Here is a 224,899-nt window from a genome sequence, read left to right as displayed (position 1 = left end):
ACCTCCCGTTAGTGTATGCTGAGCAGAACTTTGACCCAGGGAGCCTGTTCTGGGCCTTCCACTGGATGGATTTGGACAATATTGTGTGATAAAGATTAATAACGTGAGATTTAAATCCGGGCATGCCGGGTACTTCAGCTAGTACTATCTATATTTCCCCCATCTTTTGCCCTGTTACCATCCCACTATTACCAATGGTACGCTTGACACTGTCAATATGAGATTACTGTACGGCAGCTCAGCCGGCTCTGTCCTCTTCTCTCTTTGGCTTTGGCTCTGTTTAAGGTGCCTATCCATTAGGCGACCTGAAAGTCTGAACGTCTAGCGTTCAGACCTTCAGGTCGCCAAGGTGCTGTGCCTGCACTGAACGGCGTTCACTGAACATATCCCTTAACATGTTGAACCTGACGAGCGTTGTCAGGTTGATGGGCATGTTCAGTAGACAGTCGGGGACGGCAAGGACCCAGCGTGCACGCGCATAGCTGGTCCTTGTCGACTATCCATTACCCAACTTTGTGAACAATGCGACCAAAACCTCCCTGGTTTTGGTTGGATTGTTCACAAAGTTGGGTAATATATAGGCCCTTTAGTGTAAATAACACGCAAACATTATTCTTGCAGTTCAAAGTGCCACTTTGAATTTTTATATTATGGCAACAGCAAAAGAAAAAGAGCCAACCTTTGTATTAATAAATATTAAATAGCTCTCACCTAAAAATTAGTAACCTATACACCCTCATTCACCAACATCATCCACATTACACATAGGGGCTTATTAAATAATATTTGCAGGATAACAGCAAATATTAACGATCTTGTAGATGTACTATGGAAGGCCATTTCCAACAGCAGAAGCAGCCTTGTGAAGCTATCGGATTTATCAAGCTCCAATAATGCAAAGCACTCTGTAGCTTGGCTCCAGCAGCTAACACCTTCTTTAGATGGCGTTAGCCCGTTGTAGCCTATGGGCAACATTCACAAAATTTATTGGGAAAGGGATTCGTAGCATTCCTCCGCACAAGCACATGCACCACCTACCATCGACGCATGGGCAATAACTTTATTTCTACTGATCACTGGGATGGGCAGAGCCAGCTCCAGGTGTACTGGGAAGCAATCGGGAAGCCGACTGCCTATATACCGGCAGCCGGCTTCCCGACTGTCTTATCCCGGCAAGGGTGAAATGCCGGGCGTCTAGATGTAGACGCCCGCATTTCCCCGACGCCGGGAGACGATCGTGATGCCGGGCGCCGCGAGCGGACAGCCCCGGGGGGGGAGGGTTAGGTTTAGGGCTCCCGGGGGGGACTTAGGGTTAGCCACCCCCCCGGGAGGGTTAGGGTTAGGCACCCCCGGGGGGGACTTAGGGTTAGGCACCCCCCCGGGGGACTTAGGTTTAGGTAGCGGGGAAGGGGGTGGTTAGGGTTAGGCACATAGAGGGGGGATTAGGGTTAGGCACTTGGGGGGTTAGGTTAGGTTAGTGGACACTTACCTATCCACGATCGGGATTTTCAGCGCTGTCGGGCTTCCGCTGCGTCGCACTCTGCTCCTGTCGGGCTGCGGCTGACTGGAATCGAACCGCAATACCCATTCCAATCCACTAGCAGGATCTCATGTCCACATGCACCTCTTGGTGCGACTGTCTCCAGAGTTGCGGATTTCCCTTCTTTGGTGGCTCCAGTCCAACCATCTCCTGGCAGGAAGGCGCTTCGGTCTGTCGGACTGGATTATTCTGACAATGAATGCCAGTCTCAGAGGCTGGGGAGCAGTGTTTCTAGATCATCATTACCAGGACTGTTGGGCGGGTCAGGAGGCCCTCCTTTCGATAACTGTTCTGTAACTTAGGACAGGTTACAACGCCCTTCAAGACTCTTTTCTTCTGCGAGTGCTGGCCATTCCAGTCCAGTCAGACAACACAACCGCGGTGCCTTGCATAAATTGACAGGGAGGAACTCGAAGCAGGGGAGCCATGAGGGTAGTATCCCACATTCTCCGTTGGGCAGAAAGGCATGCCGCGGCGCTGTCAGCCGTCTTCATTCCAGGTGTCGACAACTGGGAAGAGGATTACCAAAGACGCCAGGATCTTTATCCAGGGGAATGGGCTCTTCATCCCCAGGATTTCCAGGAACTGATTCAGCGATGGGGCAGGCCCCAGATCGATTTCATGGCGTCCAGATAAAAGCATCAGCTCCCTCATTATTGCTCCCACACCCGGGATACGGACGCATTGGCGGTGGATGCGCTGACAACTCTGTGGCCGTTCCAGTTTGTTTATATGTTGCCACCCTTTCCCCTTCTTCCTCGAGTGCTCAAACGCATAAAGCGGGAGAAGGTCAGGGTCGTTCTGATAGCTCTGAACTGGCCTCGCAGGGCCTGGTTCTCGGACCTAAAAATGCTTCTCGCAGCGGAGCCTTGGCCACTGCCTCTTCATCCGGACCCCCTTCAACAAGGTCTCTTTCTCTACCCCACATTACACAGACTGCGTTTGACTGCGTGGCTGTTGAAACCGCAATCTTGAAGCGGAAGGGTATTCCTACCATGATCCGGGCTAGGAAACCTGTGACTTTGGCCCATTATTACCAGATTTGGCAGGCCTATGTGGCATGCTGTGAAAGATGAGGGCTTCATACCTCATCTTTTTGTTTGGTACATCTTTTGGGTTTCCTTCAGTCAGGCCTGGGTGTGGGCCTTTGCTTGGAATCCTTGAAGGTTCTGGTTTCATCTCTCTCTATTTTCTTCTAATGAAAAATTGCCATTGTTTCCTGAGGTTCAGATTTCTTTACAGGGTGTCCTTCGCATTCAACCGCCCTTTGTTCCTCCAATGGCCCCTTGGGATCTTAACTTAGTTCTTTCTTTCCTTCAGTCTCCTGTATTTGAACCATTGGAGACTGTTGATTTGAAGTATCTTTCTTGAAAGATGGTTCTACTGCTGGCTTTGGCATCAGCTAGGAGAGTTTCGGAGCTTGGAGCTCTTTCATGCCGCCCTCCCTATCTGATTTTTCATGCGGATCAGGTAACATTGCATACTCGTCCTGCCTTTTTGCCTAAGGTGGTTTCCAGCAGTGGCTCCTGCCCTCTTACCTGAGGGGGGCTGCCGCTGCTGCTGGCCTGGGTCCCGGTGCCTGCTCAATGAATCTGGCAGGTGTTGGGACCTGCGCATGTGCATGAGCGGCTATGGCACCGCGCATGCACATGCCTAACACCAGCATCTCGGGGCTGCATTGTTTGCAGCCCCGAGAAATCCTGTAGGGCTACCCAAAAGGCAGAGCAGTGGTTTCCACAGATCACAGCCCGGACTGGCAGCCCCAGGGGGAGGAGACACCTTCCCCTGGCTGCCTGTCTTCAGCGTGACTGGCAGGCGGTGCTTCCAAAAGGAAGCCACCCCTAGTCACGGACTGCACTGGCTCACTGAACAGTGGACGATTTTACTGAGGGGGCTGCAGCTTCGCAGCCCCTAGGTAAGATCCGCCACTGGTGGTTTCTTCTTTTAATATTAACCAACCAATTGTGGTCCCGGTATTGGAGGAGGATCTTCCATCCTCCTGTTCCTTGGATGTGGTGCATGCCTTACGTATCTATGTGGACCAGACTGCTACCTTGCGCAAGTCCAATTCCTTATTTGTTCTGTATGAAGAGGCTAAATGAGGGTGGCCTTCTTCTAAACAGGTTCTGGCACATTGGATACACCTGACTATTCATCAGGCTTATTTAGCAGCATCTCTGTCCATTTCCATGTATTCTACGTGCTCCGTTGGGCCATCTTAGGCAGCTGCCCGAGGAGTTTCTGTTTCTTAGCTCTGCCAAGTGTTTGTTTCTACAGCTTCGACACTTTTGTGACCGCTGACGCTCAGCTTGGCCATTCAGTTTTGCAAGTGTTGCAGAGCTCTCCCTCCCGATTGGATGGCTTTGGGACGTCCCCACAGTCTTGACTCCAGTGTCCCCTGTGGATGAAGGAGAAAACAGGATTTTGGTACTCACCATTAAATCTGTTTTTCTGATTCCACAAGGGACACTGGAAGCCCTCCCTGTGCTGCTGTTCTGTTGTCTTTGTTGTGGTTTGACTGCTGTGTTCATGCAGATTGTTACTGTTCTTCTTGTTTTTCTGCTTGTTATAGTTTTTCCTCCTTCTCTAGAGGTTCTTCCTCTCCATCTCCTCTCGGCCTTCTTCTATAACTGAGGAGGTCAGGGGTATAGAGGGGGAGGAGTCAGTCACTCTTTTAAATTCTTAAAGTGCCTGCTCCACTCTGCACCCGTCTTTACCCCACAGTCTTGACTCCGGTGTCCCATGTGGAATCATAGAAACAGATTTAACGTTGAGTACCAAAATCCTGTTTTTATTTCCAGGTGCAGTCCACATTAATTAATAAATATGCCCCTAAGTTCCCGCACACACTTACTTCCATATGGACTAATGAGCTGTATGCTGTACAGTAAGAGAGAGACATACACTTCTGGCTGTTTCTATTGTTGCCTGTACATGTGAATGACATGCATGTAAGAAGAAGCATAGCCCCATGTTTGACTTGCTGAGACAGGAGTAAAGGCTGTGACACTTAGGGGAGGGATACAAAAGAGGAGGTTGTTGTTACAAGCATAGGGGAGGAAAATAGAAAGAGGCTAACGCACAAGGAGGTGAGAAAGTGGCGGAGGCTATAGATATAAAAATGCAGACAGGAGTGAAAGGGCCAGTGGGTGAGGCTTCTACAAAGAGAGAGGGTGAGTGGGGCAGACAGAGGAAGAGGCTGTAACTTGCTGAAGAGCGAGGGGAACACAGCTGTAGAGGCTGTCACATGTGAAGAAAAAGGAGGCTGGAGACAGGGATGCTGGGAGAAGAGAATGAGGCTGTCACACACACGAAAGAGGAAGGGAGGACAAAGAAAGAGGCTGCAACATGCTTGGGGAGAGAGGACAAAACAGAGGGAGAGACTGTCACATGTGAAGAGGAAGGAGGAGGAAGACAGAGGGAGAGATATGGGCAGGAGAGAGAGAGAGACCGTCACAGCTAAAGGGAGGAAGGGTTTGGGCAGAGGGGTAGGCTGTCATATGTCGAGTGCTGGGAGTCAGAATAAGGATGGCTATTGATGAGACATCCATCGATGGTTACCATCAGTGGTAAAAACAATCCTGAAGGAACCATCCTTTGTACTAAACTATGCAATGGCGTACCATTGATGGTTCCTACTTCCTATCAATGGCAGTTGTGAAGCTGGGGCTGCCGAAAACTAAAAGAGGGGAGCTACACCAACCACACCCCCAAATGCTGCCTGGCCGCCCCAACATCGCTGGTAGGGAGTCAGCGGGAAGCCAGCTGGGTGCAGCACACACAGGACAGCAGCTTGCTAACTATCTGCTTTCCCCCAAGTGACACAGACTCTGTGCTACTAGGGGGCAGGCAGATAATTAGCTAGCCAATGGAAGTCGGTTGGCACCGAAATCTGGGTGGCGGGTGATACATTGCTGCTGTCCTACTGTATGTGTGCTGCACCCAGCTGGTTCCTGGTGGCTTCCTGCTGACTCCTGACTGCTGATGCTGCCCGCTCCAACTTCAGCAGCATTTGGGGGTGCGGGTAATGTGGTTCCCCTCTTTTAGTTTTGGACTGCGTCGCAACCCCAGCTTTAGAGCCACCTGTGGTTCCTACCATTGAAGTTTCACGCATATGCAGAATAGACATAGCCCATGCTGACGTCAGGAACAACATAAGCAGGAAAAGTTTCCTCTGCGCATGTGTGGTGTTGTGGTTGTTGAGTCTGATGATCACTGCGGCAAAAGACTGGAGTGAGGACTCAGGAGGATCTGATTCGCTGGTTTCGCATGAGCAGTGTCTGGCACACAAGTATTCTATAGCGCTTTTCAGAGAATATTTGGCCATTCACTTCAGTGAGTTGGCTCCCAATTTAGATATATTAATGTATGTGCTATTATCAGTATGCAATTATATGACCCAAAGTGGATGCTATTATCATGTAGCATTAGGGACCACCAGGATGCAGCCAGGTGGCTTAAACATATCTTTGCAAATATATGTGAACTGAGGGCCTGATTTAGAGATGTATGCTAATGCAATCGCATCTACGATTTCGCATGGAATGAAGCTGCGAAAATATGTTAATGTTTCCAAAGCTTACATGAGCATAGGGACGCTCACTGCTGTAGTTTGCATATATGTCCAACAATGTGCAGCAGCATAAACATCTGGAACATCGAAGCACATTGGCCAATCACACAGCATGTAAGTAAGTCTGACCAGCCGCAAACACCGCAGCTCTTCTGACACATGCACGCCTACGAGACTGCGTTTAAGTGGTCAGACACACCTGCGTTTGCCTAACCACCTCCCGTTACCTCCCCCAAATGCTGGCTATCTGTCACTCACTTTGCAAATTAATGCTCTGTACAAGCACAAACCAATAGCTGCGGGTGCATTGCGTAAATCTCTGAATCAGGCCATGAGATACCTGTATTTCCATTATAATGTAGTATTCAAATCTCATTGATGGTCCTTGGCAGAGTGCTGTGAGAAAAAGTTTTCTTTTTCTTGTCCATTCACATCAGTCACTGCCCCAGTGGAGCTTACAATATATGGGGGTGATTCAAGGTCCGACACTATTGCTATCGCAGCTGCTACCATGGTAGCAGATGCGATAGCACTATTATGGTGATGCAGCAGGAAGCATCACGCCTATTGCTGTATTACTTATCCGTGCTGCATTGTCCAGCGCAGCATCGGATAATCTACGGAACATCGGCCGGCTAAGGTGACCCATGGGGTCAAGCAGCTGGCCGGCGCAGATGAGAGGACGAAGCCATGAAATCTCTGTCAGCCGGCGGAGATCCTGGCTTCTTCCCTCCCCCCAATCGGCGGCGACACACCTCCATTTCGGGAAACTGAGGCTATCGCCGCCCCCTCCCCACCCACAAGCGACAGCAGACTGTCAATCACTGCACATGCGCAGAGTGGGTCAGGCACCTGCACAGATTCCCAATCACTAGCGTGCACTGCTGAATCGGACCTAAGTGCCCGATTCAGAGAAGGACGGTAATGCAAAGGCAACCTCATACTCTCATGGATCGCAGTTGCTAAATATTTGAATACATTCCAAAGCATTACCCGAGCATAGGGCACCCACTGCTGCCTTCTCATATTCGTATGACAATGTGCAACAGCGTGAACATTGGTATCATAGTCGCACATCGGGCAGTCACGCAGCATGTAAGTCAAGTCTGACCAGCGGCAAACACTGCAGGTCTCCTGACACACAGAGAGGTTTCATGCTGCACAGCAGATTGCAATTACTAATTTATGCACGCCCATGAAACAGTCAGACACACATGAATTTTTCTAACACCCCCCCGGTACCACCCCCAAATGCTGACTACCTGTCACTCACTTTGTGAGTGGGTCCTCTGTGCGTGCGTGATTTCAATGCAATTGCTAAGCATGCACGGTGCGGTGTTCGCAAATGCGCGTTAGCAAACCATTGCTCAAGCTGTGTAAAAATCGCCATTGTGTCCATCTCTTAATCATGCCCTAAGAGCTGCCAGTGTGACAAAAACCAGGACTTAGTCACTCTTACCCTTTCCAGCGGTGCTTTACCAAGATGGACTAGTCTGTCCCAGTGCCCAGTCAATCCATTTCCCGAGGTTCATGGGAGCAGTCATGTTGTCTCTGATCAGATTTGCACCAGTATCCAGTCTCTAACTGTCTCCTGTGCTCACATGACCCCTTCAGCCTGTCTATGACAAGAGAGTCCTACACCTGCACCTGTCACAAGCACCATGTCAGAACAATGTGGTTCTTTAACTTCTAGTGATCTCACTCACTGTCAATCCACTGCCTGAACCTGTGCTGCTGGATTCCTGCAAGCTGCTGCCTCTGAGTATCCCTCCACTCTGCAGCCCTGCGCTGTATGCTGTTTCCAAACCTGCACCTACCAGCTTGTGGTCAAGCACCGGTTCCAGTCCAGCTCAACTACTGTTACTCTCTCCAGTCCCACTCCAGTTCAAGCCTGCAGTTCCACTCTGGCTGGCTGCTGCCCTCTCCGGTTCCACTCCAATTCAAGCCTATGGTTGCACCTTGGCTGGATGATGCTCTCTCTATCTAATCAGTAGTTACCTTCGGTCCCAGTCAAGTTGAGGCCTCCGGTTCTATTCCGGCTGCTTGTGCAGTTACCTACAGTCCCAGTTTGGTTCAAATCCCTTGTTTCACTCTGGTTACTCTGTAGTTGCCTCCGGTCCCAGTCCGATTCAAGCTTATGGTTCCACTCTGGCTGGCTGCTGCTCCCTCCGGTCCCAGTCCAGTTCCACATCTGCAACCTCCGGTTCTTATCTGGGTCATCTACAGTCCAAGTCTGCAAGTTTTTCTTCATTTCCAGTCTGCTTGTATTCTGAAGTCTCCTGGACATCTCAAGACTCACCTAGTGCTTCCAGTGCCAAGTCTTCTGCCACAGTAACCTCATCTACTAGCAAGTCCTTTGAGTATATCTCTCCTGCTCATTGTTGGTTTGAGTGGACTTTAAGCTCACAGTATTTCAGTTTAATCCAGACATGCATTATACTGCTTTTACTCAGCATTGCAGTTCCTGACCTACTCTGTGATGCACTACTCACCATACAATTGGTACCTCTATCATTGATGGTTGTCGCACTGTGGTACTCTCCTAGAGTGTTCAGGTTCGGGCTGAGTTTCTGCTACAATGTTCATTCCAGTTGTTGTTGAGGTGCTGGATCTACAGTAGGTTCTTCATTTTGGGTTTAGGATGCAGTGGCCTGGCTCTGTTAATCTGTATCCAGCATGTTAACAGATTCCAGACGGACTTCCGATTACCTTAATTACTTGCTGTGCTGTCCCCTGAGTTCTCAAACCGGTTCCAACCCATTATCCCTATGTTCAGGGTAGGGGGCTGAGTTCCACTCACTTGGTCTCAGGGGCAGACTGGGAGTCTTGCAGGTATCAATGACCTCTCTGAAGTCCCAGGCAATAACCACATCTGATTAATTGACCCATGTGATATGTCGAGAAACGCGTCAGCTGAATATGACTCATACCAGGAAGTGCTGGGACGCTGAAAAAACGGAGATGCACAAACACTGAGCAAGCTAACTGCAGCTTCAATACGCAGCATTGTGTTGCCGCTATCTGCTGGACCACACATTGCTGGGAGTTACAGGCAGCATGTGGAGGGTGAGAACATCACTCACCTCCACTTTATACCAGCAGCGCTTGATAGACCCGGACGCCGGGATTGTATCCCCATCTACCAACACTTTTCCATTATTGCGGCTGGCCACCACTGACTTGGGATGTGGGAACATGTATAAGGTAAATCTAGCGTGTTCTTAAAATTGCAGCATGAATAGGAATATATTTAAAAACTTGCTGCACTGACTTTTTACTACAATTACTGTGGCTCAATGTCTTATTTACTAACAGCTTCTTGAATAGAGACTGATTTAAGGACTATTTACTGCTGCTATTTATTAACCTTAAACCTGCTACTAAAGACTATTGCTTGCTGTTATCTATTTACCAAAGGTCTGCTAGTTGCTGCTACTAACACCCATTGATTGCATATAGGACGTCATTCAGAGTCGGTCGCAAGCGCCGATGCGCTCGCAACCGACTCGATGGTTAGTCCTGTGCATGTGCAGCGGCCGCACTGCGTGTGCGCAAGCTCCGGAGCGGCAGAGAAACTCTATCGCTCCGGAGCTCGCTACCAAAGGGGCGGCTGTCGATGTTGATCGACAGCTTGCCCCGTTTGGTAGGCGGGCCTGGTGGGGTGGTTTCCAAAATGGAGGCGTTCCTTAACGAACGCCTACCGTTTTGTGGGCGGCCGCACTGACATCATCAGTGATGTCAGTGAGGAGCTTCCTGCTCCATCAGAGCAGAAAGCTCCCTGGGGCTTACGAGTGCCCAGGCCCAACCTTAGGGTCTGGTCGTAAGCCCCGATGGTCGCGATGGTGTTCACCATCGCGACCATCAACCTGGTCGGTCGTTAAGCTGTGGGTGGTAACCCGCAGCTTAGCGATCGACAAGGAGGTGGTCGTTCAGGATGCAAGCGGCCGTCCTGATTCAGTGCGACCGCTTGCAACTAACGACCGCCTCTGAATGAGGTCCATAGTGTGGTTTCATATTGAATGCTTTACCTATTAACAGCTTCTTTAATAGAGATTAACCAAAGGACCTACTTACTGCAATTACTAACCAAAAGTCTGCTGATTACTACTACCAATCGGTTTGTTTGGATTGTTTTTATGTGACAGCTTGCTTTGAATGACTTTCTAAACAAAGTTTACAGTGACTGAATATTACAGCTACCTCCACAGCTCTCACACATCTGATTTATGCATAGATGCTAAATGCTATTTAATATTATATATTATCTATGTTATACTGTATACATTTTTTATTAGTCCGTTTTGAATAAATTTTATACACTTGAACCCAGCGCTCTCTTTTCTTTTGTATTGCAATTACCACATGGGTCTCATCCGTGAGTAGATCTCTGATCCTACCAGGGGTGTTTCTAGAGAGGAGGGTCCCCGTGTGCAGTCTCCGACACGGGCCCCCTCCTCTCCGCCTCGCAGCCGGCTGCGCACTGAGCGGTGCGCGGCCAGCGCTGGAGTTATAGACTCTGGGCACTAGAGTGTGCCCAGACTCTATAATATATGCACAGGTCACCGGGAAAATGGCCACTGCGGCCATTTTCCCTGTACTGCACATGCTCAAACGACAGGAAAGTGGCCGCTGCAGACATTTTTCAGTCGTTTTAAAGCGCCGGACCCCCGCGCCGATGTGGGACTCCGGAGAGGTAAGTAATATTATGGGTGCAGGGTGTGCGATGTGAGGCCCCCCTGGACCCAGGGGCCCGTGTTCCCCGCACACCCTGCACCCATTATAGATATGCCCCTGGATCCTACCACCACTATTCTGCTAAAGCCCGTCAGCCCAGTCCACAGGTCCTGACTCGGATCTAAAAACCCTAAATACCTCAACCCTCAATAGTTCCTATGTATAATCATGTAAATGTCCTGGTAGCTGAGCAATGGGGGAGGGAAGGCAGACCCAGGCCCTCCCAACAAGCCCAGTCCAAGGTAATTAGTAAACACTTCCCGTATCTTGGTGCCCCAGGTCATCGGATGCTGCTTCAGATGCCCATCCAATGGCTGTTTGAATCAAGCTGTGGAAAACCCGGACACAGTGTCCACAGCTCACCTTATGTGCGCATGCTCAAAGCTCCAGCTGCTTCTGTGCACAGTATAACCATCGATGGTTATACCATCGTATGGTTATGATGCCACAGCTAGGAGCCATTGCCAGCGCATCGCATGTTTTGATGTCGGAAGCCCGGCAACCATCCCTAGTTCTAAGATGCACTTCCTGAAAGGTAGCACACTGTAAAAATGTCATTGTAGTATCACAGTATAAGCAAATCATCTGATGTGGTAAAATTGTGATGTCATTATGCCAGCTGTTAAGATGATGGGACCAGAGGCTGCATGAAGTTGGAGGAACAAGGTCCAGACAGTTATATAAAGATGTATTTTTATAAATTACATCAGTGGGTCAGAACACTGTGGTCGGGTAAGTGTTGAGGGAAGTAGTTATAAATGTCATATAAATAGTTGTTTATGTTATAAGTCAAATTTCTCTCTAAAGGGCATATTTATTAAAGTTATTTTTGCTTAGATTATGCAGCTGTTTATTGGGGATATTGGAAAGAAGTGAGCGCGACAAATACCCTTGGATGAGTAATAATTTGAATATTTTTAATACCAATAAAAAAGCAATTGCAATGACACAAGTAAAATAGTAATCAATAAGTAAATATCAGGATAATGGATAGTGGTTATGTAGAAATCCACTTTGTGAGCTGCAGACATTTACTAGGTAGTTTGAGGCTGATTCACAGCACACTGTTATATCTGTTTGTACTTCAGTTTATTGGGGATGCCCGCGTAATCTAAGCATTCCTAGGGACTGCAGCAGTCAAATGTCTGCCGTGTTCCCTCTATTTCAAGATACAAAAGCAGCCTCCATTGGTTTCTATTGGGGCTGCTAAACTGTCGGATTTACCAAGCTTCGGAATGTATAGCAACAGGGCTGGATTAAGGCTTGTGGGAGCCCCAGGGCAATTTAGTTGTGGGGCTCCCTTCAAGCTCCCCCTCCCTAGCCACGCGGAGCTTACCACCCCTTCTTCCCCCAAGCCACACGGGGTCTACTGCTCCATCTCCGTCGCTGATAACTCACCTGAGTGACCTCATGGCAGAGCAGCTCTCGACTCCCCTCATCAGCGTCGTGGACGTGATGTGTCACATGATGCCAATGAGGGGATTCGGGAGCCGCTCTGCACTGTATGCAGAAAACACAGAGCCCCAATGCAGGAACAGGTGCGACTGGACAGCTGTTCTCGGCAGGGTCACACTGCCCCTGTATGGGGGCCCCTCCTTAATCTGGCCCTGTGTAGCACCCCTTAGCTTAGCTCCATTTGAAGATGGCGTTGTGAATTTTACCCAAGAGGGAACCTCTGGATCCTTCCCTTTTGTCACCCACTGATGCATGCGCAGGATAATGGCCGCGCATGCGCAGTAGGCACAGATGGTTAATATGGCTTTTTCAGAAGCTGTCCCCGCACTTCTAGAAACTGATTGGTTGCTATTTGGCATCTTCTCCACTTGTCCTCTTTAGAAGGCTTAATACAGCTCCCACTTAAGGTCTGAAAGGTGATATCTTCCCTCCTGAGTCGTACACATCCAGATTGATTGCCAGCCCCCTCTCTTGCCAGACAAGGTAATGATGGTTGTGTTTATGGGATTATGGGCTGTATTCAGAGGTGGCCGTACGGTCTACGACCGCACGGCCGCCTCGATGTTTGTCAAGTGCGCATGCGCACGAGGGAGCCGGCTCCTTCATGCGCATGCGTGAGACCCGCTACGACCGACAGCGCTGGTCCTAGCGGGTCTCTTTCCAAAGGGGACGAGCTGTCAATGTTGATTGACAGCTCGCCCCGTTTGGAAGGCGGGCCGGGGGGGTGGCAGCCCAAACTGAGGCGTTCCCATGGGAACGCCTGCCGTTTGGGGGAGGCCCCACTGACATCACTAGTGATGTCAGTGGAGAGCTTCCGGCTCTGACAGAGCCAGAAGCTCTCCGGGGCTTACGACAAGTGAGACACTACCCTCGGGTCTCGTCGTAAGCCCCGATGGTCGCGATGGTCAATGACCATCGCGACCATCACCCTAGCGGTCGTTAGAGCTGTGGGTGTTAAGGGATGTGCAGGCTCGTTTCTACTCGGTTCGTTCGTTTTTTTTACCGAATCTTATTGGGTATCAGCTGTCACGAGTTTTGGATAGCCAATAAGATTCGGTAAAAAAAAACGAACGGAACCGAGTAGAACCGAGCCTGCACACAGTGTCACAGCCTAACGACCGAAACAGAGGCGGCCGGTCAGGATGCAAGCGGCCGCCCAGTTTCTGAGCGACCGCTTGCATCCTCCGACCGCCTCTGAATGAGGCCCTATGTCCCTATTTATCATTGGCTTTGTGCCAAGAATAGTAGGTGTCCCAATATTGGACGCATGGGGCTGATTCTAAGTCGGACATGGCGGCAACTCTCTGCAAGTCTTTTGGCGGTCGGACATCTGTGTCTTTATGCTAATACCGCTACAAGCTCTTCCCTTGTGTACAGCCAGACTAGTGCAAGGAGTGAGACGCCCACTTTGAGCATCTTTAGACACAACATTCTTGCTTGGTGCATCTTTAGATGTTACCATCGGTCCCACCATCTAAACTTGCACCAGCCCTATGCCCTTTGCTAGATGCAGATTCTCCGTGTGTGTAAGCAAACACTTCAGCAACACTTCCATAACACACACCCATAAGTTGGACCATCTCCGTGCAAATGAGTAGCCACCTCGCAGTCATCACCCAGTAACGCCCAATACATTTTCAATACACTTCTCCGAGCATGTGTCTAAAATTGCAACTGCGACTCTGTAGGAAACAATCAGGAAGCATTTGCGTGTGACTTAGATTCATGTGCCGTTTAAAAAAAAAGTGCACAAATGTGTTCTACATTGAGATAGTGTGCAAGTCAGAATCAGGTCCATAATGTGCGGGGGAACAGCGCTTTAGGCATGTAAAATGGCATTATACAATTTATATGTGTCTGGGTAATTTGGACACTTAGAGGTCTAGTCATAAAATCCCTGTTTAACCGAAAACAGGGCCTTTTACTGCTTCGTTCTATTCAGGAAGGGGGTCACCGTTGAGAAGTTCATAACTTCTCCAGCAGCATTCCCGCTCCGTGGCTGGATCGCTTCCCCGTACAGTAGTATGGGGAGAGTGATTCATAGAGGAACGGAATGCTTCGCTTTTCGTTCCTCTGCTGCATACAGATTCGCCATCTCAGGATGGCGTAATCTATACTGCGAAACGAAAAGAGCAGGGAAATTGAATACTTCCCTGCTCTTTGCCCGTCACCCAGCCCTGGTTCCACCTCCTTTAGACCAGCGTCCTTTGCAGCAGGTCTGATGTAATCTGCTGGTCTCTGACATTGGCGCATGAGGAGTGGGAAGACTTTATCAGACTCCGAATATGTCTGTCTTCATGCTGCTTACCAGGATCGCAGAGGGGCTGTTTACCAGAGGACGTCGCTGGACAGGTAAGTTTACATGAATGGTGACAAAACATTACTATATATATATCGCATGGATGTGATGCAATATATATTGATATTTTTCTGTAGCCAGTTCATGTTTTACAATGAATAGAGCCCTTAAATATTTAAATTGAGAGCTGGTAAACTTAAAATGAGATAGCACTGAGGAGTCAAGGGAAACTGGAGTGCAGCATGTTAATGATTGTAACAATTTATGGAAAGTGTTGTTTTGTTGTCGATACAATCGTCAGTATACTGTAAGTATCTCCGGATTAAAGGTTTCCTTTTCTTGTATGTTTTAGAAATGTACTTTTATAATCAGGATTTCTAGTTTTTTACTGGTATGACCTGGTACAGACTACGGATGCCGCATAGCCTCAGTAATTTCCATCTTGATGGTGAGTTATGAATGTTATCTATACCTTAATACAGTTTTAACTGTAAATGTAACACTTGTCATTTAAGCCTGACAGCCCTTTGGCAAGTTTGATTCAAAGTCCCTAATATGTCATACATATTTCAGTTTTATGCTTACATAAATATACTAACATAATATAATATCTCCACCATCATGTTTTCTGCTTGTGGCAAATTCAGTAATGTAAAGCACACAGGAAACCCCCTCTAAGGCAGTATATAGTACAATGATTGTGCTATTGTTATATAATAATGAAAATAACCATACACTCAGGTAAGGCTACACTACACTGGACGTTTGATCATATGAGTGAAGATATTTTAATAAGAAACTCCCCATAAGGATAACAATATAAAATACCACTTAAGATGAACTGAATGAGATCATAAGCTATGACGACCGAATTTCGGAATCAGTCACAGTTTAGTGTATCATAGAACATAATTGTAATGTTTTCTTCGCCCATGTACACATGATGTTTAGAAACGTAGATATTATAAAGCAATCCATCCACACGATGATCCCCAGCTTCCCTGGTGATGTAGCGGATGCAGACACCATGCTGTAGCATCATCACAGCCCAGAGAGCAGGATGGACGATGCCATATACAGGGGGAATTTAAACTACAAATCCCAGCTGCCTGTGCGGTATGGGTGGGTGGAGTATGAAAGCATCCATTCCACAGCCTTCTTCCATAAGCTTCCCTTACAGCAGACAGAGAGACAGGACAAAAGGATCTCAGCTGGAAAAAATACAATTACATGCGATCCACAGCGCACCATTTAGCCTTAGGTAAGTGTTTTCATTGTACTGTATTCAGTATAGTAGCATCTAACCTTTTGATATTTTGGTACTATGCAATCAACCGTACTGAATCAATCACATTTGGTTTCATGTTTGTATGTATCAATTAAAATGATCAGACACATACTGTGTGTATAATTATATATATATATATATATATATATATATATATATATTGCATAGTGATACAGATTTTAATCAGATGGCTGCGTTTAGGCATCAGGAAATGTTCCACTGGGAGGACCTGCAATGCTGGGTTAGATTTATATAACAGGGAGGATATCCTTACAGGGGGAGAGGTAATAGATCTTTCCTGCTGCTTATCACAGTGACACAGTGGTGGAGATACATGGAGATGCTGTGTGTTTTTGTGTCGCTGTGGGTGTGCCTTATGTGGATGGTGCCACTTTAGGAGGTTGGAGCACATCAACTGAATGAAAAATACATATCGAGTCATACGTGTAGTCTTTTTTTGTAGCCAGGCTAGCCCATCAGTGAACAGGTTAAAGTGAACTCCTGAGGAAAATATATATTTTTTTATTGATATTACTTAGTTCACATTAAGCAGTTAGTTTTCGAAAGGATTGATGAATAATTAATTCAATCTTGCTTGGTTTAATTCACTTATTTATAGTCCCCTAGCATAATATTCATCCTCAGTCACTTTGATTGTATTGTTTGTACAATGCGTATAATGTAAGTGTGCCGTGGCTATTTTGTCTTTTGCCCCTTTTAATTAAGGGTTAAGAGGCTATAAATTGTGATATTTCCATTTATCATTAAAAAATATATAAAGTGACATCTGGTGACACTGATTTATATTTAGGAGGTTCCTTTAAACTTAACCATTTTAGAAAGAATGCTATAGGAAACTGAGTACATGGATGTTATTTACAAGATCACATAGGTCAAATCATTGAGCCCTGATGCTTATTCTCTAACATATACACACTTATAAATATGTGAGAATTCAAATGTAACCATAAAGACGGCTTACCAGTCACAAGAAATGTGGAGTGATTGTTCCGTTAATTCAATATACAATTACCATTACAGATACGGAATATTTGTTTTCTTACAGGAAGACAGAATTACAGGAATATTCCTGATATTTAAATGTTTCAGTGTAAATGGAAAAGTGATTATTTTGTTCATTTAAGCATAATGAAGTCAGGTAGTTAAAATGAAAAATGAATGGTAACACATGTTAGGAAGCTAGTATGATCATTTCTATCATTTTCACTTAGGAAACATTATTTAAAATGGTTTCACATAAGCAATTAAGAAATGAATTATCTCACACTATACAGAGTGAGAGAGGCATATACATTGAATATTGTCACACAAATACCCCAGCCCTCACACTTTGCATTAAAGCAGGGATGGGGAACCTCCTGCTCGGGGGCCGTATAAGGCCCGCTGAATCATTTGGTCTGGCCCTCTGAGTTTTTTTCTACTAGCCTCATCTGGCTAGCAAGGTACCTAGAATGACACCCTGCAGCCAGAATATATGCAGCAGTACCGCCTGTAGCTTCCTTAGGATGCTTCAGCCGGTCACACCGCTGCCCTTACAGCTCCGCAGAGCATCCTCAGGATGCTCCTGGCATTGCTGTGATCACCAGATATTGTGGCCCCGCCCCGTGTGACATCACACGGAGGGGCGTGGCCTGCATCGGGCCAGCAAATGATGTGGGCCAGCAAGTGATGTTCTATGTATCAAAATGGCCCTTGGCAGAAGAAAGGTCCCCACCCCTGCATTAAAGCAACATAAGGCATATGACACAGATAAAAATATAAAAAAAAAGTTGTGTGTTATAAATGACATTGTCTATTAGATAGATATGTCCTAAATGCTTAGTAAGAGTCAGTTTTGTTCCTTGTACTAGAAGACACCACAATGTCCGCCGCTCGGCTGATTTGTTATACATGTGGTGCAGGAACTACTCGTCTTGCAATTCCTAATGCGTGTGTGTTAGTGAACATTGTTCCTGCTTGTGTCTACATCTGTGTCTACAGTATGTGTCTGCACATTTCTCTATTGTATGTGCCCAAATATCTGTCACTATCGGTGGGCTATTATGTGTGTGTCTAATAACAGTTCTAAGGAGACTTGTAGGCCATCACATACTCTATTTCTAACTGGTTCAAGGCAAATTGCCCATCTTTGCCAAAGTTTGCTGCTTCTGTGTTTTTAGACTTTTTTGTCAGCTGTTACTATAGTATACTGAAGTAAAATTACAAGCATTTCATAAGTGTCAAAGGCTTTTATTGACAATTACATTAAGTTTATGCAAAGAGTCAGTATTTGCAGTGTTGCCCCTCCTTTTTCAAGACCAATTCACCCTGGCATGCTGTCAATCAACTTCTGGGCCACATACTGATTGATGGCCGCCCATTCTTGGCTAATCAATGCTTGGAATTTGTCAGAATTTGTGGGGTTTTTGTTTGTCCACCCGCCTCTGAGGATTGACCACAAGTTCTCAATGGGATTAAGGTCTGGGGAGTTTCCTGGCCATGGACCCAAAAGTTTGATGTTTTGTTCCCCGAGCCGGTTAGTTATCACTTTTGCCTTATGGCAAAGTGCTCCATCATGCTGGAAAAGGCATTGTTCATCACCAAACCCACATATTCTGACAAACTCCAAGAATGGGCACCCATCAGTCAGTATGTGACCCAGAATTTGATTGACAGTATGCCAGGGCGAATTGCAGAGGTCTTGAAAAAGAAGAGTCAACACTGCAAATATTGACTCTTTGCATAAACTTATTGTAATTTTCAATAAATAGTATACCATAGTAACATCTGACAAAAGGTCTAAAAACACTGAAGCAGCACACTGTGAAAACCAATACTTGTGTCATTCTCAAAACTTTTGGCCATGGCTGTAAATAGGTATGTACTAATTGGGCAATAGTGCTGGTTCCTGGCACTTGCTAATACGCTCTATACAGAATGAAATAGTGTACATGATACTTTATCATATGTTCTCAGTCTATGAACTATGATGGCTCAGTCACATGCGTGTTTCTTTTCTCCATTCATGCTCTATGTTTAATTGGAAAGCCAGGAGCTGGTGCACATGGTGTGTAACCTGGTGCTGAAAACCAAGATACTGTCTTTTCTTCCCTCTGATAAACATCCAGCAGACAGCCATGTTTGTGCCTGTGCATCTTCCCGCCACTTTTGTCAATAGTGCTGATATGTTTATGCACCTTTACATCACTTATATATGAACTGCTGCTGCTAAACTATATGTGTACCTGGGTCTTTAGTATGATTTGTATAATCATGGTCATCTTAGCTACATGGTGCTCTTAGAAGATTTAATTTCTGTAATCTTTATTTTAGGATGATATGATGACATATTAATCTAATAGCCAGTGTGACAGGTATAGTCAGCTGGGATGTTTAGGAGGGGAAGGGAAGATGGATATCTAGTGTTCGGACCTAGAGTAAGGGTAGTTTTGCGCGCGCCTGACAAGCGGGTGTAGCCAGTGAAAAGGGGGCGTATTTATGACTCGTCCCCTTTTCGTCACTCCTGGGGCGTGCCCGGCACTTATGGACATGCCGGGCAGCCCCCAAGCACCGCGGTCACTGTGAATGTCATTCACCAGCGGTGACCGCTGCTCTGCCGTTTTCCCCACCCGCGGGACACTGCGGCACGTGGGTGGAGGACAGAACCCGCAGGCTGTTTCAGCGGGGCGCCGTGCTGGACGGCAGGGTGCTTTCTGCCCTTCAGAAATAGGGCAGGGTGCGGCGCCCCGCTGAAACAGCCTAGCGGGAGCGCTACATGATATCTTTGAGCTGGATACACACTAAACGACATGTGTACCCAGCGATGCAACAGGCCTCCCCCCCCGCCTTTCCTCAGATGGGCGACATATCGGAAGGCCAACATGTAGCTCGCGAGCTACCGGTAGCCCGCAGTCCTAATTTTGATGGCTCACCTAACTGCAGTAAACTAGGAGGAAGTGCTCCCCTGTGGTGTTGTCAAATTATATTTATAAACTACAACAATATCACTATAATAAATGCATTGTTGTTTTCTATGAAACATTTTTTTTTTAATTTTCCTTAAATAACCTTGTTCAGTTATTAGCCAGATTTTTTCTACAATTTTAGTAGCTCTTCAGGAGGTTTCATTTTACTAAAGTAGCTCACACCTCAATTAAGGTTGGCGACCACTGCTCTAGACGTTCTGGTGCCCGGCTGCCCAATATGCCGGCCCAGTCCGCATCCTGCTGCATATAGGGCCGACCTGATGATGCGCCTGAAGACCCCACGGAAGAGCGCACCACCCGACATAGTGGGTACACACTTAATGATTTTAACGATTTGTCATTTCATTCCATCTAAATTGGGCAAATCGTTAATAAAAAAGCTAAGTGTGTTCCCGGCTTTAAAACTTTGCTTTCAGTTCCTCACAAAATCAGGCCCCAGCAATGTATCTATAAGCACCAAAGCTACCTGACTGATGATATGTGAAATACTGATCGTATGTGAGCTATCCACCTAGGCTAAGCTATATATTCTTTTTTTCTGATCCATTCTTATCACACATATTTATTTATAGCAAATCTACAGCAACCTCCCTTAGAAAAAATTGAAAGCACTGAGACTTGAGATCCATTTTTCCCATTTAACCAGAACCCGAAGAGCTTGGTCTTCAACATAGCTTTTTAGAAAAAACATAAATTATAATGGCTTTCTAAGAAACCGCACCTTGCATACTAGATGAGAGACAAGCAGTAGAACACAACACTAAATGCATACTGTCTCCTAATGTGCACAAATACTTGTCTCGGAATGTTCCACAAAGGCCCTCTGCCCAGCCACTCCCTAGTTTCATACAATTCTTACTTTATTTTTATTTCTTTATAATTTCCATGTAGTTCTATAGTAGATCTCATATCCCTTGTTATTGCTATATCTCTGTTTTTTTTAACATATATTTTAATTTAATTAGAGCTTTTAGAAGCTCAATATATTGTCAAGTTAAGGAACATGTGATTTACAAACATTAGGGGCGATTCAATTGTTTGTACCTCCCGTATCGCCCATATAAACTGCACAGTAGCTATTCAATTGTATGTACGACCAGCACCTTTCTTACACGAGAATGCACAGGATTAGCCGCGTTAAGCAGCTTCTCCCATGCTAAATGCCGTGTGCACTGCACTAACGAGGTGCCAGACAATCACGACCAGCCCCAATGCTTTACTTTACTTGGATTTCTGCATGCACCTTTAGGAGGGTATGAGTAGAAATCTGTGAGAAGTGCTTTAGAGCCGGTCGCTCAAAACAATTGAATAGCTCCTGTTCAGTTTAGACTGGAGCTATGGGAGGTACAAGCAGGAATATAGGAATCTTTTGCATAATCTATACATGCGTGCCTAGAATATACATGCATAAACCCATATATACATTTTTGTGATTCATTGTCTTGCATTTCCTTAAGGGCTTCTCTTTGCAATGTTCACTGAGAGGGATCAGAGTCAGAGTCCCCCACAGCGTGTGCATCACCAGTCGCATGCGTAGTAGGTTTCCCGAGGAACTTCTGGGTCACTAACCTGGAAGTAAAGGATGTCTCTTTTCGGAAGAGCTTTCCTTTGTGACTTTAATCTCAATTCTAAGTGCATATTGGTGTTATTAACGCTGCTATTATTATTATTATTATTATTATTACCAGTTATTTATATAGCGCACACATATTCCGCAGCGCTTTTACAGAGAATATTCGGCCATTCACATCAGTCCCTGCCCCAGTGGAGCTTACAATCTATATTCCCTACCACATGCACATACACACACTAGGGGTAATTTTGTTAGGAGCCAATTAACCTACCAGTATATTTTTGGAGTGTGGGAGGAAACCGGAGTACCCGGAGGAAACCCACGCACGCACAGGGAGAATATACAAACTCCACACAGTTAGGGCCGTAGTGGGTATCGAACCAACGACCTCAGTGCTGTGAGGCAGTAATGCTACCATTACACCGTCTGTGCTGCTATGCACCCAATAGGTGGTGGGATGTACCACCTCCAAAAATGCAATGCGTATTACATCCTCCCCAAAGCCTATTGAGGTGGATTGTGTACAGGAAAGGACTGATAAATATAGACCATGTATTGTAAGGTTGTTTTTATATAATCGTAGCGCAATTACATATAAAAGCATTCCATTTTAGGTGGCGCATCTATTATTGGTGCTTGAGGTCTGGTGCAACAATACGCAATTAAGGTGATTATTTATTATTTATTAACAGTTTCTTATATAGCGCAACATATTTTATTGCTCTTCACAATTGGAAACATTAATAGAACGAAACTGGGTAATAACAGACAGACATACAAGGGTATTCAATTAGGCTACGAGAGTCGAAATCGGCTATAATTTATCACCGATGACTTCATTTTCGCCTATGTCAATTATCCCCGTATTCAATATGAAAGACTTTTCACAGGTTCGAAAAGTCTTTGGAAAAGCACGGGGATAACTTTTCACGTTTTACATGGCGAAAAAAAGTGCAGAATTGGAGTTTAGGGGTACAGGCTTAAAAAAAAAATAGCCTGCACCCCTGGGAATAGCCCCTAAAAACGAACTGTGTCAAAAAAAAAATAAAAAAAAAATAGGGACACCCCAAAAAATTTACTTCAAATTTGGGGTAATAAAAAAATTATTGGGGAAGTGTTTTTTTTTTTTTTTTTTATTGAAACACCATGAAATCAATACATATATAATTTTCCCACACAAGCCTCCTTCTCTACTATTGTCTCAATCCAGTCCATGTTAAATACATGGAAGAGCTTTTCTTTAAAAAGATGCAGTGTAGGTGGAGAGGTTTCAGTCCATGTCTGGAGAATCGTCTTACGAGCCACCGCACTAACAATGAGCAGAAGTCTCTTACAACCCTTCGCCACTCGCTGACCTTCCGGAAGTATCCCAAACAGGGCCAACACATCGGTGAATGGCACATAATTCACCAGGTGCTCAAGGGCGCATTTCCTTACTTGAAGCCAAAAAGTTCTCAAAAGAGGACAAGACCAAAATGAATGATACAAGTTGGCTGTGGCGGACTGACAGTGAGGACAAGAAGCCGAAGAGGTCATACCCGCCAAATACTGTCTGTGTGGGGAGAAGTATGCCTTGTGAAAAATATTCAGGAACATTTCCTGATATTGAATAGCTGGGAGTAGATTACGTGATAAGAGAAGAGCTTTGTTGAGAATTTCGCATGATAATGAGGGAATCACCTGCACCCACCTACTCATCCTAGTAGACACCACCTCATGTTGTATGGGTTGTCTTAAGAAGGAATAGTGTATTGATAACGCCTTTTTTGTGGCCGGTTCCAAGTATAGCATAGTATTAAATGTGTTTTCCCTATCCGAATCCGAGAAACATTTAATGACTGAAGCCACATAGTGTTTAGCCTGCATAAAAGCAAGAAGATGGGAAACCTTTCTGACACCTCCTCATAATTAAGTGAGCGTTTTAATGGTATGTTAAGCAAAAAACCTATAGTTGTCAACCCTTCTTTATGAAGTTTAGTGAAAGGAAATGCTGCCCTACCCCCCTGGAATTCCGGATTCCCTATAAAAGGGCAAAAATATAGATTTGTAAGGATTTAACTAGCCAAGGTGACGAATGATGTGCCACACTTTTTGTGTGTACCATAAGAGAGGGTTCTCTCGTATATGAGTTGGAATCTCTGCATCATGCATATGCAGAAAGCTCACCAAATTACAGTCTTCTAAAAATTGACCCTCAATCGAGGAGTTTACATAAAGGTCTCGATCATGGATCCAATAACTGAGATATCTTAATAATGCGGCATGATTCTAATTTAGGACATGAGGAAACTTAATACCCCCGTTTGATTTTGTTTGCTGTAATTTAATCAGCCCAATTCTTGGGCGTTTACATTTCCAAATAAAATTTCTAAAAAGAGAATTCAATAAGCGTAAGTCATTTTGCGTTAGAAGAAGGGGAATCGCCTGAAACAAATATAACAGCTTCAGGAACGTTACCATCTTAATAAGATCGGCCCTACCTATGTAGGACAAACAAAGGTGTTTCCAACCCTCCAATTCTTTAGTAATTTGTATAATTGCTTTTGAGAATTTGAGTCTATACAGCTCAGCTGGGCATTTGGGTAGTTGAATTCCCAAGTAATCAATACTAGTTTTGGCCCAACGCAATGGTAATTGAGAACCTTAAAGAGGAACTTGTATGCTGGGATGGGGATAGAGGCCCACTGACTTGGATAAATTCACCACATATCCCGATATTTTTCCAAAGGCCGAGAGTTTAGATAATATTTTCCCCAGAGAGTAAACAGGATCATTTATGTAAAGTAATAGGTCGTCCGCAAAAGCAGACAGTATAATCTCTTTAATTCCTCGGAACTCCGGCCAACTTTGGAGGATTCGAAACAATGGGTCAATACATAAATTGAACAATAACGGGGAGAGGGGACATCCCTGACGTGTTCCTCTGTGCGTTATAATCCCCTCAAACCCCGTTAACTAGCAAGGTTGTAGTAGGATGAGAATAAAAGGTTCTTATTAATCCAATAAACAAAGAATCGAAGCCACTTCTTTCTAGTATTGCAAATAAACGTGGCCAATTTACCGAATCAAAGGCTTTGTGAGTGTCAAGACTAAGTAACATGCCCCCTGGCCTCTCCCGACCCTTATTTGCCAGAACCGCCGCCAATGCCATACGGATAGCCCTAACCGAATATCTGCCTTGGACGAATCCTGTTTGATGTGGGGTTAACAAGTCAGGCATTATAGTTTGTAGCCTATTGGCCATTATCTTGGCCAGCAGTTTAAAATCCGAATTTAAAAGCGAAATCGGGCGATATGATTCCGCTAGTAGTGGGTCTTTGCCAGGTTTTGGGACGAGTATCGTATAGGCCTCCGTAAATTAAGAAAAGGCCAGCTTGTCGCACAATATTTTATTAAATAATTCTACCAAAGTGGGTACTAAGCTGTCTTTTATGAGCTTATAATAAGAACCTGACAAACCATCCGGTCCAGGCGATTTATGTGGGAGTAAACCTGTTATAACACTGCCTAATTCTGCCTCCAAAATATCCTTTGATAACATATCCTGTTGGTCCTGAGTTAATACAGGTAATCGAGCTTCTGAAAGAAGTTGTTCCTGTAAATCTCCCTCCTCCCCGATTGGTTGATAAAGATTTGAGAAATATGAGTGGAAATGAGAATCTCTTTGGTGTTCAAATGTGTAGATAAAGGGTCTTTGATTGCTGTAATAAAAGATTTTTTTGTCTGTGATTTAGACATAAGTGCTAGTAGTTTGCCGGGTTTGTTACCCCATTTATAATACATTTGTTTAGAGTACTCTAAGTGGGTTCTAGCCTGAGCAGATAAAAAGACTCCAACAGTTTTTTATTTTTAAGATATTCTTCCAAATTATGGGCAGACTGATTGGTCTGATACTGTCCAAATGTTAACGCCACTGCAGCATCTAAATCCAAATATTGTTTTTTCGATTCTCTTCTAAGTTTAGATACATATTGTAGAACTTGACCTCGCATCACTGCTTTAGAAGCGCTCCAAAACAAGACAATATCCTGCCAATGATCTATATTATCATCTTGGTAGTTAGACCAAGAAGTAGTTACAAATTGTTTAAATTGTTCCGATTTAACTAAATATTCTTGAAAGCGCCATATGCGATCGGCAGGGGTCGATGAAACGTGCCATAAATCCAATGACTCTGGGGCATGGTCTGAAATTAAAATCTCATGAATCTCTTATGTACGTACCTGGGACATTTAGGAGTTTGAAATTAAGAAAAAATCAATCCTAGATAAAGATTGATGAGCCCGAGAAAGATGTGTGTACGTACGTTCAGAACCATGTATAAGTCTCCATGGATCAGACAGCTGGTACATTGTCTTGAGAGATTGAATATAGTACCATGAGGGTGTATTAGATCTATTTGCTAATGGAGACCTATCAATGTTAGCATCATCTACTGAATTATAATCACCCGCTAAAATCAATTCATATACTGTTCTGTGTATTAATATCTGAGAGATATTAGCCAAAAATTGATTTGGGGATATATTTGGAGCGTAGAGGTTAACTATAGTATAATGACGTCCTTCAATGGACAAATCTATAAACAAAAAGCACCCCTTGGGTCTATCATCTTATCCAAAACAGAATATTTTAAATTTCTATTAAATAGGATCGCCACCCCTCTGGACTTAGATCTATAAGACGCAGTGATGCATTCTCAAATCCATCTAGCTTTTAGTGTAACCTGCTCTCCCTGTGCCCAGTGCGTTTCTTGTAGTAGTATGATATCTGGGTGCAGGTGAGTCACTACCTTCCTACGTTTAATAGGGGTGTTGAGGCCGTCCACATTCCATGACACCAAATTAAAGTGTGGAGGGGTAGTTGGACCATCCCCTCTATTTAATTGATTAGACATGAGAAACGCATTCTCACTGAAGCATTTGTCCAAAAAAAGATTACCAAAAAGGGGATAGAAAAATAGGAAGCCCTTTGGAACAGTGTTAAAAATAGCCAAATAGGTTCGGGGGTGTTCTACAAGTATGCGGCAGGTGTTTTCTACAATAGGCTATTAGCGGCAGGTGCATTTTTGCAGAATTAAAAAAAAATAAGTTTAGGGACTTAAAAATATGCTAGTACCCATTTTCGAGACCCCAAATTTGATGTGACCACTTAAAAAATCGAAAAAATAAACCTAAGTGCTCTTCTGCATCACTTGTTCTAATGTTGGGAAAAAACACCTGCAGCCGCTATTTAAAAATGCAGAACACATTCTGCAGGGCTAAACGGGGGTACCCAGAGTGAATCCCCATGTCTGTACATCTTTAGGGGGGTCCTAGGAACAAAACCCGAAAATTCCCGAATTTTTTGCGATACTTGCCTTTCTGCAGGCTCCCGTTTTCGCTGCTTCCTAATTGAATACAGGGATAAAGCGGGCACGCGCCTGATACTTTATCCCCAGAAAAGTTCCGATGTGGAGCGAAAAAAAGTCCAGCACAGACTTTTTCGCTCCCTAATTGAATACGGGCCATAGAGGTAGAAAGGCCCTGCTCGCAAACTTATTATCTATAGGATGATAAGTGTCAACAGCACTATCCAGCCACTTCAAATTGGTTGACTGCTTTTGACTCCTCCAGCTAGCTTAAATAATTGCTTCCCCAGACATTATGTGTGCAGAGCTCTGTTGAACAGAGCTCTCTGTAGCTGCAACTCAACGATTGCGGTTTGTTTGTGCTGAGACGGAGACACAGCTGTCTCCATTTAAAAAAAAATTGGCCCATCAGGGGGGTTTCTGACCCCCTCCTCCCCTGGCGTGTATACTGCAGTATATTTTTGGAGTGTGGGAGGAAACTGGAGTACCCGGAGGAAACCCACGCAAGCATAGGGAGAATATATAAACGCCACACAGTTAGTGCTGTGATGGGAGTTGAACCCAAGACCTCAGTGGAGTGAGGTAGTAGTGTTCATTTGTTGCATTTATTGTCTTTCTATTTTTTTGTCTTTCTTCTCTGCACTAACAAGCCTAGCTGTAGTGTAGTGACTTCCCAGCTATGTGTTGGGGTGTATAAGGATTGCTAATACACTAGGTTGCTGGATCATGATTTGTTTTGACCCTGTGTTTAGCCCTGCTTTCTGTGTAAAGATTAGAACATGCTGCATCCTCAGTACATTGGGGCAGATGTATGAAGCTCTGTGAAGTGATAAAGTGGAGAGTGATAAACGACCAGCCAATCAGCTCCCAACTGACATTTTTCAAACACAGCCTTTAACATGACAGTAGGGAGCTGAGTGACTGGACGGTTATCACTCTGCACTTTCCAGAGCTTAATACATCTGCACCATTATATTTTATATATTATATAAATATATATTATATTATATTATACATTATATTATTTTTTCTTATGTATGCTGTTTTCTCTATCCCATTCTTTAGCCAATGTCTCCCTCGTTCCTAATTTGTTGCTACCTTCCTTGTTTCACTGTCCTAGTCCTGGCACCCTAAAGTTTACCCTATTGAAGTTCTAATGATCAACATTCCTTCCAGGTTTTTTTCAGTGTCTAAGGGTAGTTCCAAGGAGAAAGGTCGGCTGTTATAGGCCCATGGCATGCTGAGCACAGAAACATGGTTCTAAAGTAGGGGTTTGAGTGACAGATCCTTCCTCATCTTTATGTCTGACATCCTATATTGTGTCTGCATCCTGTTTATGTTCCCGTTTCACTCCTGGAATTGATCTTCGTTTTGACCCTAACCTGTATGGCTGATTACTCTGACCCTGGCCTACCTGACTGTATTCTGGCTGTTTTTCTGTTTGGTTGCTATATCAGTCTTGTCATGTCATTAGCTTCCTCTGCGGGATACTCCAACCTGCCCAATCTTTTGTTTATGTTAGTTCCTGCAGAGAATAATCATCACTGGGTGGGCATTGCACTTACAATAAGTGGCTGCATCAGGTTACACATCCCCAGCACAACCATGCCTCCCATTCCAATCACTGCTCCACAGATGTGTTTCTGCACATTTCTCCTTGCCTCTGGCACGTGGGCATAGCATTATCCTTACATTCCCTGGGAATTGACATGGCATGAGTTATGAAAAAATAAAAAGTGAAAATAAATAAATGAAAGCATTAGTGCATGGGTGGCCAACCAGTCAGAGGCAGAGCTCAAAAATTTCTGTAGGTATGTCAAAGAGCCGAAATCATGCGCTCGCCAAAGGCGCACATGTAAAAAGAGGCATACCTCTGGTATGTTTTTTTGTAAGAGCATGTAAAAGCGTATGCACATAATATCTGTGGAGGGAACTATTAAAAGAATAGAAAAAGCCAGAACAATATTAACAATATTGAAAAAACAGATCCACATAAAATACACTGAAAATTCCGGATCCACATAACGTAAACTGAAAAATCAACATCCACAAATAATACACTGAAAAAAGCCATATAAACATAAAATACACTGAAAAAGCCACATCCACAAAAATACATTAAAAAAAACATTTGCATAATACAATCCAGCCCCCCCATGTGTCACTCCAGTCCTCGATGTGTCACTCCAGTCCCCCTCATCTGTTACTTCAGCAGCCTCTCATGTATCACTTCAGCCCCCCATGTGTCACACCAGCAGACCCTCATGTACCACTCCAGCCCCCCCCCTCTCTCTCCACAGGCCCCTCCAGCCTAGCCTTCTTCCCCCACACTCCCTCCCACTCCACAGGCCACTCCAGTCCCCCATATGTCACAAATGAAAAAACCCACAGCTTTTACTAGAAGGTAGGTAGGCTAGGCTCTGGCGTCTGTGACCGTGTCCTTCTCATGGCTGCAGAAGTTGAGCTTCGCCTCCTGTTTGCGGCGTGACGTCACCACGTCGCCCATACATGCCTCCAGAGCGGAGCAGACTGCTGCTACAAAGGACAAGCCTCCTCTGAACAGCTGCGCGCCCATCAATGGAGGCAGTCAGTGTCACTCAGGAGAGCCGCATGGGAACAATGAAAGATCCACAGATTGGCCACCGTTGCATTAGTTCATGATCCATCCAATCATATATCTGAATGTGATCAATGGGCATTGTATCACTGCTATTGCTGACTAGGTGCTGTCATGATAATCTAATATGTTAAAGTAGAAGTTCTAAAGCTGTAAGTACTCAAAGCCAACGTTTCATGATAATCTTCTGAAACCTCCATTTCCCATCTCGAATAAAATAATAGCATAGCAATATTGTTGTTCTATGGCTATATACGCACCTAAGAAGTTTGATGCATTTCTTGTAATGCATTAAAACACATGCTTTATGCATGTACACATAATTTATTCTGAACAAGTTTCATCTGGCAAGCACAATCAATGTGTTTTAACATGTTACGGGTCAATTATGAATGTGCAGAAGTGCAGTGTTAATGCTCTCAGTGATTTTGCTTCTGTTCACCCATATTTACAGGTAAGTGCAAGAACAAAACAACTGATCATGAGACATGCTTACTATTTCCATAAGCGAAGCAATGTGGGCCTGGATTTGTTTTTAGTTCTTATTCAATAGTATTGAGACCACATTTTTAATCAGGTTTGCATAGGTGTGTATGTACCCCATGTGAGCATGTATAGCCAGTTGTATCATGCTTATGGTAAGTAGAACTATATACGTATATAATAAGCGAGAAAGCGTGTCTGTCTGTTTGACCTTTATGCACGGTCAGAGTTTTGGACCTAGCTCCACCAAATTTAGCATGGTGGTGTAGTTTGACCAATATTAGGTTTTTGCCTAGGTTTGAACTTCGTCAGGTCCCCACACTGTCACACAATCCCTAAAAATGGGGACACTCTTAAATTAAACAGGTTCCAGGGCTGGCTCCAGTGGAAATTGGCGGTCTGCTACAAAAAGTATCCTTTTAACCTCACAGCCTGAGCAAACTTTATGACTCATGCAAGTTCATATTAAATCCAGAGTTATGGTGCGTACAGATGGGACGATCGAAAATGATAACGATATCGTTGTTTGATCTCCCGGGTGTGCTGGACGATCGATATTGATCATCCAGCACACCACCTATTCACCAACGACTTTAGCGATCTGCGATCAACGATCGCGGTCACTATAGTAACCTGGTCGATATCGACCAGGTTGGCCTGCATGCACGGGCGATAGTCAATATCGACCATACATGCCCGCGCATCGCAGGTCATTGGGCACTGAAAAATGCATGATATGAACAATATGATCGATATTGTTATCAGTCATATCGTCCATTTTAATTGTACCGTGTGTACGCACCATTAGTCCTATTTAAAGTGACCACATATATTAGTTAGCCCTCTGTGTTTGCATGCAAGAGCGTAACTAGAACTTTGTGGGCAACATAGCAATATCTTAAAAGGGCCCCCCAGAGGTAAAAAAACACATACATTTGCCCCCACACAGAGCCTATCCATGTCTGCCTGCTGGTGTGCCAGCTGTAACCAGCTGGTGGGCTGGCACCAAATCAACATAGCTGACACCTGGGCCCCCCTTGGCGGTCCTGAATGAACGGGCCCACCTTGTGTTCGTGACTGGGTGCAGGGGAAGCAGTGGGCCACAGAGGCAGCTCGGGCACCATAGTAGCTGTACCTTTTGCACCCACGATAGTTACGCCACTGTTTGCATACATGTTAGCAAACAGTGGGGTCCTTTTCAGGATCAATGGGATAGGGTTATAGGCGAGGACAATGTAAACAAATAAAGACAGCAGGTGTATTTAAGGGTCCAGTCTTCAACCCGGGCAACGCCGGGTTTCCCAGCTAGTAGTCTATAAAATCAATATATGCTCACATTAACATTCACATGAAAGACAGTCAGTCCATCTAAAGAGGATGAGTGGAGGCCAATCAGAATTGAGCTATCATTTTATAGAATGTACTAGATAATTGGTAGCTAGAATCTGGTTACTATAGGCAACACCTTAGCTTATCTTCTTTAGATGGTTTGATAAATCTCTCCTTTAGCACTTCTCCCCCATAAAGTGAAAAGAGACAATCTCCTTCTCCCTCTCCTCTGGCGCTAACAATGCGGGAGGACTCTCTATCCAGTCCTATTACATAGAGCAGAATTGAAGGACTGGATGGGTTGTGTCCTTCTACACTTTGATCTCCTGCAACTGCCTTAACATGTTGAGGGCTATGATGAAGAGATATGGTTTCCTTAAAGTGTAGAACTCCTTTAAGCCACACCACAATATTACCCACATGTACCTTACAAAATAGGAAATTCATAACGATGGTGAAGATGAAGTAATCTGCAGGACAAATAATGGATATGTGAGGGAGAAGAGACACTGGCGCTAAACTCTCCTGACAGTATCTGCAGATCAACCAATTAAAACTTCAATACACATTAGAAATGGAAGCCCATCTGTCCCCAAAATTATCATAATATTATCAAGCCACTAACCAGTGGAAAGAATATGGCCATATACTTTACATAAATGTCTAACCACTAGCATTAAGGGGATGTGTGTACCTAGCAACCAAGTGCAAATCGTGAATAAATACCAGACTAGAAATATTCGTGCGCCTAAACCTGCAGCACGTGTAGAGATAGACAAGAGAGGGGCTCCCAACACCTCTAAAAGCTATATGTAATAACAAAAGAAAGTAATCTCATGCACATGCGCTGGAATATACATTACATTCCTGTAAGTAACGTGTCAGCAAAACTTTCCTCATCAGTGGACACAGTGGTCTCAAAAAACAAATATAAATAGAAGAATATAGTGAAGCACAGTTTAATTATAAACATATACAAATAAAACAACAAAAGAAGATAATCATAGGGGTATCCCCAGGCAGCTAAAAGAAAAACAATTACCAGCTGTGGCAAAGAACTGACAACGGACAGTTCTTAATAAGCAGTTTGGTGCATTGTCACCGTGTAGTGTCCGGACGCTGCACGAGTGGCTCCGCTTCCAACCTCTGGTATAAAGTCCTTCAGTGACTCCTGGCGTCCCCGTACCACCAGGAACTGATTGGTGGGTACTTGCCAACTGTATCTCTTCTCTAGGCTTCTCCCGGAGAGAAGCTTACAAAGGTAGGTAAGTTGTATGCTGGGGGTCCTTTGACAGGCTCCATGTGTGCTTATTGCGTGCTTTCTAACTTCTAATTGGTGCTTAATATGCATTATATTCATGATATGGCCGTCTGAATGAGATCTGTGAAACTAAACCTGATTTCTTTAGATTGACGCATGTCCAAAGCAGTTGGGCGAAAACCTGCCAGAAATATAGGCACCAACTTCATATGTGCCTGGAATGGAGACCCTGGTGTCTGTAAACACCACAAAGTCTATCATGGAAGAATGTTTTTTGTTAAATAAAATGCCAAACCTCTGTAACCAATACAGTGATAAAGTGGATGCGGTAAAAGCTGAAATAATCTTCATATGTCTTGAGGCTTTCAAAATTAGAAAGAGAGAGGCTGATGATGAGTGAAATTATGCCAGTTTATGTAGTGTAAAATAGCAAAATTGTTCTGCACATGCCCAGAAAAAAGGCCTCACATATATGCATCTATGCAGATTTTTGTGAATTTGACACTCGGCAAAGGGATAAGGGAGGGAAGGAGTGCACTAGCATATGTCAATTTCTGTACAGACTTGTTTGCATATTTGCAACAAGATGCAGTAGTGCACACAGTATGGCTCTCTGTGGAACTCCATCCCAAGCACAACAAGACTTTCTTCTAGTTTCCAGTCTGCAAGCATTCCCTGAAAACCCATCTCTTCAGACAAGCTTATCAAATTCTAGAACCACCTACATAACCTCTGTAAGCTATTCTACTAATTACCTTGCCTCTACACAGTCCACACATAACTTTACGGGATGTAGTCATAATGTCGACATTTACAATGTCAATATTCATCAATGCCGACATCACAATTGTTGAAATGTCGATATTGAACATGTTGGCATGTGCAAATACTGTACATGCTGCTGTTGATAGTCCTCATTACTACATAATCGTTCATCGCTTATGCTGGGTACACACGGACGATCTGTTCAGCGAATGATATCGCTGAATGATCTCCTTTGAAATCCCCGGTGTGCTAGATGAACGACACCAAAGATATCATCAACGACCAACGATTGTTCTCCCATATGGAAAATTAACGATATCGTCCAGGTTGGCCTGCATGCATGGACGATGGACGATATAATTATCGTCCAGCGGGAGCGCGCATCGTTGGCCGTTCATTGCATACACATGGAACGATATATCGTTATCGTTCATATCGTTCAAAGATATCATCTCGTGTGTATGCACCTTTCAGGTGGTAAGTGCTTTGTTGTTCGTACATACAGATGTGTCCACATACATCTTACTTTCTTGCCTTGGCGTGATTTGGTAGCACCAAGAGTTTTTTCGTTTGACTTCTTATCTTCAATTACGTCTTATTCGCAAAGCGATGCAAATCATACTTGCCTACTCTCCCGGGAGTCTCCCGAGTTTTCGGGTAACCCCTCGTACCCCTGGAATAGTAGGCAGAATCCCTGCATCCTGCCCACTTCCTAGTGAAGTGGGCAGGATGTGGAGATTCTCCGAGAAATTTTAGGGTCTGGAGGGGGCGGGGCTAAATGTTGGAAATTGTGTCATTTAGCCCCGCCCCCTCCTCACAGACCTGCAAATCGTGGCCTTATGATGGTATTAGCTGCCCCCCCCTCCCTAACCTGAGAGCACAGGTCCTCTACGGCTGCTCCCGGAAAGGATAACAAAAATGTTGGTGAGTATGATGCAATTAGGACTCAGAAGCTACTTGTGTGTCCTATTCGCATAACTTTGCAAATAAGACGCAATTGAAGATAAAAAGCCGCACAAAAAAGACGCTTGGTGCTACCGAGTTGCACATTGCTCATGTGTTATGTTTCACGTGACTAGTAGCGCACGGAGGTAAGATGTATGTGAACACTGTATATAAAGTTTTTGTGTGCAGGTTTTATTTTGTTTTTCTGTACATAAGATGGATGTACCTGCTGCATTAGAGGGCTATTAAAGTTTTGAGTAAACCTAATAGTGGGAATCTGTATGATAAGCAGCCGCCAGCTGAAATCCCGATAGTGGAAGGCCACCTGCTTCAGAATCCCGACAGCGGTAGGTAAGTACCTTAACTTCCCCCCCCAACCCTAACCCTCCCTTGGGGGTGCCTATCCCTAACCTCCCCAGGGGGTGCCTAAGCCTAACTTCCCCCCAGTGGGACCTAATCTTAACCCCTCCCTTCCCCTAGCCTAACCCTACCCGGAGGTGCCTAACCTCCCTCCGGGGGTGCCTAAACCTAACCCCCCTTCCCTGGGGACAGAGCAGTGACTTACCGGTCCGGACGAGCGGGATTCCTGCTCTTCGAGATGCTGATGTCGGTATCCTGTTCACCTTTGGGATATCGGCGTCGGCATAGTGCCGGGCGCGGGATTCGGGCGGCGGTATATCGACGCCCTGCATTCCGTCTGCCGGCAATATGACTACGTCCCCTAATAGTGATTGTGCATTTTGCAAGCAAAACAAATTATTAAAAATATGGGTGTAAGTGACGAACGCCTAATATGAAACAGGTGCATAATCTACAACTACTGTATACCTGCTTGCCACTTGTGATATGTACGTTTCAGCACGTGAGTGTAAATATAATAATTTTATGTGTGGCATTTCTGATCGTAAAGCATCTTCACTATGTATCCAATTCAGTATGTAAGGCACACATACATGTTAAAGTCTTGGGAACCTGAGGTGGCCTCCCCAATAAAACGTATAACTATGATAGGTGAATGATTTTGAAAATTGACTGAGGCGCAGGAATGTTAAAATGAAAGTGGGGGGTGGATCACCTGAAGTTTTTCTAGAGAAATTATTTGGGCAACTTCTGGACTTGTTCTGCTTCACTGTCCCTATTGCTGTTAAAATGAACCATGAGGTTATCTAGTTCAGCCCATATTAGTGAGACTGCTAAATTATACATATGAGGATACTATGAAGCTTGCTGCTAGAAAGGTGTTGGGCCTGCAACAAGTATTCAGTGTAATATCCTTGGCTAGTGAATGTCCAGGTATGGATGATGCATTGGGTCAATATACATACTATTTTGTTACATGATCGATTTGACTTTTATTTTCTTAGCATTCATGTGTTGAAGGTGGATAGTTGGGATTATTATTTATTTACTTAGTACTGTACAGATAATATTTAATAGGGCCCTTTTAAGAATGATCCCAGCTTTATGAGGCAGCAATGCATACATGCCTACTCTCCCGGGAATTCGCGGTAAGCCCCCGCATCCTCAGTAGAGTAGGCATTTCTCCCGCGTTCCTGCTTACTTCCTAGTGAAGTGGGCAGAATGGGGAGAATTTCCGCGGTGATCACGGGTCGCCGTGTAGGGGGCGGAGCTTAATGATGCGTTTCTACAAGAAACGTGACATTTGGCTCTGCACAAATCGCGTCAATTCATCATGCGGGGGCGGGGCTTAATGACATGGACCGTCATGACCCGCCACCCCATTGCCGCCCAGCTGCTTCTCCTCCCCGGACTTCTCCCGGGGATTTGGGGGAGAAAATATAGTCAGCAAGTATACAGCAATGCTAACCTACTGTTATTTAAAAGAGAAATTACATCACTAATAGAACCTTGATTTCTATTACTGTAAAGCACGTGCCATAGTGGGGAGGTATTATTTAAATCCTTTAAACAAAAATATATAAGAATTAAAAGCATCACATTTATTGATCCCATAATTTTATAAAATTCAAACCATAAAACATATTGATAAGATTTCATGATGCTATCTCAATAGAGAGATAATCACATAACCGTGCAAATCCCTCTCAGTGTGGAGTAAAAAATATAGCATGATGGTACCTGAAGATGCCAAAGATGTCCTGATGGTATAATCAAGACTAATGGTTAGCATATGTCTTTGATGGTCTAGAATCATAAATTGAGCTTCAATTGCACCTTGTAATCAATAGATAAAACTACGGATCCAATAAATCCAAGATGGATGAATGATGTTAACAAAGTCCAGCAACCACAACTGTCCGATAGCAGGATGGTCCACAAAACATAACCAACTGTTAGTTATTTTGAATATCAAAATGTATTTTTCCACTTCTTCCCTTCTCCCTTTCCTCCCTTTTCCATCAATTATTTATATTCAAAGAGGTAATGTTATTAATGTCATGTACATTATGAACTATATATGGATAAATGTTATTTCTTATAATGTAGATGCACTGATAACATGAGCATTTGTATGGAGATATTGGCCAGCCATGCCTAGGGTTATAAGTGCAGTGAGGAACGTGGATTCCAATGAAAAATTGTGTCTCAGAAAATAAGGGGCCTAAACTATATGAAAAAAACTAATTTGAGACTCAATTATCCATGCTTCCCGTGTACTCAAGAGACTCATTTTACAGTCCAAGGCTTTTACTTGCTCTGAGAGAACCAAATTAAATTGTTGAAGAAGAGCTTGGTCATTCCATTCACGGTTTGAAGACCAGCGACGGAAGTCTGGGAAATACTGTTTGTTCACTTTGACTGAAGAATGCAAGAGAGGTTCTGCAGATGCAGTCAGGGTCATCATACAAAAGGCCCAGAGCAAAAGTTAACTCCAAGCAGCATATAGTTTCAGAGTTGGTCCAGGCAGCGGTCTAATAGCAGATTCAGGGTCAAAAGCAGAGGTTGGTCGTGGTGGTGTCCTCAGTAGCAGAGAGTTAAGGGTCACGAGCAGCGGTCAGGATAAGAGGCAAATAGCAGATATGACAGGCACAGACACACTAGCGTTAAACACTAACTGGCAAGGATATACCTCTGAAGGCTGATATTTAAAGCAGCTAGCACCAATCGGCACACGGTATGAGACCAGGCTACAGATGAGCCGACAGCGTATTGAAGACATGTGACTGCAAGGAACCAAGACGCACAGCCGTGCAGAAAACTGCTAGTGACAATAAGCAAAGGCAGAGAGCCTGATATCTCCCGGGAACAACACAGTCTTCTGCTGTTTACTTATTTTAGGTAATATGACTCATCAACCCATCCACACTTGATATGAGATTTTGCGATATCTATCATAAGGAGTAAATACAGAACCAAAGATTTACTAGCCCAAAAAATATTTGAATCTAAAAATGTAATAACTAATAAGACTCAGGAGAATATAGAAGAATTGCAGAAGGCAACACAGAACCATATGCAGCAGCTAAAGAATGATAGTGGTAAATGTCTTTCCTGTTCCAGAACCAGAATGTTTGAATTTGTGCACAGTATTTGTTCTGCTGTGTTGGCAATTTGAATCAATTCTCTGTATCTTGGAAATCAAGGACAATATGGCTAATGTTTTCTTGGCTCCACCGGCTAATAATGCAAGCTTTGGGAAATTCATGATAAAATTCCACTGCAAATAATTGAGTCATCTCAAGCAATTTATGGATATTCTTACCTTTTCCAGACCTAAACATATGCTACATATAAATAACTGTTAATAATTAAATAACTAAATATGCTAGATGCCCCTACTAAGATTCAGGAATTTTAGAGCCATTAAATACTCTCCACCTGACAAAGTTCCTGGACCGGATGATATGCCAGAAGATGTTTACAAAATGAATCCCTACATTTTAGTTCATAGCTTACTTAAAGGTTGAAACAATCATTTGAATCTTGAGGTCTTCACCCTTCTTTGAATGATGTCTTGCAGCTGTTTTGCCCAAGCTACGTACAGCTCACACAAATTGTAGCTTGTATCACCCCTTATACTTATACGCAACACTGATGCGAAGACACTAGCCAATAACTTGGCTATTAAATATAACTGTGTTAGATATATAGGGCGGTATTCAATTGTTTAGCCCTTTTATGTGCTCGACAGGAGCTATTCAATTGTTTCTCCTGTTGGGCGCAATCAGCTGCCAGCGCACCATTTCAGCTCGCAGCCCCAAGGGTTTGCGAGTTGAAATGGGGCGAAAAGTGACCTGCTTGGGTGCCCAAACAACACTTTTCACGATCGCGCCCACACTTTGGTCAGGGGTAGCCATTTTACGCGGCTAAACCTGACCATTTTGGGCGCGATCAGCGCGAAAAACCGCAACAATTGAATAGCGTCCCGCAATCTCCCGTCACTTTAGATGGGAGATCGGGCGCTCTATAACAATTACCTCCTATAGAGACCAAACAGGTTTCCAACTTGTGACTTCAACAAATAAAAGGCCTTAAATGTTGCTTTAGGCTTTAATTTATACCACATCATTATTCATTTTAGAATCTAGTGGGTGGATTCCCCTCCCTGATTCAGAGTCGGACGCTCTGACAGAGCGCTCGCTCTGAATCAGGGCTGTCCTTCTTAATTTTTAGAGCGGTCTCCTGGCCGCTCGTATAGCTGTGGGTGACCACCCACAGCTATAGTGAGCGGCCAGGAAGATGGTCGCGACCATCGGGCTTGCGACGAGACCCTTGTGGTAGGGTCTCGTTTCCGCAAGCCCTGGAGTGCTTTCGGCTCTTGTGATGTCAGTGGGGCCGGCCCCAGATGGTAGGCGTTCCCATCGTAACGCCTCCGTCTGGGCAGCCACGCCCCTGGCACGCCCACCAAAGGGGGCGTGCTGTCACTCACCATCGACAGCACGCCCCCTTTGGTGCGAGACCCGGAGCGACGGCTTGCGGAGCTCCCGGAGTTATTAAATTCTGCGCACTGTTAGGTCGGGGAATGCCCGTTCTCCCGCTCCTCGTGCCTTAAACAGGGTATTTACTCGCGACAACAGCCATTCTCTGAGTAAACTTCCCGGCGCGATGTTATTTCCACCTCGCTAAGAGCAGAAAACTGCATCGCGTCAGTACTTTTGTCGGATTTCTGTTCGCACCCCAGGAGGGATGTGAGAAGAAATTCTTAGTCGGGCTTAGCAGCGTGCTGAATTGAATAGCTCTGGGAACTCATTCCTGGCGCTATTCAATTGGCGTTGAGTTGAATCGAGCCCATAGAGGTATATAACAGAGAAACACCATTTTTCCCCAATGAACAATCCGTCTTACATGTAATGAAGACATTGAGTGCATGACGCTTTGTGGACAGGAAGAGAACCTAACAATATATGTTGATGACACAAGCTTATTCATAAATGATCCCAGTGAATCATTGGATACAAATTGGGATATATCCCTTTTTTCCCTCATATACCATTTGGCCTGGTCCCATTCTCTTATGTAACTTACAATTATTCACCAATGGGAGGACTACATTAAACATTTTAGATGTGGTTGCTAGGCGTAGCCATTCCCAATGCTGCTACCAGTGGCTACATGAGAATCAGTTATGTTGCATCTTTCAATATGATTAGCATGAAAGCAAGGTAACGTAGAGTCAGATCTCATACAGCCCTGCTAATTGTACCATATATTTACTCCTCAAGACAATCTCATATAAGCAAAGAGTCTTGTCTTGGCAAGCTTTGCCAAGATCATGATCAAGAATACAAAGCAACTGATGTCTGGTAGACCTGGGGAGGGAAACAGGGTATTTGAATTTGAAGCAAAGCCACTTAGGGGTACAATTACTCAAGTGCAGGTTTTTAACAACCAATCAGATTCTACTTATCATTTACCTAGCACCTTCTAGAACATAACCTAGAATGATGATTGTTTGTTATGGGAAACAACTCCATTTCTAAAAACCCACACTTTAGTAAATATACCCCTTAGATCTGAATTGATAGTGGAGCAAGTAAGCAACGATCTGGAAGTCAAGCACATATATTAAGAGAAAACAGGCAGATGAGCAGATATGAAGGTTCAAAGTCAATCTTCAAACCTGGAACTCTATACTTTATAGATGGACAGCCAATCAGGTGTGATCTGTCATTGTGAATAATAAGAGACAGGTCTTGATTAGCTTGAGAGTTTCTACCTAGCAGACCTATTATCCCTTAGTGATTTTTTACAATGGATTACACATGATCATGAGAAGAAAATGAAAGGTAAGCAGTATATTAATTACCTACTGATAATATGGGGGGGGAACTATATATTATTATATAAATAATATATTAATAATGACAAATAATTAACAGAAAAATAAAGAGGGCACATATTTTATTTAATACAACAATAAAGTTGGCACATATTTTATTTATTATACAGAGGGCACAGTGTCAGTTAATTATTGTATATGGTACACAGTTTAAATGTACTATTACACAGGAAACAGAGTTAATATTTATTAAGCTAAATAAGGCACATTCATTTTTCTTTTTCACCTTGGTAGTCAGTGGTCAGGGGTACCAGGAGTGGTGTTCAGGGGTACCAGAAGAGGGCCAATGTTTTTTAACATTGGCCCAGGAAAACCTTGGACTGGTTGTTTGATATACAAATAAAACGTCAAAATGAATAAAGCGCAACGGAATATGCCACGCTACATAAGAAACTGTTAATAAATAAAATAAATAAAATTATTGCCCCATGAAATTAAATTTATTCATATGTGGAGTCTCTATATTTTATTAATAAATATGATGTGATTTAATTCATGGTCCATTGTATATATTATTAACTTCCTACACCCACTCACTACCCATCCCCCGTATCTCTCTTTTTCCCTTTTTCTTTATTGTTGTGCCAAGGGCCAACAATTTCTTACTTTATTAGTTTTAAGCAAGGAGAGGAACTTTGCTGTATTCTAAGGCTGCACAAAACGCTGACTACACCCATACACAACTGTCGTACAGTATTACGTATTTGTGTTTCACAGTATGATTAACTAAAGTATTGCTGAAAAGTAAAGATTTCACAAATTATTATAGTTACTTGAAAGTGCAACAACGAGTACTGTATAATTATGAAATAATAATATTCTGAATAGTTTCATTGGCCACGATTCAATTCAGCGCCATGCTGAATAGCCCCTGGATGTTTAGTTGTGAGATCCGTCTTTCTCCGACTAAAGTGCCGGCCGTAAAGCTGTTAGCATCGCCACTTTTGTCAGATTTATCCGTGCACCACCAGAGGGGTGCGAGAAGAAATCCTTTCATCGGACCAATCCGCTCTGAATTGAGGAGCTCCCTCCTGGGGGCTATTCATCATCGCTTTGAATTGAATTGCGGCCATTGATACATTTGCAATTAATAAAATGGGAAATTTTAAATAAACACTGCATGGCTTAATAAAAAGTTTTTCATTTCATAATTTATATTTTCCTTTAAAAATCTTCTTTATTGTTACTGTCATTTTTGAAAACATTTGTTATTGTTTGGCGCATATTGATATGTATGTGTTTGTCAGGGGTGGAACTGTGCATCGCTTCCCCAAATTTTGCTATGGGGACTGATGATGCCACTCTAGCATCCATGACCCCTGGCTCTTCTGTTAAAAGAGCCGTGCAAGTGTCCTTTTTAACACTTTTCAGCATCTCATGGTGGGGTATGTGTGTCTCATCAAGGCTAGGGAGGTGTTATAGGTCCCATAGTAGCTGCATCGGCGTCATACACTGTAGTTTCGCTACTGGTGCTTGTTGGCATTAATAATTATATTATGCATTTGTACTTCTTACCCTGAGCTTTATAACAATAGTTGGTGAGGATTGTTTTGTAACTAATGTACATACTGTATATGGGGAGAGAGTAATAGTCCATTCTTGTCTTTGCTTAAAAAAAAAAAAAGAACAAAAAACTTTGGATAGATGGCTTCATCAGGTGCTTCTGCATACATGCCTACAATTCAGGGCAAAATATCGTGGGGGGGGGGGGAATTGTACACAAATGTCATCTGCATAGACTAGAGCCTAAAATGTTTAAACCATGCACATATCAATTGTGGGCAGGTCTTTCATCAGGGGGCTACAGCCGATGCTGAGGTGCTGGACCCGGACTCTGAGCCTGCCGATGGTGCCAGCTGTGAAGAATGCAGTTTGCTGTCAGAATGATCGTCACTCTGCGGGGTCCCCCTTGTCTGTTACATGTGTACTGGGCCCCGCAATTTCTGATGGTAGCCCTGAATGTAGGGTATGCTTATGATCAGTGTTTGATCAATGTATTTAACTGGTTTAAATTCACAAAGTGGAGCCTTAGGATTTTATCCAGATGAATGAGATCTTGGATCAGAACACGAGTACATGCAAATGAAATTGTGCAGGTTGTATTTAAATAGATCCTACATATTATGTAGCAATTTAAAAGTAATATTTCCGTCATCCGTCCCTGCACTAGTTGATCTTACAATCTATAGTCAGGTGCATAAATATGGGGACATTGACAGAATTTTCATATTTTGGCCTCTATTCACCACCACAATGGCTTTGAAATGAAACAAACAAGATGTGCTTTAACTACAGACTTTCAGATTTATTTGAGGATAATTACATCCAAATCAGGTGAACGGTGTAGGAATTACAACGGTTTCTATATGTGCATCTCACTTTTTAAGGGGCCAAAAGTAATGGGACAAACTAAACAATCCTAAATCTAACTTTCACTTTTTAATACTTTGTTGCAAATCCTTTGCAGGCAATTACAGCCTGAAGTCTGGAACGCATAGACATCACCAGACGCTGGGCTTCATCCCTGGTGATGCTCTGCCAGGCCTCTACTGCAAATGTCTTCAGTTCCTGCTTGTTCTTGGGGCATTTTCCCTTCAGTTTTGTCTTCATCAAGTGAAATGCATGCTCAATCGGATTCAGGTCAGGGGATTGACTTGGCCATTGCATAACATTCCACTTTTTAGCGTTAAAAAACTCTTTGGTTCCTTTGCAGTATGCTTCGGGTCATTGTCCATCTGCACTGTGAAGCGCCGTCCAATGAGTTCTGAAGCATTTGACTGAATATGAGCATATAATATTGCCCAAAACACTTCAGAATTCATTCTGCTGCTTTTGTCAGCAGTCACATCATCAATAAATACAAGGGAGCCAGTTCCTTTGGCAGCCATACATGCCCACGCCATGACACTACCACCACCATGCTTCACTGATGAGGTTGTATGCTTTGGATCACGAGCAGTTCCTTTTCTTCTCCATACTCTTCTCTTCCCATCAGTCTGGTACAAGTTGATCTTTGTCTCCTCTGTCCATATGATGTTGTTCCAGAACTGTAATGGGTTTTTTAGATGTTGTTTGGCAAACTCTAATCTGGTCTTCCTGTTTTTGAGGCTCACCAATGGTTTACATCTTGTGGTGAACCCTCTATATTCACTCTTGTGAAGTATTTTCTTGATTGCTGACTTTGACACATATACACCTACCTCCTGGAGAGTGTTCTTGATTTGGCCAACTGTTGTGAAGGGGTTTTTCTTCACCAGGGAAATAATTCTTCTGTCATCCACCACAGTTGTTTTCCGTGGTCTTCCGGGTCTTTTGGTGTTGCTGAGCTCTCCGGTGCGTTCTTTCTTTTTAAGAATGTTCCAAACAGTTGATTTGGCCACACCTAATGTTTTTGCTATCTCTCTGATGGGTTTGTTTTGATTTTTCAGCCTAATGATGGCTTGCTTTACTGATAGTAACAGCTCTTTGGATCTCCTATTGAGAGTCGACAGCAACTGGTTCCAAATGCAAATGTCACACCTAGAATCAACTCCAGACCTTTTACCTGCTTAATTGATAATAAAATAACGAGGGAATAGCCTACACCTATCCATGAAATAGCTTTTGAGTTGATAGTCCCATTACTTTTGGCCCCTTAAAAAGTGGGAGGCACATATAGAAACAGTTGTAATTCCTACACCGTTCACCTATTTTGGATGTAATTACCCTCAAATTAAATCTGAAAGTCTGCAGGTAAAGCACATCTTGTTTGTTTCATTTCAAAGCCATTGTGGTGGTGAATAGAGGCCAAAATATGAAAATTCTGTCAATGTCCCAATATTTATGCACCTGACTGTATATGTCCCTACCACATGGACACAGCACTTGGGTTCATGCTGCCAAAAGACAATGAGGCTACCAGTATGCTTTGTAGTGTGAGTAGAAAACCCAGGCAAACATGTTGATTACATACAAACTCCACACAGTTAGGACCCTGCATCAAACCCAGGGCCATGATAACCACTGTGGGCCAGATTCGGAGGTTGGACGCAGTGCCGATGATTGCGCAGTTGTCTGATATTTCTTTGCACTGTGTGTGGGTCCGAATTGCACTCTGCATGCGCCCTGAGAGTTACCACCGGCAGTCACAGAACTAATTTGGAGACAATTTTGGTGGGCGTTCCGGGGAAGCAACAGCACGGTGGCTAGACGCAGTTGCAATAACACTGGCAGCCATGTTCCTATGGACATTCTGAGCAACCATGGGCCTGTTCTAATATCCAATGGTGCATTCCTTGATGCGACCTTTTTATGCCTAGCAGCCGAATAGAGACGCAGCCAGTGGGGGTCTCTGTAGGAAGTCCATTGGCTGCAACATTAGCATTAATTTGCAGCTGTGCTGCGCATAGAGACATAATGGCGGCTGCAATACCTTCCAATTCTGAATCAATCCCATGTATACGGTCTATGCGGATAAAAACAAACTACCAGGCTTATGCCAAGAAATGTACATTTTTTCTTTGGTTCCAGGCCTGGGCATTTATTTTAATATGAGGCTCAGTATTGCAATCAATGCAATGCATTTCTGTCTTGTACTATTTCACCAGCAGCTTTCATGTGACACATTCTGTTTGGAGCATGATACAAGAATTCACTTATCTGGATGAGACGTTACAGTTTTCATGTTTCAGCTAGCATACAAATACTGTAAATCAGGAGTACTTGCTAACATAGAAAACAATGTACGTAATTGCCAGACAATTAATGCTCCATTAAAAAGACAAGCGCTTGTTCATTCAAATACATTTATTTTTAGTTGTACAAGAATGTGATTCTAGAAAGCAGCAGCAGACATTTCTTCTCTGTAGAAGAACTGCAGAAAATCAGCCATATATCACTTGGAATGTACCAAGGTTTGCTGCATATTGTATCGCTAGGGCTGTTTATGAGGGGGAAGAAAACAGGCAATTTAAATTCAGACTGGGTAGCTTCTCTAGGCTGAGGATCTATTTTTAGCTGTAGCTGTGGCTTAATTTAGAAATGATACACTTCAAGTTCCAGCTTATTTTCAGAGTGGGCATTTTTTCTTCTTACTAGATGTTCATAGGGGTAAATTCCCATTGTTTAATACATCCTTTAATTGGTCTTTGTTATTAAATGGACAGAGGAAATGTAAGATTTAAATAAAACAGTAAACCTAAATGTAAGCAGCCCTTACAAATAGCGTAAATAAAATAATGTTAAATTATGTTTTTGCTATTGATTAAAATATTTTCCCAAATATAGTGTATGCATTTTCTCCATTTTGCATTGTTAGTTTTCAGAAGTGTACTCTTGTAGAATAGCATTAATATTGCATAAATATTGGGCCTGAATCAGAGGTGTAGGCTAGTCGAAAATATGCAAATATCACAGACCCAAGCGGCTTTGCAAAGCCAAGTATCTGTATACAAAGATCATTCCATTATGGCAGTCATGGGTAAGCCTATGGTGCCTCAGAATGGCGGTGGGAACTGAAGCACCGGAGCCATGTTTCTTGTGTACGGGGTCGCAGACGCAGGGTGTGACACCCCCAAAACTGTTGCAACACGTCTGTGTTTATTGCTGCTGCTCCCTGTTACCTCCCCTAAACGCTGACTGACTGTCAATCACATTGAGAGTAAAAAGTTGCTGTGTATGACTACAGCAATGTACCTTGACACATGCACAGGGTTTATTGATAATCGCTCAAATCCATAAACATCGGAATTGTGTACAACTCTGAATCAGGCCCATTGTACTAACAATTAGGCTGTCTAATGGAGTGTCAAACTAATAGCTGCACAATCTTAAATGGACATTGATTTGTGGACTTATGGCACTCCAATGTGGACTTTGCTGTTTGCTTTGGGTCATTTTTTGCTGGAATATACATCTTATTCCTAAATCCTTTCTTTCTTGCAGACTGTAGCAAAGTTTCCTCTAATGCTGCGTATCCACTACCCAATAACAGAGCGATTGCACGATTTCAACATCATAATCATGCAATCGTTCAGTAATCGGGCACACATTGGGGATGTAAATGTCGGAAATGACCAACGATGCGCGCTCCCGTTGGTCGTTTCTGACATCAATCATCGTCCGAACATGCTGGTCAACCTGACGATAATGTCAGGTTGAGCATGGTAGGGGATGATTGATGTGCCTACACTGAATAAATGAACGTTCAGTGTAGGTAGAGCACCAGACCGTGAAACGACTGCATGATTATAATGTCGTAATCGTGCAGTCGTTTCTATGTCTGCTAGTGGATGTGCCCCTTAAGACTTGTCTATAACTTGTTTCATAGCATTATGCTGCTGCCAGCATGTGTCACTGTAGTGATAGTGTGCCTGGAATGATGCCAGGTGGACCTAGATGTGAGGCCAAAAGTAAACTCTTCTTCTCATCAACCAATACCCTTTCTCCACTTGGTATGTCAGTCTCCCACATGCTTCATGATAGATTAAATATAGGTTTTGCTTCTGCTACTCTCCTATAAAGCCCAGAGTTGTGCCATTATAGTTTTTACCATCTGGAAGTCTGTAATTATCACAGTTGGCATAGGCCACTTGATGGCTTCTATAAAAAGTGCTATTCTCACAGGAGACGGTGTGCTCTACATAAACTCACGGTTCTGCTCATTTTTTCATCAGTTTTATAGTGTTCAGGGAATGTCTTTAAAATCTCATATATTCCCTGATTGGTGCTTTCAGCCCATTATCTGATTTACTTTTAGGGGTCAATTAAAGTTGGAGCGAGGGGGGTGAGTTGCCATTGCGTAGAAACGCAGGCAAAGGACGCAGAACTTGCCCCCTCATGGTCTTATCTCTTTCCAGACTCATGGATTTTTGTATGCAGCCCTATAGTGCTGCAACCATAAATTCACTAGACCGGCTGTTCCGTATGTGCTGCTGCACATACTCGGGGGTACAACATTGTCACACCTAATTGAATTGAGCCCTTAGTGCTATTTCTTAGTCCTCAGATTGGAGGACACTGGAGAAATGTAGGGGTATAGTGGGTGCAGGAGCCGTGTGGCCTGTTAGAGTCTAAGGGGCCGATGTAATATGTGGCCGCATTTTTACCCCCGATAAGCCTAAATTCTTATAGTCCCATATCTCGGTAATAAGCTATTTATTTTTGGGAGAATTTATAAAAAATGTTTTGTAGGGACTCAGGCTTCGATAAGTTCATGTGCCTGAGAAGAGAAAAAAGTAAGGTGATCGCATGACTTCCGAATTTGGACCAGAAGAAGCTACTGAACACGTACATTCATTTGACCGTGCATGTGCAAGAGGTCATTACTGGAGAGGGATCCAATTGCGATGTTGTACCTATAAATTATGCTCTTTGAGGCTTGATACATTGGGTATTTTCACATAGTAGAAATCTATGTGAACTGCATTTGTGATTGATACCCAAGGGACTGCCTGCAGCAAATATCTCTGACATATGCTGCGGTACCCTTTTAATATATACTCCTCTTAATGCAGCAACCCTCTGAAAACAAATATTTTCTGAAACGTGATTACAAAAATAGTCGGCCCCTAATAGTTTTATGCGCTCCTTCCCCCTATACACCACTTTAATTGTACATGTGAATGATGTAAGAAAATGTGGGAAAAAAAACAATGGAGATGAATACTTTTTATAGCCTGTATATAGCTTAAAAGATACACAGAACTGTTAAGTGCATCCAGAAACACACAAACAAGTCACAATCACTAACAATAATAAACACAATTGAAAAGAACTGCACAGTAAGTCTAGCTGTCCACCTCCAACAGTAAGTTCAAGGGTGTATCAAGCTTGCCGTAACATTTTATGAGATTCATTTCCCCTTTTTCCAAGTTTAACACAAAATTCAATCACACAACCCTGACGTAATCTCACAGACATGTCTTCCTCATCCACCATGATGAACCATACGAACATCTTCCACTCGCTGTAACCAAACAAAGAAGACTACGGAAGTCAAACCGCAGGTTCAGACACATTGATGTATGAGCTTCACAATAACCAACATAGCGTTGCCACGTCTACCTATGGGACAGAAAAACAGAGGTACCCCATTACTTTTCAATCAGCTGTTGTATATAATATATTTAGACCTCAGGAAACCATTACCCTTATAGTTACATTTAGTTGTTGCTCATTTACAGCGATTATATTTTTTCATTGACCTTTTCTCCTATTATATGTAAATTTTAGCAATATAATGTTGCCTCGTAAATTAAATATTTATTTAAAAAAAAATTTGTTTTTTATTTTATTATATTAAACTTTATTCAAATATATCAACCGGAAGTGACGTGTAATGAACTGCCAGTGGAACGCAGACGACAGCTGCGTAACTTCCGGTCCTTCGGCTGGAGGACAGATACACGTGGACGGAGATTTTAGAACAATCAATAAACCTGAGGAGAATAACTATAGACCGTGTACCGGAGCACGTTGATGGGAAGTTGCAATATGCACATGGACACTTATTAGAGTTAGTTTATTCCGTGTCTGGTAATAGGTTTCTTCCGAGGGGGAGTGTCTTTATGTTTGGGGTATAAATATGGGATCATGTATGTGTCTTTCCTTCATGCCTTGAGGAAGATACCTTGTGTATTGAAATGCATTGGCGAGGGAAGGTTATGGGGATGCATTGAACCTTACCTTGGCTGGTGGACGTGGAGTTCCGGGGACTCCTGGTTTTAACTTACCTCTGCCTTATAGTCTGTCTCTGTTATATGTAGACCTTACCATCTGTATCTCTTTTTTTATTTATGTATAATGGATATTCTTTTAGATTAATAAAACAGTGTTACACTATCGAGAGTTTTATCTCTTTTTATATGCGCTACGGGAGTACATCGTCTTCTGAATATAAGAAGAAGGCCTAACATCATTTATGCCATGTGGGACGAAATCCTCTCCATTAAAAGTGAATTTGTCTACATATTCTGGTAGACCTCTATTTCTGGTACGAGTTTATTTGTCACACATTTTAAGGATGTACTAAGGATGTTATAAGGTTTTACACTATAATCCATTTTTTTCGAGTGTAAAACAGAAGACTACATTTGAAAGAGATTGATTACCTCTATGATTTGGAAGTCATCTAGTACATTTGACCATAATCAAAGTAGTGCCTGACGGACCTGGTGGTGAACTCTTTTGATATTTTGATTGCTTTTAGGTGGTCTTTGGGTGATACCACTTCATATCACTGAGTCTGTTTGAGCAGCTTATTTAGGCCCACTGACCTTTATCATTAACTTCAATAATCAATCAATCTGTACCCTGTCTCAATCATCCTACTATTAATCTCACCATACAATTTTGGAAGAAACTCATGGTTCATTCGTTGATATCCTCTGTACCTTCCCTATTGACCTCTCCTTTATGTAACCCTGATTTTCTCCTGGGCCTAGATACACATACTTTTCGACTTTGGAACTCCCCTGAGTTTTTAAGGTTAAATCAGTTAGATGTCCCGTAGGGGTTTGGCCTTCCTCATACCTTCAACTTGTGTCTTATATGAAGAAGGCAAATAAACAAGGTAAACTACCTAGGGATCTGACTTCTTTTGCAACAATATGTTCACAGAAAGAACCTATTCGTCATTCCATTTCTGTTCTTTATAGATTATTGGTAGATAGTTCCTTTACTACATTTCCTCAGTTTACCAATGCTTGGAATACTGATCTGAATGTTTTACTAACTGACCAACAATGGTCTCTAGCCTCTAAATTTTTACATGTTTCCTCTCAAAGTGTTTTGGTTATTGAGACTCATTACAAGGTCGTTACAAGGTGGTACAGATGTCCCAGTGTTTTAGCAAAATGTTTCCTAGTCTCCCTAATATATGCTTGATATATAATGGGTACCCAGGCTCTCCTTCACATATCTGCCGGTTTTGCCCTTCTCTAGCCTCCTTCTGGAACCAAATGATTCATATTACAAAATATATTGTGGGAGATGGGGTCCCTGAAGTGCCAGAATTTTGGATACTGAATGTTATTTCTTGGCCTATTTCTAAATACAAAAAGTCCCTTTTGCGTCATATGAACAGTGCAGCTAAGGTGGTTATACCAATCAAAGGGAGATCCACACGTTTAGACATGTACATGACCATGGAGGAGATTTCTCTGTCCGCAACAGATCGCCTTTCTACATTTACCACAACATGGTTTTACTGGCTAGAATTTAAGGAACCTGATAAATATAAGGCCTTAATGGCCTAATCTAACTTAGTACTGCCCCATATTGTTTTAGTTTGAGATGTGTGTAGTGTGTTAGAGACCTAGGATGCCCTCCTTTTTTCCCCTGTTCATTCCCTGTTTGTCTTGTCTTTGTAACTGTTTGTTTATTATTATTTTAAATATGGATACAGCTGTATAAATGTGTGTTTCCAATTTTCTATTTACAATATATCTTTATTGTATCTGTTTTTTTATCTTTAAATAAAATAATATATATAACAAATAATAATACTACATACAGTCAGGTGCATAAATATTGGGACATTGACAGAATTTTCATATTTTGGCCTCTATTCACCACCACAATGGCTTTGAAATGAAACAAACAAGATGTGCTTTAATTGCAGACTTTCAGATTTAATTTGAGGGTAATTACATCCAAATCAGGTGAACGGTGTAGGAATTACAACGGTTTCTATATGTGCCTCCCACTTTTTAAGGGGCCAAAAGTAATGGGACTATTAACTCAAAAGCTATTTCATGGATAGGTGTGGGTTATTCCCTCGTTATTTCATTATCAATTAAGCAGGTAAAAGGTCTGGAGTTGATTCTATGTGTGACATTTGCATTTGGAATCAGTTGCTGTCGACTCTCAATATGAGATCCAAAGAGCTGTCACTATCAGTGAAGCAAGCCATCATTAGGCTGAAAAATCAAAACAAACCCATTAGAGAGATAGCAAAAACATTAGGTGTGGCCAAATCAACTGTTTGGAACATTCTTAAAAAGAAAGAACGCACCGGAGAGCTCAGCAACACCAAAAGACCCGGAAGACCACGGAAAACTACTGTGGTGGACAGAAGAATTATTTCCCTGGTGAAGAAAAACCCCTTCACAACAGTTGGCCAAATCAAGAACACTCTCCAGGAGGTAGGTGTATATGTGTCAAAGTCAACAATCAAGAGAAGACTTCACAAGAGTGAATATAGAGGGTTCACCACAAGATGTAAACCATTGGTGAGCGTCAAAAACAGGAAGACCAGATTAGAATTTGCCAAACAACATCTAAAAAGCCATTACAGTTCTGGAACAACATCCTATGGACAGATGAGACAAAGATCAACTTGTACAAGACTGATGGGAAGAGAAGAGTATGGAGAAGGAAAGGAACTGATCATGATCCAAAGCATACAACCTCATCAGTGAAGCATGGTGGTGGTAGTGTCATGGCGTGGGCATGTATGGCTGCCAATGGAACTGGTTCCCTTGTATTTCTTGATGATGTGACTGCTGACAAAAGCAGCAGAATGAATTCTGAAGTGTTTCGGGCAATATTATATGCTCATATTCAGTCAAATGCTTCAGAACTCATTGAACGGCGCTTCACAGTGCAGATGGACAATGACCCGAAGCATACTGCAAAAGCAACCAAAGAGTTTTTTAAGGCTAAAAAGTGGAATGTTATGCAATGGCCAAGTCAATCCCCTGACCTGAATCTGATTGAGCATGCATTTCACTTGATGAAGACAAAACTGAAGGGAAAATGCCCCAATAACAAGCAGGAACTGAAGACATTTGCAGTAGAGGCCTGGCAGAGCATCACCAAGGATGAAAGCCAGCGTCTGGTGATGTCTATGCGTTCCAGACTTCAGGCTGTAATTGCCTGCAAAGGATTTGCAACAAAGTATTAAAAAGTGAAAGTTAGATTTAGGATTGTTTAGTTCGTCCCATTACTTTTGGCCCCTTAAAAAGTGGGAGGCACATATAGAAACCGTTGTAATTCCTACACCGTTCACCTGATTTGGATGTAATTACCCTCAAATTAAATCTGAAAGCCTGCAGTTAAAGCACACCTTGTTTGTTTCATTTCAAAGCCATTGTGGTGGTGAATAGTGGCCAAAATATGAAAATTCTGTCAATGTCCCAATATTTATGCACCTGACTGTATATACGTGTGTACTAGGAATACCTCAGGGAATGCATTCCACCCACCGTGGACAACAAAGTTGTCGACCACGGGTGATTAATGATGATGACCAGCGGTGTCTGGCCAGAATTGTCTGTGGTAACAGACAAGTGATACTGGCTCAAATCACATCCATTTTCAATACAGGAGGTACCAGACACATATCCAGCAGGACAGTGCAGTGCTCTTTAGCTTCTATGAGAATGAGAGCAGAAGACCCACCAGAGTGCCCCTGTTAACAGTACGACACTGGACATAGCGCCTCAACTGGGCTCATGACATTTAGACCCTGGAGGACTGGCAACATGTGACATGGTCCAATGAGTTATGGTTCAAGTTGTTTTGGGATAATGGTAGGGTTCGGGTGTGGTGCAGACCCCATGAGGCTATGGACCCTAGTTGTCAACAAGGTACCTTGCAGACTGGTGGTGCTCCTTAATGGTGAGGGATGTATTCATGTGGCATGGGTTGGATCTGCTGGTCTGTCTGAACACGTCATTGACTGGTAACTGCTACGTTGCATTGCTTGATTGATGAATTTTTGCATCCCTTCAAGAACCTCATGTACCCCCACAACGATAGAATATTTCAGCAGGATAATGCACCATGTCATCGGTCCCAGGTTGTCCAGAATTGGTTTGAGGAGCATTCTGGAGAGGTCTGATGAATGGTGTGGCCACCACGTTCAATCGTCATGAACCCAATCGAACATTTATGGTACGTGATGAGAGATCCATTCGCACCCAAGATCTTGTACCTACAAATATTAGGGAGCTGTGGCAATCTATACAGGCAGCATGGGTCAACATCTCTCTAGACTTCTTCTGTCCACATGTGGAATCAATGCCAAGTCAAGTTGCTGCACTTCGCCGGGCTAGAGGAGGTCCTAAATGATACTAGGCACCTATCCCTTGACTTTTGGCACTTCAGTGTAATACTACAGACAAATCTAAATGTAAATATTTTAATCATCAAAATAGTTCATATATAATAATCTACTAAATATGGAAGACAAAGAATTTACACTACATAACATTCTGCATTCATCTAAAACTAGATCAAGACAAAAAGGGTCAGTCTGCACAATGTTTAGTCCAAACACTTATGATCCAGAGCTTTATTGAGACCATTAGGTTGTAACATATCCAGTGTAAAGAACTAGGATGATTATTTTAAACAAAGTTGCTTATACCATTATTAGTATTTTGTATACATCTAACACCTTTTGTGTTTCCTCAGTTTGCCTGTGCAAAATGTCTTGATACACTATGTTTAGAAAATGTGCCCAGGATATTTTTTCTGTTTCCTCACTGTAATTTTACTTTACATTTTCTTTCTCCAGACTTCTTAATTCACTAGGTGCTAATGTTGCATTCAAGTTTATATTTTTCTTGAAGTCCATCATCGTTTTTTATCTTGTTAGCCTGCCTAAAATGGGATATTGTAGAAGGGATGTAGTCAGGATCTCTATGGTCAGAATACAGACTCCGGAATCCCGATGGTCAGAATTCCGACGGTGAGTATTAGGGGTTAGGTTTAGGGTCAGGGTTATGCACTAGGTGGAGGGTTAGGCAGCTAAAGGTGACAGTTAGGGTTAGGCTGTGGGTGGGGCGGGTTAGGGTTAGTGGGAGGGTTGAGGTGCACATCCACTAGGCGATGGGGTAACGATAGTACGATTACAACATTGTATTCGTACAGTCGTTCCCCATCCCCTGTAGTGCCTGCACTAAATGCTTTGTCGTTCAGTGTAGGCACCCCCCCTCGTCCCTGAATATTGTAAATCTGTCGTTATCGGTAGATTGACCGGCATGTTCAGATGATTATTGATGTCAGAAACGACCAGTGTGAGTGAACATCACTTGTCATTTCCAACATTTTAGTGCACGATTTGTGCACGATTAATGAGTGATTGAACGATAACGATGTCGTTATTGTTCAAATGCTCATTAATATCGCCTAGTGAATGTGCGCCTTTAGGGTAAGGTTTAGAATACTCACCAATTCACCAGCTTTTTACCTCGGGATTCCATGCCCAACCATGTAGAATACCAAAATTATTGGCAATTGTGAGTTTTCTTATCAAAAGGGACTCGTCATTGTAGGTCAAAATGAACTGAGAAAAATCTCTATTCTTATCTACACTACTTTCAATGTAATAAATTAGTTATTTTTTTTATTGTTATTGTTCTTACATTTTTTAATTTCTATAAGATTCTTCCAAGAAAGTGTTTCAGCATATTCCTTAGCATCCAATAAGAGTGATTGAAGTTAGCCAACATAATTGATTTTGAAAATCAAGATCATTAAAGAAGTTTCTCCTTAACCTAAATGTCTGGCTTTTTGGTATATTTGTTAACCAGGACATCTGAAATGCCAATAGTTGCTTACGTTGAAAGTCTTCACATAGTTGAAGTAGACTACCATCCAAGATGGAGAAGGTGACATCCAGAAAATGAATAGTGTTGAAATCGAAAGTGTTAGTAAATTTATCCCATCTAATTTGAAATTCACTAAGATTCATGTTGGTCCCGATTTGTCCCGTTTTTCAACTCTGATAGGATCGATCAAAACGGGCGTTTTTTTTCACTTAAAAAATCGGGAATTTACCATGCTTCCAGTTTTGACAGAATCGTTTTGATTGATGATGTATTTGGTCGACCCTGTCCGCTTTGAAGCCCTGATTTACCTGCCTGAATTTTTCTCCCGAACCAGCAGGCTGCACATATCAGTGAAATATGTGCAGACTGCTTATTTATTTTGTATTATTTTAAGGGTTAATTTTAATAAACAAATTGATGTGGGTTCCCCCCCAAAAGGCTAACCAGCCCCGGACTAGTCAGCCAGTCCTGGTTCCTAAAATTACGGGGAACAAAATGAGTAAGGTTCCACCGTAATTTAAGGGCCAGTGCTGGTTTTAAATATAGGGGGGAAAAAAATGTGTAGGGGTCCCCCTATATTTAAAAAGGGCAACGGACCCAGACCGACCCCTGCAGCGGTGGGTACGGAGGTAATAAAGTGTTAAGTATGAAACTATTGTACTTTACAGTGGAACTACAGGTGCCAGCATGCCGGCCCTTTGGCACTTATGGAACTACAAGTGCCAGCAGGTGGCCGGCACCCGTACCCCCACTGTAAAATAAATAGTTAAATTAACACAGAACACTCACCGTATATAATACAAGTTTAATACATACACCTATCCCATTCACACATACTTACCTTCTGCCAGATGTTTCTGTCCCAGTAGAATCCAATGGGAGTACCTGCAACAAAGATCCTATACTCACCTCCAACCTCGTGCTGGTCTCCGTAGAATCCAGGGGGGTCTTTGCAAAACAATAACACGATTACCCGAAACCCAACGGACAAGTATTGGTATGTGTGTTGTCACACTACGCGAATGCCAGCTGACGGGACGTCACGGAAATTCCAATGTCCCGCAAGCCAATAAGAGGTCACTTCACATATAGTTGCCGCTCATTGGCTGGAACCCACGTGGGTTCAAGCCAATGAGCGGCCACTAAATGTGAAACGGCCTCTGATCGGCTGGCGGGCCTAGGAAAACCCGTGACGTCCCGTCAGCTGGCATTCGCGTAGTATTGGTATGTGTGACAACACACATACCAATACTTGTCCGTTTGGTTTCGGGTAATCGTTCTATTGTTTTGCAATTAATTATCGCCGATAAGGGACTTTTTGCTTCTAATTGAATATGGCCCTAAGTCAGTGGCATAACTACCGTGGGTGCATGGGGTGCGGCTGCTATGGGGCCCGGGCTGCTTCCAGGGCCCACCGCTCCCCCTGCACCCAGTAGTCACGAGCTGTCCGGCTGCCACTGATTATCGGGGCTGGCTGCTTCTGCTGAATGGAAGGTATCCTGGTCCCTGGAACCTGAGCCTCCGTGCAGTGCCTCTGACTAATATATATATATATATATATATAATATTCTTTGTGAGAAAAGAGTGCACTCACCAGGGCCAATAGCAAATATTGTATTTTTTAAAATTCACAGCATAGTAGTTTGGGGGGTAAGGCTTTCAAGATTTTGCTATGGGGCCCACAACTTTATAGTTACGCCCCTGCCCTAAGTGTTTCAATTTAGAAAGTTAACAAACTTTAAAAGTGCTGAACTTAACCCTCCTTCCCAAACGAAAAATAAATTGTCAAAAAAATAGCCTTAGAGGACCATGCTATCTTCATATGGGTGGCTCCAGAGGATGGAAATTACATAATGTTTAATATTAATATAATGTAAACCTATCGCTGTTTTAAAATTTGTAAGTCCTGCTAATGTTTATACAGTTCATATTTTGTTTACTTTTATTTATCTTTTATTTGCCATATTATCAGGTTTACATTCAATATTAATGTAATACAATTAGATATATGCTCAGTTTTCATGCTCACTTAGTTTTGCTTTAACAGCTAAGAAGCTACTGCTATATTTTGTTATTTTTGTGATGCAAAGCAGAAAATATAGTATTGTGGCAGAAAAACAATAATATGTATTACAGGTTGAGTCTCCCATATCCAAATATTCCGAAATACGGAATATTTTTAGCATGACTGAGATAGTGACATCTTTGCTTTTTGCTGGTTCAATGTACACAAACTTTGTTTAAGGCACAAAAATATTACAGATATGATATAAAATTACCTTCAGGCTGTGTGTATAATGTGTATATGAAACATAAATGAATTTTTCATGTATGTACACAAACTTTGTTTGAGCCCAAAATTATTTAAAATATTATATAAAATTACCTGCAGGCTGTGTGTATAAGGAGTATATATAATACATAAATGGATTCTGTGTTTAGATTTGGGCCCTATTCCTAAGGCATTTCAATATGGTATGCAATTATTCCAAAATACGGAATATACCGATATCCAAAATAACCCTGGTCCCAAGCATTTTGGATATGGGAGGCTCAACCTGTATATAGATGAGCTTACAAAATAATTTGAGGTAACATTAGGGTTGTAAAGAATGAACACATAATATAACTCAGACTGTCCTTATTAATCAGGGACAACGCTGACACTCAGGAAACTTGAGTCAAAGTCATATTGCTATCAGATAAAACACACGTAGTATATGTCTAACATCAGGCACAAAGATACTGGTTAAACATGTCCTCTTTATAGAACATGCAAGACACATGAGTAAGAAACAAATAATCAGGTGCACAAGAAAATCTCTATAAACCGTATTAATCTAATTAAATGAAATATCAGTAGTCTATAAAAATAGCCAAGAAATATATATATGCTTGTCGCAAGCCTTAAATAAAGACTTATAATAGAAACAATAAGGTACATAGGATATACAGTCAGGTGCATAAATATTGGGACATTGACAGAATTTTCATATTTTGGCCTCTATTCACCACCACAATGGCTTTGAAATGAAACAAACAAGATGTGCTTTAACTGCAGACTTTCAGATTTAATTTGAGGGTAATTACATCCAAATCAGGTGAACGGTGTAGGAATTACAACGGTTTCTATATGTGCCTCCCACTTTTTAAGGGGCCAAAAGTAATGGGACAAACTAAACAATCCTAAATCTAACTTTCACTTTTTAATACTTTGTTGCAAATCCTTTGTAGGCAATTACAGCCTGAAGTCTGGAACGCATAGACATCACCAGACGCTGGGTTTCATCCCTGGTGATGTTCTGCCAGGTCTCTACTGCAAATGTCTTCAGTTCCTGCTTGTTCTTGGGGCATTTTCCCTTCGGTTTTGTCTTCATCAAGTGAAATGTATGCTCAATCGGATTCAGGTCAGGGGATTGACTTGGCCATTGCATAACATTCCACTTTTTAGCCTTAAAAAACTCTTTGGTTGCTTTTGCAGTATGCTTCGGGTCATTGTCCATCTGCACTGTGAAGCGCCGTCCAATGAGTTCTGAAGCATTTGACTGAATATGAGCATATAATATTGCCCGAAACAGTTCAGAATTCATTCTGCTGCTTTTGTCAGCAGTCACATCATCAATAAATACAAGGGAGCCAGTTCCATTGGCAGCCATACATGCCCACGCCATGACACTACCACCACCATGCTTCACTGATGAGGTTGTATGTTTTGGATCACGAGAAGTTCCTTTTCTTCTCCATACTCTTCTCTTCCCATCAGTCTGGTACAAGTTGATCTTTGTCTCCTCTGTCCATAGGATGTTGTTCCAGAACTGTAATGGCTTTTTTAGATGTTGTTTGGCAAACTCTAATCTGGTCTTCCTGTTTTTGAGGCTCACCAATGGTTTACATCTTGTGGTGAACCCTCTATATTCACTCTTGTGAAGTCTTTTCTTGATTGCTGACTTTGACACATATACACCTACCTCCTGGAGAGTGTTCTTGATTTGGTCAACTGTTGTGAAGGGGTTTTTCTTCACCAGGGAAATAATTCTTCTGTCATCCACCACAGTAGTTTTCCGTGGTCTTCCGGGTCTTTTGGTGTTGCTGAGCTCTCCGGTGCGTTCTTTCTTTTTAAGAATGTTCCAAACAGTTGATTTGGCCACACCTAATGTTTTTGCTATCTCTCTGATGGGTTTGTTTTGATTTTTCAGCCTAATGATGGCTTGCTTCACTGATAGTGACAGCTCTTTGGATCTCATATTGAGAGTCAACAGCAACTGATTCCAAATGCAAATGTCACACCTAGAATCAACTCCAGACCTTTTACCTGCTTAATTGATAATGAAATAACGAGGGAATAGCCCACACCTGTCCATGAAATAGCTTTTGAGTTGATAGTCCCATTACTTTTGGCCCCTTAAAAAGTGGGAGGCACATATAGAAACCGTTGTAATTCCTACACCGTTCACCTATTTTGGATGTAATTACCCTCAAATTAAATCTGAAAGTCTGCAGTTAAAGCACATCTTGTTTGTTTCATTTCAAAGCCATTGTGGTGGTGAATAGAGGCCAAAATATGAAAATTCTGTCAATGTCCTAATATTTATGCACCTGACTGTATATATAATATATATATATATATATATATATATATATATATATATATATACTGTAGATATAGATTTTCAATGTGTCTATAAGTAAATAGATCACAATTAAAATATAATCACTTGGCCTAAAAAATCTATATGATTTTATTTAAAAAAAAAAGTGAAAGCAAATATCTATTTATTAACATTTAAGAAAATTTGCCAGTGTTAAGAAATAAAACGTTTATATCAATGTATATAGAGTAAAGGGCCAGTAACATATAATTAATTAATTGACAAAGGTAGATATTAAAGGAACTAATCACACTCTGATGTAGGATATATCCAACGAAAATGTGTAACTTAAATAAACAATCCAACTCCAACAGATGGATAATGTCCCCAAGGTATTCCACCAAAATATACAATCTTGTTTCTGATGTATCATGTGATAAAGCCAGCTGGCACTAAAATCCAATTCGGCTCCGGCTGGGAGACTTGCCCACTCTTCCGAGGGGCCGGCAACGACACCCGGTTTAGGGGAGGTTCCCGCCCATATCGGGATAGTAGGCAAGTATCATATAATGGATATAAGGATGTCCGGACCTTGCACATGTTTGCTAAGTTATTGTTATAATAATATATTAACTGTTATTGTTATCTCTTGTGCATCACACTGTACCCTTTTGTCTTTGATACACTAATACCCATCTAGCTGTTTATTCTTTGACATGGCCCCCTGCTTACTTGCTCTGTTGCAAGCTGCCGCTCACCATGCCCTGGACTGCGCAGAATACATTCTGCTTAAGGCCTTTTACACATATGTTGCCCACAAGTATACCAGACCCTGAACTGTGCTCAGAGTATGTTCCTACTTAAGCCCTTTTGTACCTATGTTGCCCACAAGTATACCAGCCCATAAACTGTGCTAGGACTACTTTTTTGCTTAAGCTCTTTTATACCTTTGTTGCTCACAAGTGTGCCAGATTCCAAAATGTACTCAGACTATGCTTCTGCTTAAGCCCTTTTGTACAAGTGTGTCATATCTGTAATGCTCAGACTATTCTTTTACCCTTATACCTACATTGCCCGCAAGTGTACCAGACTGAACTGTGCTCAGATAATACGATCTTGTACAGTCAAGTGCATTCCTGATGTGCATACTGTTTGTGCATCTAATACTTCTAATAAATATACACTGCAGGAGTACCTGTCTGTTCTTTTCTTAGTTCACATACCTGCCATCACTATCTCCTCCTCTAATCATCTTGCCTTCATGGTTTATAGTGCTCTGGCCATTGGGATCCTCCATGAAAACATCCAAGTACATTTTCTACCTTATTAACTTGACACATATATACAATCAATAGAACAGTCATATCAAAGTATATTAATGGCTGAATAAATCATGTTTAGTGGCTTAATAACATCTGCTCTGCATTCAGTGGCATCACTGGGGTAGGTGTCACATATGGTTGCAAGTAAACCCCTTGCGCTTGTCATCGGAACGCGTGTCTGAAAAGGGAGCATGGCATCACAAGGCAGGGGCATGACCTTGAGGCACACCCCCAGTTTCATAACTATGGGGGCGTCCTCCACACTCCTCCGCGGGCTGTCCCCAGAGAGGGATGTAGTTATCAGACTGACGGACCGCATGACGCTGGTCTGAATCTCCACGCTGAAAGTCCGACACTGGACTTAAGGTAGGCGACGAAATACCGATGCCTATATTAATACCGATGCCTATATTAATCCCAACGCCGAAACACAGAAGGACGCCAAGTCCGGGGCGCCCTTAGCTATTAGCCGTGGGGGGGGGGGGGGGAGTATTAGGTTTAGGCAGCGCAGTGGGGTTAGGGTTAGGTTTTGGTGGGGGAGGTTAGGGTTAGGCACCCCTAGAGGGGGGGGTTAGGGTTAGGCACTAAGGGTGGAGGGTTAGATTTAGGCAAAAAGGGGGGAGACTTAGGTTTAGGCACTAATGGGGAGGTGGTTAGGTGGTGGGTTAGGGTTAGGCTACAAGAAGGGAGGGTTAAAGGGATAGGGGGAATGATAAGTATACTTACCCGACCCCTGTCGGGATACCAACCATTGGGATGCCGCTGTCAGTATTTTGATAGTAGGCCTCCTGACAGCCGGCATTACATACCCATTCCCCCAGAGACTTTGCCTTAATGAGTGGTACTTAGTACATTAGTAATTTACAGAAAAGTCTCACTTACAAAACTCGCAGGGTAAACTTCTATCAGAACTAGTTGTCATTTGGTTACACGTTTCTCAAGTATATGCTGTGTTTTCCTAAATGGATTAACTCTTCATTCATTTGTTGAATTATTTAACTGTTTAAGAACCAAACCACAACTGTTTCTAATAAAAGCATTCCTTTTGGAAATTGGTTAAACTTTTTTTTTTTTTTTATAAATTAAATATATAATTTAGTGTGGGATCATTAATTGGTGTTTAAAAGTATACAGTCAAGCAAACAAAGTATTTTATAATAAACATTCAAAGTTAACAATGACTACTTTCTGCTAATAAAACTAGTTACAGTTACTTGTATCAAGACACTGAACTGGTGTATTACTTTCTGCTTATAAAACTAGCTACGGTTACATGTATAAAGACACTGGACTGGTGTACTACTTTTTTCTTATAAAACTAGCTACGGTTACTTGTACCAAGACACTGGACTGGTGTACTACTTTCTGCTTATAAAACTAGCTACGGATACTTGTACCAAGACACTGGACTGGTGTACTACTTTCTGCTTATAAAACTAGCTACGGTTACATGTATAAAGACACTGGACTGGTGTACTACTTTCTGCTTATAAAACTAGCTACATTTTTTTGTACCAAGACATTGGACTGGTGTACTACTTTCTGCTAATAAAACTAGCTACGGTTACATGTATAAAGACACTGGACTGGTGTACTACTTTTTTCTTATAAAACTAGCTACATTTACTTGTACCAAGACACTGGACTGGTGTACTACTTTCTGCTTATAAAACTAGCTACGGTTACTTGTACCAAGACACTGGTCTGGTGTACTACTTTCTGCTAATAAAACTAGCTACGGTTACTTGTACCAAAACACAGGACTGGTGTACTACTTTCTGCTTATAAAACTGGCTACAGTTACTTGTACCAAGACACTGGACTGGTTTACTACTACGTTTTATTTGAAAACTATAACAAGTTTTGTCTCATTTAATAACTGATCCTATAAAAATATATAGATATGTCAATTAGATTCAAGGGCCCACAGTAAAATCAGGGATATGTGCAAGTTTTTTTAAATGTGGTCTAATAACATGTAATTTACTGGTGGTATCCTGCATGTGTTACTAGAAATAGAGGAATAATTTAATATGCAAACTATTTGCACCATGTATATTGAAATGTAAATACCATATTAACATCATTAATAGCAATTCAGAAGCAGCTCCTTAGTTTGTGTAGGGTAGTGTATAGATCCTCTTCAATAGATGTACCTGGAAGTGACGTGCAGTGAGGGCGGATGTGCAGTTCCATGCCCATAAACGCCACGAAAAGAAGAAACTTGTCCGCTCGCCAAGCTTCCGGCACGTTGGCTCGTTTTGCTTTCCACAGGTTTATATTACCGCCCTCTATGTCCACATGGATAATAAGGAATTTTGTTTAAATTGATTTTCTTTCTTTGGGATATCCCTTCTAATTTTGTTTTCCCCAAATTTGTTTTATTTAGCATTCATACTTATTTCTATCTTTGATATATCTATACCATGTACAGTCAGGTGCATAAATATTGGAACATTGACAGAATTTTCATATTTTGGACTCTATTCACCACCACAATGGTTTTGAAATGAAACAAGATGTGCTTTAACTGCAGACTTTCAGATTTAATTTGAAGCTAATTACATCCAAATCGGGTGAACGGTGTAGGAATTACAACGGTTTCTATATGTGCCTCCCACTTTTTAAGGGGCCAAAAGTAATGGGACAAACTAAACAATCCTAAATCTAACTTTCACTTTTTAATACTTTGTTGCAAATCCTTTGCAGGCAATTACAGCCTGAAGTCTGGAATGCATAGACATCACCAGACACTTGGTTTCATCCCTGGTGATGCTCTGCCAGGCCTATACTGCAAATGTCTTCAGTTCCTGCTTGTTCTTGGGGCATTTTCCCTTTAGTTTTGTCTTCTTCAAGTGAAATGCATGCTCAATCGGATTCAGGTCAGGGGATTGACTTGGCCATTGAATTCATTCCACTTTTTAGCCTTAAAAAACTATTTGGTTGCTTTTGCAGTATGCTTCGGGTCATTATCCATCTGCACTGTGAAGCGCCGTTCAATGAGTTCTGAAGCATTTGACTGAATATGAGCATATAATATTGCCCAAAACACTTCAGAATTCATTCTGCTGCTTTTGTCAGCAGTCACATCATCAATAAATACAAGGGAACCAGTTCCATTGGCAGCCATACATGCCCACGCCATGACACTACCACCACCATGCTTCACTGATGAGGTGGTATGTTTTGGATCATGATCAGTTCCTTTCCTTCTCCATACTCTTCTCTTCCCATCAGTCTGGTACAAGTTGGTCTTTGTCTCATCTGTCCATAGGATGTTGTTCCAGAACTGTAATGGCTTTTTTAGATGTTGTTTGGCAAACTCTAATCTGGTCTTCCTGTTTTTGAGGCTCACCAATGGTTTACATCTTGTGGTGAACCCTCTATATTCACTCTTGTGAAGTCTTCTCTTGATTGTTGACTTTGACACATATACACCTACCTCCTGGAGAGTGTTCTTGATTTGGCCAACTGTTGTGAAGGGGTTTTTCTTCACCAGGGAAATAATTCTTCTGTCATCCACCACAGTAGTTTTCCGTGGTCTTCCGGGTCTTTTGGTGTTGCTGAGGTCTCCGGTGCGTTCTTTCTTTTTAAGAATGTTCCAAACAGTTGATTTGGCCACACCTAATGTTTTTGCTATCTCTCTGATGGGTTTGTTTTGATTTTCAGCCTAATGATGGCTTGCTTCACTGATAGTGACAGCTCTTTGGTTCTCATATGAGAGTCGACAGCAACTGATTCCAAATGCAAATGTCACACCTAGAATCAACTCCAGACCTTTTACCTGCTTAATTGATAATGAAATAACGAGGGAATAGCCCACACCTGTCCATGAAATAGCTTTTGAGTTGATAGTCCCATTACTTTTGGCCCCTTAAAAAGTGGGAGGCACATATAGAAACCGTTGTAATTCCTACACCGTTCATCTGATTTGGATGTAATTACCTTCAAATTAAATCTGAAAGTCTGCAGTTAAAGCACATCTTGTTTGTTTAATTTCAAAGCCATTGTGGTGGTGAATAGAGGCCAAAATATGAAAATTCTGTCAAGTTCCCAATATTTATGCACATGACTGTATGTATATTTGGTTTCAAGTTATTTCCAATTGAGATATTAAATACATTAACAGTGACTTTTAGCGCTCCCAGTTCTCTTTGTATTTTTGCACTAGTCTCTCCAGGGTCAGCCATCCCTTCCCTGGTGAGCTGCTCTTCGCTCCATGTCATCAGAACATTATTGAAGCGCCCACCCTCTTTCTCCTTTTGATCATTAATAGCAATTAAGTTAACATATTTTTGCATTTTTTTTGTCCCTGGTTTGCATATCGCTCATTTTAGGACACCTAGCAGGAGCCTCAAATTAATGTCTGTCTGCAAGTCACAGCCGGACTCCAAAGAACAGGAGCCTATGCAACCTTATGTAAAAACCATATTGAGATAACAATAGTAGCACAATATTTAATCTATTTTGGGATAAATACTAATTCTGATGTAGCTAAAAAGCTCTAACAACATAGAAATATGTATCAAGTTTGTGTCCAAATGCTGCTTATTAGGGCCCATAGCACCATGGGGAAGGAAATAATTTTGTATCTAGACAATCCCCTGCTTTCTAGACAGTAATGTTTGGTATATTTCTAGAGATGTATTTATTAGAAATACAATGAACATACATTTTTCCAAATGCCCTATATAATATACAGGGATAAGGGTAGAAACTACATAATAAAACTGGGTCAGAAACCAGCCAGCCAGCCAGTCACAGGAAAATTGTGAATTACATCAAGGGAGGTGCAGTCTTGGCTTTAAAAGTTATTGCAACTGTTTGGTCTCACCATCTATCAGAAGAGTCAACCCTTCGTGTTCTGTTTCATGTAAATTTTCCGTTTTAATATGAATTGGTATACATGTACTGCCTATTTTTATTGTAACCTTTTTATTATTTCGACTTCTGCAACTATGCGTTGTACTCTTTTGTAAATTAAGTGTTTTCTTTAGTAGTCTGTTCATATATTCTCTGGACCATATTGCTTAAGCTACCTTTAAAACTATAGAGGTATTGTGTGACTATTTAACTGAGTGATAATTTGTGTCTTTTTGTGTCTAATGGTGCATACACACGGTACGATTAGTCAGCAATAACGATATTGCTGACTGATCGCCCTTCACCTTCCCGGTGTGCTGGATGATCGTTATCGTTCATCCAGCACACCACCAACCCACCAACAACGGGCCAGCGACCAGCGATCCCTATGTAACCTGGTCGATACCGACCAAGTTGGCTTGCATGCGTGGGCAACGGTCGATACCGTTATCGTCCATACGTGCCCGCGCATCGCTGGTTTTAGGGCACCAAAAAATGAACGATAACGATATGGTCGATATCGTTCATATCGTGCATTTTTATCGTACCGTGTGTACGCACCATTAGAGACTGTACAATAGCAACTAAACATATTTGGAACCTGTGACCCTGATACCGCATGTTGCGGCAAGCTACTGGGTGATAAAGATACTTACCTATCAAAGCGTATCATTTTAAATGGCATGATGGTAAATTATTAATTGTGCGCCAGATGTCCATTTCAATCGCCATTGGTGATTATCATCGGGTGTCAAAGAGACTTGCATCACATTATCTTAAATAGCAGAAGAAACAGACCAAATTTTGTTACACCATTGAATCATGATTGCTCCATATAACAGTAGTAGGCACTTCAAAACCATTGGCTAGTGTGGGTTTCACCAGATCCAAGCATGTATTGCTCTGCTCACCTTGGTAATCAGTGAGGAAGGAGGGAGTGTGTAGTCTGTGTACATAGAAACATGAATAAACAAACATGGCATTGAAACATAATGACTAGAGAAGCAGAAAGAACCACAGTACAAATAGAGATAATGGTTTCACAATGGGACTACACAAATCAGGACACTGAGTTAACTAGGCATAAGGCAAAATAAATAAAGACAAAAATAAGCAATATACATCAAAGAACTCATAGTGGTGGTGAGGCAAAATTACATTTCCAATTTTCGGTGACCATTATGAAGCAAAAGCATGGAAAAAGTAATGCTTACAAGACCAATGATTATAAGAATGGGTCACACAAATATTTACAAAGGGAAACACAAAGTAATAATATAATGCTTCCAAAGTAATGCAACCATCCTGAAGCCAAGGGACAAAAACAGTTCGGTCCCGCACCAATATCTTATATATATATATATATATATATATATATATTCAACAAATAAATGTATATCACCGTGCGCAAGATGTTGGTCTCAGCTTATAATACAGGTAAAGTCCTTTATTACACATTCACTGTTTGCACCATGTTTCTCCAAGTATCCTCAGGAGTTCAATATAGGAATTTCTGGTCAAAGAAGGAGAACGGTGCGCACCACAGTTAGTAAATGGAAGGATTTATTTAATACAGCACACATAGACAACTTACATTTAAGTTTCCAGCAAGCAGCATACACATTATGGCAAAATATCGCGGGATTCACGGAAGCCTCAGAGCGACACCAACAACCTGGATGTAAACAACAGCGCTTGTGATCTTAACCGGTGTTAGCGGTGCTCGCGTCTCGGCTTGCTCCCCCTCTTACAGACTTTACCAAGAAAGCGGCGGCGTCATCAAACCACACCCCAAACGCGTTTCGTCACGGAGACTTCGTCAGTGGGTCAACTGACGAAGTCTCCGTGACTAAACACGTTTGGGGCGTGGTTTGGTGACGTCACAACGTTGTGACGCCGCTGCTTTCTTGGTAAAGTCTGTAAGAGGGGGAGCGAGCCGAGACGCGAGCACCGCTAACACCGGTTAAGATCACAAGCGCTGTTGTTTACATCCAGGCTGTTGGTGTCGCTCTGAGGCTTCCGCGAATCCCGCGACATTTTGCCATAATGTGTATGCTGCTTGCTGGAAACGTAAATGGAAGTTGTCTATGTGTGCTGTATTAAATAAATCCTTTAATTTACTAACTGTGGTGCGCACCGTTCTCCTTCTTTGACCATATATATATGGTCTATTTGTCTATTGCTATATATATATATATATATATATATATATATATATATATATATATATATATATATATATATAGCAATAGACAAATCGTGGCACTCCACGACTTTGTTAGTAATCGAAAAGGACCATAAGTTAGGGGGTATTAAATAAGAGACGTAAGGGAGTTATAATTGATATTTATCACATTTAATTTAAGTATAAGATGTATAGATAATATTAGATAGTTCATATTAATAATAATAATATATAGATACACCATGAAAATGTTATATGGATCTGAATATCACATCTGCATTCACTCCTATATCTCATTACATGCCATATTTTGATGGAGTGAAATTAATTCACTAATATTATACATCATTTAATTTTATATATTTTATTTTTATATAGAAAAACAAGTACAACTAAGCTAAATATTATACATTGATAGTAAGAAATGCATCATTGTAATAAATATTTTAAATATTTACATAACACATAAATAAGGTAATAAATAAGGAAATTAACATAATAGTATTTTATGGGTACTAAATATTGAAATACACAAAGATTTCAGTTGATCAGGGGATATGAATGAATAGAGTGTAATTGAAAAATAACACATATATCATGTTCAGAACTATAATAATTAAATAATAAAAAGGAACACACGGTATAATAAAATAGACATTTATTCATCATATTGTATATAATCCATACACAATGATATGATTAATAATATACCAATTTAATAACAATAGATCAAGATCATATAGGATATATACAAACAGTGATCTAACAAAGCAAGATAATTGGCAATAATAAAGACTAACTGATAAGATCTTAAATAAATAGTATATAATGATAATTAGCTTTAATTAATTAGCTTTAATTAATACAAAATGGATAATGGCCAAATGACACGCTGAACAGGGAATCCTGTGACATCAGCTTATTCAAACACACAATAGAAAGAACCATAAACCTATTAAAGGAATAGATAATTCAAACTGACGAATGGGATCCACTCAGATGGTATAAGAATAACACATTGCAGGCATTCGGGTTGCACTGCCTTGAAAAAGCAGCCCCTTGGCGAAACACGCGTTGGTGTTCCACACGCTGCCGCCGATCAAAGCAATATCAGATGCTGAAACACGCTACTATTTGTACTTACTAAACTACATTGTATATTGAGATACCTATTGTGTACGGAGCTAGAAAAATCACGGCGCTTCCCACGCTGCCGTTGATTACTACCAGATGCTGTAACATACTATCATATGTCCGCTAATAACTTATAATTATATTATTGTATATGAGATGGGAGTGATCATGGATGAAAGGGGGATGATTTACAGTAACAGTGGCAACTAAGAAAGTTGAGAAGACTAGACACTGTACAGCCATGGCCAAAAGTTTTGAGAATGACACAAGTATTGGTTTTCCCAAAGTTTTCTGCTTGTGTTTTTAGACCTTTTTGTCAGATGTACTATGGTATACTGAAGTAAAATTACAAGCATTTCAAAAGTGTTAAAGGTTTTTATTGACAATTACATTAAGTTTATGCGAATAGTCAATATTTGCAGTGTTGACCCTTCTTTTTCAAACAAGATTATGCCGAATATAACAATATAATTTAATGAATAGCAACATCTCTGATCTAAGACGATCATCCCATATTCCGAATAAATATATGAATACTATTATCACTCAATATACCTGATCACATCATATACCTCATATACTACGTTACCTGACAGTTACAAAGTAAGAGTAATAATATACAGTTATATAAGACTAATGTCATTAGATGACATTTAGTCAAATGAGCACATATGATCAAATAAACATAATGCTAGCCCGAGAATCATAAGTGTTTAAATACATATTTAATTACGGATCAACACAATATGGCAGTACACAAATAAATTACGTGAATTGACAGGATTTTTTATTATCTGAAGCACTTTTCTTCATATTTATTCACCTTCTTTGTAACCTTAAACCTTTTCTATATTTTAAATATTTCACCTATTCCTTTGGACAATGCTTTCTTTTGAAAAAATTAAGAATAAAAGTTATATTTTAGATAGTTCCAGAGAACATTTTTCTGATTAATAGCATACAGAGCCAATGGGTGCACCAAACATTCTGAAGCCAAGAGTATAAAAGCAGTGACCAAAAGGAGGATAACCTCACGCCAAAAACAACATAATGAAAATGTTATACAATGTTTTTGACAATATGAGATGGTGATACTCAAATGAGCAACATAAAACTCCCAAGTATTTATTAGAAATAATAATTACATATGAAATCTTCATTCAATCCATTGGGGGCTTACAAATGAAACCTGTGAATCCATCGTAATTCATTTTGCAGTAAGATCCTTTCCATGTCACCACCTCATCTGAGGGGAGGAAAATGGCCGATCATGAAGCATTGCTGATGATTTACTGAGTGCTTAACATTCACAAAATCTCTCACCACCAGAAGGTTCTGTAAATCCAGAGCTGATCTAGAAGTTAAGGCCGCTCTGGATCGCACAACCAAATTCATTCGGGAAGTGGGCAGCCTCCGGGAGACATGCCCACTCTTCCAGGCGTCCACAAGAGCCACTTGAGATTCAGAAAGTCTCCCACACACTCCGGGAGAGTAGGCAAGTCTACCCATAGTGCAAAACTTGGCTGATTCTGAGTAGCATGCTGCTGCGACTGCTTTACGTCTTATGCCATAGCCGCATCTGCGACTTTATACTAATGCTAGTATCAGCCCTTCCCCTGGTGTGCATCCGTGCGTCTGACTGTGCAAGGACTGAGATGCCCACTCTGCGCATCTTTAGATGCCGTAATACTGCATGGTGCATGTTTAGCCGCAACCATCAGATGCACCATCGATACTTGCACCAGCCCCTAGGTGTAGAATCTCTATCAGAGTATGGCCTCCAGTATACATAATTACGTGTCTGAGTTCACAACCAGTTCAGCGACACTCCCATAACACGTCCGTTAGACAGACCATCTTTGTGCTTCCCCATCTCACCTCCCAGTCACCGTTCAGGAATGCACAGCACATTTCTAATACATATCTGATACTGTGCTTCTCAATCACAGCTGTCCCTCTGTGTATATACACCGTGGGGGGACACATGCACAGTAGGTGTTTTTAGGGATTTCAGCCTGCGCAGTAGCGAATTATCGCTCAACTCCCTGATCATTGGCATCTCAGAATCAGGCCCTCTGTGTTTTGTAACTGTACAGGGCAGAGCCGTAACTAGACTTTTTGGTGCCCTGTGCCAGGAAGAGCATTGGCGCCCCCCTCATTTTTCAAAAGGACATAATACCCCGAAAAAAGGGGAATGGCCTCATGGGGAAGGGCCAGGGAAGAGATAGGAGAGGCCAGGAGATGCTGGGGATGAAATAAGAGGAAACTTCAAGTGAGAATTATAATAAACAGTATTTTGACAGGCCCAAACAGCGCCCCCTGACCTGTGGTACCCTGTGCGATGGCACAGGCCGCACTACCCTAGCTACGGCCCTGGTACAGGGAATAAGAGTTTAATGATTTTACAGGCTTTAGGTTCACTTATTTTCTTTAATTCTCCTTCAGTGGAAATTATTTTGTTATAAAATACTTTTTTATTTTCTAAAGACATTTTTAATTTCCAAAATGAAGTATAGTCTCAGCATATTTAAACAAGGAACCTTCCTGTGATAGCAACTGCTGTTCTGTATCTTGTTTAGTTGCCAAATCTCCCTAAATGCAGGGTGCAGTGACATCACACTTCCTATGGTGCTAATTATCAGCTCCTAAGAATAGTATCACACATATACACAGAATGGAATATAGAATGTTCTTTCATCTCCTCGGCACAAGAGATCCAGCTTTGCTGGCTTAATTTATGCGGATAACATTCCAACGCTCATTTAAATTTAGGATGATTTAAGTATTAGAATAATGTTTAGAACATTTAGCTATTGATTATTTAAGCACGATTGGCTAAGGTAGCCCAATATAATAGACAGCCACATGTTTTTTGTAGCTTCCGCCCTCCTTGTCATCCTGCATATAAATTATTTTATTCAATCAATTTTGAAAATATTTGGCCTGTGAGCACAGTTATGATGTGGCCCTTTTCATGTAAATATCTGGAGTAAAGTAAGGGAGAATGCCTATCACGCATCTCATTATTTTTTATTTAAGCCTGAAGACTCCTCCCATATAGTCCAATTGTAGTAATTCCTTGTTTCATACTCCTGTGGTTTGGGCGACACACAATCATGCCATTGCCTAGAGAGGATTGAATGCAAACAGTGCAGTGTAAAGTAGTCCGAACCTGATTGGACAGAGTAACGGTGTGTTCTAGTAATTCATAATTTTTCTCAGTTGCAAATTTGCAAAAAAATAGGCCCATGTCCATCATTAAGTCCTAATAAAAAATAGACCCAAGTCCCAAAGTCCTAATAAATAAATGGTGATTTCTGATATCATTACTTCATTGTTCATTAGGAAAACATGTATTCAAAGGAGCAATGCACTTCCTACTGCAAAGTATTAGGGATACAAGAAGTCATCTCAGATTTATGTGACCTGCAGGGTAGGACTAGCCCACAGGTGTGCAGGGGAAATCACCGGTGGGCCTGACACACCCCTGTCCCTTCCTTTATAAATGGGTACTGTTCTTTGCATGTCCTCTCTAATGGTTGGCCAAGTGTCTCTTTGGTTGTTGGCTACACCCCCTATGGTATATGGCCACACCCCTTAATCTTGTGCCTCTACCACTGAATTCCCTGATGGGCACTTCATGCCCCAGTCTGACACTGGTGACCTGTGTAAAATTAAATAATCCAAAGTTGATGCCTAGCATAGCAGCCTTTTGATATTGTTCATACATTACGTACCCATTGCAGATACTTCTCATGTTGCTGCCTGCTCCCTTTTTTTTAATTTTATCTTCAGAAATACAGCGGCACCATATTTCTGAAATAATCACCAACAATATGGCACTGGTACCTTATTTCCTGTAGATAAGTAAATATGTGCATGCACAGAATACGGGTACAATGCCAGTGGGCCTGATTCAGAGCTGGACGCTCTTTGAGAGCGCTCGCTCTGAATCAGGGCATCCCTTTATTTTGTAAAGACGGCCTCCTGGCCGCTCGCATAGCTGTGGGTGACCATCCACAGCTTTTGCGAGCGGCCAGGTGATGGTCACGATGGTCAAGACCATCGCGCCCATCGGACTTGCGACGAGACCCTTGTGGTAGGGTCTCGTGGCCGCAAGCCCCAGTGGACTTCCTGCTCTAATAGAGCAGGAAGTTCACCTACTGACATCACGAGTGATGTCAGTAGGGCCGCCCACAAACAACAGGCGTTCCTTCGGGAACGCCTCCGTTTGTGTAGCCACCCCCCACCCCGCCTACAAAACATCGACAGCCGCCCCTTTTGTAGTGAGTCCTAGATCGAGAGAATTTCTCTCTCGCTCCGGGGCTCGCGCACGTGGGAGCCGGCTCCGGGGTACGCATGCGCAGCAGGGGACCATCAACCCGCTTGCGAGCGCTGTGCGCTCGCGAGCGGGTCTGAATCAGGCCCAGAGTCCTTATGTTTCTTTGTGCATGTGCTACTATAGTTCCAATCCAATTTTAATTTTTTTTTACAGGGAGGAGGGGATCTACAGACATTTGCACATTTGCATCAGATTTGTAAAACCCAACACTTCTGGTAGTGTTTATGCCCGTTATTTAAATGGGCAATGCTTTTACTAGGCGTGTTTTGCTAGTAAAAGCATTGCCCTTTTAAATATCGGGCATAAACAAGTGCTGGGTATTACAACTCGGCGCTTTGTAAATAAACCCCCTAGTCTTAAAACTGATGCACAGTGTGGATGGGGTCTTTTTCTCGAGTACATAGAAAGGAGAAATGCTGCATTTGCTTCATTCACTTTGTAGAAACACATCTAAAAAAGAAACAGGGGTAAGGTTAGAAAATTGTTAACTATACAAACTTATAGATCAATTCAGTTAGGAACGATGGCCTCTATATTGCTTCTTTTCTCTTGCACCTCCTATTAACCTTCTGTGATTTTTGAGGCATGGGATCTGTTATCTCAGATGCATGGGACATGCAGTTTTACACATAAGGTTTGTTCCCCAACATTTGCTGACCTGCAAACACTCCGTTACCACTCAGTTAAAGCCCTTCAGATGCAAGTGAAGATGTGACATAATTGCATACCCCTATGCATTTTCCATACTTGAGTTTACTCAGCTCCGGAGCATGAAAACACACAAAACTAAATTCTTTCAACTCTGCATAAGCCCCAGAGCCTAGATCGGTTGGCAGGTTGTAATGGGCTACTCTGGTACACAGTATAAAGAAAAACAGTGGGCCTGCTTCAGAGCTGGACGCTATTTACGATCGCTCGTTCAGAAAAAGGGGCCGGCTATTTAAATTGAGCGCTCGCTCTTTGCGGTCTGTTGACTCCTCTATGTCTGAGCGAGCAAACGAAACATGCGTTCGCTATTTTGTAAAGACGCCCCCTGGCCGTTCGCATCATACGTCATCTCCGCTATTTATTAGATTAATCGAGTACATCGAAAGGCGTCTGAACTGCTCGCAGTGCTTGTGGTTGGATTTTCCTACCGCAATCATGCGAACAGTTCAGGCTAAGAGACAACCAAGTGACGTGGCCGATGACGCTGCTTTGTTAATTATGCACACCCTTAAAACGCCCGTTTTGACCGTTTGGCACGCCTGCGTTCAGATCTCCACTCCCCGTTTTCAAGCACCTTCCCCTGTTACCACCCACAAACGCCTCATCCTGTCACTCAAATTAGCAGGCCCTCGCTATTTTGCGAACACACGATTTCCGACCGCACTGACTGGTTGGCGCATGCGCATTACGACCCATACGCATGCGCAGATGTGCCAACATCGTTCGGAGCGAACGAGCGGCCGCTTACGAGCGGCTCTGAATCAGACCCAGTATTCATTAATAAAGTAAGGAGACATACACTGGCCAATTTATTATGACAACCACATGATTTTAAGAAAAGTAGCTATTCTGCAGACAGTTCTGATGTAGTATATCTGAACTGCGAAGGTTCGCAGAGACTAATGAAGTGTATCACTCATGAAATAATAGGTAAACAACGCAATGTGACAGACTTTGAATGTGGAATGTTGGTGCTCGCAGCAGCGGAGCGAGCATTGGCAAAACAGCTGCACTGATGAATTGATCGTAGGGCGACAGTTGTTGAAGTGTACACAGGCTGGACCAGTAGACAAAAAACTGGGTCTGAGTGCAAGGCCTGTGGGCGTAAACAGCTATTGGAAGCTTGAGTGGAATGGAGAGTAGACAGGCTTGTTCAGTCCCACAGACGGGCATCTAATTATGGATAATCTGAATCGGAATGGCCTCTAAACAAACAGTACACTGCACATTACATTGTATGGACTATAGAAGCAGAAGGCCTGTCTGTACGCAATTGCTATCTGTTGCAAACAGGAATTGGGCAGTAAATGATTGGAAACTGGTCATGTGGTTTGACGAATTATATTTTCTATTACATCATACTGATGGCAGGGTGAGGATATGGAGACCACAGTATGAGAGCATGGATCATTCTTGCATAATCACGACTCCAGGCTAGTGGAAACAACATTATGGTATGGGGCATGTTTTCACTAGGGTGTCTGGGCTCTTTGGTTTATGTGGACAGTTAGTAGAATCCATGTCTAGAAGAATTCAAGCCGTATTCAGTGCAAAAGGTTGCCCAACAAAGTATTAACCATAATAATTTGGCAACTCGGTGTATAATTATGGGAGAAGAAAAGTGGGGAGAGTAGAAAAGATAGATCTTGGAGAGAAAATAGAGTGTGGCTTGTAAATACAGCTAAGGTCAGAAAAGAGAGCTAATGTAGGAAACAGAGTAATTGGAGACAAAAAGAGAAATAATGGATGAGAAAAGTGTGATGATTTCTACAGTGCATTGGTGGAGAGTAGATGCATACCTGAAATAAACAGGTACTGTTATTTATTTGTTCATGTATTGTGTATGTTTATATGTGAACCACACTCTCTGGCATATTTATCAATATTATTTTTACTAAAAATAATATGAAAACTGGTGTTTTTACACCCTTTTCACATTATTTTAGTATCACTTAAATGTATTAAAGGGCTTTTGAAGTAGTTTTCGAAAAAAACCAAACTACTCCAAGCCCTTAAATTTGCATTCTTTTGGTAAGCAGATCGCATTTCGCATACTTGTAATGGGAAATGCGATCTGTTTCAGATTTGCTAGAATAAATTGTGAGTAAATCCCGGGAGGGAACCTTGCGATAATAATGCTATCTGGAGATGGCGTTATTCAGAGTCCCCACCCCATTTCACCTACTCCAGTTCAGCCTTCTCTGCCTGCTGACAGGGAGAAGAGAGCCTGGAATAGGCTTCTGTGATCAGCCTGTGTGTCTGATAGACCACAGGCTGATTACTAAAAACAAGAAAATTAGAAGAATAAAGAAAAATGAATAACACTTACCGCACCAGGGGACGATGATTGGTGAGCTCCTCCATGACTCTGGTCAGGTGATTGCTGGGCTCCTGTGTCCTTGAACCCGGTCAGCTGCTCTGTGCTGCAAACTGAGATGCCAGCTCCCAGCACAGAACAGCTAACTGGTGTCATGGAGCAGGAGCCCGGTGGTCAACTGACCGGAGTCACGGAGGAGATCACGATCACCGTGGGAGGTAGCAAGCGCAGATGCGGTCACACACTCAGGGTTTTTTTATTATTTTTGGGTGAAAAAGACCCTGAGAAGTGCACAAGCTCTGTCACTGCACGCAATAATTGATACATCCTTGCATTGTATTCAAATATTGCATTGCGAATTTGGGCAATGTTATCACATCCCATCCGCATCTGAGATGAGGATTGTGATAAAAATGCCCCTCTGTGACTCAAATCTCCTTATTTAAAACAATTTGGCTACAAAAAAAAAGAGATTGTTGCTAGATTATTGTGGAACATTTTGTTTGGTTTCTTTCTTTTCCTTTTTTATGTAAACCAGCTTTGCCCCTATAATGTATTAACAAATCCCAAAGTGATAAAACATTTTTACTTTTTTTTTTCTAACAGTTAAATATGTTATGCTGGTTGAAAGCAAAATGTGAACATTGCAAAGAAAAATACATTTTATTTAAATCGTTTCTGATTGCTTTTTGGACAGACACACTGTTCTGAGTATTTATAGCTGAGATTACATGAAACAGTTACTTAAGCCTGTCACTTTGAAGCCTAGGGTGTGGCACATGACAATACACAAGCCAGTAGCTGTACTGCTGCTGTTTAATACTGTACAAAATGTAGCATAGCACACTGCAATATGTGGCGATAGGAGATGTTGCATTATCAATAAAGATGCAAAAAACCAATACAGATTTACTGCACAAACATTTTCAGAAAACTGCTGTGCACAAACAATGCAGTATACATACAGTTTAGGAGTATGCTGAACAGTGAATTGCTATGAAATATCAATCTCCTATGCTACATCAAAGGTTTAATCTAGCAGTATTTTAACTGAAGATTATTCCTGTTGACCTATTTTAAAATGATAGTGATTTTTTTTTTGTGTGAAAACACATCAGCATTTTTGAACATTTCACATCTGAAATACTCTGATTCCAGCTGCAGTTGTCTGATCTGCCATAGTCAGCGCCGTAGCTAGACGGCAGTGCGCCCTGTGCAGCACTGCCGCCCCTCTCACTCCCTCTCCGCCCCCCTCCTCCCCCCCTGAGCGCTTACCCTTCTGAGGGGAGGAGAGAGGGCGGGATCCTGCGCCGACATTCACTGTGCGGGCGCACCACTGCCGGAGGTCGAAGTGTGTGGCCGGTGCCGCTGGAGGATTCCGCCCTTTGCGGAGGCATCGGCCGCACCACCCTCCCTACGACCCTGGCCATAGTTGCTGCTACTGTACAGATTGTAGACAGTTGGCTTTGTACATTTCATGACTCTCACAAACATGCAGGCCTGCATCCACTCTTCATATAAATCTCCCTGACTGAATGAATAGGTACAGCGAACTCCAACTCTGTCGTGCCAGGGCTGCATAACTTGCTCTGTTTAGAAATTAAAGCTTTTCTTTTTAAAACATTTAAATTCCTTTAAAGGAATTTTGTTTCTTTGAGAAATGGTTGTTATTCTGGGCTATGGCTAAATGTAAACATTCTGGGGTAAATTTACTAAAGTGCAGGATGTTGCCCATAGCAACCAATCAGATTCTAACTTTTGTCTTTTATAAGGTTCTAGATAAATGTTAAGTATAATCTGATTGGGGGTGTGGATTAACAGATATACACCAGACGTTAGACAGTCAATAGGTCGACTGGGACAAAAGGTCGACACACTAAAGGTCGACAGATAAGAAGGTCGACATGGCCAAAGGGTCGACATAAAAATTGTTGCCACATGATTTTTTTTGTTTTCTAGACCTAATCTTCACCGTAATCCGCCCCTTGGTGCCTAACCCTAAACCTCCCTCCTGGTACCTAATCCTAACCACCGGATGGGTGGCCTGACCCTAACCATCTCTTCTAGTGACTAACCCTCCCTCCTAGTGCTTAACCCTAACCGTCCGGGTAAGCGCCTAACCCTAAACCTAACCCTTTAAAATGTTGTTAAAAAATCATGTGTTGACCATTTTTGTTTCGACCATTTTTTTTTGTGTTGACCTTTTGACTCTCGACCATTTGTACCTGACGATCTTCTTACATGTCAACCTTTAGTGTGTCGACCCTTTGTCCCTGTTGACCTATTGACTGTCTAACATCTGGTATCTATCTAGACATTGTCGATCTTTTTACAGTCTATCTATAGTCAGGAACTCTTATTGGTTACTATGGGCAACATTTCCACTTCTAAAAACCCGCACTTTAGTAAATATACCCCTCTGTGTTTTGACCTGTAAATCGGATACTTGAAATCTCATATAACACTTGCAGTTTGGTGAAATTTAGATTCCTAAAGTGGACCTCAAAATTGTTAGAGAGGAGTGCACTCCATGCACTGTGCAGCAGCCAGCATGAACATCATGAAACTGAGAGGCTCAGAAAATTACGCAACATGGAAGTTTTCTGTGGAGATTTATTTATTTATTAACAGTTTCTTATATAGCGCAGCATATTCCGTTGCGCTTTACAATTGGGATGCAGCTCAAACGTGAGAAGCTGTGGAAGGCTACAAGTAACCCAGGTGATAATCCTAATCCTGATGACGTAAGTGTGGAGCAACATGTTTACTCCATTATTCACTAGAAATTGTCAGCATATGACATGTGGATAGTCCTACAGACAGCGTATGAAGATAAAGGTCTCAGGAGGATAAATTTGAAGCCTACACTGCAGAGACTTTAATGACTATATTAGGATGATGTCTAGATTTCAGCAGCTAACATCTGTAGGATGATAATGCCGCAGAACCTAAGACTGAATTAAATTTCCTAGTAGTAGCTTTAGAATCCAATATGGCTAAGCTGTCATTAGAGATCGTAAGGACTAAACTGTTGCAGTTCCACCAACGCATACCAGTTGAAGCAAGTGCTGAGAATACTGCATTACACATTAGGAATACCAAACTCAAAAGGCCCAAGTACAGATGTTTCATATGTCACAAAGTTGGACACAAGGCCTCAGAATACAATCTGAAAGATGTGAATATCGCGCAGCAAAAAAGCATGACAAGAAGAATGAGACAGCTCTAAGTGTCACAGACAGTCACAAAAAAGACTGTTGGTACATAGACTCGGAAGCTACAAGCACTTCCGTTGTAACCCCAAACATTGCCGACTGGAACTCACTGGCAGTTGGTGTGGCTCACCTATTTGAGTTTTGGACTATGCTGCAGCCCCACCTGTGGAGCCGCCACTAGTTGTAACCAAGAGTGGCTTACATCACTAACCACGTGTGATCCTATAAAGATCAGAGGGATTGGAGACCAGGTCCAAGGTACAGCCACGAAAGTCGGGACAATCATGGTTCGCCTAAGAATAAGAGGTGGAACCATAGTCACAGATATTCAAAATGTGTTATTCGTACCAGATAAAGGAACACACCTCTTTGCCATAAGTGTCCTAGAGCAGAAAAGATTCAAGATCAAGTTTGCAGTAGGCAAATGCATTGTGCCAAATAGAAGATCGACTGTTATAGTGACAGCAACCCAATGACAGCAACTGTACATCCTAGACACAGAACAGTGTTGTGCTATGATGGCCTTTGATTCAAATCCCATGGAATTCTGGCACAGGCGGCTAGACAACCTGGGGTATGATAACATCCAGAAACTTTGATGGAATGGTGACAGGAATAACCATGAGTGACACAAGCAGAATGACATGCAAGAGTTGGGTAAGCAAGCCCATTGTTCCTTTCCAAAATGTGCAACTAGAGCTGAAGCACCCCTATCATTAGTGCATTTAGATGTATGTGGCCTGATGGAGGTGAAATCGATAAGTGGATACAGATACTTTCTAATGTTTATCGATGACAAGAATTAAACATATACTTCATCAAAGCAAAAACAAAGTAATAAATAAAAATGCAAATTCAAGAGATGAGTAGAAGCTCAAACTGGTAAAAAAGATAAGTCTTGAGATCTGACAATGGTGGAAAATACGAAAATATGAGTATAACAACCTTTCTAAAGAAGTACGGAATTGAGCATCAATTAACAATTACATACACACTAGAACAGAATGGTGTAGGTGAGGATGCCATCTGTAGAAGTGTGGAAAGAGCAAAGTCTATGTAGCATGATGCCAACCTAGAAAAATGCTTTTGGGCAGAGGCAATGTCTATAACAGTCTACATAAAGAATTGTGCACCCACAGTTGCAGTACAAGGCAAAACAACTTAGAAGCGTGGTCTGGAAGTAAGCCAAGCATCAATCATATCAGAGTATATGGATGTAGCATATGCTCACATACCTAAAGAGAAAAGGCACTGCTGAAGCCCAAATCAGTGGAATGTTTTATGCTTGGATATTGTCAAGAGAGTAGGGGATACAGAATTTGGGACAGCACAAGCAGAAAGCTCATAAAATCAAGAAATGTTGCATTCAAAGAAACAGAACCACCTAAAATAAAGCTGAACAAGAACTGAAGAACAAGTTTGTTACGTTGGATATGCCAGCAGCAGAAGGTGTGTTTGAACCAGAAACTGACAGTACAGATATCCACACTTAACAACAAAGTAGAAGGTCTATGAGAAGCAACAAGGAAAAACAACCCAAGAGATATTTACAAATTACACTTTCTGTGAACCTCAAAATATATAGGAAGCAAAGTCAAGCAACGACTGGGAAGAATGGAAAACAGCAATAAACAGATGGCATCTCTGAATCACTATGGTACGTGGACTAGTCATCAGGCCAAGCCAGCAAAACAGTGAAGTGATGTAAAAAAACTGAATGCAGACAGAACCATTGCCCATTGTAAAGCCCATTTTGTTGCAAAGGGATATACACAGAAATCTGAGACTGATTATGGTGAGATCCTCTCTCCTGCGCTGAGGTACAGTACATTACCTTTAGCCAATACCATATTTTACCATGTCTGATTTATTACTATACCAATTAGACTTTGACTAATCTTTCGTACATGGAGAATTGCATGGAACCTCCTGAACACTACTGTGAAAATATGTTCCAAAGGGAGAAGTCTATTTACTAAAGAAAGCTTTGTATGGCTTAACTCAAAGTGTTCGTTGTTTGTATATTAAGCTAGATGCTGTACTACTTTGTACATTCAAAGACTGATCATTGTCTCTACACAAGTACATAGAGCAGAAACTGTTCATCATTGTAGTATATGTGGATGATCTGTTACTAGCAGGCCAAGAGCTGTACATAACAAGTGTCAAGCAGCTGTTAAAACAGAAATTAAAGCTGAAAAGCCTAGGGCCTGCGCATCACCTTTTAGGCATAAGGATTTCACAAAACGTAGAGACAGGAACAATCACTATTGATCATCAGGCATACATTGAAACAGTATTTGAGAAGTATAGAATGTCAGATGCTAAACCAATGTGTACTCCCATTGACAAGAGGTCTAAACTAACCAAAGCCCTGTCATCCACAAGTGAAGCAGAGTTACAACACATGATAGATGTACCTTATCGAAGCACTATTGAAGTGTAATGTATGCCAGTGTTGTAACCAGGGCCGACGCTACCATTAGGCAGCATTAGGCAGCTGCCTATGGGAGCCGGCCACCAGGGATGTCTTTGATTGAGACATCCTTCATCTACAATCATCATGCTGCCGGAAACTGCAGGTGCAATCACTGCTCTCACTTGCACTCTGTCTCAGTCTAGCTAGTCACTTAAGGGTCTATTTACTAAGCAGTGTTAGGAGACAGAGTGGAAAGTGATAAGGTGCCAGCCAATCAGCTCCTGTCATCTCACAGGCTGTGTTTGAAAAATGACAGTTGGGAGCTGATTGGCTGGCACCTTATCACTTCTTATCACTTTTCACTCTGTCTCCTAACACTGCTTAGTAAATAGACCCCTTAGACTGAGACTTAAGCTGCCCATCCACTAGGCGATTAAACCTAGCGATTGAGCGATAACAACCGTCGTTATCGCTCAATCCCTTGGTAATCGCCTGCAAATCGTACAGTTTAATGTCTAATACGACCAGCGATGCGCATGCACGCTGGTTAAATTGGACATCTATCTTCAGGCAAACAAGCTGGTCAACCTGACGATAACGTCAGGTTCAGCATGTTGCCAGATGATTGCTCGTTCACTGTAGTCACATCACAGACATAGAAATGACAGGACGCTTACAATGTTGTAATCCTGCTGTCGTATCTATGTCGTGAAGTGGATGGGCAGCATTATTAACCTGTGCTGTGACTCTTCACACAGACAGCGCTCCTTTCCCCTGCTGATTCCTCCCCTCCACTTCCTGTTCCCTCACTCCCAGCCAGATACAGAGAGTAGCTCTGTCCCCTAGAAGAGACAGAGACTGAGACGAGGAGCTGGCCTGTGCTGGGATGAGAGCTGCCGTGCAGATTCATACTGGAGAGTGACACACTGGTGGTTCAGTAAGTGCCATGTGCCTGTGTCAGAAATGTAACTGACACCTGTAATTTGCTTTTATTTGCAATGTTAAAACACATCTGTGCCACTCCCTCCCTGCTTCTGCTGGGGGCTCTCTCTCTCTCTATGGGGTCTATTTAATAAGCTTTGTTAGGAGATAAAGTGAACGGTGATAAGGTACCAGCCAATCAGCTCCTAACTGCCATGTCACAGGCTGTGTTTGAAAAATGGCAGTTAGTACTGATTGGCTGGCACCTTATCACCATTCACTTTATCTCCTAACAAAGCTTAGTAAATAGACCCCTATATCTATCTATCTATCTATCTATCTATCTATCTATCTATCTATCTATCTATCTATCTATCTATCTATCTTTGCATCGGCTTTGCAATTTGGCTGCAATTTTTCACAGATGCAGTCTGGACAATTAGGGAGCTGGAGTTGATATGTATGTGAGGGGCTGGGCAGAGGGTTTGGGGGAAGTAGGGGCGACATAGTGAACCTTTGCCTAGGGCGCCTTAAAACCTTGCACCAGCCCTGGTTGTAACTCGTCCAGATATCACACATGCTGTGAGCCAGGTGAGCCAGTTTGCTTTTAACCCAGGAAAGCTACATTGGACAGCAGTTAAAAGAATCTTCAAATACTTGAAAGGTTCATCTTGCTTTAAGATAGAATTTTCCAAATCTGAAAATTCCACATTGAAATCTTTCTGTGATGCCAACTGGGGATCAGATGAGGATGACTGTCTTTCCGATATCAATATGTGTTAGCAGGCACAGCCGTCAGCTGGACAAGTAGAAAACAACCCATTGTAGCACTATCTACCATTGAGGTGGAATACATGGCACTTACAGAAGCAACCAATGAAGCGCTAATCCTAAAAGAGACTTTGGGGTAAATTTACTAAAGTGAGAGTTTTTAGAAGTGGAGATGTTGCCCATAGCACCCAATGAGATTATACTTAACATTTAACTAGCACCTTCAAGAAGATAATAGCTAGAATCTGATTGGTTGCTATGGGCAACTTCTCCGCTTCTAAAAGCTCTCACTTTAGTAAATTTACCCCTTTGTATGAATTGACTAATTTAGATCAGAATGAGACTATCAACCTGGAGTGTGACAACAAAGGTGCAATTGACTTGTCCTACAGCACCAAGCACCATGGATGGTCCAAGCACATTGCTATTAGACATCACTTCATCAGTGAGATAGTGGAAGAGTGGAGGCATTTTCTTTGTAGCAAGTGAAAATAATCCTGCCGATATGTTCACAAAGGTACTGTACTAATGTCACAATTAATACCTTTGTTCATAGGGAAATGTGGACTGAAAAGCACTTGACATGTTTATTTCTTTGATGCATAACCCCTGTTTTTTGGTTATAGGAGATTTACCTAAAGTCGACTCAGTAAGGTAAATTGTACTTGATGTAACCGGAGACAGCCTGTAGCAGAGGCTGGAAGGGAGGGAGGGGAGGGGGGGAGTTAGGAGGACGCTTCATCTCTATCTCCTGTCTGGCATTGAAGCTGGCCAGCCATCTTTACCACGATGACCACTGGGACATGTTACTGCGCATGTGCGATGCCGAGCCTTTGCGCACATGCTCCCCCGGGGTGTGAGTTCTGCTGGTTAAGGACAGTCTGTCTGGCCTTAAGTCCATTTCACAATTTCGCTGGTGCCTATTGTTAACCTAACAGGTTCTACACAAATAGGCCATATCAACAGAAAGTGGTATAAAGAACTTATCTGCCACAAAATGTGTGGTGATCCTGGTAACTATCTGTCTGAAGAAACAGGACCATCTTAATGTATGGGCCTACTGGGCAGCTGCCCAGGGCCCCATGATTCTAGGGCCCTTTGTGCAGTAGTGGGCTGGGCCAGGGGGCATCTACATGGAGTGTGAGACTGCTTGCTCCATGCATAGGGCAGCCGGCTGAGAGGCAGGCATGGAAAGATGCTCCCTTGATTACACAGAATCAGCGCGGCAGTGTCACATCTCGCAACAGAGACCCCAGGATCATACCCCGTCACTTACCTTTGTGGGCGCTGACCCGCGGATTGTCTGGCTCCCACGATGTGTAGCAGTGTCTTCTCCCTCTGGTGCAGGTCCCGCTGCTGTCCTCTCTGACGGGTTCCGCTGTCCCCTCACTTCCACACCGGCTCCTGCTGAATGCTCCGGCTCCATTGCTCACATGCTGGAAATGCTGCCCTCCGGTCCATGGGCGCGGCAATCTTGGTTTTGCCAATGTGACTCCACTAACCACTGAGGATGTTTCTCCTTCTTTTTCAGCCAAATCAGCATCCTGTGGATCCTATAAAAGGATTTCCTGTTGCACTCACAAATTGCCAGTGCAACAAGTCCCTTAGTCTGACTAAGTGAGCCTCTTCACTGAGCTCCCTGAGTATTTGCTACCATCCAGCGAATACTCTTCCAAATGGCCTCCCAGTCGCTCCAAGCAGTCTGTACTGCCACCATTCTCCAAACGGCTTCCCAGCCGCTCCAAGCAGTCCATACTGCCACCATTCTCCAAACGACTCCCCAGCCGCTCCAAACAGTCCGTACTGCCACCATTCATCTTACGGCTTCCCAGCCGCACCATGTAGCTCCCGTGCTACCACCATTCACCTTACGGCTTCCCAGCCGCATCAAGTGGCTCCTGTGCTACCACCATTCACCTTACAGCTTCCCAGCCACACCAAGTAGTCCTGTGCTACCACCATTCACCTTACAGCTTCCCAGCCACACCAAGTAGCTCCTGTGCTACCACCATTCACCTTACATCTTCCCAGCTGCACCAAATAGCTTCCGTGCTGTCACCAGCTTTCAGCCATCCTTCTACACGCATTCATAAGTATCTACAGTTTTATACTCTTTCATGCATAGAAACTTCATCAAACCAGAGAGCATCTGAATTTAATAGTACAGGTCCAAGACCCAGCCCGGGAACACAGCCTCAAAATCCCACGTCTGTGACAGGCAGGCAGCATTCTCTCCCTGCCTCTCAGTCTGCAGCCACAGAGCTGTATTAAGGGGGAGGGGGGTATAGGGGGCACGTCCCCCGGGTCCCTCTCTCTCAGGGGTCCCCCCATAATTGCATCACACCTGCAGTGCAGACCAGGAACTGCACTGCAAACTGGAGAAGAGGGAGGTGGAATCCATAATCCTCACTTTACATTATGTTTTTTTTATGTTTAAACATTGATTTTGTTGAAACTTCCAATAAGTTTAAAGGTTTCATTTTATTGACCATTTACATTATCATTCTCGTGAATGGGTGGTAGGGTATCCGAAGCATTGCTTTGCCCAGGGCCTACAATGCTGTTACGATGTCCCTGCATAGGAAGATGATTGCATTGCATTTCCACCTCTGAAATGCTAACAGTTTACATAGTGTGTACATAACTTACTTCATGCAGGTGGTAATATGTGTACTGCACCACCCCTATCTTGGTATTTGAGTACACTGCCTGACCTAAGAGAGAGAGGATGGTATTTGTAGCTGGCTTGTCTGCACACCTACAAATTCTGCAAGCAAGATTAACAAAGTACCGGAACCATGACACTGTTAAAGTTAATCCGGTTTCTGCGGCGTCAAAATTGTTAATTTGCAGTGCTGCGCAGAATTTACTAGTGTAATAAGCATTTTAATATAATTGTATTTTGAAAATGTATATAATAAAATATCATGTTTTAACTTGTCCTGGTGGTCCAATGGGGGTTGGGGCTCCTTTGGTGGTGTTACACACTGTGTTGTCGGGGATGGGAGGGTCCATTACTAGTGGTTCAGTGGGGTAGCCCCATAACCACATAATAGCATGTAGCAGCCACACCGTAGCTGAGCCATCAGCCCAGTGCAGCAGCGCCAGAGTGATTTGACATTTGTTCCAGGAGGTAAGGAGCTGGCTTTAGCAACAGCAGCAAGGGGACTGCTGTCCGAGTATCAGACGACCCACCCCCTGGAGCTGAATTTGGATTGCAGGTTAGAGCTAAATACTGCAGCAGATCTACCAGAAATATTTTGGATGGAAGATTTAATAATAAAATCTCCCAACATAGATTTAGAACACCTCACACCCTGGCAGTGTATGGACGGGGGAGAATATACCACTCTGCTTCTGAGAACAGTATTAAAACTTGTAGAAGTATCTAGGCTGAGTCACACTGATTATATAATAATTAACCATAGATTGGTTAAATGGACAGAGAACTGGATTATCTACTGTCCACTAATGTGTATGATCTGCATAAAACAGCAGCAGAGCCATGTGTAATGTGTGTTCCAGTATCCCTGTGTGATTCATCAATACTACAAAGTGGTGTTTAATAGTCCTTTTAAGGGCTAAGTAAGAGCAATTAATGCAATTATATCTATAAGATCCTGCACAACGCCTATTATCTGCTGATGAGGGCAGCACAGACGGAGTAATGGTTAGCATTGCTCACAGTACTGAGGTCGTGGGTTCGATTCCCATTACAGCCCTACCTGTGTGGAGTTTGTATATTCTCCCTGTGCTTGCATCGGTTTCCTCCGGGTACTCCGGTTTCTTCCCACTCTCCAAAAATATACTGGTAGGTTAATTGGCTCCTAACAAAATTAATCCTAGTGTGTATTCTCTGTATAGCGCTGCGTAATATGTATGCGCTGTATAAATAACTGGTAATAAATAAATAATATCTGTGACCTACAGATAAGAGCTAACACTACATTCTTCTCCGGGAGGGGGCTGCCAGGTCAGTGCAGCAGGGAGGGTGGGAGCGGCTTAAGTGGGCGGAGCGGGGGCATGCGGGCGCAATAGCCGCACCGCCCCCACTTTATAATGTTGATATTACCGGCTCTGTAAAGCAGGGGACGTGGCTGCGATGGCGCGATTCAGCGCAAATTGCATCATCAGCACCCATACCGCCCACTTTCACGTGCGGGTGGCCGCCAGCCATTCCAGGGGACTTGTCTACTCTTGCGGGATGCTGGTAGTGGCACCCGATTTTCGAGAGGCTCCTGGAACACCCGGGAGAGCAGGCAAGTATGCGCTACAGCTGTTGTGGCACAGGTTACCAGTCCTGTATAGTATCGGTTTAGGACAAAACTTGGCTTTAAAAATACATTTAATAAAGGTTGTGGAAATATCAAAACCTTGTCCTTATCTAAACAATGAGCAAATATCTTTCTTAACAAATAAATTAATGTAACTGTAATATAAAAAAATATTGTTACTAGGAAATCAATATTATGCCTATCATAAGAATTGAATAAGTCTTACCTAAAGCTTTCCACACATAGTGTGATTAGATAGGACATGCATTTGCAAAATAAGGGTGGGATGTATCAAGCATTGTATTTTGGATGCAATACATCCCGCCACATACTATCATTAATTAAAGAGTTGTCCTTTTCAATGAGCGGACTTTCGGGTTTATGACCCGGGAGTTCTTCTGTGCATGCGCAAGCCACAGGGGAGTCTGGGAGAGATCCTATTGGATCCCTCTTGGAGAATGCTCTGAAGGCTTCTATTAGGCAGCGTCATCTATAGACGGTGTTGCCTATCGGGATGTACTAATGCTAAAATATGGTTGGAAAACAAAAATTTTCTGGAACTTTGTACATATGGGAAATGCGGTCATACCTCCAAAAATGGCAGTTTTCAGACTTTTGACCATATTTTAGCGTTAGTACATCCCGCCCTAAATCTATCCAAATTGACCTCTCACATATTTTGGCATCTATGATTATGGGCCTGATTCATAGTTGTACTCTTATGATGTTGCAGATGTGAAATTGTACGCAGCTGCTATGCTAAGCCACCAGGAGATGTATTAATTGCTGAACTCTGTAAACATCAGAATAGCGTACAACTCTGAATCCGGCCCTATTTCAATAGCTGTCTTGGGAAGCCAACAATGTATAGGTGGATGCTCTCTCAATAGTTAGATCAAGCAGGATGCACAAGCTCAAGCTCCCAGGTCAGATTTCCACCGGTGATTGCTGTTAATTGCCGTGTCCCAGAGAAGCCCTCCTTTGGCCATTTTCAGGGAAATGTAATTGTAATTAAATTAAAGCTGTGGGGTTTTGCCTTTTAAAAAAAAAAATCGCTGCTTCAAATCCGGGTGCAAAGACCTGTGAAAATGTAAGATTTTTACAATTCCGCTACTCATTACATTTCCGCCTTCAAATGCTTGCTTGCAATACTCATTATACCTGTGTTGTTGTCCCAGAACATTGTTAAATAAAGTTATTTTTATTTAACAATTTTCAGGTTTAAATACAATAAGATCTATTTCCAGACAAAGCAATATTCCTGCTGCTTATTTATACAAATATATAATGGTAGAAGGGGGAAGGGGGAGAGTAGGGAGCATGATAAGGGAGGGAGGTGGTATTACAGTTATAATAGGGCCTGATTTGGCAGTGGACGTAATGCCGATGTTTACACAGTTCAAGCAGTTATTTGCTATTGCGCATGCATGTAAGTCACACTGTGCACACGTTGCGATTACGTACGCAGCGCCGTATCAAGGTGGCAGTGCACCCTGTGCTGCACTGCTGCCCCTCCCCCTGAGCGCATACCATTACCGTCAGGGGGTGGGTGGAGGGCGAGGATCTTCATCGGAAGTGCCCTGTGAGCAGCATTGCAGGTATCTTTATACAGACCTCTGGAGCCGGGCAGTTTGCAGTCGGTGAACTTGTAGGATTCCGTCCTGTGCGGAAGCACTGGACGCACCGCCCTCCTTACGGTCCTGTACGTACGCACAGAAGATCCATTCGCAAAGTGAGTGTCATGTGGTCAGCGTTTGCGGGTGGCAATGGGAGAATGGTTAAATAAACGCAGATGTGTCTGACCGTTTCAACACCGTTTCATGGGCGTGCATAAGTTAGCCAAAGCGCCTGCATTCGCAGCATGAGACCTCTCTGCGTTTGGGGAGAGCTGCAGTGTTTATGGCTGGTCAGACCTGCTGTACATGCTACATTACTGCTTAATGTGCGTCTATGGTACGGATGTTTACGCAGGAGTACGATGTTGGACTGATATGAGACGGCAGCAGTGGGCATCTTTATGTCGGCTGTGCTTTTTCAAGCATTAGCATATTTTAGCAACTGCGTTCCATAAGCGATTGCCGTTGCGATTGCTTTTGCTTCGGCTGCTGAATCGGGCCCATAGTGGTATATTGGATTTACACACTCATGTTATACAAAACAACAATGTCATTGTTTTCTGTGCTAAATTTGTAATTGTGTGTAAACGTTTCCATTAAAGAGAAAATAATATATTTTTTTTATACTTGAATTTTTTTCCTGTCTTGATATAAGTAGAGGGTTTAATTTGTTCATATTTTATATCCTTAACGATCTTCTATTCAGTACTTACAGAATAGTTACTATTTACAGCATCTCGTACACATTGCAGAAAGCAGATTTTGGAGCAAACTATCGCTTGAAATGAATCCCACTGTAGTGAGAGAAACAAAAGCATGTCTTTTGTAATATAACATGTCATACTGCTGACACAATTCTACTCCCAGCATAGTTCACTCAGCCAGTGCCAACCTTCCAGGGGGGAGGAATAGGGACCCACTGAATATTTAACCCTTGTTTTGCCTGGAGTATAATTCAATTTCAAGTGTAGCTACTTGGAAGCGGTACCCGTATAAGGCAAGTAGGAAGACCAATGAATTTCTGTGCACCTGATAAATTGCCAGCTCTTTGGGATGATAGCTGTCATGAAAAGACTTGTAGTGAAGGGACTTTAGTTATAAATTAGCTTTTCTTTATTCTTACAATAAAAGCCAAACTACAGATAATACATTGCTGCTTTATGTTATTATAAATCTGTTTATCAGTTACAAATAAATAAAGCAAATATAGCATTTATTAGTCATCCAAACAGATCTAGTGGCGCTTTTATGATAGACAGCTTCATGGCGGAACTGCAGGACAGTGCTACAAAAACTAGAATAGTCTGATTATAGCACCGAATATTGAATAGTTCCTCTGCCTTGATAGGGCTATGGGCAGCATTAGCCATATTGCTGATTTGCTCTGTCCTGGATCTCGACTTAAACATTCAATTTTTGCTGCAAGGCCTCCATTGCCTTAAGACTAATCTTTTTGCCTAGAGGCATACTTTCTTCCATATGACAGGATTTAATGCATTGTGGAGCATTCTAGGCAATGAACTGGTTAAGTTTCTTTTTTTCTGACGCAGGCCCGTAAATCCCATGGCAACTGTCTGTCATGTGGGCTCAGCCTGTGTTGCAAGGGAAGAAGCTTCCTGCTGCTGGGAGTTGCTAGGCTTCAGTGTCAGTAAGTAGGATGGAAAATCTCTTACTGCTGAGCTGACCTCTTCTGTTTTATCCATGTGTTTTATCTTTTGGTTTGACATCCTGGAGGGAAGGGCCTGGCCCCTATATTCACAGTGATAGCTGCCCTGTTGAGAACAGGCATCTAAGTGTAGGTAATTATGTACATGTGATAGTTCCTTAAAGATTAGGAAAATTTATATGAACATGATGTGGGGGATGGGATTACAGTGTAGCATAACCATTCAAAATGACGCTGGTAGTGACAAAATGTATTAACATCTATGCATCATTCTTCTCTCTGTAGATATGGAAAACATGTTGCTATGTAAGAAGACAGATTAACTCTTCAGATATTGGCTACCTTCATTTTAAATACAATGTAAGATGGCAATGTTGCAGATTATTATATATTTATTGTGCTTAGTGTGGTGTTAGTATTTGAAGTAATTCTCAGTATGTGACCGTGGTATGTTCAGATTCTTGTTGAACAGACCATAAATATAACATGGAGCATTAATTCCCTTGAAGAAATATCACATTTCTCATATTGAATGCTGAATAGACAGTGACCTCTTCACCAGGCAGAGCTGGGAGTAGTCTAGTGCAGTGTTTCCCAAACTTTCTTGAATCGCTGCGCCCTAGAGTATCAGCACTTTTTTTCACGGCACCCCTAGGCCAAAAGTTTCTTATTGAGAAATTCAACAAAAATAATTAAGTAAATTGTGCTCAACTGTCATTCTTAAACTGGGTACACACTAGACGATTTTTTGCACGATTTGGACTATTCCGCCGCATCGGAACGACAAATCGTGCAGCGTCCACGAACGATAGCGATGCGCTGTCCCACGGGTCATTGGTCGTATCCTGAGATCTTCCCTACATGCAGTAAGATCTGGCAATCTTGTTAATGATTTGGCGCAGATCATTAGGTCGTTGGTCAGATTGCACAGTTTTATGCACGATATAATTTGTCCGGGAGTGCCGGGGAGTTCAAGGGTATCCGCTGACAACATTGCATTGTTTGCGAGTCGTCTAGTGTGTAGGCACCTTTTAGGTTCATTTATGTGGTGGTAGACGTTTTGTGCTTGTCCATATATTTTATGATTGGCAGCCACTAGCACTGCTTTTGCGTATTGCATGTACCATAAATAATATGAATTTGGTCTTGGATCACTGACCTGTGGCACCCCTGCAAGTGGGAACAACTGGTCTAGTAGTTTTCACAGTTTCCAAGCACGGTCCCCTAGAGCAGGGGCGGAACTAATGGTGGTGCAACCGGGGCCTGCCGCAAAAAAGGGGCCCGCATGTGGCAGCATAATAGTGAGTCAGACTAACCCATTGTACACCTGTACGTCGCAGTGGCAACATGGAATGAGCTGTAATCATGGATGCAGTCTGGCCGGAAGAAGCGGGCACCCCTCTCCTCTCTGCTTCTCACCGACCGGTCTGGCTCTTCCTCTCTGAGGCAGTCCTTGCTGGCGGCACCAGGGATTTTACATCATGATCTTGTGACTGTCCCTGGCATTAAAACCTCAGGAGGAGCCGTCCTCCATGTGCTGTAATTCTGGGATCACCTAAGCAAATAGTAATATATGTAATATATTTCTCACCCTCTCCCTGTTTCCAACTGTCTGTCACCTCTCCCTGTCACCCTCTCACTGTCTCCCTCTGCTTCTCCCTGTATCCACTTCTTCTCCGTTACCCTCTGCCTCTCCCCGTCACCATCTCCCCATCACGTGCAGCCTCTCCCTGTCACACAATGCCTCACCCTCTCCCTGTCACCCTCTCTTCTCACCCACTGCTTCTCCCTGTCACCCAGTGCCTGTCACCCTCTTGCCTCTCCTTGTCACCCTCTTGTCTCTCCCTGTCACCCACTGCCTGTCCCTGTCACCATCTACTTCTCCCTGTCATCCTCTGTCTCTCCCTGACACCCACTGCGATGTGCCATATTGTGATTTTGCACCTGGGCCACACACTCACAAGTACCACCACTGCCCTAGAGACATGTTGAAGAGGAGTTGTAGCACCAACCAAGACTGGTATTGGATTATATAATCACCACAGGTTTGAGCTTCAGGGGCAAATGCAGGCTTTTTATGGGGCGGGGGGGTTCTCTCTCTCTCTCTCTCTCTCTCTCTATCTATCTATCTATATATATATATATATATATATATATATATATATAACACCCACACATCTGCACAGTATACGCACGCATGCCTTATTATATATAACAAATATATACGTATGTTATACATACCCATGCATATAGATATGCACACACATTCATATGTTACTCACATACATTTCACACACATTTACCTGACAATGGCTGCGGGTTGTAGACAGAGAAGGGATCTGGCGCTGTCATTAGGTTCCTCCCCTATTGGCAAAATGCAGCGATTCGCTGGTCAATCGGGAAAGCGGGACCAAATGACGCAATTCTAATGGAATTGCATCAGATTGGCTCTGCCTCCTCCAATTGACCCGCGAATCGCATTATTTTGTCGTGAGAGGGTGGGGCTTAATAATATGGTGCTCGCTTTCTTGTCTGTCAGGGTTTTTCTTGGGTACTCAGAAACCCCCCTTGCGTGCGCTACTGAGGTTTGCAATGTAAAGCCCAAGATCTGGGGGTATATTTGCTAAAGTGCAGGTTTATAGAAGTGGAGTTGTTGCCCATAGCAACCAATCAGATTCTAGCTAATATCTTCTAGAAGGTGCTAGATAAATAAGTAGAATTTGATTGGTTGCTATGGGCAACAACTCCACTTCTAAAAACCCACACTTTAGTAAATATACCTCCTGGAATCTACATTGTATAGTCATAGAAATGGACTCGGCATTGTATAGCCATCAGAGACATTGACATATCTATAATGGGTGCAGGGTGTGTGGTGCACATGGGCCCCAGGGGAGACCACACCACACACCCTGCACCCATGTTTACCTACCTCTCCAGAGTCCCGCATCAACACTGCTGCTCAAATCACTGGCAAAATGGTGCGGTGGCCATTTTACTGTAGATTTGCACATGCGCAGCAGAGAAATCTCCGGGACCATGGTGCAGGCACCATGTTACTAGAGACCTGCGCGTGCGCAGTAGACTCTGGCACAACACACCGTAGAGAGGAGAGGGCCTGCATGGTGTCTGTACATGTGCCCCGACTTTCTTAAACCATCCCTGATAAGAGATTTAGGGCTAAATGTAATAAATAGACTGCGAGCCGGCGCCGCTGCAGGAATACATAGGAGTATGCCTGTATTTTTAAAGCAGCAATCATGTTAAAGGTTAACCATCTTGGTATTCCTGCAGCAGCGACGGCTCACAGTCCTTTACATTTAGCCCCTAGAATCTGCATCATTTGGCCATCAGATATCAAGAATTGTAGAGCAACCAGTGATCTAGAATGTACATTAAACAATGCAGATATCTATGATCTGCATTGTTAACCACCAGAAATGTAAAATCTGTATTGTATAGCCAACAGAGGGCCTGATTCAGAGGCGCTCGCAAAAAGCGAGCGCTCGCTCTGAATTAGCGCGGGCACAGGTTTTTTTAGTTACGGCCTCTTGTCCGCTTGCATAGCTGTGGGGTACCACCCACAGCTATTGCGAGCGGCCATGATGATGGTCACAATGGTCAAGACCATCGCGACCATCGGGCTTGCGACGAGACCCTTGTGGTAGGGTCTCGTGGCCGCAAGCCCCAGAGAGCTTCTGGCTCAAATAGAGCCGGAAGCTCTCTCACTGACATCACTGGTGATGTGAGTGGGGCCGCCCACATGGGAACGCCTCCGTTTGTGAATCCACCCCCCCGCCACGCCTACAAAATGGGGCGAGCTGTCGATCAACATCGACAGCTGCCCCTTTTGTAGCGAGTCCCGCAGCGAGCGTTTTTTGCGCTCACTCTAGGGCTCACGCGTGCGCACTGGGCCACCATCAACCCGCTTGCGAGCGGGTCTGAGTCAGGCCCAGAGATTTAGTATCGCCATTGTATAGCCACTAGTGATTTGGGTCTTACCTATATATTATTGTTTTAAGAATAACGTATGCAATGTGTTTGCATATTATTTGCTACAATGTTTTGTTTGCATATTGTTTGCTAGAATGTTTTGTATTGTGTAGACTAGAACTAACTAGAATGTTCTCTGTTTTGTATATTAGTAGAAGGATCTATGTATTTTATAGAGGCCACTTAAAAGCAATATGTCTTGCACTGTATATTGATCAATATAAAGATGCAGCATCAGATCCGATAATCGTGATGGTTGCAGCAGCATCCATCAGAGAAAGACGAGACCAGACCATAAAATCTACATCTTCCGATACAGACCCTGGCCTCAGCACTAACAGAAAATGGGGCGGCGCCCCCATTTCCGGGATCGTAGGCTGGCGCCACCCACTGCTTTGGGGAACCACAAGAGATGTCGCAGTAGGAGACAGGAGCATGCATAGTACAGATCCTGCGCATGTGCCGATCTTCTAATATTTGAGTAGCACGGGTTTACTTCAGGCCCATTGGTCACTGGAATGCTCTTTTTGTGGTATATAGTTTAGAGGTATAATATCTGTATTGTATAGAATAGATTCACTGGTCAAATGGTGCTGCATTGTATTTGACTATTATTATTATTATTATGATTATTATTATTATTAAATGGCTCCACAAGGGAAATACATATATAGGGCCTGATTCAGAGTTGAACGCAATGCCGATGTTTTCGCAAGTTGAGCGATTTTTTTGCCTATGCGTCTGAATCACACTGTGCATGTGTAGAGGTACATTACCGTAGTCACATGCTACAATTTTTTACTCACAGTGTGATTGACAAGCAGGGAGCGTTTAGGGGAGGCAACGGGGAGTGTCAGCTAAAAATGCAGGCGTGACTCAACTGTTTTTGGGGGCATGTCACATCCTGCATCTGCGATCCCGTACTCTAAAAACATAACTCCGGGGTCTCATTCATAGTGGCCATTCTGAGTTACTATAGACTTACTCAAGGGTGTATATTTACTAAAGTGCAGGTTTTAGAAGTGGAGATGTTGCCCATAGCAACTAATCAGATTCTAGCTATTATCTTCTAGAAGGTGCTAGATAAATGTTAAGTAGAATCTCAACTTCTACAAATCAGCACTTTAGTAAATATACCCCATGGAGTCGATGTCTGCAGTGTACGCAGTTGCGGACAGCTTGCGAATGCTCTGGTGGGCATCTCAGTACAAGTCCTGGCGGCTAACATACCTAGACTTGTTGGTCGGTATGCTAACCCTCCCCCTCTCCCTACTCTAACCCTCCCTCTTTGGTGCCTAACCCTAACCTCCCCCCCTAGTACCTGAACTTAACCTCCCCCTCCCCGCACCCTAAACCTCCCCCCTTAGTGCCTAAACCTAACCATCCCCGTAGTGGCTAACCCCTAACCCTCCCCCCAATCCTGCTACTTGCCTTTAGCATCCCGGTGGTCGGGATGACGGCGCCAGGGCTCTGACCGGTGTCAGGATTCCAGCGCGGGTAATGTAAGCATCGGCCTCCCGACCGCCAGGATGCCGAACGCATCCTATTTACAGAACTCTGTTTCCCTACCATATACTATGTGCCCAACTGTTTATAAGTAGTACATTTATTTTAGCAGGAATATAAATCCCTCCAGCTGGCACATTTGACCCTCTAAAATTTTGAATCCGGACACAGGAGTGTAGTCACATAATACTGCATCCCCCCAAACTGCCTTTCCTCCCCCTAATGGTTATGGTATACAAGTTAGTAAAAAGGTCGACAATGTCTAGATAGACACCAGATGTTAGACAGGCAATAGGTCGACAGGGACAAAAGGTGGCACAGTAAAGGTCGACATGGAAGAAGGTCGACAGGGACAAGTGGTCGCCAGGGTCAAATTGTCAAAACGAAAATGGTCGCCACACAAATGGTCAACATGTTTTTTTTTTTTTTATCTAACCCTCGTCTTCAACCTGTAACCCTCCCCTTGGTGCCTAACCCTAACCCTCTTTCCTGGGGCCTTACCCTAACCGTCGGGGTAGGTGCCTGACCCTAACTGTTCATTCTAGTTCATATCACTAACCCTCAGGTAAATGCTCAACCCTTCCTCCTGGTGCCTAACCGTAACCGTTGGGTAAGAGCCTAACCCTAACCCTCTGGTAAGTGCCTGACCCTAAAAAAAAAAAGTGTCAACCATTTTCGTGTTGACCTTTTGACCATGTCAACCTTCTTCCATGTCACCATTTACTTTTGTCCCTGTCGACCTATTTCCTAGAATGGTGGCACAGTCCCATTAAAACGGTACTGTCCCACCGAAATCCGGACGCTTAGGAAGTATGGTTTTGTGTTTCCCAACTAAAAAGTTAAAATATGCCGGTGGTGATTGGGGAGGAGGACCAGAAAGAGATACATTTTACTAAATTTTGCTGCTAACAACAAATCTAAAACACATATAAGTTGGAATAAGGATAAATCTCCAACCCTAGCAAATATAGGGCCTGATTCAGAGCCGGACGCTCTGACCAGAGCGCTCGCTCTGAATCAGGGCCCTCCTCCATTAAAATGGAGCGTCCTCCTGGACGCTCGTATAGCTGTGGGTCACCACCCACAGCATATACGAGCGTCCAACAAGATGGTCGCGATGGTCTTGACCATCGCGACCATCGGACTTGCGAGGGAAACCCTGCGGTCGGGTTTCCCAGCCACAAGCCCTGGAGTGATTTTGGCTCTATCAGAGCCAAAATCACTCCCACTGACATCACTAGTGATGTCAGTGGGGCCGGCTTCAGACGGTAGGCGTTCCCATGGGAACGCCTCCGTTTGGCAGGCACGCCCACCAAAGGGGGCGTGCTGTCAATCAACATCGACAGCACGCCCCCTTTGGTGCGAGACCCGGAGTGATGGAAAGTCCTTCGCTCGCCGGGTCTCGCGCATGCGCACGACGGAGCTCCCTCCGTCGTGCGCATGCGCAGTGGGGAACATCGACCCACTTGCGAGCGTACTGCCATAGCTCTAGGTCTGAGCTTGTGTGGCCTTCCCATAAATCCAGTCCTGCTCGTCTATATGCAGGCTAACTGCTACTGTTTAAAGCCAATGCGGTCTGTATATTTTACGTATTTTCCACCAATATTCATACAGATGGCTTACAGAAAGTGTTTGCTTCTGAAATACATTTTGTATTAGGTCTTTGGGACATATACAAGTGTTTATTCTCATGTTCATAGTTATAGGGTATGTAGTCATAATGTCGACATTTACTATGTCAGCATTCATGTTGACACCAGAATGTTGACAGTTATGATGTCGACATGATTAAAATGTCAACGTCTGGAAAATGTTGACATGGTCAAAATGCAGACATCTGACATGTCAACATATTTAAAATGTCAACGTTAGGGTGAGGCAAACCTGAACACTGGATTGTCAACATTTCATCAACGTAATGATTGTCAACATGATTAGCGTGTCAACATTATGACCATGTGGACATGCTCATGGTCAAAGTCATTGACCTAATTATTCCAATTGTGATATGGTACCACTAGAATTGAACTCTACCCAGAGATTGATTAGGTCAGAGGTTCCCAAACACGTTCCTCAAGGCTCCCCAACAGTTAAGTTTTTAGCGATATCCATGGTTGAGCACAGGTGTTTAAATCAAATTGACTGAGGTACTAATTAAGTCACCTGTGCTCAAGTATGGATATCTCTAATACCTGCTGTTGGGGAGCCTTGAGGACCGCATTTGGAAACCTGTGGATTAGGTGACTTTGAAGATAATAAAAACCTTTGGCTTAGTTTTCCCATATACAAGAATACAACAACAACAGTGAATTTAGCCATGATTTTATATTTTATGTAATCATAGCACTTTGCCATCCAAAACCCTTGTCTTACTACATCCATGATGATGGCCCTGATCGCCATAGCGAGTAGGGACGTACCCCTCAGCGTACTGTGAGTAGGAAGAAATGTGTCGGCTGCAGGCACTGTCGCCACAAATAGGGACTATCCCATCTGAATCGGGACAGATGAGAGGTGTGTCTGAACTGGTCAAAATCTAATAAATCTTTTTGTTTATCTCTACAACCCCACCCCGTCCATGGATTTCACCCCTTATATTACAGGACATTCCAGAAATCTAACTAGTCCTGCGTTGTAGGCAGCAATTAAATGTTTCTCTGTCTAGATAACCCTTTCCCACTGCTAACACAAATTTTTATCTTTGTGCATACCAGTCGAATCATGCCTCTACGATTGTTCCATCTCCACTTTTTCTACCAACGACACCCCAACACTTTTGGCCACACACATTGCTTTCTCTCATTCCCTTGGACATCTTGACATGTCGGAGTTCATAGTGTTGACTCCACTAACATCACGATGTCAACATGGCTCGACATGTCGACATAATCAGAATGTCGACATGTTCACAATGTCGCCATGTGAAATGTCAATATTCTCAGAATGCTGACGGTTAGGGTTAAGGCTAGCGTAGGGATTCAGTATATGGGGAAAACACTTACTTGAACTGCTGCTCATCAGACGTCTGTGCCGGAACTGCTGGTCACGTGACCTTCGGGACCCGGAAGACGGCGCTGGAGACGCCACTGGGACACCAGGGACATTATGTCGACATGTCATCAGTGTAGACATGATGAATGTTGACATATACACTGTCAAAGTAATGTGGAATGTTGACAAGAGAACTGTCGACCTAACATACCACGGGAAACAGTCGGGAAGCTGATGGACGGAATCCCGACCGCTGGCTTCCCGACTGTATAATCCCGGCAGGGGTTAAATGACAGGCGTCGAAATCCCGACGCTTGTCATTTTCCTTATGCTGGGAGACCAACACCCGGCTTACCTATCGAAGGTAAGCCGTGGCGATGGGCGCGGACAGCTACAGGGGACGGGAGGGTTAGGTTTAGGGCTCCCGGGGGGGACTTAGGGTTAGGCACCCCCCCGGGAGGTTAGGTTTAGGCTAGGGAAAGGGCGGTTTAGGGGTAGGCACTCCCGGGGGGAGGTTAGGGTTAGGCACCCACCCCCCTGGGCCTTAGGTTTAGGCGGCGGGGAAGGGAGGGCAAGATTTCGGCACTTACAGGGGGGAGTTAGGGATAGGCACTTGGGGGGAGGTTAGGGTTAGGCACCCCTAAGGGAGGGTTAGGGGGTAGAATAGGTTAGTGAATGCTTACCTTGGGACGATCAGGATTTTCATCCTTGTCGGGCTGCTGCTGTCGGGATTTGAACCGCAATCACTCAGATTCTGCTACGTGTAGGTACAGGTCTTCTATAACACTCCCTGCTGCCTGCATTATTTCTGTATATATAGTACAATAGGTCTGGTCAGAGCTTTTGCCCTGATTCAGAGCCGGACGCTCTCATAGAGCGCTCGCTCTGAATCAGGGCCGTCCCTCTGAATTTAAGAGCGGCCTCCTGGCCGCTCGCATAGCTGTGGGTGACCACCCACAGCTATAGGGAGCGGCCAAAATGATGGTCGCGATGGTCAAGACCATTGGGCTTGCGACGAGACTCTTGTGGCAGGGTCTCGTTGCCGCAAGCCCTGGAGTGCTTTTGACTCTATTAGAGCCAAAAGCACTCCCACTGACATCACTAGTGATGTCAGTGGGGCCGGCCCCAGATGGTAGGCGTTCCCATGGGAACACCTCCGTCTGGGCAGCCACGCCCTCGACACGCCCACCAAAGAGGGCATGCTGTCAATCGACCATCGACAGCACGCCCCCTTTGGTGCGAGACCCATAACGACGGCTCGCGAGCGGGTCTGAATCAGGCCCGCTGCCCATTCTGCTGCCTGAGATGGCAACTAAAATGTTGCAGTTCCGATTGCATATTCATAAACATTTGTGTGATGCACACTTTAGTTTTATTATAATTATTATTCTTTATTTATATGGCACCACAAGTGTTACGTAGTACATAAACAAATAAGTGAACAAGTACAGTACAACACAATGAAGGACAAGGACAAGATTTATATACATTGCTGCATTAGTGATCATAACACTCAAAATAAGCAACAGAGCGTAAGAGTTAGGTACCCTAGTGGGTAAGGAGTAGATGAAAGTATAAGTAGAGGGCCCTGCTCGTGAAAGCTTACATTCTAATGGGGAGGGGCAGACAAACAGGTGTGACACAGATGGGGTAGACAGAGAGGAAGGAAAATGTAGCAGCGAGTTAAGACATATAGTTAAGGGTTCAGTAAGTGTTGCCTGCGCTCAGGATCCTGGTGCTCACAATACTGATGCCGGAATCCCGTCTAGGTGAGAATGCTGACACCTACAGGTAAGTATCCTAACACTAACCCTACCCCTAACGCTGGGATGCCAACTACATCCCATAGATAAAACATCCCATAGACCATGTCAACAAAGATAAATTATTATTATTTTGTTAACATTTTAAATATAGATCTTCCTAACACCCAAATGATTATGCCTTAGAAGGCCTCGTACAGCAACTTCCAGCCTGCACTTCATCTGCATATTGTTACTAAGCAGGAGCAAGTATCTCAACTAATTGCAGTGTAATGCACATACGTAGAAGGGCTCCAATTATTATTATTATTATCATTTATTTATATGGCGCCACAAGTGTTACACAGCGCCTTACAAAGTATGCAGCCTATTTTAAATGAGAGGAAATTCCTCTGCTGCCAAGCAGTATTTCACAAGATTGGGAATCCGCAGCAAAGAGCTTAATTGAATGTTCGTGTGATCGACTTGAGCACAGTTGGCCTGATTCAGAGCCGGTCGCAATTTGCGGTCGTTCGTTCAACAAAAAGGGGTGGCTATTCAAATGAACCGTTCGCTCTTTGTGGTCTGTTGATGTCTGAACGAGCGAACAAAACTTGCGGTTGCAATTTTGAAAAAGACGCCCCCTGGCCGCTCACACCATATGTCATGTCCGCTATTTATTAGATTAATCGAGTACATCGAACAGTGTATGAACTGCTCGCTATTCTTGTGGCTGGTGTTTGCTACCACAAATTTGCGAGCAGTTCTGGCTATAAAATAACCCAGTGACGTGGTCAATGACGCTCCAGTATTAATTATGCACACCCTTAAAACGCCCGTTTTGACCTTTAAGCACGCCTGCGTTCTGATTTCCACTCCCCATTTTCAAGCACCTTCCCCTGTTACCACCCACATACGCCTTCTGTCACTCATATTAGCAGGCATTCGCTATTTAGCGAACAAACGATTTTCGGCCGCACTGACTGGTTTGCGCATGCGTATTACGATCCGTACGCATGCGCAGTTGGGCAAACATCGCTCGGAGCGAACGAGTGGCCGCTTACGAGCGGCTCTGAATCAGGCCCAGTAGCAGTTGGGTATACCTGGCCAATGGAGGGAGTCCATGAGTATGGTATAAGTCAATCTTGATAAATAATAAATATGGCCTTACAATGCTGGGGGTAGGTGACATGTAAACATTTGGCCTCATGTCTACTACTCTTCTGAAACTTATCACTGTTTTATTTCTTATACACTATTACACTGGTTAAAAATTAAGTGGCATACACATTATACATCCACACATATGGCCAGTATTACTATTACTGCTAAAAATAGTATTGACAAAAATTATCATTACATTCAGAAATTAGACTACTGATTACTGCAACTGAACAAACCTCCCAACATTTACATTTCTAGGCGGATGTACATTTTTGTTTCTTGTGATTCTAGAGAGAATGATGCTTCTTTATAAGAATTTCTGTTACAAAGTATCAAATGCACTATTTGAGACTTACATCAAACTTCAGCATGTATGAAAGCAGATAACATAGAGAAAATCAGTTTTCTCTATGGTATCTGCAAACATCTTAATGATTTTGCAGTCGCCATGCACTTTTGTGGCTTATAATTTTTTTCATTGGCAGTCTTACTTGCCAGTGTCTATGCTGTGTAGCTGCAGCATCCGTGGAGGTCCGCCTGCGTACCAGGGGCCTGATTCAGAACCGCTCGCAGGTCTGATGGGCATTTTTTTTTTGCTCCAGCCCACTCGCAAAGCTGTGGGTGCCCACAGCTTGTGCGAGCGGCCTGGAGTCTGTTGCGATTATCGTGACCATCGGGCTTGCGATGAGACCCTGTGGTAGGGTGTCAGCTCTCGCAAGCCCGAGTGGACTTCCTGCTCTAATAGAGGAGGAAGTCCACTACTGACTTCACTAGTGATGTCAGTAGGGCCACCCACAAATGCCAGGCGTTCCTAAGGGAATGCCTGCGTTTGTACAGCCACCCCCCCCCTCCCCACCTACAAAACTGGGCGAGCTGTCACTCACCATCGACAGCCGCCCTGTCTTGTAGCGAGACCCATAGCGACGGAGCTGCCGTCGCTGGACGGGTCTCGTACAGGCGCACGCCGGAGGTGGCGCATGCGCAGTGGGGCACCATCGACCCACTTGTGAGCGCTGTGCGCTTGCGAGTGGGTCTGAATCAGGCCCCAGATATTTGTGAAATCTTGCACAAACGCAGAGAGGCCTGGCCAGGAGGCAAGATGCAGCGCATCACGACTTGCATAGATATCTGGAGTGGGGGTTCTATCTCCTACTCCGGCAGGCGAGATGTTAGTACATCTCTGCGTTATTCCTTCTTGCTTTGCCTCGATAAGAGGTGACGCATGATAAGTGCTGCTAAAGTACACCTCCCCCAAATTCTTATAAAACATAAATACACATGTGAGCTAATGGAGGACCTTAACTATACAGACATGGGCGCAGAGAGGGAGGGATACTAATTTGCTGGGCCCGTGCTTGCTGGGGGGCCTGGCGGGTGGCCGATGATGGTTGACCTTGATGGTATGAAAACATTGGCTGGGAACCATCTATGGCTTTATCTACCATTGGTTATCCCTGCTTTAATACTTGCCAGGCAGTGGACCAATCAGAGATTGGGTGCGGGGCTTTGTGGGTCATGTCGGGGATGGCACTAGGCTCTATGTCCTGGCACATGGGGGAAAAAAAACATTGTGTGACTATGTGCCATTGATGGTGAAGAACCATTAGATCTCCGCAATCAAAGGCAAAGCCATCGGTCATTGGTTGCTAACCATCGATGATTGTTAACCATTGATGGCCATCACTAGGCTGCTGTTACTGAGCTCAGCAGCAGCAGTCTCCTCTGCCTGCACCTGATATGCGGGTGGAGTGATTGCCCTGATTGCGCGCCCCCTCCCCTCTGGATCTGCCCCTGGCTGAGGGGTGCATGCCTTGTTTAATATTTTCCTGTTTGTGTATCTATCTGTATACAGGGTCGTTCGAGAGCTGTGCCGTGCCTGGGTACTGTAGGGATCATGGTCACACCCCTACAGTACCCGGGCCTGGCACTGCTCTCTACGGCCCTGTATTATACAGATAGATACATGATTGGTACAAGGTGTTTCTTAGGAAACAGGGAGATTTGGGTTCAGAAGAGATGCAGTTATGAAGTCTAAACATTAGGCATAGGTTTTACGTTTATAGACTGAGCAAATGTTATTTAACTTTAGTGTCCATGTTTTCCCTGTGACTAATGTTTGAATATGTTTTTGCTATTTTATGATTGTCTAGATTGGTAGCTTTTTTTTATGTGAACTTAAGCTGGGTACACACGTAAAGATTTTCTGTCCTACCATCCAACTAGTTGATTGGTTGGAATGAAAATCTGGTACCAAGAAATGGATCTTAGCCCTGTACCTGGAAAGTGCCTCAAAGCCCATCTGCCAATACCCACAGCAGGAATGTTCATCGATGGGTGCAAACCATTGATGGTTCCATGACATCGCTGTTACCAACAATGGCAACATCAATGGCGACCATACAACCATCGATGATAAAATCACAGATGGCAATCCCTACAATGTTGCAATAGAAGGAATGCAAATAATTTTTTTGCATGCAGGGTAAATCCTGGCTGCTCTTGCATGTAACTAACAAATGCGTGAAAGCTTTATTTTTATACTGCAATCTAGGGTCTGATACAGATTTGTACGCTATGCTGATGTTTACGCAGTTGAGCGATGTTTTGCTTCTGCACATTCGCGAAACACAGTGAAAAGTCCCACTGCACATGAGCGTACTAAAGTTTGAGACTGTATTAGTAATGTCTCCGTGATTGCAAGGTCCTGAGCAGACCACTGCGATCCATGGACTTTCCTGAGTCAGGGTGGTAGCCGAGAGTGTTTGCAAAAAGAGGACGGTCCATGGCGTGTATGGGAGTTTCAGGGGTGTGTCTACACTCGTGGCTGCATTCCCAATCGCAGAACCACAGTCTCAGAGGCCAGTTTCAGAGAAACAGTTGACCCACACTGTGCACAGCCCAAGACGTACTTGAGGAGTCAATGTGCATCCAATGTTACATCGATGTTGGGGTGTTCTGAAGCCCTGGAGGATCTGCACAATGCAGATAGGGGGAGTAGGTTTAGCACCATTTGCTCAGTCCGTCACACACTATTTCAGACGGAGAGTCTGTTAGCAGGAATTAGCATATTTTCACAAATACATTGCGCGCACAAACGCAGTTGAGAATGCAATAGCGTACAACTCTGAATCAGGCCCTTAGACTTTAGCTAGGACATGCCCCTCCAACTTTAAATCTCTATGCACATTTTAAGTCTTTAGCATCTGCAGTGCAATATAGTTTTGGCTAGGTGCATTTCTTCCTTTGCTCCCAACTCTGAATCGGCTTCCAAATTTTTTAATCTTGGATCAAAATGTTACTGCTCCTGCTGGGCTACTTTGCATACCTCCAATCTAGGACATGCTGAGCTGAGGTGTGAATGATGATTTAATGTTCACTTAGGTGGGCATTTTGTGACATCACAGCATGTCCTCACATACATTGCAGTCTGGCTAGCACTCCTCTACCTCTAAAGGGGCATATGCACTACACGATAATCGTTCATCATCCTGTGCAGTGGATAATGTGCCCACACTGAACGATATGTCATTCAGTGTAGGCACCCTCCTTCATCCCCAAACATGCACAACCTGACAATCTCGTCAGGTTGGCCTGCATGTTCAGGCGATGATAAATGCCGACAACGACCAGCTGGAACGAGCATCGCTGGTCGTTGACGGCATTTTACTTCCGATTAATTAACGATATCGTAATCGTCCAATCACTCATTTTTCTTGTGTAGTGGATACGCGCCTTAAGTCATGAGCCTATATAACCAACCAGCCCTGGGAAGTGTAGCACTGCCCGGAGTGTCCTCAGGACGCTCCAGGTGGCTGGACAGACTGCATGGTGCCTTCCTGAAGCAGCAATACTGGCTGCAGGGTGCCGTTCCAGGCACCCTACTAGCCAGAAGCAAGGGCCAGGAGGCTGCGACTGTGTTGCCCACAGAGCCCCGCACACCCCTAATTACAGCCCATGCACATCATGTCAAGCAACATTGATAGTTTTTCCTCACAGCCCATAGAGGTGCATAGGAAAATGAAAAATGACAGTGTTGAGCTACTGTGTGTAGCCAAACATTGCGGTACACCAGCTAAAACTGAGTTGTCTCCAATCTATATCTAATGACATATCTATATCTATCCATTTATATAGATGTATATTTATATAATTTATTTGCATACTTAAATCTGTTTTTGTGTTACGCAGGTGTTGCAGTGTATTATGCGAAGACGCTTATCTTCCTGTTAGTGATATTTGTATGTCATTGTTGCTGGCAGGACAAGATGATTAGATAAAGGAAGCTTTCTCTATGGTCTCCCCTCCCCTTCGCGTTATTTGGTAGCGTCCGTTCTCTTGCTGTGGGTTATACCATTGGCCTGTGAGGGGTGATGAGCATCAGGGCTGCGGTGTAGTGTGTCAGTGTTCGGCGTTACAGCGCTATAGGAGGGGACACTGTGCAGCGTCCGTACACCTGGACACCGCGGATCGGAGCTTGCCCGGAGCACCGTGCTGGCTGTCACGACTATGAGGTGTTAGTGCAGGACTCCCCCTTTCCGCGGTGTCGGTGGTTGGTGTCTGGGTGTGGCGGATCTCGGGGCCGTGTGATACAGGCTGCCAGAGGCCGCTCCTTCTAACGGGATCTCGGGCTGAGGGAGGCGGCGGGGGCTACTGAGGATCACCGGACCGGAGGCCGTGGGCCAGAACAGGTAATGTCACCGGCATGTAGTGTACCCAACCCCGGCAGTAATAGGCCTGTCCCGCCCTCCTTTCCTCACGCCCCGGCCCCATCCATTCCTTCAACCTCCTTCCGTCACACCACGGCCCCATCTTCTTTCCATCACTCTCCTTCCCTCACAACCCGGCTCCATCACCCTCCTCCCTCCCTCAGTCCCCGGCCTCATCTCTCCATCACCCTCCCTCTACACCCCAGATCCATTCTCCCCTCCATCACCCTCCCTCACACCCCAGCTCCATTCTCCCCTCCCTTACACCCCAGCTCCATTCTCCCCTCCCTTACACCCCAGCCCCTTCCTCGTTTACATCATCCTCCCTCACACCCTGGCCCCATCTCCCCTCTATTCCCATTCTCCTCCTTTCATAACCCAGCCCCATCCTCTCCTCCATCATCATCCTCCTCCCTCACCCATCCTCTCATCCATCATCATTCCTTCACACCCTGGCCCCATCATCCTCCCCCTCCATCATACTCCTCTCTCTCACCCTGGCCCCATTCTCCCCTCCTTCATCTACCTACCTTCATACCCCAGCCCCATCCTACCCTCCATCATCCTCCTCACTTATGCTCTGGACCCATACTCCATTATCTGGACTCCATTATCTTTCCTGAAACCCTGGCCCCATCCTCCCTCCTTCACACTCTGAACCCATCCTCCCCTCTATTACCATCTTCACACCCCCTGGCTAAATCCTTCCCTCCATGACCCACCCTCTTAGCTAACCCCCTCCTTCACTCACACCCCTGCTCCATCCTTCCCTCACACCCTGGCCCCATCCTCCCCTCCATCACCATCCTCCTATCTACCCACACTGGTTCCATCTTCCCCCTTCATCATCCTCCTTACCTCGCACACCATCCTCTCCTTCATCACTCTGAGTAGCTTTACTCCCTGGTCCCATGCTCTCCTCAGTCACTCTCCTTCCCTCACACCTCGGCTCCATCCTCCAGTCCCTCACACAGACCCTGGCTCCATATTCCTCTCCATCACTCCTGCCTCCCACACACCCTGGCTCTATATTCCAGTCCATCACCCTCATCCCTCCCTGTATCACACCCTGGCCCTATCCTCTCCTTCATTATCCTGAGCATCCTCCATCTTCCTTCTGCACTCTTTCTACTGTTATCTTCATGTCCCAATAGCAATCATTTTCTTTTCCTAATGAGCATTGCTCATACACCATCAACTTCATCATTGCTGTTATTTTCATCATTCTCCTTGTTATCAAAAAGTCTCTTTGGCTAAGCTTTCTAGTTCCAATAATAATATTTACACATATTCCTTATTCCTAAAGCTTCCTTCCTAACTCAAAATACATCTTTCTCCTTTCTTAAAACAATATCCATTCCTTGTGTTGGTAACAGATTAACAATAATTTTTTGACCATGTCGACTGTTGTGCCATAATGCTGTATGATTATTCGTAACTTGCGTTATTTGAAAAATGTGTGTGATCTTCATGAGATCCTCAAAGCTGCACCTTAGTCCCCACAAATCCAACCGACCCCCCTGTCAACTGGAGCCCCATACTTAATTCCGAAGAACAGTCATCATGGCTATCTTTTGCTACTAGTCATTCGCCATAATTATTTTCTTTGTCCTTTGTTTCCCCATTATTCTAAATACCCCAAATTTCGGATAATTTCAGCTATGCTACAATTTCTTCTTTTATCACACCTACATTCCAGTCAGTGCTCACAAGTATTTTCCTTTTACAAATCTATTTTTTTTTTTACCTTTCTCAGTCATTCCTAGGTAATATATTCATCCTGTGTTTAGATCCACCTTTTCCCCCTCATTGTAATTAAAATGGAGACTTAATCATTCACTTACAATGGTCTTCCCAGCTAAAAAAATAAAAAAAATAGTGATTCTACTGTTTATTTATTTTTTATTATTTTTCTAATTCAGTTGTACCACAATCATCCTTCATATTCTCGTCCATAACCAGTGTTCTGATTGCTTTTAAATAGCAAAATGTGGCAAAAGTTTCATGAGCACATTTTGTATCTATTCTAGGCCTTTTTAATAGGCCATGTTTCTTAATGAACCTATGATATAAAAATTACGTCTATGCTACTTACACTGAGCGTCTTAAAATTAAAAAGGGAAGAGAATGTTACTGGCCTCTCTGATGAAGGCTACCATAGACCTTTGTCTTCTTTTGGCCACCTATCAGTTGAACTTTGAGACTGTTAAACAATGTCCACACATATTTTCCCACACCAGGATGTGGAGTTTTCTAAAGGTAAATGGTCATGTTCATTTGTGTTTTCTTTTAATTCTACAGAAATAAATCAGGTTTGTTACATGAGTCTGATTTGTATTTTAAGCTTTGAAGACTCTTTTAAAAACAAACAAATAATATTGATGTTATTGCTGCAGAGAACCACATCTGTTTAATATAAATGCATCCTATGCCAAAGTCCCAGTTTAGAAACCGTATATGATGAAACGGAATCGGTATGAGATGCCGGCGCCCAGGATCCCGGCAGTTAGAATTCTGACGCCAGCATCTCAAAAGGTTTAACAGACCGACACTTGTTGGTCGGTATGCTAACCCTCCCCCTCTCCCTACCCTCCCCCTAACCCTCCCTCTCTGGTACCTAACCTTAACCTCCCCATTAGTGCCTGACCCTAACTTTCCACTCCCTGGTGCCTAACCCTCCCCCTAGTGCCTAACCCCTCAACACCCCGATACTTACCTTCAGTATCCCGGCGGTCAGGATGACGGTGCCAACTTGTGACCGGCGTCAGGATTTTGACGCCGGTAATAGGATCGACGGCATCCAGACCGCCTGGATGCCTAACGAATAAAACTACCTACAAAATGGGGCTGAACCATTAAAATGTTCCATAATGTGAACATAATGGAGTAGGAAATATAGTTAAATTTGAAATCTCGCATATTACTTTAATCATCTTTGAGAAACTAATTATCCACTTTGCTAGCTTTTTCTAAAACAAATACACAATAAATTGCACATTATTCAAATTGCATTTAATGTGCTGAGGAAAGTGATAATCAAATGGCTAGACATGTGGTAGAAAAGTTATAGGTGGGGGAATCCAATTAGCTGCAGGGTAAAGCTTCACGTTTCACGCCCAGAGCTATTCAATAGGTATGCACTTTCCCTGCGTGGAAAACCATGCGTTAATGCCTGCTAACCCATATAGTCCACGAAAAGTCCTGGAGTCTATGGGTTTCCCCGCACGTTTAATGCAGAAGTCCGCATTTTAAAGCAGATTTTTCTTCACAGCTGTTGAGACTGTGAGGAAAACTCCACCTAAGCTTAGCATTCTGGGTTCCCGCAGCTAATTGAATCGTGCAGCGCGTTCAATTAGCGCAGAGGGTAGATCCTGCAGCTAACTGAATAGCATGTATCTTTTCTGTGATTATCTTGGCATACCTGACTTGATGGGGCCTATTCCTAAATACATTGTTGCCATTGGTCATTATATACACTCTGCTGTTGAATGTGCCAAATGTATTGGGGAATGTTCTTGTCCTTTATAGGGCATATTCAATTAGCAGCGAAAATGACTATTTTTGCTAAAAAAAAAAAAGGCAACATTTTCACCAAAAAAACAGGCGAAACCGGCAACAGGCAAAAAAAAAAAAGAGAGAAGTTTTCTCCATCTCAGACCAGGCAAAAAAAAAAAAGCAAAATCCTTATTTTGGCTGAAAATGTGGGTATTTGTTTCAGAACCCTTTGGACATCCCCCTTAATGAAAAAATTTACCGGAAAAAAATCGTAAGGTGCATACTTTGGCAAAAAACGACTGCGCAAATTTTGGGCGGAAAAAAAAACCCATTGAAAAAAGTTTGAAAGCATTTTTTTCCTGAAAATTACTGTTCCACGTAAATTGGGGGTACGTTAAAATAGGTGCAAGTATATTTTCGTGTCGTAAAAACACAATTTTAAAAACCTTAAAAAAAAAAAAAAAACTCCTGCTGTGGCCGCATGAAATGTTTAAAACACTTGATGCATCCATACCGCCCATCGAAAAATGAGACCCAATACGTTAAAACCATTTTCAACTATTTTTTTTTTTTTTTCAAAACACAACTTACGATTTCTTTTCCGCCAATTTATCATTAGGGGGGGTGTCCAAAGGGTTCTGAAAGAAATCCCCACATTTTTAGCTAAAATTTTTTTTTTTGCTTGAACAGGGATGGAGAAAATTTTTCTCCAGTCTTTTTTCGCCTGTTGCCGTTTTCACCTGTTTTTTTTTTTTTTTTGGGCCGAAAATTTTGCAGGTTTTTTATTTTTTTTGCAAAAAACAGACGTTTTTGCCACTAATTGAATACGGCCCTTAGTTGGAAAGGTCTATCTTCATTGTGCCTTTCGGGTTCCACCATCATGTTGTTTGCCTGACATCAACAGATTTGAAATTAATAACATGAAATGTATTCTGTCCTAATCCTCCTCCTTCAGTAGTCTCTCTGGAGTGAAGCTTGACACTCATTCTAAAATTACTTCTGTTCTATTGAATAAACTGTTAATGGTGTATAATGTTAATAATAGCCCTATATAGCAGTGATCGCGCTGAGCAGAAAAATTGTGGTTCCCAGGGATCCCCCCCCCCACTTAAAAAAATTGGGATCCTACGCCACGGTTTCTGGGTCCCAGCACATATTATGGGGGATGAGGGCAGGCAGCAGTTGGCACAGTGCTGGGGTCAGGTAGTAGCTTGGGCAGTCCTGGGGTTAGGTAGCATTTTGGGTATAGGGTGGCTAAGGGCAAATAGCAGTTGGGGTAGAGCTGGGGTTAGAGGCAGGGAGAAGTTGGGGTAAGTGCAGACAGCAATTGGGACAGTGCTGGGGGAGCAAGGAGGGGGTTAGAGGAAGGTAGTACTGGGGGTAGGGAGGGGATAAGGGTAGATAGCAGCTGGGGCAGTACTGGGGGCAAGGAGGGGGTTAGAGGCAGGCAGTGCTTTGGGTAGGGAAGGACCTCCAGCTCCCTCCTATTCCGGACAATGTCTGCCTCCCTGGCCTCCTGCATGGACAGCCACAGGTGAACTTCAGATGGTATCCCCTCACTTGTATATCCCCGTTAGCTTACTTACATCTGAGTAACATCCCATAAACTGTGGGGAGAGGATGTCGTGCTGTGGCCCGGGATTCAGCACATGATGGGAGTAGGGGCGCAAATGCCGGAAGCTTGAAGCTGCGGGGCAGAGTAAGCTGGCCAGTGGCGCACTGAAAGTAACGTCACCTGCGCCGGACACAAGCGCTGCTGCTTGCGGCTGAGGAGCAGCACAAGTCAAGTGTCCAGAGGCGGCCGCAATGGTACGGCCCTGGAGCCGGCCCTGCGTGACCGGACACAGCAGGGCCAATTACATGCTGTGGCGGGTCACACAGGCTTGGGGTCCCCTGGAGAGAGGCAGCAAGCCCTGTAATCCGCACCAGCGGCAGCCCACGATAACCTAGTGGCTGCCAGGGTTAGGGGGCAGTGGGGGATGGTTGGCAGGGCTCGTGTGGCGAGTGGACAAGGAGGTGCTGAGGACTGCTGTGATTTGTTAGGGAGACACTGAGGACTTTTATTGGCTGCTGTGGCTCACATTGGTCAGTAACTAACTGCGTCCTGCGAAGACCCACGCATTTTTAAAAACTGAAAAGACCCACGCATTTTTAACTGCTTGGATCGCGTTAAAAACGCGCTATAGCGTGTATTTTGCAATCACTGTATAGTCAAATAAATAGTGGACATCCAGCCTTGTTTTTAGGGCCACTAAGCAAGTAAGTGGTAGACTATGAAGGGTAGACATTGATAGAGCTTGGGAAGAAATGTGTAAATTGATCCGTAATGTAGGCCTTTACAAAATAAGTGTACATTATTAAAAAATAGGTACATTTAGCAAAAGTAAATGATGCATTTAGTGTTTTTGTGTGGGTAAAATTTATAATGCAGATAAATATTTGTATCTTCAGTCCTCCATGGCAGCCAGGTAAATTTCTGTCCATGTTAAGGGGTCCATACATTAACAATCAATTAGGGCAAGTCTGCGTTTTGCAGATGATTCTCTAAATAAATCGGCATTATATGAGATTCACAGTTTGTCTGTTTTGTCCAAATAGTGACTGGAATTGGTGAATCAGCTCTTCCAACATGTTGAATTTTGCCGACCAATCAGGGCAGTAGATTATATGGTACTGATCAGTCATTTTGCAGTATGTTACTAGTGAAATTATGAGACTTTCACAATTGGCAGATTCGTTCTTTGCTGAAAATGGTGGACAAATAGCTGGTAAATATGGGCACTGTATGGGCACATATTGGTGGATTGGAGAATCATTAAATCGGGAGACAGGCGCACGCAGAAGCGTTTTTTTTTCTTCGTATTTGCTGATGTATGGGCAGCAATAGGTTGTCAGGCTAGATAATGCCCCCAAACCATATATAATGGAACACTTCCTCTTTCCTTAATTGTCTTATCTGTTCTTTAGTAAGGTAGATCAGACTGGCTGACACAGAGTGGATCACAAGTTGGCCGTAATTGCTCCCTCATTGTATACATAGAAAAAATGCTTATTCAGAGTTGTGTACATCTCTGCAGCCTGACTATTCTTTATCTGTATGCTTAGTTTAATAGCTTCCATCATTATCAGTGCACACATGCACCCGCTTTCTTGCTCATGTAATAGGTCTGTTTAAAGGATGTGATATGGAATAGCGCCGGGAATGAGTTCTCTGGGCTATCTAATTGGCTGCCCTGTTAACCGATGACTAAAGGATTTCTACTTGCACCCTCCTGAGGTGCAAGCAGAAATCCGACTAAACTAATGCTGCGATGCTAGTAGCAGGCTTAGCACCTGCGGTAACAGCATCACGCTCAGCTTAAGGCGGAGGATGCCATTTACCGCGACTGAACACCCGTCATTAGGCGCCATAAACTGCATCTCTCAACTCAAGTGCAGGGCATGATGGGGACAATTGAGTAGCTCTGGGCACTCATTCCTGGCACTATTTAACATTGCATTTAATTGAGTTGCACCTAAAATGTGCATATAATTTACGTAAGCACAACTCTGCATTCTTCGGCAACATGCCCTCTCTGCCCTTACTGGCCACACTTGCCTCACCCCACCCCCACTGTGCATGTGCCTACTGGGCACACTTAAACCCCCATGCACACACTTAGGACAGGGGAACACCTGCCCTCCAGAGAAACTTGCACTCTGACTCATGTTCCACTGGAGACACTTCAGGAAGCTGTGGACACTTTGACAAGCCCCAGCAGACATTGAACTTTCAGACGCGGGTTGAATTTATTTTTATCACAAATTGGGGGCGAATTAAGTGCGCTGTTGCTTGTGCCTGGGAGGGATCTCCTGACCTATTCAATTCAGTGTGCTGTTAGGTCCACTAAATGATTTCTTCTCGCACCCTCAGGAGGAGAAATCTGACTAAAGTGCCGTCCACAAGGCTGTTTTCCGGCTTAGTGCGGTGCTAACAGCCTCGCGGCTGGCACTTTAGTTGAATACTTGTTCTCGCGACTTAACAGTCTGCTAGTTGGACTTAACAGCATGCTGAATTGAGTAGCTCAGGGAGCTCCCTCCTGGGGCTATCAACGGCGAGCTTAGTTGAATCTGACCCTTTGAGACTGCTCTGTACCCGCCCAGCGCGTGATGATATAAGATCCGACTAGTGGAGAATCTAGTCACTACCGTACAGGCCGCATATAGAACAGTCTAGTACTTGCCGGCCCAAATCATTTGATTTGTGAGCGGACCAGATCACCTCTGTAAGTGTGCTTTGATGCACAATTTGTAAATGTTGATGTAGGGCAGTGTTGGCTAACCTTGACACTCCAGCTGTTGTGGAACTATATATCCCAGCATGCCCTGCCACAGTTTTAGCATGCCCTAATAGCAAAACTGTAGCAGTGCATGCTGGGTTATGTAGTTCCATAACAGCTGGAGTGTCAAGGTTAGCCAACACTGGTGTAGGGGCTTACCTGCTCTTTGTGTCCCAATGATTCTCCATCCAGGTAGGTAAGCTGTGGACTGGGCTAACAGTTTACTACCGAGACCTTCACTCCAATGTGTGCACACTATGTCCTAAGAAAATGCCCTCCTTCAATAATGTTTTACAGACTGTGTGGTGGGAAAAAGAACAAAGTACAAGACATGAAGTTTGTGGCAAACGTAACTAAAGCAGCCAAAAGAGCCGCCAAAAGAGGCAGGGTGCATTCTGCCCTTTTGACATCTGTCAGGGTGTGGTGCCCCGCTAAAACAGCCTAGCGGAAACACTAATATTTGTAGGTGACAAATTTAGGTTTTTAAGGAGACTAGCACCCCACCTACGGTTACACATAATTGAGGATCCATAATGTTGTGGGGCTGCTTTGCTGTCTTCGGTACTGGAGGCCTTAACCATATTGAAGGAATCATGAAATCAGAGGATTGCCAAGGCATTTTGGAGTGAAACATGCTACCCACTGTAAGAAAACAATATTTGAGCCGAAGGTCAAGGGTCCTCCAGCATGATAAAGACACAACACGCATCCAAAAGTAAAAATGAATTGTTGAAAAGTAAAAAAATGGACTGTTTTTAAACTAACCTGCAATGAGTCTTGATCTCAATCCAGTTGAAAATCCCTGGAGAGCTGAAATCTGCCATTCGGAAAAGGAATCCTGCAAACAGTATCCATTCAGGTCGATAGTAATCATATCACATTCATAATGTCGACATCTTAACTGACATGTGAAATGTTGACAGTCTGGGGATGTCGACTTTTAGGGTTAGGCACTTCTGGTAGAGTTGGGCCTCCTTCCACACAACCAGCACATTCATCTCCTGAATTAGTTTGTGCTGCTGTGAGCCCACCCCCGTCTATTTCAAAACTGGGGACATTTTGGAGGAACAGGAAATGAAGAGTGATGACAAATGTGCTCTTTCTCTACAGAAATGTAAACTCTGTTTTCCATAGCAAAGCATTTCTACCTGGGCGCATCACTTTTTAAATTCTGAAGGAAAGTTGTAAGAATTTTATTATTTTTCTCGTTTTATTAACTGATGAGAGAAAATACGTCATTTGCATCACAATCCTGTCTGTATTTTATAGTTTTGGTTTAAGCAAAACAAACAACTTCTGTACATAGATTATCAAGAAGAAATGAGTATAGGGAAAGAATGGGAATGGAAGGTTTGTAGAGTCACCATGCGCCTCTAGGGTAAAATAAGTAATGTCTTCAATAACTACAATATGGGCATGATTCAATTCAACGCTAATTGAATAGTGCCAGGAAGGAGCTCCCGCAGCTATTTAAGTCAGCGCGCTGTTATGTCGGAGAATGCCCATTCTCGCACCTTAAACATGGTGTTTAGTCGCAACGGGTATTCTTCGACTTAACTGCCCGGCACGATGCTGTTCCCACCGCGCTAAGGACAGAAAACATCGCTGGAGTTTTGTTGGATTTCTGCTCGCACCCCAGGAGGGTTGTGAGAAGAAACCTTTTATCGGGCTTAACAGCGCGCTGAATTGAATAGCTCCAGGAGCACCTTCCCAGCGCTATTCAATTCACGTTTAATTGAATTGAGCCCTATGACCAAGGGCTCTGCTCACATGGAATTGGTGACATATCTAATGTATGAACCCAGTTAATTAAACTCCAACCAACTAAAATGCGTAGCCGCAAACTCTGCATTTCTAAAGTGGCCAAAGCGACATATTTATCTATTCACATATAGAAGTCTAGTCAGCAGAACCAATCGACGAAGTGGAAGACTTCATTAAACAGGGATAACTGCCATTGCTACAATATTTTAGTGCCTTAAAGTTGGAGGAATTGGGGACTTGATAATGGTAAGAAAATGGGACAGTCTCCACTAAAACTCCTGTCTACATTTTAGCCACTAACTGCCAGAATGGCAAAAAGTGGAAGAAATGTTCAACTTGGTTAGATGGGCCTCATGGATATTACTGCTTGCTCTGATGTAAGTGGTTCCTTTTGTAACCAAAAGTAGTATTTGTAGTGAGCACCGACATGGGCTGCAGCAAGCTTTCTGTACACAATTACTGCATACACTGGAGAAAGCCATCAATCTAAGTCTGGATTTTTTAAACTAGATACTCACATTCCCTTAACAGTCCAGGCTTTAAGGCTATCCATACTTGATCACAGATGGTTAAATCATAACTGAGGTACTAGTAAAGTCACTTGTGTTCAAGCATTTATAGCATCAGAACCTGATAGGGGCCTTGAGGGCAGAGTTTTGGAAGCACTGATCTAAGTGGTAACAGTTAAGCTGCAGGTTGGTACACACCTGACAGATATATCTGCAGATGATGGTTGTTCATACACACTGAACAGTCATCATCTGCTTGTGCCCTCGGGTGCTGGGGGGCGGGACCCGGTGGCCGTGTCGGGGGGGGGGGGGTGTCCCGACCCCCTCCTCGCGGCTGCCGCTGTGTGTGTACGGGCGGTCTGCATACCGCCTGTACACACTTTCTGATGGACAGATATGTCTGCAGACATATCTGTCCATCGGCTGTGCAGCACAGCCAATGCGATATGTCGGTGAACGGCGACATTCCCCGACATATCGCGGGTAGCAGATACATTGGCCGATAAATTGATTTATGTACCCAGCATAAAAGTGGGGAATTCAATTGGTTTTAAACGCCTGTAGCTCCCGTCCATTACAGTGGGGCAAAAAAGTTTTTGGACAGCCACCGATTGTGCAAGTTGTTGCACTTTAAAAGATGAGAGGTCTGTAATTTCCATCATAGGTACACTTCAACTGTGAGAGACAGAATCGGAACAAAAGATTCCGGAAATCACTTTGTATGATTTTTAAACAATTTATTTGTATATTCTTTCAGGAAAAAAAAATATTTGGACAATCAAAAAGTTTAACTCAATACTTTGTAAAGTAACCTCGGTTGGCACTTACAGAGGTCAAACGTTTCCTGTAGTTCTTGACCAGGTTTGCACACACTGCAGCAGGTATTTTGGCCCACTCTTCAATGCAGATCTTCTCTAGATGTATCATGTTTTGGGGCTGTCGCCGGGCAACACAGACTTTCAACTCGCTCCACAGGTTTTCTATTGGGTTGAGGTCTGGAGACTGGCTAGGCCATTCCAGGACCTTGAAATGCTTCTTACGGAGCCACTCCTTAGTTGCCTGGGCGGTGTGTTTGGGGTCATTGTCATGCTGGAAGACCCAGCCACGTTGCATCTTCAATGCTCTTACTGAGGGAAGGAGGTTTTTCCCCAAAATGTCACGATACTTGTCCCCATTCATCCTCTCTGTAATACGCATCAGTCATCCTGTCCCCTTTGCAGAAAAGCATCCCCAAAGCATGATGTTTCCACCCCCATGCTTCACAGTGGGTATGGTGTTTTTGGGATGCCACTCCTCATTCTTCTCCCTCCAAACATGGCGTGTGGAGTTTATACCAAAAAGTTCTATTTTGGTCTCATCTGACCGGATGACATTCTCCCAACCCTCCTCTGGATCATCCAGATGGTCACTGGCAAACTTTAGACGGGCCTGGACATGTGCTGGCTTAAGCAGGGGGACCTTTTGGGCGCTGCATGATTTAAATCCATGATGAGGTAGTGTGTTACTAATGGCAACCTTTGTGACTGTGGTCCTAGCTCTCTTGAGGTCATTCACCAGGTCCCCCCGTGTAGTTCTGGGCTGATCTCTCACCGTTCTCAAGATCATTGATACCCCACGAGGTGAGATCTTGTATGGAGCCCCTGGTCGAGGGAGATTGTCAGTGATCTTGTATTTCTTCCATTTTTTAATAATTGCGCCAACAGTTGATCTCTTCTTATCAAGCTGCTTGCCTATTGTCGAGTAGCTCATCCCAGCCTTGTGCAGGTCTATAATTTTGTCCCTAGACAACTCTCTGGTCTTGGCCATGGTGGAGAGGTTGCAGTCTGACTGTTTGAGGGTGTGGGCAGGTGTCTTTTATACAGTTAACAGGTTCAAACAGGTGCCATTAATACAGGTAACGAGTGGAGGATAGATGAGCTTCCTAAAGAAGAAGTAACAGGTCTGTGAAAGCCAGAATTCCTGCTGGTTGGTAGGTGTCCAAATATTTATTTTCCGCAAGAATATACAAATAAATTGTTTAAAAATCATACAAAATGATTTCCGGAATCTTTTATTCCGATTCTGTCTCTCACAGTTAAAGTGTACCTATGATGGAAATTACAGACCTCTCTCATCTTTTAAAGTGCAACAACTTGCACAATCGGTGGCTGTCCAAATACTTTTTTGCCCCACTGTACTTATCCTGAGGCACAAGCAGAAATCCGCTCAAGTAGGACTTTTGGGTGATTTATCTGTCACTTTAGATGTAATTAGCTATTTTACGCGGCTAATCCCCTTAATTTTGGGCATCACTTTAGACGGGAGCTGCAGCAGCGAAAAAACGATTGAAACCCTCCCCCCATAAAATATATTTGTTATAATTTGTGTTCCTAAATCTAAATAAACATTTACTGTGTGTGTGTGTGTGTTTTTTTGTTTTTTTTTACTTGCACATTTTAACTTTTGGTATCCTAGGCAGCTTTTCATTGTGTTTGGGTAAGGGCATATTGATCAGTATAACTTGCTTTTATTTTGAATGTATTTGAAAACTACAGAAATCTCCTATACCACACATCCCACATTTCTGTTTCCATGCACCCTGATTTTATTTGGTCTTTTTGACCATACAGTGTAATGTTTATGTTGCTGTAATCACTCGTGAAATGGATACAGGAAAAATAAGTTGATGGTTTTTGGTCTGTTTAAAGAGGATCTCGCACTTATATTTATATTTATATCCATATCTGCATTGCCCTTGTATGTGATAAGATAAGTTCAGTTCTGTGCTTTCAGTAAGTTGTGTACACAGTGGATTTGTTGTGGCAGTATCTGATGCACGATGTAAAAATCAGTAAATACAGCCAGATCAGTGTATTTTTCATTGTTCCACTGCACTAATATTGTTACTCTCCAAATCTAAGATCCGAGCAGTAGGATTGGGTATGGTAGATTAAAGGCACCAAGCATAAACCATTTGCTTGCCAGATACTGTATAATCCTCTGAAGGTGGGGCTTCTCATTAGACAATGCATAAAAGCTGTAAGTGTGTATGTACTCTGCAGTAGAAGAGTAAAGGTGCCCACACACTAGGCGTTCAGGTCACTATCCGATATCGTGTCCGATTTCACCCCCTGCAGTCGTGAGCACGATTTGGTATTAAAAACTATCCAAATTGACTCTCGATCTATCGTGCATACTATACTATTCCAGTGCATCGTGACTGAGATTTTCAGATCTTGCCTGCAGCAGGCAAGATCTGATGATGCAATGTACGACCAGCGGGTACTCACATCTGCATCGGAATCGTGAGTAGAGACTCACAATTAGGACATATTTTACACGATCTGTCTTCCCGATGCGTCGGAATCGGGCTGATCTTGTAAAAATATTGCCTAGTGTGTGTGCACCTTTAATATGTTGGTTGGTGAAGTATAATGGTGCATACACACGGTCAGATCTGTCAGATGAACGAGTTTACCAACAATTTGAACGATTTCAGACCATATTAAAATGAATGAAATCGTCAAAATCTGACTGCAAACACAGATGTCAGATATCATTATCTGACATGCGGGAACGCGCATCATTCATCGTTGCAGGCCCACATGTCAGATTTTCTTTCAGATATGAACGATTTCTAAAATTGTTATCGTTCATAGTGTATGCACCATTACTCTATTTTTGTCACAGAATAGATTTTTACTTTACAGTGTGTTTTATCTGAGGGTCATTGACAAAAACAAAATAGAATAACCACTTTTTATTGTGTGTATTTATGGACTAAATTTTCCAGGCTCTTGGATTCAAAGTTCACAAGGGTGTATTTCAGGGTAATACATAGACAGTGTAATTAAGTTTGGCAGGTAATGGCACTGGGGAAATCTGTTTTAAACGTGACATTCCACCAATGGCTGCGCTTCCAGTGTGGACAATCCTTCGGCTGCCACGCTTGAAACTAGACAGCTTCCACTGGAAAGAGGAGAATTAAATTGAAAGCTAAGCTAGCAGTTATAAGTAGCAAATATGGAGAATAGTGGCTCCGTCTGTTACTACCCAGTTTTGTTCTATTGTTTCCAATTGTACAGCACAACGGAATATGCTGCGCTATATAGGAAACTGTTAAAATAATTCCTTATGCTATATTTATTTATTAACATTACTCCATCCACTAGGGGACACTGGAGTCTCAGTACAGTGGCTTATAGATGTGGGATAACCGAGAGCTGGCACTTTAATAAATCTGAATAGTAGCTAGCTCCTCCCCATTCTATACCCCCCTACAGGTCAGTCTTAATTTTGTGCCAAGGGAGCTGGCCACATACAAAGAGCTCTCTGCTAAAAATCAAGGATCCTCGATCAGCAAGAGGATCAGACAGGCAGCTCACTGCCCCTCCCTGTCTGCTTCGTTGGAGCTGCCGGGGAGACCTCACCGCCGCTACTTGCGGCGTGCGCTGGTGTCTTCAGCTACAGATACCACTCGGCGCAGTCCCCCATTAGCTCAGCCCACCGCCGGCAGCATTTGGCAGCGAGAAGATTAGTGACTCCTGGCACTCTGAGTAGCAGGGTGGCCAGGAGAAATGACAGGCGGGCATTAAAAAGCAGCAATGATACAGCGCTGAAAGGTGCCAGAACGGTGGGGGCGGAGCCTCACACGCAGTTCTGCTTCTGCCTCCCAGCTGCCCCAGCGCTCCCAGAAGGAGGCTGGTGGCCATTTTAGAAGACACAGGCTGCTGACAAATGCAGAAGAGAGACCCGTCTGCCCAGATTGTGACTGCACAGTGGGGTTAGACTTGTGAAGAGCAGGTTAGACTGGGTTTACACAGCAATTACAGCACATTATATTGTGTTACACAGCGCTGGTCTTTGCATCAGCGCTGGTTGGGCTGGGTTAATAGCATAATCTCACTCTATACCCTTAATCCCTTCTTTCTAAACAGTTTCTCTGTGTGTTTTGTGTGTATCACTACCTTTTCTGTGTGTGTGTGTGTGTGAACAGTGAATTGGTAACATGACTTCAAAGGGGTCTAAGGCTGCACAAGAAGCTTTCTCCTGTAAGAATTGTGCAGAGAAGTTTACACAGGGACTATCATCTAGTTCTATGTTGTGTGATAAGTGTGTTTCAGAAACACAGACCACAGCATCCACACAACTCCCTATTTGGGCTGATCAAATTACATCAGTCATGTCTCAAATGTCTGCAGAGCTGGAAGCTTCTCGCAGGGAGAGAGCGGTTTAAAGATCTCAGAGGTCTGCCTTCTCTGTACCAGACTGGGCGCGGTCTTTAGCCAGGTCTGTAGAAGGGCTCACAAGGGTTATGTCAGCCCAGGTTCCTCCCGTGGCAACGTCCTCTAGTGTCCCTGCTAGGAGACTTAATACCGAATCCCCTTATGTGGGATGATCCAGAAGAGGACGACATGCCTGATACAGAGGGAAGGGGAGATACAGGACCCTATAGAGGAACAGGTGCCAGAGGAAGCAGAGCCTATATCTCAGGGTGTAGAGGCGCTAATTGCAGCTATACGCCAGGTGTTACATGTTGAGGACATGGACCCTGTGGAAGTTAGGCAGTCTATCTTTAATAAGAAACAAAGACTAGCAGCCTCCTTTCCAGTGTCTGAGGAATTGGATGAGATCCTTACCTCAGCGTGGAAAAACCCAGATAAAGTTTCAGATCTCACATAAACTTTTATCTTACTATCCCTTTCCTGCAGAGAGCAGGAAATTATGCGAAACACCTCCTTCAGTGGACACTTCAGTGTCACGTCTTTCTAAAAAGATGGTGCTTCCTGTTTCAGGAGTAGTTACTTTAAAGTAGTCTTCTGGCAGGAAGTTAGAAACTACCTTAAAGTCTGCGTACACTGTAGCGGGGGTGTCCCTTTGAGCCACATTAGTCAGCTGTTGGGTCAACAAGGCGATGGAAGCATGGGCTACGCAGTTGCTGAGGGCCTTAAGACTGGTGTTCCGGCGGATGATCTGGTTCCTCTAGCGGAACAGATTGCAGAGTCTGCTTCATTTCTTGGAGAGGCTTCAAAAGATATTTGTAGTCTTTTTTTTTCCTCTAGATCGTAGGCTTTGGCTATCTCAGCCCACAGAGCCCTGTGGCTGAGACTGCTTCAAAGAATCATACGAGAAAGGGTAAAGGTTCTGTTGGTGCTCCAGACTGGCCTAGACTTGCATGGTATTCCAACCTACGTCTTCTACTGATAGACGACCCATGGCCTCTTCCTCTGCAAGAAGATCTATCACAGCACTGAGGTCATGGGTTCAATTCCCACTACGGCCCTAACTGTGTGGAGTTTGTATATTCTCCCTGTGCTTGCGTGGGTTTCCTCTGGGTACTCCGCTTTCCTCCCACACTCCAAAAATACACTGGTAGGTTAATTGGCTCCCAACAAAATTGACCATAGTGTGTGTGAGAGCATGTGGTAGGGAATATACAGTAGATTGTAAGCTCCACTTGGGCAGGAACAGATGTGAATGGTAAGATATTCTCTGTAAAGCGCTGCGGAATATGTGTGCGCTATATAAATAACTGTTAATAATAATAATAATAATTTATTTGTGGGGGAGTCACACACACTCCGTTGCACTCATGTCTGAGAGTGAATGTGATTTTCCCCTACTGCTAAAGTGTACCACATGTAATGTACCAATAGCGGAGGGTGCTGTAACCACTGAGTGTTTATGCAGGGCATGTTTTCTGATATCACGCCCGATTACTGTAACTGCGCCTGTGCAGGAACCACCCTGGACTTGTTTTGCTAAGACACTTACAACCCTTGTGGGTCAGCTGGCCACACCCCCTGCGTTGCCCCAAACGGGGTTATCACAGCAGTCTGTAGTGTCGTCTCCCATGCAGGGGTTCCCCAGGCAGCTGAGGGTACCCCAGTGTCTCCCACTTTCGCCCCCCAGGTCTCGCAAGAGCGTGCGTGGGTGAATTCACTGTCCAATACGATACTGCACCTAACGGACGTTTTGCAGGGGGAGTCATCATTGAGGCCTGCTAAGCGGCCTTTAGTGTCTCAGACGGCTCAGTATGATGAGGATGACATGACGTCTGATGACGGAGAGATTTTTGACTTTTCAGACCAGGAGCCCCCCGTACTAAGGAGGTGGAGTCTAAGTCTAAAATATATATACCAGGCCCCCCCCCCTCCCCGTGACCAAATCTTTATGGATTTTAAAGGTGTTGCCACTGTATTTCCTCTATCTGGTCAGTTAGTGGATAATTTAGAGGAGGCGTGGAAAAATCCGGGTAAGCGGTACCAACCTCAGAAACGATTGGCCTTTGCATACCCCTTTGCGGATAATTATTTTTCCAAAAGGGAAACCTCTCCACAGGTGGATTCTCATGTCACACGCCTGGTGAGGAGTGCTACATTGCCCATGCCCTCCATGTCCTCTTTCACCTCTATAGTAATGCATCACTGCTTGCTATAGTAAGACATTACCCTCCATCACCACTGTACTAGCACATTCCTCTCCGTCACTTCTGTAGTAACACATTATCCTCACTCACCTCTGTAGTAACACATTACCCTCCCTTGCCCGTGTTACACATTTGACATTTCCCTCCCTCACCTGTGTAGAGAAACAAACCCTCACACCTGTAGTAACACATTACCCTCAATCACACCTGTAGTAACACATTCCCCTCCCTCACCTCTGGTGTAACACATTACCCCCCCACTAACACCTGTAGTAATACATTCCCCCTCGCTCGCCCCATAGTAACACGTTCCCCTATCTCACCTGTGTAGTAACACATTCCCTTCCCTCACCTGTGTAGTAACACATTTTCCTCTCGCTGCTGTAGTAACACATTCCCTTCCCTCACTATTCAAATAGGGGAGCCACACCAACTGCCAGTGATGTTTGGCAGCACTTGGGATGACAGTTGGTGTTTGAATACTGAACTGTGCTGCAGCCGCAATGAGACAGTCAGGACATTGCAAAGAGGGTGGAAACATTTTTACCCTTTTCATCCCCTTAATTTTTGAAAATCCCTCCTTAGTGGGCACCTACGTAATTGAAGGCATTTATGCCCTGATTTTCATGTTTCTAAGACCAGGGGTTTGGGTTGGGCGTTGGTTAATCAGTCAGGACATTTGATTTTCTATATATGTGTATATAGATGTTCGTTCGATTGTATGTTCGTGATAAACTTGAACTACTAAACAGATTTTGATTGGGTTTTAACTGAAATATTCCTTGAGATCCTCTGAGTAACATAGGCTACACACACACCAATCCTTTCTCATAATCAGAAATCCATTACAGAGATAACTAACTTCTTCCAACAGCAGCTCCTCGTGTAATCTGGGGGGACGGAGCTTGTGACTGAGAGGCTCTGGAGGACCCCAGTGCAGGAGAGTACTGAAGGAGAGAGAAGGGGTGACCACCACACTGCCTGCATCGCTCTAAGCCGGCAGACTGACCTCACTGACTGGGTGAGAGAGTCCCCATCCACATAATACTTTAATCGTCGCTTCAGTATCATTGAATAAAATTAATCACTCAGTAACGACGGGTAGGTGCTGCTAGTTATCTAACAGAAAATATTAATTTGATACACAACGGCAAGTGCTATATTGCAGTGATTTTTAGCGATTGCAAAGGTTTTTAGTGGGCTACATGATCCAATCACACAACAGTGTTGGCCTGAAGTTAATGGGTTATGTGAGTGTAAACAGAATATACTGGTGTGGTTCTGGAATTTGATGTTTGTTTGACTGAGGGGTTGGAGGCTAGATGAAAATCTTGTGTGGGGGAGGGCATTCCACAGTGTGAGTGTAGCCCGAAAAGTCCTGTAACTGAATGGGAGCAGGTACTGTGTGCGTGGATGAAAGATACAGATCTTGGGTAGAGCGGAGAGAGGTTGGATTGGGAGACATCGCACCTAATTTGTTGTTTCTGGGTTGCATCATAATTTATGGTTTTCATTACATGCAATATGCTTTCTTTGTGCATCAGCTTCACTATGTGGCCTCAGACCTACCTACATATTATGAATATACCCATCAGATCCCCCGAGTATGTACCTTTTTATAATGTACATTAAACCCATCATATGCATTTTATATAGCATCAAACCATCTCTGCCCACAAGCATTTACAACATACTGCCTACGCACTTGAAATTCTATTTGAATACTGTTAGGGACAGCCGATTGATAGTTCTTGTGGGCAAAAGACGTGTTCAGGAGACAGCCATATGCAATAGATTCACAACTGTGTGAATTTACATTTCTAGTATGACAGAAATAGATTTTTGTATTCAGTTAACTGTCTTTTTTTTTTCATTTCCTTCTGGATGTCCCAGTGTTTTCTCAAACTAAATATGTTCAAAACAGAACTCACCCCCCCCCCATCCTCCCCATCCAGAACTCTCTCACCTTCCCTCTTCTTCCACTCCTTCACTCCCCACATCCAGTCTATCTTTCAGTCATGCTGCTCCCAGATTTACAGTATCTGTACAATAAATCCCTTCCTCACCATGCACACCACCAAAACTCGTGCATTTGTAATTTCCTCCTATCTGGTATCACTCTATTCACACCAATCTATCCTAAGTGTAGCCACCCATCTCGTTTACCTCTCCTGTCATTCTGTATCGGCCTCACCACTCTGCCAACTTCTGCACTTGTTCTCCATCTCAGAATTCTTTTCAAACTCTTTATCCTCAAATCTAAAACCCTCAATCACTGCACTTCATTATACATTTCCAACCTCATTCTGTCCACACTCCCTCCCACCCTTACTACCTCTGTCACCTCTTCTTACTCCTTCAACCGAGATTTCTACTTCAGGGTCCATAGGGTATCCACAGGATACCTTGGGTATAGGTGTGACGTCAGTCATCAGGCACCATAGAGTTAAGCTTTCAGCCTCCCAGGATGCACTAGGGTCCCCCTCCTATACCCCGCCCCCGAGCCAAGGCACCTCAGTTTAGTTTGGTGCCAGGCCGGAGTCGGGTGCACCTGTTGGAGTGGGGGCTAAGAAGAGCCCCTGAAGTTTTCTGCATGCAGTTGTGGCTGCACATCTGGATGTACAGCATGGACAGTCAGTCCTGACGTCCATGCTGTCTTCCCTACACCCCCGCCGGTACCAGAACGCCGGTACCGATCCGGGGATGCTGGTGAGCATCTGGGGTCACAGCTAGCGGTGACCCCAGATGTTCCGGACCATGGCCGGAATCAAGGGGGACAGCAAGGTAAGCAGCGGGGTCCCACGGTGGGTCCCCGCTGTTACATGGTCCAGAGTCTCCAGGCAGGGGGCTCCCTGGGGACTGGCTGCAGCGTGGAGCCAGGTATATAGCCTGCGCTTCCACTACCCCCCTGGGACAGTGGACCGCAGCAGAGCGGTAGCACTGCGGCGTCCCGGGGGTTAAATGCATGCCAGGGGAGCGCGCCTTCCCTGTCTCACAGCCGGCGCCTCCCCCGCTGCACACAGCCCTCTCTGCAACACGCCGACTGGCCCTGTGGCAGCGCTCCTCCCCCAGGCCAGCCTCCTCTCTGCTCCTCAGTGGCCATCTTCCAGAACGCATGGTGAACGCTGCTGGAAGTCTGGACGGAGGCATCGTGGTCTGGGTCCCCCCGCATACCTCTCCTCCGCTGTGGTCAGGTCTGTGTATGCAGCGCTGTGTCCTACCAGACTGTGATTTATCAGCGCTGGTTAGTGCAGGAATTGAGTTTCTTTGCATTGTATGTGACTGTGCTAGCGCTGCTGCCTGTACTTTCCATTTCTGACTGTCAGCCTTATTACTGTCCCTGTTCTTTCTGCTAAAGCCCTTGCGGTGCGGTGCTGCAGGGTGGTCTCTCGCCTTTTTAAAACAATTGGTGAGAGGGGTCACATACTTTCTACCATCATGTCTGAAAGTGACTTTCCTCTCCGGCTACAGTGTACTACGTGTAAAGTACCTTTAGCGGAGGGGGAGGGTAGCGCGGAGGGCCTCGGCCGGCAGTGTTTTTTTCGTTGGCGCGGCCTATTACGGTTACAGCACCGGTACAGGAGCCGCCCTGGGCTTGTTTCGCTCCGGCGCTTACAACCTTAGTGGGCCAGTTAGCTCCGCAGCCCGCGTTTATGCAGATGGGTTTGTCCCAGCAATCAGTGGTGTCGTCACCCATGCAGGGTTTCCCAAGACAATTGGTGGTACTCCGCAGTCTCCCTATTTCCCCTCTCCCGGTTTCTCAGGAGCCGGCGTGGGTTAACTCCCTGACGAGTTCTATACAGCACTTGTCGGATGTGTTGCAAGGGGAGTCTGTGATGCGGCCACATAAACGGCCGGTGGCGTCTCTGTCGGCTCCTTATGAGGATGACGAAGGGACGTCTGATGATGGGGAGATTCTGGATCCTTACGATCAGGAACCTCTCCATACTAAGGACGCAGACGCTAGGTCCAAGGTGTATATTCCTGGACTTATTCGGGCAGTCCGCACAGCCTTGGTGATTGAGGACGAAGTTCCCCCAGCGGCTAAATCCAAGTATGCCTTTTTTAAGGATGTGAAGGGTGACGCCACAGTCTTTCCTCTTTCGGGTCAGTTGGTGGACCATTTAGAGGAGGCGTGGAAACAGCCTGGCAAGCGATACCAGCCGCAGAGGCGCCTAGCGGTGGCTTATCCGTTTGCGGATAATTATTTTGCTAAGTGGGAATCCCCTCCACAGGTGGATTCTCATGTGACACGTCTTGTCTGTAGTGCCACATTACCAATGCCATCCATGTCCTCCCTTAAGGATGCTACGGACCGCAAGGTGGAGATCTGCCTGAAGTCCGCTTATTCCCTTGCGGGGGGGCAGCGCGGCCGGCTATGGCCATTTGCTGGGTTGCCAGAGCTATGGAGCGCTGGGCGGATTCGTTGGAGGCGTCCTTCGATTCCGGCTGAACAGGCGGAGTTGATTGGTAATCTCCGTGATTCGGCCACTTATATCAACGAGGCGGCCTTCGATATTAGTACCCTGGTGTCTCGAATTTCTTCAGCAGCGGTGGCTGCTCGTCGCACCTTGTGGTTGCGATCCTGGAAGGCGGACGCTGATTCCAAAAAGGGTTTGGAGGCGTTGCCCTTTAACGGAGAAGTTCTCTTCGGTCCAGATCTGGACAAGATTGTGGCCACGCTGGCGGCAGCCAAATCGGCATGTCTCCCGTCGGCCGCTGTTCCTTCTGGTTCAGGACCATCGTCCTTTCGGTCTTATAGGGCCCAGGGCAGGCCCAAACCACAGTCTTTTCCCCGACAGGCTGGTCCCAAGAAATCGGCCAAGCCCCGGAAGCGGGCATGGAGTACCAGACGTCCGGCCCCTAAGCCAGATGACAAGCCTGCGGCCTGACGGTCCGGGCCTCCCTTTGGGGGATCCCAAAGTGGGAGGCCGTCTGCTGCAGTTCGCCCAGTGTTGGTCGGTCACCACGACAGACACTTGGGTTCTTGATGTGGTCTCCCACGGGTACGCCCTCTCTTTCCGCCACAGACCCCCAGCTCGATTTTTCACCACGGGTCTACCATCAGACCGGAACAAGGCCATGGAGCTGCGGAAGGTTTTGCACACTATGCTCCAGGCTGGAGTTATAGTGTCTGTTGCATTCTCCCAGAGGGGCCAGGGTTTCTATTCCAATCTCTTTTTGGTGCAGAAACCCAATGAGTCGTATCGTCCGATTCTCAACCTCAAAGCTCTCAACAAGTCTTTGCGGGTGCCGAAGTTTCGGATGGAGACCCTACGGTCCATCATTCTGGCGCTGGAACCTGGGGACTACATGGTGTCACTGGACATACAGGACGCTTACCTGCATGTCCCTATTCTTTTGCGCCATCAACAGTTCCTCAGGTTTGCAATCCGCAGCGACCACTTTCAGTTTCGGGCGTTGCCTTTTGGCCTGGCGACAGCACCGCGTGTGTTCACCAAGGTGATGGCGGTCATGGCGGCTTCTCTGCGGCTGCAGGGAGTCCGCATGTTGCCGTACTTGGACGACCTTTTATTAGTGGCAGGATCTCCGGAGCTCCTTCTGCGCCACTTGGACCTGACCATTGCGCTACTGCAACGGCACGGCTGGTTAATAAACTGGCAGAAGTCCACTCTAATCCCGTCTCGGCGGATTCTGCACCTCGGAGCCTTATTGGACTCTGGACAGCAAAGGATCTTTGTGACGGGGGAAAAGATCTCTGCTTTACAGTCGAGGGTGCGCAGTTGTCTGCACAGCCGCCGGGTGTCTCTACACTCGGCGATGAGGTTACTGGGCTCCATGGTGTCGGTGTTCGACATGGTGGAATATGCCCAGTTTCACTCCAGACCTCTGCAGCACCTGATCCTGTCCAAGTGGAACAGGCTGCCTCAGTCTCTAAAGTCCCAGACGATAGTGCTCACCCCGGAGGTTCGCCTGTCCCTTGCCTGGTGGTTGCAGATGACCCATCTCAGCAAGGGACGTCCGTTCTGGGTACCAAATTGGGTCCTGTTGGCAACGGACGCCAGTCTTCGGGGCTGGGGAGCAGTTTCGGGTCCACACTTGTTCCAGGGCAGGTGGACTCCGACAGAAGCGGAACTTCCAATAAATATCTTGGAACTCCGTGCGGTCTTCAATGCTCTCCAGCAGGCACATCGGGTTCTCCAGGGTCGCCCAGTGCAGGTCCAGTCGGACAACGCTACCACCGTGGCCTACATAAACCAGCAAGGAGTAACCCGAAGTCGGGCGGCTCTCGTAGAGGTGTCTCGGATCCTGGTATGGGCGGAGCGCAATCTTCCGGCCATATCAGCTGTCTTCATACCGGGAGTGCTAAATTGGGAGGCGGACTTTCTCAGTCGCCAGGACATTCATCCGGGGGAATGGTCCCTGCACCCGGACGTTTTTCAACTGCTGGTGGACAAGTGGGGTCTTCCAGAGATCGACCTCATGGCGTCCCGGCACAACAACAAGTTGCCGGTGTACGGGTCTCGCACAAGAGACGAAGAGGCGTCTCTGGTGGATGCTCTGTCCGTCCGGTGGACGTTCCGGTTCGCTTACCTGTTTCCTCCGGTTTCCCTTCTTCCACGGGCAATCCGAAAATTCAAACAGGAAGGAGGGACGCTCCTGTTGATAGCTCCCGCGTGGCCCAGACGGCACTGGTTCTCAGTCCTTCAGGGTCTGTCCGTGGACAGTCCTCTGCGGTTGCCGCTACGACCGGACCTTCTGTCGCAGGGTCCTTGTCTTCACCCGGACCTGACTCGGCTGTCTTTGACGGCGTGGCTGTTGAGACAGCCATGTTGAGGTCCAGGGGGTTTTCCAGCTCTGTAGTGCGTACCATGTTACCAGCTCGGAAATATCGCGTGTGGCATAAGTTCTTCCAGTGGTGTCGACCGAGAGGTTATGCACCGCGGGAGTTTCGTCTGTCTCGGATACTCGCCTTCCTACAAGCGGGACTAGATCATGGGCTTCGCCTTGCTTCTTTGAAGGTACAGGTTTCGGCCCTGTCTGTCTGGTTTCACCGTAGGATTGCTACAATCCCGGATGTGCGCACCTTTATGCAAGGTGTTCTCCGCATTCAGCCGCCCTTTGTTCCACCTGTGGCGCCTTGGGATTTGGCTGTGGTCCTGAGGGCTCTCCAGGGACCGCCGTTTGAACCACTGGGCTCAGTGGATCTTAAATGGCTAACAGCTAAGACTGTTTTCCTTCTGTCCATTGCTTCGGCCAGACGTGTTTCTGATTTAGGGGCTCTTTCTTGTAGACCCCCTTTCTTGATTTTTCATGGGAACATAGTGTTCACTCTAGCTCCGGCGGCAGGCAGTGTGCCGGAGCTAGAGAGGGCAACTTTGTGCGCGCGGGCGAAAAGGGGGCGTGGTCATAAAAGGGGGCGTGTCTATAAGACGCGTCCCATTTTTCATTATACTTGGGGGCGTGCCCGGCACTTACGGACATGCCGGGCAGCCCCCAAACGCTGCAAACAGGGAGAATAGATGCCGGGCGCATGCGCCCGGTGTCTATTCTCCTGCGGTGACCGGGTCACCGCACATTTCTCCACCCGCGGGACACTGCATCCCGCGGGTGAAGACTGCACCCGCAGCCTGTGAGGGCGGGGTGCATTTTGCCCTCCTTCTGGAGGGCAGGGTGCTTTTTGCCCTCCAGAAGGAGGGCAGGGTGCCGCACCCTGCTAAAACAGCCTAGCGGGAACGCTAGGAACAGGGCAGTGCTCCGCACTCGGCCTGAATTTCTTCCCAAGGTTGTTTCCCAGTTTCATGTTAACGAGGAAATAGTTGTTCCGGCCTTTGACTCACCTGGCCTTTCAGTGAGTGATGCCACTTTGGATGTTGTGCGGGCCTTAAGGACTTATGTTGACAGCACTTCTTCGTTTAGGAAGTCGGACGCCTTTTGTCCTCTATGGCTTCCGTAAAAAGAGTTGGCCTGCTTCAAAGCAAACTTTGGCAGCCTGGATCCGTATGGCTATTTCTGAAGCTTATCTTCATGAAGGTCTGCCGGTTCCTCCTTCTTTGAAGGCTCATTCCACTAGGTCTGTGGGTCCTTCGTGGGCAGCTCAACGTGGTGCCTCTGCAGTCCAGATCTGCAAGGCTGCTACGTGGTCCTCTGTCCATACCTTCGTGAGGTATTACAGGTTTGACACCTTCGCCTCTCAGGATGCTTCCTTCGGGCGGCGGATTCTCCTTTCAGCACAGGAGCGTCCCCACCCTTAAAGGATACTGCTTTGGGACATCCCCAAGGTATCCTGTGGATACCCTATGGACCCTGAAGTAGAAAATATGAGAGATGGTAAGAACTTACCTTTGTTATCTCTATTTCTACGAAGTCCATAGGGTTCCACAGGACTCCCACCCTGTCGCACCTATGCTGCAGATGGGCTTTGTTCTGGTCACCGGTTTTTCCGTCTCCCTCTGGTGAGAGTGTGATTCTTGTGTGTATCCAGATCTTCTTTCTCTCTCTTCCTTCTCCTTCTCCGGCCTATGGCTTGGTAACTAATTGAGGTGCCTTGGCTCGGGGGCGAGGTATAGGAGGGGGACCCTAGTGCATCCTGGGAGGCTGAAAGCTTAACACTATGGTGCCCGATGACTGACATCACACCTATACCCAAGGTATCCTGTGGAACCCTATAGACTTCGTAGAAATAGAGATAACAAAGGTAAGTTCTTACCATATCTCATATTTTCTCTTGTGCTGCTCCACTGCTCTGGAACTCACTCCCTCACCCTAATCTCTACCAGCATCCACATCTTCAAACAAGTTTATAAGGATTTGCTTCATAAGTCTATAATCCCTCTTAATTCATTACTCTGCCCCTTTGTCCACCCAACACTTAAGCTGGGTACACACCTTACGACGGTGCGAACCAGTGATGTTATGTAATGACACATTGCGTCACTGTACACATTACACGATCTGGCATATGATGGTGCAATGTATAGTTACATGCTGCATGCAACAGCACCGCGTCGGCCATGGAATCATCTCTTCTAATGCACAACACAGCAAATGGTACGATTAAATGAACAATGGCCATGAGCGAAGGACTGGTCATACACACTATACTATGTGTACGATATATTGTTCTGATCTGCGTCAGAACGATATGTATTGGGTGGCCGTGTAATGTAAACCCACCTTTAGACTATTGTGTCCTAATGGACAGAACCCTCTTTCCTTATTCTATACTCCTAGCACTATCTCTGCACCTTCATTAACTTTCCAATCTCCTCCGATTTTGATAATGTCTGTCAGCCCTCTAGTTGGGTATAGGTTTATTGAGTGCTGATTTACTTCCTATTCCTGTCGCCCTAAGTGACTTATCACTACTTTTACTGGCCATAGTGGGTCTTTCTATTCTTCCCTTCGTTCCATGCTCTTTTCCTCCTGACTCCATCATGCTTTGGGTATATCAGTGTTAATTCTTAGCCTTTGTTATACCATTTATTGAATTGTGCTTAATCACTATACAACGCTATCATAGGTACCACTGTTTTCCGGGCAGTGCATAAATTAGCCACTGCGTCCTTGATTGCAGCTGGAGAGCTCTCTGCGTGCCTGGAAAGCCCGCTATGTCTGCAACAGCTTAGACTTACTAAGAGGGCTGAAGGCCGCATAATAGGTGTTATTATTATTATTATTATTATCCTTTATTTATATGGCGCCACAAGGGTTCCGCAGCGCCTTACATAGTACATAAACATAGTGCACAAACATAGTACATAGACATAGTACATAGACATTTGAGCAGAACAAGAAAACAGTGTCATACAGTTTAAGACAATGCAATACAAGTACATGGTATATAAACACTGCTGCAACAGAAGCAGGATGGCAAAAGTCACGGGTTAGGTGCTTTTGAGTATAGAGCAGATAATATAAGTAAAGAAAGGATAAGCACAAGAGGAAAGAGGGCCCTGCTCGTGAGAGCTTACATTCTAGAGGGGATGGGCAAACAGACAGGGGTGACACGGATGGGGTAGACAGTGAGCATTGGACAGAGGGTTAGGATGACAGATGGGTGGATTCCTATTTTACAGTATGTGTGGAAGTCATTTGATTTAAGATTTATGCCACTGACATTCTACTTTAAGAGGCAGTTTTTGTAGGTGTCTGTGGAAAGCCATGGCTGTTATATCAGTTTACGTGAAGTCTGACGGGTGGCAGAAGCCACTTCATGAAGGGCTATTTAGAGAGTTTGGTTAACGTATAAACCAGCAGTCTCAGGTAAATGTAGAAATTGGTAAAAGTAGTTATTGTTAAGAGATGTTCAGAAGTAAAATAATAAGTTGTGATCAAGTGTGAATTCTATAAGGCACATTTATTGTTTTGGAGGGTGATGGGAGACGTGAGGTTTGCAGGATATTTATTCCATAGTATATCCGCTGTCCGTGTGTGGGGCCTGGATTTGGTGATATGTCACCAGATAATAAAAGCAGGAGGATGGAGAAGTAGATATTGTTGTAGGTGTGTAAAAATTTTTTATAGTGACACAATGAGGCTGTAATAGTCAATTTTTGATGAAAAGAAATCTCATTAGTTTTTAGAGGAGGTGAGTGACTCAATAGGGCGGCAGTGTGCCCAGAGAGGGGAGATGCAGGGAGAGTTAGGGATGTTATATCCTTAGAGAAAATACAAAGGAGGGAGTTGATATAAAGAAATGTGTAGTACATGGTGAGTTTTAGCTTTGTTTTTTTTTTTAGACAAATTTTAAAGTAATGGTATCTTAATCTGAAATTACCTTAGATGTTGGTCAATGTTTGTTCAACTGTTTGATTAACTGTTATGTAATCACACTTTGTGCATTTAACACTTGGTGTTTTTAACCCCAGCTGCAAACAGCCCCAGCTACCCCTAGACTGAATATAAGGAGTGGTAACCCTTGATTAAGACAGGCTACAACTGACTCAATTGGCTTGCAGATCAAAGGAGATAACTTGCTCTGAGTTGGAGCAAAAACCAGGCCAGATATATACCATAAACTATGCTTCACTGACCAATACAGACTATACAGGAAGAGAAAGGTGTTCTGGTTTTGTGCATGAGCGGCGGATATGAGATGCTTTCAGTGCGCGTCTCCTAAGCACTGGACGGCAAGTGAGTCATTAGCTATTTTTGAAATTGCTGTTCACTGCATCGGCATTTGCGTGCGGATCTGAATCAGGCCCAATGTACAAATGTGCTGTAACCCATAATAACCCTAACTAACAAGGTGGCTTATTTACTAACAATGTTGAAAGGTTTAATCGGTACTAAAGCCATAGCAGGCAATCAAACACTTGCTTTCAGTGTATAATCCGCACTAGACACTTTAAAGTAATGTCACCTCTGAGTACTCTGTAATGTTAGTAGATGCCCATCAATGAAAGCAAATGTCTAGTTGGTAAATAACCAGCGATCTGTTCCTCAGCATGTTGATGGTCATGTTTATAACAATTGAGCTGTAACATTTCTGCTCAGTTTTTTTAATTTATTTTTTATTTAAATGTACAATTGGTATTGGTTTTGGACCGTTCCCTATCACCCAGCACCTGCTACAAGAAGTATACCCTGCAGATCAGCAGAGGATCCAGCACATGACAGATTATACAATAGACTATGCAGCTGTGCTTTTTTAATGCTAGGTTTGGAGCAACAAGACAGAGCATTTTATTGCAGTTAAATTGGAGTACACTAGACTATGATGTATTGAGTGAAGAACACAGGGAGACAAAACAATTAGCATGTGTGGTTTGTTTTGTGTTTTACTTTTTTTTTTTTTTCAATTGGGCCGCTGATTAAAAAGACAAAAATAAATGTTCCCGTGAACTCTTTTACTACTGGTCTAAAAATGTGTCTACTTTTTTTTTATCAAGTTCTGCTTCTAGTTTTTATAACATTGACAAACTATATCAATAACCCATTACTGTGCTGCACATTTGTGGAGCCTCTGGAAGTGCAGGGTAAGCTAACATTTACTTCCCTAACAGAGGCGTGGCTGACTGTTTCCTGTTGTTGTGCTAGATGTCTGATGGAGGCAAACACTTCCAGAGCTGTAGAAGGGGGGAGACAATAGCGAAGTGACCTCAGATCAAGGTTGCACCCAAGATCATTTCCTGTTTTGCCTCCTGGTGGGGATGTTCTTAAGTATGTACTGTAGCTACTCCAAGTGTGTAGTTGTAAATCTGTTTGGAGATAGTGACACTGAAATATGAGTTTCTGACAGTCGTTTCAGTTCATTGTGGTTTTTGTAGTACAAGCTCTGTGAAAAAGATTTACGCCATTCAGTCTACCTCATGCACAACCTATGAAACGCTAGCTGTTGCAGATCTACAAGGCCTAACATTCTGCACAGTCAGCGGCATGCTGGAACTTGTAGTTCAGTAGTATCTCAAGAGAAATATATATCTATTAATGTACATTATTTAGATGAATTAATGTATTTAATTATGACAATTTCCACTCAAAACTGGATAAAAAGCCAAAAAAGCTGACTGAATTATGTGCTCTTTGAATTCTGCCTGATGACCTATAATTGCCCCCAGCACAGTCAGGTAAAAGCACTCCCCATAGAGCTGCTCTGGAAAGTCACTGGTTTGGCTAGCTTTTTAAACGGTAATGTACGCAGCAGTAAATTGCACTGAATTTAATCCCCCAGCCCATTTTTTTATAAGGCAATCACATCAATATAGTAGCACAGAAGAAATTTTTAGTTATCTCTTAAAGCAATTTTTTTCCATTTATCCAGCTAGATGGAGTTCAGGTCAACACATGAGATATGAATATTGAGTACATGTTATAATTGCATGGGACTGCTAATATTTTACACAATGGCGCAGTAGATAGTTATGTGGGAAATATAAATACCACACCTGTCCACAAACTGTAGTAGATGAAATTCATATGGGCACTAAAAGTTTACCTCTGTGTTTGTTTTTGTTTTCTTGTGGGAGGCAGTGTCTTGTCCACTGAGTAATTGTGTGAGAGCATGGACATGAGAGAGAGAAGGGCAATATTGTGATGTAGTGAAGAGAAAGGCGTGAAGCCACAGATGGAGTTGAGTTTTAGAAGGCATAGGTCCCAGAACTGAACTAATAGGCATTGTGGTTTCATACACCTCTGTCGGAGCGATTCATCTCTGTCACAGGAATTCCATTTCTTCCCACAACGGACACTTTTCCGCGGGATTAGCCGCATTAAGCTGCTGCTGCTCCTGGGATAAGTGCAGCTGTTAGGACGTGACTAGCCCCAAAGCCCTACTTGACCCGATTTTTACTCGCACCTCAGGAGGGCGCAAGCAAAAATCAACAATAACTGCAGCCTCAGGGCTAGTCACTGGAAGACATTGAACAGCTCCCAGGCTTTAGCTCAGGAGCCATCTTCCAGCGGAAGAATTGAATCACCCCTATATGAAATGAGGTTCATATATCCAACTAAATGATCTTAGACCTGAAACAATACCAATTGGTAATACTTTTGGAACAGTTCCAATATTTTGCACATGTTCTATGGGTTTTCTTTAAAATTTCCAGCTGGACCTTAAACGTAATTAACAGGCAGCTCTGAGTTCTACATATTTGCTTAAACCTACATTAAGTGATACTTCATGAATGCCATAAAAAACAACAGGGCTGCTAACTTCTTGATCGAATGTTGTGTCTTGTGTCCAAATTCTGCCCAGCTCACTTAATCGTTGGCCTGACAATGTGATTATGTAGAGTGGGGGCGCACTGACAATCTTAATATGCAAATTGCTGCTACCTAGCAACTGAAGTGGTTGGAGAGCGCAAATTGAATCTCGACAAATTATTTCTAATGGGGGAAAAAAAATATTTTTCTTTATTTTAAATTTTTTTTTTTTTTACTTATCCCTCCTGTGGTCATAGGGCCTGATTCAGAGTTGTAAGCTATGCCGATGTTTTGGTAGTTGAGCGATTATTGGCCTTCTGCACAAGTGTTTGAGTTGCTCTGCGCGTGAATCAAGGTACATTACCGTATTTGCTTGCACCAAATATATATTCGCAGTGTGATTGACAGTCAGGGAGTGTTTGGTAGGAGTGGTGACAAGGAATACAGGCTTGTCGCAACTGTTTCAGAGGTGTGTCTCACCCTGCGACTGCCATCCTGTACGCAAGGAATATAGTTCCGGTATCTATTCTGCAGAACCATTGATTTAATCAAGACTGCAATAATTGAATGATCTGCGACCAATGATGCATCTTTGCACGCAGATGCTGCAACATTTTATGCACATGCTTGGATTTGCAAAGCCACAGGTGGGCGTCTCAATACATCTCCCGTCTGTGACATTTGCATATTTTCACAACGCAGCTGTGTACACAGACGCGACGGCAGCATTGGTGTACAACTCTGAATCAGGTCCATAATTCGTAAATAAAAATGTCCATGTTGCATGTTGGGGGTGTGTCTTTTCATTCCCACAAACCACTTGTATTAAGGTACACGTACCTTTTGCAATTCCAGCCAGTTAGGTAATTTTACATGGTACCAAAATACATCTGAATGGGATCAGAGGTGTTGACCATTGCAAATGGTCAATTTGATTGGAGGCTAACTGTGCCTTTAACTAAAGAGCAGTGATACACTTAGGATCGTGGGGGGGGGGGGGGCGGTGTATATAATAATTAATAATTTCACCTATGAGCTGTAAAATTAAAATCACTGACAGGTGAAGTGAATAACATTGATAGTCTCGTTACAATGGTACCTTTTAAGGGGTGGGATATATTAGGCAGCAAGTGAACGCTCCGCTCTTGAAGTTGATAAGTTGGAAACAGTAAAAATGGGCCAAATTGTGATAGCAGGACGACTGGGTCAGAGCATCTCCAAAACAGCAGGTCTTGTGGGGTGTTCCCAGTATGCAGTGTTTAGTACCTACCAAAGGTGGGCCAGGTAAGGACAACCGGTGAACCCGCGACAGGGTCATGGTGCGTGAAGACTAGCCTGTTTGGTCCTATCCCAATGAATAGCTTCTGTAGCACAAATGGCTGAAAAAGTTAATACTAAGTATGATAGAAAGGTGTCAGAACACACAGTGCATTGCAGCTTGCTGCGTAGCCGTAGATTTGTACGAGTGCTCATGCTGAACACTGTCCACCTCCGAAAGCACCTACAATGGGCACATGAGGATCAGAACTGGACTGTGGAACAATGGAAGGTGGTCTGGTTTGATAAATAACGTTTTCTTTTACATCATGTGGACTGCCAGGTGCGTGTGCGTCAATTACCTGGGAAAGAGATGGACTATGAGAAGAATGCACTATGAGAAGAAGGCAAGCCGGCAAAGGCAGTGTAATACTCTGTGCAATGTTCTGTTGGGAAATCTTGGTTCTTGGCATTCATGTGAATGTTACTTTAACAGGTACCAAAGATCTAGACATTGTTGCAAAGCAAGTACACTCCATGGCAACTGTGTTCCCTGATGACCATTTCCTCTTTCAGCAGGGTAATGCACCCTGCCACACTGCAAAAATTGTTTAGGAATGGTTTGAAGAACATAAGAGTTCAAGGTGACTTCTTCCAAATTCCACAGATATCAATCCGATTTGAGCATCTGTGGGATGTGCTGGGAAAACAGGTCTTAAAGGATCTGCTGCTGACGTATTAGTGCCAGATACCATGGGACAGCTACAGAGGTCTTGTGGAGTCCATGTCTCAGTGGGTCATAGCTGTTTTGGCTGCATTGTGGTGACCTACACAGTACTAGGCAGGTGGTTTCAAAATTATGGCTGATGAGGGGGTATGCAGTCGGGAAGCCGACGAGCCTAATCCCGACAACCGCCATCCCGACTGCTTAATCCCGGCGAGGATTAAATGACAGGCGTCTAAATCTAGACGCCTGTCATTTTGCCGGGAGACCGGCGCCCGGCATCCCGATCGAAGGGGCGCCGAGCGTGGATAGCCGCGGGTTGGGGGAGGGTTAGGTTTAGGGCTCCTGGGGGGGGATTTAGGGTTAGGCACCCCCCCCCCCCCGGGAGGTTAGGTTTAGGCTAGGGGAAGGGGGGGTTAGGGTTAGGCACCCCCAGGGGGGCTTGGGGTTAGGCACCCCCCTGGGGACTTAGGTTTAGGCGGCGGGGAAAGGGGGGTTAGGTTTAGGCACTTAGAGAGGGGATTAGGGTTAGGCACTGGGGGGAAGGTTAGGGTTAGGTACCCCTAAGGGAGGGTTAGGGTACGGAATTAGGTTAGTCAATACTTACCTTAGGGACGATCAGGATTTTCACCCATGTCGGGCATACGTCCGGCGGTAAATCATACCGATTCCGATGAGGGGGTTTGTATATAATATTAGATATATAGGAGGGGCAATTTAATTCCGAGCTCTGAAAATTAGCTCTGGGATGAGTGCCTAGACCTATTCAATTGCCTGCTTCGTGCCCTGCACTAAAGTCGGGAGATGCAGTTTACTGCAACTATTGCTTGGGGCTTAATCCTGCTAAACTGCATCTTCGATACGATGCTGCCCTGAGGCACTAGATGAGTCATTCTTGTTCTCGCACCTCAGGAGTGTGAGAGCAGAAATCCTCTAGTCGCAGATATACAGCGCTGGTCAATGAAATAACTCCAGTCATTCATCCCGGGAGCTAGATCGCTGAACTGGGAATTGAGTTGCTCCTAAAGATAGATCTATGCGTGTGTGTGTATATTATACACACACAATGTAGGCAAAAGTAATTGGACGCTAAATAGATCAACAAGATTTTATTGACGTCAGTACTTTTGTAGGTCCACCACGTGCAGTGATTACTGCAGACACCCTTCTTGGCAAACTGTCCACATGTTCCTGGACAAAAGCAGGCGGTATGTTTTGCCATTCCACCTTAAGTACAGTGAACAGCTGTGACACTGAAGAAAGTCGAGACTGTCTAGAACGCCACAGTCGCTCCAATTCATCCCAGATATTCTCAATGGTGTTAAGATCTGGACTCTGAGCTGGCCAGTCCATCCAGGTTACCGAAGTTTCTGTATACCAGTCCAGCGTTGGCCCGGAAACATTACAGGTGGCATTGTCGTCCTGATAAAAACATGCGTTGTTTCCGTAGAACTGCAAGTGCGTGGGCCTCCCTACGAAGTGTTCTTGTCGAAACTGCCACATTAGTGACCATTTGGACTTGTGTGCAATAGTATACATGGTATGCTTTTCGCTTGTGTGGGGATATCCAATCACTTTTGTCTATATAGTGTTTGTATGTATATGTGTATAATGTTAGTCTCGGAAGACTGGCACTCTGCTTGGAAAGTTATAATGTACTCCATTGCCTGGATAATTTCTAATATGGAGGCAGTTTCAGCGGCACTCAGAAACTTAGACTTTTAATGCAAATAAGTGACATAGGGGGAGATGTATGAAGCCCAGAAACGGTATCAGCACACATTATGTAGTGTTCCCGCTAGGCTGTTTTAGCGGGGTGCGGCGCCCTGCCCTCTTTCTGGAAGGCAAAAAGCGCCCTGCCCTCCAGAAGGAGGGCAAAAAGCGCCCTGCCCTAACAGCCTGCGGGAACCGTCTTCACCCGCGGGTCGCAGTGTCCCGCGGGTGAAGAAATGTGCTGTGACCCGGTCACCGCCGGAGAATAGACGCCGGGCGCATGCGCCCGGCATCTATTCTCCCTGTCTGCAGGGCTTGGGGGCTGCCCGGCGTGTCCGTAAGTGCCGGGCACGCCCCCAAGAGTGACGAAAAGGGGACGCGTCTTATAGACACGCCCCCTTTTCGATGACCACGCCCCCTTCTCGGTCGCGCGCGCACAGACATGCCCTCTCTAGCTCCGGCGCCCTGCCTCCCGCCGGAGCTAGAGGGAACACTAGTTATGTTTGGGCGGTAAATGACAGTCCCTGTCATTATCGGCGCTGCTATCTACAAGATAGCAGCGCCAATAGCCTGGGCCATGTACGAACGGTCATATCTCCTGACCATTCAGCCCACTGTAGCTGTCATTATCGACAGCTACAGCCTGGAGCTAGCCTATCCCCACAGCAGGGACAGCGCTGTCCCTGCTGCGGTGGCTGCCGGCTCCAGGCTGCACGCGGTGATCTCTCTATACTTGCGAGATCCCGCGCATGCTCAGTGGAGCTGGCCAGGAACGAGACACAGGGCATCAGCACTAGGCTGATGTGCTGTGGTCTCTAGCGGGTAGCGCTGGAGGGGGGAGTATTCGCTCCCCCTCTCCGGCCGATGAGATGTTCTTACATCTCATCGGTAGTGCTCCCTGCTTCGCCTCGGTAAAGAGGGGAAGCGTTATAGCGGCACGTTAAGTGCCACTATGATACATCTACCCCATAGACTAATAACATTTCGGGGCCAGCATGCCCCTTTGATATGGTGAGTACATTAAAAGTCTTAAGTCTCCGAGTGCCGCTGATACTGTGTGTGTGTGTGTGTGTGTATATATATATATATATATATATATATATATATTATAATATAATATATATTATACAGTACCAGTCAAAATTTGGACGCTCCTTCTCAATCAATGGTTTTTGCTTATTCTGAAGGTAAAGGCCCCCATACATCAGAGATTGATTGCAGCAATCGTGCAATTTGCAATCGATTGTGTATAAAAATCTTTCCATTTTTCAATAGATTGTGGCAATTCTGCATTCGATTGAAAAAGGGAAAGATTTTTATACACAATCGATTGCAAATTGCACGATTGCTGCAATCAATCTCTGATGTATGGGGGCCTTAAGTAATTCCACAGATTGACTCTTGACAAGTCACAGCTGTTGATTCAAAACCATTCCAGGTGACTACCTCATGAAACTGATTGAGAGAATGCCAAGAGTGTGCAAAGCTGTCATCAAAGCAAAAGGGGGCTACTTTGAGGAATCTAAAATATAAAACATATTTTGATTTGTTTAACACTTTTGAGGTTTTTTTTTCTGTCCATACCGGCAACACGCAAAAACTACAGGATGAATTTTGGATTGTGTTTTTAAATATTGTATAGCTTATACCTCAGTTTATTTCTAGATGACTGTCTTATATCAATGTGTCATCGGGGAGAAGAGCAATACATGTAAAACCAGACGCTTGACATGCGGCGCCTGCAGTGTGCAGGCTCCTCAAGCTAAAAATGGCTATGTATATAAATATAATTTTTGGGGGGACAAATATACTTTAAGGGACTGTTTATGAACTATGGAGACAAAAAAGTTTTTATTTATCTGCATTTGTTCAGACTCCTCAAGTCCAAAATGACTATGTATATAAATATATATACATATATTGCACACAGTGAAGTGCGGTGAGGTCAATGGGGAGGCATGCATGTATAAAAATAATTTTTTTTTTATATCAAAACTCTGAAGTATGACAGGGGAGGCACTGCCTACCCTGACTGCATGACCCTGATTGCACATCCCGAATGCAAACAGTTCTATATGTATGCATATAAAAATACATAGATATTTGTGTGCGTGTGTGTGTATATGTGTATATATATATATATATCTATATATATATATCTATCTCTAAAGCTCTATCTAAAGCTCTATTTTACAAGAAATTTCAACTATATATGAAGGACTAATAAGGCAGCTTATCTTGGCTCATGAAGTCGCAGTATATATGTTAATTCAGTAGATGGCACACCAAGACAAATACTACATACCATAGTCACTGATCATGTTACTTGCAGCCCCTCAGTGTTACTGTAGGTTAAGTAGCAGCAGATTTGGGATTTACAAATAAGATTTGGATTTAGACTGGACTGTGAGATTGATTGTCCCTTGAATTTAATTTTCTGGTTTACATCTTGATTATAGGTGTACTGTTTATTATAGTAATACAATAATGCTGTCTCGAAAGAGATCGAATCTGTCCAAGATTTCCACCAAAGCTAAGCAAGCTAGATTAAGCCGATTAGCTGAAAGTCTGCCTGAGCGTGAACAACAAATGGAAATGCAAAAAGTGTGCAATGCAATACCTCTTTAGAGACTAAAGGAAAAACTTCAAATGTCTAAAATATAAAACATACATAAGAATATTAGATGCCACTACTGTCTTTGTAAAATTAGTTCCACTGAGCAATAGCAGACATCCACGTGAGCGAACCTGCGAGCAAACACTAGTATTATATATAGAGTGTGTGTGTGTGTGTGTGTAAAAGCTGTTTTTTTGCGGGTGCACCACCCGGCAAGGAACAGCCTACCACCCGGCACTTTGGAAACCTGCAAGTGGGGACAGTATCTGGGAGCTGCATAAAAAGGACCAGATCCTACAGACTTTGCAGTTTTTTTCATAATCAGATGACTGAGCCTCTAATAATAAGAGGATAATCAATATATAAAATGTTATTTCAAATCATTATAAGGTCAGGGTTTAAAACATTTTATTATTGCGAAGGCCCCCACCTGGCTACTTCTTGATGATATATATATATATATATCCCCCTACACATATCCTTTTGTAATGAAGCAGCACTCTCAGGCTTTTTGATGGTGAAAAAATTTACTGCATCAGCTTATCAACGTCCTGACGAAGGGGGATGACCCTGAAGCGTTGATAAGCTGATGCAGTAAATTTTTTCATCATCACAAAGCCTCAGAGTGCTGCTTCATTACAAAAGTGTATATAAAATATACACACACTGTGTGAAAGTTTTAGGCAGGTATGTCTAAACTGCTACAAAGCAGTAATGCATTCAAAAATAGAAGTGTTAATAGTTTGTTTTTAACAATTAGCTAAATGCAAAGTGAAATAACAACAGAGGAGAAATCTAAATCAAAACAATATTTGGTGTGACCACTCTATGCCTTCAAAACAGCATCAATTACTAGGTACGTTTGCACAAAGGCAGGGATTTTCTAGGCATTTTGTCAGGTGTATGATTAACCAATCATACATCATTTTCATATGTGGGCTGAAACATAGTCATGAACTGAAAGAGAAGCAGGTGTGTAGGAGGCTTAAAATTGAGTAAGAAACAGCCAAACTCTGCTACATAGGTGAGGTGGAAGACCGTATTGTGTCACAGATCACACCATGGCAAGACTGAGCACGACAACAAGACACAAGGTAGTTATACTGCATCAGCAAGGTCTCCCTGGCAAAATTTTCAAAGCAGACTGTGGTTTCAAGATTTACTGTTCAAGCTCTTTTGAACAAGCACACAGAAACGGCCAACGTTGAGGCTTGTAGACGCAGTGGTTGTCCAAGGATACTTAGTGCATCAGATGAAAGACACATCATGCTTACTTCCCTTTGATATCTAAAGCTGTCTAGCAGTGCCATCAGCTCAGAACTGGCAGAAACCAGTGGGACCCAGGTACACCCATCTACTGTTCAGAGAAGTCTGGGCAGAAGTGGTCTTCGTTGGAAGAATTGTGGCCAAAAAGCCATACCTTCGATGTGGAAACAAGGCCAAGTGACTCAACTATGCACAAAAACTGGGGTGCCGAAAATGGCAGCAGGTGCTCTGGACTGATGAGTCAAAATGTGAAATATTTGGCTGTAACAGTAGGCAGTTTGTTTGCCGAAGAGGAATGGAGAGCGGTACAATGAGTGTCTGCAGGCAACAGTGAAGCATTGTGGAGGTTCCTTGCAAGTTTGGGGTTACATTTCAGCAAATGGAATTGGAGATTTGGTCAAGATTACTTGTGTCCACAATGCTGAAAAATACAGGTTGGTACGGATCCATCATGGAGGCCTCTGATTCTTCAGCGTAAAGAAGAACAAGGAGTCCTGGAGGTGATGATATGGCCCCCACAGAGCCCTGATCTCAACATCGAGCCTGTCTGGGATGACATGAAGAGACAGAAGAATTTGAGCAAACCTACATCCAAAGAAGATCTGTAGTTTGTTCTCGATAATGTTTGGAATAACCTCCCTGCCGAGTTTCTTCAAAAATTGTGTGTAAGTGTACCTAAAAGAATTGATGCTCTTTGAAGGCAAAGGGTCGTCTCACCATATATTGATTTGATTTAGATTTCTCTCTTGTTCATTCACTTTGCATTTTGTTAATTGAAAAAAACAAACTAATAACACTGCTATTTTTGAAAGCTTTCGTACTTTACAGCATTTTTGGACACCTCCTTTAATTCAGTATGTGTGTCCAATATAGATTGTTATGGAGCGAGGTGTGTAATAAGGAATTTAGGGAGAGCCACTGGCCTTAGGGTTTTTGTCGTGTAACCACACTGTGTATTTATCTATATTATCTCCCACGTGTTTTAAATATAAACTTTGCAGAGCATAATCTATCTCCAACCATTTATAGAACAGTTCAAAAAACAACAAAGTGCCATTACAACCTATTTGCACGGTTTTTATTTTTTCCCCTTTTTACATTTGGATTTGTCTTTATTTTGCATTTCTTATATAAAATAATTCTATGACCTTTTCAATTTACAACGCTGCAACTTCTAGTTGTTGATATTGGTATTATTAAATAATGTTTATTAAGCATCTCTTAATATATAAATTCTGTGAAATGAATGCTCGTTTACAACTGAATACATTTAGCTTCATTCCTCCACTTATCAGTGATGTGCTTACGTTAATGACGTTGGGGATTAATTTCCTTCATTTTTGTCTCTCTATTTCAGATTCGTTCCTGCGGTTTGTGGCCACGGTGTGAAATAGATCTACGATCTCAAAATGAGTGAGTTGGAACAGCTACGGCAGGAAGCGGAGCAACTGCGAAATCAAATCCGAGTAAGCCGTCTGTTGTATGCATCTGCCCCTACTGACCTATAGGAGCTTCTGGGAGCACTATCATCTAGTACATAAGGGGTTGCCAGTTTCTGGATTGTCAGAGATTAGCCTTTTATTGTCAGGTATTTGGATGGTCCTGTGGAGAAGTATATTTAGTATAAAACTGATTTACAGTTTTTCTCCTCTATTTCTTCTTCATCCACTAGGGGACACTGGAGGCTAAAGACAGTGGGGGGTATAGATGGTGCTAAGTGGAGCCTGGGCACTTTAAATTTCAAGAAGTGTGACTAGCTCCTCCCCCTCTATACCCCCCTACAAGCCTCAGTCTAAGTTTGTGCCCGAGTGGAGCTGGGTGTGTTGCTACACTTCTCCTCAGGTTTTTTTAATTGAAAGAGCGCTGCTGCACTGAAGTAAGAAGCATTACACTGAGGACAGACAGGCAGTAGCTGCACTGCCTGTCTGCAAATTCCCCGGCTGCCACACATCCCGTGGCTGTCACACTACAAGCACCCGGGAAGCAGGCAAGCTCAAGGCGCTGTAAGACGCTGCGCAGCAGCACAAGCTGGGGGTCTCAGGAACTGCAAAAATTTAAGGAGCAGATTCAAACATGCAGTTTATCTAACTCCCCCGGCTGTCACACTGCAGGTAAACAGCCGGGAAGCAAGGCGCTGTGGGACACTGCTCTGTTTGCGGAGCAGCAACAGAACGCTGCTGTCTTATCTGGCTCCTCCGGCTGTCTCCCTGTAGCTGTGGGTAGAGCATGTACGTAGCGTGGGCTGCTCCGACCGACGAGAGCAGCAAGCTCTAACCCCGGTGGTCACATCAGCTGGCTGAGGATAGTGCCGTGAGAGCACACATTAGATCCTTAGTGCGCTCATTTGAATAATTGCGCCATAGCGGAGGGGCGGAGCTACATCTGGAGTCCTGCTTCTCTCTGCCAGCGAGTGCTGGCGGCCATTACAGATCTGCATCTGAGAACTAGAAGCCTAATCCTTGACTGTAAGTACACAGCAGGGTTTAGGCAGGGCAGCTGAGCACTTAAGTATAAGTGAATGCTTCTTTCTATGCCTATGCGTTCCCTGGCACTGCTAGGAGCGCTAGTTGGCTGGGTGCGGCTCTCTCCTGCCTCTGTATCACAGTTATTATTTAGACCTTTTTTTTTCTTCACTACACTTTACTGTTGTATGTGGGGGGTCTGTATGTATCATGCTACATTTATTTACCAGCAAATATTAGGCAGGAGAGTTTACGATAACTCAGTCTGTTCACAGGTCCTCCTATGGAGGGGACTTGTGTTCTAATCTCAGGTGATCTGGCTGTGGCTCAACATAGTGAGCACACACCCATATACACAAATGACAGCTCTGGGGGCTCTGTTATCAGTGCGGTTCCCGCTGTGTGGAGTTTGTATGTTCTCCATGTAGTAAAGCTCTATGGCCTCTCCTTCCTGAAGACACCCTGGGAATACCAGTTGTTTTAGGCTTATGCATTCGTCGTCTTGGTACGGCATTCTAAATGCAACTGAATTTTAAAAGTTTATTCACTTAGAAGTGGTGTCTTGCCCTCCAGAGTGCGATTCCCAGATGGGGAGCCAGTAGCTTCTCTGCTAATACAATAGAGGGATTTCCAGGTCAGGGATTCTAGTAGCATGACCTTGGCTAAAATCTAGGGCCCGTTCAACTATACGGTGTCAAATGCGATAGAGGCTTTATTTTCCGCAATACGCCAGGTATTGCAGCTACAGAAGGCGGACACTTGTCCTGCTCCACCCTTTTTTCTTTTTAAAAGAAATAAAGGATATTGCATTTCCAGTTTCAGTAAGACTGGATTATGTTGGGGAACATCCGGATAACAAGTTTCAGATGTCCCGGCGGTTATTATTATTATTTAATTAGTAGGTCCATCAGGTTTCGCATTTCCGGTTCCTGGGACCATGTCTTTAAGACATCGGGCTGGAGTTTGACGTATACTCTCCAGTCCCATCTGATATATATTAACTGCGACCTGTCATGTGGAATTCAGACAGCTGTAAAATCACTTTCATTAGCAAATAGTGTATTACTGGCAGTGGATCTAGAAGTACTCCTTTTACATTCCGTCTGCGGCTCCTTCCCCTAGAAATTCTTTCTCTGGTCCCTCACCTAGGTCCTTTTAGTTCTCCGAATTCACGGGACGTGATTCTTGAGGTCCGGGGCAGAGTCGCAATAACATCTACTAAGCCTAGTGCTTGCTGGGTTTTCCTCTCACCTGGGGATCCCAAGTGTGGGAGAGCGTCTTATGGACTTCATAGTAGGTAGGACGGAATCTGGAATGGACGCTTGGGTCCGGGTTCTCATCACTCGAGATACAAGCTTGACTTTTTAGTCTTGTCCTCTAACTTAAACAAAACAATATGAGTGGTCCAAAGAGCGCTGTCGCTTATAGATCACGTCTTCTATTCATTCATGGGTAGTGCAATTTTATCCCTTTGGAGTTGCATTATCCTTTGGTTGTAATTTCCACAAAGTCATCTCTGTTAAGGATGGAGTTTTAATTGTTCCTGAAGAAAAAAAAGATACCTTTCTGTGAACGCCTATACCTGATTTCAGGTGAGTGTTTGCCCAGAGGGGAGTAAGCACTGAAGAGTGTTGTGTTTATCTATGACCAGAGTAAAAGCTTCAAAAAGATACCTTTACATGAACGCATCTCACCTATTTTAGGTGAGTGGCTCCTAAACCTATTACGGACCATTGGAAATATAATTTATCATTTGGAATATAACTGTGTATTATCTTCTCTCCTCATTTGAGATCATTGCACTACCCATGAATGAATAGGAGAAGACGTGATCTATGAGGGACAGCGCTCTTTGGACCACTCGTATTGTTTTGTTTCTGCTATATTTGAAGGGGTGGTGCTCCTGAGTGTGGACTGAGTTGCAGTCCCTGAGGGCACAGGTTGTTTTTAGATTGTTTTGTATTCTCCTCTAACTTGTTTTTTTTACCACACTCTTGCATGACAGGAGTATTGTTTTACAGAAAACTATACACTAGTTCTATCCAGGAGAGTGGTAGTCCAGATTCCCAATCCGGTGGGGGGAAAACTGTACTCTGGTCTCTTCGTTGTTCCGAAGCCGGACGGCTCGGTTAGACCTTCTCCGAGCTTGACATATCTCAATTCCTAAGGATAGAGGACCTCATTCAGAGGCGGTCGTTAGATGCAAGTGGTCGCTCTGAATGAGGGCGGCCGACCGACCAGGGTGCTGGTCCAGACCATCGTCTCGGGCTTGCGACGAGACCCTAAGGTTGGGTCTCGGCACCCGCAAGCCCCAGGGAGCTTCCTGCGCTGATCGAGCAGGAAGTTCCCCACTGACATCATTGTTGATGTCAGTGGGGCCGCCCCCAAACGGCAAGCGTTCCGTCGGGAACGCCTCCGTTTGGCCAGCCACGCCCCCTGCCCACCTCCCAAACGGGGCGAGCTGTCACTCACCATTGACAGCTCGCCCCCTTTGGTACAAAACCCCTAGCGACGGAGCGCCCGTCGCTAGCCGGGTTTCGCGCATGCGAACGTGTGAGCCGGCTCCGACGTGCGCATGCCCAGTGGGGAAACATCGACCCGGTTGTGAGCACTCAGCGCTTTTGACCGGGACTGAATGACCCCCAGAGTCCTTTCCCTCTTGGAGTGCAGGACTATGCACGATATCTCTGGATATCAAGTAGCCCTATCTAGTCGCCTCTCCCAGGCGTTCAAGGTTTCGTATTTCAAAACTTATTTTCAAAGTTTATTATTTATCCCCCAGTATATTCATGACTGTGATGAGGTCTCTCCGGCGGATACAGCGGATCACTATCATACCTCATCTGGAGGATCTTCTGCTGAAGGCCCATTACAGGGTCCTATTACAGCTTAAGTCAGCGAGGGTTCCTCCCTCAAAGATATCAACTGCCATTCAGAAAATTGTGAGGAGGGTCTTTCGACTCCTCCATAGGATTATGCTTACGGCATTCAAAGCCTTTCCTTTCAGACGTTTTCACTCAAGAACGTCTTGGCTACACCTCCTCTCTCAGTGGACAGAATCCCATCTCTTCCTTCACCAACGGGAAGGTTAAGTTCCAGAACTCTGATATCTCTTCTCTGAAGGTTGAGCTTAGTACACCTAGTGGAGGGAAAAGATTCGGAGTGTGAGGTTGGACTCTTCTTACCATATAAGTGAGTCTGAAGAGGATGGGAGGGTTGTTATTTAAGGTTCCAAGCCCGCTAGACATCACAGAGATGAAGGAAGTAAGCCACATTCACACCTGCGCGATAGAGTTCGCAATGGGAGTAGTAAATAGGTAGTCAGACTACCTCAGCTGGCAGGTTGCATCCAGGGGCTACATCCACAGGTTTTTTTCTACAGCTGGTCTATCGGAGGGGTCTTCCACAGGTCGACCTCATGGCATCAAGACTTAGGCAGGGTACACACCTGTTTGATTTGTAATCGTTCCGATTTCCTATCCAATTTCCCTTGAAGGAAGAACTTCCTAAATTGAGCGTACACACTGTCCAATTTCGCATAAGATTTGACGATTTGTTGAATCGTCAAATCGAATGCGCTGTACAGTGGGCTGATCGTCCGGTTGTCCGTACACACTGTGCAATTGGCACCTTATCGTATGCGTTATCTTATGATTGTCTGTGCTGCACAGACAATCATAAGACGTCACATACGACCAGTGGGAGCGCGCAATTGTGCGTACACACTATGCGATTTACACTATTCATCGTTCCAATTACCTTAATCGTGCCGATATCGTCCTGGTGTGTATGCACCCTAAGTCATCAACTGCCTCTACTACTCTTGAACGAGAGACCAATGTGATACGCATTGTCAACACAGTGGCAGGTTCAATTTTGTCTAGGGTTCTATTGGTAGCTCCGAATTGGCTTCGCGGAGCTTGGTATTGTGATCTACGATCCATGGCCACTGCCTCTGAAAGAACTTATCTTACTACAGGGTCCTTTAATCTAGCCAGACTTAAAGCCGCTATGTTTGAAGGTCTGGATGTTGAAACAGCCATATTAGGTTATAACGGGATCCTGTCCAGGGTAATCCCTACTATGCTTGGAACCCAATAAGAAGTTACTTCTAGATATTACCATCATTTTTGCAGGTTTTATGCTTTTTATGCAAGCCATTTTCTCAACATGGGTTCTCTGAAAATTCAGATTTCAGCTCTGACTGTTTTTCTTACAGAAGAAGCTCGGATGTACAGCCTTTTCTTCAGGGTGTGATTCGGGTTCCTTCACCATTTGTTCCTCCTACGGCTCCATGGGATTTGGATCTCGTACTTAACCTTCTTACAGTCTCCCCTATACGAACCTCTGGAGGCGGTGAATTTAAAATACCTTCGTGGAAGGTAACGCTTCTTCTCACCCAGTCTCAGCCGGGAAGTTGTCGGAATTCTTGGAGCTCTATCATGTTGTCCTACTGACTTGGTTTTTCACGAGGATAGAGCAGGATTCCATGCAACATAGGACTTTCCAAAGGTGTTTTTGGCTTTCCAGGTCAACAACCACTTGTGGTACCGGTTCTTCCACAACATTCATTTTCATTATAGACCCTTAACTGTTAGGGGTTTTTTTGTGTTCCGTGGACAGGACTGCAGTCATACATACAACAGACACTCTATTTGTTTTATATGATGCTGTTCGTCCTGGCTATCTAGCCTCAACACATTCGCTGGCCTGCTGGAGTTGTCTGATCTTCATATGGCATCACCTAGGGAGCTCCGCCTTTTTATTACAGAGCATTTCTCTCTCTGTTGGTTGCTGGTGGGATTTCCATGGGGTTTCTTTGCGGAGTAGCTTCTTGGCCTGGCCAGCATGCCTTATTATTTTTTATAGATTTGACATGTTGGCTGCCTCTGCAGCGCAGTATGGCCTGTCTGCTTTGCATGGTTCCCAGTGCTTTCCCGCCCGTTATGGGAGCTCTGGGACATCCCTACTGTCTTTAGCCTCCAGTGTCCCCTAGTGGATGAAGGAGAAAACAGGATATTGGTACTTATCGATAAATCCCTTTCTCCGATTCCATAGGGGACACTGGACGCCCACCCTGCGCTGTTCCTTCCGGCCGGGGTTGGGGATCATTTTATGTTATGACTATTAGTGAACAGTTTTATGTCTCTGGTTGTGTTATTATTTTTCAATCTTTTCTTATGTTATGTGTACTTGCTTCGCCTCCTCTTCAGTTTGATTTTTCTCAGCTTCCCTCGGGCACAGTTTTCTTAGACTGAGGCTTGTATGGGGGGTATAGAGGGGAGGCGCTAGTCACACTTCTTGAAATTTAAAGTGCCTAGGCTCCACTTAGTACCATCTATACCCCCACTGTCTTTAGCCTCCACTGTCCCCTTTGGAATCGGAGAAAGGGATTCATCGGTAAGTACCAAAATCCTGTTATAACCCCATTCTTTAAGTCCCACATTATGGCTGATGGAACATCTGTTGGCATTCTGGATTTACTAAGAAAATGCATGAGCGTAGAAACAGCTACACATTTTTTGGGAAATGTAGAGGTATTAGTGCAGTGTTAATTTATAGTAGGGATGTGCAGGCTCGGATTAGTTCGGTTTTGCATGCCAGGTTCGGATTTTTTCCCTCTAAAAATGGGACTCAGAAAGAGAGGCAAAACGTCATCTTTCATGGACAAACCTCATCATTCATGGACAAAAGTCCGGGATTTTTCGATGGGCGCTATGGATGCGTCAAGTTTTTTAAGTATTGCACGAAGGCGATTTTTTTTTTTTTTGGTTTCCAAAACCATTTTTTAAAATTGTGTTTTTACGACACGAAAAATATACTTGTACCCATTTTCCTGTACCCACAATTTAAGTGGAACAGTAATATCCTGGAAAAAAATTCTTTCTGCGCAACTTGCGATTTTTTTTCCAGCAATTTATCATTAGATGGGGTGTCCGAAGGGTTCTGAAAGAAATCCCCACATTTTTAGCCAAAAATAGGGATTTGTATTTTTTGTGGCCTCGTCTGGGATGGAGAAACTTTTCTACCATTTTTTTTCGCCTGTTGCTGTTATCGCCTGTTTTTTGTTGAAAATGGCAGTTTTTACCAATGGCGAGATAAACGTCAGTTTTCACCGCTAATTGAAAATGCCCCTATATGCTGTTAATCCAATTATCCAGTACCAGCTGGCTCGATTTTAATTACAGATAAAAAAAAATGGATTGCGCCTGTACGTGGATTTTTTCGTATACTATACTCTGTTTCACTTGACTCAAATTCAGTTCAGCAAGGCTTCCTTCAATAAAAATACATATTAATAGACAGACACTTAACATATCTAAAACACACACATACAGGCTCTGACTAGGCAACCGGAAAGTCGGGGAAATCCCCGAAGGGCCCCCGTCCCCGGCAGGCCCGCTGAGAGCCGTTGCGGGCCCGGGTAATAGGGGGCGTGGCCTAATCGCTGGAGGTGTGGCCACACCCCCATTCCGGGTAAAGAAATAGATATGCAGCGCCGCGTGCGCTGGGGAGGGGGGGGGGGGGCGCGCTGTGCCCCCTCAGCCCTGCTCAAAGCCAGGGGGGGCACGATCAGTGTGATCGCTCCTCCCCACAGGCATAGGAGACTGCTGTGGCTGCTGCTCAGCAGCCACGAGCAGTCTCCACTGCAGCCCAGTGGGCTACTGTGAGGGAGGGGGAGCGGCACCGGACCCGGGCCCCTCAGGAAGCCCGGGCCCGGGTAATCTGTAACCGCTTCCCCCCCCCCTCTCGGCGCCCCTGGTCCCCGGTGCTGCCAGCTGGTGAATGATTCTCAAGTGTCAGTCTGTCTCCGCCACTGCTCTGCGGGCTGGGAACATCGGAGTTGTAGCTCCACCCCTCCCACGGGAGGGCGGGGCCAAGCCCGCTGAGTAATGTTGGAGACGGACTGACACTTTAGAATCATTCATCGGCTGGCAGCAGCTTGCACCTTTTTATTAATGTAGGTGCTGTGTAGCTGCTCCCTGGCCAGTAGGGTTGTTGTGGTGAAGTGCTGTGCGTTTGGCCCTGCCCACCTGTGGGAGTGGGCAGAGCTACAAGTCCAGGATGGGGGTATGGATTCGCCCAAAGGGAACAGTGGTGGTGACAGTGACATAAATCTACTCATTCATGGCTGGCAAGGTAGGCAAATTAGGATAAAAACAATAGTATTACAGTGTATTTCCTCCTTCCAAGGCTTCTACTGTAGTTGCAGGGGTCCCATAGATTTAAAAAATCTTTGGTAGTACAGTAGCTGCACTGGGAGCCAGTAAACCGTGTAATAAATCCTGCAGACTTCCCTAGGACTGTAAGTTCCATAATGGAGGAGACGAAAGAGGCTCCTAGTGCAACTGAAAATGAATTGTACAGCATACTGTACTTCAGGTTATGTTTCCATATGTGTTTGCTTTATATTAACTTTTGGAACCTGTATTGCCTTTATAGTGTGACATAATATTTTATGCTTTTGGCCTTTAGAGTATTACTGACTGTACACTATTGCTGGAACACACTAGACGGTATTTTGAACAATTTGTCCGATTACGGTGCATCGGAACGTCAAATCGTCCAGTGTGTACCCACGATGCTGATGCTCGCTACCGCGGTTCGTCCGTCGCATCTTCAGAACTTTTGTACATGCAGAAAGATCGGAGGATGTCGCTAGCGATTCCAATGCATCCGAATGCAGCATGGCCTCCGCTACCCCACCCCCGCCGTCGCTGCCGGCATCAGCAAGTGTGTATGTACTTGCCAATGCCAGCACCCCTGTCTGGTCCATTGCGAACGAGGTCAGTACACACTATGAATTAGGCCTTAAGGGTCTAATTTAGAGATGGATGATAATGCAATCACAGCTGTAAAAATATGCTAATAGTTCCAAAGCTTACCGGAGCATAGGGACTCCCACTGCGGCCTTCTCATATGCGTCTGATGTCGCTTAACAGCGTAAAAATCGCTTACATCAACGCACATCGACCAGCCTTGCAGCCCTTTTCGGCACGCAGAGAGCTCTCATGTTGTGTATGTGATCGCAGTTGCTAATTTACCATCCCTTACTATTACCTCCCCCAATTGGTAACTTCCTGTCACTCACTCTGCGAATGGGAGTGCGCAGTGTGACTTTGATCGATTTTTTGCTATTACTCATGTTTCAATCTGCATACAAATCGCCATTGCTTACATCTCTGAATCAGTCTCACTAGGTGGGCCCCAGCCATTGGTTTCCCTGGTATGCCCTTTATACCCAGTCCGACACTGAACACACACATCATATAGCAAGTATGCAAATGTATTATAATTTAAAAAAAATTACATGAAAATAGCTTGATATAATACCACTTTGAATGCAGTATTCAATTTAGTAGTATTAGTAAATGTCAGTAGGGCCACCCACAAATGCAAGGCGTTCCTTCGGGAACACCTCCGTTTGTTCAGCCACCCCCCCAACCCGCCTACAAAACGGGGCGAGCTGTCGATCAAAGTCGACAGCCGTCCCGTTTTGATGCGAGCTCCGGAGCGAGTGAAGGTCTCACTCGCTCCGGGGCACGCGTGTAGCGTGTGCACTGAGCCACCATCGACCCGCTTGCGAGCGCAATATGAGCCCTTAATGCGGTGTGTTAACTCAGTCTTTATATACACACCATCACTGGTCCTCCCGTGCAGGCTTGTGGGTCAAGACAGCAGCACTCCGCTACTTATTGTCTTTCCTCTGACTAGGAGAGACCAGGGCGTGTGTAATCCCAGCGGCTGCTGCCGTGTATAAAGCACCAATTATCACCGGGTCTTTCCTTCCTTGTCACTTGCCTTTTAGCTTTAGGGCTATTTCACACTTGCCGGTTTTGGCGGCCGTCTGGCCAAAACACAGGCAGAAGCCGGCTGGCTTTTTCAGGCACTCGTGCCATTCACATTTATTGGCTTTGAGCCATTTTTAATGTGTTTTTTTTTTTTTTTAACTTCATCCACTGTGCATGAGGCAGCAGCAGTAGTACACGACGGCCAGTGTGTGTAAGGAAACATTGTTTCCTATATTCCACTGGCTTGCAGGGAGCAGTATCCGTGCTTCTCGTGGATATTCCTGGCTGTAACAAGGCTGCCGTGTGAGATGACCCACCAGGTTCCTTGTGTAATTACATTTTACACCCAACTGGCAGGTGCGACATAGCCCTTAGGTGGTGGTATTCTCTCAGTTCAGTGTTACAGGCTGACAATATGCTGCGCCAGGACAGGTATATCAGGAGTTCCAGGAACAGCCTTTGGGTATTATTAACCCTTCTGTCGACTAGTTTCACTCTGTACTTGGAGCTTTTTCAAGACCTCTGTATATTTGCCTTGAGACCTAGAAACCTTAGAATCTATTGGTGACCACTTAGTATGCAAGACATGAAGAGTGGTTCAGTGTCCTGTTGGGTCAGGTGCCTGCAAACTAAAATTGAATTGCATTAACCCATTCTATCCCTTCCACAGTTATAACTGATAAGACAATAGTGTTCCTCCTTACTTTTATACCATCCACACACATGATGATTTAACCAATTCTTTATTTTTTTTTTTTTTCCCTTTTAGGATGCTCGGAAAGCATGCAGTGACACAACGCTTGTTCAGGTACGCTGTAGTTGTAGTGGTGTTCTATGTAACTTTTGTTCTGTTTGTATAAAATTTTCCATGACACAAGTCTGTACTTTTTCCATTAGATTACAACCAGTTTGGACTCTGTAGGTCGAATCCAAATGCGAACTCGACGCACATTGCGAGGCCACTTAGCTAAAATTTATGCCATGCACTGGGGTTCAGATTCAAGGTATGGTGTACCACTTTTATTACATTACGTATAGGGTTATGTGCTATATTAAACCCATCATGAGGCTATTGGACTTTGATGCTTGCCCAGTGCCTTCTGTGCGTATAGCAAGATTTCATAAAAAGTTACATGTATGCAGATTACGCTGTATTATTGCTGTTTGAATCCATCCTCAAATGTTTAAAATTGCCTACATTGTTGCTTATGTATGTGTTTGTGTTTTTCCTAGGCTATTAGTGAGTGCATCTCAAGATGGAAAATTAATTATTTGGGACAGTTACACAACAAACAAGGTAAACTTCTGAGTTTTTGTTATTTTCTTTATATTTGTATACTTGGATTTCTCGCACAAATCTTGGAGAATTAATTTGCATGGTGTCTTAGTTCCGTTAGCTCAAGAAACATACTGGCGCAGTAGATTAAAATAGTTGAATAAAAGTGTAAGGAAAGACCTTCGCATCAGGACGGCCAGAGAGAACTAACAGTGTGGAGGATATATTGATGCGGCCTCACCCAGTGAAATAGCAATGCAAAAAAACTAAGGATGCTAAAGTAAAAAAACAAAAAGAAAGTAACAAAACATGATGCAACTAATGCTGGGTACACCCTGCACGATATATCGCTCCTACAGCAGGCGAACAATAGATAGTTCGGTTCATCTGGCCGTGCATACACACGATATGTCTGTGAACTACATCATTCACAGATATATTGCATCGGCTGTGCAGCATGGCAGATGCCATTATATCTAGTAAACATGTTTTACATCTGCTCGTGTTTACATATGACTGACCCATATGCTGGCCACAGGAACCAGCGACCATGATCTCACAGCTGGTTCCTGTGGCCAGACATACTGTGTGGCCGATTTGTGTGTATGCTTGCCAAAATCGTCCGGTCATTCGGGGAAGTGTGTACCCCTCATTAGACTATATTACTGGTTCATAATGATGTCTTAGGCTAAATGCTCATAACATTGTTTTACAATAAAGGCCTCCCTCCCAGTTGTGTAGGTAGGTGCTGATCTCGGATGATGATTTCTTTCACATGTTGAAAATATCTGCAGCTGTACTTTTTTTTTTTTTTTTTTTAATTCTTAGTAAATTTAGTTTTATGTACAGTAGGTTTGGAGCTTTTGTGCTGCATATAACACAGTTATAAGCCCCATGCTCTTATGTAAATGATAGTGATCTATATATGCATCATCTGCTTTTAGATGTTTACAAATTAATTAACTCTGTGTCCTTTTGTACACGTGCCTGTGAAAAAACATGGAGTTTGTTCTTGTTCAAGCCAAACATTTGTAGAAATACATATGTACATGCGGCTTAATCACATCCCAATCATTTAAAATGTTATCACATTGAGAGGAACTTAATGATGCGCATTAGGAAACCAGATCACTATTATCCCCACACCCACCAGGGGTGTATTGTTCTTCGGGAGGGGGGACCCCACACATTTGGATATGGATTGGGGGGGGGGGGCAACACATTTTATCTTTTTCTTAAATGTAACTATTTCTGGTACTAGAGGCATTCATATATAGGCATGTCTATATTTTGACCCAATGAAGATGTCGAAATGGATGACACTGATCAACCCTCATTTTATTGCCAATCATATTACAGCGACTTTGGGGTAAATTTGTTTTGCTGATTTTGAATATAACATCGGTTTTGCTGATTTGGCTCAAATTTTTTAGATACAAACAACATAAACACAATAGGCAACTGTAAGCTGACTGCTGGTTGGGTGGTCAATCACTTGTATACGGAGAGGGAATATTCTAGAATGATCGCAGAGTGAAAACCTAGAATATGTGGGTGTTTCACCCTCTAGAATGTTCCAATAGATTCCCATTGGTACGTGTTATGGCTAAGTTCCCTATTATTTCAGGATATACATGTCTCAAGAACTACAGCCAATTCGAAAACTACTTTCATTTTTTAATTCAGCATCCCCAAAATACCCTGAATGTCGACAGTCATAATAAAATAACACAGCAGCTGTGTTTTATTATGCTGTCGACATTTTAACTGTTGACAGTTGAACATGTCTATATTATGTCCATGTCTATATTTTGACTGTCCACATATTGGTTGTCGACATATAGTCAATGTCAACATTTTGGTTGTCTAAATATTGTACCTGTCAACATTATGTTGTCTGTATTTTGAAAGTTTGCCTGTCTAAATAATATACCCAACCCAAAATAGCAAATGTATTCTTTGTCATTTTGTACAATTATTTTTATTTTCACATTTGTTTACATGCACTTAAATGTATGTTAAATGAATCTAATGAAAGCATAGCACTTGTTTAAAGATTATTTATTTACTGTTTTTATTCTATTTTGCTGGTTTATTATAACATGTTGCCTATTTTCACATTACTAAAAATGCTTTTATATCTTTAGTCAAACATGGCCACGTTTATTTCATGGGTTGGTGATTTGATCCATGTGTGTAACCAAATGGTTTAGAAATATAACGCACTGAAGTGCCAGAAGTCATGGGAATAGGTACCTAGTATCGTGTCGGACCACCTCTAGCCCAGCGTAGTGCATCAACTAGACATGGCATCGATTCCACAAGTGGACGGAAGACCTCTGGAAAGATGTTGACCCATGCCGCCTGGATAGCTTCCCACAGCTCCCTGATATTTGTAGGTGCAGGATCTTGGGTGCGAATGGAACTCTCCACCAAGTCCTATAAATGCTAGATTGGGTTCATGTCGGGTGAACTTGGTAGCCACACCATTTGTTGGTACTCTCCGGAATGCTCCCCGAACCAATTTTGGACAACTTGGGACTGTTTACACAGTGCATTATTCTGCTGTAATATTTAATGGTTGTGGGGGTACATATAGTCCATGAAGGGCTGCAAATGGTCATCAAGCAATGCAACCTAGCGGTTAATGGTCAATGACGTGTTCAGGTGGACTCAACCCATGCCACGTGAACACACCCCACACCATTATGGAACCACCACCACCCTGCACGGTGCCTTGTTTGACAGCTGGGGTCCATGGGATCTGCGCCACACCCAAACCCTACCATCAGCCCAAAACAAGTGAAACTGCGACTCATCGGACCACGCCACATGTCAGTCCTCCAGGGTCCACTTAGCGACCCGTGAGGTGTTGTGTCCAGTGTTAACAGGGGCACTCTGGTGGGTCTTCTGCTCCCATATCCCATGGAAGCTAAAGACCTCACTGTCTTGCTGGATATGCGTTTGTTACCTCCTGCATTGAATGTGGATGTGATTTGAGCCACTGTTGCTTGTCTGTTACCACGGACAATTCTGGCCAGACACCGCTGGTCACGATCATTGACCCGTTGTCCACCACAGCGCTGTCCATGGTGAGTGGTAATGCCTTCCCTATTCCCAGTACACGTGACACTGTAAATCGAGGAATCTTGTCCGCACAACTTCGGAAATGGAATGTCCCATCCATCGGGCACCCGATTATTCATGTCGCCTTGCCATGAGCAGCCTAGCCTGTGTTCAAACTAACTCATGAGATGTCATATTAGAACTGATGCAGGTCTGGTCATTTCCAAGATGTCACACTATGGTGTCACCACCTACCATTGCCTACATACTGCTATCCCATGACTTTTGGCACTTCAGTGTATAATGCGAACACAATCATGTTAACTTTTAATAGGCAAAATTTTTTTTTTATTTTTTCCTCAAATTGTCCAATTCACTTTTGGTTATATAATATTTATGCTTAGAATTTATACTTGTCCCACTGATTCTGGTGAGGGCTGAGCACTGTAGTTATTTGTGTCTGAAGACCTAAGTGTGAGACCCCAGTAACCATCCATATGACAGTGAGAACAAATTTAGAAAAAGGCGTACCTGTATTGTGTTGTGACTTCCACTATGGAAGTTGGAATCTTTGGCCTTACCCATGAATAAACACATCAGCAGGACAAGGATATAAAGGAATTCCTGCAGTTTAGTATGTTTGGTAATTGTGCTGTCTCTTTTAGATGCATGCCATTCCTCTGCGCTCCTCCTGGGTGATGACTTGCGCTTATGCCCCATCTGGGAACTATGTAGCTTGTGGAGGATTAGATAACATCTGCTCCATTTACAATCTGAAAACAAGAGAAGGAAATGTGCGGGTGAGCAGAGAGCTTCCTGGCCACACAGGTAAGGGCTTCCAAGCACAAAACATTTGTGACCTTTTAAAAGGGTGTTCTACTAAAATCACAAGATATTTACCAAAGTCTTGCTGTACACATGGCCCGCCTTGCAGTAAGATACGCTCCAAGTGAACAAATGGTGTGGCTTTATAAGAGACCATTATGTACACGTGTGGAGAATGAAGACGTGCTTCTGAACGTAGCAACATTTAATAAAAGAAAATACTTATTTTTTTTTTAAGGTTTTTTTTTTTTTTATTGAAGCGGAAATACCATTCATCAATTTAGCAAGACATGAGTGTAAAGGTTCTGCACAGAAAAGGAAAACCGTGCATATAGTGTCACAGTATACAATACACATATTCCAGTGCATGTCCATGGGCCTTTACATTATACCAGCATTCATTAAGCCCAAGGTTTATCCTAGCATAGACTGAAATTTAAACCAATATAAAAGGGAAGGGGGGGACAGAAAATGTAATTTAAAAAAAAAAAAAAGCCCATCTGAGTAATAGCTTAACATGTCTTCTTATACAGATGTTTTTCTTTATATCTCTCTTATTTTACTTTTCAGGATACCTATCCTGCTGCCGCTTTCTAGATGACAACCAGATTGTCACGAGCTCCGGAGACACAACCTGGTAAATAAAATTGTTAAAATTTGCCATAAGTATTCCAGTTTAGCTGGGCCTAGAATAAGTTCCTTCATATTTTTTATTTTTCAATACAAGTTTGGCTGAGCAGTTGCAGTATTACCTTTTTTTCATGAAGAGCTGCTTATTGTGTATCGTATAGGCGCTACTACTCAGAGCTTATGTGCAGTGTATAGGCGCTACTACTCAGAGCTTATGTGCAGTGTATAGGCGCTACTACTCAGAGCTTATGTGCAGTGTATAGGCGCTACTACTCAGAGCTTATGTGCAGTGTATAGGCGCTACTACTCAGAGCTTATGTGCAGTGTATAGGCGCTACTGCTCAGAGCTTACAGTATGTGCAATGTATAGGCGCTACTACTCAGAGCTCATTTGCAGTGTATAGGCGCTACTGCTCAGAGCTCATGTGCAGTGTATTGGGGCTACTGCTCAGAGCTCATGTGCAGTGTATTGGGGCTACTGCTCAGAGCTCATGTGCAGTGTATTGGGGCTACTGCTCAGAGCTCATGTGCAGTGTATTGGGGCTACTGCTCAGAGCTCATGTGCAGTGTATTGGGGCTACTGCTCAGAGCTCATGTGCAGTGTATTGGGGCTACTGCTCAGAGCTCATGTGCAGTGTATAGGCGCTACTGCTCAGAGCTTACAGTATGTGCAGTGTATAGGCGCGCTACTGCTCAGAGCTATGCGCAGTGTATAGGCGCTACTGCTCAGAGCTTACAGTATGTGCAGTGTATAGGCGCTACTGCTCAGAGCTCATGTGCAGTGTGTAGGCGCTACTGCCCAGAGCTCGTGCAGTGTATAGGCGCTACTGCTCAGAGCTCATGTGCAGTGTATAGGCGCGCTACTGCTCAGAGCTATGTGCAGTGTATAGGCGCTACTGCTCAGAGCTTACAGTATGTGCAGTGTATAGGCGCTACTGCTCAGAGCTATGTGCAGTGTATAGGCGCTACTGCTCAGAGCTTACAGTATGTGCAGTGTATAGGCGCTACTGCTTAGAGCTTGTACTCTGCTGTAGCCTGGCAACCATGCTTTGGCTTATGGTTTTAATATGCTATTTGCTGGCAAACATGGTGGTGTCTGGCTTTGCTGTTTAAGTGGTGGTACATTTTTATATTTATGCAGATATCCCTATATACTTGGGAGAACTAGATTATAATTTGGGCATCTTTAGAGCTCTTGTATATAGGAACACAGCATGTTTTGAACAGTGATTGGATGTAACGTTGGTAGAGGCCAGAGTTAAGGAAGACAACCTCCACCTCTGGGATGCAAAGCTGGAAACCGAGCCGAGTGTGATGATTGTGAGGCTGATTCAGAGATGGACCCAGGACCAATTCGGTTGCAGCGGTCTATTTTTTTCAGCGTCACTTCCATGGGTGTGCCTAGGCCAGTGACTGCGTCTTCTGACGCAGAATTACTGCCCTTGGCAGCGGATATTCTGAGTAACCTTCGGTTTACTCAGGTGGCTATGTGTCTGCTCGATGGTCGCGATAGTTATTCAATGCTGCGTCTTCAGACACAGCAGTAGATCAGAGGCCTGCAGTAGATGTCTTTTTACACAAGACGCCTAATGCGGTTTTTGCATATTTATGTACAGCTGCTGTGTACAAAGACGCAGAGCAGGATCAATAGTGTTCATCTCAGGCCCTGTGTGTTTGGTGATGGCTATTTGGGACATGGTGATGAGATGGAAGAGATAATCTAAGCCATTCTCTTTTTAAGAGATGTGGCATAAAATCTTACATTATATACATTAGTTTATTGCTATACATGCATCTATATGCAATCATGTCTAGAATTCCAATGTGTTGGCGATAGAACTTGAGCAACTTGTAACTTTGTACAATATTGTTTAGAAAGATGACCATAATGTAAGATATTGTCAGTGATTTCTAGTATTTTACACGTTTGCTACCTGGCTCCTGGAATTTGTCCAACCTGGAGTACAGTCTCTATAATGGATTTTCTACTTAATCAAATTGAGTGCTACAAACTGCTGACTAAAAATGTAGTGGCAAAATGCACTTTAATATGTGTTGGCCAGTGCTCATTCCTTCCTTCCCCCTCTGTGATGTATGGAGAGAACACTTGTGATCCTTTTTCCGTCCTGTATTCTGTCTTGTCTACCAGGGGGCGTTCATTTTATTTATATTCCCTCACACAGAGCAAACTAATTCCATGATGATATATGAAGGATATGACCTGCATGATTTCTTTTGCAGTGCATTGTGGGACATAGAGACTGGGCAGCAGACCACAACCTTTACCGGACACACTGGAGATGTGATGAGTTTGTCTCTGAGCCCCGACATGAGGACTTTTGTCTCTGGTGCTTGCGATGCTTCTTCTAAGCTGTGGGATATCCGTGATGGCATGTGCAGACAGTCTTTTACTGGGCATGTTTCCGACATCAACGCCGTCTGTGTAAGTAAATACCCTTATCATAGTAACCGCTTTAATATAAATATTAAATCAGGAGGTTCAGACTGAATGTACATGTTGGGTTGTATTTAACTGATCTAGCAACCATGACCCATGCCTGCCTGTCATACTATTGACTTTTTTTTTAAAAGTGTAGTGTTAAATACTGTAGAAAATAGGAGTTATGGTATGACATACCTTTGTTTACTCCTTTTCTTCGAGATCCATGGGGTCCACAGCCATCACATTGGGATTTATGGATTCATCCAGGCACCAAACAGTTAATCCAAGCTCTCAGCTTCCAGGATGCACTAGGTCCTCCCCCATATACCCCGCCCCTGGTCACAGGGCGTCAGTTTGTCACAAAGCCCACCAAGAGAAGGCAAAAAGAGGTAAGAAGGAAGGACATATGTTTTCCAGACATTCTCTCCAACGAGGGAAACACTCAAGAGATACAACAAAACTACCCATTAACACTAGGTGCGTTAGGGTGGGGGTCCTGTGGACCCCATGGACCTAGAAGAAGAGGAGTTAACAAAGGTATGTCATACCATAACTCCTATTTTCTTCTTCGGAGTCCATGGGGTCCACAGCTATCGCATTGGGGATATACCCAAGCAGTACCCCTAAGGGCGGGAACGCTCCTGTGTCTCGGAAGAAAGGAGGGTCCTGCGCCCAAAGGAGGCATCCTGAGCGGTAAAGGTGTCAAATGCATGATATTTTATAAAGGTGTGGACAGATGACCACGTGGCTGCCTTACACAATTGTTCCGCAGACGCGCCCCAGCGGGCTGCCCATGAAGGACCCACAGACCGCGTAGAGAGTGCCCTGATCGAGTCTGGCACCCTACGACCCACCTGAGTATATGCCTGTGATATGGTCATACGAAGCCATCTTGCTAAAGTCTGCTTATTGGCTGGCCATCCCCGCCTATTGCAGCCATAAAGAACAAAAAGAGAATCAGACTTCCTCAACTTGCTGGTGCGCTCCACGTAAATACGTAAAGCACATACAACATGCAGGGAAGCCTCACCTAAGGACAACCCTGACACATGAAAAGCTGGGACCACAATTTCTTCGTTTATATGAAATCGTGATACCACCTTAGGGAGATATCCTGCTCGGGTCCGCGGTATCGCTCTATCCTGGTGGAAAACCAGAAAAGGAGAGCGAACTGACAAGGCTGCCAGGTCGGACATCCTACGAGCAGAAGCAATGGCCAAAAGAAAAATTGTTTTTGCTGTTAACCGTTTGAGATCTACCGACTCCAATGGCTCAAAGGGGGAAGCCTGCAAAGCCTTAAGAACTAAAGACAGGTCCCATGGTGCTACCGGAGGAACAAACTGAGGCTACACCCTCAAAACTCCCTGAAAAAAGGTTTTTACACCAGGCAACGACGCAGCCCTACGCTGGAACCAAACTCCAAGCGCAGAAGCCTGCACTCTTAGGGAGGCCAGACGAAGACCCCGCTCTAACCCTGACTGGAAAAAAGCGAGTACTCTGGTACAAAAACTGCCGTTATCGCAGGAAGATGACGTTCTGCCCATACTAGGATCCTTGACACTTCTGCCATAACTCCCCGACTTCGGGTGCCTCCCTGCCGATTTAGGTAAGCTACTGTGGTAACATTGTCGGACTGTACTTGCACCGGCTTGCCGTGCTCAAGATCCTGGGCTTGTACCAATGCCCTGAAAACTGCCCTCAGTTCCAGTACATTTATGGGCAGACAACTTTCTGCCCTTGTCCATCTTCCCTGGAAGACATGCGGGCCTAACACTGCTCCCCGAAGACTGGCATCGATGGAGAGGAGAGTCCAATCCGATATCCAAAACGGCCGACCCTGGTTGAGGTGGTCTGTCCGTAACCACCAGGACAGGGACAACCTGACCTCTGGGGAGACGTAGATCTTCTGAGATTTTTTCGACCGATAATCCCTGTTCCAGCGTGAGAGAACCCACCTTTGCAATGGTCGGGAGTGGACTCGCATGGCCACATGCACTGATACTTGCCTGTTGTGTAAAAGATTGCGTATGCGCCCCTGTAGGACCGCAATCTTCTCTTCCGGTAAATACAATCTCTGCTTTACCGAGTCCAGTCGTGCTCCTAAGTGCACCAACTGTTGTGAAGGAAGGATTTCTTCCAGTTCACAATCCAACCGTGCCTCTGCAAACAAGAGATTGTCATCTCGAGATGCCTCATCAACTCCTGTGGAGACTGCCCTAGCAGGAGATCGTCTAAGTAAGGCAAAACTCTGATGCCCTGGCTCCTGAGGGCTACCATTATCACCGCCATGACTTTGGTAAAAACCCGAGGGGCTGTGGACAGGCCGAACGGTAATGCCTGAAACTGAAAATGGTCCTGCCCCACTGCAAACCGCAGAAACTGTTGATGGGATACCACAATGGGCACATGTAAATAAGCGTCTTGAATATCGAGGGATACCATGAAGTCCCCTGGTTCCAAGGCTAATACTATTGACTTCAGTGTCTCCATATGAAACCTGGGTACCCGTATGAACGTATTGCGGTTCCTTAAATTTAGAATTGGTCGGAAAGACCCATTTGGCTTCCGAACCAGTAACAGGTTGGAATAAAACCCCTTTTCAACCTGTTCCTGTGGCACTCGGACAATCACCCCTGTCTTCAACAGGGAGTGAACAGCTTGCTGTATAGCCAACGCTTTCACCGACCCCACAGGCTGGGGTACGGAAAAAAACCTTTGGGGCGGACTTCTCCAAAACGTTAGGGCATAACCCTGGGAAACTATTTCCCGACCCCAGGCATCTGTTGTTGTGAGACGCCAGACGTTCGAAAACCGAAGAAGTCGGCCTACTACCCTGGGATCCCCCAGGGGGAGGCCCGTCCCATCAGGCCACGGGTTTATCCTGCGGCTTGGAACGCGGGCGTTTGGTTTGCCAGGGCTTTTTAGGTGATGGCTTTCTACCAACACCTGCTCTACCAAAGGGCTGACCTTCCCTTGAGGCCGAAAGGTACAAATGGAAGTAGACCTTTATCTAGACCCTGATGCTGAGGGTAACCCTGCAGCCTTGGAGGCTGCCACCGAGGCTACAATTTTGTCCAATTCCGAACCGAAAAGGACTCCCCTGCGAAGGGTAGAGACTCTAAGGCACTCTTGGACCCTGAATCAGCCTTCCAATCTCTTAACCATAATGCTCTACGAGCGACTACAGAGGCTGCTGAAGCTCTGGCGGACAATATTCCTGCATCTAGAGCTGCCTCTCCAAGGTAAGAAGAAGCCTTCTTAACATAGGAAACTATATCCTGCTGTTCTTTGGACAACTCAAGCAAGGACTCGCCCAAAGCCTTCATCCATTCTTCTATGGCTCTAGCCACACAGGCTGTAGCCATTGCCGGCCGGGTAGCTGCCCCTGAGATTGAAAAAATCGTCTTAAGGCAACCCTCCAGCCTCTTACCAGTAGGATGTTTAAGGGAACAGGCTGAAGGTACTGGTAAAGTGGAAGACTTCATTAAATGTACCACATGCGTATCCACTGATGGTGGAACCTCCCAATTAGAACACTGCTGAGAGGAAAACTGATGTAAAGCCAAAATCTTTTTAGCCACATGGAACCTCTTGTCCGGAGCCTTCCAAGCTTCGCCCAAAAGTTCCGATAAATGCTCCGACCCGGGAAACTCCGCTTTGACCACCCTCTGGCGCTTAAAACACTGGAGCCTTCTTATGTATAGGCTCTGCCTCCTCGATATTCAAAACCGCTTTGACCGCCCTTACCAAGAATGGGACATCAGCCACTGGGAAAAGGTCCCCCTCTTCTGTGGAGAGAGATCCCTGAGAGGATACTTTATCCTCCTCAGAAGACAAATCAGAATCTGTGTCCTGATTATCCTGTGTAGCCAAACGCCTTCTAGCTTTTGGCCGTACAGATTTGGCTATCTGAGGCGGCTGCTGAAATGTCAAAGATGACGAAGGGCCTGCTTGCCCATGCGCATACATATCCATCCAAGATGGCAACATAGGAGGCATAAATACAGCTGGCTGCAATTGCTGCTGAACTCTCATCCCCGGAGCAGCTGGAACTTCCAATCTTTCGGCCACCTGGGCCATGATTTGGGAAGAAGCAGCCCAAGGGGGTTCCTGACTCGATGGCGGCAAATTTGATTGCTGTGGAGACTCTCTAAAACAACGAACACATAAGCCATTTTGCACAAAGTCCTGAGAGGACAAACCTGCCTTACAGGCATGCTACACATGATATCAAAAGAGGGGCCACAGCCACCTGCCTTTCAGAATCTTTTGAAATCTTTTAAAGTCTAAATTCTATATATACATGTGACCCCAGCCCACACACCAGATGCAGGGAGAGAAACAGTAATGAAATGTAAGCAATACATACACACGGTTTCAACAGGTCATAAACAATGCATTATATACTTAGCAGAGTCTATGCAATTTGTTTAGGCTCCCATGCACTATAATTAGCAAAGCCTAGTAGCATATATGGAGCTTCTGTATAAATGATCCCAAAGGAGAAGTATACAGGGAGACTGACCCAATGCTTCCTGAGCAACAGCCATAGAGAGCACTGAGTGTGGTCTGTAGCTGACTCCGGCTGTCAAACATATCCCGGTGGTCTGTGAAAGCAGACCCAGTGACTGGCAGTCCACACAGCAATCCTCCGGCCAGTCTCTAAGCCTGAGGACAGACCGCTTATGACCGCGGCATTGGCGGCCGCCCACGGTCCCACTTACCTGCACCCCGCTTGGTCGCGGTCCAGAGCAGAGCACCTGCCAAAATCACTAGCCGCGACTAGCGTTGCGGCGCCGGCAGGGTTTGCTGAAGCAGGGACCCGTGCGTCTGCTACGCACCAAACAGTACATTGATGCCCTGTGACCAGGGGCGGGGTATATGGGGGAGGACCTAGTGCATCCTGGGAGCTGAGAGCTTGGATTAACTGTTTGGTGCCTGGATGAGTCCATTAACCCCAATGTATGTGATGGCTATGGACCCCGAAGAAGAAACATTATTTTATCTGTTTTATTTTGGGGGTCACTTACAGCAGACAGGCTTATATGAGCGAGGGCTTTCGTGACTGTGATCTAACCCATTGTATGTGATACTTCAAGAAGACCATAGTTATTGCCAGCAGCAATTGTAATGCACTGGGGGCTGTGCAAAACCACAACTGGAAAACATTTCTTAAGTTTGCCAAACATTGCTGTATGTGTTTTACGGTCATTAGTCTGTAACATGTTTCCTAAATCTTCAAGGGGTGTGTATTTTTTATTTTCAGTGAATTTGTAGGATCTCCACTCTTTGTGTGTATACTGTACTCCAAATCTCATATGACCATCAGTGTCCAATTTGTAAGTAAAAGCAATACCACCTGATAGAGTACTTGAAATTGGATCTTCTACTGGCTCTTCCAGCAGCAGGAGAATACATTCTCGGAGAAGAGACAAACAGCAGAGGTCTTAACCACTAAAACCTTAGCATTGGCATAAATGTAATAGCCTGTGAGTTGCGGCCAGATTTCAGCGATGTGACATTAGTATTAGTGGACACTGTTAAGATTCCTGCCTAGCAGGTTCTTAACCTAAGTCATTGGTTCCCAAACTGTGTGCCGTGGCACCCTGGGGTGCCTCGGGACACTTGTAGGGGTGCCTCAGGTTGGTGGTCCAGCACCAAATCAAATTTTTTTATTGTCAATGTAATGTAAATATGTGGACAAACAGAAGTGCAAACCTGTCCTCCACCACTTAGCTGAACCTAAGGATGGCAGTTTAGCTCAATTTTCTTCACTGTACTACTTCACTGCATTTGTTTTACATTTCTTAATAACAAACTTTTGGCTTAGGGGTGCTGTGAAAACAATGCTGATGCACTAGGGTGCCGTGATTCAAAAAAGTTTGGGAACCACTGACCTAAGTAATAGGTTAGCGGCAACTGACACGTATGCTGTAAACATTGAGGCTCATGTACATTTTGAGTCTATGTTCATCTTGTAAGTGGGAATTGCTATTTTCTGTATTCCACAAACACAGTAAAAGTGCATGCAGACCTATATATATACTATAGTCAAGGAGAATCCGGCACTCAGGTGTGGTCCACGTTTCACAGTTTTACTCCTTTATCAAGACATACAATAAAATAAACACATACCTTATATCACTTCACCCAGTGCTCTAGCGTCTTCCTCAACTCCGCCCACGTCGGAGACTGGATGATGTCACTGTATGCATATATATATCTATCTATCTATCTATCTCTGGCCACAACTCCCCCTCCTTATAACCACAACCCTCTCCACACACGCACAAAACATGAAACCAGCTCTAGTTTCTGTTAACCAAGTTTGGTGTTGGAAAAATTGGGGGCCAGAAAGCGCAGTGTCCTCCCAAATGTGCCAGCACTGGGCCATGCCAGAACTGCTGCGCCCCTATAGCAAGGAAGCTGGTAGCATGTGATCCTCTGCCATTCTGCCGTAGGGCAGTCAGTAGAGGGCTGTATTTTCTAGGGAGATTGGGTCTGTAGAAGAAATGCTCAGGTTCCGCATCTAGTATGTCAGACGACATTATGATGACAATTGTGAGCACTTCTGCTTGGGATAAATTAGAAGGTGCCATTTAGAATAATCCGTGGAGATATGTTTCAATACATTGTCGTGTTTTTGCAGTTTTTCCCCAATGGACATGCATTTGCCACCGGCTCTGATGATGCCACTTGTCGGCTGTTTGACCTGCGTGCAGACCAGGAGCTGATGATGTATTCTCATGACAACATAATTTGTGGCATCACATCTGTAGCTTTCTCTAAAAGTGGCCGTCTGTTACTAGCGGGTTATGATGACTTCAACTGCAACGTGTGGGACACCTTGAAAGGTGAAAGAGCAGGTAAGTGACTACTACCGGCTATACTTCTATAATTGTAGATTGAAGCAAGTGATATTTTGATTGGTCTGTGATCTTCTGAGTCTGCAGCACTTTTGTCACAGACCAGGGTGAATTGCTTCCTGACCACCCACTCTGTTTAAACAGTAGCTAAAGCTTCAATGAAGCCTGAGCTGCCATTTAAATATTGTTTGATTGCGGAAACATCATCTTCACTGGCTGTTACTGACCTGACCAGGAACTGTTACATTTCGCTCCTTTTTCACCTGATTGCAGTATTATCACTGGGATAGGCTACATTTGTGATAAGAGTGGTTACATGACCGGCAATAATAAATCCCTCATAGTAGTGATAAATAACTAGATGGCAACCAGCAATCGCGCCGATGTTCAAGGCGATTTGGACATTGCATGATTGCTGGTACTTACTGATTTACTGAACGAAGTAACAATCACTGTTCCGTCCTTCATTAATATGTACAGCCTCACATGCGATATTGTGTGATTGACTGTGCAGCACGGCCAATCACACGATATTGCATGCAACCACGCAAATCGGGCATACACACTGCACGATATGCCCGATTTGTCGATCCGACTTAGCAAAATCGGGCCGATTATCGTTCAGGTGTGTACCCAGCATTAGATTACGGTCACCGATGATCTGTTACCGTGGTGCATTGAGTACACCACAGTAACATTCCTGGCACACCAAAATATTATAGTTGTTAATAAAAAGTTTAAAAGGAAACTAAAACATAAAACTATCCCTGACAGTGTTGTAACCAATCATTTATTAAATGCTGCGTTCCCGTCTTTGTTATTGCATGTAGTCTTTTTAAAGTAATAACAAAAATATAAAATTATTCACAAATGTGAGTATCTATACACTTATTTTCGATAGGCTTTGTGTAACCATTTTATCCATTGTGTTCCCACAGGAGTCCTTGCTGGTCATGATAACCGTGTGAGCTGTTTAGGTGTGACCGATGATGGCATGGCTGTAGCTACAGGGTCTTGGGACAGTTTTCTCAGAATCTGGAATTAACTTGGGCAAAGATAAATGATCTTGTAAATTCTCCACCGAGATCTGGAGAGGTCAATGCTGCAGCCTACAGCTGTGAAATAACATTTCTACCTTGTATTTGCAGGTGAAGTTTTTCTATTCACTGATTATTATTACACAAAAAGGCTTTCTTTAAACTAGTAAAAATCAAGTGAAGTCATAAGGGTTCAAAGGGGAAAGAGCATCGGTGACTAATTTAAAAGGGGCTAGCACACAGGATCATGGTGACCAAGAGTCTAGGAGCCAGTCTTTATTTTGTGGTTTGGTTAAGTTGTTTTAACCCTTTTGCTGCTAGAAAAGTCAGTTTTGCATTGTAGACCTTTAAAGCAGCCACATGGTTAAAGGATTTCTGCTTTGTGCTCAAAGTCTGCTGAGTCTGTACTTATTATTTTAATTATTTTTGTACATAACTGAATGTACACACTATAGCAGCCGATCATGTAATGTTTGTATGTAAAAAAAAAAAAAAAAATTACAGAAAAAAAAAAGAAAAAAGTTAAATAATGCCTTTTTTTATTTAAAGAATATGAATTGTAGCTTTTTGAACGCCACAGTAGTTTAGTGATAAATATACTGTTTTATTTTTTTTTTGTTTCTTTTGTGAACTTGCTGTGGATGAAATGAAGTCATTGCTCTGTTTTTGTATCCATACCATTGTAGTACATGTTCACGTTAGACAGGCCAGTTTATAAATCTGCTCACTACTCCCTTGTATGGCATAATGGAACAGAGAAACTGTAGTGTTATGTACTAATCCCATTGTGCAGTACCAGAAATATGCAGGAAAATGTAAACCCACTATTCTAGTTTCTGACTTGAATGCACTAATGTAAATTGCTAACATTTCCATCTACCTGCACTGAAAAAAAACTTGAATTTTGCTATTTTTTAGTTTTTTCATTTTTTTGCAGCCATTAGTAGAATTACTGATAATTGGGGTTGATCAAAACACTTTAAGCTCTTTTATTAGATAATAAGAAAAAGGCTTCAGACTAGGCAGTCTGTGGCTATATATATATATCTGTAAACGGAGCACACTGGGATTTGCCATCACAAATAGCTGGAAAATCATAGGCTGTTAAAACCTGTCTTGACCAAAAACACAAGCAATAAGCTTTATTTAAAAATAAATAAATTGTGCTGTAACCCCATACCAACCTACCACGGGAAATTGGACACTGAAAACAAATGTCAGCCTGGTGTAGGTTACAGCACACTGGTGCCATTTGCATAATATTAAATAAGCCTTACGCTTGCTTGAGTTGTATAGTCTTTGGATGCCAAAACAAATCTAGCATGCCAACGAAACGCCGCACAATTACTTTGTTTTAGTACTTTAGCAGCACCGTAATTATCTTTCAAGGCCATGGCTTTCATTACTCCGCAATTACATTTGACATTCCAGAAATCTTTGGTTATGCAGAGGCTTTCCGCCTAAATAATGATGGAAAGAATGAGACAATTCTGCGGTAGAAACAATAAAAACAAAATGCCTTGGCCTTAATTCTGAAAAACAGAAATCGCCATTAAGCAGGTGCAATAATTTTGCTTTAGTGTACATCTGTTCCAGACTGTTGGAAGGTTATTATAAATCCAAGCTAAATCACTTGCACCCTTTGTTTAAAGTGTCTACAGAGTCTGGAGGGAGAGAAGAACAATATTGTTTTCACCTAAAGCTGTTCAGTGCCAAAACCGTTAGTTATGTGTTTGAAGTTTAAAGCTCACCCATCTCCAAACACACATTGGAGGCAATTAGTTTATTTGCAGAATTAATATTTGTGAACCCAGCTTGTCAGTTCCTAAGGAATATGTAATGTCACCGGCTGCTAATGAATCAATAGGCTGCATTCATGGCCCGGTGATGTCTTCATTTTCCCTTTGGGTCTGATTCTGAGACGGGCTTAAAGCATAAAAAGAGCAAGTAACTGTGCACTTGGACAAATCAGGTTGCAAAGCAAGGGTTGATATACATTTATTATTTTGCATGCAGGGTAAATGCTGGGTGCTTTTGCATGCGTGCTGGACAGCTTTATTATTACACAGTAATTTAGATTGAGTTTGGCACACCCCTCTCAAATCTAAATCTCTCTGCTCATTGTAAATCTGCCCCACTTGCAGTGCTGCATGGTTTTACCCAGGTGCACAGTTACTTGCTCTTTTCTGCTTTACTCCCCCCGCAGACTTTCTGTGTATTGTCTGAGCCTACACAATGGCTACTACCTAGCATCCTTTTAAAGAAAGTGCCAATAAACTTTCGACCAAGACCACCAGATTCTAGAGTCATTTCCTACACCAGTATTATAGTTCAGTAAGATGGACTGGAAGGTAGCCAGGGTGCGATTTTATTCTGCATAGTTCAGGTTTGTTTCACTTTCTCTTAAGTCTGCTTGACCACAGGTCATTTTTTTTTGTTTTTTTGTAATCTTTTGATGTCTATGGTATGAATTAATGTTACTGCACGCATGGGGAATTCTTTGCAGACTAGGTTTGTCAAATACAATAATGATGTCCCCTTTGAGCACAACTTTGAGATCAGACTTCAGAACATATACAAAATGTATTTCCGCCTTGTTTAATGTGACTTCTAAGTACGCTTAACCACGCTGCAAAGTGATGACCTTGTGTCATTCTGGCATTTAAATCTTGCAGTCCCCACCCCCTGATATTTTGACATTAAAAGGTAGATCTGTTTATGTTGGGTAGCAGCTGGGTGTTCTGGGAAATCAGATTCTTGTTCTGATCGGGATTTTGTACTACACTAGTTAAAATAGCCACAGCACTCTATTATTTTTATTTCTTTTTATTTTATTTTTAGCTTGTGTTGTTAAATGATTGGGAGTTTTAAGCAGAATTTCCTAGAATGTTCTAAGGTTTAAATGTGAATTATTTTATAAACAAACATTTGACACCATTTTAACAGTTGAGTAAATATTTTAATTTACGGTTTCTTTACACACTAACTGTACCAGCTGTGTAGTATATGTTGGGTAATGTAGCTTAAATAGATTGTATTTCCTGTATCAGCAGGATACCCACATACTGCTCTTGTGCAATGTTGACACCTAAGAATTGATATTATATTTGTGTTAGCTGATATTAGTTTGGTTCCTTTTGATGAATTTGGGAATTTACAATGTGCCAAGATTTGAACTATTGTATTAATGGAAACCTGCAATGTATTTTTATTTGCCATCTTTTTTTTTTATATATTTATATATATATATATATATATATATATATATATATATATATATATATATATATATATATATATATATATATATATATATAAGTGTACCGGTCGGCTTGTAAAAGGCAGCCATTTTGTGGGCCAGCTCAGTATTCACTGAAACACAGCATTCAAGTTTGCTAGAAAATGGCACCTGTTGCAAAGGGGTGGGTGATAGGTTGGGTATCGGCTGTCTTGTGGAATAAACAAATGAATATTTGTGAAACTGTCTATTACTAACTAGTGACCTAAAATGGCTCCATGATTAAATGATTTTCAGAATTTCTGTACAGCCTACAAAATTGCTGCCTCCTGTATAGGAGATGGGAAGCATCCCTTTACACAGGGTGAGATACTGTATATGTGGAAGCAAATGGGGGGTATAATGTGCCACAACTTGTGGAAAATTATTGTGTACCATTTGCTCTAAACGTTACTTCGAAGCAGGGTTTATTTGGCCACGCAAGTAAATATTGCCTTTCTTTACAAACAAATAAGGGTTTTCCTGTGCAAATAGGCTGTTTTTATTACTTTATTGTTTGTTTACATACATATATAAGATTGCCAATTTCCTTGAACTAGGCCTTGATCTAACTGTGTCTTACAGGCCCATCCATCTGTGACATAAACCAAAATGAAATATATGGACAAGTAGGTGGTACTACTACTCCTTAGTAGGATGGTGTAGGCCATCACTGTCCGACTTGATTGAGAACATTAATACATACAGAATAATGCATACACTGCGCTTTTCCCTGCCAGAATGAACTGCTAATTGCTCAGTACATTCCAACACTTTGTAATGAAGGAACGTTGCAGCTACAGGTTTTAAGTACTGTACTCTGGCTTTTCTGTAAAAGGAACTCAGACTACTTTAATTCCTGAACATTTGTATCTCCAATGAGCTTTTTTTTTTTAGTTGAGTGACAGAATCTAAGATTGCGTTTCATGTGCAAGTAATGAAGCATGGGTTAATGGTGCACCTTGTATACTCTGGCATGCATGCTAGTGAAATATCTTCCTGACGTTCAGAGGCACCATCAGCCTTGTCTCTTCTATTTTTATCCAATTGCTGGTTGTATAAAATACATGCAGAATGTTTAATGCCGTGTTGTATGGTAATATGTGCAAACAGTGTTACTGATTGATATAACCTGATAACACTTTACATGTGCCTCACAAATTCTTCTGCCACACAGTATGCTAGGGTTCGAATAACATGGACTTCAGTGGAGACTAGTTCTAGATCTTTACGGCCTTTTATTGCTTTCCTGACATAGTGGTGCTTACTCCTGTGTGTTTCTCCATTCTGGGGGAAAAAAGGCAAAAAAATAAAAAAAAAACTGAGAAAAAATGGTAAAAATAAAAAAAAAAAGCATCTTTTAACATGTGAGTTATTACACTTTATATCCATAGAAGTCCAAGGTTTAGTTGCTTTTGAAGAAACATTGTTTTGTTGCTGTAATATACACTTTAAAGAGGACAATTCTAGCACATTCATTTTATAACATTTTTACTCATGTGTTGCTGACTTTGACAAAAGGCTTTATAAATATCGATTCTGAATTAATTCTGCACTGCCTTTTGGATTGTGTATGTATTAATAACTGTCTTAAAGGTTTTAAGCCAATTAAAAACCAGGGACATGCCATGTTTGCTTTTCAATTTTTTTTTTTTAATTATTATTTTTCCCTTTTTAACAGTTGCTGTTGTATAAAAATATTTCCCTGTGAAATAATCACTTGCTATAAACGTTTTGTTTATATTTTTCCACAATTGATTTTTTTTTCTTTGTATTTGTACAGTGGCTCAGTGAAACCAATATGTTGCCATGAATTGATATTGTAACCAATAAACAAGTGCTTTTAACCAGAAATTTGTTGTATGTGCTTTATTGATGTTACCTGAATTTGCTGCCCAAAGTCTCCCCACTCTACAAAGAGACCACCCAATTAATTTACCTGGATGAAATCTGATTCTACCATGATCCTATAGTATAACACTGTGTGTGTTTTGTATATTACTACATTTGTCTCATTACAAAGAGTGGAACCAATGGACAGTCAATGTTGAGGGAGGGTGTGAAACGCTTTATGGTGATTATGAAATAACATGGCAAATTGTTTTCAAATTAAAAAGTCTCAGATTTTTTTTTGTTTTTAAATTAATCCAGATAGCAGCAAATGATTAATTTGAAGAGTCAAACAGGACCATTGGCAAGTTTCACTATGAATGCAGGACTATAGCAGTGGTTCCCATGCTGGGTTCCGCAAGGCACTTGCATTGATGCCACGGGTTTGCTGGTCCAGGACCAAATCAAATTGTTTATGGTCAATGTGAGAGGCGAAACCAGTGTTAGTGACTGGCAATCCTAAAATATGTGGACAAATAGGAGCACAATCCTGTCCACCACCACGTAACTGACTTTAAGGATCATGCAATTAATTTTTTTTTCTGAATTTCTCAATAGGAAAATTTTGGCCTAGGGGTGCCGTGAAAAAAATGCTGAAACTCTAGGGCGCCGTGATTCAGGAAAGTTTGGGGACCACTGGACTTTAGATATCCCTGTATGTTAAATAGCTACTATTTACTATATTACTGTAGATTTCGGTCCCTGACCTATATTGTATGCCCTTTCTACATATATCTGTGCTAATGCTATATAAGATCTTAATAGCAAGAAAGGTGCATAAATGGGCTGATTAAATAAAGCATGAGGTCCTTCATTGCACATCCCAACGTATTACGTATCACTTTTGTGTGTATTTTTTTTAGTGTTTGATTACATTGACGTGGTCCTAGAAATGTTGTTTTTTTCCACCAGAAGTTCAATTGGAAGGTGTAAAATGCGCAGTGGCATTATAAATATAAGGACAAGATTCCATATCCAGCACCTCCTGAGGTGGTGAATAATTCAAGTGATTTGCATGTAAACCCACAAAAAAGGAGCCCCCCGCTAAATGCTTTCTTCCACCACTGTACATCATTTGAAATTTTTCCTTCATCCACTAGGGGACACTGGAGGCTTCATGACAGTGGGGTATAGATGTGTGCTAACCGGGAGCTGGCACTTTAAATTTAGAAAGTGTGACTAGCTCCTCCCCCTCTATACTCCCTACAAGCCAGTCTTCGGATTGTGCCCAAGGAAGCTGGTCATACTTTGAGCTTCTCCTCAGGGCATAGTTTAGTTTAATATATAGGAAGAGAAGATGCTGAAACAAGCATTGAGGACATGACAGGCAGCTGGCTGCCCCTGCCTGTCTGCGATGATGGAGCACACGTGTCCTCGGTACTACCCCAGAGACAGTGGTCTCTGTAGCCAAGACATGCTGCATGCGGCGCATGTCGCGGTCCCCAATTAGCCTCACCAGCAGCCTTGGCAGTTACTGTATTATCCTGGCTACCCAATTAGCGGGGTTGCCAGGCACAAAAAAGGCGGTGTGTACTAACAGTGGAAGTCCACGGGCACCAGATATAGTTTAGGTATACTATAAATAAAATAATAATAGATAGAGGTCGGGTAAGTATACCCGACCCCTATCGGGATACCAACCATCGTGATGCCGTTGTCGGTATTTTGACAGGAGGCAACCAGACAGCCGGCATTACATACCCATTCCTTTGGGGGGAGGTAACAATATTTAACAGTTGCCATGGGGGGGTGGAGCCTAACGCTGAGGTTTGCTCCTTGCTCCCAGCTGCCTCGGCGCTTCCAGAGCACAGCCGACGGCCATTACAGTACTACTACTGCGCTGATCGTTTTGACAGCGCTGAGATAGACAGCCTCCCCAGGATTCGTGAGTGATCAGTGGGGTTATGCTTTATAGAAGCACAGTGTTATATTATTGCTGTGATTTATTCATAGCGCTTTTGGCACTGCTAACAGCGGTGTTTGGGCGGGTGTGGCTCTCCTCCATCTCTGCCCTTATCTCCTGCTGTATTTCTCAGCCTGTACTCTTACAAACATTACAGTACTGTAGTGGACAGTGTATGTCAGTGTTGTGTACCATGGCTGGAAGAGGATCTAAAGCGTCACAGAAAACTTTCTTGCATAAAGTGTACAGAAATGTTTACACCTAGACAATCATCTAGCTCCCTGTTGTGTGACAATTGTGATTCAGAGCAGCAGGCTCAAGGATCACCAAAGACGCAGGAAACACCATTTTGGGCAGCGCAGTTCACTTCTGTTATGTTACACTTGTCTGCAGAACTGGAGGCCTCTCGTAAGGATAGAGAAGTTTCCAGATCTCAGCGTTCTACTCTCTCACTCCCTGAACCAGCCTGGGCTCGTTCGCTAGTTAAGTCAATGGAGGGGCTCACAAAAGCCATGACCACGTCCCGTGCCCCTTGTGCGGGGCCTTTTCTTGGGAACCTGTGGTAGTTAACCTCAGTCTTAAAGTCAGATGACTCTGAGGATATGCCCCCACTAGAAGAGGGCGAGTTACATGATTCTGGGGACGAACAGGTTCTGGACGATCTGGAACATTTGTCCCAGGGGATAGAAGCTCTGATTTTTGCAATAAGTCAGGTCTTAAACGTGGAGGAGGGTTCTGCACGGTCATCTATCTTTAGTAAAAATAAAAGACAGGCTGCCTCCTTTCCAGCATCTGAAGAGCTGAATTCTATCCTGACCAATGCCTGGAAACACCCAGATAAAATATTCCAGGTATCCCATCGACTTTTGTCCTCCTACCCTTTCCCTACAGAAAGCAGGAAGCTATGTGAGACTCCAGCCTCGGTAGATCCCTCAGTGTCTCGTCTGTCCAAAAGGACGGTGGGGCCATTTCCAACAGGAAGTTGAAAACACCCTAAAGTTAGTTTACACAGTAGCGACGTGATTCTTTGCCCTGCGCTAGTGGGTCAATAAGGCGATTTGAAGCCTGGGCTAGACCACTATCCGAAGGTTTACAGATAGAACTCCCAGCTGAAGATCTTATTCCTTTAGCAGAACAGATTGGGGAGTTGGCTGCTTATCTTGGCGAGGCTTCAAAAGAGGGTATGTAATCTCACTTCTAGGTCTTCTGCTGTATCAATATCAGCCCGCAGAGCTCTTTGGCTGTGACAGTGGCAGACTGATGCACAATCAAAGAGGGCGGTGGAAGCACTTCCATTTGCTGGTGACGTCCTGTTCGGACCCTAACTGGACAAGTCGATCTCCCAGGCTATGGGGGGGAGAAATCTAATTATCTCCCCTCAGCTGCTCTGGCTTCTCGTAAGCCTTATTTTGGACCGTCCTTTCGTCCTCCAGGAAGGTTTAGAGGCCGTTCCAGAGGAGGACCTATGACTTCTTGTGGTTCCAGAGGTAGGGGTAGAGCCACAGCAACCTCTACACACCAGGACAATAAGCCTTCCACCAAACCAGTGCATGACAGGTTTCCCTTTCACCTTGGGGACCCCACGGCGAGAGCTAGTCTTCGAGATTTCAGGGTAGCGTGGGCACAATCTTGTCCGGACACCTGGGTTTGGGACCTCATCACCCAGGGGTACAAACTATTTCCAGATCCAACCACCTCTGTTTTCACCACAGGTTTGCCAGTTTTCAACGACAGACTGGTTGTGATACAGGAAGCTGTAGACAAACTTCTGAACGCTCGAGTGTTGGCACAGGTCCCCACACATCAATTAAAACAAGGGTTCTACTCCAGCTTGTTCGTGGTTCCGAAGCCAGACAGATCGGTCAGACTTATTCTGAACCTGAAGGATCTCAATCCCTATCAGAGTATTCAAGTTCAAGATGGAGTCCCTTCACTCTCTTATTGCGGGACTCGAAAACGAGTTTCTGGTGTCTTCTAACATAAAATATGCCTACCTACACATTCACATCTGGCCGCTTCATCAAGCGTTCCTTCGATTCGCAAATCGGGACTCACATTTTCAATTCCAGGCCTTACCCTTCAGCCTATCTTTGGCTCCCAGGGTATTCACCAAGGTAATGGCAGTGATGATGGCTTTCCTTCGGACTCAGGAAGTCACGATTGTCCCTTACCTGGAAGATCTCCTCCTGAAAGCTCCTTCCAGGAACCAATTATTACAAAACATACTGGTGACTCACAGGCTTCTCATATGACACGTGTGAATCCTTAACTTTGCCAAGTGCCATCTGCAGCCAACACAAGGTAGAAGGTCTTCCTTCCTCGGGAAAAAGCAACTTCCATTCAGGAGATGGTGCAGCTGCTCTTACTACATCGACTAGTATCGGCACATAAGTCTCATCGGGAAGATGGTTGCGACCTTCGAAGCCATCCCATACGGCCGCTTCCACTCCAGGCCTTTTCAACCACACCTCTTCTCTCAGTTGTCGGGATCCCATCTATTCCTTCACTGACGATTGAAGCTGGTCCCCAGAACTCTGATATCTCTTCTCTGGTTGCTGAATTCATCTCACCTGTTGGGGGGCAAGTGTGGAATTAGATTCTCCTCACCACAGACGTGAGTCTAAGGAGGTGGGGTGCAGTGACTCAGGAGAACCACTTCCAGGGCTGCTGGACTCCACAGGAAGCGAGACTGCCCATAAACATCTTGGAATTATGGGCAGTGATTTTATGCTCTTCAACTAGCTCACCACCTGTTACGGGGTCAAGCCATCAGAGTCCAGTCGGACAATGCCACACCGGTGGAGTACATAGACAAGGTGGCACCAGAAGTCGGACACAAATGAAAGAGAAAAGCCACATTCTTCTCTGGGTGGAGAAATTCGCCATGGCAATATCAGCAATATTTATTCCAGGAGTGGACAATTGGGAGGCCCGACTACCTCAGTTGTCAGGACATACATCCCGGGGAGTTGGCGCTCCATCCCCAGGTGTTTCAACAGCTTGTTCAGAGGTGGGGCCTTCCACAAGTCGACCTCATAGTGTCCAGACACAATCATCAGCTGCCCCTGTACTGCTCTCAGACAAGAGACCTGGAGGCCGTGGAAGTGGACGCACTCACAACACCCTGGCGGTTCCGATTAGTCTGTTTTCTGCCAATTCCTCTTTTGCCTCGGCTTCTGCAACACATCAAGAGGGAAAGTGCCACGGTTCTGTTAGTGGCTCCAGATTGGCCCCGCAGAGCTTAGTATTCCAACCTGTGTCTACTGCTGCTAGACTATTCGTGGCCTCTTGGTCGGGCCCACATACCTTTGTCCGGTTTTATCATTTTGATAAGTTTGTGGCCTCGCTATATGGCTGTGCTGTTTTGTAGGGTTCTCAGTGCTCTCCTGCCCTGGCTGGGAGCTCTGGGACGTCCCCACTGTCATGAAACCTCCAGTGTCCCCTAGTGGATGAAGGCGAAAACAGGATTTTGGTACTTTCCGATAAATCCCTTTCTCAGATTCCACGGGGGATACTGGACTCCCACCCGGCGCTGTTCCTTCCTGCCATGGTTGGTTTTCATTCTATGCTATGGTTTTTTTTAGAGCTTTTTTACATGTTGTTTGTCATTATGTGTACTTGCTTCACCACCTCCCCTGCAGTTTGTCTTTCCAGTTCTCCTCAGCCAGAGTTTCCCAAGACTGGCTTGTAGGGGGGGTATAGAGGGGGCGAGCTAGTCACACTTTCTAAATTTAAAGTGCCAGCTCCCGATTAGCACACATCTATACCCCACTGTCATAAAGCTTCTAGTGTCCCCTAGTGGAATTGGAGAAAGGGATTTATTGGTAAGGACCAAAAAACAGTGTTTTTCGTCACCAAATCGAGATGTTATTGAAAATATAGGTGCCTCCTGCACCTGGTCTGTGCTCTGTGTGGAGTTTGAGTACAAACTTTTGCACCTCACAGAAGCTACCATCTTGCACTACAAATCCCATGTGCCTGCCATGGTTCAAATCCCAACAGGGGAACGGTAAATAATGTTCCCCTGTGCTATATACACCCTAACCCTCCTTTCCTGCACCCTTATACTAACCCCCCCTACCCCTCCCACCAAATGTATGGAAATGGTAAAACTTTCAGAAAGTGTATACAGACGACGAGGTAGCAACAATTGCAGGGCTGCTCAACCGAGGTGAGTCCAAATTGAAGCCAGAACCATCACATTTGAAGATAAATGTGCCTACTTAATGGCAGGAGTAACCCATCTAGCAATGGACCCTTTTGAGGCAGACCAGCCTCTTTTTGGTGCATCAATCAGTACCAACAGGGAATCCATATGCCTCAAGGACGCAGTATGGTCCAAGTAAATGCATAATGCCCAAACCACATCCAACAGTGCTGAGGAAGAAGCTTTACTAGTCACTGAGTCCTGGCAAAAAGCCGGAAGGACAATGTCCTGGTTAATGTGGAAAGCGAATACCACCTTCGGAAGAAAGGAACGTTTAGTGCGTAAACACTACCCTATCCTCATGAAAAATAAGAAGTGGAGCTTTACAAGAAAGCCGCTAACTCAGATACCCTTGTGGCCGAGGCAACGGCCTAAAGGAAAACAACCTTCAATGTGAGATTGCAATTCTACAGACTCCAAAGGCTCGAATGGTGCCTTTTGGAGTGCCTCCAAAACTAAATTGAAATTCCAAGGGACATAAGGAGGCTGTATACGAAGAACACCCTGCAAGAAAGTCTGAACTTCTGGAATGGTGGCCAACTTTTTTTGAAACCGGATCGCCCAGGCTAAAATTTGTCCCTTGAGAGAAGACAATCTCAGACCCTTAACTAACCCCTCTTACAAATAAGACAAGAGGCGAGACACTCGGAATATTTCAGGCCCGAACAAGTGTTCATCTTACATATCCGATGATAAATCTGGGAAGTAACTGTAGTGAAAACCCTGATACAGGCTCGCAAACCAGATTCTGAAAACCCTTTGGCCCTTAAAATATTGCATTCAAGAACCATGCTGTCAAAGCTAAGCAATGGAAATTGGGGTGATGGCATGGCCCCTGGATCACCAGATCTGGATGCATGGGCAGACTATATGGAACGTCTGCCAACATGGTCCGAAGAGTTGTGTACCAATGACGGTGCGGCCAATCTGGAGTTACCAGAATCGCCAGCCTTGCCACTGATAGAATCTGCTGGATTACCCTTGGTAACATTACCAGAGGCGGAAAGATGTATCACAGTTGAAACACCCAAGGTGCTGTCATGGCATCCAAAAGAAATGCCTGAGGATCCCAGGGCTGAGCTCCATACCTTGGAAGTTTCTTGTGGAGACGAGAACCTGTTTAGATCTATGTCGGGAGACCCCCATCTGGCCACTATTTCTGCAAACACTTCCTGGTGTAATTACCATTCCCCTGGGTGCACACTATGGCGAATTAAGGAGTCAGCCTCCCAGTTGTCCACCCCCAGAATGTAAATTGCTGTAATGGCTGGAACCCAAACTACTGCCCAATGAAGGATGTGAGAAACCTCCCTCATTGCAAGCCAGCTGCGTGTGCCACCTTGCTTGTTTATGTAAGAAACTGCTGTGGCATTGTTTGATTGTATTCGCACTGGTAAATTCCTCAACTGGCATTGAACCTGAATCAATGTGTATCGAATTGCCCTTAGTTCCAGAATATTGATGGAAAGAGGAGAGGTTTCCTGGACAGACCAAAGACTCTGTGTCTGTCTAGTACCACTGCCCCCCAGGCTGTCATCTGTGGTGACAATTGGCAACTGCTGTTCTGATTGGTCTCTTGTAGCCACCACAATAGAGACTTCTGGGTCTGCAGAGACAATCTGAACATCTGCCTGTTCAATCAAGGGTCTAGTTTCACCCATTGATGAAACAATTGGTTTTGTCGATGTTGGGCTTGGAGTCTGGCAAAAGGAACTGCTGCGAATTAAGCTACCATTTTCCCCAGTATCTGCATGGCCCTGAAAACATAAATATGCGACATCTGTAAAATGGTCCTTATTCTGGATTGAAGATCCTGAATCTTTGCCTGAGGAAAAAACACTATGACACTGGGTGTCGAAGAGAAGACCCCAAAATACCATAATTGGAGATGGAATTAAGTTTAATTTGGGAAAATTGATGATCCAGCTGAATTTCTGGAGCATGTCTAAAGTAATCTGAAGATGTTGTTGTAATAAGGCTATCGATGGAGCCCTCATCAACATATCGCCCAGATAGACCAACACATTTATCCCCCCACACCTGAGTAGGGAGAGCATGTGTACCATAACCTTTGTAAAAACTCCTGGGGCAATCACCAGCCCGAATGGCAGAGCCTGAAACTGAAAATGCCAATGTTCCACTGCAAACTGCAGAAGACGCTGATGACCTTCTCCATATAGAAATATGGAGATTAGGAATTGTTTATCTATGGAAACCAGAAAATCTTTCTCCATCGAACAAATGACTGACCTTATTGACTCCATCTTGAATTTCTCCAAGTGAAAATAAGCATTTAACCCCCTGAGGTTGAAGATGGTATGCAATGACCTGTCCAGTTTGTTTTACCAAGAAAAGACTGGAGTAAAACCCCAGGCCGTGCTGTAGTACCGGAACAATTACTCCAGAGTCGGAAAGTGCAGAAATTGCCTGCATGAGAGCTGCTTTCCTCAGGGAGAGTAGTGGAAAAGAATATTTTTGTAACAGGACCCTCCAAATCCAAAATGTAACCCCTGGTTAGTATTTGACTTACCCAAGAATCTGGATAGAAACAAATCCAAGTTTCTTGGAACTTGAGTAAGCGACCTCCCAGCAAAGGCCGAGACCCAGGACCTCATTCAGTGTCGGTCGAAGCGGCCGCACGGTCGTACACCACTGATGTTCGCTATACTGCGCATGCGTAAAGTTCGCAATGCGCGTGCGCAAACTAGCCCCTACGATCAGTAATTTCTCTCTCCTTGAACACAGGTCAGTAGTTTGAGTGACATATTGAGGCGTTTGTGGGTGGTAACAGGGGAAGGTGCTTGAAAACTGGGGAGTGGAGATCCAAACGCAGCCGTGCCAAATTATGCGAACGGCGTTTTATGGGAGTGCATACGGTTTATGGGAGTGCATAATTAACAAAGTAGCGACATGGGAGGTTTTTACAGTGACATGATCGTAGAGCTTAAGAGAGGGTATGGTCAACCTTAAGCTCTACGACCAGTTCCGATGGTCTCGATTAATCCTTATATGCCCGGAGATGACGTGCAATCAGTACGAGAAGGGGGGCATATTTTTTTTTAATTCCGGCCGCTTCCTCCCCTTGGTCGGCCAGCTACTGATCCGAACTTAGGGACGCAACTTGCGAGGGAATCATTTGCATATCCGGCCCCTTTTCCCGTGCGGCCGCTTCGACCGACTCTGAATGAGGTCCCCAGTCCCTTGACAGTCATTTGGGTTGATCTGCTGGCTTTGCAGCAAGAAGACAGGTTCTGGGGACACTACGTCCCCTAAAGGTCCCTCCTTAGGAACCCTTAGGACCACCTCGGAAGGCCTGAAAGCTACTTCTGCTAGGAATCCAAAAGGAACATAACCTAGGAGATTTTGTTTTAGGTGTAGTTACAGGAAGGTAAGGACTTTTTCCTCCTGTAATCTGAGAAATAATAAGAAATAAAGGTAAGTCTACCATAACTTTTTCTTTGAGGTCTATAGGGTCCACAGGAACTACCTTGGGGTATGTGGTTGAAGAGATCTAGGCACCAGTCAAAGCTTTAGCTCCCAGATTGCACTGGTCCTCCTACATATATACACCGCTCCCAGCCACAGGCATTCAGTTTGTAAACAAGCCTAAATGGCAGGAGAATGAAGTACAAATTACACTAGAAACACTCACTAAGATGAGGGAATCAGTGACCAGAAGGAACAGATCCCAACTAAGGCCAGGTGCGTTAGGGTGGGTGCCCTGTGGTCTCTATGGACCTCGAAGAAAGAGTTAAAAGGAAAGTCTACCATAACTCTTATTTTCTTCACGTTCCATATGGTCCACAGGAACTACCTTGGGGATGTCCTAAAGCAGTTACTTATGGGTGGAGATGCTTCAGAGCAGAGAGGAGAATATGCCGCCCAAAGGAAGCATCTTGGGAGGGAAAAGTATCACATGCATAAAATTTGATGACAGTGTGGACAGAAGACCAAGTGGCCGCCTTGCACAACTGTTCCACAGAGGCGCCATGCCCAAACACCCACTATGGTCCCACAGACCGAGTCAAATGTGCTGTCACTGTGTTAGGGACTGGGAGTGAATCAGCCTGTCTATAAACCTGAGATATAGTCATACGCAGCCAGCAAGCCAGGGTCTCTTGTGAAAACCATATAACACTAAAAGCGCATCTGATTTTCTAATGGAGTTGGTACGATCCACGTAGATACGAAGGGCTCGAACCACATCCAGCGAAGCTTTACCTGTTGAAAGGTCTGAAGACTGAAAGGTCGGGACTACAATTTAATTCATATGAAAACGGGATACCACCTTCGGAAGGTAACATGCCCGTGTAAGGAAAATAGCTCTATTCTGGTGAAAAATCAAATATGGAGAGCTTCACGAAAATGCTGCCAAATCAGAAACTCAGAGCTGAGGAGATAGTGTCTTTGCTGTCAACCATTTGAGGTTCACTGTGCCCAAGGGCTCAAAGGGAGGAGCCTGCAGCACCCTGAGAACCAAGCATAAATCCCACACTGCCACCGGAGGGACAAATGGTGGTTGAAGGCGGAGAACTGCCTGCAAAAATGTTCTAACATCTGGCAGGGGAACAAATTCTGCACTGGAACCAAACTGACAATGCAGAAACCTGAACTCTCAAGGTAGCCAGGTGAAGACCGAAGTCTAGTCCAGCCTGGAGAAAAGCAAGAACTCGGGAGACCCTGAAAACTTTAGGGTAATACTTTCTGTGGGAACACCATTGAAAAAAGGAATGCCAAATCCTGTAATAGATGCGGGCAGAGGAAGGTTTTCTTGTCCTAAGCATCGTCTGAATCACAGAAGTAGAAAAACCCTTGGCTTTTAACACGGAAGACTCAAGAGCCACACCGTCAAAGCCAGACAAGGTAGGTCCGGATGTAGACCCTAGCAAATCTGGCCATAGAGGAAGTGGATTGTCTATGGATAGACATCAGTTCTAGAAAAAGAGAGTATATCTGCACACTCCAATAAATGACCCGTTACGGTCATATATAAGGCCCCATAGTAATTATTATTACATTTTATTTATAGGGCGCCAGAAGTGGTCTGTAGTTTCATACATAATTAGGAACCAGTAGTGTTCAATTTATGGGGGTGCAGCCCTAATCTAACCAAGTTAGACTATATTAAACAAAAAGAGGCTAGGGGTTGTTAGAGTGTTAGAGATGGGTGCACATACACAAATCAATACATTAAAACTGGACTATTATACTAAAAATTCCATTCACTGGGAATGGTACAGTGAAAAATAAAGGTAAAAAATGTATTGAATTGATAAACATACATATAGATTAGTGTATAAAAATGTGAGCAAATGTATAAAAAAAAAAAAGCAGGGTCCACAATTTCAATTTCCCAGTATTATGAAAGCAATGTACTATGTTGAACCGGAGCAAAATTATATGTATATTCAATATATCCAATAACCTATATATAAATGCTCCTTGTTGGTCATAGAGCTAAATTAATAAAGGAATTCACTAATAATGGTGGTAATAAGATCACATCTACTTGAGTGGCTTGCAAAAACTTCAGCAATAATGTTCTCCTTTAATATAATGCATGACTGCTGGTTCAATCCTTTAAAGGTCAGAGAATCACAACAATACTTATTTTTTGCTGTATCATGTGTCACAATTTATTCACTTAATATAATACACATTGGTTTGTGAGCATAGAATAGCGTCACACTTATACTGCTATATAATGTCAGTTTTATTCTGACTGATCAATTCATATGAAGCTCACAGATCACTTAAAGCTGTGCTGCCAATGAATGATGTTACTGCAATGTTATCATCCCCACTCAAGTAGCATTATTACCACACCATATATTTATAGTGTTATCACTTCTGAACTAGTACAAGCATGATATATACATTTTCATGGGACCATGAATACTGATACTGAATGTCCCACTGAGACAGAATCCATCGCTGCAGGGGCCTGGAATGGAACTGGGCATATGCCACCATGTCACAGGTGGATACCATGGACCCCAGGACCTGCATTGCTGAGTAAATTGATACTCTTTGACTGTAGAGCAATTTGCGCACCCGCAATTGTACAGCAGAAATCTTTTCTCCTGGTAGAAAGAACCTTTGTGCCAGAGAATCCAGTAGTGCCCCCAGATGTACCATCTATTGAGTTGGAGAAAGAAAATACTTTTTCCAATTGACTATCCAGCTGTGGTTTTGTAGACAGGCAATGGTCAACTGGAGATGACGTTGTAACGTCTCTGGAGACTGCGCGAATATCAGGAGGTCGTCCAAGTATGGCAGTATCCTGACTCTGTCGTCTGAGATGAGCAGTCATGACTGCCATTATCTTGGTAAACACCCGAGGGGCTGTGGACAGACCAAAAGGCAGAGCGTGAAACTGGTAATGTTGCTGATGAACAGGAAATCTTGGAAACCTTTGGTGAGGTACGCATCCTGTATGTCCAGGGAAACCATGAAATCCCCAGGCTCCATTGCCAGCATAATTGACCGTAAGTTTTCCATACAGAACTTGTGCACATAGATAAACCTGTTGAGAGATTTAAAATTCAGAATAGGGCAATGAGACCCATTTAGGTTCTGAATCAAAAATACATTTGAATAATAACCCCTTCCCTGTTGGGCCAGAGGAATGGGGATTATTACCCCTGAAACCAGCAGGGCACAAATAGCCTCTTGAAGGGCCAGGGCCTTGACCGGGTCTGATGGAGAAGTTGTACAAAGAAAACTTATGAGGGGGGATACCTCTGAAATGTGAGGGCATATCCTTGAGAGACCACTTCTCGAACCCAAGAATCCGTTATCTGATGCCAAGTGTAGGAAAACTGCAGAAGTCGGCCGCCCACCCTGAGAGCCCCCAGGGGGAGGCCCGCCCCATCAGGCAGATGGCTTATCGTCTAGTTTCGCCTCTGACCGACCATGATTTCTTGGTCTGCAGTCTGGCCTTCCTGCGGGAATTATTTTGTCTGGAAAAAGACGGTCCCTTTGCCCTTCCTTGCGGGTGAAAGGTCCGAAACGAAGACTGCCTATATTTAGAGGTAGTCACAGATGTCAATCCGGCAGATTTTGCTGCTGCCAAGTTAGCCACTATGTTATCCAATTCTGGACCAAACAACATTTTTCCAGCAAAAGGCAGAGATTGAAGGGCTCTCTTAGATCCTGTATCTGCCTTTCAGGACATTAACCAAAGGGTTCTGCGATCCACAATTGAAGTTGCAGATACTCTAGAAGCAGGAAGTCCTGCGTCAATAGCCGCTTCTTCCATTTGGAAGAGATAGGACAGTTGTTCTCTGGTAGCCTCAGGCATACTGTCTTCCAGAGATTTTGCCCATCCCTCCATCACCTTGGCTACCCAAGCTACGGCCATAGCCGGTGACAATGAAAAAACTGATTTCAAACATGTTTCAAGTTTCCTAACTGTAACATCCTTGAGTGAGGATGTAGATTAAGTAATGTAGAGCTCCTGATGAATTGTGTCACATGAGCATCTACAGCCGTGGGGACTTCCCACTTGGAAAACCTTTTTCACCAGGTGAATGTACTGAGATGTTAACTTCCTTGTAGCATGAAAATATCTATTAGGAGTGCTCCAAGCTTCAGTCATGAGGCCCGTAACCTGCTCAGACTGAGGAAAGTAATCCTTTACCACTTTCTGACGCCTAAAGCCTGGAGTCTTATTATAGAGGAAGAGGAGGTTCCGCCTAAATCTAAGGATGGATCTAACCGCTCTCACCAGAGAGGAGACATCCACAGAGGATTGGTGGTGTTCCCCAGCCGAGAGAGACTCTGAAGAGGAAACACGAATATCATCATCTGATGACGTGTTAGAATCCCCAGGCTGCGCCTGATGGGATACTCTTATGCCTATGCTTAACAGCAACTGGTCTATTTGTTTGCACCACTTGCTGAGCAGCAGTAGATGGTTGAACCACGCTCTGAATTGAGTGAGCATAGGCATCCATCCAGAAAGGATGCATGGGGGCATTTACATAGCAGGATGTAACTGCTGCGGAAATCCCATAGTGGGATGCAATACTGGAGCTGCTGCACAGTCCACTACATGCGACATAACCTGAGACAAAGAGGATGCCCAGGATGGCACTTGTATATGAGCTCGTGTACTGGATTGATGAGGTGGCTGTCTCCTATAACAGGCAGCACACAAACCATCCTGTATGAAATCCTGAGACAACAGGCCTGCTAAACAGGATTTACGTGATACCAGCACAGGAGCTTCAACCTCCTGATTATCCTTAACCTTTGACATATCAAAGTATAAAAGGTACAAGGTATAAATGCAATGCAACAGTCTTCACAAGTACCAGTATGTGTGAAGTAAACAGAAAACCCCACCCACCCTGTACAGAGGGATGAGGAGAAAAACAGTGATAGTTATAACCAAGTCAGAAATAAAAGGCAGTATCAAACAGCAGCTAGCACAAGTCACATACAGTGCATATGCAATTAAATCACAAAGAGCTCTGAATCAACTGACCAACACCCAAGGCTTGGTAGGGTGTAGTGCACTATATACCTGACCCAGGGAAGAGGTATACAGGGAGACAAACCCAAACCTTCTGAGAACAGCTTCAGCAGAGCACCAATGGTTAACTGTGAGCATCTCATGGAGGAGCAACCCAGACGTGGGATTGCTTTCGTAGGGTCTGGGTCGGAGCGGCCGGGGGATAGCCTACAACACCCAAAACTGCATCAACCTACCGGGTACGCTGGTCTCATGGCAGTAGATGCGTCTACTACCGATGGCGTCAGACGATAAGGCCCCAGTGGTCTAGTGAGGATGCGGGGGACCGGCCGAGCCTTCACTGCAGCAGTTCTGGTGCGTCTCCAGTGCCAGGAAACAAGGGCTGCCGAGCGCGATTCCCCGTAAACGAGGAATCTCCTTAACCGACATCTCCATGCCTCAGATTGCAGTTTGGGCCTCCAGTGTCGCTTCTAGCTAAGCACTGCTGTGACCTGCCGAATCAGCACATTACTGGTGTTGCGGCATCGGCAGAGATAGGAGTCGCAGTGCATGCGTCTTATTAGGACGCTAAAGCACTGCTAACCCAGTAAACTAAATCAAATCATAAAATTAAAGCTTGGGACTGCCTGAACAGTCCCCTGTTCAAAAGGTGCGTCTGAACTCCTGAGCACCAAACAAAAAACAATGCCTGTTGCTGGGGGCGGGGTATATATGGAGGACCAGTGCATTCTGGGAGCTAAAGCTTTGACTGTTTGGTGCCTGGATCTCTCCAACCACATACCCCAAAGTACTTCCTGTGGACCCTATGGAACCTGAAGAAGAAAAATTTTGTTAATTCTGACCCAAACAAAGAACTTTCTTCAAAAGCAATGCCTCTAAAGCATGCTTGGATTCCACGTTTGCCTTGTTTTAAGCCATAGCGCATGCCTTGCGAAAACCGCCAAAGCGGAAAGCTGAGACTGTACCTGAATAGTATCCTTTAAAACGTCACCTATATAAGTTAAAACTTCAGAAATCTGATCAGCTAATGAGTTCGCTTCAGACACCTCCCCTGATTAAAAATCAGTAATAATCTGGTTCAGCCAGGGATTGATAGCCTTTAACACCCAGGAGCTAGCCAGAATTGGCCACAGCGATACTCCTGACAGGGTGAATAAAGATTTAAGTACAGCCTCATTCTTTCTATCCATAGGATCTTTAGGAGTTACAGAGTAGTGGGAATAACAGTATTCCTGTCCAACCTAGCAAGAGAGCGTCCACCACTGGTGTAACTTCCCAAAGCTTGGTATCTTCCTCTGAAATACGAAATTTAGAATCAGGTTTTAACCAGGCTTCCTTTAATATTTCCTCAAAATGAGAAAATTTTGTGAAGACAGATACAGGTCTCTTGTTATATTTAAAGAAAAAAACTGAACTAGTCTCTGGGACATCCCCCGTTGGCCCTGCAGTAGAGCACGCATATCATGGGCACAAACACTAGATGATGTACCAGATACGTCGCTCCGTTCCATGGATTTGGATGACACTTAGAGTTATGGTAGACTTACCTTGATAACTCCTTTTCTTTGAGGTCCATAGGGACCACATGGATACCATGGGGATAATGTGGTTGGAGAGATCCAGGCACCAAACAGTTAAAGCTTTCAGCTCCCAGGATCCCTCCAAATATAACCCACCACTAGCCACAGGCCATCAGTTTTGTTAATAAGCCTCTAGGCAGGAGAAGGTAAAGCAATTGTAGACCAGAAACACTCTTACACAAGATGAGGGAATCCGTGACCAAAAGAAAAAAATTACCCATGGAGCCAGGTGTGTCAGGGTGGGTGCTCTGTGGACCTAAAAAAAAAAAAAAAAAAAAAAAGGAGTTATCAAGGTAAGTCTACCATAACTCTAATTTTCTTCTTCAGGATCCATAGGGATCCACAGAGATCCCATGGGGATTTCCTAAAGCAGTTCCCCTAGGGTGGGGGACGCTCCTGAGCCAAAAGGAGAATTCGTTGCCCCAAAAAAAAGCATCCGGAGAGGCAAAAGTATCAAAGGCATAGAACATAAGAAATGAGTGGACAGAAGACCATGTGGCTGCCTTACACAACTGTTCAGCAGAGGCACTAAATGCCCACGATGGCGCTACAGGCCGAGTATAATATGCTGTCAACGTGCTTGGGCTAAGGAGATCAGCCTGTGTGTACACCTGAGAGATAGTCATCCGTAACCATCTCGCCAGAGTCTTGCTTATTAGCTGCCCATCCTCTATTGTGAAAACCATATAATACAAAAAGAGCATCTGATTTTCTAACAGTTTGTGCGCTCCACATAGATACAGAGAACATAAACTACATCCAGGGAGGCTTCACCTACAGAAAGATCTGGAGTCTGAAAAGATGGAACTTCAATTTCTTAATTTACATGAAAATGGGACACTACCTTAGGACGGTAACCCTCCTTGTGCAAAGAAAAACTATCTTGGAGAAAAAAAAATGGGGAGCAACAAGAGAGTGCTGCCAAATCAGAGACACTGCGTGCAGAAGAGATAGCGAGGAGAAAAAGTGTCTTCGCTGCCAACCATTTCAAGTCTACAGAGTCCAGAGGTTCAGAAGGGGAAGCTTGTAGTCTCTTAAGAACCAAAGACAAATCCCACGGTGCTACTGGTGGAATAAGAGTCTGAACTCACAGAACTCCTTGAAAAAAAAATTGGAACATCTGGTAATGAGGCAATCTTCCTCTGGAACCAGACTGCTAGTGCAGACACCTGCACTCTCAAAATGGCCAGGCGGAGACCCCGGTCTAAACCTGCCTGATGAAAAGCCAGTACCCTGGAAATCAAACACCTTAGGATCATACTTTCTGTGGGAACACCATTGACCAAAATAATGCCAAACCCTGTAATAGATGTGGGCAGAGGCAGGCTTTCATGTCCTAAGCATCGTTGAATTACAGAACTGGAAAAACCTTGATGGAAGATTTAACAGCCACGCCGTCAAAGCAAGATGAGTTAAGTCTGGATGTAGGCAGGGACCCTGCATTAGCAGATCCTGCCATAGGAGGAGAATACGGATTGTCTATGGATAGATTCTGTATGTCAGTGAACCAATGTCTGGGCCAAGCTGGTGCCACCAGTATTACTGTTCCACCTTCCTGCTTGAATTTACTGAGCACTCTTGGGAGGAGGGAAATTGGAGGAAAGAGATATGCCGGCTTGAAGTCTCATCTTTCTGCCAGTCATCCACAAAGGCTGCTGATGGGTCTCTGGACCCATACCTTGTGGTTGCGATGTGACGCCATGAGATCTATTTCTGGTTGACCCCATTTGTTTACCAGGAGCTAAAACACTCCCAGATGGAGAGACCACTCTCTGGTGTGTATGTCCTGGCGACTTAGGAAGTCTGCTTCCCAATTCAGTACTCCCAATATGAATATTGCAAGATGGCTGGAAGATGACGTTCTGCCCAAATCAGAACCTGTGTCACCTCTTTCATGGCTGCATAACTTCTTGTGCCTCCCTGATGGTGGAGATAGGCCACTGTAGTCGTGTTGTCAGACTGGATCTGGACAGGCCTGCCCTGGAGCAGGTCCTGGGCCAGGATAAGTGCTTTGTATACTGCTCGCAGTTCCAGAATGTTTGGCAGATGACTTTCTTGATTTGTCCATCTTCCCTGAAAGGTGTGATGACCTGTCATTACCCCCCCATCTGTGAAGACTGGCGTCCGTGGTGAAAAGCACCCAATTATTTGGAATCCGGAATGTGCGCCCTTTGTTCCAATGGTCCTTTTCCAGCAACCACAGGAGGGAGTGATGAACCTCTGGAGTGAGAAGGATCCTCTGGGACCTTATTATATGATACTGTCCATCCCACCTGGAGAGAATACATTTTTGCAGAAGCCTGGAATGGAACTGAGCATACCCCACCATGTCGAAGGTGAATACCATTGATCCCAGGACCTGCATCGCTAACAAAATGGATACCCTTCGCTAGCATAGGAGCTTGCGTATTCGCAATGATAGAGCCGCAATCTTGTCCTCTGGCAGAAACAACCTTTGTGCACGAGAATCTAGAAGAGCTCCCAGATGTACCATCTGCTGTGCTGGAGTAAGAGGTGATTTCTTCCAATTGATGATCCAGCCGTGCTTTTGTAGGAAAGCTATGGTCAGTTGAAGATGGTTTTGTAAAACAACCGGAGTCTGCGCCAATATCAGGTCGTCCAGATATGGCAGTATTCTAATTCCCTGATGCCTGAGATAGGCAGTCATGACTGACATTATTTTGTTAAATACCCAGGGAGCCATAGATAGGCCAAAGGGTAGTGCCTGAAATTGGTAATGTTACTGAAGGACAGCAAACCATAGAAATTGTTGGTCGGATGGCATAATAGGTACATGTAAATACGCATCCTGAGGGTCCAGGGAAACCATATAATCTCCAGGCTCCATTACCAAATTAATTGACCGGAAAGTTTCCATACAAAACTTGGGTACATGAATAAACCTGTTGAGGGTTTTTAGATTTAGAATAGGTCGATGAGCCCCATTCGGTTTCTTAACCAAGAATAGATTGTAATAATCACCCCTTCCATGTTGTGACACAGGAACTGGGATTACCACCACTGCCTGCAGCAGGAAGTAAATGACCTCCTGCAGGGAGGATCTGTGCAAAACAACTTCTGGGGAGGATGCCTCCTGAAAGTGAGGGCATACCCCTGAGAGACCACTTCTCGGACCCAGGCATCGGATGTTGTTTGATGCCAGTAATCCACAAACTGAAGAAGTCGGCCTCCCACCCTGGGATCCCCCAGGAGGAGGTCTGCCCCATCAGAAAAAGGGTTTGTCGTCCGGTTTAGAAGCTGGACATCTTGCCGGCCCAGACTTCTTAGTTTGTCGCCTTGTTGTCCTGCGAAAACTAGACAGCTTAGAGGAAAATTGTTCCTTTGCTTATCCCTGAGGACGAAAGGACCGAAAAGAAACCTGCCTAGATTTTATTGTAGCCGTAGATGACAGACCTGCTGACTTTGAAGCTGCCAGCATAGCTACTATCTTATCTAACTCTGCTCTAAAAAGTACTTTTTCATAGAAAGGTAAGACTTACAGAGCCTTCTTTTATCCTGTATCAGCTTTCCAGTAACCACTCCAGACGATGAAAATATTGTTTTAAGACATGCTTCAATTTTTCTATCTGTGGAATCTTTCAGAGAAGATGCTGACGGAATAAGCATTGTAGCATTTCTGATTAAGTGGGTCACGTGAGCATCCACAGTAGGATGTACCTCCCGCTTAGTACATATAGAGGCTGGGAAAGGATACAACGATCTTATTCTTTTATTCACATAAAACAGTTTATCCGGGTTACCCCATGCCTCTTCCATCAAGCTCAGTGAACTGCTCAGATATAGGAAACTCCGTTTTGGCCACCTTCCGCTTTGTTTAAACACTGGAGCCTTCTTACTATGAGTTGGTTCATCATCCTGAATATCTAGGACTGATTTAACCACCCTAACCAAAGAAGGAACCAAGCTAGACCTTGGAGAAGAACCCTGCGCATCATCCGATTCCTCCGGTGATGCATCTGAATCCATATGTTGAGCACACTGATAAAAAGAGAACTTGTGCTTAGTCGCCTTAGTAACTACCGGTCTACTTTCAACATTTGATGGTGCCATACTCTGACTAGAATGGCCATAAACATCCTTCCAGGAAGTGAAAACAGTGTATAATGACCCTGGGCGCTGACCACAAAGTACACTCCACTATGGGATGAATGCAGAAATAAATTTATTAAGTAAACACAGATGAAGTAAAATATAAAAAATATTACATAAAGTATAAACTCATACTGAGTGTCAGCTTGGGTAAAGTCAGCAGCAGGGGTTTCCGGGAAAGCACCTTTGCTGGACACTCACAAGCGTTGGGTAAAAGTCCTGGTAAGGTGAGTAGCTGCATACAGTAAACCAATGTGTTTCAAGCGGTTTGCTCTTCCTCAAGGCTGTCTGCATGCAGTATCATGTATGGCCTTTAAATAGCAGCTGCCTGTGGTGCATCACCAGAAGTGGTCATCCCGAGACTTCCGGTTTTCGGGACTGCCTGTTTTATTGTACTCCTCATCTCTGTCCTTATTCCTGGAGGCTTTGTAGATGTTCGGGGGTGTTAAGATTCACACTGGAGGTCCTTTAAATTAAGTATATTTATATCTCCGCGTAGGTTCCGCGAAACCAGAAGTGCGTTCTCATGCACTTCCAGTTTTCGCCCAGATGGTGCAGGTTGACCCTCTAGTGTTCAGAATGATGTTTCTCCATTTGTAGTTGATGGTATTCAATAGAAGAGTGTATTTGATTAATGAATGAATATATTAATTATCTCTCAGCGTCGGAGCACGTATATAGGTATGCGTAACCTATATCGACAGGATATATATGCATAAAATAGACGAATGAGACATATGTATAAAATGACCATAAATATAAATGGCAAATGATGTGTTAATAGGCATATAGCTGGTCAAAACATATAATAATAATAAGAGTAGGACATAGAAAACCAATAAATATGTGCAATATACAGTATATAAAAAGACCATGAGTACGAGGGAGGAGCGTAAAATATGTAAAACACCATAAATGTATAAAACAATTCACATAAAATCTCTAAAAATCCAATAAAATATGAGAGAGTATGTGATAAAAAAAAGGGGGAGCATAAGATATACAAAAACAAATTACATAAAATCTCTAAAAAACACAATAAATATGAGTGTGTGTGAGATCAGGATATCTTAAAGAAACCATTTTAGTTTGAAGTCTTTGTTGAGACCTTCTGGGATCAATGTTTTTAATTTCTAGATCCACTCCATCTCTTTTTGTGCCAATCTGCTTTCTTTGTTTCTGTTTTTCCAGTCGTTTTTAAAACATTCTCTATACCCATAAAGTTCAAGATGAAACTAGTGGAGCAGGAAGGGTGGCTTCTAAGATGGTCAGACAAAGAACGTGTATCCAGGTCCTTTCATATATTGTGGAGGTGTTCCCCCCATTCTTGTCTTTAGGGCTCTGGATGTGCGTCCAATATAAAATAATCCACAATCACATTGTAGAAGATAGATATTTGGAGTGTGGCATGTGATGAAGTCCATGATGAGGTATTATTTTCCTTTCACTCTGAATTTAGTGAATTTTCTCTCCTTTTGGGTTACGGTTTTACACATATTGCAGGTACGGCACTGATGGAATCCTTTAGTCCTTATGGGGTTGGTATGTTCCCCTTCTAAAGCAAGTTTTTAAGATTATCTGCCCTTCTATATATAAAATTTGATTTGTTTGGTAAAACTTTTGATAAAACTGGGTCTTTACTTAGAAGGTGCCAATGTCGTTTAAAAATACTTTCTATATGCAGATGATGTGAACCAAACTTAGTTATGAACGCCCCTTCTTTTTTCTCTTGCTTTTTTTCTTTGGGTCTCAGGAGAATGTTTCTTTCCAGTTCCAATATTTCCTTATTTGTTTTTTCCAATTGTTCCTTTTTATATCCTCTGGATAAGATGTTTTGTTCCATGTTCTCCATTTGTTTAGCACATACTTCAGTGCATCTAGCTCATATAAATTGACTTTTAGAAACCCCATCAAGCCACCAGTTCAAATGCTCACTTTCCCTATGTATGAAACGGTTAGTATTAGTCGGTTTCTGAAAACATTTTGTTTGAAGGGATCCATCTTTTGAATATATTATGTCCAAAAAGTTTATAATTTCTTTACTGATGGTAAAGGTCAAGTGTATGTTTAATGAGTTATTATTACGATGATTGCAAAAGTTGTTTAGATCTTCCAATGAGCCTTTCCAAAAGAACAGTATGTCATCTATATATCTGTTCCAGGAAGGATGCATAGGAGGTGCAAACATGGCATGCTGTGGACAGCCCATCCAAGGAGGCAGTGCGGGAGCAGCCATACGATCCACAAACTGCTTCATTAACTGGGACAAAGAGGACATCCAAGATGGCTGTTGTACAGGGACAGGTAAACTGGACTGGTGAGGTGGCTCTTTATAACAGACCACACACAAACCATCCTTTACTTCCTGTGGAACAAACAGTATTTACATGAAACCAGCACAGGGGCCTCCCCCTCCTGTTTCTCTTTATCCTTTGACATGTTCAAGAAAAGGCAATACATGCAATGCTATGTGACAACCTTCACAAATAATTGGTGAATGTGAAGTACCCAAAGAAAAACCTCCACCTCATAAGGATGGAGAGAAAAAAAACAGTGATCATTCTAATTGACAGACAAGAAATAAAGACACAGCAGCTAGCAAACAGTCACATATAAATGCATATGTAATATAATTACAATAAACTCTAAATCAACTACACATACCAAGGAATGGTAGGATATAGAACAATATATACCTTATCCAAGGGAGAGGTAAACAGGGAGACTGACCCAAACCCTCCTGAGACCAACAGCTACAGCAGCGCACCAATAGTGGACCGCTAGTGTCTTTTATACACAAGGAGGGTAGGCGAAGCAACTCAGAAGTGCAAAATCTTTTGATGGTTCTTTGTCAGGGGAGTGCCTACCTACCCTAAGCTGCATCAACCAGCTGGGTACACTGGCCTCATGGCAGCAGAAGAGTCTGCACCCGATCCCCGGCATCAGGTGATAAGACCTTGGCAGTCTAGTAAGGAGCAAGGACTGCCGCGTGCGATTCCCGTAAGCGAGGAATCACCTTACCTGACATCTCCATGCGTCTGGTTGCAGTCCAGTGTCCCAGCATCGCTGCTAGCAATCTGAGCCGTGACCCGCCGGAATCACCAGCCCTGTTACTGGTGTTGCGGCCCAGCCAAGGTAGATTGAGTCGCAGCAGTACTGCCAACCCAAAAACAAAATAAAAGCTCAGGACTGAATGAGCAGTCCCATTACAAAGGTGCGTCTTAATTCTGCAGCACCAAACAAACAACTGAAGACCTGTGGCTAGGGGCGGGGTATATATGGACGACCAGAGGCATCCTGGGAGCTGAAAGTTTTAACTGTTTGGTACCTGGATCTCACCAACTACATTATCTCCATAGTATCCCTGTGGATCCCTATGGACCCTGAATAATAAATACAGTCTAGTGCATGGTTTTTCAACCGTTGTGCGGTTCTCAGGTGTGCCGCCGGAGATCTGCCTTGCCCACCAGTGCACATCCGCACCACCACTTTTTCTTAAAACTTCGGGCCTGGGCAGTGCTGGGTTTTTCCGGGTTGCTCAGACGCAGCCCAGGTCATGGCCTGTCCTATGGAGACACGGCAGTATGACATCATAGGTCACGCATGCCGTGCCGCTCTCCCTCCCACCTGCACAGTGCTTTGCTCGGCAGCGAGGAAAGCAGGCTCTTTTCCCTCCAGTGCTCCAGCCACTGAGGGACAGGGGAAACTGATCTTCTTTCTCTGCTAAAAAAAAGGTTGGAGCCAATGTGTTTTATTTTTTTCAGTGGGGGTCATTGTGATTGTACTTCTGTGGGGGTCATTGTTAGTGTTATTTTCTGTGGGGGTCACTGTTAGTGTTTTTTTTTTTTGTGGGGGCCATTATGATGTATTTCCTATGTGGGGCCACTGTTCGTGTTTGTTTTTCCTGTAGGGACCATTGTTATTGCGTTTCTTCTGCAGGGGCCACCAATATTGTGTTCTATCAGTAGAGGTCATTGTGATGGGGCCACTGTGATTGTGTTTTATTTCTACTAATTTAAACAGAAATTAATATCAACATATATTAACCTTCGGATACCCAAAATGGGGTAAAAAAATTACCCCAAACAGATTTTTAGAAGCATAATGAATAATATTTATAGATAATCATTGATAATTTTTGTATTTTACTTTTAGTCAATCAGTAATGCTAATTTGAATTTAGATCTAAAAAATAACCCAATTAAGTGTAAAAATTAATTTGTGTAGTTGGGTCACATCTGACCTCATTTTGGGATGCGGTATCATGACTTGCATCGGTGCGAATATTTTTTCTCCTTCTAGGTTTTTTAGTTAGCGCAGCATGTAAAAGGAGGGGTTACCTCCTTCCCTTTTTTGCAGCCTGCACTGCATTATGGTCAGTGGTGACACATGGCAGTGCATCACATGAACTTTTGATGTGTAACAAATCATTGATTTCACACATTTATTTCAAAGTTCCTTGCGTAATGTCGAGTTTTTTGACCCAAAAAGAGTTAAAGGAAGAAGCAGAAAATGTGGATTTGAACTTTTTTGATGGAAGTGATGCGGAAAATGAATCTGAAGACAATTGTTAGGTTGATGAAGATGATTCTGAAGAGTGACGAGACTGAATCTTCTAATGACAATATTGTTGCATATGATGGAACAACTTGGTTCACCCGGCCAAAGGCTACTGCAGGTAGACGATCTAGTACTCTGGGTTTGACGAATATAAGCTCAAATATTGCTCATATCTCAAGAGATTGTCGCCATGTTAGTCACCAAAACAAATAGAAAAGCCAAAGCAGTATATCAAGACAAAGCATGGAATCCGGTTGATGATGTAGAAATGAATGCTTTCTTAGGGCTACTGTTGATTGCTGGGTGTTGCAGAGGCAGAAGGGATCCAATTAGTGAGTTATGGGAGATGGATAATTTGACCAGTCTCTTCCCCACTATGCCACAAACGAGATTCCAAGAAATCACGCAATTCATTCGATTATACAATTTTGAAACTAGAGAGGAGCGGAGGATAGAAAGTAAACTGGCACCTATTCTCAATGTGTTCAATATTTTCATTGAAAATTGTAAGCAATGTTACAGTCCAACACCTGACTTGTGTATTGATGAACAACTGGTACCATTTCGGAGCAAAGAAAACAGAGATGAGTCCGCACAAGTAAAAAATCTAGTAGCTATCTAAGATAGCTAGAGAATAATCAGAACATTGAAAGGAACCTCCATACTAGTTTATTACTTTAGAAAATCCTGGATAGTTGGTGGTGCACCTATAGACTTTGTGCTGTACAATAGAAACACATACCTTTGTTCTAGGCAAAGACAGTAGGAAAGACAAATTATGTCTATACTGGGGCACTCTTTGGTATGATATAGTGATAATGTAGTAAATGAGATAATAACAAAATAAAACTTTTTTAATCATGAACCTTAAAAATGGGATCGGAAAGAGGGGCTCAAAATCCACTAGGTACAGTAGTAGACAAGTGACAGATCATAATGATCAGTGAAATGTGCAACATAGAACAATTGACATATCCATAGCAGAGAAATACTAATCAAACCACTGAAAACAGTGATGTTCAGAAAAAAAGAGCACTAGCACAGACAGTTTTAGTCATGAGGTAGAAAGTTATACATTAACAGGCTCTGATGCAAAACTCCTGGAGTGCCTCTACTCAGAAGATAAAATATGTTCAACAATATAAGTGGAATTAGTTTTAGGGTGAAATTCTAACACATATCATATCTGTAGACAGGCAGATATATTGAGAAATAGATATTAATTAGTTTAACCATAGCAAATTTTAATTCTAACTAGTTTCAGAGATGTACCAAGTAGAATAACTGACTTACACATATTTACATGACATACACATATAACAAATATACACAGAAATCATCCAATCCGGAAAATCATCCAATCCGGATAATAAGAATCAAATAGGTGATACCTGGCATGCACAGTTTCTTTATGAATAGTGTATTTAACCAATTATAGTCACAGGGAAACATCTGTTATAACATATATATTGATTCTGTCGCACAACATATATCAATATATATCATATGCCAAAAATCTTATCTGACACGCCCCTTTATTCATAAATTATATCCAATAATAGAGAAAATGTCACACACAAAAAAATTGATATATAGTGCAATGAATATAAAATATAAAAATCATCCACTAAAGTACAGTATTGTTACTTCAAGACTATTGTAATCTTAATCTGTAGATAGTGTTGAAAAATAAAGTGGATGATGCTGTAAATACATGCTGAAAACCTGGACCAGCAGAAGGAAGTAATATATATATATGGGATATAATTGCGCACACACACTTCTACTGTTGCCTGTCTAAATCAAACAGGGAATGAGAGAGTGAGTGATACGTTGGTCCCAGGTGAAGAGAAAGGCAATGCTTCTGCTTTCTGGGATGTCCAATGTGTCTCTCCTCTGGTACAGATTGTATTGCAGAGGAGATGGCAAAAAGGGGACCCAGATGAGAGAGCTTGATGAAGGGATACAAAAGATATAGGAATGTGTATAATCCAGAAATGACTGTGCACTGAAGTTATGTGCCATAAAACATGAGCAGGAGTCAATGTTCCTATATATGATAGAGAGATGCACACATGTATGAAAATAAATAAATAAACGTCTAATGTCAAGTGTGTAAAAGGAGAAAAAGAAAGAAGTCCTGTGATCCTAGAAAACGGAAACCCCCTCTAATCTACCCCATCTATATCAAACTGGGGATACAGGGGGAGTGACCGTGTGGATCACAGAGGAAAAAACAGTGACGCTAGTGAAAACTGAGATGTCAGCTGTATCTCAGCCCTGTTGCCAGCCGGCATTGCAGGGAGAGTCACCCGCTGATGTACTCAGTGCAGGAGCGCGATACAGAGAAAGTGAAGTACCTGTGATCAAGGAGGCAGTATGCAGCGGATGTGTGTGGAGGGCGGCAGGCAGGCTAATGGTGTAGCAGGGAGAGGACGTGCGTTTCGCCGCAGGGCTTGGTCACCTGATCGCTAAAGTTCTCCGGTGTCTCCTATCTTAAACTACCATCTATCCAATCGGCTTGCAATTAGTTTGGAGTGACTGCGCATGCAGCCAGTAATACAAGAAAGGATTAATCATCCTATAGGGATGATACAAGAGGGAAATGTAACAGTGTGGGGAAATTACCATAAGTAAATAAACAGAGGCACTTCCTGTATTTGGCTGTTATGAAGAACAGCTGATAGCATGTAAGATAAATTGAAATGTTGAAAAAAAGGAAGAGCATCATTAAATAAACAAATTGTCTTAAGAGCCAGGGGAGTAAAATTTGGAATAAAGGGAGAAAAAATGTATATATATATATATATATATATATAAACAAATACAGTAAATTCAGTGCGCAAATCAATCAATCAATCAATGCATAAACACATATAATACTGTGAAAAGTTTTTTAGAATCCGATAAATAAATGGCCTTTTGGAACAAAGTAAATCTGTGTCACAGACGCCAGATATAGCACAGGCCACAGGTACCACACAGACCGGCGTCTTCCCCAAGTTAAAACCTGGATCCAAGCGGGTATTGGTTTATCTGGAATTGAGAGCAAGAAAGAAGGGGCGCCACATAGTGCATGAAACAGTAAAACAGATTTTATTGCAGACAGCGGACATAAAACTCGTTCAATGAATATGCGTACCACAATCAGCAGTCAGATACCACCGCAAGTAATAAAAATGAAGAAGCCTGAATATCACCCGAACGTCTCCGGGGACTCCGTCGGCTATTCGACCAGTAATGGAAAGCAACGCCAAACCACGCCCCAACGCGTTTTGTCATCGACTTCGTCAAACCAGCCTCCTGACGAAGTCGAGATATATTATATATATATATATATATATATATATATATATATATATATATATAGTAAATGTGAAAGAAATCTAGTATGTTAAATAAACAGTGGGGAAACTAATAAATTATAATAAAAATAAATGATAAAAAACAAATGATAATAACAATTAAATTAATAATTTTTATTTAGAAATATATAATATGATAAAGATAAATAAAAAGGTAAAAAATAAAAAAAAAATTGACATCCTAGAAAATCACAATAGCGATACATAATAAGTGGAATAAATCCTAATTATATGTGAATATGACCTAATGAGCAGAATTAAGTTGGTCAGGTGTGGGGTGTAAATAAAGTAATGAGGATGGCAGAGAAGACAAAATGTGGAGGTGTTATGTGATAGAGCAAAGGCAGGGGGGGACAGAAAATCCAGTGTCAGAGCTATGAAATATAGAAAAAAGAAAGAACTGGGGAGATAAGTGATAAACGGGGTTCCGTGAAACAGAATATAAATTGAATAAAGAAGGGAAGGGAAGTGTGAGAGAAGAATGGACATAAAAGAAGCCCAGAATATAGGGATGAGAAAAGAGAAAGAAGGGGGGGGGGAAATAAAGAAAAAAGGGAAAAGGAAAAGAAAATCTTAATTAATTAGGAACTATAACAATTGTAGTGGTGAGAGAGATGCAGGGGACCTATCTTGGTATAACCCAGAACAATTCTGATCAATCCGTAATGAAGACACTGTAGTTAATGTTCTCATTCAGACCTGCAGGTATCAGTGTTCCCATCTTAAAAATCCACTGACTTTCCTTCTTTTGGAGGGCCCTATTGAGGTCACCCCCTCTTAGGCAGAGTTTGATTTTCTCTAAGCAGTACACTTTGATGTCTTTTTCCCGTCCAGAATGTTTTTGATAGAAGTGTCTAGCCACTGTTGTAAGTTGTTTCATTCATTGCAAATCTGCTTCTGCATTACGTATATTGCCTGGATGCTCAAGAATTCTGATTTTCATAATTCTCGAGGTCATCCCAATATATTTAATATTGCAAGGACAAGTAATACAGTAAATTACATTTGTGGTTTTGCAATTGAAAAAGTCCTTAATTGTAATGTCTTGGCCAAACTTATCTCTGATAGTCTTGATATTGAGTACATGTGAACATATTTACAGCTCCCACATGGGTGGGTGCCAGTAATGAAGGGGGCTTTTTTCAGAGTCTGAATGAAATGGCTCTTAATTAATTGATCTTTAAGATTGGGTGCCCTGCGCCACCTCATATTAACTTTATCTTCCAAACTTTTGGCTAGATCATCAGAATGCAGGATATGCCAATGTTTTTGTATTATATCTCTAGCATTCTTCCAGTTGTTACAAAAGTCTCCAATAAATCTATTGATGTTGGTATTTGCTTTCTTAGGTTTCTGACCAAAGATGAGAGACTCTCTATCAGTTCTCATGACCTCATTCTTAGCGGTTTTAATCAGACGTTTGCTATATCCTCGTTGTTGCAATCTCAGAGTTAGATCCTTTAGGGATGCTTTTCAGAGTTGGAGGAAAATGGAAGCTGTTCCTATGTAATAGGCTGTTAGTTGATGTTTCTTTCATATATATCTCGGTACAAATTTCATTATTTGACCCTCTGAAAATTCTGAGATCCAAGAAGGCAATACTATTAAGGCTGCAGTTGTATATTAGTTTGAGATTTACATTGTTATTATTGAGATGTATGATGAAATCATCCAATTCATTCTGCGAGCCATCCCAAATCAACAAAATATATCGTCAATATAACGTATCCATAGCGTTATATGTTGTGTATGGGTGTCATTGCCTTCTTGAAAAACATGTTCTCTCTCCCACCACCCGAGAAAGAGGTTGGCGTATGTGGGTGCACATGCCGCCCCCATTGCCATCCCTCTTTTCTGGATGTGGAAGCGGTTGTTAAATAAAAAGTAGTTATGATGTAGCACAAAATCTAGATGTACTAAGAGGAATTCTTAAAAGTCCCCAATGCCCTCCATTGTCAGAAAATATCTGACTGCTTGGATCCCTAGATCGTGAATGATGGAAGTATAAAGGGATTCAACATCCAGACTGACAAGGAGATGTGTATCTTCAAGTACCACATCATGTATCTTTTTGAGAACATCAGTAGTGTCTCTAATATATGATGGTAAACTGAGAACATGATGTCGTAAATGTGTATATCAAGGAAACAACTTGCTTTTTACAGAAGTCCTCCATTACCTGAAACACCTGCCAGGTGGATTAGCCAGGTCTTTATGGACCTTAGGTAAGAGATAGAAAGTCGGGGTCCTGGGATGTGAAATCCATAAGTAGTCATTCTGTTTTTGTAATTGTGCCATTATAAAAAGCCTCATCAATAATTCTGATGTACCGAGTTTTGAAATTGTCAGTGGGATCAAAAAGAGTTGTTTGATAGCAAGAAACATCCTTGAGTTGTTTATTCACTTCTTTGAGATAAAATTGTAGAGGCCAGAGCACAATGTTTCCACCCTTGTCAGATGGTTTGATGACTATATTGTTTCAATTTCTTTTATTGCTCTCTTTTGAACTAAAGTTACTTCCTAATTTTTTTCAACATTTCAATTTATCTTACATGCTATCAGCTGTTCTTCATAACAGCCAAATACAGGAAGTGCCTCTGTTTATTTACTTATGGTATTTTTCCCACGCTGTTACATTTCCCCCTTGTATCATCCCCATAGGGTGATTAATCCTTTCTTGTATTACTGGCTGCATGCGCAGTCACTCCAAACTAATTGCAAGCAGATTGGATAGATGGTAGTTTAAGATAGGAGACACCGGAGAACTTTAGCGATCAGGTGACCAAGCCCTGCGGCGAAACGCACGTCCTCTCCCTGCTACACCATTAGCCTGCCTGCCGCCCTCCACACACATCCGCTGCATACTGCCTCCTTGATCACAGGTACTTCACTTTCTCTGTACCGCGCTCCTGCACTGAGTACATCAGCGGGTGACTCTCCCTGCAATGCCAGCTGGCAACAGGGCTGAGATACAGCTGACATCTCAGTTTTCATTAGCGTCACTGTTTTTTCCTCTGTGATCCACGCGGTCACTCCCCCTGTATCCCCAGTTTGATATAGATGGAGTAGATTAGAGGGGGTTTCCGTTTTCTAGGATCACAGAACTTCTTTCTTTTTCTCTTTACACACTTGACATTAGACATTTATTTATTTTCATACATGTGTGCATCTCTCTATCATATATAGGAGCATTGACTCCTGCTCATGTTTTATGGCACATAACTTCAGTGCACAGGCATTTCTGGACTATACACATTCCTATATCTTTTGTATCCCTCCATCAATACAATCTGTACCAGAGGAGAGACACATTGGACATGCCAGAAAGCCTCTCTCTTCACCTGGGACCAACATATCACACACTCTCTCATCCCGTTTGATTTAGACAGGCGACAGTAGAAGTGTGTGTGCGCAATAATATCCCAGGTCTTACTTCCTTCTGCTGGTCCAGGTTTTCAGCATGTATTTACAGCATCATCCACTTTATTTTGCAACACTATCTACAGATTAAGATTACATGTATATGTCAATTGTTCTATGTTGCACATTTCACTGATCATTATGATCTGTCAATTGTCTACTACTGTACCTATGGGATTTTGAGCCCCTCTTTCCTATCCCTTGTTTAAGGTTCATGATTAAAAAAGTTTTATTTTATTATCTCATTTACTACATTATCACTATATCATACCAAAGAGTGCCCCAGTATAGACATAATTTGTCTTTCCCCCTGTCTTTGCCTAGAGCAAAGGTATTGGTGCCATTTCAGGTCAAGTGTCCATTCCGAGTCTACATGAAATCAAAACCAGACAAATATGGAAGAAAAATCTGGGTGGTGTGATGTAGAAATCGCGTATGCGCGCAATTTACAAATTTATGCCGGGATGATCAATAATGTTCAAGTGAAGTAGAAGCATTCAAAACTACCATCATCCTCGATTATAATCATCGAAAAGGTGCTGTCGACATACTCACCAAAATGGTAAAGGACTATGTATGCAATAGAAGCACTAGAAGATGGCCTTTCATGATTTTCATGAATTTCATTGACATTGGAGCAATAAATGCTTAAGAATCCCGATTATCAGCAGAAGAGAACAGGCTCAAGACGATTATTCCTGAAAGAACTGGGTCTTCAATTGATACGTCCTCTGGTGCAGCGACGTGTAAAGAAAGGATTCATGGGAGTCCAGAAAAGTATTCAACTTCCTATAAAAACTGTCATCAATGTCGAAGTCAGTAAAGTATCTCAGCTTAGACAAGATGTGAAATGAGGATGTTGTAAATTGTGCCAGAAGGAGAACGACAGAAAATATTTCAACAGATGTGGGGAATGCGACTTCTTTTTCTGTAAGGACCATATCAAAATAGAGATTCATAAGCGATGTTGTGACTGCTACGAGTGAATTTAGTGTATAGTCAACCACACTCACGAACTATTAGAAGTAAATTTTGATTTGTCTGTGCAATGTATGAATTGAATTTAATTTTCATTAAATTTCGTTAATTAGATTACTGCTGTTGTTTGTAAATGCAGAATAACTCATTTTAACCTGGGGTCAACTTTGACCCCATTTTGGGCTAAAGAACACAAGAAAATATTTTGGGCATAAAAGGTTAAATATATGCTGATAATTATTATATATTATATTTTGAAAAAAAAAAAAAAAACTAATGGTGCACCTTGGCAGTTTTAAAATTTAGTTTAGTGTGCCGAGAGTTGAAAAAAGGTTGAAAATCACTGGTCTAGTGTGTACCCAGCTTTAGAGTTGTAAGTATGCCACAAGCAACTTTCTCCCATCATCTAACCAAGGTGCTGGCTGCTATGAAGACCCTCTCATACACCGGTATCTGCTTTCTATGGTCTTGCAGGCATGCCTGATGTTCTGTAAGATATGGACTGCACAAACATTGGGTTGAGACCACCATACTGTTCCTATTTGTTATTCACTGTGCCCTGTAGTTAGGACAGGCAGCCTACCATTAAAACATATAATAGTACTTAAGTACTGTAGTGCCAAGGGTCACATTCTTATCATAATTAAAAAGAATATTGTGGCCAACTTTAGTCTTAGCAGTTGCACACAGAATATATGCATGCTGCATATAATTTTCATCAACATAAGCTGCTTGTGCGTCCTGTTTACATCGCTTTGTGAATAAGACACAGTTTAAGGGACAAAGGCCCCTCCGTCGTGCGCATGCTCAGTGCATAACATCGACCCACTTGCGAGCGGACAGCCGCTCGCGAGTGGGTCTGAATCAGGCCCAAAGTTGCATGGAGAGACGTTCGGCACTACAGAGTCGTACTGCGCTCATGCATTGTTTAATGCAATCCCACAATTCCAGTACTTCTGTAAAAGAGTTCGGAGAGTAGTTGCAGGAACCCAGTGAAACTGTTAGAACAACCAAATAAACCAGAAGGAAAAAGGACGGTCAAAAACCTAAACCTTGCACGACAGTGTGAGGGAGGGATTGCAGTGTTCCCTACCCTGCTTAAGAGAAAATTATTCAATGGTAAGTTGACCAAAAAATAAGAGTTATGGTAGACTTACCTTTGTTAACTCTTTTTCTTTGAGGTCCACAGGGATACCATGCGGGATAATGTGGTTGGAGTGATCCAGACACCAAACAGTTAAACTTTCAGCAGCCAGGATGCCCCAGGTACTCCTCCACATATACCCCGCCCCTGGCCACAGGCCTTCAGTTTTGTAAACAAGCCCAAGGCAGGAGAAGGAAGAACAATCGTACGCCAGAAACACTCACAGAAAAAGAGGGAATGTGTAACCGAAAGAAAAATTACCCAATCCAGCCAGGTGTGTCAGGGAGTGTGCCTTGTGGATCTTGAAGAAAAAGAGTTAACAAAAGGTACGTCTACTATAACTCTTATTTTCTTCAGGGTCCATAGGAATCCACAGGGATACCATGGGGATGTCCTAAAGCAGTTCCCCTAAGGGTGGGGATGCTCCTGAGCAGAAAAGAGAACTCATCACCCAAACGAAGCATCCTTAGAGGCAAAAGTATCAAAAGCGTAGAACCTAAGAAAACTGTGGACAGAAGACCACGTGGCTGCCTTGCACAATTGTTCAGCAGAGACACCACACCGAAACGCCCACGATGGTCCCATAGAACGGGTAGAATGTGCTGCCGCCATGTTTGGGACAGGGAGATCAGCCTGTGTGTAATCCTGAGCGATAGTCATATGTAACCATCGAGTCAGAGTTGTTTGTTAGCTGGTCATACTCGATTGTGAAAACCATATAACACAAAAAGAGAGCTTCTGATTTTCTAAAAGAGTTTGTACGATCCACATAGATAAGGAGAGCATGAACCACATCCAGGGAGGCTTCACCTACAGAAAGTTCTGAAGACTGAAAAGCTGAAACCACAATCTTTAAATTCACATGAAAACTGGACACTACCTTACGAAGGTAACCCGCCCATGCATGGAGAACAGCTCTATCCTGGTGAAAAATAAAAAAAAAGGGAGCAACAAGAGCACTGCACAATCAGACACTGCGTGCAGGAGATAGCGAAGATACTTTTTCTCCTTGCTATCAACCATATCAAATCTACTGAGTCCAGAGGTTCAAATGGGGGAACTTGCAGCCCCTTGAGAACCAAGGACAAATCCCTCTGTGCCACCGGTGGGACAAAGGGCAGCTGAACTCAGAGAACACCCTGTAAAAAAGTTCTAACATCTGGCAAAGAAGCAATTCTTCGCTGGAACCAAACAGACAATGCAGAAACCTGTACTCTCAGGGTGGCCAGGCGGAGACCGAGGTCTGGAGAAAAGCAAGTACCCAGGAAACCCTAAAAACCTTAGGGTCATACTTTCTGTGGGAGCACCGACAAAAAAAAAAAATATGCCAAACTCTAATAGATTCGGGCAGAGGAAGGCTTTCGTATCCTAAGCATCGTTTGAATCACAGAGCTGGAGAAACCGTTGGCTCTTAAGATGGAAGACTCAAGAGCCACGCCATCAAAGAAGACTGGGTAAGTCCAGATGCAGGCAGGGACCCTGCGCTAACAGATCCAGCCCTAGAGGAAGAGGAAACTGTATCTATGGATAGATTCTATATGTCGGTGAACCAATGGCATCTGGGCCAAGCCGGAGCTACTAGTATCGCTGTTCTGCCTTCCTGCTTGAAGTTCCTGAGGTCCCTGGGAGGGATAATCGGAGGGAAGAGATACACCAGCTTGAAGTCCCATTGTCAGGGCTCAGCCGGGGATCGGCTCTCGCTTACCGTCCCGGCGGGTTCCCCAGACATCCCGGGTGGTCGGGCAGCTGGCGCGGCGGCGGGGGAGAAGCTGAGCATTCTCCCCGCATGCAGTGGCTTCTGGGTGGGCCGGTGTCTGGGATTGCAACTCCGGACATGGGCGCCGCCATGACAGTCGGCCCATGTCACAGTATCTCCATCACAGGATAGGTGAGTGATCAGCTGACGCTGTGCATCTATCAAAGGGTTCCCCTGGGTATATAACTGCCCCACAGCTTACAGGAAGTTGCCTGAACAATGGTTGTCTCCTAGTGCGCTATAGTTGAGTTCCCGGTCCAGGTTCCTAACCATCGTTACAGCAGCAGTGTATACCATCTCTACCTGTGTGCCTCCTGTCTCTGGTGAATATCCGTGCAGCAGTGTATACCATCTCTACCTGTGTGCCTCCCGTCTCTGGTGAATATCCGTGCAGCAGTGTATACCATCTCTACCTGTGTGCCTCCCGTCTCTGGTGAATATCCGTGCAGCAGTGTATACCATCTCTACCTGTGTGCCTCCCGTCTCTGGTGAATATCTGTGCAGCAGTGTATACCATCTCTACCTGTGTGCCTCCCGTCTCTGGTGAATATCCGTGCAGCAGTGTATACCATCTCTACCTGTGTACCTCCCGTTTCTGGTGAATATCTGTGCAGCAGTGTATACCATCTCTACCTGTGTGCCTTCCGTCTCTGGTGAATATCCATGCAGCAGTGTATACCATCTCTACCTGTGTGCCTCCCGTCTCTGGTGAATATCCATGCAGCAGTGTATACCATCTCTACCTTTGTGCCTCCCGTCTCTGGTGAATATCCGTGCAGCAGTGTATACCATCTCTACCTGTGTACCTCCCGTCTCTGGTGAATATTCATGCAGCAGTGTATACCATCTCTACCTGTGTGCCTCCCGTCTCTGGTGAATATCCGTGCAGCAGTGTATACCATCTCTACCTTTGTGCCTTTCGTCTCTGGTGATTTCTCGTGTAATCGTGAGTCCATCTCCACTTGAATATCTTCTGTACTAAGTGATCTACGTGTCAAGGGGTTATTACACCGCACTGTTAGGGTAGTGTTTAGTGCCTACCCAGGCATATTCTCTCGGGGCCACGGGTGTTGTGTCTCTATTCCCACAGGGCTTGGGTACTTGGCCAAAGGACCGCGACCTATTCACGGGGTGCAGCGAAGCCCAAATCCCGCTTGGAGTCGCTGGCGAACACCATCCTGTGGGTTAGACTCCGCATCTTTGCCCAGGTCTCGCCAACACTCAAGACCTGTGGATGAGAACATATATCCAGGCCCCTTGTCTCCGCTTCCTCCCGCAACCAAGGCCCACCACGTCCCACATTCCAGTCTCAGACGTGACACCCATCTCACTGCCAGTGCATCCACAAATGCTCCTAAGGGATCTTTGGTCCTGGACTCATACCTGGGGACCTTTTTAATTGTGACGTGAGGCCATGAGGTCTACGAATGATAGGCCCCATTTGTTCACCAGGAGTTGAAAAAAGCCCTGGTGGAGAGCCCAGTCTCCAGCGTGTATGTCCTGATGACTTAGGAAGTCCGCTTCCCAGTTGAGGACTCCCGTGACTAATATTGCCGAGATAGCCGGAAGATGACGTTCTGCCCAGATCAGAACGTTTGTCACTTCCCTCATGGCTGAGTGACTTCACTTGCCTCCTTGATGATTGAGATAGGCTACTGTGATCGCGTTATTGGACTGGATCTGGACTGGCCTGCCCTGGAGCAGGTTCTGTGCCATGATAAGTGCTTTGTATACTGCTCGAAGCTCCAGAATGTTTATGGCCAGATGACTTTCGTTGATTTGCCCATCTTCCCTGAAAAGGTGTGATGACCTGTCACCGCTCCCCATCCACGAAGACTGGTGTCCGTGGTGAGGAGCACCCAATTTGGAATCCAGAATGAGCGACCCTTGTCCAGATGATACTTTTGTAGCAACCACGAGAGAGATGAAACTCCGGAGTGAGAAGTATCCTCTGGGATCGCATTAGATTATACTGTCCATTCCAACGGGAGAGAATCAAATGCTACAGAGGCCTGGAGTGGAATTGAGCATATTCCACCATGTCGAAGGTGGATACCATTGACCCAAAGATCTGCATCACTGATAGAATAGGTACTCTTCGATTTCGTAGCAATTTGCGTTCTCGCAATGATAGGGCCACAATCTTGTCCTCTGGCAGAAACACCTGAGAATCCAGAAGTGCCCCCAGATGTACCATCTGCTGTATTGGAGACAAAGAAGTTTTTCTTCCAATTAATTATCCAGTCGTGCGTCTGTAGGCCGGCAATGGTCAGCTGGAGATGGTGTTGTAGAACAGCCAGAGATTGTGCCAATATCAGAAGGTCATCCAGGTATGGCAGTATTCTGGTTCCTTGACCCCTGAGGTAGGCCGTCTTCACCACCATTATTTTGGTGAAGACCCGAGGGGACCGTAGATGGACCAAAAGGGCAGTGCCTGAAATTTGTAATGTTGTTGCCGGACAGCAAACCGTAGAAATTATTAGTGGGATGGCGTAATAGACACATACAGGTACTCACCCTGAATGTCTAGGGAAACGATAAAAATCCCCAGTTTCCATTTCCAAAATAATTGATCGGAGAGTCTCCATACAGAACTTAGGTACACAGATAAACTTGTTGAGGGTTTTCAGATTTAGAATAGGGCGATGAGACCCATTTGGTTTCTGAACCAAAAATAGATTGGAATAATAACACTTTCCTTGTTGAACCACAGGAACCGGAATTATCACTCCTGCTTCCAGCAGGGAGTAAATGGCCTCCTGTAGGGCCAAGGCCTTGATAGGCTCCGACGGGGGAGTTGTGCAAAAAAACTTCTGGGGAGGATGCCTCCAAAAACTTAGAGCATACCTCTGAGAGACAACTTCTCAGACCCAGGCATCTATTGTTGTTTGATGCCAGTAGTCCGCAAATTGAAGAAGTCAGCCTCCCACCCTGGGATCCCATAGGAGGATGCCCGCCCCATCAGGCAGTGGTTTTGTCATCTGGCTTAGAAGCTGGACGCCTGGCCGGACTGGACCTCTTAGCTTGCTGTTTGATGGTCCTGTGAGAATTAGATGGCCTGGAGGAAGACTGTCCTTTTGCTCATCCCTCTGCTTAGAGTTTAATGTCGCTGTTGATGGCAGACCTACAGATTTTGAAGTTGTCAGAGTAGCCAATATCTTAACTAATTCTGGTCCAAATAGTATATTTCCATTAAAAAGTAAGGATTCCAGAGCCTTCTTTGGCCCCGTATCTGCTTTCCAGGACCTTAACCAAAGGGCTCCACGAGCCACAACTGAGGCCTTAGAAGCTAGGAGCACAGCATCTATCGCAGCTTCTCCCAAATAGGAGGGTGATTCCCATATGTGGGAGATATAAGTCAGCTTTTCTCTGGTAGCATTTGGTAGAGTATCTTCCAATGCCCCTGTCCATTCTTCAACAGCCTTGGATACCCAAGCCCCAGCCATAGCTGGTCGAGTAACAGCTCCAGACAATGAAAATACTGCTTTAAGACATGTTTAAATTTTTTTATCTGTAGACTTTTTAAGAGAAGATGCTGCCTGAATAGGCAACGTAACTCTCCTGACTAAATGTGTCACATGAGCATCCAGAGTAGGAGGGATTCCCACTTCATATATTCAGTAGCTCGGAAAGGATACAAAGAGGCTATTCTTTTTGTAACATGGAACTGTTTATCTGGGTTCCTCCATGCCTCTACAATAGGTTCAGTGAGATGCTTTTACCACCTTCTCGTGTCTAGGAATCGGCTCATCATCCTGTATATTTAGGATTGATTTGACTGCCCTCAACAAAGAAGGGACATTCACTGAAACAGTATGGTTCTCCTCTCCCGAGATAGACCCTAGAGGAGAGCCTCTGATGATGCGTCTGAATCTACATGCTGAGCAGACTGATAAAAAGATAACGTCTGCTTATGCGCCTTAGTGATTACCAGTTCGCAACAGCCAACTGAGCCATACTCTGACTTGAGTGGGCATAAACATCCATCCAGGATGTATAGAAGGAGCATACACAACGTGCTGAAACTGCTGTGGGTATCCTATTAAAGGGGGGCAGCCAAATGATCCACTAGCTGCGTCATCACCTGAGACAAGGAGGACACCCAAGATGGCTCCTGTACAGGGGCTGGTAGACTGGACTGGTGAGGTGGTTCTTTATAACAGGCAGCACACAAACCATCCTGTATAAAGTCCTGAGGGGACAAGCCTGCCAAAGAGGATTTACATAAAACCAGACAGGGGCCTCAACCTTCTGTTTCCCTTTACCTTTTGACAGATCAATTATAAAAGGTAACAATGCAATGTTATGTGACAGCCTTCACAAATAACTAGTAAATGAAGTACAAAGATAAAAACCCCACCCACCTGAAAAAGAGGGATAAGAAAAAACAGTGTCAGTTATAACTGACAGTCATAAATAAAAGGCAGTATCCAACGCAGCAGCTATTAAAAAGTCACATACAATGCGTATGTAATTTAGTTGCAATGGACCCTGAATCAACTACTGTAATCTTGGTAGGATATAAAGCACTATATACCTGACCCAGGAGAGGTATACAGGGAGACTGACCCAAAACCTCCTGAGACCAAACCTCTTTAGCAGCACAGATAGTGGGAGGGTAGTAAGAGCAACCCAGATGCAGGAAAACCTTTGATGGATCTGCAGCTGGGTTGGGGGAGGAGCTGCCGGTGAAGAACCTACCTTTCCTAAGCTGAGTCAACCAGCCGGGTACGCTGGCCTCATGGCAGCAGGAGAGTCTGCTGCCAATCCCCGGGATCAGATGATAAGGCCCCAGTGATCTAGTGACGGGGCGGACGGCCCCAGGCCCTCACTTCGACTTCCGGTGCGTCTCCAGCGCTGGAAGCAAGGACTGCAGTGCACGATTCCCTGTAAGCAAAGAATTGCCTTACCTGACATCTGTGTCTGGTTGCAGTCCGGGCCCCAGAGTCGCCGCTAGCAAGCTCTGCGTGACCCACCGAAATCACCAGAGAAGTGGAGGTAGGCGGAGTCGCAGTGCAGGCATTTTATTACGCTCAGTACTGCGAACTATAACATAAAATAAAAACAAAATTAAAGCTTGGGACTGCCTAAGCAGTCCCCCTGTTGAAAAAGGTGCGTCTGAATCCTGCCGCACCAAACAAAACTGAAGGCCTGTGGCCAAGGTATATGTGGAGGAGGACCTGGGCATCCTGGGAGCTGAAAGCTTAACTGTTTGGTGACTGGATCACTCCAACCACATTATCCCCCATAGTATCCCTGTGGATCCCTATGGACCCTGAAGAAATCCTATTTTCTCTTGCAGCAAGGCTGGGGAACACTGGACAATGGGATGTTCAAAACCTGCCCCAGGGAGGGAATGTTCAGGCTGCCTGACCGGAGAACTGTACGCCCAAAGTGGGTGCCGCCGGAGGCAAAAACCCCTGAAACCGTAAAATGATCAAACATGCGCGCGCATAGGGGACCAGATAGCCGCACAACGGACCTGTGCTGCAAAAGTTCCATGCCACGCTGCCTATAAGAGTACCGCTGCCCTAGCGCCCCTGCACCAGAAGAGGCTTGAGTGATGACCATGCGGATCCAACGTGCAAGGGTCTGCTGAGGAGCTGGCCAACCATGTCCCTTACGCTTCAAAAAGAACCCGCAGAGGACAGTGCGGCGTACCAAAGAAGACGTGTCCAAGGAAATCTGCAGAGGACAATATCCTGGGGTAAGTACAAGGCTGACACAAGTGTCAGCTGGAATGTAAAACCGCACAATCGTCATGGAAGACAAGCAAATGAGGCTTGCAAACCCTAAACCCAGAACTATACCGAGGGAAGGCAATAGCAATAAGGAAGACCAGCTTCCAAGCAACCAACTGAAGATCCATTGAACACAACAACTCCAATGGAGCCTGTGAGAGTCGATAGGACTAGATTTAGAGTCCATGACACCACATGCGGACAAAACGGTGCCTGAGTATGCAGCAAACCTTACGGTTTGGACCCTCGGAAGAAAGCCAAACATTGTTGGAAAGAAAAAGATAGGGCCGAAGCCGGGATAGTCACAAAATTAAGCCACCACTGGCATCCAAACCCTTCAGAAGGAAGGCCAAGAAATGTGAGGGGGAAATACTTGTAATGGTTACACCACAAAAGGAAGAGGAGTTTCCAAACTCAGAAGTGCGAGCTGGAAACAGTTTTCTGGGCTCACAGCATAGTCCAAAACACCAAGAATAAAACTTGAAGCTTTCTCCCACTTGGTCACACAAGTCAGGTTGTGAAAACCAACAAAGGAAGGTTCCCATTGTAGACAACGAGCTTGTTGCAGCAGATCTGGACGGATTGGGAGACGCCACCCTGACCCTGCCGACCTTAAAACAGCCGCATACCCTGAACAGCATAGCCACCCTGGAGCCCCTAGAATTACCCTCACTTGGGAGACCTGAGGGAACAGTGGGGGGTCAGCGGAAATAGATGCTATAGATGAAAAATTCCACAGAATAGTCTAGGCAACCACTGCTAAAGCCAGTGGATAGCCAGATCACACACAAAACTCTGGAGCCTTAAACCAGTGTTGAGAGGACATGACATTCCCCTCCCCCTGCAGAGGGCCTCACATCCGAACAAATGGTAGGAATACCACTGGAAGGTGAGACCACTGTTCTTGGGAGAAACGTGGTTCTGCGGAGGGAGTCCACGGTCTAATTTCCCACTACCGGTATAACCACCGCTGAGAGAGTCGGAACAAAGGTTTCTGCCAAGAACTCTGGGTTGCCTCCACCATAACCACCACACTCTTGTCTGGATGATGTACATATGCCACCGCCGGGTCATGGTCTGACCGACTGCATCTGGCTGGTGAGGATGGACAGGGCCCATCAGAGAGCTTGAAGATGACTTGGAGCTTGAGCACAACAATCAGCCGAGCCATTGTGGATGGTAACCCAAGGCCCTGGAGCAGAAAAAACAATTTCCCAGCACCTCAGCCCAGGAGATTCTCTGTCATGGTCACAATGAGCCAATCCGAAAGGATAAAGTATTGGACCTGGAGGAGGAGTACAGAAAGCCTCTACCAATGGAAAGCGACGAGTGCCTGCGGACAAATTGAGAAATCGAGACAAGATGGATGTCAAGCAACTCTTTCAAGTTTGGAGAATTACCCACTGTACCTCCTGAGAGTAGAACCTGGACCACTGAACGGTCCCTAAGTGGAGACCATAATGCCCAACGACCGAAAGTTCCACCAGGTCAACAGACGAGGCACTGAACAAATCCTTAAGACCAAGTTTGGTATGGTCCGTGCATTGTGGAGAGAGGTGTTGCAGGCCACCCCTAGAACTGAAGGCGCAGACAAGGAATCAAGGCAGGCCTTGCAAAAGTTTGAATACTGCTCTAAAAGTACTTGAAACAAGTGATCTAGGAAGATCTGTAAATGCGAAGCCAAAGTATACGTCACAAGCAGAACCTCCGAAGAGAGCCGAATTGTGATACCTTGTGTGCGCAATATGCACAATAGCACCGATCTCACTGTGTTGCAAACACACGGAGCCAGGCTCTACCGAATGGCAGGGCCCGGAACAGACAGGGAACTGAGAAGAACACCCACTAAGGAAGAAGGACGACCTGGCCAAAACAGAACCTAAAGATACACACTCCAGGCTGCTAGCGAGAAGTTGTTTGCTCCTTCCCATGGATCCCTGTTCGTAGATAGTGCATGCAAACTGCACTACCAATGTCTTGGTGCGCAATGCACAAAGAGACAAGATCGTATGGAATGAGCCGTTCGGCAGCCAATCAGGAAGGAGATAGAACCATAGTTTCCGTTCCTGCTGTGGAACTGGAGCAAAATTCACGTCTGAAAGGAGTGGAATGATAGAACCATCCAATGCCACAGTGTTTGCCGATTCCTGAGGAAGAGCAATGTTGAAAAAAAAAAAAAAAACAACGCCCTGGCAGTAGACCTTCGGAGCCCAAGATGGAACCATAGCGAATGATGCGTAGCAATCAGGGGTCTGAAGACTTCCCTTCACAGTCTCTGACCTGGAGCATAAGCCCTACCATTTCCAAGCAAACTGGGTAGAGAGAGAGAGATACCCCGTTAGGCACTGGGCTTTCCTGGAGCCCGAGTCCCCAAAACGGCGAACAGTACTAGAAAAATTGCCCCAGGAAACCAAAGCCTCTGCCGGGGAAGAATCGGCTTGTGGTAGACTGACCTTTCCAAGGATGCACCACCCCAAAAAGAGGAGTGAAAACTAGAATACGCATATCCCGCCAGGAGGTATAGCCACCAGAAGAAAAGTATAGTTCCGACCGGTAGAGAACATGGTATTCAGGTCTGGTTAAACGAGAAAAGTCCTTACCAAACAGAAGATATTGGGACCTTCGAGGCAAAACTGGCAGTAGCATAAGCTACCTGTGCTCCATCTTGCATGGCCTCCCACACAAAGCCCGCAGCGAACCTGTCCCGCCAATTCAGCAGGGAATCCCAGGGCGAATCTCTGTAAACCCTGCAACAAATCACTCAGCAGAAGTGACCATAGCACACGGCCCCACGTTGAGTCTCGCCAAGGCCGGATAACAACCCTAGAAACCATTAAAAACAGGCCAGAGAAACCCCTCCAAGTGTTAGGACGCTGATCCTCGAACAGGAAGGGACATGTGCTGAGCTAAACGGTTGTTGCATCAACAACAGTGGGAGGTTACCTAATCTGTGGAAGCAAATGTGCGAGGAACAGAGACCTCTTAATCTGGCTTCTCTTAGGCCTCCTTGAGGAGATGGGAGAGATACGCCAAAGGGAAAGTAGTGACCTTCCGTCGCCAACCCTTGGACAGACCCACAGCCTCTGCTTGGAAAATCTCTTGGAGAGTGGTGCACAACCCCAAAGAATTGAAAAGGACAGTAGGTCCTTACCGCTTGGGACAGCGCCAATTTTTGCCAGTTCCTTCCCATGCAAAACATCTAATGGAAGGAGGAATGCGCCTCCAAGACCTCCCTTTACCTGCACCTTGCACAGCAGAGAATTCCTGAAAAAGCACGCCAAAACCGAGGAACCTGGACGTATACTGTGACGCCACATGCTGCAAAACATGCAAAACATAGTGAGACATACCTTGGCTGGAAACTTTACCCTATAGAGGGAAAGAAGCCTGCGCCAAAAATGAGGTAATACCCAAGCCTGAACTTGGCCTCCCTGTGAAGCGCTGCCAGCTTCACTAGGTGCACACCGACCTGCTGAACCCCCAGCTCACACAGGTCCCACCCTGGTGGATGCAGCACCCCAGATGCCTGCACTTCACCGTGTCCTATACACACAAGGCCCCCAAGGGCAGCTGCCTGGTACCCTGTGCATGGGAGAAAACATTGGCCAAAATACAACAAAATCCCTGCAAACAAACTCCACACAGTCAGGGCTGTAGCGGGAATCGAACCCACGACCGCAGCGCGGCAACAATGCTAACCCTTACACCATCTGTCTCGTCAGATCCACCCCCCCATGCCTGAACGGGTCTGGCGTAGTCTGGTCATAGTCCTCACTGATGCATCAGTAGAGCCATAACAAATTCATCATAGGATGAAAACCTGTGCCTGTCGCACACTAAATCTGGAGAACATGTGCACTATCCCATTGAGCCACCTGATCTACTTTATGAGGCAGAACCAATGTCCTGCCCCTTGCAAATAATAAATAATATACTTATTACTGGAAACACAGCAGAGGCAACAATGGAAAAGGAAATATACTTAGCCTCACCAAGAGGCCAACTGCTGCAGAGTAGAGGAGCAGAGAACTGCAGCAGCAGATGATCCCAGCATTATCCAAAGAGCTCCAGAGTTCAGCAGCCAACTTTTTTTTTTTTCTTTAAAGATCGTAGCAGCAGCCAGGACTGTACCCCCGCTGCTGTAATTTGTAGAGGAGACCGGCAGCTACAGGCTCCGCCCCCCTATGCATTGGCTGTACTCCCTCTCTCACAAGTGCTACTCCCCTTCCTGGGGAAACTAAGCTGCCTGTGAGGCATGCGCTCCCACAATGGAGCCGCCCTCATCAAAGCCGGCAAGATGGCCCCGCCATCCGGGACAGTATACACCAAGATGGACAGAAGACTGAACCAATCAAAAAAGAGTCAGGGACACACACACACAACCATTTAGATGATATCCAGGAAGCACATCTGCTTGACTTTTACCCCCAGAGGAAGGCCATCCACGGCCAAAACGCACTGGGAGGCATAATCGCCAAACCACACATACACACCTGTGAAAGTGCCACAATAGCTGCCTACATTCTGAACATCCGAATTGCAGGGACACATGACCAGCATTTGCGTCATGTGACCAAGACCCGGAAGACACAAGTGTGTGTAACGAGCCAAGGTGTGTGCCCCGCGGTAGAGTCCTGCACTAGAGACAGCCGCAGCGAGCACTACCCGAAAAGTGGACACTCCCACTGGATCGAAGCCCTGATGGTGATCCCCACAAAGAATACCACCGGCAGCATCTCTACCTGAGAAGTGAACCCGCTGAAACTCTGCACCAGACGGCACCTACACACCTGATTGACAACACTGCCATCCACCACCGCATGTCTTGCAGCCCAAGCAGCATTACAGGACCAGGTAGAATGCCCAGCAGAGAAGCGGGACGCCACTTACTGCACACCATTAAGGTACTGTTTAAACAGTGACCACCATTCGTCCACCTGGGGACTATATTTACCACGGCACATACACAAA

The 224,899-nt window shown here is 44.0% G+C and overlaps 1 protein-coding gene across 2 annotated transcripts; it reads left to right on the top strand.

Annotated features, from left to right (window-relative positions):
- Window positions 1–15,774: 15,774 nt before the first annotated feature.
- Window positions 15,775–178,649, top strand: GNB4 (G protein subunit beta 4). 2 transcript variants are annotated; one of them, XM_088452438.1, is made up of 10 exons: window positions 15,775–15,862; window positions 147,479–147,587; window positions 158,145–158,183; window positions 158,273–158,379; window positions 158,609–158,672; window positions 162,383–162,545; window positions 163,113–163,179; window positions 165,414–165,615; window positions 172,265–172,481; window positions 173,420–178,649. In XM_088452438.1, the coding sequence occupies exons 2-10, from the start codon at window positions 147,531–147,533 to the stop codon at window positions 173,524–173,526; spliced, it is 1,023 nt and encodes a 340-aa protein (XP_088308564.1). In that variant the 5' UTR covers window positions 15,775–15,862; window positions 147,479–147,530; the 3' UTR covers window positions 173,527–178,649. The 2 variants fall into 2 exon arrangements, with proteins under 2 accessions (XP_088308564.1, XP_088308563.1); XM_088452437.1 differs by lacking the exon at window positions 15,775–15,862 and adding an exon at window positions 107,092–107,423.
- The last annotated feature ends 46,250 nt before the right edge of the window (window positions 178,650–224,899 follow it).

This window comes from Taudactylus pleione, unplaced genomic scaffold (assembly GCF_031769625.1).
Source record: "Taudactylus pleione unplaced genomic scaffold, aTauple2 ptg000037l, whole genome shotgun sequence".
Classification (NCBI taxonomy): Eukaryota; Metazoa; Chordata; class Amphibia; order Anura; family Myobatrachidae; genus Taudactylus; species Taudactylus pleione.
Note: the sequence above shows the minus strand (reverse complement) of the source record. Positions and strands in the feature narration are given on the sequence as shown.

Excerpts from the sequence above, each read along its gene's own strand:
- GNB4 (XM_088452438.1), top strand. The coding sequence starts at position 147,531 with ATGAGTGAGTTGGAACAGCTACGGCAGGAAGCGGAGCAACTGCGAAAT. Across the intron at positions 147,588-158,144 it reads AACTGCGAAATCAAATCCGA|GATGCTCGGAAAGCATGCAG; the intron begins GTAAGCCGTCTG and ends TTTCCCTTTTAG. Across the intron at positions 158,380-158,608 it reads CACTGGGGTTCAGATTCAAG|GCTATTAGTGAGTGCATCTC; the intron begins GTATGGTGTACC and ends TGTTTTTCCTAG.